Source organism: Carcharhinus amblyrhynchos, chromosome 19, assembly GCF_965287045.1.
Source record: "Carcharhinus amblyrhynchos chromosome 19, sCarAmb.v2.hapA, whole genome shotgun sequence".
Classification (NCBI taxonomy): Eukaryota; Metazoa; Chordata; class Chondrichthyes; order Carcharhiniformes; family Carcharhinidae; genus Carcharhinus; species Carcharhinus amblyrhynchos.
The window spans coordinates 12,929,873-13,170,450 of record NC_137342.1 but is presented as its reverse complement, the minus strand read 5'-3'; the positions used below and the strand labels follow the sequence as shown (position 1 = coordinate 13,170,450).

The window sequence follows — 240,578 nt, the reverse complement described above, 5'->3', positions numbered from 1 at the left end:
CTACCAGATAAACCTATTATTGGACTTTGACCTGGTGTTGTGAGACTTCTTATTGTGTTACCCCAATCCAACACCAGCATCTCCACCTCATTTCAACTGCCAGGATTGCCAAACCCCAATTTACCAGCATTAAAGCTGGAAATCAGATTAAAATACAAGGTATGCTGTCTCATTGTAATACTGAAATGAATAACATGTCTGCTGACTGCCCAGAATAACATCCCAGACTCTATTAAGTCAGAAGCAGGCAGAGCAGAGTGGTAAATAAAAGCAAAATACTGCGGATGCTGGAATCTGAAACAAAAACTAAAAATACTGGAAAATCTCAGCAGATCTGACAGCATCTACAGAGAGAGAACAGAGCCAAAGTTTTGATTCTGGATGATTAAAGAAAAGTAAAGTTTATTTATTAGTCACAAGTAAGGCTTATATTAACATTGCAATGAAGTTACTGTGAGATTCCCCTAGTCGCCACATTCAGGTGCCTGTTCAGGTCAATGCACCTAACCAGCACATCTTTCTGACTGTGGGAGGAAACCGGAGCACCTGGAGGAAACCCATGCAGATACGTGGAGAATATGTAAACTCCACTTGACCCAAACCGGGAACTGAACCCAGATTCTTGGCACTGTGTCACAGTGTTGCTGTGCGATGGTCGGACGTGGGTTGGGGTCAAGTTTGAGATCTTTGGAATGATCAAATCCCATCAAACCCTGCCTGTTTTTGGATGTTACAGCTCACCCAACACTCCGCCCCCCCCCCCACAACCCCCCTCCCCCTGCTCCACTCTCCCCCTCTGTTGAAAGCATGATGTTGAAATTATTTTATCCACGACAAATTCCTGCTACACAGACAGTCTGCAGGCAAGTCAGAATGCATCGGAGAGCCAGTCTATTGTTTGCTTATCCCTGGGAACAAAATCCAGGCCAACATTTACCCTCTTTAAGCGAACTAATGCAAAGTTGTAAATTGTGTTGAATGGTATTTTCCTCAGCTGTGTAAGAACTGCCTCCTGGTGGAGGTAAGAATAAACTGCAACTGCTGCAAATCTGTTGTTTGTATAGTTTCGCTCTCGAAAGCACATCTGAACCTGACCCAGCATGAATTCATCACAACAGATCGCCAAAAAGACGATTCGATTGCTAAACTGCATGAAGGTGAACAAACGCAGCAAACATCAATTTAAAACATTTCTATCGCAACTAGGTAAATATAATGATAGCAGTTATATTCCACAAGATATTATGGATTGCCACTGCTTGGTGCTAAGACTGCACTGCTACCAGCGTTAAAGCTGGTATCGTTCGGAGGAAGGTTTGTTTCGCGTTAACAACAATAACCTAATAGGCTTTACTGGCTAAAGATTTCCACCTGAGAACTGTCATTGCTGATTAACATAATCTTGACATGACAACCAATTGTATCACAGGCCTGGTGACCGTTGTAAGACCTTATCTGTGTAGAATGACATCCCGAGCAGCTGATATTTCAGAGCAGCTTTTAAGCTTGATATCATTCTGCAGTCTCCAAATGAAGCTGCCTTGTATTTGAACAATTTCAAAACAGTGCAAGTAGCTGGTCAAGGTGTAAGACCCTTCATGTTGTTGAAAATGCTAGCAGCAGAAGTTCACTGCATCTGAATACTAGCAGCAGAAGATGCATGTCACTGCATCTGAAGTGTATGAAGAGCAGCACTGATCATAGATAGAATCCCAACAGGACAGAAGGAGGCCATTTGGCCCATCGAGCCTGCACCAGCAACAATCCCACCTAGGCCCTATCTTCCCTAACCCCACATATTTACCCTGCTAATCCCTGACACTATGGCAATTTAGCATGGCCAATCAACCTAACCTGCACATCTTTAGACTGTAGGAAGAAACCGGAGCACCTGGAGGAAACCCACATAGACATGGGGAGAACATGCAAACCCCACATAGGCAGTGCCCCGAAGCTGGATTAAACCTGTGTTCTTGGAGCTATGAAGTAACAGTACTCCCAGTGGTTAGGTGCATTGACCTGAATAGGCGCTGGAGTATGGCGACGAGAGGAATTTCACAGTAACTTCATTGCAGTGTTAATGCAAGCCTACTTGTGACTAATAAATAAACTTTACTTTAACCTCTGTGTCACCTGATGTTACTACTGATTTTGCCACCCCCACAATCCCACTGTCCCTATCTGAACCACCAGGAATTGGGTAAATTCCACCCTATAAGTCAGTGGTCAGTACACGTAGATGTGTTTAATATACCATAAAATGGAACTGAACTTAAGTTGAAACTGGTAATGGCTTAGATCTTCCCTTTCTCGGGGCAAGCGCTAAGCAGAGACCCAGATTTGCCCCACAAGGCGCAGGAAAGGTCGGGTGGGTGTAGGGGGTGTGTGAGTTATCAGGGTTTGAGTCTTTCAGCGTTGAACAACCCCAAGCAATTGGCTGAAGAAGGAAAAGGAGGAACAGATGGCTCTCTTGTGGAGGGGAAGGGGAGGTCAGCTGCCACCCTGCATGTGATCGACAGGGGGACCGGGAGGATCTGCTGCCACTCTGCATGTGATCGACAGGGGGACCGGGGGGATCTGCTGCCACTCTGCATGTGATCGACAGGGGGACCGGGGGATCTGCTGCCACTCTGCATGTGATCGACAGGGGGACCGGGGGATCTGCTGCCACTCTGCACGTGACCGACAGGGGGACCGGGGGGATCTGCTGCCACCCTGCATGTGATCGACAGGGGGACCGGGGGATCTGCTGCCACTCTGCATGTGATCGACAGGGGGACCGGGGGGATCTGCTGCCACTCTGCATGTGATCGACAGGGGGACCGGGGGATCTGCTGCCACTCTGCATGTGATCGACAGGGGGACCGGGGGATCTGCTGCCACTCTGCATGTGATCGACAGGGGGACCGGGGGATCTGCTGCCACTCTGCACGTGATCGACAGGGGGACCGGGGGGATCTGCTGCCACTCTGCATGTGATCGACAGGGGGACCGGGGGATCTGCTGCCACTCTGCATGTGATCGACAGGGGGACCGGGGGATCTGCTGCCACTCTGCATGTGATCAGTGGGGGGGGGCACGGTCGGTCGGTCGGTCTGGGTAGTGGGAGGGTGGGGGGATAAGAGGGTTAGTTATGCTGTAAGGGTGAGACAATGTCTGTGGGAGCCAGTGGGGGTTTGGGGGTGGGGGAGACATTATTGGGCCCGGGTGCGATGTGGTAAGGGGGCATTCTTGTCTTTGTTTTTACTACACATGCGCAGTTGAAGGCTCTGATCAGAGCTGCAGTTTCGTGCACATAAGCCCCGCCCACAGGCTTCCATTGCGCAATGCAGAATCATTACCTTTTCTTCAGACAGAGTGCGTATGGGGGCGCTGGAGAACGGGTCTAAAAGTAGGGTCTGAAACACTCCCAGGTTCCGCACTTAGAATCAAAATGGTAAAATAGGGCCTATTGAATTTGCGGGAATTTCCTGGGAAGTATGAACTTCCAAAGGGCAATTCCCCAGAATACCCTCAAATAGAGTTGAAGACTTTGGACAGTTCCAGCTTCCCTGAACACTTACCCAAGAAATGTTTGACAGAAATAACCTAGGCTGACTGTACAACTGAACTTCCCTCAATTCCTGTCTGTTGACCCCAGACGGGAACTTCCGGTCTCACTCGAGCGAAGGGGTAAAATCCCACTCTTTGTGTCAGGAGTGTCTGGCAATATTAAACCTTTCACTAAGCTATAAATCTGTGGGCCATGGACTGGGAGCAGAATAATCTTTCGCTTTTCTTCAGCTTTATTTAGTGTGCTACAAAAAAGTACTGCAGCTGTTCAATATACTGCCTCAGAATTCCACTTCAGGGTCAAATCATTCGATTTTTCCAATCCAAGGTAAATTAATGTGCTTATGTCCCTTGTTTCTTTGTATTCTCAACGCTCACTTTTCCTCCCCCTCCATCTGCACACTGAACACCCTGGCAATTTCGAAAGATTTTTCTCTTTGCCCTTGTAGTTAATTGAGGGCAATTTGATTTCTCTCGAAGTCACCATTCATACATACACTCACTCACTAACACACTGTGAAGCCCAGGGACCTTTAAAGACCAGAGCATGACTGCTGGTGCTGTGAAAAGGGTCAAGACTTTGACACAGATCCTCTGCCGCTCTCTGCCTGGATTCCTGCCATCCTCACGTGCGTGGAACTTGGCTATCAACTGGGGTCTTGGGTTCATGTCACACTATCTGTAACCTCCATGACTTGCCTGGGCTTGTAAAATCTCACTAAACTGTCCTGGCTGGAGACAATACACATCTCTTTACCCTGTGCTTGACCCTCTCTCCACTCACATTTCCTTGCCTTTAAGACTTGATTACTTGTAAAGACTCGCATTCCAACCATTATCTTGTAAATTGAGTTTGTGTCTTTATATGCCCTGTTTGTGAACAGACATCCCACTTACCTGATGAAGGAGCAGCATTCCGAAAGCTGGTGGCTTGTGTACCAAATAAATCCATTTAACCTGGTGTTGTGAGACTTCTTACTGTCGATATATTCACCCAGAGGTTGCAAATTATAGGAAATTATTTTTACAATGTTACTCTGAGAATCTTCCTTCAACAAGAACCACCTCAAGGTTCAGCTATATTTTGGATGATGATATCTCTGCCACACGTAAAAGAGCTGTCCCAGCTTGCTCAAATTAAACTCACTAACCATAATCACTAAAGCATATAACTATGCTCATTGAAGCCACATCAGCAAATCAGTTTCCTCTCATTCTAACAACTATTGTTACTTGAAATAACTTGCTCTTTGTGGAGACACATTGGCACCTTCCTGCACCATGATTTCACTGCTAGTTTGTAAAGTAAGCCAGGCTGGCACAAGGACATTTCAGCCACTTCCAAAGAATATTTGTGGGCAAATTTATTTGTGGGTTAGCTTTAAGTACTTAGTACTTCCAACAACTTTCCAACCCATTAAACTCCAATTTCTGTTCCATTCAATTCAGATCTACTCAATTTCCAGTATCTTCACTAATCAAACGCCATAATTCAGTAATAGTCCACCACCTCTCTAACAATTACAGTTCAAGTTGCAACAGGGTAAGTTGTGCAGTGGGTTAGTGAATGATTCTTTCACCTCTTTGACCTGGTTTTGTGCCTAACCCTAACTGGTAGGATGAAGAACCCCTTGTTTGAATAACAGGAAGGCTCCGGTGTGAAATCAGTTTGGTTTGTTAGAAGACAAGGTAGAGTTACAGTAAAATCACACAAAAATGAATAGTTTCAACTGAAAAAATGTAGGGGGATGAGCTATAAGACAAGATGGTCTCCTTAGTGAATTGCTCAATGACCTTCCTCCTTTTGTGGGCATCTGGCATTCTCAAAATAATCTAGTATTTCCAGTATATGTGATTCATGTGAACTTTGAGTATTTCCAGCATTGTTCCCACTCACCCTGTCAACAGTATAATGGGAATCCTGACTCTAAAAGTCAGGATCCCTATTTGCATCAATTTAAATGTCATTATCAGGATTATACACTTGATAGGAACCGCCCCCCACCCACGTTAATTGTCCATTTATGGCAGGTCCGCCACTGGGTGCATCTGATGAGCAGAACCCATCAGAAACACACAGGTGTGTACAGCCCAATGGGGGTTGGGGGGGGGGGGGGGGCATGCCCATGCAGTACCTTGGCACTGTCCCATTGCAATGCTGGCCACTGCCCCCTGGCACTGCCCAATCAGTGGAGTGCATAGATGGGTGACAGATGGAGTTCAATATGGAAAAGTGTGAGGATATGCATTTTGGTAGGAAGAACATCGAGAGATAATATAAAATAAAAATAAGTGTGCTTCCTCCTTAATTGCACTGACTGTGTCTGATAGACGTACAAAAAAGTGATAAATTATTAAACCAATCAGTAATTTGTTTTGTTCCTGACAAGTGGGGTCTTTATGTTTCTCCTCTCTGTCTTTGTTCTTATCAACAGTACAAATATTTCCAAGCTAGTTCAACAACAAAAAGTACCTTATTATAGAAATGCTGAACATGTACTCAGCCTCATTGGTGACATCCCAAAAGATCTCAGAGTCTAATCTGTCCCACGCACTGGGCCAGCAAATAGCTCACTGTTGTGCATCACCTTTCCTATCGTCAGGAACAAGAAAATATTAATAAATTGAATTATTAATGGATCACTTTCTTGTATTTTGCCCATGTCTGCCTAGCACAACCAGTAAAAAGTCTGACAACACCAGGTTTTAGTCCAACCTATTTATTTGATAATATTCTCACAAGCTTTCGAGGGGTTACCCTCTTCGTCAGAATCACCTGACGAAGAGGGTAACCCCTTGAAAGCTTGTGAGAATATTATCAAATAAATAGGTTGGACTAAAACCTGGTGTTGTCAGACTTTTTACTGTGTTTACGCCAGTCCAACGCCGGCATACCCACATCATAGCACAACCAGTGCAATGAAGGAGGAAGTATATTTATTTTCCAATTAGATTGTGATCTATGGAATGAAAACCATAGCGAATGGAGTTCCAATACAATAAATTAACTTGTTAAAGACTTGCAAATATGACAAGCCCTATAAATAAAGGAGCTAACTTCTACCAGAACAACCTTGGCATGTTACAGCTTAATTTTTTTTTTGAAGTGTATTTCAACCATAAAGCCACGGGTTGGGAATAAACAAAAGCTAAAGGAAGTTTGGATTTAAAAACTGTTGCAAAAAACTCAGTCTGTTCACTATTATTCAGAATAGCTGATTTTGGCTAAACGTCAGGAATCTCATAGAAACTTATAAAATTCTAACAGGGTTAGTCAAGGTTGATTCAGTAAGAATGTTCCCGATGGCAGAGGAGTCCAGAACTAGGAGTCATAGTTTGAGGATAAGAGGTAAACTTTTTAGAACTGAGGTGAGGAGAAATTTATTCACCCAGAGAGTGGTGGACGCAGAATGAATTCTATGAATTCTAACGCAGCAACGTGCCTCAACTAGACCTCAACAATGACTTGTATAAATCTCAACCATGTGCTTAATCTAAATTTTAACAATATGCCTTCATTTGGATTTCAGTGACGTGCTTTAATCTTGACCTCAACAGAAAGCAGTGGAGGCCAAAATGTTGTCTCATTTCAAGAAGAAATTAGGTATGGTCCTGGGAGCTAACAGGATCAGGGGATATGGGAGGAAGAGGTGAATCAGGATATTGAATTTGATGATCAGCCATGATCATAATGAATGTCGGAGGAGGGTCAAAGAGCTGAGTGACCTAATCCTGCTTCTAGTTAATATTTATCATTCTCTCAATACAACCTAAGTATTGGTCTGGAGTAAACGACCTGAAAATGTGGGGGAAGCAGATTCAACAGTAACTTCCAAAAGAGAAATAGTGCGTGGTGGGGGGGGGGGGGTGGGCAGGGCAAGAGGGGCTATCGATTGGGGGTGTGGGTCCTACTGCCACTCTGCACAGTGATTGGTGGTAGAAAGGAGGATGATGGTGATCAGGGTTAGCCATCTGGGTTCGGGGGGTAGTGGTTGAAGCTGTCGGGGGAGGTTGGAAATCGGGAGAAGAGGGCTGGTCATGGGGTGGCTGCGGGCAAGAGACACATCAGGTTTTGTCCAGGGAGGTCCATGAGGCCTGTGATTGGGGTTGGGGGAGGGGGGGGGGGGGGTGGCAAGTTGGGGGTCTCTGTAAGGCCAGCGATGGAGGTTGCGGGGCTGGCCAGTGATTGGGAGGCTGGCAATGCAGGGCCACTGTGCATGCGCTGATCTCCGCTCTGACAGAGCGATGCATGCACAGCGTTCTACTCAGTGATATGCTGCTGGCCTCCTGGACTGGAATAGGTCCTGTCACTGGTTTTTAGAGGGAATCCCACTAGCGCGCTTTGTGACACACACAGTGTTGGACATTCACTCTGAACACCAGCAGGAATTACTCCCATTTTCCCGCAATTTGGCAACTTAGAATCTTTTGGGAAAATCCCAACCATTTAAAAAGGGAAAATAAAACAATTGCAGGGTGATGTGGAGAAGAACAGATTGGGAGGGACTAATTGATAGCTCTTTTACCAAGCCCATGCAAACATGATTTGTCAAATGGCCTCTTTCTCCATTGCATGATTGTGTGTGTGTGTGTGAGTACACTGCAAAACTGTCAGAAGCTTTCTTTTCACCTGAATAACATAAACGCAGACAAAGTGTTTGGTTCAGCACAACTGATAAAGATTGATTGTCTTCCTTTGAGTAAATTCAAAACCATTGCATCAGAGATTCAGAATTTTTAATACAGCAATAAATTGAGACATTACAATTAATCACATTTACTTGGAGCACTTCCATAGCAAGAAATAACATTGGGTGGAATATTGTTTGTGAAATGATAAAGCGCACTCATTTTAATATTGAATTTGAAATAAAGCCAGTTCTGGATTAAGTAGTCAGCCCAGTTACATGTTTTAACTTCATTCCTTCACACTTACAGCCCAGTCTCTGTCTTTTACATGTTTTACTTCATTCATTCACACTTCTGAGCAACACACGCACACTCCTGCATGTCGATGACTTTGTGTTGTAGCACAGTCCCATTCTGACATCTCAGTGGCACTAGCATGGGTGCTGATGCAGTTGCTGTACAGCAGGTGCATTCGTTCTGCAAGCCATCCTTCTCCATGGAGTAGGCAGTTTTACTTAGACAGTGCCCCTGTAAAAATACAATGAGCCAGCAATTGGATAGTGACACATTGTGAAAACGGCATCCAGTTTCAGAAATAGTACACTTTCACTCCTTCTTGAGACAAAATATTAATTTTGAGTGGTTATTTTATCAGCGGACTTTGGTATACAGGAATGGGCACGATGCCTGAGACATGGATAAATTCTTCAATGTTTGACACCCATACTCAATATGGAACATTAGCAGGTCAGAACCAGATGCAGAATGAATTCTATCAATTCTAACACAGCAACATGCCTTAGCTAGATCTCAACCATGCGCTTAATCTAGATTTTAACAATATGCCCTCATCTGGGTTTCAATAATGTATGTTGATCTTGACTTCAGAAGAGCAGCCATAATGCTAAAGTAATAATAATTCAGGGTGGAAATTCACTGCCTCTTCTGCCAATGGGATTTTATGGTCCCGTCAAGGTCAATGCTCTTTAGAAAGGCTTACTGCATTTTACCACTCCATTGAGATGGGACCATACAATTGGCCCTCAGTTTCCACAAATCAAACAACCTGGTGACCTTGTATCAAGAATTTATAGACAGCTCTGTGTGGCAAATCTGTCTCCTGGGAACGACAACAGTAACAACCCAAAACCAGGGTACTTAGAACCTTCTCAAGCAGCAATCCTCTGAGCTGCAATTGAAGCCAGCTCTCAGAAGTGAAAGGTTGCTTTTTTGCTATCTTAGCTACATTCTAGGCATAAAGCTTCACACAATAGGAGGAACAACATATGTCAATAACATGCCACTCTTCCACATTTCCATCCCTTGACAAATTCCATGCTCTAATTCCCCATATTCACCCTCATCACAGTTCATACTGGCAATGCTAAATTACTGATTCCTTGTTTCAATATATTGTTACAATTATGAGTTTAATCATAGTTTTATATCTGACATAGAAACTAGAAGCAGGTGTAGACCATTCAGCCTTTCAAGCCTGCTCCGCCATTCATTACAATCATGGCTGATCATCAAATTCATTATCCTGATTCCCCCCCACTTTCCCCATATCCCTTGATCACTTTAGCCCCAGTTTGCAACTGTATATTTAAATTTTGGGTAAACTAAAGAAGGCCATGCGATCTGTTCGACAGTCTAAGAGAAAGCTTGGGTGATTTGATAGAGATCAAAGGAAGGCTTAGGATGTTTTACTGAGAGGAAGGTGTAAGATGTTATGCTTGGAGACTATGGTACTAGTATCTAACTTCACAATGAGTAGAATCAAAGATCCTTGATTCTTACACCTGCCTCCCCCAAAATTAAAAGCCTGGTCAGGATACTGCCCACAAAAAAAGTCATTTTACGCTTGGCAAGGCATTTGGCTTAAGGTGCAATTTCCAATTTGATCTGGGAGAAATAGCCCCACCTTAGAGGACTGCCGGCCAATCTGATTGGTCAGCAGCTCTGTAATCCAAGCAGTGCCAGGTTGAAGCAATGGCCACTGTTGGGACTACAGCCAGAATCCGGACGAAGAAGATGAAGCTCTCGACACCAAACTGAAGGTAAGTCTGGGGTATCAGCAGGGCCCAGTGAGGGAGGATGAGGGGAACGTGAGTCCATGTTTGAGAGGCCAGCAGGAAAGGCCTCAAGGGGAAAGGGTGATCTTGGGAAGGGGTGCCTCCGATGGGCCAAGGGGACACCCAAAAGAGGTCCCCCGTTGTATCTGACTCCAGCTCACTCAGTAAAAACTGTTAGGTTACCCATTCAGCATGGGCCTCCTATGTCATGGATAAATGAGCAGCGGGGTAGGATGGGGTGAGGGACTTCAGGGGACTTTCATCTGACACCTCCACAACCTCCCCCACCATCCACCCGCCTTATAACGGAAGACAGGTTGAGAACAGGTGGGAATGCAGCAGGCATTGTATGTTACCAGCAACCTATCTTCAAAATTGCCAATAGGAAGCATAAAATCCAGGCCTAAGTCTCCCAAAGCTCCAGATAGGTGATGTAGGTATTTGATTGTAAACAGTTGTACTGTTAACTACCCACAAGTTGAAAGAAAAGTGGGGTTAAGGATAGATAATTCATATTTCTCCCTAGATCCAAGGCTAATGTTTTTCACATTGCTGTTGGGGAGAGGGTAGAGGACATCATTTTTGACTTCAGGTTATACCCTTCCCTTCAAATCGCGCACAGATAGGAAAGATTCTGTACAGTCAGCAGAGAGACAAGGATGCTCTATCTTGTGAGCTACCGCAGCCAGATGTCTGAGGTAGACAGTCTCTAGTTGAACAGACACATCCTGCAGCTTTCTGATGATTCTGGGAAATGTGTTCTCAACATGGCCAAGAGGAAGAAGATTCGTCAGAAGATGCTTTATTGCCGCCAATGTGTTTACAAAAAATTTCTGAAAACTGAGGAAAGTGCCTCAAGCCTCTCACTAGAAGTTACTACGTGGTAAAAACAAGGATAACAGAACCCACTGGAATCCTATAGCAAAGATGGCTGGTTTGTTTTAAGGACTGTAACTCTGTGGAGAGTGTGATATGTGGAGAGTGTGATATGTGGGGAGTATAAAAGCAGAACATTCCTTTCTGCAGTTTAAGTTATAAGTTGCCTGCAAAAAGAAAATAGTGTTTAGTCAATAGTGGTTTTTAGCCATCTCTTGCAGTAAAAGTTTTAAATAGTAAAATTTTGATGTGTCATTCTTTGGGCTATTAACTGCAAGTTTGTTTTTTTTAAAGCTTTCGCTACAGGCCTCACAATATACATGAGTATCATGTGTCTCCAAAACAGGACAATTCTAAGCAAACCTTTATGCTCCAGGTTGGCCTACCCCTTTATAATTTCACAGACAATTAAATATACACAAAATGTAATCTGTTGTGCTGTAGGGAACACAACAGCCTATTTGCACTCAGCAAGGTTCCATAATAGCTTTGAGGCAGATGACCAGATAATCTCTTTTAGTAAGGTTGGTTGTGGGATAAATATAGATCTGTACACTGGGGAGACAGTTCAGTCATACTGCGGGATCTTTAGTTGAGAGGTAACACTTGGGCTCACATCCCAACCAGCCTCCATCAATGCCAGTAAGGACCACGCCCTCTACTGTGCCGGGTTTGTGGCACGTGTTTATATCTGCAAAAACGAATGCAAACAGAAGATTTTTCGAGTGATTTGATCAGGCACTGAATCGATGCAATTTTCTCATCTCAGCGACCTTGTGCAGCACCCCTCTGTGGCAAGGTCTGGTAATGCTGCATACGCATACAGTCTGTAGGCTGTACCATGTCACCTTTAAGGCCTGAATAATCACCAAGTGAAATATGCCGCGCAGTCACAGTTCTGCTGAGAATAGCACACTTGAGACGTTTCATTAAAGGTAAAGTCACATCACAAGGTTAAGTGGTGCTTACGATGCGAATTTGTGGGACTTTTAAGAATCCAGACTTCGGTGCAATAAGTCTTTCTACTGCGACTTTCAGGTGCACGTGTTCTGAATTCTATTAATGAGGCTTAAATAATGGTAGCATCTTTTCCACCCAAGTTAATTTTTAAAAGTAGGAAGGTTGTTTGCTTGCAAGGTAACAAATACAATACACCCATTAAGTGCAAAGACAGCTATGTATATAAAATTACTGAAAATGTTGATATACAGGTGTAGGTTGATGTACTCAAGCCAAGCTCCCTTTGTAGGGATTTGTTTGAAGGGAGCCCTGGAGTTAAGGTAATCAAAACACTATCCAAGAATTAAAGAATGAATGCAAGAATGATGCTAAGTGCCCAGCCAGCATGAAAATGGGAGCGTTCCTGATCCATTTTTTGGGTGAGTTTTCATGCCCTTACATACTTAGACATTAAAAAAATGGTATAGGCTATTTCTAGTTGTTGCAAACAGTGAGCTGGGCTTAATTCCCCAGCCAGCCTATAGAGGGTGCTACTGCGCATGTGCAGACCTCAGATGCCACACATATGCAATTGTGACAGCAGGGGTCTAACAGACAGACAGAGAATTGTCAGGTAGCCTCGACAAACTCCAACATCACCCCCTCCCCCTGCAATCGCAGGTGGCCTGCAGCCGATTGCAAGCCCCACAATGCATGGACATCTAGCCCCTTCCGCCCCGACCAATAGCAAACACCCCTCCCCCCAAAGCGATCGCCTCTGCAGAGTGCGCAGCGGCTCCCCCTTCCCCCACGATCAGGCCATGACCTTCAGGCCCCGGTGGGCAGTGCGAAGGTGCCTGCTGGGCATTGCCTGGGTACCAAGGTATGAGGGTGGCACTGCCCGAGGGGCAACTCCCACAACCTCCCCAGGGAGACTCGATGGTCTTTGGTTCCACTGGTGAGGCCAACACAACTGTTGCCCGTTCATGGGGAGCAGGAGTTTTCCTCGCCAGAGAGAGCCTTTCCCGCCGAGACTAAACAGGGAAGTGAACCTGGATGATTGAGCGCTGGGCTCACTAAACAGATGCAAATCTTTATTTGAATAAATTTGAATAAATTATTCAGCCTCTCACCGGAAATCTAGCTCTCGTTAGATCGTGAGCACCGAGAAATTGGGCATGATCCTGTTTTCTCGGCTCTCGTGCAATTTTATAGGCAGTGCAAACCAGTACAATCCCAGCCATCATCTTTTCCTCTTCAGTTCCTTTGACTGCTTTTATTTATTTATTCTTAAAGGATTAGGGATAGGGTGGTGGGGGGGTAGAAATGATATTGGACTTGCTGGGGCATTTGGAGGTGAGTGATTGTGTAATGATTGCCTTCAGAGTGGCAAGAGGAAGGAAATGCCTGAGTGGTATTATCACTAGACTATTAATTCAGAAGCTCAGCTAATATTCTGGGGACCATGGGTTCGAATCCCGCCACGGCAGCCGGTGATATTTAAACTCAATAAAAAAAATGTGGAATTAAGAACCTATTGATGACCATGAATCCATTGTCAATTGTCAGAAAAATTCATCTGCTCACTAACATCCACTAAGAAAGGAAATCTGCCCTCTTTATCTGATCTGACCTACATGCGACTCCAGAGTCACAGCAATGTGGTCAACTCTTAACTGCCCTGTTAAATGGCCTAGCAAACCATTCAGTTCAATGGCAACTAGGCATAGGCAATAAATGCTGGCCAGTCAGAATGAATTTACTAATCCTACTTAAAATGGAATTACAATACTGACTGACAATTTTCTGAGATGGACTTCCTTCCAACATGGTCCTGGTTGTCCGGGATGGATAAGTGTGCCCTGTGAAGTTCTAACAAATATATTTCAATGGTATATTTGCTCTGTAAGATCCACTGTAAAGGCACTGACCTGCAGTAGTTAATTCAGTGCTCCACAGGCTGATTTTGCCCAGTCACCTGGATTAATGCTGTAGACAGGTTTTATTGCCTCGCTGACATTATTGATGCTGCAAGGATTCAAAAGATAGCCATAACAACAGATCACAACACCTACTTCTGGAGTGACATCCTGAGAGGCACCTAACATTGATGATGATTATGATGCTATAAATCCATTCCTATTATATAGGTCATCTCCACAGTCAGAACATTCACATTTGATAAATTCATCCTAAGGTGTCACAGCACACTGAAGCAATGCCTTGGTGCAATGGGATGCAGACTGTGACCCTGTCTCTAAGGAACAAATAACCTTAGCCGTGTTACTGTGAGGACAGTCCGAGGTATCCAACTGCAATCTCACAGAGGGTGGTGCAGTGATTAGCACTGCTGCCTCGCAGCACCAAGGACCTGCATTTGATTCCGGCCTTGGGTCACTGTCTGTGTGGAGCTTGCACGTTCTCCCTGTGTTTGCTTTGGTTTCCTCTGGGTGCTCCTGTTTCCCTTCTACACTCCAGAGATTGCTGATTAAATGGATTGGCCATTTTAAATTGCTCCTCAGTGTCCCAAGATATTCAGGTTAGGAGGATTGGCCATGCTATATTGCCCTTTAGAGTCCAAAGATATGCAGGTTAGGTGGATTGGTTATGCTAAATGTGCAGGATCATGGGGATGGGGTGGGCCTGGTAAGATGCTCTTTTCGAGAGTCAGTGAAGACTTGGAGGGCCAAAAGACATTCTATGGTTCTAAAGACAAGAATCAACGGCTGGTTTGTAATGGCATATGCAGGATGAAACAGTTCATCTAATTCTCCTGTTCCAACTGGCATGTGGCAATTAAAAACACAGGATGCTGACTAATAGTTTAGGAATATAGCACTAAAAAGAATGTGTACAAACAAATGGACTTAATAATGTTTCAGTTTCTTTTAATTAAGCCATCACTCGTGGAAAATGAACAGAATATTCTAACATTTGAAGTTAATTACTGAAGGAGGCGCCACCATTCAACTTATGGAAAAAGGAACATGTATTTATAATTAAAATGCTCATTAAAATATAATTAATGCTGAACAAATATCTGTTTTCAATGGTGTAATCTAATCCATGCATGCTAGCAAAACTATTGCAGGGGACAGAACAAAGACAGGGCCTGCAAAACCAAAAGCTATTAACAAGAATATTTAATTAAGCCATTTAACATTTTAAAGGATTTACACCCACACAGGGAATGGGACTTTGGGAGCGCAGCCGGGTCACTGATAATTCCTTCACTGTAATCTCTTAATGCTCAGTAGTCCCAGTGTGTGGGATTTCTACTGATGTCCACTTTGTTACTTGTGTCTGGGCAATTTAGCATGATTCCCTCCACCTTGTACCAGCTCTAACTTTCTGTGCAACATATCACTATTAAGCAGATGCACTTTGCCTTTACAAGCATTGCACTTGCTTTGTGATAGTATCCATTTAATACTGACTGCACAGCAACTATTTTCTCATTATACACATGGCGTACAGTTTACTGTCTCACGTACGCCACTAAACATATTGCATGCACTTTATCATTACAAGCACAATGCCTCATGCATTGTATGCACTTTACTTCCCTATGCACACAGTTTGCTACTATACTATATGCACTTACGCGCATGGCAGATAAAATTCAAAGTGGGAAAGTGTAAAGCAGTGCGCTTGGGGAGGGGTCGTATGGAAGGACATAAATGGCACAATTTTGAAAATTGTTCATGAGCAGGGAGAACATGATGTCCATCAACACAAATTCTTCAGGGTGGCAGCAAAAGTTGGTTTAAAAAGGAGTATATCAACAGAAGAATAGGAACATAAAAACAAAAGAGATCAGGCTAGAAGTTTATCATTCACTGGATGGAGTTTTGTGGGTATTTCTGGGCTTTAGGAATGATGGAAATGCATTGGAATGGGTGTGGAGGATTGCTGGATTGCGACCAGGAATGAGGGACTTCGGTTATCAGAAGTTTGAAAAGCTAGGACTGTTCGCCTTCAGATGTACTTATTAACCGTGAATTGGAATCCAAATATATAAGCTATTGCTTAATTTTGCATTCTGAGCTGAGTAGTAGCACACTTGCCTCTCAGCCAGATTGGCATTTGATTCTCATTACAGGACTTGCACACATGATCTGGGCTGACTTCTTAGTGCAGTAGGAAGAAATGTAGAAAATAGGACGAAGCATAGTCCATTCAGCCCTCAGGTCTGCACACCACTCAGCATGATCGTGACTGATCCACAATGCCATGTACCTGTACTCATTCCATACCCTGTGATGCCTTTCAAATCTAGAAATCTATCCATTTCTTTTTCAAACATATTCATGACTTGATCTCCGCAGCCTCTATGGTAGAGAATTCCACAGGCTCACCACCATCTGAGTGAAGAAATTACGCCTTATCTCGGTCCTAAATGGCTTGTCCGGTATCGTGAAACTGTGATCCCTTGTTCTAGACACCGTTGGTCACCATCCACCACTTTGAAAACGACCCACTTATTCCGACTCTCTGTTTTCTGCCTGTTAACTCTCAATCCATGCCAATATATTACCCCAAATCCCATGTGTTAATTTTGCACACTAACCTCTGATGTGGGACTTTATCACAAGCTTTCTGAAAATCTAAATATACCACATCCACTGATCCTCCTTCATCTGTTCTGCTAGTTACATCCTCAAAAAAACTCCAACAGGTTTGTCAAACATGACTTCCATTTCACAAATCCATGTTGACTTTGCTAATCCTGTTGATATTTTCTGAGTGTTCTGTTATCGTATCCTTTATGGACTCTAGCATTTCTTCTACTGCTGATGTTAGGCTAACGGTCTGTAATTCCCTGTTTTCTCCCTCCTTTGTTATAGATACTGGGGTTACATTTGTCACCCTCCAAACTGCCAGTCAGCCTGAGGTTCTGCACAGTTGAAGGTACCTTTTATCAAGTGATCTGTTAAACAAATGGCACAATGGTTAGCACTGCTGCCTCACAGTGCCAGGGACCCAGGTTCGATTCCCGGCTTGTGTTGCTGCCTGTGTGGAGTTTGCATGTTCTCCTCGTGTCTGTGTGGGTTTCCTCTGGGTGCTCCAGTTTCCTCCCACAGTCCAAAGATGTGTAATTAGATGGATTGGTCATGCTAAATTGTCTCTTAGTGTTAGAAGGGCTAGCTAGGGTAAATGCATGGGGTTATGGGGATAGGGTCTGTGTGGGATTGTGGTCACTGCAGACTCCATGGATCAAATGGTCTCCCTCTGCACTGTCGGATTCTATGAAATAAAATACCCACAACTCTTCTTCCATGAAGAGCACAGAATTCTCCTTGAATCTTGGCCAACATTCACCCTTCAGCTACCACAATGAAAAACGTATTAACTGACTGTTTATCTTATTGCTGCTTATGGGGTCTTGTGTTGCTGGGCTGTTTCATTTGTTTACAGAAATAGTGACTGATTGGCGATGAAATCCCTCATTCACCAAACAATTATTCACTTCATTTACAATTTGATATCATTGACCCTGGCTTTATCTCACTTGTCACCTTGGAAGCTGGCTTCATCTGAATATTTATCAAGAGAGGAAATTCAAAGAGAAATCACTTCCAATCTGCACATCGCATCGCATTCATCACATTACTCTTTCGCATGAAGGTCACATCACCATAATGGGAATAATATAACGTCTGTGCCCAAACTCCTCCACAGAACAGTATGACAAAGATATAGAAACTAGAAGCAGGAGTAGGCCATTTGGCCCTTTGTGCCTGCTCCACCATTCAATATGATCATTATTTATTTCAGTGCCATATTCGCACTTTATCCCCAAAACCCCTTGTGGGATCCTCTGTCTGGTCTGACCAGTTTAAAGACCTTCATTTTACTGTATTTCTCTCTAATGTAACTAATTGTGCTGTGCTTTAAGCTAATTTAAATTAATTTGACCACATTTTAAAACTCAGCTTGGAATTCTGGGTTCAGTTTAGGAAATTGGTTATATTTGAAGGTGGGATGTTAGGCAGAAATGACCCTTCGCATAAACAGGCTTTCTCACAAGGTTTCTTGGTCATGGATGCCAATTGTTTATGTAGCCACAGACTGCTTGTGCCCAGCTCTTTAAAAACACAAGATAACTGAAAAGCTATATTGTTAATAACAGCTATATATTCAGTTCAGTTGGTGTTTAAATGCTGTGCATCCTGTTGCTTCTCTCTCTCTCACCAGTAAAATTAATCTCTTTCGCTTTCTTTAAAATATTAATTCTAAAGAACACTTATTAAAGGACTTCCCGCTTTGAACCAGTCATGCTCAAGTTTATTCTGAAGGAGAAAATAGACTCTACATTTCTGATGCCATTAAAATAAAAATCCGTCTCTTTCTTGTATATATTCAATGCTTTTAGTGAAGATTGTGCTTTTAGAAGGGGAATTTTGTAAATTGTAAGATTCAATTCCATTGCACAGTGTTGGAACATCAAAGTGTTTTGTAACATTTTAACCTAAAGAATATTTTTTAAGATGATCAGTTGATAGCGCTACAGTTCCTACAATCAAACCACAGCCCCCATTTTCATTCATATCTCTCCCAGCCCCATTCTTTGTTTCTTTATTTGTCCCACTCTCTTCCATTTTTATCTTCTACCATCATTCCCTTTGTCATTCAATCTCTCTTGCTTTTCCCACCCAATCACCAAGATTCCCTTTCGTTCTTTCGTCTCCCCACCATCCTTTCTCCACCTCCGTACTGCTTAAAACCTATTACACCTCTAACTTTTCCGGTTATGATTAATAGCCATCTCTCTGAAACATTACTCAGTTTCTCTTTCCGTAGGTGCAGTCCAATCTGCTAAGTATTTCCAACATTTCCTCTTTTTAGTCTCTCCATGGTGTTGTGTTCTTATTTCCTTTCACTGTTGCAGGGTGCAGGGTTTTTTTATATCTCTTTCTCTTCTATTCTCTCCTTTTCAAAAACCTTCGTCCTCCTCATGAGGTCACTCCCTGAGTTAGAAACTGAGGGGTGGGGTAGAGGCAGGGAGTGAGATCATGAGGTGGACCTGCCATGGCAGAGAGAGCAGGAGGGGGGACCCTGGGTGGGACACTCTTTCGGACAGTCTGGGCAGACTTGATGGGCTGAATGGCCTCCTTCTACACTGTAGGAACTCTATAAATTCTATGAAACACAGTTAACTCGGACCAGCGCTCTGATTTCTCACCCAGATGATGTTCTGTTTTAAGTATACAAAACCAGTTTGATCTAATACTCTAACTTCCCCGATTTCACTGATTTTTCCTTCTCCTGAAACTATGACCTCTAAATCTGGACACCCCCACCATCAGGAACATTCTTTCTGAATCTACCCTGTCTACGTAGAATTTTTAAGTTTCGACGAGATTCTGTCTCACCCTTCTAAACTTCAGTGAATATAATTCTAACCAACTTAGTCTGTCCTCATATGGCAGACCTGCTATCCCAGAAATCAGCCTGGTAAACCTTCACTGCTCCCTCAAAAGCAAGGATATCCTTTCTCAGATAAGGACACCAAAACTGTGCACAATGCTCCAGGTGAGGCCTCACCAATGCCCGATACAGCTGCAGCAAAATATTCCTATCTCTGTACCCAAATCCTCTCACTTGTCTGATATTCCATTGGGAAGTGAAAAGATGGAGGATAACGATTAAGAAAGATACAAGTAAATAATTTTGAATCGTAAGTAGTACCTCGCAATAGTGCATGTTAACTTCTCTTTCAATCACACAGTCATCAATCCTCATGTGTTTGATCACTCCGGTTATCTTTTTGCACTGCTGTACGTTGTACTTGCCTGAAAGTAAAAACATCAAACGTTTTCGAAATGTTCATGTCAGTGTTGATGAGGTAAATAAAGTTATTTGTCAAGTCATGGGGTGAACATTTGAGGAATCCCACTGTGTCAGTAGAATCATGGCTTAATTTCAATCTGCCCCACTGAAAGTGAATGACTTTGACCCAAATATTTGGGGAAAGGTTATTATTCTGTCTGAGGTGGGCAAACCATGCCCATAAGAGCACATCATAAGTGTCTGTTGCACCCATGATCAGGCAGACTGGAATATTGTCATAATATGGTGAGCCACAGACCCAGGGAGAGTGAAAAAGAAAATATCTGCCAATTTTTTTTTAAAATGTGCCTAAGGGAGTATGTGGCCATCATGGAACGGTGAGCAGTTCCACCTGGGCTGGAGTCACCTTTCTGCAGTAGCAGCAAGACGCTTCAAGGCACTGAAATCAGCTCTGAGTTGACAAGACTTCGGAAACGACCTTATCAGAATTTTTTGTATGGAAAACATAAGATGACCCCAGAACTCCCTCCGATACTTCCACTTAATGTTGGAGTGGTGGATGACTTGCCAACTCCCCATGACTGGCTGTTGTGTGCCCCGGGCAATATCCCAGCAGAATCTATCAGCCCGTGACATTGACTTTCCCCACATGCACATCATGGTCATACCCGCTCTCTCATTTGTTGTTGCATTCCTTTTAATAATCCTCTTTTACAATTAAGTTCATGTTCAAACCATTCATTGATCCTGCATAAACAATTCTGAGGAAAAGAATGTTACACCTGCTACATAAATGAGAATCTTTCTAATTTTCTCTTTAACTCTTTTTTGACTTTGTGCCCGTTTGTTACTATCTTGCGTTGTAGCAAAAACAATCCAGCAACATTTTCCTTCATAAAACTTTTCATAATGCTGCCTCACAGTGCCAAGGTCCTGGGTTCAATTCCAGCCTTGGGTCACTGACCGTGTGGCGTTTGCACATTCTCTGCATGGGTATCCTCCAGGCACTCTGCTTTCCTCCCACAGTCCAAAGATATGCAGGTTAGGTGGATTGGCCATGCTAAATTGTCACTTAATGTCCCAAAACGTGCAGATTCAGGGATTTAGTGGGGTAGATATATGGGGTTATGTGGATAAGGATAAGGCCTGGGTAAGATGCTCTACCAGAGAGTCGATGCAGACTCGATGGGCCAAATGGCCTCCTTCTGCACTGTAGGGATTCTATGATTCTCTGAGTATTGAAGGCTACTTCTTTAACTATCTCCATTCCAGTATGTGAAGCTATAACATTTCATTTCTCTTTGTGGGAACAGTGACTATTCATTTATTAATCCACCCACAAATTGGATTGGATTTTTATTCCTGAATAGCACTGACTGCTCGATATCTTTCAATGTGCAGGTTAAATTAACATGGCATCATTCATTCAGATACAGTGCACGGTTACTCACAGGTGAAGCAGCAGGAATTATCCACACGTACAATCTCACCCTGCAGCACAAGAAAGGAAAAATGTGTGAGTTAATGTTCATTTTAATATTGTGAATAAGTTTTGCTCACTTACAAGTTGCAAAATAGAATCAATTAACTGTACTTGGAGGATATTCCCTCTGCTCTTTTAACAAGCATCTCTGCACACACTGGGATCATATCCTAGTGCAATCGCTTGATGTCTTTGTGCACAGTGTACAGCTTATGTTGGAAATCAGTGATGGCTAACCAACGAGATTAGATACAAAGAATCTAGCGTTAGATGCTTTCACTGCTGAAAGATAAAGAGTGAGCTAGGCCAGCCTTTATTGCCAAACACTAATTGCCCTTGAGAAGGTGGTACTGTGCTGCCTTCTTGAGCCGCTAAGTCTATGGGCCCTATTTTGCCATTTTGATTCTAAGTACTGGGTGGACTTGAAACTGGGAATAATTCAGATCCGACTTTTAGACCTGTTCTCAGGCGCCCCCATACGCACTCTGCCTACAAAAAATATCAGCGAGTCCAAATCTCACTGCAGAAAACTGTGGGTGGGGTTTAACGTGCCGATATCCTGCAGTTCCGACCGGCGCCTCCAACTGAAGGCAGACACTACAGAGCAGAGGCTACATTCAGATCGGCAAATAGCAGTTAAAACCCTTTTTAGGGTTTTATTACTTCCCCACTGTGCGTGGAGCCTTTTTTGATGCAACAATAACAACACAGCAACAAAGCAAAAATAATCTGAGCTAAGTCAAAAGGAAGAAAGGAAATAGAATGTTTTGCCAGAAAGGCAAATTAGTAAATGTTGAAGGATTAAAGCTGATGGCAGGAAGCTTTTATTCACTGTAAATGTTGACAACAGTAGAATCAACAGGATACTGGAGATTAAACCCTTAGAACTATGTAATAAACCACTGGAAGAGGCTGTGGCTTTGCTAAATGGTCAAAGTGACCTCCTTCAATTGTGCTTATTTAGTGATCCTGTGAGCTAGCAACAACATTACCATTAAAGACTGTTGCCTCACAGCGCCAGGAACCTGGGTTCAATTCTGACTTTGGGTGACTGTCTGTGTGGAGTTTGCACGTTCTCCCTGCATCTGCGTGGGTTTCCTCCGGATGCTTCAGCTTCCTCTCACAATCCAAAGATATGCAGGTTAGTTGGATTGGCCATGCTAAATTCCCCTCTAGTGTAAGGGGATTAGCAGGGCAGATGTGTGAGGTTATGGTGATAGTGACTGGATGGGATTATTGTCAGTCTCAATGGGCTGAATGGCCTCATTCTGCACTGTAGGGATTCTACGATTAAAGAATGCACAGCCTGAAAGATTCCATTTTAATTTAACAGAAGTCTATCATTAGAAAAAAGTCGAACACAGTGAGCTCTCACCCCTCCAGTTTTACATTCGTCCTTGTCAAACGGAGTGCAAAGCGTTGTCCGCTTTTCAGATGAAAACTCCCCTCTCTCATTCACTTTGCATCTGTAGGAGTCACAGTTATCGTGCAAAGTTTCATCTGCCTGTTAAAACAAAATGTTCCTTTTATATACATAATTATCCAAAACCTGCTAGCAAAGCTGCTCAGGCTTACTAATTATACAATGCAAGGAAGTATTTCTGAAACGAGGAATTTGTTTTTGAAGTAATTTTATTTAAACAGCAAACGTTAATAATATTTAAGGTACAGGAAACAATTAGGAAGGCAAATGGAATGTTGTTTCGTAAGAGGAAATGGAATATAAAAGAATTATAAGTGTTTTGCTACAATTGTACAGGACATTGGTGCATGTTCATAGGTTCATAAGATATAGGAGTAGGATCAGGCCATTCAGCCCATCGAGTCTGCTCTGCCTTTCAATCGTGGCTGACTACATCTAGACCATTGTGTGCAGTTTTGGTCTCCTTATTGAAGAAAAGATATAAATGCATTAGAAGTAGTTCAGAGAAGGGTCACTTCAGTAATACCTAGGAAGAGGGGGCCCTTATCTCATGAAGAAAAGATTGGACAGGTTGGTCCTGTGTCCATTGGGGTTTAGAAGAACGAGAAGTGATTTTACTGAGTCACCTAAGATCCTGGGAGGACTTGACAGGGTGGATGATGAAAGGATGTTTCCCTTTGTGGGAGAGACTAAAACTAGGGGATACAGTTTAAAAAAAAGGGTCCCCAAATGTCCTAATCCGTATGTTTGTGTGTTTGTAATCCTATCTTAGATGACTTACTACGGCATAAAGAAAGGAGAAGAAAGGGAAAGAAAGATCTTAGAATTTGATAGGGCCTTTCAAGATGTGTCAAAGAGTTATCATCCTTTACAAAATACATTTACAAAACTAATGATACGGGCACAGTGGTTATGCAGTTGCCTCACAGCGCCTGGGGCCCGGATTCAATTCCAGCTTCGGCCACTGTCTGTGTGGAGTTTGCACATTCTTTCCGTGTCTGCGTGAGTTTCTCCCACAGTCCAAAAGATGTGCTGGTTAAATGCACTGGCCACGCTAAATTCTCCCTCAGTGTATCCGAATGTGCGCCAGAGTGTGGCGATTCGGGGATTTTCACAGTGACTTCATTGCATTGTTAATGTGAGCCTACTTGTGACACCAATAAATAAACATAAACTCAACATTAAAATGTTTGTTTCTGATACTGTATGTTTAATTAAACATTAAATGTTGAAGCAATAAAAATGAAAGGTATATTAATTCCATCATTACATCACAACTCATAAGAAAGGTAGGAGGCAATTAATGCTCAACAGGTGGGCAGTGAGGTAAATAGCGAGCAAGTTTGTTTTTAGCGAAGTTGGTTGAGAAGTCAATATTGACTAGGATAACAAGAGCATTCCAGTCTTCTTCAAATTGTGTCATGGGATTATATTTTACAGCCTCAGGAAAGACTAGGCTGAGTTAACTCTTGGCCAAACACCTAATTTGAGAGACCAACATTGTCCAAGTTCTTAACTGAAGTACAGAAGCTCAGAGTGGGGCTTGAACACACAACCTTCCGGACTCACTGCTAGAGGTGTTAGCACTGAGCCAGAGAAGGTACCTTAGACTGACAGTGAGGAGCTTGCTGCACCGAGCATCTAAATCATATTTACCGATACTAACCTTCAACTTAATCACTGTCCCATTCGCCAGGCTGATGATGCACCTTGTGGCCAGGCACAACCCACAGCAAGAACCTTTCTCTTTCTTGGCCATATATCCCTGCAACAAAGAGCAAAATGCAGGATCTGAACACGGCAGAGAAATGTTGTTTCAAGCATCACTGCTGAAGCCCAAACCTATTCTGCTTTCCGTTAGTGATACTGGTAAACATTGTAAGCAGTGACCATTGCTCTCATTAATCACCACATATCATCGTATACCTTATATTTAATTGGAACGCCAGTAAGGGTAAAAGGAAAGAACAAGTCTTTGTGAATAATGTGTTGTTGTCGTAGAATTAAAAGAGCCCATTAGCCATTTTAATCTCTATATTCAATTCAAAATAACAGGTAAAAGGCTTGATTCACAGTACTCATTAGGACATCAAAAGGGAAAATGCTGGAAAATCTCAGCAGGTCTGGCAGCATCTGTAAGGAGAGAAAAGAGCTGAGGTTGAGTCCAGATGACCTTTGTCAAAGCTAAAAGGCATTGAGAGTGGGAGATATTTATATTGCATGGGGAGGGAATAAAAAATGAGTCATAGCTGCAAAAACCAGGGGAAAGGCTGCTAATTGCAGTCCAGAGGCTGAATAAACTAGGCTTGTACTCGTTAGAGTTTAGAAGAATGAGGGGAGATCTCATTGAGACGTATAAGATGATGAATGGGATGGATAGGATAGAGGTGGAAAGACTCTTCCCGCTCAAAAAAGACAGTAGGACTAGGGGGCACAGCCTCAAGATAAAGGGGGGGCGGTTCAGAACGGAGTTGAGGAGGAACTTCTTCACTCAAAGGGTGGTGAATCTCTGGAATTCTCTGCCCGTTGAAGTGGTGGAGGCTGCCTCGCTAAATATTTTTAAGAAGCGGGTTGATGGGTTTTTGATAAGAGAGGGGATTAAGGGTTATGGGGAGAGGGCGGGAAAGTGGAACTGAGCCACGACAGATCAGCCATGATCTTATTGAATGGCGGGGCAGGCTCGAAGGGCCAGATGGCCTACTCCTGCTCCTATTTCTTATGTTCTTATGTTCTTATGTTCATAGGGAGAATCCAAGGTGTGAATGGCCAAAGTGTCTGAAACGCCTGAGATGGGCCAGGTGAAGGCGATGGAGGGGTGGAAACTGGAAGTAAAGTTGATGAATGTTTCCAGGTCTGGATGAGAGAATGAAACAGCACCAAAATAGTCATCGATATATCGGTAAAGGAGTTGTGGAAGGGGACCTGTTAGGCCTGGAATAAGCCCATAAAAAGACAAGTGTAGCTAGTACCCACGCAGGTACCCATTGCTACACCTTGGATTTGGAGAAAGTGGAATGAGTTAAAGGAGAAGTGGTCGAGAGATGGAATGAGTTCAGCCAGCCGGAGGAGAGTGGTGGTGGATGGGAATTGTTTAGGCTTCTTTTCAAGAAAGAAGTGAAGAGTTCTCAAGCCGTTCTGGCATGGTATGGAGCTGTAAAGAGATTGCACATCCATGGTTATAGGAGGCAGTTAGGGCCTGTGAACTGGAAGCTGGAGGAATCCCGGATGTAGGTGGGGAGGGAATGGACCAGGGGAGTGAGGATGGAGTCAAGGTAAGAGGTAATAAGTTCGGTGGGCAAGAGCATGCTGACACCTACCAGACAGTCCTTTTTGTGGATTTTGGGAAGTTGGTAGAAGCAGGCTGTCCGGGGTTGGGAGACTATGAGATTTGAAGCTGTGGGCAGAAGGCATTGGAGGAAATGAGTTGGGTGACGGTGTTAGAGATAATGGCTTGATGTTCAAAGGTGTGGCCAAGGTCCAGGGAGAAGTAGGAGGAAGTATCTGAGAGTTGGCCCTCAGCCTCTGCGAGGTAGCGGTCAGTATGCCAGATGACAACAGCGCCCCCCTTTGTCGGCAGGTTTGATGACAATGTCAGGGTTGGACCTGAGGGAGCAAAGAGCAGAAAGTTCAGAGGGAGAGAGGTTGGAATGGCTGAGGGTGGAGAAAAATTAAGAAGGCCAATGTCTCGTCAACAGCTCCCAATGAAAAGATCGAGGTCAGGTAATTGTCCCGGCGGGGGTGTCCAGTTGGAGGCAGAATGTTGGAGGCACATGAATGGATCTGTGGAATGGGGGGGAAGACTTTTGCCCAAAGAAGTGGGCACGGAGATGAAAGAAGAGTTCAACATCATGTCAAGCCCAGAATTCACTGAGGTAGAACTCACGAAGACATGTTCCATCCTTTTCAGATCTATGCTAATTGTATTTGAGATTTTGTTGGTATGAATCAAACCAAAGCAGCTAATTATAAAACATCTGTAATGATAATCCTTTAACATTCCACTCTGTAAAGGGGGAAAAGCAATTATTTAGGTTCTGAATAGAGCACAATGGCCTGAGTTGGCAATTTGTACCCTTATTGCACTAAACACTGTGTACAGGGTATTAATTTCTCTTTATTCTTTCATGGGATATGGATGTCATTGGCAAGGCCAGCATCTGTCGTCCATCCCTGATTATTATCCTTTAAGCAAGCGCTGTTGAGACTCAGTCACATTGCCATGGGTCTGGAGTTACATGTAGGCCAGACCAGGTAAGGATGCCCTTCCCCTAAAGGACATCAGTGAACCAGACTGGCTTTGACAACAATTGATCATAGCTATTATGAATACCATTACTGAGACTAGCTTAATATTCAAGATTTATGAACTGAATTTAAATTCCACTCGCTGCCGTGGTTAGATTTGAACCCCAGTCCCTGGAGCATTAGGCCAGCCCTCTGGATTGTTAGTGGAGTGACATTAACACTGTACCGCCATCTCCTCCACAAAATCTACCCCTAAAATCCTTTAACTGTATCAATGTGTTCAGTTACTGATATACTAAGTCTTTGTATATGGATGTGTGTGTAGATTTGGTGCAGGACTGTCAGATAGATTTATCTGGACCGTTGCCATGTTACAACCATTGTTGTACCAAAGTGAGGCTTTGAAACATGTCTCTTCAGGTAATTTAAACCGTGTTTTATTGCGATGTCATTTCCTAAAATTTATTGAAACCAATTTCTCTTCACTTCTTCAATGTGTGTCCTATTTAAATAGTCTGTTGACATTTTGGTTTGTCTCCCGTTCCTCTCACTGTTGAGGGCATTATTTTAAAGGGCGTCTGTTTTTTAAAGGTGCCTTAGCATTTGTTCTGTATTAAAGTGAAATAGGTAGCTTTCATTGCAGTATAGAATTCCTACAGTGCAAAAGGTAGCCATTCGGCCCATCAAGCCTGCGCCAGCAACAGTCCCACCCAGGCCCTATCCCCGTACCCTTAGGTATTTATTCTGCTAATCCCCTGTCACGAAGGGGCAACTTAGAATGGCCGATTTACCTAACCCGCACATCTTTGGCATGTGGGAGGAAACTGGAGCACCTGGAGGAAACCCACACAGACACAGGGAGGACATGCAAACTCCACACGGACAGTGACCCGAGGCCGGAATTGAATCCAGGCCCCTGGCGCTGAGAGGCAGTAGTGCTAACCACTGTGCCACCGTGAATTTGCTTTTGGGAGATCATCTGGCTGCAAGAAACGTCTCGAAACAATATCAGAAATGGCAGTTATAAACTTTTCCCTCATTTGTTGATAATAAACTGGATGAGGATCAAAGTTAAAAGATCAATAAAACAGCCCAACAAGTGAGAATAATGCTTGAAGAACATTGGTCACTCTGCAGCACATTTCTCTCAGCAGCTAGTGTTTCATATATCAGGATTGATTCAGAAATATGTAGTCATCTCATTGACAGTTCCAATATGTTTTCCAATAATTCGATATTTTAATAATCAAGCATACTTTCCCAGAAGTGAGAACCTGAAGGGATCAGATGTGACTTATTCCTGGGCATAAGGGGTCAAGCAGGCAATAAAACTGAGCTGTGGAAGTGCGTGGGAATTTAAAATACTCCACACTCCTCGCATTGGAAGCAAATGACGTTTCAAAATGGCGACCACCCACACTCAGGCCGACACTTCACTTTTATATTTGGCGCAAACATTGACCCCTGTTCATGGGGGTGGGGGGGATTGTCCAAGGCTTTAGTTGGTGTCTACATCCCCATGACCAACCCCATCCCCCCCACCCCGCCCCAACCAAGTTACACAAAGGTGCTGCCAAAGTTGGGTGATCTCATGAGACGGTTCATGAAAATTAACGGCTGAAAAGATATCTTACATCAGGGCAACCTTTGCAGCGCATTGTTCTACACTGGAGTGAATGTGTGTTTCTTGATATGTCAGCTTCTTCAGAACAATGACACTGGGTGCAGTCATCTATTCTCAAAGACTCTCCTGCCTAGAAAAGAAGAGAGGTGAAATAACTTTCAATATTCAGCAAATATTTCACAAAGTATTGAGACATAGGTGCACATCACACTGATGGTTTAAGGTGCGTCACTGATTTTGCTTCCAAGCTGTAATAATTCCTCGGTGGCTAAATTCCCCTTCACCAAAATCCCTTTATTTTCCAGTCTGACAACAGCATACAGAGAGCGTTCAGTCAGCCGTCTGCACTAGGAGTCCCAGAGGAACTGACACCCCTGGCTAAGTACAAAATAAGAGGCTCCCTGGCAGGTCCATCAATTTGGCCCTTAATCAGGGAGTTGATATTCTAACAGGCCCACCTCAATTGCCTGATTAAAGTCAGTACACAAACTTAATGAGTATGGTTGTTTAATGTATGTTCATACCTTATTTAATCATGGCTTCCTAATTCAGCTTTTCATAACCTTTACAGCCAGTCTCATGTTGGTACCAGCTATTGCAGTCAATGTGACAGCTGAATAAGAAATAGAAGGCTACAATGAAAATACCCAAGGAGAGTGCAATGTGGCGGAGATTTACTGGGTGGAAAATTAACTGAACATTAATGTTACAGCGATAAAATCAGAATCATTAATTCTTCAATACAAATGTCTTCCTGCATTTCTAACCGCAATTAATGTGATGACTAAAAGTCTCTGTCAGCACAAGGTGAAGTATCAATGATCTGAATATAAAGTGAATCCTGCTGGTGATTCCAAGGACATTGTTTCCTATCAGATCGTACTTGCTTTCCTCCTGTGACCTTTTTCTAATCTGAATTTCTCCACTATATTTAATACTGGTGTGTTTTATAAGCACTCCAAAATATCCATGGATCTTAATGCAAGAAATGGAAAGCTAGAAATTACTAAGAATGATATTAGCAGATCTTTATTTTCACTGAGAATAGCACCTGCGTTAACCTAGTAGATAAAGTTTATTTCTTAGTGAAACAAGTCAGCTTACATTAACACTGCAATGAAGATACTGTGAAAATCCCCAAGTCGCCACACTCCTGCGCCTGTTCAGGTACACTAAGGGAGAATTTAGCATGGCCAATGCACCGAACCTGGCACTGTGAGGCAGCACTGCTAATCATTGTGCCACCCACGTAATGTCATTAGAGCTGGTTAAACATTTTTACTTTAATGTTTTAACCTAAAACAAAGAATAAAGAACAATACCACACAGGAATAGGCTCTCCAGCCTTCCAAGCCTGAACCAATCATGATTACCTATCTAAACTAACCACTTATATCCCTCTATTCCCTGTTTATTCATATGTCTATCAAGATAAATCCTAAATGTGGCTAACGTAACTGTCTCAACCACCTCACTTAGCAGTGCATTCCAGGCCGCCACTACCCTCTGTGTAACAAACTTCCCCCACACATTTCCACTGAACCTTTACACCCCTTATCTGGAACTTGTGCCCCCTTGTAATTACCATTTCTGCACTGGGTAAAAGCTTCCAACTGTTCATCCTATCTATGCCTCTCATAATTTTATGAACTTCTATCAGATCTCCCCTTTGTCTCTGTCTTACCAGGGAGAACAAGCCCAGTTTATTCAATCTCTCCTCATAATACCCTCCATGCCAGGCAACATACATGCTGGTAAACCTTTTCTGTTGTCTCCGAGGCCTCCATGCCCTTCTGGTAGTGTGGTGACCAGAATTGGACAGACTATTCCAAATGTGGCCTAAAAAAAAGGGTTATACAACTGCAACATTATTTGCCAACTTTTATATTCAGTGCCCTGGCCAATGAAGGCAAGCATGCCTAATGCTTTCTTCATCATCTTCTCCACCTGTGCTGCCACTTTTAAGGATCTGTGGACCTGTACCCCCAGATCACTCCGTGCGTCTATGCTCCTGATGGTTCTGCCATTTATTTTATAGCTCCCACCTGAATTGGATCTACCAAAATGCATCACCTCGCATTTGTCCAGATTAAATTCCATCTGCCATTTCTCTGCCCAATTTTCCAGTCCATCTATATCCTGCTGTATTCTCTGATAATCTTCCTCGCTATCCACAACTCCAACAATTTTAGTATCATTCACAAATTTGCTAATCAGATCAGCTACGTTTTCTTCCAAGTCATTACAAACAGCAGAGATCCCAGCACTTGCGGAACACTACTAGTCACAGACCTCCATTCAGAAAAACATCCTTCCACTGCTACCCTCTACCTTCCATGGCCAAGCCAGTTCTGAATACATCTAGCTAGCTCACCCCTGATCCTGTGAGATTTAACCTTTTCCACTAGTCTGCCATGAGAGACCTTGTCAAATACTTACTAAAGTCCACGTGGACAACACCCACAGCCCTTCTCTCATCAATAATTATTGTCACCTCCTCAAAAAATTCAAATTATTGAGAGATGACTTCCCACGCACAAAACCATGCTCTCTGTTGCTAACAAGACCATTCAGTTCCAAATATGTATAGATCCTATTCCTAAGAATCTTCTCCAACAGTTTCACCGTCACTGATATCAAGCTCATGGGCCTATAAATGATAAAAGTTGATGTAAGTGAAGTTGAGTAAATGAAGTAAGGTCCTAATATAAAGAGAGTCATAGAAAGAAACTAGTTCTCCCTATTTTGAAAGATGCTAGACTCTGTAGAGGGTGCTCGATCACTCTGAATGCCCCAACACATACAGGAGTGTCATGTAGATTCTAAACTATTGCATTATTAGTAGCTCCCACAAGGTGGAGCTAATAGTAGCCAAATAACTTAGAAGGATGAATAGGGCAAATTGGGCTCTTTAGTGCCCAGTTTGTTTTATCACTGGTCATGCATTTGCTGTGATGATTCTATTCTATTGATGTATGTTTTATATTTAAGGAGGACTGCTTTACGAGGCAGAGTCTTATTAAAAGTGGTTGCAGTCTGGGAGGAATACTGCGGATGTTGAAAAGCAAGTTAATTCCTCCTTTCAGCCATGTTTATTTAGCAGAAGGTTTAATGAGCTTTTGTTTACCAAAGAAAAGGAACTTTGGGGTGTTTCCTTGATCAAAATCATTGAGTTAGATACACAGTGTCATATAGTCATCTGACACCAGAAATGGGCTAAATAGGTCTGCGGCTGAGAAAAACAGTTTTCTGAGTTCAGTGGCTGGAGAAGGATATTTAAACATACAAGTCTACAAGCAGCACTCTGTCTATCTACCTCCCTCCCTCTCACCACAAAATCTCTCTAGGCATTCCAGAGATGTTAACCCAAATCAAAGCAAGTATGCCTGGATTTGTTGACTATTTTTTAGAGGGGTTTAAGCTGATAAAAGAAATATTGCTTAATTGGAACTGAACAGTACCAAGTTAGAACTCAAGAGCTTGTTTCTTTCCATGTTTAAAGATTACTCATTGATTAAGAGTTAAACTGTTTCATTTTGTTAGAGGTATATTTAAACTGTTAAGTTTTAGTTTAAACAAGTAGGCTTACATTAACACTTCAATGAAGTTACTGAAAATCCCCTCGTCACTACACTCCAGCATCTGTTCGGGTACAATGAGAGAGAATTGAACGTGGCCAATGCATCTAACCAGCACGTCTTTCAGACTGTGGAAGGAAAATGGAGCACCTGGAGGAAACCCATGCAGACATGGGGAGAATGTGCAGACTCTGCACATTCACCCAAGTTGGGAATTGGACGCAGATCCCTGGCACTAGGAGGGAGCAGTGTTAACCACTGCGCCATCCGTAAATGCATAAAGCTTGTTTTGATAAAAAAATCCCTAATTTGTCAGTGGGATCGCCCTGAAACGAAGCATCCTTTCCTCATATTAATGTCAAAATAGAGCAATTGTTGGGATCTAGCCTGGCTTCAGAATATACCATGGGGTTTCTGACCATGTATCCTAACAGTGCACACGTTTCTGGTGGAAGCCATGCTGGACATCATTTTTTGTAAGGGCATTAGTGCTGGAGGAGTAATATAGAGTGGACAGATTGTGTCACTAATCGGTCTGTAAAACTGATTTAATGCCAGCTTTATCTGTTTGGAGACCCACAGTGTACTCAATGCTGGTCTTTAAACACACTCAGCTGAACACATGTTAAAAACATCCTCAACTACTTTCAGATTAATTGCTAATAGATGTTTGTTTGTCACTGCAAATTGGCTGTTTGAGTTATTTGCAGTCACTAATGTCTAAGGGAGTGGAGTGACAGATGTGGAAGGACTTTAGACTGAGTACAAGAATTCTTCTTTGCTCCTAGACATGGGTGCTGTGGTCACAACTTGGGCCTTTGTTTTGTTTGGGGTTCGGGACTTAGTTGGGGATTCTCCGGGGTTTCCCAGTTACCCTAAGTGTAGGCTGTTTTCATAAAAAAGTATTCTTATTTATTTAAAGGTGGATATATACATTTCAATACTTTACATCTGCTTCCCACCAGATCTCAGTTACTTAATCGTGTGACATTGCATCAGTTATATCAGCAGTTACATCAGTACCAAGTGCTCCTGATGTTAACTCTTTATTCTATAGCTCCTGCCAGGTCTTTATCCCAGCTATATACATCTTTCTAACATCTCCCCTCCCCAGTCAAAGTTTCAGACTAATTGCAGTGAGCCTCCCTGGTGCCTTAACCAAGATCTCTAATCAGGTCTTGGTTTCAGTTTGAGGTTCTGGATGAATATTACACTCTCATTGTTCAATAGGAGTGTCTTCCACCTTGATGGTTGTAGAGTTTCTGCTTGTTCCTGGTTCCTTGTCTCCATCTGGATCTAAACAATATGTCCACAGTTCCATTGGTTTCCTTCCGACAATATCAAAGCTTTTCAGTTTCTTTTAATATTTTCCCAGTCTGTATCAATTCTATAAGGTCTCAGCTAAGGAGTTCTTTCTATCATGGATTCCTTTTTCTGTTTGGTCTCACATCCACACTCTCTCCACCTGGGCTGAGCCATTCTCAAGTCACTTGCCCTGTGCCTGAAGTTGAAATTATGTGTTTGACTGTCTCTTTTGTTGCTTCTAATGCTTCGAATTTTCTCATGATCATAAATATAAATTTTATGCAAATTCTTTGCACTCTTGGAGAGAGTACAAGCAGCTCCGGTGAAAGAGGAGGTTTTTTTTCTGCTTCGGCCCTCTAACTTCTCTCCTGCTGTTATGCTCTCTCTCTCCCTCCATTTTATATTTTCTACCACAGTCGGTCCTCCTTTACAGTTTCCTCTATTGTTCCTTCTGCAAGAAATTTGAGTAGCATCTTCTGTCAGAGACGAGGGAAATCCTGATAACCTTACAGTTTTGCTTCCTTTTTCACTGTTCAGGTCATTCTGTTCTGGATCCTTCCCTCTACCTGATCTGATCAATGACTTCCATCTGAATTTTCACTGCCTCTTTCCTCGTGAGAAGGTTCTTCTCCTCGCTACAGAATGTTCTTTTCCATGTCTTTGCTGCTTTGAAAACATTTATACAATTTCCCTTTCAAATCATTCTATCTCTAGCCCCTCAAAACTGTGCACCTATTCTCCTCCCTCAACCTTCCTTTCCTCCTGCGATCCTCAAGCTTCTAAAACTCTGACTTAACTTTGCCTAGCCAGTATTTCCAGATTAACCCCTTCTTCCCCCACACGTCTCCATCTAGATATTGCTGTGCACTTAGGTCTATGGATGAGCACCAAGGATTCTCAATTAAAAAAAACACAACTATTGTTATGTAACACATACAGTGCAATGTAATAAAGCATTAAAACCATCCAATGTCTTACCCCAATGCTGGTTCCATTCAGTATGCAAACATTTCCTGGAACTACAGAATAAATGTTGGTTAGTATTATTCATACTATTAAAGGGTACAATAAAATCTGAATTTTCCATGATGTTCACTGACATTTTCTGAGTTATAAAGCATGCCTTGTTGTTCTTAGTCCAATTCAAACATGGTTACAATATCAGGGGAGGTAGTGGCCTAGTAGTGCTAGGATCGCTGGACTAATAATCCAGAGAGCCAGGTAATGCTCTGGGGACCTGGGTTCGAATCCCATCACGGGAGATGGTGAAATTTGAGTTCAATAAAGAATCTGGAATTAAGAATCTACTGATGACCATGAAACCATTGTTGATTCTCGTAAAAACCCATCTGGTTCACTAATGTCCTTTAAAGAAGGAAATCTGCCGTTCTTATCTGGTCTGGCCTACATGTGACTCCAGAACCACAGCAACATGGTTGATTCTTAACCACCCTCAGGGATGGGCAACAAATGCTAGTCCAACCATAAAATCCCTATCAGTGCAGAAGGAGGCCATTGGGCCCATCACGTCTGCACCAACCACAATCCCACCCAGCCCCTATCCCTGTAACCTTAGATATTTACGCTGGTAATCCCTTGACACTAAGGGGCAATTTACCATAGGCAATCAGCCTAACCTGTTCATCTTTGGACTGTGGGAGGAATTCATAGCACCCGGAGGAAACCCATGCAGACACAGGGAGAACATGCAAACTCCAAAGAGACAATGACCCAAGCTGAGAATTGAGCCCGCGTCCCTGGCGCTGTGAGGCAGCAGCTTGTTACCATGCCGCCAGCGACACCCATATCCCATGAATGAACCTTAAAACAAATTAAACTCATAGAATTGGTTGTGATTCTATTTTCAGGCCTTTTATGATTTTTTTTCTATCTAGAATGCCAATATCATAAGCATAGGTTACATACCTAAGGGCAGATGGAATCCCTACAGTGCAGAAGGTGGCTATTTGGCCTATTGAATCTGCACCGACAACAATTCCACCTAAACCCATCCCCATACCCCACTGATTTACCTTGCTAATCCCCTGACACTAAGATTCAATTTACCATGACCAATCCATCCAATCTGGAAACCGGAGTACCGGAAGAAACCCACACAGACACAAGGATAACATGCAAACTCCACACAGAGACTGACCCGAGGCTGGAAATGAACCCGGGTCCCTGGCACTGTGAGGCAGCAGTGTTAACCACTGTTACCCTGCTGCCCCTATAGTGTGCAATGGCTGAGAGATTCATTAAAGACCAGATTATTGAATGGGTGTACTTGTTGACTGTCTTGCCAAGATACAATAGTCATTCAGCCCATTGGTATAAAATGGGCAATAATGAAAGTGCTCCCACTGACCTTCATAACAAGTAAGCACTTAGGGAGACATTATTGTCACATTGTAATTCACAACCCAGGCATTGGATGAGGATGAGCATGAAAGAAGACAAAACTATGGATGCAAGGTAGCTTTACTTGTACTGGGGTGGGCTATCATATTTACCTTTATCCATTCAAATCCAAGTACACCTATTGGAAATGCTATGAGAACAGCCTCCACTTCACCGTATTACTATCTGCTGGAGTCTGATCCGTAGATAGCATTGACAATTGGGAGACCCTTGTCTTTAACTGGTAATGTGATTACAAAACTCCAACTTATTTCATATTATATCAGAGAGCATCAGAAACACAGGTTAACCTGCAGTACGCAGGTGTGGCAAACCAGGTTTTAATGTGTACTTCACCCAAGCAATCGCTTCCCCTGTGGAAAAGCAGCAGCAAATGTTAGTGCATTCCCCAGACTCCAAAGCATTAATACTGATGGGGAAAAGGCTCTCAAGACACCCAAGCAGAATGACATGGTCTTTGTAAAGGTTAAAGATTTATATTCTCATGATCAGTAACCAGTAACCAAGCTGCTTCATTAGAATCCCTACAGTGCAGAAGGAGGCCATTTGGCCCATCGACCACCATCCCACCCAGCCTCTATTCCTGTAACCCTGCACTTTTACCCTGCTAATCCCCTGACACTAGGGTCAATTTATCATGGCCAATCAACCTACATCCCAAGTCTTTGGACTGTGGGAGGAAACCAGAGCATCTGGAAGAAACCCACGTAGACATGGGGAGAATGTGCTAACTCCACACAGACAGTCATCCTGGGCTAGAATTGAACCAGCAGCAGTGCTAACCACTGTGCCACCATGCCGCTTATTTTCAAGAACTCTCTTGCATGGGTTAATTGAAAAAGGAGGGTAAAAGGGAAGATAATCCCAAGGAGACAAAATTTGCCTTTTCGTATCACCTTATGGAATACTGGAAATAGAACTTCCAAACATTAACCTCAAACACCTCAGCTTCAACCATAAACATCACCTTCACCCCTCAGAGTATGACTCTCGGTAACTCAGTACAGTTAACTTGGTTAACCAATAAACATCATCAACCAATTATCCAAAAGACATCTAAAACTAAGGTGTTAGTGCAAGGACCAGTTCTTTGGAACAAGGTTGATTTTACAAAAAGAGGTACACATCGGGCAGGATTTTCCATACCTGCCAGCAATTGGTAGGGCGGCCAAACTCTCTCCTAATTCTGCCAGCCCACCCACGGTGATGCATAACCCTGACGGGGCTGGAAAATCCTGGTATGGTGGCACCCATTGTGTTAGATGACAGGGCCAGCTTTAAGCAGTCTGGAATCCCTGGCATGTAGTTGAGCATTCAGGAGGCGCAGCTTTTGAATTCCATACATTTATTCTTTTCCATTTATTAATTCAGGGGATGTGGATGTCGTTGGCTGCATCAGCATTGACTGCCCATCCCTAATTGCCCCTTTAATTGAGTGTCTTGCATTTCAGAAGGGCAGTTAAGAGGCAACCACATTGCTATGGGTCTGGAATCACATGTAGACCAGACAAGGTAAGGATGGCAGATTTCCTTCCCTAAAGGACATTAGTGAACCAGATGGGTTTTTTCAACAATGGTTTAATGGTTATCAATAATTCCAGATTTTTTCTTATTGAACTCAAATTTCCCCATCTGTTACACAGAAACAGAGAAGCAAGAGGAGGCCATTGAGCCCTTCGCGCCTCCTCCGCCATTCATCTTGATCATGGCTGATCATCAAATTCAGTATCTCCAATCCCTCCTTCCCTCCATATCCCTTGATCCCTTTAGCCCCAAGATCTATATCTAATTTCTTCTTGAAATCAGACAAGATTGTAGCCTCAACGACTTGCTATGGCAATGAATTCTACTCATTCACCTCTGGGTGATAAAATTTCTCCTCACCTCAGTTCTAAAAGGTTTACCCCTCTTCCTCAAACTATGACCCCTTGTTCTGGATTCCCCCACAACTGGAAACATTCTTTCTGAATCTACCCTGTCTAACCTGTTGTGGTGGGATTCAAACCCAGGTCTCCAGAGCTTTATCCTGGTTCTCTGGATTACTAATCCAGTGACAATAACACTATGCCATTACCCCCTCCATCCCACACCACCCTCCCCCCACCCCCCAACTCTCAGGTTGTGGGCCCATCGCAATGAGCTCCCAGGCATCTTTTACAATATTAAAAATGCTATATAAATGCAAATTGCTGTTGTTGTGGCTCCCAATGGAAATTGAGCAACAATCAATCATTCCTTTATCATGAAAGCTGAGAACAGTCAACATTTAGAGAGCAGATAATGGGAGCTGCGATTTGAAAAACTCACCACACTGACAAACTGGACAACAATTGACGACTCTGTCGCACCGCAGGTCATAACCGAGAGGACACTTGGGGACATCAATGTGGGTACAAGACTTATTCTTCTGATGCACAATCACTTCTCCATTGAGCTCCATGCATTCCAGTGTGATACACGGATCATCCTGGGATGGCCACTCCTCACCAGCCTACAGGATAACAGCAGGAGGTTACACTTCACAAAAACACATGAAGGAAGTTGCCAACACTGTTGCCCTGGTAGTTCAGTTTGGGGTTTTCATGCTGCTAGCACCTTCCTATTCAGTATCAATGATAAGTTTGATCATACCTCAGTATGAGGCTGATTTTTAAGTTTCTGTTCCAGCAACAATTACTTTCCTCATGATTTAATCATTCAAACATTGCATCTTAACATGTGAAGGTATTAGCTTGGTTCAGTTAGCGGCGTTAAGACCTCCTGAGTTGAAAGTAGAAACTGAAGTCTTGCATCCATGGCTTAAGTACATAATATAAGCTGACATTCTTCTAGAATAAATACTGCATGCTTTGTAAACTGTTCTTTAGGGTATAAATGCTAAGCCAGTTTATCATTAACTGAATTGAAAATTTATTGAAATGAACACTTAAAAATCCAGTCCTTACAATGACTTCAATGAGGTCCGTGAGGTTGGCCCCGATATATGAGCTCCTTGATTGAGGTAATGAGGGGTGGCATGGTGACACAGTGCTTATCGCTGCTGCCTCACAGTGCTAGGGACCCAAGTTTGATTCCCGGCTTGAGTCACTGTCTGCGTGGAGTCTGCACAATCTTCCCATGTCTGTGTGGGTTTCCTCCGAGTGCTCCGGTTTCCTACTACAATGCTGGTGAGGTGCATTAGCCATGCTAAATTCTCCCTCAGTGTACCCAAATAGGTGCCAGAGTGTGGTGACTCAGGGATTTTCACAGTAACTTCATTGCAGTGTTAATGTAAGCCTACTTGTGACACTAATAATTAAACTTAAAAAACTGATTGCCTACCTAATCAGGGAATCTCACCTGTGTCCATTGGCACTCAGGACTCTGGCTTTGTACTTGAAGCACTCTTAGGAGTGGAATAGAGTTTGTAAATAAAGGGGACTTGATGAAGGGACACCGGCCTCTGAGGAATTATTTCAATTCTCTTTATTGTTTTGAAGTAACTTGTCTGGCTTTGCTAGTTTCATCCTGTGCAACCACTGCTCCGATGTAATTAGCTCAGTTACATTTGACATTGTTTTCATCAGAATTACATAATGGCCCAAAATTTACAGCTCTGGTAACGGGGAAGCTGCCAGTTCTCACTATTGTTAGTATAAAATTGACAGAATCTTCTAGAATCTGTACACTTAAAGAGATGAATCTTGATGTTGACATTAGCCATAACCTGCTCCACCTCAGTCTTCCAAAACGAATCATTTAGCAATCAGTGTTTCATCCCAATAGGAAGTTTTGTGGCACGGTGGACAGTGTCTCTGCCTCTGAGCCAGAGGCTCCAGATTCAAGTCCCACCCCATGCCTTGATGGCCAAGAAAGGTGTGTTCATAATGCGGCCAAACAAGTTCAATGACAACCTTCCAAACACGTCAATGGCTGGCAATAAGAGTGGTCAGCCATACTTGATGTGGAATGGTGTCCTCAAGCTCTGCTAACAATCTAGCGATCTGCTCCAGGAATAACTAGCCATGCAAACAGATGAAAATCTGCCTTAGTGCACTGCTAGGTGCAGGAAGAAAATTGGAATGAAATTTGTCATGAGCTTCATTAAATTACCTATTAACCAGAAACTCATTCCCCATGTGTCAGAACTCTCAAAGTGTATTTTCTTTTCCCAATTTGGGATGATTTGCTTTGTATTTCCAACATTTCCTCCTGTTTTATTTTGATTTGACGTTTGAAGGATTTACCTCCTCCGAAATATAACTTAATAAAATTCTCAGACAAAACTTCAAGATGAACAGTACACAAATTGGGGTAACGGTGGCATAGTGGTTAGCACTGCTGCCTCACAGTGCCAGGAACCCAGGTTCGATTCCCAGCGTGGTTCACTGTCTGTGCGGAGTCTGCACGTTCTCCCCATGTCTCTGTGGGTTTCCTCCGGGTGGTCCGGTTTCCTCCCAGAGTCCAAAAGACATGCTGGTTACGGGGACTGACCATGCTAAATTCAGTGTGGCCTCACCAATGCCTTGTGTAATTACAACAATACTTCCTTTCCTTTATATTCTATTCCTTTAGCTATAAATGCCAACATTCCATTTGTTTTCTTTATTATCTGCTGTGTTAATGTAGGTTATTTGTGACATGAATAAATAAACATTAAAACTTTGTTATTTTCACTAATATGAAAGGATTGTATATACTCACTTGATGCACAATTTTTTGTAGATTTGCATCACCTCTGTTGAAGACATGTACTTCACAGACTGCACGCTTGCATTTTCCACAGCATGCACCTTCCACGTCTCTGTAGGTGTACCCCTTAGAAAGAATAGGTACTTTTAATGGTAAAAGTCCAAACTCTGGCTCATGTTTGTCACAAACACAGCAAAGATAATTGGTGTTAACTCAAATACAACATTTCCTTTGCAACAGCAACCTAGTGCTGATGGCTGAATGTCTTTGATTCATCTTCCAGATGAGTAGAAAGGGAGGAAGATTTGAAGCCATGTTTGGGGCTGGCTAATGAAAGCTGCAGGCTTAACTTTCCACTTGATGTTGGAATATTGTCCACTGTCAGGAGTCCCATGGTGTGTTATAACATGATCAACTCTGATACTGATGTTCCAGTAACCCCAGACTGATGGTATGGCCATCAGTCCTGCTGAATCTGCTGTCCTATATGTGGAATAATCTTGTTCAATCGAAACCATTTCCTGATGGTGACAGTATTAAATCACCCCAATGGATGAACAACTAAACTCAGGACTTTCTTGTTTTATTTGTTCATTATGTGTTGGCACTGTGGGCAAGGGCAGCATTTGTTGGCCATTACGCATTGCCTTTGAAAATGGTGGTGTGCCATCATCTTGAACCACTGCAGCCCATCTGGTTTAGATTCCGAAGGAGAACCAGGATTTTCCCAGTGATGGTGAAGAAACAACCCTATAGTTCCAAATTGGAATGGTGTGTGACATGGAACAGAACTTGCTGGTGATGATGTTCCCACGTGTCTATTGCCTTTGTTCCACTAGGTAGTCGAGTTTGGGGGTTTGGAAAGTGCTATGAATGGAGTCTTGGTGCGTTGCTGCAGCATGTCTTGTAGATGCTACATACTGCTGTCATTGTGTGTCAGTGATGGATGGAGCGAATGTTGAAAGTGGTGAATGGGGTGCCCATCAAATAGACTGCTTTGTCTGGAATGGTGTCAAGCTTCCCGGCTGTTGTTGGAACTGTGCTCACTCGAGGCAAATAGAGAGGCCTTCCAGGTGAGCATTGGAACAGCCAAGGCCAGAGGTAACAACGGAATGGATGAGGATTTCAGCAGCAGATGATCTTAGATGGGGATGTTACAGAGATGGAAGCAGATATGGAGTTGGAAGCTCATCTCAGAGTGAAAGAGGATGCTATACTTGTTCAGCCTGAGCCAGTGGCAAGGGAGAGAATTGGAACAAATGGCTGGGGAAGTAAACGTGTGGTGGAGATCAAAGATAATGGTTTTCCTAATATTTAATTAGTGGAATTTTCTACTCATCCAGTACTAGATATTAGACAAGTAAACTGACAAGTGAAAGGCAGTAGTGAGATAAAGCTGGCTGTTGTTGGCACATATGTAGAACCTGATGTTGTACTTTGGGAAAATGTAGATGCGAAATAAAAGGAGAAAAGGACAAATCTTGAGGGACCCACGAGATAACAATGAGGTGGCGAGAAGGGAAACCATTGCAGGTGATTCTCTATTACATGCTCCATGGGACTAACCTCACATGAAGAACGTAACACCTCATCACATCCTCAGGATGCCCCAGCATACTTCACAATCAATCAATGGATTACTTTCTAAGTCACAGTCACGGTTATTGAGATCAAATTAGGTAAATATAGTGGAGTGATGTCTCAACCTGTGCCCTACATACAGGTTGCAAATCTCAGTCCCAACACTTGCCCAATATTGCTGGCTCTGTATTTGGTTAAGTTAAGCAGTAAGCTGCGTCTTATCTATTACATTGCAAACCATAAATACCTTGCACATTCCATAAGACATTATGTAATTGTGAACACAGTTGAGATTTGAGTTTCCCTTATGCTTCTATGTAATAAAAAAACATCTAACATACTTCTACTTACAGACGGACAATCTTTGTTACAGGATTTAGTGACACACTCCACTGCAAAAAGTCCCGTGATGCTGTCCTTCCTGTCAGTGCAAGAACATTGCTGGCAAGATTCCTCCCAGGTTCTTCCAGTTAGATAAACAACACCATTGTGAATGCAAACCTGTGCATGGAAAGCATCAAATGTCATGTACACAAACATTGTAGAATGATAACATACCGCATATGTACATATATTGTTGATACAATAATATTCCACACAGTTACACAACCACAGTAACAAGCAACCTTGATTTAGATCAACATGGCATGTGTAACTGAAGTGTCAGCCTAGATTGCTGTGATCAGGTCTTGGAGCAGAGTGAACCCACAAACTCTGGATTCGGGAGCAAAGTGAGACTACTGTGCCAAGGATGATTCCCCCTTATAATGGCATAGGCTCAAGATAATGGGCATGATTTTCTGAGCCCATTGGGTAGGGGAAGGGCTGAAACGGGAAGCCGGTCGAGACTTCCCTGGGGCATTTTTATGGCATAATCAGCCCCGCACCAGAAAACAATTACCATATAGAAGCTGACATTTGAATCTCATTAGCGAACCCAATATGGTATCGTCTGGGATCGCTGTTTTCCACCCTGCCGAGGGGGGCTGCTATCGGTGGGGATTAAATCTGATCCCCAGCAATGGGGACCAGGCATGATGTCCTCACTGGTGTTGCAGAGGCCACTGAGGCTTCCCTGGAAGGTCAGGAGAGAGAGTTTCCCCTTGGCACTGCCCACCAGGCACCCTAGCCTTGGCCATCGGGCAGTGCCAAGGGGCCAGGGCCTTCTGGAGTGGACCAATCAGTCACGCTGGGGAGATGGGGTGCTCACCAGATCATTGGGGGAAGGAGAGGGAGCGATCGGGGCTGGCCTTGGGGGGGTGGGGCAATTGGGGCTGACCATTTGTGGATGGTGGGGGGAGGGTTGGGGAAGTTATTGGGAGGGCAGCGATCAGGAGGGTAGCCAGCGGTCTGCTCAGCACACTAATGCTGTAGTCTCGGATGGGATTACCAGTGTGAATCCCCTGGTGGACACTGCAGTGCACTGAGTGCCAGAAGTTCAACCAGCTAAGTGCCAAAAACAGGCAGCATGTCTCCCTGTTTTCCCACCCATTGGGCACTTAGTTTTTTTTTGGCAAAACTGCCCCCAATATATCACCACTGTTACAAACTGACACAGTGACATACGCTCAGTAATTTAACATCACAATAACTTGCAATCAGCAATCTTTCCCCACATTAATATCCCCTCACAGCACTATATCTTCAATGTGTCACATCGGTATCATTTCTTCACAGACCCATACACTTCAAGATACACACAAAATGAGGTTCAGGACAGTTACATACATCGGTTCAGTTACCTCATTAGGTTCACAATAGGATGTGGTGCAGTTGCAGTCATTTATTATCGACTTGATTGAATATCCAGTAGGGCAGTTTATTATTTCATTGCTACAGCTGCAAACACACTCATACTTGTCACAACACTGCGTCTTTATGACGGACAGTGATCGGTGAGGTGGGCATGTTACTTGCTGTGCTCCACACTCGTTCCTATTGCAGTCTGAAAGCAGCAGAACACTTGGATTAGTCTTTATAAGCAGCTATTTGCCTTTGACATGTATGTTTGTTGATTATAGCTTGGAGACATTCAAAAAGTATAGTTAGAACTTTGAGATGAGAGTTTTACCACAGCATTTTGATTTGATTTGATTTATTATTGTCACATATATTAGAATACAGTGAAAAGCAGTGTATAGACAAAGCTTACTGTTCATAGAGAAGGAAATGAGAGAGTACAGAATGTAGTGTTACAGTCACAACTAGGAGAGAAAGATCAACTTAATATAAGGTAGGTCCATTCAAAACTCTAATGGCAGCAGGGAAGAAGCTGTTCTTGAGTCGTTTGGTATGTGAACTCAGACTTCCGTATCTTTTTATCTTGGTACAGGACTAAATTTGGCAGATGGATTTTTTTTGTTATGGACCCACTGGCACAATAAACTTTTAATCATATGGTGGCAATATTGAATTAGTGATAATCAACATTTCTCCCAATTGTTCAATCTATCATCACAGAGGGTGGCTCACTCAAGTTTATCCAGAAAATGGCAGATCCCCAGTCTATGCTAATTTAACCTTATTCTAATGCCTTGGAAGGGGCACTATAGTTGTTTCAGTACCCCGTGCTAAACAGGTAAAAATTGGTCAGGGTATCTAATCTCCTTCCCATTCACCAGCTCACTGGAAATGTACGCATTTGATGATTTTGTGATGACAGAATTAGGAGTGTCTGTGATTGCCACTGAATAGAGAGGTCAGTCACTGTGTATTTGAGAATAATGGCCACTTGCTTAAAGGTACAGATTATTATTTCCATGGTACAGATTGCCCAGCACAAAGGGTTCAGGAAAAGCAGGATCTGAAGAGACAAGTGGGAAGGAAAATATTAACAGCAATTTGTATCATTACTATGGCATTTTCAAGGTTCTTTTTTAATAGCTAAAAACCCATTATCAAAAGGAAAGTCTGCAGAGGGATCTGGATTGGCTAAGCGAGTGGGTGAGGACCTGGCAGATGGAGTATAATGTTGGCAAGTGTGAGGTTATCCACTTTGGCAGAAATAATAGTAGGAGGGATTACTATTTAAAAGGCGAAAAGCTGCAGCATGCTGCAGTGCAGAGGGACCTGGGAGTCCTTGTGCATGAGTCGCAAAAACCCAGTCTGCAGGTAATCAAGAAGGTGAATGGAATGTTGGCCTTTATAGCGAGGGGGTCAGAATATAAAAGTAGCAAGTCTTGCTGCAACTGTACAGGGTACTGGTGAGGCTGCAGCTGGACTACTGTGTGCAGTTTTGGTCACTGCACTTGCGGAAGGATATATTGGCCTTGGAGGGAGTGCAGAGGAGGTTCACTAGGCTGATACCGGAGATGAGGGGGTTGGACTATGAAGAGAGACTAAATAGACTGGGTCTGCACTCGTTGGAGTTTAGAAGGATGAGGAAGGATCTTATAGAGACATATAAGATAATGAAGGGGATGGATAGGGTAGAGGTAGAGAGATTCTTCCCGCTTAAAAAAGATAGCAGGACTCGAGGGCACAGCCTCAAGGTAAGGGGGGGCACTGTTTAGACTGGAGTTGAGGAGGAACTTCTTCACTCAAAGGGTGGTGAATCTCTGGAATTCTCTGCCCGTTGAAGTGGTGGAGGCTACCTCGCTAAATATACTTAAGTCACGGGTAGATAGGTTTTTAATAGACAAGGGAATTAAGGGTTACGGGGAGAGAGCGGGAAAGTGGAACTGATCCACTTCAGATCAGCCATGATTTTATTGAATGGCGGGGCAGGCTCAAAGGGCTAGATGGCCTACTCCTGCTCCTATTTCTTATGTTCTTATGAAATTCACTTTGTTTTCACAATCAAGTTGATATTCTCTGAGGTTTATTGAGTTTTTTTTGGTAGCTTTTGAGAATTTGAATTGGCTTTTCTGATTAGAATTGAAGTAAGTCCAATCATGATCTCCACATGAGAGGCAAACCAAATCCAAGCTGACAAGGCAAGACTTTGCATCCCATCTTGGGCTTGATCCAACAAAATCCAAGCTGACAGAATGTGGCATTGCAATCCTCCCAGACTTGATCTAACATTCATCTGAGCCAAAATGCTAAAGTGGTTTTGAAAAATTGCATCAGGTAAAGCCTCAGTTTAACCTCATAGGCTGCACTATTCCTTTGCTCTACCTTAGCCTGGGCAAATCACCATCGCGGGTGTCAGCACACCCACATTTGGCGCTGTGTGCTAACATTGTATACTCCAGGGAACAGGTAAAGGTGCTTTAGAGAGAAAGGAAGGGATCGAGGGAAAGGGAGCTGAGGAGCATCAATGTCACATTCTCATCAGCATTCCTGGCTTGCTCTCCATGTTAGTAATGTTCCAGGAAGCAATCACATGCTGAATACTATTAACTTTCATCAATACACCTTAAAACTCACAAAGAAATTGAGTTGGATGGTTTTTAAGGTGTTTTTGAAGTTAGCCTTCATTTGCTGTTTTAGGATTTCAGGCTGTACGTTCTGGTACTGTGTGTTCTGATATGGACAAGATGGAATCCAGAGCTGAAACATTGGTTTCACCCACTGTTAGAGCAAAACTCTGCTTAGTAAAAGAGTTGGAACCCGTGCCAAGAAGGACTGGCCATCCACAAGCTTGCTGGTTGCCACTTAAAATGCCAGCTGGTGCTCAACTCAGGAAACCAGCCTCCCGTCCATTGACTTTGTCTACACTTCTTGCTGCCTCGGAAACGCAGCCAACATAATTGAGGACTCTACCCACCCCAGACATTCACCCTTCCACCTTCTTCCGTCAGGAAAAAGGTACAGAAGTCTGGGGTCACATACCAACTGACTCAAGAACAGTTTTTTCCTGCCATCCGATTTTTGAATGGACTTACCTTGCATTAAGTTGATCTTTCTCTACACCCTAGCCATGACTGTAACACTACATTCTATACTCTCTCCTTTCCTTCTCTATGAATGGTATACATTGTCTGTATAGTGCTCAGGAAATGATACTTTTCACTGTATACTAATATATGTAACAATAAATCAAATCAAATCAAAACTTCATAGAATTTTATTGGCTTAAGTTTTGAGTTAATATTGTTCTGAACAGCAATAATCTGACTGAGAGGAAACAAGGTGTTGATGTCCATTTCAGCAATACTAAATGGGATGTTTCCTATTTCATATTCATCACTGCTGGAGAACCCCTGAGAAACATCAGGCACTTTTCTGGGGCACTCTGTCAGGACTTCACCGACATTCCAATAATATTTATTCCACTAAGTCTCTGAAGGCTTCACCGGAAAAGAATTAAGTACTGGAAAGCTTACAGGAGTCACCAGGATAAAGGGAGAGATTGCATATGGGCATCTTGCTAGCAGCCCTCCCTTGATCTAGATGAGGAGTGGGAGGAGGGCGTGAGGCCAAGCAAAGGAGAGAGGGACAGAAGGGTGAGGTGGACTTCTTGCAAAACAAGGGACAGAACTGTTTTTCTTGAGCTTCTTGTCCAGTGTCATGTCTGAAAAATTGTGTGCCCTTTGCCTCTATCCCTGTGGAAGAGGGTACTTGGAGCCTTCATATGCAGCTCCACGAAGTGTATCAGATATGCTGTTTTGTGTTAAAGCTGCAGGTTTCTGGTCTAGCACCTCCAGGCAAGTTCAAATCAAGGCAATTGTCAGTCAGGACCAAAACTGTGTGCTGAATCCAGATATTGATATGTTGAGTTAGCACAGTAACCAATTAGTGGCTGTTTGCACCTTTTCAGCAAAGTACTGTTAACTACTCTTGGGGCTAAAGGGCTATTGGGGGGAGGGGGGGTGGGAAATGGGATCAGGATATTGAATTTGATGATCAGCCATGATCAAAATGAATGGTGGAGCAGGCTCGAAGGGCCGAATGGCCTACTCCTGCTTCTAGTTTCTATGTTTGTCCTCAAATATGAAGGAAAGGCAATTAAAGGGAGGGTTTAATCATGGGTATGCTACCCACAACAATCCCTCTGTTCTGCACTCCAGCTAGGTGAGGATCTGTCTGACAAGTGCACAGTCAAAAACATTTTATAGTCTTAATTCTGACCCTTATTTCCACATACAAAGGCAGCAAAGGTGTGAAACATACCCCTGAAATGTGAACTCATTAAAATCCATGCCATATATAGTGCCACTCTAAGGAAGCCAAAATTAGAGCAAGGGTTATATAACAAAAGAAAAACATTGCACTGCTTTATAAACTTATTACACCTCTGCTCTTTACAGAGTAACATCGAAAAGCATTTGTGAAGGTTTCCTCTGTTTAAAATTATTAGGAAACCCCAAAGCAAACTGAAGGAAACTTTGCAAAGCTGTCTACAATTTTCCTTCACTTGGTACCCAGCACAGCTGCAAACATGGCATGGAATGAACCTACCTTATATTAAGTAGGCCTTTCTCTACACCGTAGCAATGATTGTCATACTATATTCTGCACCCTCACCTTTCCTTCTCCATGAACAATATTCTTTGTCTGTATGGTGCGCAGGAAGCAATATTTTTCATTGCATTCCAATGCATGTGACAATAATAAATCAAAATAAACATAAAGAATGAAAATCATAGAATCCCTACAGTGCAGGAGACCATTCAGCCCATCAAGTCTGCACTGACCACAGTCCCACCCAGGCCCCAATCTCTTAACCCTGCATATTTACCCTGCCATTCTCCCCGACATTACGGTTGATTTTGCATGGCCAATCAACCTAACTCGCACATCTTTGGAGTGTGGAAGGCAACTGGAGCACCCAGGGGAACCCACACTGACACGGGGAGAATGTGCAAACTCCACACAGAAGGTGACCCGAGATCGGAATTGAAGCCGGGTCCCTGGGACTGTGAGGCAGCAGTGCTAATCACTGTGCCACCCAGCATAAAATAATTAAACTCGCCACAAACTCACCACATTCGTAAATCGGCTTGCATTCCCCTGGATTTTTCAGTTTTAGAGAACTTCCATCTTCACACCTTGGGATAGGTAGCTGATCACAGTCCCCTAAATCACAAACTACAGAAACAGGGAACATCCATCAGTATACAGCAGTAATTTATTCTACTGAACCTTAACTAAACCAAAGCTCTGTGAACTAATATTGAACAAATAACCCAACGGGTGGAATTTTCCAGCCATTCACATGGGTGGGATTTTCCAGTTCCGCTGCTGTGATCGGAGATTTGGCTGAGCGCCAAATTCTCCGTCCTCGCTTGTAGCAGCGGCGGGGTGTGAACTGCTGGAAAATTCCAGCCAAACAACTTTGGCAACAGAGGTTCTTCAAAAATATTTTGTCCTTAAAATCACAAGACACTAATGTGCCGTTGTCTAACTCACTCAGAGATTCCTGTCTCTGTGATACTTCGATGAAAACAAAATATTGTGGATGCTGGAATCTGAAATAAAAACAGAAAATGCTGGAATATCTCAGCAAGTCTGACAGCATCTGTGGAGAGAGAATAGAAGTGATGTTTTAATTCAGGATGACCCTCTATTCTCTCTCCACAGATGTTGTCAGACATGTTGAGATTTTCCAACATTTTCTGCTTGTGTTGCACAATACTTTGGTTAGAAGTGTACATCAAAGGTTCATGCATTAGTGTTCAGTTGTGTTATTGGAAATTGCCCTTTCCCCTGGTCATGTTTAAACCCTGTTAATCTCTGATTCTTCCAATCTGATGTAAAATCACTGACCCGAAACACTAAGTCTGTTTCTCTCTCCACAGATGTCGCCTGACCTGCTGAGTACTTTCTCGAATTTTCTATTTCCATTTCATGTTTACAGCATTCGTAGCATTTTGCTTTAGGTTTAGAAATGTTTAGCTTGTCCTTTTTTTCTGTCACAGGTTTGCAGGATGAATCATATGTTCTCACTGGAACAACAGAGTTTGAAGAGCGACCTGATAGAAGTCTACAAGATTATGAGAGGCATGGACAGAGTGGATAGTCAGAAGCTTTTTCCTGGGGTGGAAGACTCAATTACTAGGGGGCATAGGTTTAAAGGAGATGTACGAGGCAGATTTTTTACACAGAGAGTGGTGGGTACCTGGAACTCGTTGCCGAGGGAAGTAGTGGAAGTAGATGTGGTAGTGACTTTTAAGGGGAGTCTTGCCAAATACATGAATAGGATGGGAATAAAGGGATATGATCTGTGGAAGGGTAGGGGGTTTTAGTTAAGTCGGGCAGCATGGTCGGCGCAGGCTTGGAGGGCCGAAGGCCTTGTTCCTGTGCTGTAATATTTTGTGTTCTTTGATGTGTGCGTCCAAGTTCTTGGACATCTTGTTGCAGTGAGGACCACTTATTTTAAACTCAGAATGGACAGCTTGCAAATTGTGTTGGGATTCTAGGGACGTTTGCATACTCTCATAGTTTTTCTCCTTTCTCAGAATGAGTTGCTGCTGTTGGTTCATAACTTGCTCAGAAACCAGCAAGTTTGGTCAGAATACAGCCATCACACCAAAGATTTAACATCTGCTTTCCGATAGCTCAAGTATAGATCCTTTGTAACAACTACCTCCACTGATACAGCGCTTTTAGCATAGTAAATCATCCCTGAGTACTTCACAAGAGCATTACCAAACAAAAGTTCACATCAAGCCACATAAGATGTTATGACCTAAAGTTTGGTCAGAGGTAGGTGATCAGCACCATCTTAAAGAAAGAAGAGACAGAGAGGCAGAGCAGTTGAGTAGGGTAATTCCAGAGCTTTGGAAGAAGACAGCTGAAAGAACTAATACTAAAAGTACAAAGATATAAAAGGGCAACACACAAGAGACAGAATTGAAGGAGCAGAAATCTCAAAGGGCTGTAGGGTTGAAAAAGCTTGCCTTGGTGATTATTTTCCAAACCTCGCTGGATTCCGGGGAAGTGCTGGAAGATTGGAAAATGGCTAATGTTACGCCGTTGTTTAAGAAGGGTGGCAGGCAAAAGGCAGGGAATTATAGGCCAGTTAGTTTAACATCTGTTGTAGGTAAAATGTTAGAATCCGTGATCAAGGAGAAAATAGCGAGGCATCTTGAGGGGAATTGCTTGATAGAGCAGACGCAGCACGGTTTCGTTAAGGGGAAGTCATGTCTGACGAATTTATTGGAGTTCTATGAGGATTTGTCTAGGGCGGTGGATAGAGGAGAGCCGGTGGATGTGGTGTTTCTTGATTTTCAGAAGGCGTTTGACAAGGTACCTCACAAGAGGTTATTACAGAAGGTCAGGGGGCATGGAGTTGGGGGTAGGGTGTTAGCGTGGATAGAGGATTAGCTGTCAAATAGGAGGCAGAGAGTGGGGGTCAATGGGTGCTATTCGGATTGGCAGTTGGTGACTAGTGGAGTGCCCCAGGGGTCGGTGCTGGGGCCTCAGCTATTTACCATTTATATAGATGATCTGGAGGAGGGAACCGAGTGTATGGTGTCAAAATTTGCTGATGACACTAAGATTGGTGAAACAGCAAATTGTGCGGAGGGTGTGGAGAGTCTACAGAAGGATCTAGATAGGCTGGGCGAATGGGCCAGGAACTGGCAAATGGAATTTAATGTTGGCAAATGTGAGGTTGTCCACTTTGGTAGGAATAACAGTGGGAAGGACTATTACTTACGTGGCGAAAAACTGCAGCATGCAACGGTGCAGAGGGACCTCGGGGTCCTTGTGCATGAGTCGCAAAAACCCAGCCTGCAGGTGCAGCAGGTGGTCAGGAAGGCAAATGGGATGCTGGCCTTCATAGCAAGGGGGATTGAATATAAAAGTAGGGAGGTCTTGCTGCAGCTGTATAGGGCACTGGTGAGGCCGCAGCTGGAGTACTGTGTGCAGTTTTGGTTGCCGCACTTACGCAAGGATATTTTGGCCTTGGAGGGAGTGCAGAGGAGGTTTACTAGGCTGATACTGGAGTTGAGGGGGTTGAACTATGAGGAGAGGCTGAATAAACTAGGCTTGTACTTGTTAGAGTTTAGAAGAATGAGGGGAGATCTCATTGAGACATATAAGATGATGAATGGGATGGATAGGATAGAGGTGGAGAGGCTCTTCCCACTCAGAAAGGACAGTAGGACTAGAGGGCACAGCCTCAAGATAAAGGGGGGGCGGTTTAGAACGGAGTTGAGGAGGAACTTCTTCACTCAAAGGGTGGTGAATCTCTGGAATTCTCTGCCCGTTGAAGTGGTGGAGGCTGTCTCGCTAAATATTTTTAAGACGTGGGTTGATAGGTTTTTGATAGGCAAGGGGATTAAGGGTTACAGGGAGAGGGCAGGAATGTGGAACTGAGACACGACAGATCAGCCATGATCTTATTGAATGGCAGGGCAGGCTCAAGGGGCTAGATGGCCTACTCCTGCTCCTATTTCTTATGTTCTTATGTTCTTAGATAGGAACCAATAGAGTGAAAAAAAGACAAAGATTTGCATGTGCAATGAGGATTGACGTCAAAATAGCACAACTAAAGGATCTAAGCTTGCTAAGAAAATAGTATCAATAATGTACTTTTCATCATTCTATAAACTATCCTTGTTTGACTATATAATGAAGCTAAGAACGTGATGTGTACATACAAAATATCTTGCTAATGCACTTCAGTTCTTTAATCCGAAATGTAACTTCAAAAATAAGCACCTTTTCAAAACAGTGTTCTAAATTTACTTCAGTATTTGAGGAAGAAGAATAATCCATTCATCTTACAAGTATTGTCCAGCTTTTATTAGCTAATGTAATACTCAGACACGAGCTGCAGTGGTCTGTTACTGTTCAAGTATCACAAAGCATTAATGAGTGCTGGATGTGTCCATACATACCGCACGCATACTGTGGACAGCAATCATCAGTGTTCCGCTGTAATACTGCTTTTTCACATGGCTTACACACTGGGACTGAAAAAAAGGAAAAGAACAGGTCACATCAGTATTTCCAATCAACAGTTAAAACTAGCTTCTTTTCAGACCTTCGGTTTGGATTTTACGGACTTCAATATCAATAAGAAGTAGAAATATCTGTCAGTTTATTGAAGTGTGTGAGGTTAATGGTTGGATGAGGTTAATGAGGGAGTGAGGTTAACAAGTGTATGAGGTTAATAAGAGGATGAGGTTAATGAGTGTATAAGGCTAATTAGGGAGTGAGGTTAATGAGTATATGAAGTTAATAAGAGGGTGAGATTAATAAATGGACGAGGTTAACAAGAGGGTGAGTTTAATAAGTCTATGAGGTTAACCCCACACTCTCATTAACCCCACACTCTCATTAACCCCACACTCTCATTAACCCCACACTCTCATTAACCCCACACTCTCATTAATGAGTGTATGAGGTTAATAAGATGGTGAGGTTAATGAGTATATGAGGTTAACCTCACTCCCTGAATAATCTCGCACTCTCATTAACCTCATCCTTTTATTAACCACATACACCCATTAACCTCACTTTCTTATTAACCTCATCCAACTGTTAACCTCACTCCCTTATTAATGAGTGTATGAGATTAATCAGAGGGTGAGGTTAATGAGAGTGTGAGGTATTGACAGTGTGAAGTTGGATAGTTGACGTTAAATGGTGGTATGATTTCGCGTTTACTATATTTTTCAACTATTTTTATCAAAGCATTGTGGATAACAATTTTTTAAACATTTGGTGAGATAATTGGCTACCTCATCATCAAAGCTGAGTCTTCTTAAGAAACTGGAGTCCACAAAAATGTGCATGTTGTGAAAGATTAGTACCTCTAACAAAATAATGCTCAGGGAAATGCCACACAATTGAGTTAACCCAATTAAATGTCAAGAGATGTCAGTGGTGATGTGAATTGTATTTTACCTGCAATAGTGGGACACGGCCTATTTGTACAGTTGATCTGCCTGTTGTCTAAGCACATGCACAACTGGCACGGATTGTCATCGGGTATCCAAGTATCCAAATGCTGAAAAAAAAACAAGATACTAAAAACCCTGCCGTGGACAACATCATGAAGCTTTATGCTCAAGGCATTATTCATCCTGTTACCACAGTGTTAAAATAACCATTTCATCATTTTCCTTTTCATCACATGCTGTTGCTTTCTGTCTTTAAATTCATTTAAAAAAAAAGCTTGTAATAAAAGTCTTTCAGGCCAGTATGGTGCCACAGCCCTATAATCACTATATTCTCTTCCAGTCTCTGCAGCTTTGCTGTAAATTAGTGATCATTCTCCAGATAGTTTTGAACACAGTCGCGTTTTCTTTCTTGTTTGCATTCTTTAGTTTGTCTAGTGCAGCATATATTTGAGGCTCAATTAATCGTGTGACGTTTGTCTTTAATTTTCAAAGGATATTATGGTGCTGCAATATGCAACGTCACTCCCTCCACCCCCAGTCTCTTCAGAGGCACTACCAACAGAAGCGGTGGCGGAGATTCTTTCTATATCGGTGCAGGCACCATGAGCTAAATGACTTCCTTCTGCACTGTAGGGATTCAGTGATTCTACGTCTATTGCCAAGGGTCCAGTGTGAAATGTGATCAGTCTTCACATCATTCCAAATGCCAAGGTGGCCACAAGCTCAAGTAGTCTTTACATTTCAGGGACTTCCAGCTGGAAGTCCTAAGAACTCAGAACACCAGCAATGGAACTTGTACACTAAAATAATGTGATTACACAGGCGTGCTGATCTAATGAAATGTTACCTTTCACAATAGAGTTGACCTGGGAATGTTTGATTGAATGCGCACACAGTTGTCTCACAATCCTGCCTGAGCATACACGGAAACGTGCTATATTTATGGAGGTCCTGTGATATAGTAGGTAGCGTCCCTACCTCTGAGCTCTGGGTGATAGTCCCAGCACAAGGGTGATGGCCAAGGAGAATGGCCTAACAGGTTGGGCACAGTTTTACCTGCAGTTCATGCAATGCTCCGGTTGCAGGGAGGTTGGAGGATTTGGCAGCCAGCTAAATCTCCACTCACTGCAGCGGGATGGGGAAATCCCACCAACCTGAATGTTGATAAGATTCTGGCCATTGAGTGTCAACCAGCAAAATCCTTCCAACAAGACAATAGCAGGCGGTAAAAGTGGGAGAGACTCCTGCTTGGCCACACTTGATGCTATAAGCCCCTGGCTGGACTAGCGACTTGTTCCAAGAATACTGGCTATGGAAACAGACGACAGTCTGCCTTAGCAAACCACAAAGTGTGGAAAGAAAATTGGATGGAAACACTATATTTATAACAGAGACTAAAACTCATGATGCTTGAAGGCATTTTTATTACTAAAGGGCCATGTTCACACTGACCTCTTAACTGCGCCCGATAAAGGCACGTGATCATACAGGATATTTTACCAATGAACCTATTTCCTTACTTTTTCCCTGGTAGTAAATTGGTGCTAACAAATTTAATTGAATCAATGGAAAATTCATTGCCATGCGTATTGCGGCTTTATAAAACTTTGGTTCAGCCGCACTTAAGAGTATTGCATTCAATTCTGGTCATCACATTCCTTTGACGATGATTATCGGAACAACTTAAAATTCTGAGGCTAATTTTAATCTAACCCACTGAGTGGGATGTCCATAGAGTTCCCAACCTGCCCAATACCTGGAGGGGCAGCACAGTGGCACATTGGCTAGCACTGCTGCCGCTCAAATCCAGGAACCCAGGTTCAATTCCCAGCTTGGGTCACTATGCACATTCTCCCCATGTCTGTGTGGGTTTCCTCCCATAGTCCAAAGATGTGTGGGTTAGGCGGATTGGCTGTGCTAAATTGCCCCTTAGTGTGAGGGGGATTAGCTAGGGTAAACGCATGAAGTTATGGGGATAAGTCCTGGGTGGGATTGTGGCCAGTGCAGACTTGATGGGCCAAATGGCCTCCTTCTGCACTGTAGGGATTCAGGTTGAGCAGAAGGCCAGCTTGCACCCAGCCCTATCAGCTTCCTAATGATTGGATTTAGGTTAATATTTTCCCCAGTTCATTGCTCCTCTCATCACAGACACCATCTGACTGGCTCAGAATCCCCAGCACCTTTTGTTCCCACCTTCAGATTTTGCGGTATTTTGGTTTTGCCCAGTTAGAAATGGCCAGTTTTCAAATTTCCTGGCCTTACTTCTTGGACTGGTGTCTATACCTGATGAGAAACTTGCTGGTGATCAGTACACTGAGTGCAGACATCAACGGTGACGCACTTTCCTTCCAACAACACCTTCCCTTCTGGGCAGAAGCAGCCTTCAGTCGGAGAAACTAGACAATGCGTGGTGTTCTTATTCACGATGCTATCGCAATGGCGGATGCAATTTACCCCACAAGGTTCGTATACAAGCGAGTTAGGGCACTGGAGGGCTAAAGAGAAGGAATAACACTTTTAGGCAGGCAGCTATGGATAAACACAAAATGTAAGACTTTGCAGCTAAACTATACTTGCCCCTGACAGGCATGTTTCCCATGTGGAGGGGCATGGAAAATGTAGGGGGATGCTCATTCCACTACCTTCACACCTGCACCCGAGCTTAGCCCCCGTAATAGAGGGATAGAGGGTGCTGAGATAGGCAGCCCACCTCCCATATTTAAATGAATAATGATGGATCAATTCAATTGATCAAGCCTATTGATGTTGATAATACACTGTTTGCCTGTTTGGCATGGACACCAGAGCAGGAGCAGAAAGCCCAATGTTAAGTTGTTAAAGGGAGGGGGTTGGATTTTGCTTTGGGGAGCCTGTTCTTTGATGATCAAAGGATAACACTCATCTCCACCTTAGGCTAACGCACCCTTCCTTCCTATCCTCACCCTCCCTTAAACACAACACCCCACTCCAATCCCCATCTCCCTATCTTACCCAAAACCTCCTGGTCCAAGTCCTGGGCTTACCTTACAAAGAACAAAGAACAACCCAGCACGGGAAACAGGCCCTTTGGCCCAACGAGCCCGCGCCGCCGCATCATCCTACACCTATTCTACCCTGCATGTCTACGAATGGAACCCCTAACTTAGCCAGATTCAGGGGAGAATAGTGTCAATTTGGTAAAACCAATCAGCCTAAGAGCACATCTTTGGGGTGTGGGAGGAAACTGGAGCGCCCGGAGGAAACCCACGCAACCACAGGGAGAATGCGCAAACTCCCACAGACACAGGCCCAAATCCATGTATCTGCACAGCTAGCAGTGCTAGTCACCGAGCTGTTGCGGCGCCCGTCTACCGGTCCAGGATCAAGCACACACACCGACACGAAGTACTAGGCGACTCCCGGAACTTCCAAGAGCAGCCCACGCACGACCCACCGTGTACATGCCCTCGTTTGACACGAGGTGGACCCTCTCAGATATCCACAACCTGGAGGCCCTCTCTTCACCAGCAATGCCGACAGTGGCCACTGACACTTCCCTGGTGCTGCCGGGACTGTAGAAACTTGGCCAGAATTGGAGCTCCCGCCTCAATGAAGGGGTGGAATTCCCAAGGGGCCTTTGTTAATTAAGCCTCCAGTGCTTAAGGCTGCAGGGTGGGTCAGAGTGGAGCATGTTGATGCATGGTGACATGGATTATGTGGGAGAAGGGGGGGGGGGGTGAACAACATGACTCTCTGCAGCCCCCACCAATGTAATATTCAGCCCTTTCACAGGACCATGGGAAATGCTCTCTCCGTAGTAAAGGATCTTGTAAAATGTTCATCTGCATTCCATTCCACATACTCTGAGAGTGTTCAATATTTATGAAATAACTTCAGTGAGTCCAACATGCAAATCTACAACCAAAACTTGTTGTCGGTACATTCAAAAAGAACAGATACATTCACACACAGGAAATAGCCATGGGCACAAGCAGCAGTATCCTCCATGTTCATCTGCCCAAATCCTACAGTCACAGTGGTACAGGGATGTCATCTACACTCTTGGGAATTCTGGAATCTGGTATAAAGCTCTATTCCTCTTTCATCTTGATGTCTCCTGTCCACAGGCAAAGCGATGAATGCATTTTTCTTGTCAACAAGAATCAAGCACTTGCTTAGTGCTTATGTGGGCACCCAACTGGCTGATTTGGCATATCTTAATGTCAGTGGTTAGGAAGCATCAGACAGCATCAATGTTAAGAACATTAACAGCCTTCACATTCCCTTTAGGAGACATTCTTGGCTATCTGCAGCTCAGCTGCCAGGAGGCGTCAACTGAGTGGCAGCATGGCCTTCAAGGGTTTTATTTTGTCCTGAATTAAAGCGATGGACCTTCAGCCCAAATTCAGAACCGTGTTCAACACCAGCAAAACTCTGCATCAACAAGGCATCTCACATAGTCAGGGTGAATGTACAGTCAAAGGAACTGCAGATGTGCAATAGGCACACTGCACTCCATCTCAACAACACACAATTAAATGGTGTATGGTAAAGATTCAAGATAAAATGAGGAGTCAGCCATTCCTTCCTCCAAGTCAGCACCACAGGGCAATGAGATCATGGCTGATCTATCCCGCCTTTCTATATTCCTTGAAACCTTTACCCAATAAAAGTCCAGAAATCTCCAATTGTCTCAGCATCTACAGCTGGAGGAGAGGGTTCCAAATTATTATTAAAATTATTATTAAGTGTTATTATTCGCCTTTGGGTGGAGATGCGTTTTCTGAGTTTAATTCTGAATGGCTTGGCTTTAATCTTAACTGTTATGCCCCCCTTACCCTGGACTCAACCATCTGAGGAAAACATTCCCCTCTATGTACCCTATGGAATTTTAATCATACATCTCGTGGCAGGGATGGATCATTCTGTGAGAAGTAAGACCAAGCACCACGTGCACCTGAGATAACTTTCCTGTATCGCATCTGGTTGTTTGTCCGCTCAGGGCACTTGTAGGGTCAATAAAAAGAAGGATGAATTGAACTTACGGCAAAAGTCATCAGACCTCCAATTGACGCAGATGCCCAGAAGTTTGCACCTGAAGCTGTACGCTGAAATGGAGTCACAGACGTCACTGTGATTACAGGCCTTCTGCTCGCACGTTCTGAGATACGGTTGCGGGTCAACCACTTTGCGGCATTCGTCAAACACCACAGAGTGCAGAATGCCACACTCATCCCCCGTCAGTGCACACTGCGGCACCTTTGCTACTTGCTCCTGGCAACTCTGTGACGGCGATTCTTTCAGAGTCCAGTCATTTATAAACGTGAGGCTGTCATTAGTTATAGTGCCATCCCGGAGTTCAAAATCATTTAACTGTTCATTGTCACATGTCCCTGAATGAAAACAATTTAAAATAATAGAGTGACCAAGGGAAATGTTAGCTGACAACAATTTGCATTTATTTATCACATTTGGCAGAATAAAATGTTCCAAGACACTTCACAGGCAAGTTTTCAAACAAAATTTAACGTATCAGCAAATATTAATACAAACGACCAATGATTTAGTCAAAGGGGAAGCTTTAAAGATGGTTTTAAAGGAGGGTGATGGGGGTACAGAGGGTCACAGACAGAATTCCAGAGTTTAGACCTAGGCAGCTGAAGGCAATGCACTTCTCAGCTTTTTGGCTAAGCATCAGATCAAGCCCAAGGTAGGGTGCAATGCCTCATCTTGTCAGCTTTGATTTTGATTGTCTTTCTGGTGGGGCCCTTGAATTGGATTCAATGGATTTTGAATTTGATTTTTGGTGCAAGCAAGGAATGGATTCAGTCCACTCTGAGCACTGGCTCTGTAAGTTTAAGAACAAAGAAAATTGCAGCACAGGAACAGGCCCTTCAGCCCTCTAAGCCTGCACTGACCATGCTGCCCGACTTAACTAAAACCCTTACCCTTCTGGGGATCGCATCCCTCTATTCCCAACTCATTTATGAAATTGTCAAGACGCCCGTTAAAAGTCACTATCGTATCCGCTTCCACTGCCTCCCCAAGCACCGAGTTCCAGGCACCTACGACTCAGTAAAAAATCTGCCTCGTACATCTCTTTTAAACCTTGCCCCTCGCACCTTAAACCTAGGCACCCAGTAATTGACTCTTCCACCCTGGGAAAAAGCTTCTGACTATCCACTCTGTCCATACCTCATCATCTTGTAGACCTCTATCAGGTCTCCCCTCAACCTCCATCGCTCCAGTGGGAACAAACCAAGTTTCTCCAACCTCTCCTCATAGCTAATTGCCCTCCATACCAGGCAACATCCTGGTAAATCTTTTCTGCACCTTCTCCAAAGCCCCCACATTAAGGACAGAGTGAAAAAATGAAAAGAAAATCTAGTGGAACAATGAACATCGGGATGTGTCATTTTCCAACCTCTTTGCTTTCCCAATTACCAAAACAAAATAACAAATTCACTTAGTTCCAATACATTACTGAACACAGTTCAAAAACAGTTTTAGGCCTAAATTTCATGTCAGCGAGGAAAAATCTTGGCAGAATGTTGTACTGTGGAGTTCACGTTGAGATATCTGCATGTACTGGAGTTCTGATTTCAAGATTGGTAACTCAGTTTGTGGGAGAGTAAAGGTGAGCTAGTCTCACACATAACTCGTTTAAATGGGTAATAGAATGGCACTTGCAAAGATTTGGGAGACCAAAAACAAGTGGCCATAGCCAGAGCTAGCACTAATAAATTGAAAAAATACCTATCAAAATGGGAACGAGGATAGTAACTTCAGTTAACTTACTATTGTCAGTTGAAACAAAACCATAGAAAAATAATGAAGAGATGGTAAAGTTCATCAGACCCATGAAGCTCACCCCATCGAGTGGTGTAACCTTGTGAACAATACTGTTGCAACATAACATAGGAATTAGGAGTCAGAGTAGGCCATCTGGCTCCTCGAGCCTGCTCCACCATTGTTTAAGATCATGGCATACCTCTTAGTAATACTGCCTCCTGATATCAGTAAAAGCAACAAAGAAAAAGATCCATTCCTAGTACTTCTGACAGTCTGATGTGTTATCAGTCTGTCGCATACTTCTAAAAGTCTGTGTTCCAGACATGTCTGATATGTGCACATACAGGCTCCTACGTACCAGGAGCATGTCTTTAGGGAATTAATCTGGGGGAGGGTGATTTTTCTAGCCCTTCATGCCAACAGGTCTTCTGGTCCCACCAAAAGTGACCTCCCAGCCCCCCTTCCCAAAATGCCCACACCTCCATGGTGGATTCCCTGGCAGTGGGACGGGCGAGCCATGCAAAATGCCGTAGACATCGGCAGGACTGAAAGATCCCATTGGCAGCACCATCACTGCCAGAAAACACGCTGCTGGTGGGCTGCGTAAATCCCACCTTTTTTTTTCTTTTGAAAAGATATGCCCATTAATGGGCTAACAATATCTACAAATATCCAGGCAGAACAGTGTCCATCGCACAGCTTTTCACACTCACCACAGAGCCCAGATACTCTGGTCAAGAACAGTGTTGGAGAAACCCAAAGACCAAAAAGATGGTTCAATGGGCTGTTGACAAGAATTAACCCCAAATCTGGGATATTAGCCACAACATTGCTGGAGCCATGGTCAATGATCTCTATATTCCCAACAGTTATAGGTGGAAAGGCTAGTTGTCCATTGACTGAAATCTAATAAAAAGAATAGAGAACAGATTAAAATTCTCATTCATAAACAAAATGTATCTGATTCCACTCTCTCCTGATTTTGGTCATATCTAACTGAGCACAGTAATATTTGTTTACAACTGGTAAGTATAAACCACTTACGTAGCACCTTATCACATGGATAGCTTTGACCTGCTAGTTAACTGAAAATGAGCAGTATGTACTCACAGTCATGTCATCATGCAGCAGAATTTTGGTATGATGCTGATTGATTTCAATTGCTTTGATGCAGTCCTCATTGGGGTCCAAGTGACATGAACCCTTATGGAGGATTAATCTTGTATCTTGATTTTCAACTCGTAGCAACAAGTATGAGCACCTTCCAGTTAATGGGAATTCATGGCCATCAAAAGTAGAAATCTGTGTTTTTGCAGACACTGTACATACACCTGTTAATAAAAAAGGAATGTAATCTATACTGCATAACAGTTGCAGCTTGGAAACAGGTCTTTGGTCCAACTGGTCTATACCGATGTTATGCTTGACAGGAGACTTCCTCCCCTCCCCCATCTCATTTGGCTGCATGGTGGCACAGTGGTTAGCACTGCTGCCTCATAGCACCAGGGACCCAGGTTCAATTCTGACCTCAGGCCAATGTCTGTATGGAGTTTGCACCTTCTCCCAGTGTCTGTGTGGATTTCCTTCAGGTGTTTTAATTTCCTCCCACAATCCAAAGATGTTCAGGTTAGTTTGGTTGGCCATGCTAAATTGCCTTAGTGTCAGGGGATTAGCAAGATAAATACGTGGGGTTATGGGGATAGGGCCAGAGTTGGATTGTGGTCAGTGCAGACACAATAAGCCTAATGGCCTCCTTCTGCACTGTAGGGATTCTATAATTCTAATGGCATATCCTTCTATTCATTTCTACCACATGTATTTATCTAGATTCCCTTGACATTTGTCTGTGCCTTAACCATTCCTTGTGACAGTGAGTTCCGCGTTTTAACCACTCCCTGAATGGCCTACTTTCCTTGTTGGATTTATTAATGACTATCTTATGCTTACAGCTGCAAGTTTTGGATTCCTCCAAAAAGGGGAAATTTTTCTCTATGTCTACGTGATCAAATGACATCTTATTTTAAAAATCATGACATGAAAAAGAAACAACTCTCAGAGTTTTGGTGCTACAGTCTAATGTTATTTTGAAATCTCTCAGTATAAACTGCTTTAAAAAATTATTTTTTTCCCTTTTAAACAGCTCTGAATGACAGAATTGTGGGTTCAAGGCCTGCAACAGATAATGAGCACATAATGTAGGCTGATCACTCAATGCTGTATTTTCTATACTGCCCTTTTATGTCTTAAATGCACCCCAAAGTACACAGAGAGACTGCTTCCCAAATGGGTAGTGGGACCCAGAAATTCCGCTTTCATTTCCAGCGGATCACATTGATGCTGGTAAGGGAAAACCCAAGCTTGGCAGGGCCATCTGAATTCAGTGCTGAGTTCAGTGTGGGAACTACAAGTTTTTACAATAAATGTGAATGCTTTTGAATGGCAGAAAAACTGACTATACAACTGTCACGTTGTGAAGTTATCTAAATCCCACCCCTTTAACAATTAAAAAAGCTTGCCTCTATCAGTGTGAAGCAACAACGCCCTTCCTAGCAGTTACCATAGCTGTTTTTTTGGAATTTGAGTTAACATTATGTCATTATTAATGCTTGACTGCTTTCCACAACCTATAATTGTTTCAGCAGGAGGTCTTAATTTCAATTTAAGACCTCGTGCTGAAACAATTATAGGTTGTGGAACTCAAAAGGATTATTAAAGAATGAGCTATCTTTGACATGGGACTATGAACACATTAGTTTTAAGGGATTAAGTAGAAAGGGGATTTGATCCACTTAACATTTATCATTTATCCCCAAACACAGGCCCTTAGTGCAGTACTTCACCTGAAAGACAGCTCCTCAAATAATACAGCATAGTATTGTTAGCTAAAGTTATCTGCCCTTGGTGTCCGTTGCAGGCCATGAACCCACAATTTCCTGACTTGGAATTATCTTGTCATTTAAAAATATTTTTTTAAGGAAGGGCATCAAATTAATATTAAACTGCAGTACAAAAAAAGTTCCAACAATCTTTTCCTTATGATGTCAATATGTATCCTGCTTAACTATTAAGTTATGATATTACTTTATGTAATATTACTAAGTGACACAGTGTTACAACTCTCGCCAATTTAGCACATTTCTGCCCCCTGCCCCCAACACCACTTGCCCAATGAAATATGGACCTTATAAGGCCTGGCATTGCACAGGATAAGTTTTCACCTTTATCTCATAATGTTCATTCTACTAAAACCAATGGGATGAAAAACATTTAGTTCTAGTACAGACTGAATATTTAGTCCCCTGGGTGCCTTTGGCCTGCCAACACAGAAGTTATTTTTACATTGACCTTTTAACTAGTCACTCAGAATAGTGTGTTCAGAACGTACTCCAGGAATGTTGGCTGTTGCATCTGCTTTCTGTAGCCTGGGGGGCAGTTTTACCTAGGCCTATCAAACGACAAGAGCACAGATACTGGGGTGAGGGGGTGGGGGGGGACGGGACGCAGAATTTTACAGTCCCACCCTCCAGGGGAATCATAGCGGGCGGGACACGGATCCCATGCAAAGGTCCACTGACCTCGGATAGGATTTTCTGGTCTTGGGATGAGCATGGCCAGAAAATCCCACCCCTGGATGTCAGCACACAGCTCCCAAAATTCAAACCTGAAGGCTAACATACAAGTAACATGAATGAGAGGGAGTGAGCGATAAACAAAGAAAGTGGCTCCAACTAAAACAAAATCTAGCTGAGTGAAAAATATCAAAAGGGTCCTGGAACAAAAGACTGTTTAACTAGGGTCAAGTGAGACTCTGTTCTAACCTCCCAAAAAAACCCGTGATTAAAAATGACCATTTTTATCATGCTACTTACAGGGGCACGCATACCGACAGCCACATGTTTCTTCAATTTTGATGCTGGGAAGATTGTTGCTGCAAGTTGGTTTCTGTAGTTTCTCACAGTTCACTTTGTGGTTTGAGGAAAGGACCTCCCCATTTGGTTTACATGTGAAACTGTGACACTTATCAGGCAACACCCATTTCTCTCCAGCCTAGAACAAATGTAGTGAAGTCAGTGTTAGTATCAGTTCTCACAAGTAAATGGGGTTGAATTTCACCAGCCCTCTGGAGATGGGCTGGTCTGCAAAAGGCCACAACAAATGCAAGGTATCGGGAGGGAAGCTGAACACACTCCCGTAGCAGTGGGATATTGTTAATGGTGAGAACAGTAGCCATGATGCGGAGATGCCGGCATTGGACTGGGGTAAACACAGTAAGAAGTCTCACAACACCAGGTTAAAGACCAACAGGTTTATCTGGTAGCAAAAGCCACTAGGACGGCCTCAACCTGTCCTAGTGGTGTTTGCTATCAAATAAACCTGTTGGACTTTAACCTGGTGTTGTGAGACTTCTTACTGTGAGAACAGCAGCAACAGGCAACCAGAGGTTGGGCAGCCAATAATTACAATTGATTGGCTAATTACAGGCCACTTTCTGCACCAGGATGGGGGTGAGCTTTCTATTGTGTCTACTCAATGGCTGATGGAGTACCCAACCCCTGGCTCCAACACCATCACTTCCGGGGTCACCGCTCTGATCGCCAGCGTGCCTGACTCTTGCATGTATCAGAATGATCTTACCTGCCTTTTGAGGGCACCTTGACATGAAGGCACCACCTTCCTCTCCTTGTAGTCCCAGCAGCAGCCACTTCTAAAAGCTTTTTCATTTGACCAGTAGACTGAAAAATCAGGCTGACATTATGAAGATAGTCCTGCGGCAAACTCTTAATTGGTTGCCATGAATAACATCCCCCCCCCCCACCGGTTCGCGATGTCCAGCTCATGACCTGATTTCAGTCTTGGCACCGAGACTATCACCAAAACCTTTCTGCCGTTCTCCCTGGTGGGATCTTACAATGCTGTTGATGGCACACCCGGATTTCCCAGCAGCGAGGGGTACTTTCAATGGGAAACCCCATCGACAATGGCAGAACCATAAGATTCCGCCACCAGCGAGCGGCACGCCACCTCCCGTCACCATGAAACCCACCACAGAGAGGGAGAAAATTCCGCTCTTTAAGTGTTTAAAAAAATTCAAGCTATTATTCTTCTTAAAACCTCAAATTGTAACGTTATTCCAATTCATGCAGGCAGAATATATCATTTATAAAAATGGGAGTAATAATAATGATAGAGTATTATTTGTTGATTCTATGTGGACATTGGTTTGTAAATTAATGTTGTGTTAGCAGCTAATAGAAAAACACTATTCAGCACAACAGAACCAATCCATTTAACTCCAACTATAGTCATTGTGGCAACAATTTTAAAGGAGGATGAGAGGATACAGATTTAAGCTTAAAAGAGGGAATATGTGTAGATGCTGTAGATTTAATTGTCTTTGGAAAGGATATAAATCAAGGCAGTTGAGAGGGTTTTGAACTCTCTGCACAGGGTGCTGGCTGAGGCAAGAAAACCGGTGTGTGTCTCTTCAGTGGCCGAGTTGTCCCTTCAGAGAATCTAGGGCCCTGGTTTTCACCGTCACAATGCAGAGTGGGGCCGAAGAGAGCCACCTTGCATTGGAACAATCCTCCATCCACCTTCCCTCCCTCTCCACTGCACCCCGGGATACAGAGAACAACACCCACCTCCCTCACTCAACAGGAACCGAGGCAAGCTCCTCCCTCATGAACACAGGTAACCCACTAACCTCCCCATAACTCAGGAGCACTGGGACAAACCCCCCACACATACAGGGGACAACCCCCCCCCCGCCCCACACATACACACACATCAGGGGACACCCCCCGCACACACATAAGGGGGTCACCCCTCCACACACAGAAGGGGACACTGCCCCCCCTCACACAAAAGGTGGGGACACTGCCCCTCCCCCCACACATAAGGTGGGGACACTCCCCCACACAACAGAAGAGGACACCCCCCACCCCCCACCGGTAAGGGGACACCCCTCCCCACAAATGGAGCTCCCCAGAGGGCCCATTCCAGGCACTCCCAGGTTGGGGCTACACTGAGATTTGTGCCCCGAGCAGGTTCACCTCTGCTTACTTCACATTTTAAAATTCCTGTTATAAAATTCACTGGTGTGATGTCATGTCGCAAGGAAGGGAGGGGGCGTGGGTTCTTTACCTGGAAGGAACAAAGGGGAAGTCCTTTAAATTTATTTAAATGGTTTTGATTGGGTGGGAACCTCCCGGTGAGGGGCGAGGAAAGCCAGAAAATGGGATCTCGCCGCCAAGATTCCCATTCCTGCCGTCTCATGAGATTTTCCATTGGCATCGCCATGGGGCGAACGGCGACAGAAAATGTCTCCTGCAGTGTGTGGAAAATATTTACGTGGCACTTGGGTAGATATTAAAGGGAGTGGGCGCTCGAGTTGGTATTAATTTTTGATGACCAATCTGATAGCAAAGTACTGAACTCTTGAAACATTCTGCAGCCTCTGTTCCTTGTCTTAACCCACACGTCCTTCACAATTGGTCCCACTCCATGGTTATGGCTCCAATGGAAGCCCAGTGGAAAGACCATTTGTGAACAACTCCCACCGCACTCCTGGCCAAGTTATACGCAAGCAAGTCTGTGGAAAAGATTTGTGACCCTGTGTACGTTTAAAGAATACAACAGAGCAAATAGAACTTCATTCAGCGCAAGCGCAGACTGGTAGTGTGGGTCCATATTACTAGCATTAATGCATTCTCTTCTATGATGGAGTTTACCTGCCGTCGATTCCCTTCATCATCAATGCATTCCGGAAGGGAAGTCGCTGTGAAAGAGAAATGGAAACTGAAATTAATCCTGTTTGTGTTGGTGAAAATTGACTCTGTCTACAGTTTCCGCTGCCTTGGAAAAACAGTCAGTATAATTAGGGACCTCACCCATCTTGGATATTTTCTCTTCCACCTTCTTCCGTCGGGAAAAAGATACAAAAGTCTGAGATCACGTACCAACCGACTCAAGAACAGCTTCTTCCCTGCTGCTGTCAGACTTTTGAATGGACTTACCTCACATTAAGTTGATCTTTCCCTACACCCTAGCTATGACTGTAACACTATATTCTGCACCCTTTCTTTTCCTTCTCAATGAACATTGAGGCTTTTACCCAGGGCTGAAATGGTTGCCATAAGAGGACACAGGTTTAAGGTGCTGGGGAGTAGGTACAGAGGTGATGTCAGGGGTAAGTTTTTCACTCAGAGAGTGGTGGGTGCGTGGAGTGGGCTGCCAGCAACGGTGGTGGAGGCGGATTCGATAGGGTCTTTTAAGAGACTTTTAGGTAAGCACATGGAACTTAGTAAGATAGAGTGTAATAGGTAAGCCTAGTAATCTTTAAGGTAGGGACATATTCAGCACAATTTTGTGGGCCAAAGGGCCTGTATTGTGCTGTAGTTTTTCTATGTTTCTATGTTCTATTATGCTTTGCATAACACGCAAGAAGCAATACTTTTCACTGTATACTAATACATGTGACAATAATAAATCATATCATTTATAAAGACAATTCAGGGTCTTCTTCCAAAATATCTTCTTTTGCATCCCAACAATTACTTCACAATATTCATTTATCAGCCTCACCTGCACAGACCTTTTTGATCAACTCATCGCTAAGTGTCACCATTGTGGGAAGGTCTTCCATTTCACCCAGATGAATGATGTGATGTGACCTCTCCCCAGCTAAGGTTAGAAGTTGGTGCTCGTCATATTTTTGTCCTATTGCTATTGGGATCACTGTGACACCTAACAGAAAAGGGAAGAAGAAAAATAAGGTGACAATCAAGGAATTATCACAGAGTTCAGCTGGAGGTTGCTGAAACTCAGATTAACTGCATTCTCCAGGGTCCTGTTTACATAAAATCCATTCAGGGACTATACTGTGATTGTTAGAATTTCACTACTCTGAAAAGAAAAGTACTCATATCAATAATATGGTGCCAAAGTGTGACTGGGTGTTCTCCTACTGTTGCCTATTTTATCACATACTCAACAGAAGCAGGCTCTGACACCAAGGCTGCGATTTTCCGTTCCTGCTCGTGCTGGGTAAGTTCTGCGACGGGAATGGAAAATAGTGTGAGAACCGCAAAATTTTACATCAGCATAAATGCACGATTCAATCTCCTTCCCCCAGTGCCAGCAACATTTGAACATATTCCCAAATCATTATCAGGTCCTGCACCTGAATCATCTTCCTTCAAAAATCCATTCACGTCAGTGTGACAGCAGAATGACGTGAATCACAACTGGTCTCCCAAAGCGTGCGCTGGTGAGCGGATCTCACGGGGGGCTGAGGTGAGGGCTCAGGAAGAAGAGGGCCCTGCCACAGCTCTGCCTGGACACTGGTAGCGTCTGGGCAGTGCCCAGGGGTTAGTCAGGGGCAAGGCCCAGGTAGTGCCAGAAGAATGTTGGGGGTGGTTTCCAGGATGAAGTAGTTTGCTCTCTCTGTGCTGGGTGGCCTTTAAAAATGGTGCCCCAATCCTCAGCTGTTTAAGTCGCTGGCGGGGTGAATGCCATGATGTGGAGATACCCGCGTTGGACTGGGGTAAGCACAGTAAGAAGTCTGACAACACCAGATTTGAGTCCAACCAATTTATTTGATAGTAAACTCACAAGCTTTCGAGGTTTGCCCTTCGTCAGGTGAATGACGTCAGGTTCACCTGACAAAGGGCAAACCCTGAAAGCTTGTGGGATTACTATCAAATAAATTGGTTGGATTCAAACCTGGTGTTGTCAGACTTCTTACCGGGTGAATGCATCAGTGGCCGTCCTGCTGGTGATTCATCATAGATCCTTGACGTTTTTTTTTCCCCCAAATTGCTGCACTGTAAGAAGGAGAAAGCCAACATTGCTGTAGTCAGCTTCAATGTTGTTACCCCGCCCACTATTGGCCTTTGTTGGTTTCCAGAGAAATCCCACCCCTCCCCCACCGCCCCCGCAATCTCTCAAGTAAAATCAATCTTTCAAAGTGGGCCCGGACAACAATTCCGTTTGGAATTTTCCTTGTTCGGGTTGCGCTAAGATAAATTGAGCTGGGATCTTCCAGTGCCACCTCACAGGGGTGCGGGGGTCAGCTGAAAGTCCATTGGATGTTTGGCGGAACCAGAAGGTCCCGGCTGAGCCGGGAAATCCTGGTCCAAATAGTATCAGCGCCTGACAGCTGGAGATAAATAATGAACATTTCCTGTAGCTTAATTAATGATGAAAGAAGAATTTATACATCTCATTTCACAAGCCTAGAAAAGCCCCAAGCACTTTACAACCTATTAAGTATCTTATATGTATAGTCACTGGTGTAATGTAGAAAATAATAACAGTAAACTCACAAAAATAGCAGTGTGATTATGGTGCCTGGCCCTAGGGTCACATAACTAGACTGTTCAATTGGGAACTGAGTTGGGGCTTCACTTTAACTTGTCTGGGCTTGTCCCAGCAGTTAGATCTTGGAGACATGACTAAGCATTGAATCTGCATTGCTCTTGGGTATAGTTATTCCTGTTAATAAAGGTTCTATGTTCATTGATAACAGGTTGACCAAGTTACTACAGTGATTGTGTTTTGATGTTGTTGTTGAGGGGCAATTATTAGCCAGAACACACAAGGAATATTTCCTTGTTCTTCTTCTAAATAGCGCCATGTAATATTTTACATCTATTTAAGATGCAGCCACCTCAGTTAAGCCAAAAGATAGAACCAACCCCTCCCAAATGCAATCCTCCCCCATATGACACATTTTGGAAGAGTCATGGGGTGAGCGATCTTACCAGTTTGTCACACCGGTTGATCGACGTGGTGAGCCAGTAAGATCACAAGAGAGGCAAAAAACCAGGTTGGCACCCCGTTTCTCGCCTCTCGCAATCTTACTTGCAGCAATCTGCCGTAATAATCAACCTCACGTCCGGGAAGGGCATGAACAGTTTTTAGTATTAATAGTGAGCCCCAGGATGCAATCTTGGTGAACAGGGGCGTAGTCAATGGAGTTTGGGCCGTGATCAGTGCACTGGGAGATCGGTGCATGCACAATGGCATCCTCTAGCAGTCTGCAGCCAGCTTCCCGGCAAGAGTAGAACTCCTCCTACTGGCAGGAATTGCACTTTGCCTCATTTTTTTCTCTCAATGGCATAAGTTTTGAATTTTTCTCTTGCCAAAAAACAGGTCTGTTTTCACATTTGTTCAACAATTACTGCTCCCATAGACTTTTACAGAATAGAAAGAGGCCCTTCGACCCATCAGGCCTATGCCAGCCATCAGGCAACTTATCCTCGTCCCATTTTCCAGCACTTGCTCTGTAGCCTCGTATTCAATGGAAGTCCGGTTTCAGTGCAATTATTATTTGTTGCAGTGACATACCTGTTACCATTGCTTCTTCCGCTGCCCCATCAACACTATCCTTAGAGCTGTCAGTAACTATCACTACAGCAACCTTTGGGACACCCACTCGTGCTCCTATTGCCTCTGTTACTCCAGTCTGCATGGCGAAGGACAGTGCTTTCCCTGTGACAAATCGCAAAGACATTTTAGGAAGATATTGTCACATTTGCTTGCAGACATTCCAAGCCATTTAAAAAGGGCAAAATTCTTATCTCTGAAAAATTCAATAAGGAAACCATTTTAACATCATAGCCACTGCACCTAGTTGAGTTGGTCCTGGTATCCTTTGCTGAATATTATCAATCAGCTGTATAAGATTTTCCCTCTCCTGATTCTCATCGAAAGGAATTTCCAATGTGTTGGTCTTCCCGTATTGTATGATAGAGATATGAGTGGCATCGTCTCCTACAATAGGAAAAATGACTTAGTGAATAATAAAAATAATTCTTCATCTGATGGACATCAAACAAAACTCCTTCAGGATCTGCTGAATAGGGGGGTGGGGTTGAAGCAATGCAGCTGGAACTATAGAACCCTACAGTGCAGAAAGAGGCCCTTCGACCCATCGAATCTGCACTGACCACAAACCCACCCAGGTCCTATCCCCATATCCCTACATATTTTACCCACTAATCCCTCTAACTTATGCATCTTAGGACACTAAGGGGCAATTTTAGAATGGCCAAACAACATAACCTGCACATCTTTAGACTGTGGGAGGAAACCGGAGCACCCGGAGGAAACCCACACAGACACAAGGAGAATGTACAAACTCCACACAGACAGTGACCCGAGCCGGGATTCGAACCCGGGTCCCTGGAGCTGTGAAGCGGCAGTGCTAAACCACTGTGCTACCATGCCACTCGGTAGAATAAGAGCGACCCTTCAAAATTCCTGCTGAAATATTGGGGAAATCTGACATTCTGAAAGAAAAGAGAGGGTTTAAAGTTTATGGGCGAGATTCTCTGGCCTTCTAGCTGCCTGTTTCCCACTAGCAGGGGGTGGCGCGTTGTTTGCTAGTGGTGGGATTCTCTGGTCCTATCACTGTCAGTGGGAATTCCCTTTAACATTACCCCACGCCCACGGGAAACACAAGGATGGGGGTGCACTGCCAATCGGAGCAGAGAACCCCGCCGGCATGAAAGACTGGAGAATTCTGACCATTAGTGTCACAAGTAGGCTTACATTAACACTGCGATGAATTTACTGTGAAAATCCCCTAGTCGCCACACTCCGGCGCCTGTTCGAGTACTCTGAGAGGGAACTTATCATGGCCAACGCACCTAAACGGCATGTCTTTTGGACTGTGGGAGGGAACCGGAGCACCCAGAGGAAATCCACACAGACACGGGACAATGTGCAAAACCCCACACAGACAGCCGGGAATTGAGTCTGGGTCCCTGGTGCTGTGATTCAGCAGTGCTAACCACTGTGCCACCAGGCTGCCAGTTACGTAGGAACTCAAAATTTTTAAAAGTGTTTAAAAAGCTGAAACAGGAGCTGAAACCAAACTGAACATGCCCATTTTGTCTTTGACCAGAGATAGGATGAGAGCTGTGACACTACTCCACTTCCAGGAGGAAGGCTGGTCATTAAAATTGCTTCTGGGGGCTGTGTGCCTTCATTTAATTATAAATATAATGGTTAACCACCGTTAGCTGGACATCCTGATAAAACTGAGGCGACACAAAGGAACATACATTTTGTCATCTTCATAAACACTCCGACCATTAAGACTAAGTGAGACGGCTGCTGCTTTGTCCGCGTGTACTGGAGAACCACTGCCAGCTTTAGGTGCTGTAACAGTAACAGTGGCATGTCAGAATCAGATGGCAAAACTGCCAGTCTTTGGTTATCAAGGGTCACAGACCTTGTTTAACGAGACATAATTGGTTAAGGCAGATACGGCCATACTGGCTGGAAATTTCTGAGGGCTACACGATCAGCGAGGATCCTATGGATGTCCCCGGCAGGAAGCTGAGCCTACCTGCAGGAAGGTGTGGACCACGGATCGAGGAAGGTCTCGCAGCTGGAGCCCAGGAGTCAAGAAGAGCAGTCGCACTTGTAATCTAGTCTTAACTTGTACAGAGATATCTTTATTCTGTTAGCAATAAAGCCTTTATTATTAAAGCTGCATCAAGCCATTCTCGATCTGTCACACTCCCCGAATTTCTCCATCCTTGCAGTCACACTTACTACTTTTTGTTTCTATTATGGGCACTTATTTGAGCTGCGACTGGGCTTGCGTGGTGGCTTATTGCTTTCCATAAGGTTGATGTTCATCGCACTGACCTGTTTGGATTTTTCCAATAAAGGATTTCACAAATGTTTTCATTTCTTCAAATTCTGTCTCCCCAATACTGTCGCTGCCATCGAGGAGTAGAATAATGTCCATTGGCTCGGGGCACAGAGCTACGAGGAAGAGATAGAATTGGGTTAACATTCTCCAATCATCCACATACATTTTTCTTTAGCAGTCACATCATTTTGGAACACATTGCTCAGGGACAAAAGCTACTCTGCATAAAAAGCATGCACTCTAAAGTTTGTGCGTGAATTTTGATGAACTGACTGTATCTTACACCTTAATAAAACTGTCTCAGCAACGCAAAGTTCCTAAATGTAACAATGCAGATGGTATATTGAAATGAGATGGTGAGGGAACATGTCTTATGCTACTGAAGAAATATCAAGTTGCTTGAGTGCTGGAGGACACTGGCAAGAGTAAATAGTGACAGAAATGTGTGGGTTGGAAATTTTTCAGTAGGCTATTTTTAATAAAATGGTCAAAATGCTTAGGCAAAATGTCATTGTTTATAATTCTAATAAAATCATCAACCACCTAACATTGAAACATAGAAAATAGGAGCAAGAGTAGGCCATTCGGCCCTTAGAGTCTGTACCATCATTCAATATGATCATGGCTGATCATGCACCTTCAGTATCCCACTCCCACTTTCTCTCCATAACCCTTGATCCCTTTAGCCGCAAGGGCCAGGTCCAGCTCCCTCTTGAACATATCTAATAAACTGGCCCCAGCAGCTTTCTGTACTAGAGAATTCCACAGGTTCACAACTCATTGAGTGAAGGTATTCTTTCTCATCTCAGTCCTGAATGCCTTATCCCATATTCTTAGACTGTCATGTTGGTGTCAGTCCCTCTTTGCACATTGGGTTCTGCCAATCCATGGGCGCTCCCTAACACCCTGGTTTTTCCACCTAGAACGTAAGAGACAGAGCAGTCGACCATTCCGTCCTTCAAGCCTGCTCTGCAGTCTGATTTAGAGAATGGGAACTGCTTCGAGTCCCAAACCCAGGCACTGTTGCTACTGGGTACAGAGCCTCCAGCCAGTCAGACTATCCAGCAGCTCTGTAAGGTTGGAACCCCTCCTGAGTGTGTGGGGGGGCAGGGAAGTGCGTTCCCGACTGACATTTTGGAGAGAATGTTAGGAAATCATGCCAACTTAAAAATCCTGCCCACATCTTGCAACAGGTGCCTCATTTGTCACGGGAATAAGTCCTAATATTCAAGGCCAGTTTTACAATACAAGCTTTATGTAGAAATATTGTAACCAATTTTCATCTCAGTTGGACCCATCATTTCTACCTCAACATTTCTCATTATCATCTCCCCCTGCCTTAAATAATTACTACTTTGCTCATTTAAACTGCCTGCCCTCTACCTGGTTGGACTCTAACCTGGTGTTGTGAGACTTCTTACTGTGTTCGCCCTCTACCTTATCAGCCTTCTCCCGTCTCTACCTCTCCGGTCACCTTTTCCTTGGCTCTGCACTTGCTTAAATGTCTACTATCTTCCAGTTCTGATGACAGACCACCAATCTGAAATATTGGAGGAATTTTTCAGTCCGTCTGCTCCCACCCACAGCAGAAAATCCCAGCCCGCTGTGAGACATGTCACCGGCGAGGATGTAAAATTCGAGGAGCCAGCCAAAGTTTTTTTTATTAGTGACACAAGTAGGCTTACTTTAACACTGCAATGAAGTTACTGTGAGAATCCCCTAGCCACCACACTCTGCTGCCTGTTTGGCTACACTGAGGGAGAATTTAGCATGGCTAATGCACCTAAGCAAAACATCCTTCGGACTGTGGAAGGAAATCAGAGCACCCGGAGAAAATCCAAACCCACGTAGACATGGGGAGAATGTGCAAACTCGACACAGACAGTGACACAAGCTGGGAATTGAACCCAGGTCCCTGGCATAGTGAGGCAGCAATGCCAGCCTCTGAGCTACCTATTATGCTGATAGGATTAGGTGGCCGTGACGAGGCTCATGTGAAGTATGAAATCACCAGTATAGTTCAGCTGGACTGAATGGCCTATCCTTGTGCTAATTCAGCATCTTTCCATGTAGATTCTCAAGCTTATTCTCAATTCAAGCAACAAGACTGTAAGATGTAGGAGCAGAGGTAGGCCGTTCAACCCATCGAGTCTACTCTGCCATTCAATGAGATCATGACTGATCTGATGGGATAATCCTCAACTCCACTTTCCTGCCTTAGACCTTGATTCCCTTACTGATTAAAAATCTGTCTGTTTTCAACTAATAAAGGATTCTCACCTGATGACAGCAGGTCGAAACTGGGAGTAGTAGTGGCCATTGTGGTGGTAGCTATGGTTTCACTTGTGGTTGGTTGGCAGCAGGTATTGTAAACCTCGTCAACTATATCAATAATCTCGTCATAGTTCGTCGGCACAACTGGGAGAGGGAACTCAGCTATATCAATGTCAGGGTCAGCGACAATTGTTATCAATTCAACATCGTTTTCGGTGACCGCTTTTATTGGATTTGTGATATTATCTGAGGGGGGGTTGCTGGTTATCATGAACACGAGATCAGGCGCTTCTTCCCTTGCACCATTGTGCGTTGTTAACGTTGCTTCAATGATGTGCATTATAGCACTGCCTGTATTGGTGTTCTCCCCTCCTTTATACTTCATTTGTCTTATCCTTTCAATGACTTCCTGGTTTTTCTGAACGTTAATGAAACTGAATGCATCGTTCACAGTATCCGAGTACTGGACAACAGATACGTATGTGGCTTGCTCTGTTTCGTTGAACTTTTCAACAGTTTTAATCATGAATTCTTTGGTCTTGTTAAAGTTGCTTTCTCCCACCTTGTCTGATGTTTCCACAAGGAAGACAACATCATGCCTCTTTTCTCGACTAGGCGGTTGGGTGCTGATCATTAAATGGGAGTGCGATGGTGTGGTGGTTGTTGACGCTGTCGTTTCTGGAAATGGAATTCCGATGGTGGTAGGACTCGGGGGGCTAGCTCCACGACTACATACGTAATCTAAGATTGTCCTTTGGTATTCTGTCAATTCTCCCACATTTTTCAAAATAAATGACTTGCCTCCGGGGGATTTTCTTGTTATTGAGTCGATTTCATTTAGGTTGACACCTGACCCAATCCCCACCGTGATCACTGTGACTTTCCTCTGGATGACGTAACGTACGGCATTTTTAACAGGATTGGATGAGGTGCTTGCTGTCACAAGTATGGCTATTCTGGGAACCTTCTTCCTTGCATCCTTCCCAAAGACAAGAATCGATGTGTGTTTCAAAGCTTCAAACATGTTCGCTTTCGAACCGCCAATGTATTGCATTGTTTTCACTAACGCTTTAAGTTCTCTTACGGTCTTCTTCTCCCACAGGTCGAACTTCTTGCTGACAACGGAGTGAAACTGCAGGACCGAAACCCGAATGTTTGACTGGCCGATCTGCATCTGTTGCATCATCGCCAGTACAAATCTCTTCACACCTTCAAACTCTTTCCTTGAAAATGAGTTACTGCCATCAATCAAGAAAGCCAACTCCATCACCCTGTGGCAGCCGCCAGCTTCAGGAGTGACGTCTGTTGGCAAAGTTGATGTCGTCGTTGGTATCTGCAGAGGGCAAACCTCGCAGTGCAAGAAGGTTCCAGTACACTGGCTGAGGGAACATTGGCATGAAACAAAAAGGAATAAATAGTTAGTTCTGATCATCTTTAGTATGCATCACCACATAGACTTAAATGAAAATCATCACTATCCCATAAGCCTTGAATGAGCCACAGAGTTAACCGCACCACTGGACAGCACTAAATATGGGTCTGTGATGAGTACAGGTTGAGAATTATTCATCTGAATCACATGGTTTCTTTCCAGTGATCTTCCTTCACCTTGCCTAATGTTCCCACAAGGAACAGGACAAGCACCCCCGCTATGTGATAAACATGAGATAATGACTGGAAAACCATTTCTCAGTGCCTTCATTTTACTAGTATGAAATGAACCTTAAAGAAAGGTCACCTTTAAGAAAAAAAGGGGCCTATGAGCTGGGAGGAGTTTTGGGAGCGCGGGGGGGGAGTGGGGGTGAAATGGGTGGTGAGGAAGGGTATGAGACTCTGCAATCCCAGCACTGGACAACACTCCTCAGGGATACACATCAGGAATTTATTAGTGTGAACTTTCCACCCTCCACATACCTACACTCATATACACAAACAAAATAGGATGGATTACACAATGCAGATTATTCTTATTGCAGCTGCATCTTTTCTAAGAAACACATATTACAAAATTAGTATGTGATGCAAAGTGCATTTGAAAATGATTAAATTATTTTTAATCACCACAGAGCAAATATTTGCACAGCAGTAGCCACTAGATGTTTCTTTGGAAGGAACTCTTCAAATGCAGACAATGAAAATACAACAAAACTTTTACTCCAATTTATAAATCAAAGAAATTTCATTACTCCAAACTTGGGGCCACACCCAAGCTCCCCCACAATTCCCAACAGCTTCTTATTCACAGTGAGTCAGCTGACCATCACATCATTATTTAATTGGTTCAATGGTTTATTGGATCAGTTCACTCTTACAGCTTGTTACCATTGGTCACATTACATCCAGTACACAGTTGGCACCAGTTACATTCTGACACTTGCAAGAGCCAAAGACTGAAAGCAGTGGGTTTAATTACTCATTCTGTGACAGTCATCCTAACCCCTAACCCACATTTAAATGCGCATGGGAGTCTGAAATGTGTATTGCAACATAATGCGGTAATACAGAAGATAAAACATACCAGATCTGACATTCATCTGTCCCTTCATTGATAGTGATTGCCTGTCCATCTGGAATGCGTTGATTCTTATGGACACAGACCGGACACAATGCAGGGTCTATGCATTTCTGTGAACTCTCATCCAAAATGGTTCCTATATGTTGTTGCAGTAATAAAAAGGTGTTGAATAATGTTGCTGCAAATGCCGAGCGAAACCATTCCTTTTAAAGGCTTAAAGATGTATCCTCAAAACCAATACTGTTTGCCTAGTAGCTAAACGACAATAGTAGCTATTGCAGAGTTCAGATTATTTATTTCAAAACTTCAACAGACTTTTTAAAATTCCTTCATGGCATGTGTGCATTGCTGACAAAGCCAGCATTTGTTGTACATTCCACCTTGCACAGCAGGCTTGCTGGACTATTTTAGAGGGCATTTAAGAGTCAATGGCTGTTATTTCACCACCAATCACATTGGCAAGTTTTCCCATTCCGCGGAAATTTGGCTGGCTGTCAAGTTCTCCAACTTTGCTGCAGGGAGCATGGTGTGCACAGTGAGTAAGGGAGCACCCAACTTCATTGCTGTGGCTCTGGAGTTCCATTTTGGCCAGACTAAGTAAGGATAGCATATTGTAAAACGGTTTTTATGACACTTGACAACAGTTTCTTGTTCACCCTTATTGAGACAAGTTTTCAATTCCGGAATTATTAACTAATTATATTCTCTAAGACTTATGTTCTTGTGGAAGTTATCTTTTTGGCACTGCTCCACTAGTTATCTTCCAGCAAGAACTTTATGTCAATATGCTGATTAACTTGATTGTGTAAGAGATATTTGAAAGGAATGAAACAGCAATGAGCTGTCATATAGATAACCAATTCTTATCTAAGCTGTTCACTCCACAGAACGAAATGGACCACTCAAATTCCAGAATGCAGCTGCGACATGTACCAAAGCAGGGGATGCTCACATAAGAACATAAGAAATAGGAGCAGGAGTAGGCCATCTAGCCCTTCGAGCCTGCCCCGCCATTCAATAAGATCATGGCTGATCTGTCGTGGCTCAATTCCACTTTCCCACTTTCTCCCCATAACCCTTAATTCCCTTGCCTACCAAAAACCTATCTACCCGTGTCTTAAATATATTTAGCGAGGTAGCCTCCACCACTTCAATGGGCAGAGAATTCCAGAGATTCACCACCTTTTGAGTGAAGAAGTTCCTCCTCAACTCTGTTCTAAACTGCCCCCCCTTATCTTGAGGCTGTGCCCCCTAGTCCTGCTATCCTTTCTGAGAGGGAAGAATCTCTCTACCTCTACCCTATCCATCCCTTTCATTATCTTATACGTCTCTATAAGATCCCCCCTCATCTTTCTAAACTCCAACGAGTACAAACCCAGTCTATTTAGTCTCTCTTCATAGTTCAACGCCCTCATCTCCAGTATCAGCCTAGTAAACCTCCTCTGCACTCCCTCCAAGGCCAAAATATCCTTGTGCAAGTGCGGCAACCAAAACTGCACACAGTCCTCCAGCTGCGGCCTCACCAGTGCCCTGTACAGTTGCAGCAAGATCTCCCTGCTTTTATATTCTATCCCCTTCGCTATAAAGGCCAGCATCCCATTCACCTTCCTGATCACCTGCTGCACCTGCAGACTGGGTTTTTGCGACTCATGCACAAGGACCCCCAGGTCCCTTTGCACCGTAGCATGCTGCAGCTTTTCGCCCTTTAAATAGTAATCCCTCCTATTATTATTCCTGCCAAAGTGGATAACCTCACACTTGCTAACATTGTACTCCATCTGCCAGGTCCTCGCCCACTCGCTCAGCCTATCTAGATCCCTCTGTAGACCTTCCACACCCTCTGCACAATTTGCTTTTCCACTTATCTTTGAGTCATCAGCAAATTTCGACACCCTACACTCAGCCCCCTCCTCCAGATCATCTATATAAATGGTAAATAGTTGAGGCCCCAGCACCGATCCCTGCGGCACTCCACTAGTCACCAACCGCCAATCAGAATAGCACCCATTGATACCAACTCTCTGCCTCCTATTAGACAACCAATCCTCTATCCACGCTAACACCTTACCCCCAACTCCATGTCCCCTAACCTTCTGAAGCAACCTTTTGTGTGGCACTTTATCAATCACTTTCTGAAAAATTGAGAAACACCACATCCACCGGTTCCCCTCTGTCTATCGCACTAGTCGCATCCTCATAGAATTCCAATAAATTCGTCAGACACGACTTCCCCTTAACGAATCCATGCTGCGTCTGCTCTATCAAACAATTCTTCTCAAGGTGCCTCGCTATTTCTTCTTTGGTGACGGATTCAAGCATTTTTCCCACAACAGACGTTAAACTAACCGGCCTATAATTCCCTGCCTTTTGCCTGCTACCCTTTTTAAACAGCAGCGTAACATTAGCCGCTTTCCAATCTTCCGGTACTTCCCCGGAATCCAGCGAGGTTTGGAAAATAATCACTAAGGCATCTACTATCACCTCCGCTATTTCCTTCAGAACACTGGGATGCATTCCATCCGGTCCTGGGGACTTGTCCACCATCAGTCCCGCTAGTCGATCAAGCACTACCTCTTTAGTGACAGTAATCGCATTCAGACCCTCAACTCCTACCATCCTTCTATCTTTGATACCCGGCAAACTATTCGCGTCCTCCTCAGTGAAGACCGAGGCCAAAAAATCACACAATCATTCTTGTAGCAATAAGGGTAAAGACATATGCTAGAATTCTACTGCCTCACCCACCACTGAATCGGAGTGGATGAGGGGAAGACAATGGAAATATCCATTGACTTTGGGTGGGATTTTCCAATCTTGGGTCAAGCGAGGGCATAAAGTCCTGCCCTAGTCACTTGTACCTCAAGGATTTACTGACATGAAATAACTTGAAAAGCATAGAGGAGTTGGTCGTCTTCACCAGATGATGCCACTCAGGTCCAGGACGAACATTCCTGTCCCTTATACTGGTTTTACTTGTCTGGCATCCAGTCTTGGATGAATTGTACTCACCATCAAACATTCCCATACATGCTGTTACCTCATCGACAATCCCAACCCACTCCCAAATCAATGTATCCGACTGAACCAGAATATTTATAGCTTTGACACTTCATTTGAGCCCAAGATGAACTCCTGAGCACATATCCTGTCAACCATGAAGACTGACTATTTCCAACCTTGCAAAGAAAATCAAACATTTGTGCAGTTCTGTGTGCAGTTCTGGTCGCCTCACTATAGGAAAGACGTAGAAGCTATTGAAAGGGTACAGAGGAGACTTACAAGGATGTTGCCTGGACTGGGAGGCATGCCTTATGAAGTTAGGTTGAGGGAGCTGGGACTCTTTTCCCTGGAGAGACGAAGGTTGAGAGGCGACCTGATAGAAGTTTATAAAATGTTGAGAGGAATAGATAGGGTGGATTCTCAGAGGCTATTTCCCCAGGTTGAAATGGTCGCTACGAGAGGACACAGATTAAAGGTGCGGGGAGGAAAGTACAGAAGTGATGTTAGGGGTAAGTTTTTCACTCAGAGGGTGGTGAGTGAATGGAATCGGCTGCCGTCAGTGGTGGTGGAGGCGAACTCGCTGGGGTCTTTTAAAAGACTTCTGGATGAGTATATGGGGTTTAATGGGATTGGGGGTTATAGATAGGTCTATAGATTGGTAGGTGTTGATGTGATTGGCACAACTCGTGGGCCGAAGGGCCTGTTTGTGCTGTAGTGTTCTATGTTCTATGTTCTAAACACCCCTGCACGAACTCAACCTGTTCTGTTGCTGAAGCTCTTGGCTATTCCCTTGTTTCCTGCAACCTCGAATTCCAATGCTCTGCTTGCCTAAGGTGGAGTCGAATTGAGGTTGTGATGTGACTATCAAAATTATTCATCAAAATTGTTATCTTATTTTGGATTGAAGTGACATCACTCCACCAAGTAAATGCTTTCATTCAGGAGAGATTGTGTTCTAAATGAATGGGCTCTGGTCTGTGTTTGGCCACATGACCGGGATTTTACTGGCTCGCTCCGCCCAGCTGGTAAAATCGGGTGAGAACCAAGAAATCAGAATCATGCCTGATTTCTCAGCTCTTGTGGACTCACGAGAGCCAGATTTCTGGCGAAATCAGGCTCTCACCGAAAATGGACGAGAGGCTGAATAGATTATTTAAATTCATTATAATATTAATTTACATGATCTTAGAGAGCCTGGAGTTCAATCATCAAGGCTCACTTGCCTTTAGGATCTTGGCAGGGGAGATTCTCTCTGGTGAGGAAAACACCAGCACCCCATGAGTGGAGAACAGTTGTGTTGGCCTTGCCGGTAGAACCTGGAGGCCATTAGAGGTCCCCTGGGGAGGCCGAGGGAAAGGTGGGTGCAGTGCCAGACTGGAAAATACAATGAGCCATTCAAAAATCACTGACTTCGGCGGGAACGGAAAATCCCACTAGCGGAAAATTCCACCCACTCCATGGGGGCCCATAAAATTGAGCCCAGTATAATGAGGTTTGAAAAGTTTATTGAATTGCCTAAATAGCCAGCAAACTTAAAATATCCAGCAAGGTGGGTGCCATATGCCTGACCTGGGTGTTGACCCTAAAAAGGGTGAGAACAATATGGCATTACTTAAGACTGTTCTGCATTCAGTAACATTGTGAATTGCTAAGTCATAGTCTTTTCCCTGCGCCCCCCCCACCCGCCACACAAACTTACCTGCAGGGCAATGTGCATGACATCCCTCCACACACTTCACAGGGCAGTCTTCCTCGGCCAGGTGATGTTGGCAGGTCCTGGGGCAGGCGGGCGCACACACGTTGTATCTCCACTCGCACACATACTCTGCTTGCCCACCGTTCAGCTCCTCACAGCTCATTGCTTCCGTGCACAAAAGCAAAACACTTTAGTCAACAAGATTGTAGGGCAGCTGAAGAATACACCAATACTTTCACTCATTTACAATGAGTGTTGTCCATCATAAGTGTTCACGCATTTTGCAACTAAGGGTAAATTTGACAAATCTATTCCCGGAGCTTTGGAAAATCACAGTTGTATTCCTCGAGACTTTCTATTCATGGAAGTCCATGAATTCCTGGCCTCCACATCTCATGGAGGATCCAGGCTTATCTCCAGAATGCAGATCCATACATTAAATCTCATTTGTTTTAATTAAATTCTGCTTCTGAGATACCTAGAACCTATAATCCCCACACTGCAGAAGGAGGCCATTCGACCCACCGAGCCTGCAACGATCACAATCACACTAATTCCCATAAACTCATATATTTGCTAACACTAAGGGGCAATTTAGCATGGCCAATCAACCTAACGCACACATCTTTGAACTGAGGGAAGAAACCAGAGCACCTGGAGGAAACCCACACAGAGAATGTGCAAACTCCACACAGATAGTGACCTGAGGCCAGAATTGATGAGTGACTGTGTAATTGAGCAGTCCCAGATTGGGTGGGATAGCTTTGACTGTGGCAAAAATATTCTTATTTAAGGCCTTTGGAATAAACTGAGGTTAACAGCCTTTTAAGATATACCACAAAAACTTCCCAAAACATCTCCGGTTAATAACTCTTTGGACACTAATTTGAATGATTCACTAACTACCATTCATAGGTCATTGTTAGCCCTAAAAGCCACTATTTTTTAAAATCACTTTTAACAAGAATGTATTTTACAACTCATTTTACCAACAACTTCAATGGTGGAAATTATTCTTTGCCTACTGTAGTTGATCGCAGAATAACACAGAACATGCATTTGAACAACTTCGGAAATGATCTGAGCAAAAGACATCTAGTTTACTTACGGCATAGATTGGCTGCCCTCCACTGGACATGGATACCAAGTTGTGCACATTCGTGTGCATAGGCAGCAATAGCATTGCACAGACAAAGACACTCTCCAGTAGAGTCACAAGAACAAGTGTCATACACACAAATCTCCCAGAAAGGTTGAGGGTTGATCTTAAAAAAAGATGCAACAAGTATTTATCCTCACTTGACTTCCCTTTGTACTTTCTTTTGTGATTTATGGCTTCAAATATATGGAATGAATCTCACTAGAAAATAAACATTGGGTAATATACAACAAATCACACAATCTGTTTCTTATCTTTGGATGTATTGAGTTAGCCACTTCATTGTTTGTTCAAAGACTGTCATATTTAAGTTACAACATCTGCCAACCCATCTTTTATCTGTTTTATCTGTTCCTCCAGTAAACTAACTGACTTACTGTCAATATTGAATCAATTATGAATGTTGTGGTTTTTCTAATAGCATTTTATATGAGATCAGACACTCCCTATACTTTATGCTCTTCTTCCTCATTATTTCAATCTTCAGACTGTATAGACACATGCTTGTGATGAGTGATGTAAGTGATACACGAATATACTGAATTCTTTGAGGAGGTGACTGGGTGTGTAGTTTAGGGCAGTGCAGTTAATGTAATGTACATGGACTTCAGTAAAGCTTTTGACAACGCACCACGTGAGAGACTGATCAGGGAGATAAGAGCCCTTGGGATATAGGGCAATTTGACAAATTGGATCCAAAATTGGCTTAGTGACAGGAGGCTGAGGGTGATGGTTGAAGGTTGTTTTTGTGACTGGAAGCCATGTCCACAGGGTTCCTTGCTGTTTGTAGTGTCGGGGGTGGGTGGTGGTATGATCAATACATTTATGGATTACATGTAAATTGGTGCTGTGCGAAATAGCAAAGCATCATAGAATCCCGACAGTGCAGAACGAGGCCATTCAACCCATCGACCACAATCCCACCTGGCCCTATTCCCATAATCCAACGTATTTACCCCGCTAATCCCCTTGACACTAGGGGAAATTTAGCATGGCTAGTCAACCTAAGCTGCACATCTTTAGACGGTGGGAGGAAACCCATGCAGACACAGTTCTATGTGCAAAATCCACACAGACAGTGATCCAAATTGAACCCAGGTTCCTGGCACAGTGAAGCAGCAGTGCTAACCACTGTGCCACCGTGACGAGGAGAAAAATCTTTGGATGGCTACTCAGAGGGGCAGAACAGTAGCAACTGGAATTTAACCCTGAAATGTGTGAGGTGATGTATAATGAATGGTAGGGAATACATAATGAATGGTAGAATGCTAGGAAGTACGGAGGGCCAAAGTGCCTGGGAGTGCATGCTCAAAGATCCCAGAAGGCAGCAGGGCAGGTAGATAAGGAGATTAAAAAGGCACATGGGATATTTGCCTTTATTAGCCAAGGCACAGAATAAAAGAGTAGGAAGGTTATGAGAGAGATGTTAAAAAAAAACACTCGTTAGACCACAGCTAGAGCACTATGTGCAATACTTTAGCTTCACAGGTCAATAACGAGGGACATAGATTTAAGGGAAGGAACAGAAGATTTAGAGGGGATTTGAGGAAAAAACATTTTCACTCAGAGAGAATCTGAAACTTTGCCTGAAAGAGTGGTAGAGGCTGGAATCCTCCCAACATTTAAGAAGCATGTAGGTGAGCAATTGATTGCCATAGCATACAAGGCTGTGGACCAAGTGCTGGAAAATATATTAAGAATAATTAGTGCCTGATGGCAGGTGTAGACACGATGGGCCAAAGGGCCTCTTCCTGTGCAGTGAAACTCTAAGGCATGGTCTTATTGACCGTTCACATCACACTCTCGCTGCAGTGAGATCAGAAAGTTTAGTAGCCAGCCAAATCTCCGTCCACTGCAGTGGGATGGGACAATCCCACCGGCATGAATGGTGATAAGATTCCGGCCTTTGACTCTTATGATGACGCTTTGATATTGCAAGATGTTGCTGGATTCTGTGACTCTGGTACTGTTAGGCTACTCCTGGAACAAGTTTACACTGGCAGAAGGAACAATAGTCTTCAATGAAGGACATCCGTTTAAGCAGCACTGCCTGGCACTATACTGCATGTGATTGTATTATCCTTGTATTATACTGTATCAGGGGTTTTGCTGGCCACATGGGTGACATTAATGGCTCCTCAGACTTTGGGAAGTCCATTAGCACAATGAAATTGGTCTTTAGTGCAATTTTGCCATGGCAAAGAGCAGGAAGCATAAACATTGAGCGAGGAGTTGATAACAGCAATCCCCCTCTAGCTGATTTAGGTCCCTAATCGGCCTTACTCCTCCTTTTAACAGCTTTTTACTATGTATGTGCCTGTTAAAGACTTTGAAATTCCTTTTTAAGTTGGCTGCCAGTCTTTCTCATGATCCTTCTTCGCTCTCTGATATTCTCTTTCACCTCCCCTCTGAACCTTCTATATTCCTCCTGGTTCTCAAATGTATTTTCTACCTGACACCTGTCATAAACACACTTTTTCTTCTTTATCCTAATTTCTCTATCTCTCTTTTTATCCAGGAACTCCGGATTTATTTGCCCTACCTTTCCATTTTAAAGGATATACCTTGACTGCGCCTGGGCCGTTTCCTTTTTGAAATTAGCCCATTGTTCAGCTACAGATATTTTTAATCATCCTAAACCTTATGATACAATGATCACTGTTTCTTAAATGGTCCCCCACTGACACTTGATCTATTTGGCCCACCTCAATTCCAAGAACCAACAGCAACTGTACATACTTTGTTATTGGACTGATACATATTACTGTAGAAAGTTTTTTTTCTGAGAACAATCCAGGAACCTTTGTCCGTCTCTGCCCTTTGCACTATCAATATCCCAATCTACATTTGGACAATTATCACCGCCCCCCCACACCCCCTTATAACTATTGTATAACGTTTGTATCTTTCCATAATCTCCCTGCAAATTATCTACGTCCTTCTCAGTAATTGGCCATCTAGAGACTGCTATATATGTGAGTAAAATAATTCAGGCAGGGTCAGAGCGACTGACTGTGTATTTAATATGTAAATGAGTCTAGCAACACTGTAAATAGATGTTTACCTGAGGCAATTTAATAACAATGGGGACAGAACATGAATAAATTGGAATAGGTTGTCAAGGATTCAGAGTAAGAGATGGAAGGTGTACAGAAAATGTGTCACAGGGAAGGTGGATAAAATGAGTTTACTTTGCTTATAAATTCCAAGGGTTTAACTAAAGAGATGAAAATAATTAAGTCTGGGGGAGTGTGATTCTAAATAAATTAATTAAGACAAGGGAGAGATAAAAGGGGAAAAATGTATTTAAGGGGAACCTAAGTGGGAGGCTAAAAGAGAAAACGCTGGAAAATCTCAGCAGGTCTGGCAGCATCCGTAAGGAGAGTAAAAAGCTGATGTTTCAAGTCCAGCTGACCCTTTGTCAAAGCTAAAAGATATAGAAAGTGGGAGATATTTATACTGTAGGGTGAGGGAAAAGTATCTCCCACTTTCTATGTCATTTAGCTTTGACAAAGGATCATCTCGACTCAAAACATCAGCTCTTTTCTCTCCTTACTGATGCTGCCAGACTTGCCGAGATTTTCCAGCATTTTTTTCTTTTGATTTCAGACTCCAACATCCGCAGTAATTTGCTTTTATCCACTGTGGGAGGCTGTTTTTCTTTCGATCTTGGCCAACGGCAGGAATAACTGTTTATCTCCTAGCAAACAGTGAAAGGAGCCAGATTTGAAAAGAAAACTGCTGATTAATCTCAGAAGAAACCCCAACAGACATGAAGGTACTGAGTGGTTAAAAAGTACTGGGTGTTTACAGATCTTAAAATTGCTCTAATGTTGCGGGCCAGATCGGGGAGAGTTAGCTCTGAAGGTAGTTGAGGTGAGATTGTTTGGAATGGTTAAAAAGTAGTGATATGTGCAAATAAGCCATTGTCTTATCTAAATGTATCTCCTATTTTACTTTATTGCTGTTTTTCCTGTTTGGTAACGAATGTTTACTTTTTTAAATCATCACAAGTAATTGGAGTCACCATTTCGGAATTTCAAATCTCTCTTTATACTCTACAAATTGCAAACGTTATTGAGGGTAATTGTTTTAAGCTTCTCTTCTGGGATTTGAAGAACTTGGCATTTACCATCATTACCCTTAGCACTTTATTATAAATTTGTTACATCTGTAAAAGCTGTCAATTTCTTCACCCAATGAAAACATGGATTGACAAATAACGTGACACGTTCTCGGGGTAGGCAACCTCATGACGAAACAATTCTGGAGCCCCTGCTCGCAGGGTTGATAACGGCTAAGCAGACATTTGATTAAATGTCCATTAAATGTTTTGGAAAGGTTTCTTACCAGCTGTGCACATTCACTGAACAGGCCACTTTTTATGATGTCACACGAATTTTCGACTAACGCTTGCTTCAAGCTGTTTCCAGTACATGGAGAAGGTGTCTGGGGAATGGAATAAAATCACAACAACTGCTTAACTCTCTTAACTGATTAATTCTCCCAAAAAAAGTCTAAGTATGGAATTTGCTTAAAAACTGGAGTAACTCACACTGGTTTTCTTCAGCGGGAGTTTAAAAAAAAATTCTCGCACACTCTGTGCACTGCATAAATCACATTAAAATACTGGGGATGGGGCCTATTCTCCTTGGAGAGGCCGGCAGCATAGCACTGAGTGGGCCACTGCGCACGCGCTAATCTGTCTGCACCAAGATCAGCGTGTGCGCAAGTGGCCCCTGTCTGCTGGCCAGCGCCCTACAACCCCTGCATTGCTGGCCCTCTTATCTCACCGCGCCCCCCCTCCATGGCATGATCACTGACCTCCCCCAACCATGCCTAGGCCAGTCCTGGCCATATCCCTTCTCCCAGGCCTGCCTCGATCTCCTGCAACCCACCCCATCAGCAGTCCCAGCACCCCTGCAGTGCCAACCGACAACCACCCTCCTACTCCACGCAGTCCCAGGACCCTAGCAGGCTGCCACCCCATCCCTGCCCACCCGTATGGCCAGCCCCGATCACTGGCCTCCCACTCTCCCCCACCGACCCCAGCTGCAAAGTGGTGCGGGACCCCAACCACCCCCATCGATCGCCCCCCCCCCCCCCCACCCTCCCAGAGGCCTTTCCCCCCCAATTATACGTCGCCCCCATGGCACTGCTCCCTGGGCATTGGCATTTTGCCCCTTGGGCAGTTCCAGGGACTCAGTTTGACAATGCCAAAGTGCCAATGTCCAGGGGGGACCCCCCAGCACCCCACCTCCTGGAGGGTGCCAATTTTACCTCTGCATTGCAACAGGCTTGTACCACCAGCTCAGCACAAGTGAGGAGTTACTGTAAACCCCACTGAAGTGGAATACTGCTGGCTGGGGAATGGGGGGAGTGGTGGGGAGGCTAGCGGGCATGGCGATTTCAGTCTTGGATCTGCTAATTCTATTTAAATTAGATCAAAATACCCAGTAATATAAATTATTCAGCTCTGCACCGATTTCTGACACAGCACTAATAGCGCTGGAAGTCTGGTGCTGGCAAGTACATGGAGCCTGCAAAACAACCCCTGCTAGTCTCCCAGTCCGCTGCGCTAATAAAGCAGCATAGCGAGACGCAAGAATTGCCTCCACAGTCTTTGCAAGACAATGTTAACAAGACTAATACAACTCAAGAACTTACCTGATAGGCATCTGCACACAGAGATTTCACCATCCATGAATTTCCAAAGTCAACTGGTTCAATCTCAAGTTGATTGCCACTGCCCAGTAGGTCATTATTTCTATTGCCATCAAAATTGCCACACAATCCACAGACATTACCCTATAATCACACAGACATGGGGGGGGTGGGATGCAGGGGTGGAATTTGAAAAATGTTAATTGTAGGTTAAATTTACTTTAGTAAAACTTCCTTTAGCATAAATACTTCAGCTGAAACAGTGCATACATATTTCTCCTAACTCTTTCAAAGCTGTATTTCATAGTATTGTGATGACAATTCATTTTTAATTTCTAAATAGCGTTTGGTAAAGCTTCTTGTTTACAAGAAACATCAAAATGTAAAGACAATGCCAGCTCAAGGGCGATTTGAAAAGAGGATAAAATAGTATCAGTCAGATAGGAACAGGATTAAAATAATTTAGCATTTCATAGCTTTTGCAGGTAACTTCTTCAGAACCACCAGATTTAATGAGCTGAAGCTACAAAAGTTGCAAAATAATGAATAGCACTCATAGGATCTCTACTGTGCAGAAGAGACCATTCTGCCCATCAAGTCTGCACCATTTCTCTGAAACAGTATCTTAGGGCCTCTCCCCTACCCTATCCTTGTAATCCCATATATTTACCATAATACCATAAAATTCTGCTCATCGAATCTGCTTTGTCATTCAATCATGGCTGATATGATTCTCAGTCCTGTTCTCCTGCCTTCACTCACGGCTAATCCAAATAACCTATACAGTTTGGGAACTAAGGGGCAATTTAGCATGTCCAATCCATCGAACCTGCCCATCTTTGTGCTGTGGGAGGAAGTCGGAACACCCAGAGGAAACCCACGCAGACACAGGAAGAATCTACAAACTCAACACAGTTACCAAGGAATTGAACCTGAGTCCCTGAAGCTGTGAGGCAGCAGTGCTAACCACTGTGCCACCCCTAATTTATTCTTGTTTACATCATCTTACTTTTCACTCCATTACACAGAATTACAATTTTTAAAATTCATTTATAGGATGGGAGCATCACTGGCTGGGCTATCATTTGTTGCCCAACCCTAAGATGGGGGTGAGCCATCCTCTTGAACTGTTGCAGTCCCTGAGGTGTAGTTATAGTCACACCCACAGTGCTGTTAGGGAGCGTGTTCCAGGATTTTGACCTTATAAAAGTGAAGGAATAGTAATATTTTTCAAAGTTGGGATGGCAAGCGACTCGGAAGGGAATTTCCAAGTGGTGGTCCCGTTATCTGCCGCCCTTGTCCTTCTAGATGGGAGTGGTTGTGTCTGCCCTACCAAACAATTTCATAACCTATAAGACCTCAGTTGTTCACCTCTTGATCTTCTATTTTCTCCTGACAGGAATGGACCTTTGATGTGCCTATTTGGAATTTGGAAAAGAACGAAGGCAGAAAGGATTGGAGAAAGGAAAGAATCATAGAATCACACAATCCCTGCAGTGTAGGAGGAGGCCATTTGGTCCATCAAGCCTGCACCCACAACAATCCCATATATTTATTCTGCTGAACCGCTAACACTAAGGAGCAACCCAGAACGGCCAACCAACCTAACCCGCACATCTTTGGAGTGTCAGGGGAAACTAGTGCACTCGGACGAAACTCATGCAGACATGGAGAGAGAATGCAAATTTCACACAGTCACCCGAGGCCAGAATTGAACCCAGGTCCCTGACGCTGTGAGGCAGCAATGCTAACCACTGTGCCGCCATGCTACCCATAATAGGGATGGAGAACAAGGATGCGAACGAGGGAACGAGGAAGAAAGAAATGAAAGAAAATCAACTCACCCTGTACTGGCCTGCAAGTTGAACAGAAATCCGAGTGCCTTTGTCCCACAGTATAGAAATCTTTTTACCCAATACAATTATGTAGTAAAGACCAGATGTGAATATTTGAATATCTCCTTCATTCTTAACAGGCTTTTTGATGGTGACCTGACCAAAAAAGCACAAGTTAAAACCAAATGTGAAAAACTGACATTTTAAAATGTGTTAAAAAAAATCACTTTTTAACAAATGCACAAAATAATGATTTACTCCATGACTCCCGAGAGCTGGCATAGATCAAATCGATATGGACAAAGATTCCTAACTGGCATTCCCATTACATACCTCTTTTCCAAATAGTTCCAACTCTCCTCCATCATAGAGCACCGTGATGTCTTTAGAACATTCTTCTCCAGGCAAGCCACAGCCCATATGTTCCACTAATATGCGAAATGTTCCTTCAATTCCATTACAACTATCCTAAAAAAAATATTCAAAAGGTGATGAAGAAAGCAAGTAAGACAACAACATGTATATAAGCATGCTTCCATGGGCCTTCCATAAGTATGGAGTGTTGAGCTGATGGAGTCAGGAACAGGGTTCAAGGATTAGGTGGCACAGTTAAGGGGATTATAGGAAAACAGGAAATTTAGCTTTACGTAAGGGATTGATTTAAATAAGAGATTACCAGCAGGATTGTGGAATAATACCCATGGGAAGGTTAATACCTGTTGGGGAAGGTATACACAGGTATTCGCTTTGGAATCATATAAAGAATCTACTGTAATAACATAAAAGCAAAATACTGCAGACGCTGGAATCTAAGACACAAACAGAAAATGCTGGAAAATCTCAGCAGATTTGAAGAGAATACAGCCAACATTTAGAATCAGGACGATCCTTATTCAGAGCTCAAGACAGGGAGAAAAGGACAAGATTTATACTGTGAGGGTGGGGGCTAGGAGTTGGGGTGACTGTAACTGATAGGAATGACATAGACAATAAGCCAAAGAGAATGTAATTGATAATGATGAAGGTAAGAATGGTGCTACAAACATCCATTAAGAGATCTTAATGGGGATTGTAAAGAGTGTAAATGGCAGAACAAAGGCACAGAGTGTAGGAATGTGACAGATGGCCCTAGGGGGATGGGGTGGTGAAACAAGATGGAAAGCAAGATTTTAGAAGTGAAAAAATAAAAATAAGGCTATAAAGTAATAAAAATGGATGAATAAGATGAAAAGAAGAAATAAAATAAATTTAAATGGGTGAAAGTGGAGGAGAGAGTTCACCCTCTGCATTTATTGAACTCAATGTCTGGAAGGCTGTAAAGTGCCCAATTGGAAGATGAGGTGCTGTTCCTCCAGTTTATGTTGCATCTCACTGGAATATTGCAACAGGCCAAGGACGGACATGTGAACAGGAGAGCGGGATGGTGTGTTGAAATTGTGAGCAACAAGAAGATCTGGGTGTTGCTTGTGGATGGACCGAGAGTGATCTGTAGTGCGGTCACCCCGTCTGTGTTTGATCTCTCTGATGTAGAGTAGACCACATTGGGAGCAGATTAAAGGAGGTGCACATGAAGCAATGTTTCACCTGAAAGGAGTGTTTAGGCCCTGGGATGATGAGTAGGAAAGAGTGAAGAAACAAGTGCTGCAACTTCCACGACTACATAAGAAGGTGCCATTCCCAGTGAATGAAGTGTTAGTGGATGGAGGAGTGGATCAGGGGCAACAGCACCTGTGGAAAGCTGACAGAGGGAGAGAAGGGAAGATGTGTTGAGTAGTGGCATTATGCTGGAGTTGGTGGAAATGGTGGAGGCTGATCCTCTGAATGTGGGGGCTGATGAGGTGAAAAAAGAGGACGAGGGGGACCCTTTCCTGGTTCAGAGAAGGACAGGAGGGGGGAGAGAGCAGTGGCCTGGGAAATGAGTCAGACACGGTTGAGAGTCCTGCCAACCACAGTGGGTTGAAAATGTGATTAAGGAAGAAGAAAGACATATCGGCAGCACCATTTGGAAGGTGGCATCATCAGAACGGGTGAGGTGGAGTCGAAGGAACTGAGAGAATGGGATGGAATCCTTACAGATGTGGAGTGTGAAAAGCTGTAGTCAAGGTAGCCATGGGAGTCGGTGGTCTTGTAATGGATATTGGTGGGCAGTCGATCACTAGAAATAGAGACAAGAGTTGTCAAGGAAGGAAAGAGAACAAGAACCTACTGGGTAATTTGGGATAGGCTCAGTAAGAGATCACTTTAACTCAGTCATTCTCTCCACAGATGCTTACTGCCTGACCTGCTGAGTATTTCCAGCATTTTCTGCTCTTACTAATGATTAAACACACCAATGCTTTCTCCGGCCCAGAATATTACTGTGCCACTCTGTTATAAGCTTAGTTACTTACTTTACAATGGTAAGAATGTATGATAAACTGTACAAAGGTACACTGCCAATGCAGTCTCAACTGCCAGGTGCAAATGTTAGGAAATCCCCATAATTCACTCTCCTTTGTGAAATGATGCAAAAAAAACCCACAAAAAGGGAGGCAATTCTTACCTGAACCAGGACATACTGACATTTGCCTGGGAATGTATACTTCAAACCATCAAAAGTGATGTAGTGGGCCTCACCAATTCCAAGGCAGGTGCCATCACAGACCCTGTCAGTGCACTGCCACTTGCGATTGAGGCATTTACTGCAAGATAAAACAGCAACGAAATTAGCTGTTAACTTCACTGAGCAATGTCAGCCATTCAGTCCAGAACAAACGGTCTGCACTCAACTTAGAGGCTGGAACAAAAGGTCAGTCCTATCTCCCCAGTCAGAGATCACTGAAGTTAGCTGTTATGTCCCCCCACCACTCAAGTTATATCAAGTAATTCAACACTTGCCAAAGGCAAGTCATAAGAGTCGTACAGTGGAAAAGGGCCCTTCAGCCCATTGAGTCTGCATCAACCATAACTAAAGAACAAAGAACAACACGGCACGGGAAACAGGCCCTCCGGCCCAACAAGCCCGCGCCGCCATTTCAACATTGTGAATCCCTCTTCCACCCATGACCCTTGCCTACGCTAATGGCACTCCTCATTGGAAACCAGATTGAGGGGATATTAATTTAGGGACAAATTGTTACACCAATTAGCCTAGGAGCACATCTTTGGCGTGTGGGAGGAAACTGGAGCATTACTAACTACCATTAATACACGCTAATCCCACTTTCCTGCTCTTGTCCCATTATCCTTGAACGTTACAACATTTTGAGTGCTCATGTAAATACATTTTCCAGGTTGTAAGATTTCCAGCCTCCGTTATCTTCCTAGGCAGTGCATTCTAGATTCCCACCACTCTGAGTGGAAACCTTTTCTCAAAACTCTCCAGAATTGCTTGCTCCTTACCCTAAAACTATACCCCCTTGTGATTGACTCATCAACCAAGAAGAATAGCTGCTTTCTATTCAATTGATGTCATGATTGATAAAAGCAAGTGTCCCATATGCCTTAGCTATCCTATTCACCTGCTCTGCCACCTTCTGAGATTTTGTCACTAAAGATCCATCTGTGTCTCTGAGCTTCCTAGTATCCTGCCGTTCATTAAACACTCCCTTGTCTTGTTACTTCTTCCAAAGTGCATTCCTTAGCACAAGAAATTATGGGAAGAGCGTTTCCCAAGAGCGATTTGATAAAGTCTGCCAAGTAGGATTTTGTTTTCTTGGCAAAGAATACAAGACTTCCAATGAAGATTTTTCCAATGTCCTGTTTCTGTCTTGGGCCATATAGTTGAAATAATCAACGCCTCACATTCATTACTTTGGAGAAAATGTTTCTGAGCTCATTTTTATTTTATCGCTACTGGAAGAACAAACATGACATTGTGAGCAGGCCTCTAGATTTCACAAAGCCTCTCAATTTAAAACAATCTCTACTGGATTGATACCACACTCAGTGTGGATGTCTGGCATTATTGTATCATTACAGTATTAATTCATTTATGAAAATGTAGGTCAATGTCTCCACTGAAATGGCAGAGACATAGGCAGGATCCTCCCAAAAAAAAAAGCAGTGTGATAACAGGAATGTTCCATGCTGGTCTATTGGGTAAACCCTGCACTACAACCTTCCAACTTTCTTGTCAGTTTTGCTGACAGCTGGGAGCTCTGTGCCAGTGGGAGGCAGACAAGGAGCTTAAGTATGTCGGTGAAGCTGGCTTCAGGATGCTTGGGTGCTATTGCACAGGCCACTCTGATCGGCTGCTGAACCAGGAGACCTTCTCCCGACTCACCAACATCCCCCCGCTCCCTGCATCATTGGCGACGTTGCTACCCTTCCATACCAAAATGGGTCGCCAGCATGAATCCCTTGGTGGACCCCCCACATGCTCCCCCCACAACCCCTTCCATGGCCCACTCATGTACGTGTTGTAGAGCTCCCTCCCTCCCCTGTTGTGCATACACCCCCCAGTCATACTCAGGCCACACACCCACCTAGGCCCCACCCCCTTGGCATTGTCTCAGCACACTTATGGTGCCTCACTGGACACTGCCAATGTGCCAAGTGGGCTCTGCTGGGGTGTCAAGTGGGTTCTGCCAGATGGGCACTGCCTGGCCATGCCCCTGACCACCATGGATTTTCAACGGCCTCCAATCCCTCTGGCACAGCCATGGTGCCTAGTCTGTGCTATTGCAGAGCAGTGGTGATTTTCGCTGGTGTGATGTCTCACTGGTCAAGGGGTGAAGCATCTGGGACGATGGAAGCAGCCATAAACATAAGACAGAGGAGCAAAATGAGGCCACTTGGCCCATCAAGTCTGCTCCACTATTCAATCATAGCTGATATTTTTCTCATCCCCATTCTCCTGCCTTTTCCGCGTAACCCCTGATCCCCTCAAGAATATATCTATCTCTGTCTTAAAGACACTGAATGACGCCAATGCGGACTTATTGATGGTATGTAAATGGAGTCAATGCTATGCTAATAGAGTTTGTGCCCTTCCCGGGTGTGAAGCCATTCTGGATTTTTGGTCTCACACCTATCCTTCCGGCTCACCAGGCTCATCAGCCAGCGCAGCAGGCCAGTAAAATCACGCCCAAGATTTGAAAACAAGTTTATGAAATGTTTGTGTTCTGACAGACACCCAAAAGTGATTCCCAGGTTCATGTCCTGATAGGATATGAGACATTGCTATTTGACAACAAAAGTCTGGTCACAGACAAGTAAAAGCAGCCAGTGGCTTCTCAGGCAGTGAGAGGTAATACACATTGAAACATGTGCTTACAGCACAGATTAAATAACAGAAAGCAACTGGTGTCAGGGAAGTGAGTGGTGCTGTGAGCATGCTCTGTGGAGACAGGAATTAATCCAACCGATGACTCCTTTGATGGGGTTGACCTTTCAGTGAGGTTTGCTCAATAATTGCATGAACGTGACCAGTTCAGTCACGATGATGACGCAAAATATAGATGTGTCTATTTATTGTCATTTTGAGGTTGACTAAGTAGCTAACGAAACAACATGCTACTTTACTGCTGCCTCTTGTTTGTACGTTGCATTTGTGCCAACTTGCTCAATAAAGTTCAGTACCTGGTCTGAACACTTCGCCATTGTAATGCAATGGGGTGGAAATCTCAGAACAAACCCCTGAAATGTCACAAAGGGGCCTCATTGATTTACAAAACACGATGACAGCCGATGTGCATGAGATAGAGGCACGCCTTCTCCTTCACTACTGTTTACATTAGTTCTCTGTCATATTGTTTCTGTGTAGTAATGCTGCATATTTTCCTACAAAGAAATAGAACATTCTACATGTGTGCATTTGTGATTCCCCTCAATTCGAATATTGTCCAACTTAATAACCTTGCACTTCTGAATGCATGCTCTGGGTGTGGAGAGCTGTACACACCAGGAGGAGCACTGAAAGTAAGGCCTTAATTTTAACTCAGTTCTCAAGGGAGGAAGCAGGAACAAAAACAGTTAAAATGAAGGTAGTCATAGACCTTCACAGAACTTGAGGCGTCCAGCCGTGTCCCAATGTTAACCTGAAGCTTCCAGCTGTGTCCCAATGTTAACCTGCAGCTTCCAGCTGTGTCCCAATGTTAACCTGAAGCTTCCAGCTGTGTCCCAATGTTAACCTGAGTAGGTGAGTATGACACTAGCTGGGAAGCAGCATGGGCTTTCTTTAAATTAGAAAATTGGGTCCCAATGATGTAATTGGGACCCGACTATATTATTACTTGGAGATCTGAGTGGAGAAGCAATGATGGATCGCTCAACAGGTCAGGCCTGTTGGGAAATGGGTCGTTGGTAAGGAGAGGCCTATTAGGGTAAGCAATTACATTTAATTTTAGATTTCTCTGTGGGATATGAGAAGCTGCCAAACTTCCCTTACTTTCCTGGGAAATCTAATCTAAATCCTGAGTGCATTTAGATCCTCCATATATCTGGTTAAGAGACTAGACCAGGGGACATAGAGATACACCTGTTCCTAATGTGTGTGTCAATGTTCCTACTGGCCATCAAGGCTAAGATTTATCATCCAACATTAACCCAAGAATGCTTCCAATAGGATAATATAAGACCAAGACCCTTCTGAGGTGTTAGAATCCTAGAATCCCTTCATAGCAGAAAGAGGCCATTTGGCCCATTGAGTCTGCACCAACTCTCCAAATGAACATTCCACCCAGGCCCTCCCCTTTGCCCTATCCCCATAACCTTGTGTATTTACCGTGGCCAATCCACCTCAGCCACAAATCGTTTGGACATTAAGGGGCAATTGGGGCGGCATTGTGGCACAGTGATGAGCATTGCTGCCTCACAGAATCAGGGACCCAGGTTCGATTCCCAGCTGTGTGGAGTCTGCACTTGCTCTCTGTGTCCACATGGGTTTCCTCCGGCTGCTCCAGTTTCCTCCCACAGTCTGAAAGACTTGCTGATTAGGTGCATTGGCCATGCTAAATTCTCCCTCAATGTACCCGAACAGGTGCCGGAGTGTGGCAACCAGGGGATTTTCACAGTAATTTCATTACAGTCTGAATATAAACCTACTTGTGACATGAATAAATAAACATTAAACAGTAATATAAATATGCACAACAAAGTTTTGCATCCAACTTGTTTTCTGATACTAAATTTACTATGAATTTTGGCTAGTTCCAAATGATTTGTTTTAATGTTTAATTAGTGAAATGACATTACCAGATATTGCAGTCCAGCTTGATAGATTCTCCAGGGGCATATTCCTTGCCATTGTGTAGACATGGACACATTTCTGGAGAAATGCATGTGTTCGCTTGTTGTACCTAAAGCACAGACCACAAGTATATATTAAGAGGTCAACATGTTACAATGTAAGCAATGGCTACATGCTGTGGTAATCAGCTGACCCTGTAAAAATAGGAAGCAGATGGGGATTGGGAGAAGCACTTGAGACTCAGAGCCAAGCGGCTGTGTAACAAGGTTCCTTTATTAAACCAAACCTTTATTTTGGATTTACTTTGTGAAGTTGGTTTCTGTTTAATATTGCTTGCTTAACAGGAGACAGTGCCATATTTCATTATAAGTTCCGAGTTCTCACCTTCCCAGGAGGACACATACACCCTGATGTGCACTTTGAGCTCACGCAGTCCAAGTCATAATTCTGACACGTCTGCATGCATTCAATGCCTTGTGCTGCAGGAGCACCTTCTGGGCAAATAAATCTTCTCATTGGTGGGCTGCAACTTATCTCCCGTTTGGCTGAAAGAAAGGAGTTTGGCGTTCAGTATCAGTTGGGTGCATTTAGTAATGAACCTGGGATAATATCTGTCATTTCATTAAGACAAATTGGACAGAATTTCTGCTGTGTGGATTGTTATGGATGAAAAATCATGACGGGTTATTATTTAGGGTATGAAATTTATTTTTTGTAGGAGCGTTACTAGGGATTGAGGGCATGCGTGGTTAGGTAATACATTGCCAATTCATCTCAGAAACCTTGGTTTGAAAAGCCTCATGTGATTTACTGAAAATTGCAAAGAATTGACACTAAAATTTGTATTTGTTCATTGGACTTCTGGCAATGTTAGCACTGATTGCCCATTAGATTGCTCGGGATGTTCACTGGCTGGCGCCTTCATCCTAGGCCTCAATATATTTAAATAGAATCATAGAATCCCTACAGTACAGGAGGAGGCCATTTGGCCCATTGAATATATACTGACCACAGTCCCACCCAGGCCCTATTCCCATAACCCTCATTTATCCTGCTAATCTCCCTGACAATAGGGTCAATCAAGCTAACTGTGACTTTGGATATTTTTGCTATCTTTGGATAGCATTTTATAACATTTATTGTGTCTTTCATGACTTGAGAACATAAAAAAAACTTACAGAAAATCTATTACTTTTTGAAAGTAGGTATTTTTGTAATGTAAGGAACGAGTAGTCTCATAGAATGGGAGGAAATGTTTTCCTCTGACTGCAGCTAAAATGTATTATTGAAGCTTACTATGCATTGACTAGGAATGTTTGATATTGATACAAGTTGACAAAGGCATGAATGCATTCTATTCTCCACCACAGACACCCCGAGATCACAGAGTATATAATACAAAAACATATGGTATTGTTTGGAAAACTCTTATATAGACCTCATCGTTCTTTGTAGCGACTGCATATGATGAAGCACCTGCACAATTTGACTGAATAAAACATAGGGGCAGACAAAAATCAATCTAAATTCGCTGTCATCTCCGACACACCCGAGTTCTCAGTCTCCCCCACTTTATCATTCATCTGCTATCTCCTGACAAGGTTATCAGCGTCAGTTTCCCCATGCAGAACTCATGATTGTCTGCCTCTTGTCCTGCTCCAACAATACCAAGGCTGCCACCACACTTTTTGCTTCTCCAGCATTAAGACAAGGAAGGGGCAATACTCCCTCCAGCTAAACGTCAGCAAAATCTGAAGCTAACCTTTTAGACTTCTGCCACCTCCAAATAGCACTTGCTTTGATTTAGTCAATTTCCCCAGCTACCACATCTGGACTAATCCCAGAATTACTGGAATTGCGAATTGGTCATTACAGCCTTTGTTGAGTTCACCAGGACCACTTTGCTCACCTCCAAATAATATTTACCTCTGCCGCTATTGCCCCCTCTCTTCTGTAGAAGTCCAATCCACCTTTCCACCACTCCCAAATTGCCCTTGTTGGCTAAATCCACCACCTGTCTACAGCTTATCCAGAGTTCTGAATAGTATATAACCAAGGCCAGTGTGCTTTACTCCTATCTCCATCTCTCTGTGCTCAACAAATTGATTTTAGGGTTCTTGTAATGGTCCATGTGCCTTTGGAGAAAAAAAGCCAATATATTATGTTGGGGTGATTGTCCCATTAAGAACCACGTTTCTCTAGAATGTGGTCTTTGGTAATGCCCTTTACTTCCAGTAAATTATCATGTGACCAGGTTCCCTGTGAGACAAAAATAAAAATAAAACAAAGAGGGTCAAAGCAGGTTAATTATAGTGTGTGATCCTGTGGTCTTGCAGTTTAGGTTTAGATTTAGATTTGAGAACAAGCTGGCTACACACGAGAAAAAAAACATGTCTCAAACAGTTTATTTGAAATTTTGTGTGTTGGCTAAAAGACTTTAAACTCTTGCTAAGTGAGGGACTCCAACACTATGTTTACATATGAGTTAGCCAATATAGAAGAGAGAGAGAGTTCAGATGCTGAACTCTAGAGTTAGATAATATTAGGGACAAAAGAACTCTGACCAAAGATGTTTATGCTTAAGATGCTAGAGATTTTTTAAGATGCTAGAGAGGTTTTGAAAAGAGATTTTGCAAACGTTGGAGGGGATTTAAAGGGAAAACCTTGCCAGAAGTAAGCAGAAGACCAAAGAAATCTCAGCATTCATACACATCTTCAAAGTAATACTGAGACCAAGCAGTTACTTTTCCACTTTTGCTAAACATCTGAATGAGTTTATTATTTAAGTCTAATGCGTGAAGAGTTTGGTTTAATTTATAAGCAACTGTACTTTTATTATGTCTATTACATAATTAACTGATTATTTAAAATAGAATGTCTTCTTTTATTCTCTTCCTGCACCTAGTGGTGCAACTAAAATTTCGTCTATTTCCATAGCGAGTAATTCCCAGGAGTGGTCACAATTTTGCCAGAGACTTATAGCACGACAGGCTCCATTCCACATCAAGCATGGTTGACCAGTAGTCTCTCCCACTCTTCCCACCCACTAGCCATTGCAGTGTTTGGAAGGATTTATAGGCTGATATATTTTCAAAGGGTTTGATCACATTATGGATGCACAAGACAGAATGTAGTTATTAGTATTCCTGTTCTTTATTTTTGGATATTAAAATTATTTTGATTTAAACAATCAAACTCATTGTTTCATTCTCTTAGTAAATAACTGAGTTTCCAGATTTTAAAAATAAACATGTCATTGGTCTCTAGCAAGATCATAACATGCTCCATCTGAAACTGTCTTCACACTCCCACTAATGTTCTAATGCCAGTCTGGTTACAGCTCTCCACGTTCTTTCTCCACCACTGGGGCCTATTCCATCAGCCACTCAATCAAACTCTCTAACTCTCTCCCCCAGTGCCTCCTTCTGCTTCATCTGCCATCCAGATTCTCCTAATCCTTCTCTTTGCTTTTACTTTCCAAACACTTTTCTCTCCCTCTCCTGTTCAGTTTCCCGAATCCCTATGTTCTGCATTGTAAATTACTCGGTGTGCATCTGAGTGGCATCACAGGAGGCTAGGGGCCCAGTTAGCTCAGTGGGCAAAGTGGCTAATGTGTATTTCACAGGCTTAATTTCTGTTATGCTTGAGGCCTTGGTCCTGTCTCCTCATCCTGCTCTTGAAGATGGGCCGCACTGACAAACCACCAACCCGCCAAGGGTGGCTGTACAAGATTATGAGGGGCATGGATGGAGTGGATAGGGAACAACTGTTCCCCTTAGTCAAAGGGTCAGTCATGAGGGGACATAGGTTCAAAGTGAGATGCAGGAGGTTTAGGGGGCAACGTGAGGAAAAACCTTTTATTACCCAGAGGGTGGTGATGGCCTGGAATGTGTTGCCTGGGAGGGTGGTAGAGATGGGTTGCCTCACATCCTTTAAAAACTACCTGGATGAGCACTTGACATGGCATAACATTCATGGCCGTGGGCCAAAGCGCTGTTAAATGTTATTAGAGGGGAGGTCTTGAGTGTTGGTGCGACTCAATGGGTTGAAGGTCCTCTGTTGCACTGTATGAAACAACTCAGGATGAAATATCAATAGGGAATGAGGTAGGAACCTGCCTTCAGGCAGAACACACATTCATGACTTAATGAACAGGATGCTGCATTATCCACATTGTGTCAGCACGAGTATGATTGAAACACAGAGATTGGAAATTGACACTCTATTCTGTATTACTAACTTCTTGCCAGCTCAGTGCAATTTCCTGCTGATCTCTTATTTTCACAATACCTGCGGTCCCAAAATATCTACCAGTGTTTAACTAGCAGAATCAATTCCACATGAAAGCTATCAAATTTTCCAGGTCTCAAGCAAAACTTGCTTACGACTTTATGCCAAAGTGCCTGAGTTGGCCCTCCCATGAGGTCATTTTAAACTATCTCATAATTGATTGCTACAACTGAAATGATCTAAATAGCTGTTAAATTTTGTGTTCATTTATCTCTGAGATTTCAGGAGAAGTTACCAGTGGGGTGGGGTGGGGGATGGCGGGATGGTTTATCTAGTCAAAGGGTGTGGGGGTTGAGGGTTCTGCCACTGAGACATAGTTACAAAACCAGATGTAGCTCCCTGGGACAGTCAGAAGAAACATTACCTTAGGTTCAGAGAGTCATGGAATGGAATCGAATCGAATCCCTACAGTACAGAGAGAGGCCATTCAGCCCATTGAGTCTGCACCAACCACAATCCCACCCAGGAACTACCCTAATATCCCTACATATTTACTCACTAATCCCTCTAACCTACGCATCTCAGGACACAAAAGGCAATTTTAGCATGGCCAATCAACCTAACCTGCACATCTTTGGACTGTGGGAGGAAACCTGAGCACCCAGAGGAAACCCGAGCACCCAGAGGAAACCCATGCAGACACAAGGAGAATGTGCAAACACCACACAGACAGTGACCCGAGCTGGGAATCGAACCCAGGTCCCTGGAGCTGTGAAGCAGCAGTGCTAACGTGCTGCCCATGGTGGTGTAGCCCGTGGTGGTGTAGAGCAGGGTTCATTTTTTTAAATTCACTCATGGGACGTGGGCATCGCTGGTTGGCCAGTGTTTATTGTACACCCCTGGTTGCTTTTGCGATTCATGCATTAGGACACCCAGAGCGTCTCTCACCATTTACCTAATACTCTTCTTTATTCTTCCTGCCAAAATGGACACTTGCATATTTTCCCAGATTATACTGTATTTGCCAGACCTTTGCCCATTCACTTAGCCAATTACTTTCCTGCCTATCTTTGTATTATCAACAAATTTAGCAACAGTGCCTTTGGTCCTTTCATCCATCTTTGATAAGATTTGTTTGCAGTCGAGGTCCCAGCCTCCCTATGGTACACGACTTGTTATTGTGTGGCCAAAGCCATACATGAATGGATTTCTTAGTAATTTGGTTTGGGGATGATTAAACATGCTGATGGGTTGCCACGCATGCCAGGCAACCGACCAATCACAAAAACTAAAACTCTGTACCAATAAGGGAAACCAACTTTTTGGGTTCTGGACTGTAACTCCTTCCCACTCCCTCCCAACTACCCCTGTACTGCACCACCCCCACATGCCCTCATCCCCATTCCTTCCACCCAATGCATTCTCACCTCTGATATTCTCTTCTGTGTCCAAGAAAACACTCGGTGCATAACGATGGACTAATTCGCTTGCACTGCAATGCATCACACCGTTTTCACAGTAGCTATAAAAGAATACAGGTCATTTGAAATTTGGATAGGAGACAACATCCAGCACAGTTATCAGTATGGTTTGGCAGTGTATTCCCACAAAACTGTCAATGAAGGCCAAAGCTAAAGTCATTCAAGCCTTCCAAGTGTCATGTTGGATATCATTGCCTCTCCGTCCATCCCAATAGTCACTCTCATTATCACCATTAGGACCTTGTGCTGTGTCCATCCAGCTGTACACTTGAACTATCATAATATGCATATCAAGTACAATATGCAGTCTCACAACACCAGGTTAAAGTCCAACAGGTTTACTTGGAATCACAAGCTTTCGGAGCACTGCTCCTTCATCAGGCAAGTGGAGGTTAGTTCACAAACACAGCACATATGGGCAAAGACACAATTGCAAGATAACCACAGATTGGAATGCGAAGAATGGTTGGAATGCGAGTCTTTGCAGGTAATCAATGCTTTACAGGTACAGACAATGCGAGTGGAGAAAGCGGTATTCACAGGTTAAAGCTCTGCAAAAGCTCGTGCTACTAAATAAACCTGTTGGACTTTAATCTGGTGTTGTGAGACTTCCTTCTGTGCCTGCCCCAGTCCAATGCTGGCATCTCCTCCTTTTGCCAAATACAACTGCAATAGAATTATGTTTCAACTTGCAGTAAATATTGCTATCATTATGAATATTTTAAAATCGTTGGACAGCTAACTATTCCATTTAGCTTACCACATGGTGAAATCAAATGTTATGTCCTCATGTGGTTTGTAGATTTCATCATTAAAGTAGCAGGAGCATTCTGATCTGGGCACACATTGTCCATCTTCATTGGCATACTGATTGGGCGGGCAGTAGCATCCTTCGAGACAAAACTCAGTGCAATCTGTGTCTGGGTTAGAGAGTGATCTGCAGGTCTGGTTACAAGGAGTGCCACACTGTTTATAAATCTGACCTTCGGGACAAGTCATTTCTGTCAAAGTAAAGTTTTAATAAAGATGAAGACAGACGAATCTATTCACCTTGCCTACCACAAAATATTTCCCATCAATTATTGAATCACAGTCATTGTTGTTCATTAAGCAAATGCAGTATCCAAAATCACATTCAACATGAACCCACATATATCAATGATTTGAAAGGTCAGTTTGTTTGTTTCAGACGGCGAAATACTGCTGAAATAAAAACATAAGATCCTGGAAATACTCAGCAAGTCAGGAAGCATCTGGAGAAAGAGAAGTAGAATCATAGAATAGAATCCCTAGAGTATAGAAAGAGGCCATTTGGCCCATCAAGTCTGCACTGACCAAACCCCACCCACACCCTACTCCCATATCCCTATATATTTACCCACTAATCCCTCTAACCTACACATCTCAGGACACTAAGGGCAATTTTTGGCATGGCCAATCAACCTAACCCGCACATCTTTGGACTGTGAGGGGCAACCGGAGCACCCAGAGAAAACGCACGCAGACATGAGGAGAATGTGCAAACTCCACACAAGGAATCGAACCCAGGTCTCTGGAACTGTGAAGCAGCAGTGCTGACCACTGTGCTACCATTTCTCGCAGAGTTCATGGAGTTCATAGAGTTCATGGGCTGGATATCATGCCCCACGTCGGTGTGTGGAGAGGGCACATAAAATGTGGGGGCTGCCCAACCCACCACCTTCCCACTGACCCCTAAGCTGTGCCCCATAATACAGTTGGGGGGGAGGTGGATGCTAAAACTGGCAACCTGCCCACCATATTCAAATTCAAAAATTATAGCTCAATCAAGCTTGCTGCCAAGTCAGCCGATATGATGCTACTTATATCATAACATTTGGTGCGGGCAGGCCATTTTTTGAGGATAAATGGTGTTGAGTGGTGGGGGGGGGGGGATCACTTTGATCAGGACCCCTGCAAAATTCCCTCTTCTCCACAGGACATTTTAACCTCCATCTGACTAGGTGAAAAAGCAAAGACGCTCATGTGTGTGTGTGTGTGTGTGTGTGTGTGTGCAACATGCGCGTCAGGGGATACCCCCACTTCCCTCAAGCCCTGAACCCAGCCTCCAGACCCATCTCTAACTTCTCAGATCCCTCCCCATCTCAAAATTCCAAGACTTGCCTGTCTCCGGCAGCCATTACTGTTCTTCCTGCTCCTCCTTGCAGGCACGGTAGTGTCTTCCACTGAGCTCTGGCACTGCCAATCAATCTGACTGGCTGGAGCTCTTGAGCTTGGGACTTTCTCCCAGTCAGCGTTTGTCTAGAAGTGCATTATGGCCTCAGGGTGGGCTCCGTCTAGGTATATCAGCTGTCAGCTGACTTTCCTTCTAGGAACAATGGTCAAAAAAACCACCCCCCACCCTCATTCCTCTCATAAAATCCAGCCCCATATTCGCAATCACCGACATCGATGAACTGTCCTTGGCTGAAATGTTTCTCTCTCTCCACCACTGAGCATTTCAAACATTTACGTTTTGTTTTAATTTTGATTTTGTTGGTGTTGAGTAGGGGAGGAATTTTGACCAGGACAACTGCAAAATTCACTCTTATAGAATCCCTACAGTACAGACGGAGGACATTCGGCCCATTGGGTCTGTAGCGATTATCACATGTTAATTCACTATCCCACACAGGCCGTATTCCTGGAACTCCACACATTTACCCTACTGATCCCCCAATACCATTGTCAATTTAGCATGGCTAATCAATCTAACCCGCACATCTTTGGACTGTGGGAGGAAACCCAGTAAAAAGTCTCACAACACCAGGTTAAAGTCCAACCACTTTATTTGAAAGTAAACCCACAAGCTTTCAGGGTTTGCCCCTTCGTCAGCTGAGTGGAGAGTTCTTGTCTCAAGGGGCAAACCCCAATAGCTTGTGGGTTTACTATCAAATAAACTGGTTGGACTTTAAGCTGGTGTTGTGAGGCTTCTTACTGTGTTTACCCTAGTCCAATGTCGGCATCTCCACATCATGACTACCTACACAGACGTGGGGAGAATGTGCAGACTCCACACAGACAGTGACCCAAGGCGGGAATTGAACCTGGGTCCCTGGCGTTGTGAGGCAACAGTGCCAACCACTGTGCCATTCTTCTCCACAGGACTTTGTAATCTTCACCTGAATGGAAAGCGAACAGGGTTTGTGACAATGCAATGCTCATTCAATACTCCACTCAATAGTGAGTTAACATATGACAATCCTCAGGACTTGTATGGGGAATCACTGATTGACCTTCCTATAGGATTCATAGAATATGAGCTGCCTGGTGATCGGTAATTACCTTACCAAGTGGAGTTTGTGTACTGAGCCCTGTATAAAGCAGGCCCCTGAGTGGGTTCATTGTTGTATTGTCCCAGTTGGGACCTGTTTGTGTTCACACAGGCTGGTGGTTTTGCTTCACTTCAATTTGTGCAATAAAGCACCATTCCTTTACAGCCAACTCCTGGAGTTGTTACATTTTACCTTAAAAAATCAAGTAAAAGCAAGAACAAAAATCACTTACCACAGAAGTTTGGGGACCTCCAGTTAATAAGAACCCCTTTCTTGGCACACATTGCAGCATAACTGGCCACAGCAGAACACAGGCAATCATTGCCATTGGAGCAGGCGCACACATCATAACGACAGATCTTGAGAAATGGCGTAGGATTCACCTCATGGTGGCAAGGCTCAAACTCATTTAGCAGGAGTACAGAGCAAACCTCCTCAGCATACGTTGCTGAAACACAAATATCACACCTGTGGTGACGATTCTCCATAAAGCTCATCTCTAAAACAACAATTCAAAAATTGGGGCCAATTCTAACCTAACTCCAAATAGGAAACTGGCAGGATAAGGTTGGGTGCATCCTCCCCACTGTCACATTTCGCTCTATACATCGGACAATGCGTAAAGCCCATTGTGTACCTGATCTCATCAGTTTCCTATCTGTGGCGTTAGCTTAAAAATAGCCCCATCATAAATGGAGGAGAAAGTAGATGGTAGAGATGAGATGAGATACAAATATAAAAAAAGAGACAAAAGGAAAAAAAATTACTTCAACAATGAAATGAATGTTGTGCTCGGGACCTCGGGGTTTTCTCTGAAGACCATACATTCTTAGAGAAAACGTCACATATAGTTGCAATCTGGAAGCATTTCTGACTAATGCACACATATCAATCAAAGTGTTCAGTGTTTGAAATCTATCAAAGGATAGACTGGAATTTTTCAACTTTTATTTAATATTAGAATGTACACAACAATAAATCTGATGCCATCTTGGAACATCCTGGTTACCACTGCTTTCATAACACAAGAGATGACTGGATTCTTTACTTTATTTGGAGCAAGTTTAATCAGTGTCTAATGGGTGTTGCATAGCCCCAAAACAACATGTGTTTATATATCACCTTTAACAACATAGAAGGATCAAAGGCACAAGTGAGAATATTCCTTTCCTAATTTCAGCAAAGTGAGTATGAGACCTCAGGGAGCATTAATTAGCCAGAACTTTTTGCCTTCATTACACTAAAACACGTTCACGGCCTTGTTTTAAGATTGGGGACTTAGTGTATTAACTAATGTCACACATCGTGACATTACTCCACCACATATTTTCCTTCTCAATGTACCGAGGAAGAATTCAATGGCTAAAGGCCACAGATATTCTTCTTTCCCGGTCCTGCCTACCACGGGACTGGAAACTTCTGAGGGAAGTCAATGGACCTTTTCCTGGTCCGTCAAATTTCCGATCCCGCCTGTGATAATTCCCATGGCCTATGGAATGAGAAAGAATCCATGAAGCATGCAGGAAGCTAAAGTTTATGCAGTCATTGTAAGACTTACTAACAAGTTTTGTGTTGATTTATGAGTTGTTTGGTCAAAGCCTTCTTTGAATATCCGTAAGGACAAAATACAATTGGAGTTATTTATGACTCAATACTAAGAAAATACCTAAATCACAGGAAATATGAAGAGTAAAGAAACAATTGGTTTATTTATCCTTTCTAATGTTCATTCCCCATCAGTTGTGTGCTTAAAAATTTGAGGTGTAGGACTTGTACCCTTCAAAGACAAACATAAGAATGTAAGAACTCGGAACGGGAGTATCTATCTGGCCCTTCGAGCCTGCTGCACCACTCAGTAAATATGGCTGATCTTTTCATGGACTCAGCTCCACTTACCTGCCTGCTCACCATAACCCTTAATTCCTTTACTGTTCAAAAATTTATCAATCTTTGCCTTAAAAACATTCAATGAGGTGGCCTCAACTGCTTCACTGGGCAGGGAATTCCACAGATTCACAACCTTTTGCGTGAAGAAGTTTTTCCTCAACTCAGTCCTGAATCTGCTCCTCCTCATTTTGAGGCTATGTCCCCTAGTTCTAGTTTCACCTGCCAGTGTGGGAATTGGTCGAGCTTGTCACTCAGTGTCAGGCATGCTCAAGCCAGCTACAACAATGCCAACCACCCAGCAACAGTCCCTTCACTCAGCTCAAACTACACTCCAGTCTGAAATTTCCATCACCTTCACCAGAATCCCTGACAGTGCTGAACAATTGTAGTTCGCTTACTGTCAAGCTGTGCCCAATGAGAACAAACTCGGGACTGCACAAATTCATTTCATAAAGAGAATTTACATTGAAGGAAGAGTGTCTGGGTCAGATTTGAATCAAAATCCCAGAAATGAAAACACTCTGCCACCTACTCTCCCCTCCATTTTGGGTAATAAATAGCACAAATGTTTCGCCCAGCACGAAGTGGTTAAAAGACCGTGATCATGGCTAATGTAGACGCTGTAGGATAGCTTGAGTGGCTGAGGATGCAAAAAGGTTTTGCAGTTTAGCCATGCAGGTTATAGCTTGTGTTACTAACATCAACCATGCTTCTGTTTTGTAATCATTGCAGTTGTTGGGTTTTTTTGCCATTTAGTTCCATATCATTTGACAGACAAATAATAGATGCCGGCTCCCTATATGACAAAGTGAGCGTGTTACTGAGAAAATGACGGGGGGTAACCTTTTTGTCTTTGCCCCAACTTTCTTTTGGGTAAATGAACTGCACTAAAACAAACAAACTCAGGGGCAGAGCAAGAAGGTCAGCCCCCAAGATGGAGTGAACCACCCAAAACAAAAAACAAAGCGGAAAGGAAACTTGAAATATTAAATCAAAATGTGATTAAGGAGGTCAATAATACACCCCAGTCCCCGTGGCGCTCAATGAGCACAGGAGATCTCGATGATGCCGTGAGTATAGCTGCAGTAGAGGGGCAGACAGTCGGGTTAGATGACCCCCTCGGTTTCCTGCTGTCTGGACATGTTAATAGCATTTTTGGCTAGGCCCAGCAGCAAGTTCAGCCCAATGGACAGCAATCTGGCAGAGCAGATCATTGACTCATTACAGAACTGGTAGGATTATCATTCCATTGATTTCAGTTAGGTTCTATTATCACCCATGCAGACAAAGATTTACCCCAATATATCTGGGGCTACCTTCATGCAGCAGCCCTGAGAGACATGCATCACAGTGTTACATAGGAACATTGCAACAGGAGGAGGCCATTCAGTTGCTTGAGCTTGTTCTATCATCCAATTGGTCATGCTGCAACACATCACTTGGATCATAGATTTTGTGAATACTATTTAATATCAGGAAGTCGAACAGTAAAGTGATATCAATGCCTGAAATGACCGCTGTATCTGAATACTCATACCTACCCCACCGAAAGCAAATGCACAAAGACAGAGCTATAAGGCAGTATAACATTCCCCAACCTGTGCTCCAGTTATGTGTAGTTCCTTACTGATTCGGAATTCACTTGTATTTTTCATTAACCCTGACATCGGCAAGGTGACGTGACTGAGCAGCTTTAACAGATTTTCTCAAATATTAAACTCATTTTAGTGTTTTAATTTGCCTATATTATGGCCAATGAATTGTGAGATTTTCAGAATTGCCTTAATGGGCAGCACGGTGGCACAGTGGTTAGCACTGCTACCTCACAGTGCCGGGGGCCTGGGTTCGATTCCCAGCTCAGGTCACTGTCGGTGTGGAGTTCACACGTTCTCCCCGTGTCTGTGTGGGGTTCCTCGGGTTTCCTCCCACACTCTGAAAGACATGTTAGTTAGGGGCATTAACCTGAACAGGTGCCAGAGTGTGGCGACTCAGGGAATTTCACAATAACTTCATTGCTGTATTAATGTAAGCCTTAGTTGTGACTAATAAATAAATTTTAACCCTTCATCGTTTGTAATTCAATCAGTCTGCCCCACTTGCCAAAGTGTCATAGCCACTGCCCAGTCTCTGACAGCGTGATTAAGTTTGGAAATTTGAGTTGGACTAGGATTAAACTCGCACCCTCCACTGACACACCCCAATTCTTCTTGCCACCCACACAGTCTATGATACCTGCTTCCAGTCCCGATATTTGGTGTCAGCAACGTGTCCATATCAGACATATTTACGACTAGTGAAGACATCCTTAAAATACAGACACTCATAGTTAACAGTTAGATGAACAGTGCAGAGTGAAGGTAATTGTCAGTGATAACCCAGCGTTAATGCTCTAGAGATAGCAAGGCTGTGTAAGCACGGGAATGGAATCTGATGTGGGAGGGAAGGAAAGCTTCATTACAAAATGCACTACTAAAATCAGTAAGTTAAATCAAGTACTGGCTGCATCAGTTTGCTTCAGCACACTATTTAAAAGGCTGTTAGAGTACGAGGAAAAATACTTTTTTGGAAAATGCTTAGATCAGGGAGATCGGTAGAAAGAAATTTGATGTTTAAACTTTCTTTCATATCAGCTCCCCCGAGGCTAGAGTGCCATACCTTGCGCTTTCAAGTCCCTGTACCTCAGAAAAGGTGAAGATGCTAGTTTCCATTTCTCTGTAGAGAACAAAATGGTGACACTAATCTATTTGGTGAGGGAGAAAGAGCTTCATTTGAGAATTATCAGCTTGGGTCAGTTTAAGTTAAACAAAGTTGACCACTGGTTAATTCACTCAATATCATTAATAAGCACAAATCTTTTAATAAACTTATTTCAGCTATTTTTATAACTGTAAGAGCCAGGTAGAAAAGCCTGATAGTGAGTCCACAAAAAAATTGCGATATATTGATGATCCCTTGCAACATGGATAATGTTTGATTTAAATACCGGGTATCGCTTTGTATTTATTCCACTTTGTTTTTTTTGGAAAACTCTTCTCAACATAAAGGAGCCACTGACAATGCCAGCATTTATTGGTCATCCCTAATTTCCCTTGGGGAGGTAGTAGAACATAAGATATAGTAGCAGAATTAGACCATTCGGCCCATCGTATCTGCTCTGCCATTCAATCATGGCAGATGAATTTCTCAACCCCATTCTCCCACCTTTTCCCCATAATCTTTGATCTCCTTACCAATCAAGAACCTATCTATCTTTATCTTAAATACAATCAATGACTTGGCCTCCACAGCCTTCTGCGACAAAGAATCCCATTGATCCACCACCCTCTGGCTGAAGAAATTCCTCCTCATCTTGGTTTTAAAAAGTCAACCCTTTATTCTGAGGCTGTGACCTTAGATCATAGTCTCTTCTATAAATCTAAACATCTTTGCCAATGTCTATCCAGGCCTTTCAGTATTCTGTAAGTTTCAATGAGATTCCCCCTCATCCTTCTAAAATCTATCAAGTACCGACCCAAAGTTCTCAAACATAGTCAGTAGGCCTCTGCTTTAAACCTCGCGACCTCGGTTGATGAAAATACCCACAACGCTGCTCGTTAGATAGTTCCAGAACTTTAATCCAGCAACAACTGCGTAATGTTGAGTTGTGTCTATGTCATATTGGTGTTTCCAGCACAAATTTGCCTTGCTACCTTGATGGCAGAGGTTGCCAGTTTGGAGATTACTGCTGACAAAGTCATGATCAATTTCTGCAGTGCAGTGTAGATCATGCACACTGCAGCCCTGATACACCAACAGGAGGGCAAGGATATTTAAGCTCAGGGATGGGATGTTGGTCAGACAGATTTCTGGATAGTTTTGAACTTCTTGAATGTTATTGCAACTGCACTTATATAGGAAAGTGGAAAGTATTCCATCGCTGACTTGTGTCTTGTACCTTGTAGATGATGGAAAGGCTTTGGCGCGTATGGAAGTGAGTGACTCACCAGAGAATTCTGAGCCTCTGGCTGACTCTTATAGTATTGATGGGACTGTCCCAGCTAAGTTTCTGGTCAACGGTGACCCTAGGATGTTGATGTTGAGTGATTTGGCAATGCTAATACCATTAAAGGTTAAGGGCAAGTGATTTGATTCTTCCTTGTTGCAAGTGATCATTACTTGACATGAATATAAATTGCTGCTTATCAGCCTAAACCTGGATGTTGTCCAACTCTTGCTGAATGTGCAAACACTTCATTATCTGAACTGTCATCAGCGAACAGATTTTATGATTCCTGACTTTATGATCGAATTAAGGCCATTGATGAAACATGAAAACAATGTGGCCTCTCATATTTTCCCTGAGTAATGCCTGCAGTGATGCCCAGGAACTGAGATTATTGCACTCCAGTAACCACAACCATGCTCCACAAGGTGCAACTGATAATTCCAGCCAGTGGACAGTTTTCCTCAAATGGCACTGACTTTGGGTTTACTAGATCTCTTTGTTTTCACATTTGATCAAGAGCAGTTTAGGTAAAAGTTTATTTATTAGTGTCACAAGTAGGGCAGCCCAGTGGTTAGCACTGCTGCCTCGCAGCGCCAGGTACCCGGGTTCATTTGCTGTGTTGGGTCACTGTCTGTGCAGAGTCTGCACATTCTCCCTGCATCGGTGTGGGTTTCCTCCAGATGCTCCGGCTAACTCCCACCGTCCAAAAATTGTGCTGGTTAGGTGCATTGGCCATGCTAAATTCTCCCTCAGTGTACCTGAACAGGAGTCAGAGTGTGGTGACTAGGGGATTTTCACAGTAATTTCATTGCAGTGCAAATGTAAGCCTACTTGTGACTAATAAATAAACTTCTTTTCCGTTTACACTGCAATGAAATTACTGTGAAAATCCCCTAGTCACCACACTCTGGCACTTGTACAGGTACACTGAGGGAGAATTTAGTATGGCCAATACACCTAACTAGCATATCTTTTGGACTGTGGGAGGAAACCAGAGCACCCTGGAGGCAACCCATGCAGACAAAAGGAGAACGTGCAGATTCCACATAGACAGAGAGCCAAGCCGGGAATTCAACCCAGATCCCTGATGCTGTGATGCAGCAGTACTAACCACTGTGCCACCGTGCCGCTCCTAATTTCACCTCATCCAAGGAAATCATCTCTAGTGTCCATGTTTGGAGCAAAACATAAGAGTTTGGAGTGGTGGAACCCAAGCTGAGCATTGATGAGCAGGTTAGTGGGAATGTCACTGAGAAAATGTAGAATGATCCTGGGAGGTATTTTCATGGATCAGAAAGATTACAGGCTTTGAGAGTTGGGGTGTACTTTCAGAAGTGGAAGGAAGGCTGGAGGGTTGAGGCTGAAGGGGGATCAAATAGCCTGGGGGCCGGTGCCATGAGTGGAATCAAAATCTATGGACCTAGAGCTGCAGTGATATTGTAAGTACTTAGTATTTTCATATATATGTGTTTATCACCCCTGTCAGCACAAACCAATGTTGCAATGGGTACAAGAAAGAGGTGTTGGTCACTTATTTGGCTTGACAAATGGACTAATGCCTACTTCCCTCTTATTTATTCTTTAACAAGATGGTGTCTGGTGCAAAATGCAACAGAAGTGTATGCATGCACGTCTGATGCCATTTTGGTCCCTAATTGATGCCAGTACTGCCCAATTAACGGATGCCACTGTCCCCTGTTTCAAAGTGGCTTAGAATTGTCCGCGATTTTTGATTGCCAATCAAATAACATAATTACTACCTTACCATACATCTGATGTATCAATTTCTGCACATATAATTAGGAAATATAATTCCTAACTCCACCAGATACATGGCAATCTAACCTAATTAGCACAGTTTAACAAATAAAATATGCTGTCAATACTGGTATGGCCATAGGGCTGACTACAACAATGATTACAATAACAACAACAACAACAATGGCAATGTGAGCTGGAAGAGCATGCTGGGAACTTTGGTCAAGTTGTAATTAAACACAGATGCTGGTTAGGAGGCTACAGTGAGTCATCACATGGCCTGCGTCCTGAACTTCCCATGTTAACTAAATAAGGATAGTTGCTTGGATAACACTGGATGCTAGTCAGAGTGATTGATTCTATATATGGTGAAGCTACGTAATTTACATGCAGCTTGGTATAAACATTTGGGAGTTGGTTATGAGTATCTCCACTGGCAGTGATCAAACATTGTGATCAGTCATTGGCTGACTACCATTGAACTTTCTGGAAGATTGAGAAAGGTTGGGGATAAAGAAATGTGCTACAGCCTTTGTCTCCAGTGATGACTCAAGACCAACCATGGCCTGAAGGAATATCTTCAGAGGAGACAAAGGAGCCACGAGGAAGAACCTACATTGAGAATGGATCTGGCCAGTTTGCTCAAGAATTCATTTTCAGTCAGAGTTAAAGTTTCAGTTAAAGAGTTCATGTTAAGAGTTGAAGTGTAAGAGTTGAAGTGTTGCAACTTTGAGTTTTGGTACCTAAAGTGTTGAATAAACAAAGGTTCATTTAAGTGAATTTGAATTGACTCCGTCTTTTGGTTTGTTACACTAAATTGAGTACCTGAAAAGAGATTGAAGTTCAACGCCGGATAACAGTGGAAAGCTGAAAGGAAAACTGAAAACGCTGGAAGCACAAAGCAAATCAGTGAATATCTGTGGAATAAAGATTCATACTTCTGGGCTTTCCCTCCCTTGGAAGAACAAGTCTGAAACATCAGCTGACGGCTCTTTCCAGAGACGCTGACAGACTTGTGTGGCTCCAACTTTTTCTGTTTTATCTTAGATTGACAGTGTTGTTGACAAATCTGGAATGTGGAATTATAGAGAATAATTGGATTTAACTATTAGTAAGATTGTTGGTCAGGAGTGAATGGCAATACCTGTTTGATAACAGTGTTAGTGATCATTACAAATGTTAGGGTAGGAGAATTCTATTAGGATCTCAGGTGGAAGAAATATTATTTTGGATTTACATAAGAACATAAGAACATAAGAAATAGGAGCAGGAGTAGGCCATCTAGCCCTTCGAGCCTGCCCCGCCATTCAATAAGATCATGGCTGATCTGTTGTGGCTCAGTTCCACTTTCCCGCCCTCTCCCCATAACCCTTAATCCCCTCTCTTATCAAGAACCCATCAACCCGCTTCTTAAAAATATTTAGCGAGGCAGCCTCCACCACTTCAACGGGCAGAGAATTCCAGAGATTCACCACCCTTTGAGTGAAGAAGTTCCTCCTCAACTCCGTTCTAAACCGCCTCCCCTTTATCTTGAGGCTGTGCCCCCTAGTCCTACTGTCTTTTTTGAGCGGGAAGAGTCTCTCCACCTCTATCCTATCCATCCCATTCATCATCTTATACGTCTCAATGAGATCTCCCCTCATTCTTCTAAACTCTAACGAGTACAAGCCTAGTTTATTCAGCCTCTCCTCATAGCTCAATCCCCTCAACTCCGGTATCAGCCTAGTAAACCTCCTCTGCACTCCCTCCAGGGCCAAAATATCCTTGCGCAGGTGCGGCGCCCAAAACTGCACACAGTACTCCAGCTGCGGCCTCACCAATGCCCTATACAGCTGCAGCAAGACCTCCCTACTTTTATATTCAATCCCCCTCGCTATGAAGGCCAGCATCCCATTCGCCTTCCTGACCACCTGCTGCACCTGCAAGCTGGGTTTTTGCGACTCATGCACAAGGACCCCGAGGTCCCTCTGCACCGTCGCCTGCTGCAGTTTTTCGCCACGTAAGTAATAGTCCTTCCTACCATTCTTCCTACCAAATTGGACCACCTCACACTTGCCAACATTAAATTCCATTTGCCATTTCCTGGCCCATTCGCCCAGCCTATCTAGATCCTTCTGCAGACTCTCCACACCCTCCGCACAATTTGCCTTTCCCCCAATCTTGGTGTCATCAGCAAATTTCGACACCCTGCACTCGGTTCCCTCCTCCAGATCATCTATGTAAATGGTAAATAGCTGAGGCCCCAGCACCGACCCCTGGGGCACCCCACTAGTCACCAACCGCCAATCCGAATAGCACCCATTGACCCCCACTCTCTGCCTCCTATTTGACAACCAATCCTCTATCCACGCTAACACCCTACCCCCAACTCCATGTCCCCTGACCTTCTGCAATAACCTCTTGTGAGGTACCTTGTCAAACGCCTTCTGAAAATCCAGAAAGACCACATCCACCGGCTCTCCTCTATCCACTGCCCTAGACACATCCTCATAGAACTCCAGTAAATTTGTCAGACACGACTTCCCTTTAATGAAACCGTGTTGCGTCCGCCCTATCAAGCAATTCCCTTCAAGATGCCTCGCAATTTCCTGCTTAATGACGGATTCTAACATTTTACCTACCACAGACGTTAAACTAACCGGCCTATAATTCCCCGCCTTTTGCCTGGCACCCTTCTTAAACAACGGCGTAACATTAGCCGTTTTCCAATCTTCCGGCACTTCCCCGGAATCCAGCGACGTCTGGAAAATAACCATCAAGGCATCCACTATCACCTCCGCCATTTCTTTCAGAACCCTCGGATGCATTCCATCCGGTCCTGGGGACTTGTCCACAATCAGCCCCTCCAGTCTGTCGAGCACCACCTCTCTAGTAACAGTAATGTCATTAAGACCCTCCATTCCTACCACCTTTCCATCGCTAACACCCGGCAAATTATTCACGTCCTCCTCCGTGAAGACAGAAACAAAAAAGTTATTCAAGACCTTAGCCATATCCCCATCCCCTACCACTAGCTCCCCTTTCTCATCCTCTAAAGGACCAACGTTCACCCTAGCCAGCCTCTTCCTTTTTATATATTTATAAAAACTCTTGCTATCCTTTTTTATATTAAGTGCTAGCCCAGCCTCATAGCTTCTCCTACCCTCCTTTATCAACTTCTTTGTCAATCTTTGTTGACATTTAAACCTTTCCCAATCCTCTTCTCGCCCACTACTCTTAGCTACTCTAAATTCCTCCGCTTTTAATTTAACACTTTCCTTCACCTCCTTCGTTATCCACGGCTTATTACCTCTCTTCCTACTGTCCTTTTTAACCATCGGAATAAATTTCTGCTGAGCACCAAGAAAGATCTCCTTAAAGATCCTCCACTGCTCCTCAGCAGACCTACCTTCCAACGCACTCCCCCAGTCCACATTCGCCAATTCTTCTCTCATCCTACCATACTCCCCTCTATTCAAACAAAGGACGCGTGTCCGGGAACCCACTTTCTCCTCCTCCATCTGCACCAGAAACTCCACCATACAATGATCACTCTCTCCAAGAGGATCCTTCACCGCAAGGTCCCTAATTCTACCCGCCTCATTACATAGCACCAGATCCAAGATAGCTCGCTCCCTCGTCGGCTCCAACACACACTGTTCAAGGAAATTATCCCGGCAGCATTCCAGGAACTCCTCCTCGAGCCCACCTCGTCCAACATGGGTCGACCAATCAATATGCAGATTGAAATCTCCCATAACTACTGCCGTCCCATTCCTGCACGCCGCACTTATTTGCGTGTTAACAGCCCGCCCCACCTCCAGATCATTATTCGGGGGCCTATAGACGACACCCACCAGCGTCTTCCTCCCTTTGCTGTTCCTAATCTCCACCCACAACGATTCCACTTTCTGCTCTTTGGCTCCGATATCATCCCTTGCTACCACCTTGATACTATCCTTAATCAGCAGAGCTACGCCACCCCCTCTTTCCTCCTGCCTATCCTTCCTAAACACTTGATAGCCCTGTACATTCATCTCCCAGTCCCTGTCACCTTGCAGCCACGTCTCTGTAATGGCCACCAGATCGTATCCATTTGTGTCGATCTGCGCCACCAGCTCATCCACTTTATTCCGAATGCTTCGTGCATTCAGATAAAGTGCTTTCATCCCAGCCTTCACCTGGACCCTATTTGCCGTAACGCCACCAATTGGGACATCCTCGGCCTCTTCCCTTACCTGTACCCTATCCTTAACTTTAGACCTCGTAGCGTCACCTACCCTCGCACCCTCCCCCCCCCCTAATTAGTTTAAAGCCCTGTCTACAGTCCTCTTTACTCGATTCGCCAACACTCTGGTCCCAGCACGATTCAGACCAACCCCATCCCGCCCGAACAAGTCCCACCTACCCCAATACTGGTGCCAATGCCCCATAAATTCAAACCCATTCCTCCCACACCAATCCCTGAGCCACCCATTCACTTCCTTTATCCTGTCAATCCTACGCCCGTCTGCACTCAGTTCAGGCAGTAGCCCAGACCAGTTTTGACATTATTCTATTTAATTCAACTGTAGATTGAAAGAACAAGAATGGGAGAGGCCAATCCAACAATATCAATAGGGAGTTTGTTCAATAGGGGGCAGAACAAAGAACAAAGAAAATTACAGCATAGGAACAGGCCCTTCGGCCCTCCAAGCCTGCACCAACCCTGCTGCCCAATTAAAACCCTCTATCCTTCCAGGGACTGTATCCCTCCATTCCCACCCTATTCATATCTTTATCAAAACGTCCCTTAAAAGTCACTACTGTATCCGCTTCCGCTACCTCTCCCAGCAACGAGTTCCAGGCACCCACTACTCTCTGTGTAAAAAATCTGCCTTGTACATCTCCTTTAAACCTTGCCCCTCAGACCTTAAACCTATGCCCCCTAGTAATTGACTCTTCCACCCTGGGAAAAAGTTTCTGACTATCCACTCTGTCCATGCCTCTCATAATCTTGTAGACTTCTATCAGGTCGCCCCTCAACCTCCGTCGCTCCAGTGAGAACGAACCAAGTTTCTCCAACCTCTCCTCATAGATAATGCCCTCCATACTAGGTAACATCCTGGTAGATCTTTTCTGTACCCTGTCCAAAGCCTCTACATTCTTCTGGTACTGTGGCAACCAGAATTGAACACTATATTCCAAGTGCAGCCTAACTAAGATTTTATAAAGCTGCAACATGACTTGCCAATTTTTAAACTCATTGCCCCGGCCAACAAAGGCAAGCATGCTGTATGCCTTCTTGACTACCTTCTCCACCTGCATTACCACTTTCAGTGACCTATGTACCTGTACACCCAGACCCCTTTTCATATCAATATTCTTAAGAGAATATTGCCATTTACTGTACATTTCCTATTTGTATTAGACTTCCAAAATGCATTATAGGTCAGAGACTGGGCTGTTATAGCTCTTATTCTTTGACTTCTACCCAATTGAATAAGGCTTCCTTATTGGGAGTGCAGATTTACTGAATGTAGCCTCACACAGATAATATAAGAGGAGGTGATAGCCTTGGGTATTATCGCTAGACTATTAATCCAGAAACTCAGTTAATGTTCTGGGGTACCGGGTTCGAATCCCGTCATGGTCAATATAAAAAATCAGAAATTAAGAATCTACTGATGACTATGAAACCATTGTTGATTGTCAGAAAACCCCATCTGGTTCATTAATGTCCTTAAGGGAAGGAAATCTGCCAAACTAACCTGGTCTGACCTATATGTGACTCTAGAGCGACAGCGATGTGGTTGACTCTTAATTGCCCTCTGGAATGGCCTAGCAAACCATTCAGTCCAAGGGCAACTAGGGATAGGCAATAAATACTGGCCAGCCAGAGACACCCATGTCCCACAAATGAATTTAAAAAACTTCTTCCATCTGGATACCCAGAAGACTGTAGCTTGGGTTAAATAGATCAGTGTATATTGTAGGTGAATGATGCCTTGAATTACTTTCTATAAGGTATGATATTTATTTGGGTACAAGGTAACAGGCAAAACTTTCTGATCTGCATTCAGGTGATTGAACCATGATGACAGGAGTTGAACTGACCAACCTCTAGATACACACACAGTCTGTTTTGACTGGTCTTGTTAATTGTTTCCAGATGTCTTTTAAAAATGAAGAAAACACTTAACTTCCTTTTGACTTTGACACTGCTGCACTGAATGTGTTTAAGATATTCTAAACAGAGGCATCATTAGAAGTAGAGCCATGGGTCTCCTATAGACAAACGAATGTAGACAGTGTTCATTTGATGTCTTTAGTGAACAAAGATGGGAAGTGATTATAAATGGAGAATTCCTTCTTAGTATAACTTCAGAAGTAATAACTTCAAACTTGGATTTCTTAATTTATGCATGGCAGACTACTTGCAACCAGAAATCTGGTGCTTATTTAAAAAGAAAACTGCCTCAATTTACAGACTGATAGCATAGTGCTCCAGGATTGTAAGGTATATATATTCTAGGTAATATATGAGTATAATGTTGCACTGTCATAGGATGGTAAATGCATGGGACAGTGCAGCTTGGTGTATGTCTTGTGCATGATTATCTTAATCATGCTAAATTACCAAATTCAGCTACACTGCAGTGGTAAAGCACTCTGTGAAGATGTGATGGGATGTGTTTTATGGTGCTGAGGGAACGGGAGAGAGGGGGCAGGTATTGGGAGAGGAAATTGGAAGGAAAGTTACTTCAGGATGCCCTCGTGCACTTTGAGTGAAGTCTTAGAAGCAGGGGACCTATCTGTTCTTTACTACGCCCAGCAAGCTCAGAACTGACAGAGTAAATACTTAGCTTCACTACCTGTAAGTTTATATATTAGTGTCACATGTTAGGCTTACATTAACACTGCAATGAAGTTACTGTGAAAATCCCCTAGTCACCACACTCCAGTGCCTGTTTGGGTACACTGAGAGAGAATTTAGTATAGCCAAATGCATCTTACTAGCATGCCTTTCAGACTGTGGGAGGAAACCCACGCGGACACAGGGAGAATGTGCAGACTATGCACAGACAGTGACTCAAGCTGGGAACTGAACCCAGATCCCTGGTGCTGTGAGGAAGCAGTGCTGGCCACTGTACCACCATACTGTTCAGAGTTCATTTCTTGACTTTGCAAATAGAGCTCCTGTTCACTGATTCTATTGTGATTTCCCTTTAAGTTAAAATGTCCTTCTGGTAGAAGTTAAACCCACAATGGCATCGGATTCGATCAATTATATGCATTTATCTACAGTTAATAGATGGAAACTGTGCATAAAATTATAATGCAAGCCATTGAGCTGCACTGCAACAATACTTAACATAAAAGGTGCGGTGCAAGTTGATGCTTTGCTTACATGTCCAAGACACCGACAGTCCAGCTATAAGAACATAAGAAATAGGAGCAGGAGTAGGCCATCTAGCCCTCCGAGCCTGCCCCGCCATTCAATAAGATCATGGCTGATCTGAAGTGGCTCAGTTCCACTTTCCCGCTTTCTCCCCATAACCCTTAATCCCCTTGCCTACCAAAAACCTATCTACCCGTGTCTTAAATATATTTAGCGAGGTAGCCTCCACCACTTCAACGGGCAGAGAATTCCAGAGAAGTTCCTCCTCAACTCTGTTCTAAACTGCCCCCCCCTCCTTATCTTGAGGCTGTGCCCTCTAGTCCTGCTGTCCTTTCTGAGCAGGAAGAACCTCTCCACCTCTACCCTACCCATCCCCTTCATCATCTTATACGTTTCAATAAGATCCCCCCTCATCATTCTAAACTCCAACGAGTACAAGCCCAGTCTATTCAGCCTCTCTTCATAGCTCAACCCCCTCAACTCCAGCTATCTGTAGCACACAAGAATACAGCTTGATTTTTGCTGATATTCTAGCAGACTTCACATTCTAATGTAATTCTAACAAGTGCCTTGCTGCCATTTTACTATTTTTTTATTATGAACTGCACAACAATAAATTAACTAAATTATTTCCTTTATGGGAATAAAAAATGGATTAGCTACTTTATATCTGAATGATGAGGCACAGGAGGCATACAGTGTTGTGGCTAAAATCAGCAATTTCTAACTTCCTCTTCCTTCGTCATTGTGACACCTACAGTCATTGTTTCCACTTCTTTCTGTAAACCATGTGACCGTGTTTACGTATCTCCTCATAGATTGGCCAAGTTCTCTTCTGGCAGCAATCTAAAGGAGAGTGAAGCTTGACTGAACTCTTCCTTTAAAGTTTATTTTTCCCACAGATTTTCTTCTTAGGGAAGAGATAATCCACTGCAGTAACACCTTGGAATGCTTTGTTCCTAATCTTGGATATCTCAACGAAAGACAATTGAAGGAAAATCCCAATTTTAACAGCTCCGCCTTGCTGGAAAAATAAACCTCCATCAAAAATGAAGGAAGCTTAAGTACTCTCATAGATGTCAAGGGCTGACAGCAATAGGAATCCCACTAAATTTTGGACACCATTCCAGTGGGGCCATTACAGTGGTAACCAAAATGGAGGTTTGTAACTTTCTTTCTAGACTTTCCACACAATGAAGTGGGCTACTGATCGGAGAGTGTGATTTTCCATGCTAAATGCCTCATCTGAGGACAGAGCCAGTGCTCTGAACAAGAAGCCACATTTGAAGAGAATGAAGAACAAAGGTTAGGATTTGATACAGCAATTTTCCCTTCAGGTATGCAACCCCAGTGAAGGTACAGGACCTCTGAATTCATGCTTTAGATTGGTTTCATAGCGATAGTTTTCATTCTGCACTGAGCCTAAATAGCACAGAAAATATTTAAATAGCCATGTTTAGTACAACTTCCAAAATGTATTGAAACCCAGTTACCTCTCTTGGGATTCAAATTGCACGGGTCAGCATGTATCTGCTTCAGGTCAGCACAGCCTCCATTAACCTTCCAGGAGTTCCCAAAGTTGACCATCTCGGTTTCAACAAGCCCGGATGGCGTGAGGAAGTCGTCACCTTGGTTTCCATTGTAATTTCCACACAAGCCACAGGTCATACCTGTGTATATGACACCCAGCTAAAGAGAGAAGGAGAGAGTTAATTCGGTGTCGGGGCAATGCAGAATCTAAGACACATCTGCAGGCTTCAGGCCGTACCTTCAAGTAAACCTTGCCATATCCATCCCAGTCAAACTGAAAATCTTCGTCATAGGTCACCCTAATCGATGACAGGACAGTGTGCTGAATACGAAGGACACCTACAAGAAATATGTGGAAATCAGAATGAACATAATTAGATGAGCAACAACGTAATTCTAATTAAAATGGAAAAAAACAACCACCTTTCTTGTTCTTTTGCAGTCATTGAAATTTCACACAGACATTCAGCTCTTTGGCTGTTAGCTGTGTCAAGTGGAGTTAACTATCTTGTTTTCTTGTTGTGGTTCATATCTTTGTGCTCATCAAGTGGAGGGAAGTCATGGCAGGGAAATAGAAACTTTGGGAGTGATTTTAGGAGAAAAATTCTAAGTGTCCAGCTAGCATGAACACAGGAGAGCTTCATTTTTTGGGGCAAGTCTTTATTCCAAATCTTATGGACTTAGACAAGTAAAAAAATGGGCTAGACTGTTTCTGCCACAAGATGGAATGGGCAGGGTTTAAATCTTGAGCCAGCCTGCTGTAGCAGTACAGAGACCTATTGCATATGTACAGATGTCTATGGCTGTACATGTGCAATTGCAGCAGCAGATGCCTGACAGGTCCAAAAGGAAGACACTTGTCAGGCCTTTGATGTTGCAGCTGGCAAATCCCCAACCAGATCCCTCTCCCCCACCCCAGCAATCACAGGGGCCCATGGCCAGTAACAAGTCCCACACTCACCAACCCCCCCCCCCAACCCCCACTGCTATCCAGACTGATTGTGCCCCCTCCCATCCATGCAGTGTGAAAGAGGGCCCCCCTCTCTAACCAACCAGACCGCCAAGACCTGGTCCCGCCCGCTTCAGATACTACCCCTTCAGGTCCCATCCCCTGGCATTACCCACAGCCAATGCGACAGGCTGACACTGTCCAAGGGGCACCCTCACCCTTGCCCTCAAGCTTACTGAGGGTCTCAATGGCCTCCAGTCCTATTGGTGAGGCCAACATGTTCGTGGGGACCAGGTGTATTCCTCACTGATACACACCTTGCCCGATGAGGCCATAACGGCAAGTGAGCCAGAACAATTGCATCCCCGGCTTGCTAATCACGCGTCAACTCATTTCTAAATATATTTAAATAAATTATTCAGTCTCTTATTCAGGTCAGAAATGGACGGGACATTGATTGCACTGGATAGCTGGTGCTGGTAACATCACAAGAGGCGAAAAACCAGGCATGAACCGCAATTTTACTGGTAAAATCATAGTCATTAATCCTGTTTCTCTCACCATAGATGCTGCTAGATTTGCTTTTCCAGCATTTTCTGCCTTTATTTCAAGCCTGAATATTTTCCAGGTTGTGCTGCATGTAGACATGGACAACCTCAGTAGAATTTCATAGAATCCCTACAGTGCAGAAGAGGCCAGTTGGCCCATCGCAATCGGATTGACTTTCCGAAAGACCATCTTACTGATACCCTATCCCCATGACCTCATATATTTACACCACTAATACCCTATCCTACACAGCTTGGGACACTAAGGGGTGATTTAGTACAGCCAATACACCCAGCCTGCACACCTTTGGACTGTGGAGAAACCAGAGCACCCGGAGGAAACCCACGCAGACATGGGAAGAACATGCAAACTCCATGCAGAAAGTCATCCAAGGTCAGAATCAAACACACATGCCTGGCACTGTAGGGCAGCAGTGCTAATCACTGTGCCACCATGCTGCCCATATCTAGGCAGTTGTAAGTGGTGCTGAATGCTATACAATCATCCGCGTCTATCCCTACTTATGATGAAGGGAAGCTGATTGATGAAACAACTGAAGATGGTTTGACACAGGACACTGCCCTGAGGAACTCCCACAGCAACCTCTTGCGATTGAGATAATTGACTTCCAACAACCACAACAATTTTCCCTTGCGCTAGGTATGACTCCAACCAGTGGAGGGTTTTCCCCCAATTCCCATTTACTTCAGTCTTGCTCGGGCTCCTTGATGCCATATTTGATCAAAGACTGCCTTAATGTCACTCAGCACTCTCACCACATCTCTGGTATTCAGCTCTTTTATCCATTTTTGAATCATTGCTCTGGTAAGTTCAGGAGCCCAGTGACCCTGGAAAAACCCAAACTGAGTGCACTTATGCATCTGTATTATGCCAACCACTGCATAGAGAATTCAGTGGAAAACTAGATAAATTGAAAGAATCTGAGAATAATTATATTCTCCTGAAGCAGGCAATAGTGCATATACTCAGCAATTGTGAGTGGGGGAATAGGCAGCTGTGATAGGTTGAAGCAACTTCTGTTAGACAGATAACCAGGGTATAGATTAGAGTCCAATGTGTCTCCACTGAAATGGGGTGAACATCAAGGTACTGCATTTTGCACATTCTCCCTGTGTCTGCATGGGTTTTCTCTAGGTACTCCAGTTTTCTCCAAAGATGTGTTACATAGGTTGATTTGACCATGATATGTAGCCCTTTAGTGTCAGGGGATTAGGACTGTAAATATGTGGGGTTACGGGGATAGGACCCAGGTGGAATTGTTGTCGGTGCAGGTTTGATGGGCTGAATGGCCTTCTTTTGCACTGTAGATTCTATGATTTTATTAAGCATTAATTTGGCTCAGTACAGCCAGAACTGGAAGGTGATTTGGAAAATCGGCAAGAATTTGAAACCCCAGTTATGCACAAGTGAGACCGGGGGAAATATTACTTTACACTGCAGTTGGTCATGCAGCATGTGACAACTGCGAGGCATTCCATGTGCAGGCTTATCCGAGTTACAAACATAACAATGGGATATCTCTAGAATGATGCCACTGGGACTATGGGGGCTTTATCTCGTCTGGAGAACAATCACAGACAACGGAGACAAAAGCATTTCAAAATCTCACAGCCGCACATTGTTCTACCCTCACATCAATGGACAGGGTGGCACGCCTCAGGCACAATAGGAGCAGGAGGTTGGCACCCATATCGGTAACACTTCTGTGTAGGTGGTAATCATTGCCATCTCAGAAATCAGTGAAGCCACAGTGACTACAGTAAGAGCACTCCTGGGTGTGATACAGAACCCAGGGCTTTAGTCAAAGGTATAACACATCTTCTTTATAACTGCTACCAAACAGCAATTAATTATGGAACCAACATCAATGCAGTTAATTAACAAATATTGGTTCAGAATTGATTTGTTTGCCACTTATAATATCCACCGGCGTACGGTAGCACAGTGGTTAGCACTGCTGCTTCACAGCTCCAGCATCCTGGGTTTGATTCCCGGCTCGGGTCACTGTCTGTGTGGAGTTTGCACATTCTCCTCGTGTCTGTGTGGGTTTCCTCCGGGTACTCCGGTTTCCTCCCACAATCCAAAGATGTGTGAGTTAGGTTGATTGGCCATACTAAGAAATTGCCCCTTAGTGTCCAGAGATGTGTAGGTTAGAGGGATTAGTGGGTATGATATGGGGGTAGGGCCTGGGTGGGATTGTGTTCGGTGCAGACTCGATGGGCCAAAGGGCCTCTTTCTGCACTGTAGGATTCTATGAATCTCACATATATCAACTTCCATAGGAAATACATTAAAGGTATCTCTATTTTGCTGCAGCACTCATTCTTTCCAATGATAATCAGAAATGACATAATGGGGCTGATTTTACCTCTACCCATCCAACAGCAACTGCTGTGAATTTGGAAAAACCCATCCAATTTGCCAGCCCCGATCCCATTGCCTTTCTGCGAGTTGACGTCTCAGCAAGCTTTTCTGAGCAGATTCATGGGAAGCCAGCCAATATATAGCTTAGGCTTTGATGATATCAGTGAGACTGCAATTTTAACTCAAGGCCCAAGCAGAGTAACTGCTGTAGTTTTCTAGTGCAAGCAGTGATCAGTAAGTTAAGGTTTTTTTTAGTCTCATTGGCGTGTGAGGAGAAATATGAGCGCTCTTTTAAACCCCACAAGGAGGCCACGGACTTGCCCCTTCTCCAGGCTTTCCTCCTCAATCACAGGCTTTCCTGACAACCTCCTTCCAATCCAGCGCCAGGGGCTTTTCCTTTGATTCACTGGCGTTAACCACCTGAAATCCCCATGCCTACCTGGCAACGAACCATCACACTGCAACAGGTTTAGGCAAGTACTGACTGCAGCTGCTACAGATCAGACTGGGGGAGTAAAGGGTTCCTGGGCCTTACATTACACAGGTTGTGAGCTGGTTGTTGGCCTCAGTTCCTGTCCACAAAACCCCTTACAGTTTTAATTGGCCCTTAAATCTCCTGCCTCGAAGTGACAGCTGGTGTAGCAGTGGGGCATGAAGTGAGTAGGAAACACAGTGAGTGGCTATACAGGAGCAGGGTTTTTTCAATAGAAATCTATAATGCAGTAGGAGGCCATTTGGCCCATCAAGCCTGCACCAACAACAATCTCACCCAGGCCCTATTCCCATATCCCTACATCTTTACCCTGATGCTAAGGGGCAATTTAGCATGGCCAGTCAACCTAACCCACATATCTTTGGCGTGTGGGAAGAAACTAAAGAACCTGGTGGAAACCCACACAGACATAGGAGAATGTGCAAACTCCACACAGACAGTGACCCAAGCCAGGAATTGAACCCAGGTCCGTGGCGCTGTGAGGCAGCAGTGCTAACCACTGGGCCACCGTGTGAAGGGAATTTGAGAAGAAACATCTTGTCTAGGCATTGGGAACGCCTATTATTGGAAACGGGAAACTGAGCTTCCCAGAATTCAAACAATAAAGTAAAGCTAGGCAGCAGAAGGAAGGAAAGCAGGAGGAAAGCTTTTAACTACTTTGCTTTCAACCGGTTAACAAACCTTGAATAATAACACAATAGGTTCCTTCATTACACAGAAAAACTTCTTATAATGCATAGGTACTGCAGGTAATAATGAAGTGTAAACCTTGAATCAGCGGTGGTTGTACATCCATGCCGTTCACCGAAACTCTCCCGCCATGTTTAAGTTTGATTGTCATGTTTACCAGTTCTCGGAACTTCAGCGTTGCCGATCGTATACAAACTGCATCTGGGTCATCTGCACACTGGGGAAGAGAGTTGAGAGCACTGAGCATCGCTGCTAACCATGGGCATTGTTTAACATTCAGCTGAGTCAAATGTCCATCTTCTGTACCTGCACTTTCTCAATGAAGGCTGAAAACGTATTTTCTTCACAGTCCTTTGCCAGTAAGTACTGGCACATTCCACTGAAGGTGAAATACTTATCGTCAAAACTCTTAAAGTGTGATTGTCCAATGACGAAGCACTCCCCTAATGCAAAACAGTTAAGATGTTACACGTTGATTTGGCTTGTCAACACAATGCAAGGCTGGGTTTCACTTGTAATCAAGCATATTTTATTTAAATTATTTATCTCAGGTCCATTCTTACTCATGATTTGAAAGTGGTGGAGCTCTTGATTTACCAGGTCCCTATAATCCAAGCTTGGCATTACTTGATCACGACTTCTTGGTTTATCTCAAATACCCGCACAGATTTATCCATCTACCAGCTTGGCTCAGGTAGCATCACCCTTGGTTCTGAGTCAGCAGGTTGTAACTTCACTGTCAACTCCAACATTTAGGGGCTTCATTTACACAGGCATTGCACTGCAATGCTGCAGTGCCAGAGGTACCCTCCATTTGGGGGAGAGACTAAACCAATGTTCTATCTGTTTAATTGGGCCTAAAAAGCCCAACAATGCCATGTGAAGGTGAGTACGGGCTTCTTCCAGTGACCGACTCAACTTTGCTCCCTCAACCCACAGCAGTAAACAGTAATTCACTGTTCATTCATCAAATTTGCTGCATGTCGGTCCTTGTTGTAAAAACAACCTTTCCCGCCAGGTATCAGTGATTGTATTTATAAGTGAGTTGTTGTGTATTAGTCCAAGTGAGAGAAAAAGCCAAAGAGAGACAGAGGCAGAGAGAGAGAGAGAGAGAGCGCGCGAGAAAGAGTGAGACACAGGCAGAGAGAGCAAGACAGGCAGACAGAGCGAGAGAGAGACAGGCAGGGAGAGACAGGAAAAGAGAGAGACAAGAAAAGACAGGAGAGAAACAGATCAAGAGAGAATAAAGGTTTGCATTTATATAGCATCCTTCCCAACCCAAAAGATTGATGAAGTACTGTTGAAGTGAGGTCACTGTTATCATGCATGGAAATGTGGCTGCCATTTCCAAACAATCTGTTGTAGTGATGTGGACTGTGGTGTTCTTGGGTGTTAATGTCTTGGCAATACCTTGCATGAAGGCATTAGTTCTTCAGCTAGATTTCTCTGTTTATGACTGCATACATCCTTGTCACGACACAGATATCTATAGATTTATACAAGGCATGTAAGTTTGTGAAAAGCTATCTACCATGAGGAAGAATTCAGCTGAAGGGATTAAGAATTTGTCTAACCATTGATGTGCGTGTGTGTTTTTAATACTGATTCAGAGGACAGAATCCAGCCCATACGTTGGTGCCTACAATGAGGTACCTTGAACTAGAGATGTCAGTCTGCAGATGGAGTCCGGGGATGGGGAGGAGACAATGTGACTGAGCAGGTTAGTTGTGTGTTCAAATTGTTGCCCATAAACCTGATTACGTTGAGTTTAAGAAAATCTGACTCTTATAAACTGATCTGATTCTGAACGCTTACTGTTTTCATTGTATAATAAGGTACACACCTGGACAATCCTCGACAGTGCACTCCCATTTACCCTGGCTGCAAATGCTGTAAAATAAAAACATGAACATAGCAAAATACAGATTGGGATTAGGAGATGGAAGGAGATGATGACATCATTAAATCAGGATTTCTCTGCAAACTGTAAGGTTTACCTTTAAGTGTATTTATTAGTGTCACAACTAGGCTTATATTAACACTGCAATGAAAATCTCCTAGTCGCCACATTCTGGCACCTGTTTGGACACACTGAGGGAGAATTTAGCACAGCCAATGCACCCAATCAGCACATCTTTGGACTGCGGGAGGAAAGTGGAACACCCGGAGGAAACCTACTCAGAGACAGGAAGAAAGTGCACACTCCACGCAGACAGTGACCAAAACCGGGAATCAAACCCAGGTCCCTGGTGCTGTGAGGCAGCAGTGATAACCACTGTGCCACCATGCTGTCCCTAAATTGTATTGAAAGGTCTGGTTCAGGCACTGCTCAACTTGGAAATCGGAGCAAAATAATCTGTCAGTAATAATCAGCCTCAAGATGGCCCTTCTGTCTTTGCATCCATTCCCATCCAATTACATCCAAATAATGAACTTAAAATTGATGTATTTTGAGAGACATAACTTCATAAATCTCACAAAGAATTAAAGTACAGGAGACGTCCAATTGCAAAATACATCTGGCAGAAGTATTCATGCTACTCCACTGATGCAAACACTAAAATTCACTGTAAGTCAGTAGAATGCTACAATGAATGTGTATCTGTAATGTTTCTTTTAAATGACCCTTTGAGCAATTCGAGTAGCATGATCTTACAAAAAAAATTCCAAGTATCAAATGAGCGAGAAAAGGGAAGAGAGTCTTCTGGCACTTAGTCCAAATGATGAGATTCTCACCGGGGGGGGGGTAAGCTGTGGAATGCACTGCCCAGTCCTGCCCCCAGCCACCCGAGGGCTTCAATGGCCTCCAATTCCCCCAGCGAGGCCATCATGTCTGCTCTTCCACTGGTGGAGACCATCCTTGCTGGTGAGAATATCAGCAGGTGAACAGGTAGGTCAAATGAGCCCGGGACTCGCTAATGTCATTGATATTTAAATCAGCTCTCACCCGATCATACCATGCTGCCTTACTGAAAGTGGTAAGATCATGTCCTAATAACTTAAGTACAGATTTTTCCTTTACTTTGCCAAGTTTATGCCATCCTGCTTTCCTACCTGAGACATAGTTGCACAGGTCAAGAATTGGAAACCTGGCTGATCTTTCCTCTCCATAACCCTGAAGCACTAAGACCAATTAGACTTCTCTTATATCTGCTGTCCATCTCTGAGATAAGCTTTCTTTGCACAAGCTTGCATTACACCTGGCTTCTTCAGAATCTCTACTGTCCAGCTACAACTAACTGATTCCAAAATACGACATAGTTACCCAAAATAGAGACTGCATAGTATTTGGCGGCACAGTGGTTAGCACCACTGTCTCACAGCACCAGGGACCCAGGTTTGATTCCCAGGATCACTGTCTGTTTGCACATTCTCCCCGTGTCTATGGAGTTTCCTTTGGGAGCTCCAGTTTCTTCCCATATTCCAAAAATGTGCAGGTTAGTGGATTGGCCATGCTAAATTGTTCCTTAGTGTGCAAATATGTGCAGGTTGGGTGGATTAGTCATGATCAATGCATGGGGTTGGGGGTAGGAATGGGCCCTAGTAGGGTACTCCTTTGAATAGTCAATGCAGACATATTGGGCTGAAAGACCTCCTTCTGCACTGTTTGAATTCTATGATGTAGTCATTTTTGCAGGGAGGACAGGTAAGGAACAATATAACATGCATACATAACTAATGATACATTGCAATGGTCAAAGGCAGAGGCTGGGATAAGAGAAGGTAGGAGGAATGGGAAGGTACATCGAGTTGGACACTCACTTTATATATTGCATTTCTGTTTCTACATTGAGCTGAGATTGATAAGTGAAAAATCTATTTTCTTTCTTCTGTGAAGTCCTTTAAAAAATGGATTTGTCTCATCTCAATCCAGCCTTTAGTGAACAGGGGCCCACATTACAAAACCTCCTGTTCCAGATGCAAGCTTGCTGTAGTTATTTTCTCAAGTTCAGTGGTGGCAATCAGTCCCTGAAGCAGCTTCCACATTCCTTACAAACAGGAGCAGAGTTACACTGCCCAACATTTACTTATCCAACAGAGTAACTCAGCAGATTGAATGCATCTTGCTTGACATACAAACTGGGTTTTGGGGCTTTCACACATGCTGTTGTGTGCTTATCTAAAATTTCAGTGGATGACTGCTTGTGTTGGAAAGTCGAGACCAGACATTTTGCAAATGTACAATCGCTCCAGCTTGTATCATATATTAGCCCAAACTAATGAACAAGTTATGCTTCTCCACATATAGTGTATATATGTACTTGTTATATCATGCCTTACCCTGTCCTCCCTATAAAAATAACTATTTTATAGAATCATAGAATCTCTACAGTGCAGAATGAGGCCATTTGGCCCATTAAGTCTGCATCGACTCTCTGCAAGAGCACTCTACATAGGCACATTCCCCCCTCCTTTTACTCAGTGTATTGATCATGGCTAATCCACTTAAACTGCACATCTTTGGACACTTCAGCAGCACATTTTGCTTGATGAAACAAAACAACTTTTTCAAACCTTTCCTGCATCCTAATCTTCTGAAACTAGGTGAAATCTTGTCCTGGCAGCTTTCTGTTTATTTTTCTCTTACCTTTCCCCTTACCTTACTGATCTGTGCTCCCAACTAGACCTGCTGAATATCTGAGAGTGGGGGCTTTCCAATACAATGAGTGTGAGTTCTTTACTGACCAAGACAAACTACTTACTATATTGTCTACTCTCTCAATTTTGGCATTAGCAGTATAACCACTTTTCACCTCAGCATGTTTTTTTTAAAAAAACACTCATTTAAAAATGGATAATTCAAATATAATTCTCTTCCAAATTATCTGTATGGACAACACCCCTAATTCAGCATTAATCTGCAATCTGGCTTAGATAAAATTGTGCTGAACAAGAGCCATCAGGACTCTTACTCTCTCCAGAGAGAAAAATGTGCAATGGGCAGGGGGAGTTCTTTTCAAAGCTTGGCCTACTTTTCTAAGCTTCACCCAGTGAATGGTAACGCTCAATTAGCACGCCCAGCAGCTAGTCTGATGCATGCCACAGTTAACATTTCATTGAAGGTGATTACAGACTTTAGTTTCAATACTAACCATGCATGACAGTCCTGGGAGATACTTGAGCCTGGAGGATACTGTTTCCCCATGTGCATGCAGGAACATTCCGAAGAAGCTACACAAGTGTCCCCGTCCAGTATTTTCCCATCTGAAAGCCAAACATTGTATCATCATGCAAAGATTACTCAGGTAATACAGTGCTCCTGATAAAGGTGTGAAACGTATTAGGTAAAACAATCACCTTCACAAGTGCAGCCATCCATGCATTGTCTGGAACATAACTGATTGATGTTTAAACTTCTGCACGTTTCTTCACAGGCTGGCACGCATGCTTGGTATTCCATTCCAGTCGGACACTTCAGGACTTTTAGAACAGAAAGTGCATTTACATCAGACAAAGTGAGTTTAAAAATCTGGACAGGCACCACCACCACTCAATGTAGATGAGGTATGGTGTGTACCATATTTCACTAGGTTTCCAAAAGAGCTTTAGATACGTGATGTGGAGATGCCGGTGTTGGATTGGGGTGGGCACAGTAAGAAATCTCACAACACCAGGTTAAAGTCCAACAGGTTTATTTGGAATCACGAGCTTTGAAGGTCACTCACCTGATGAAGGAGCAGCACTCTGATTCCAAATAAACCTGTTGGACTTTAACCTGGTGCTGTGAGACTTCTTGATACATGGGACCATTAGAATTAAGGCTACAGGTCTCAGGCTGGATTCTCCGACCTCACTCCCACCCGGCATTCTCCCATCCCACTGCAGTGAAAGGAGGTTTGACTGAGTGCCAAATTCTCCATCCTCGCTGCCAGGAGCAACTGGAGTGGCTGGAGGATTCCAGCTCTTATTTTGATTTAGATAGGATATTTGCTTGTAAAATCTGGCATTCATGACTAAAGCTAAACTTTAGAAAACTGTTTTCTTTGGTGTGCTTATTTGCAGAAATGGGGACTCTAAACTAACAATCTAACCTGCAATTGATTTGAATGGCTGAGTCAGAATGACTTCAGTTTTTTTTAGATTGTATTAACTTGGAGGTGACACAATGGGCAAGTAACAAATTAAAGGATTTATTTATTGACAAGAATTACATACAAAACAAAAGGTTAACAGCACAACTACAAAGTTACTCCAAACAAGGCCCTGACTCTCACTGCAGCCTCCAGCCCCTGGGGTGTGTGTTCTTGCTCCTGATAGGCCCTGATTAGTGTACTCACACTCCATTGGTTGCAGCCTGGCCATGTGATCCATGAAGTATGGCCTACTAAAGGTTCCATTTCAGAACTGATTTAGTTTTCCAGTTTATTAGTGTCCATGCGTGTATATGTTGATCTCAATCGTATGGAATCAAGTAAAGCCAACTAGAAATAGCAATGTAAACTCTAAAGCAGATCAGGTCTCACGAGGAGACTATTAAATAATGGTATCACAACTATGTGATAAAATCATAAGACATTTACAAAAATAAATTAATTCTGTACTTACTACAATCACTAGCTGTAAACCAGTCATTGAGGATTAAACCTTTCTGAGCACAGGATCTTGCATATTCCAGAAATGCTTGGCAGTGGCAACTCCTTCCTGTACAGTGGCACGTATCATCCTCACAACTGGCAATGAACGGCTCTGGATCCACAAGGTCATTACATTTTCCAAATATCTGACTTGTTTTGAGCATTTGGCACCTTCCCATGATGTTCTATGTCCAAATAAAAGTTTACTTTATTAGGAAAGTACACTTTCTCATTCACACGCAGGCACATATTCCACCTCTGCCTTTTCCTCTCACATTTTTACAACAATTAACAATTAACCGTAGAAAAGTTTCAGCGCAGAAAAAGGCCACTCAGCCCATCTGATCAGTGCTAGTCCCAAAAGAGGAAATCATTTTAATCCCGCTTTCCAGAACCTAGTCCGTAGCCTTGCAGGTTATGGCATTACAGCTGGAAATCCAGGTACCTTTTGAATTATTGCAGCATTCTCACTTCAACCACCAACTTAGGCGGTCAATTCCAGATGCTCACCAACCCTCTGGATGGAAATGTTTTTCCTCTAATCCTCCTACCAGTCACCTTAAATCTACGCCCCTTGGCAATTGAACCCTCAGCAAGGGGAAACAAATGTTTCCTATTTACCCTGTCTAGGCCCCTCATCGTTTGGTATACCTCATCAGCTCATCCCTCAGCCCCCTCCGTTCCAAGGAAAACAACTCTAGCCCATCCAATCTTTCCTCATCACTGCCCATAACCTTGCAACAGAAACTGATTTACAAGTAACACTTTAGCACTGTCACTTTAACTGCATACTTCAAAAATAAGGTGAAAAATTGTAAATATTAGAAACCAATGTTTTGGAGCAAGAGGAACACGGCAATGAAAAGAGGAGCATTTAGTGTTTCTACATTCTGTACTTAGATGAGTATTTCTGACTATCAACATTTTCAGTGGTTATAATTTCATGGACCAAAAAAGTTAATCTAAGGCAAATTTGAACGAACTTCCATCGAATCGTGGATATATTAATGAGTCAAAGATAGTTCATTAAAATAAACTCTTCTTAACAGATAAAAAATCCAATCAATCTAAGTAGGTATCATCCTTGACTGACAATTAATCAAACCTGCCTCTTATGTTATTGGCACTGACACTTTCCAGTCTTGCTTGCCCAGAATAGATAAAGCACAGGAAAAAGCAGAGGAGTGGCTATCATTAGATAAGCCTTTCAAAGAACTGGGCACAATTGGAATGTTCGGTGCTCAAAAGGTTCGGATCCTACAGCTTTACTGAGATGACGAACTCACATTTTGTATTGCCTCAGAAGACATGTTGCAGGTTTTGCTCGGAGGAGACACTCTGTCGCATAGCTCCCCAGCATCATGCATTGCCCAGGAGTTGGCAAAATCGTAACCGTTCTCCACCTGAAAACCTGTGAGAAAATTCAGTGTTTTTAATCATCATGTGAACCTGAACTTTCCACGATTTATCACTTCAGTTCTGTTCCGACACAACAGGACAATGTAACCTTTCTGTTAAAGAGCCACATTTACGAATCTCATTACCATTTCATATATGCAATGCAGCAGGAGGCCATTTGGTCCATCGAGTCTGCACCGACCACAACCCCAATCAAGCTTCATTCCCATAACTCCACCTATTTACCCTGCTAGTCCCCCTGATAATAAGGGGCAATTTAGCATGGCCAATCAACCTAACCCAGGCATCCTAGTAAACAGGGAATGGCCTAGTGGTATTATCGCTCGAGTATTAATCCTGAAAGTCAGCTAATGTTTGGGACGGCATGGTAGCACAGCAGTCAGCACTGCTGCTTCACAGCTCCAGGGACCTGGGTTCAAATTCTGACTTGGGTCGCTGTCTGTGTGGAGTCTGTACATTCTCCCTGTGTCAGCGTGGGTTCCTTCCAGATGGTCCAGTTTCCTCCCACAGTCCAAAGATGTGCGGGTTAGGTTGATTGGCCATTCTAAATTGCCCCTTAGTGTCCCGGGATGCATAGTTAGTGGGTAAATATGTAGGGATATGTGGATAGGGCCTGGGTGGGATTGTGGTTGGTGTAGACTTGATGGGCCAAATGGCCTCTTTCTGCACTGTAGGATTCTATGATTCTAAGGAACCCGCACATCTTTCAGACTGTTGGAAGAAACCGGAGCACCTCGAGGAAACACACACAGACATGGGGAGAATGTGCAAACTCCACACAGTCATCCAAGGCCAGAACCCGGCTCCCTGGCACTGTGAGGTAGCAGACCACTGTGCCACCTTGCCTCTTCTGGTCAGACGCGTCAGAATTCAATATTTTACTATCCTAAAAATGTCACCTCATTTAAATTTCCTAAGCAGTGTCAATACAACATTTTTTCCTCAGCAATTCACACAAAAGCAATTAATTAGAAAGTGAATATGACCTTTATTAATCTCTAAGTGATTAATTTCCACCCCGTTTTAAGTTTTTCTATTGTCATTGTAAGTCCGAACTATGACTTTTATCTAAAACTGTCATTTAGTAACAAAATTTGATATGCCTTTTGTCGAACATTGTTTCAGCTTTACTGGTTTACAGCATGTTTGTCTGTTGGCAAGAAGACTATGGGTTTAAATTCCAACCAAAGACTTGGGCCGGAATTCTCTGACCTCAGCTGGGATTCTCTACTCTCACTGCAACGAATAGAGATTTGGCTGAGTGCCAAATTCTTCGTTCTCCCTGGCAGTGGTGGCGGGGTGTACGGCATCTGAGAATTCCAGCCAACAAAGTTATTTAGTTTATACGTCAGAGCAAGGACTCCTACCAATGTTTACAGATGCACCACAGAAAACCTTCTTTCTGGTTGTATCACAACGTAGTATGGCTCCTGCTCTGACCAAGACTGCAAGGAACTACAAAAGGTTGTGAATGTAGCCCAATCCATCACACAAACCAGCATCCCATTCATTGACTCTGTCTACACTTCCTGCTGCCTTGGCAAAGCAGCCAGCATAATCAAAGACCCTACGCACCCTGGACATATGTTCTTCCACTTCCTTTCGTTGGAAAAAAGATCCAAAAGTCTGAGGTCATGTACCAGCCAACTCAAAAATAGCTTCTTCCCTGCTGCCATCAAGCTTGTGAATGGACCTACCTCGCATTAAGTTGATCTTTCTCTACATCCTAGCTATGACTGTAACACTACAGTCTGCACTCTTTTGTTTCCTTCTCTATGAACAGTTTGCTTTGTCTATATAACATGCAAGAAACAGTACTTTTCGCTGTATACAAATACATGTGATAATAATAAATCAAATCAAAAAGTCGAAAGAAGGTACACTATTAGAGGTTTCATCACTGAGATAAGACGTTAAACAAAGACCCATCTGTCAGTTAATATTGGTGGAAGTGAGCCCGGGATACTATAGAAATGCAAGGAGATTCTTCATGTTTCGGCCAACATTTCTTACCACACTTGGAATACTTTATGCAGTTCTGGTCATCTTATTATAGAAAGAACATTATTAAACTAGAAAAAGTGCAGAAAAGATTTACCAGGATGCTACCGAGATTTGACGGCATGAGTTATAAGGGATTGGATAGACTGGGACTTTTTTCTCTGCAGCGTAGGAGGCCTAAGGATGATGTTATAGAGCTCTATAAAATAATGAAGGGCAAAGATCAGCCAGATAGTCAATACTTTTTCCGAAAGGTAGGGGAGTCTAAAACTAGAGGGCATAGGCTTAAGGTGAGAGGGGAGTTACAGAAGGGTCTAGGGGACAATTTATTCACACAGAGGGTGGTGAGTGTCTGGAACGAGCTGTCAGAGTTAGTAGTAGACGTGGGTACAATTTTATCTTTTAGAAAGTACAAACACAGTTTTGGGGTAAGATGGATATGGGCCAAACGCGGGCAATTGGGAGTAGCTTTATGGTTAAAAAACAGGGGTGGCATGGACAAGTTGGGCCAAAGGGCCTGTTTCCATGCTGTAAACTTTTATGATTCTACTCAATCAACAGATTAACTGATTTAACAGTCTTTTCTGTTTTTATTTCAGATGCACTAGTCATTGTTTCATTTACTATTCGATGATCAATGAATTCAAATTAGCTGCATAACAATTTCAAAGAAACTTATTAAACTAAGTGCTCTACAGTGTGATAAGGTGCTATATAAATGTTATTTCTTTCTTTTACAGTATCATTAATTTGCCTTCAACTGATACAGCAGCTGTAGCCTGCATCATTATAATTCACTGCCCACCCATTTCTGAAACCATCGTTGAAGAAGTGATTTCAGCTTCTGAGATGTTTTGAAAGTATTTTCCATTTAACTTTAATGCACCCAGCACCCAAAACTCGGTCTGATGTTTGACGACCTGCTTTATTGCAGGTCAAATTTACAACATTTACTTGAATTGAGCATTAAATAAAAAGCAATGTGGTGATCAACAATCACAGGACAGTCAAAGCAAAGCAAAGCTTGCAATTGTCACATTTTCATGTTGCTTAATTATACATCGACGAGCAAATTTAAAGGAAAAAAACACCTAAAACGTGTTGCTTTTTATTATAATACTACCTCCAAAAAATTCTGAATATGTGTAGGGACAAACGACAATCAGTACCAACGTTGCTGAAGACGCAGAAAGAAAGCTGAGAGCAGATGAATTTTGTTCATGCTTATTACCCCTCGGTTTCAAGTTGCTGATAACTGGTTCTCGAATTAGTGAGGACTTAGAACTGTGACATCCATTGAGTGGAGTTTAGTTTTATCCATATCACTTGCTTCAAATTAACCCTGCAGGGTGCATGTATTGCTACTCACAGCATTTCAGAATAGGAGCCAGTTTGAGGGGTCTTCCCCTTGCTCCCTAACGTCATCAGACTAGTTACCACGTTTTGATTTGATTTGACTTGATTTGATTTATTATAGTCACATGTATTAACATACAGTGAAAAGTATTCTTTCTTGCCCGCTTTACAGACAAAATATACCGTTCATAGAGGAGGAAACGAGAGAGTGCAGAATGTAGTGTTACAATCATAGCTAGGGTGTACTGTTTGTGTATTGGGTGATATACCACTATCACACGGCACGGTAGCACAGTGGTTAGCACTGCTGCTTCATAGCTTCAGGGACCTGGGTTCGATTCCTGACTCGGGTCACTGTGTGGAGTTTGTACATTCTCCTCATGTCTGCATGGGTTTCCTCCAGGTGCTCCAGTTTCCTTCCACAGTCCAAAGGTGTGTGGGTTAGGTTCATTGGCTGTGCTAAAATTGCCCCTGAGTGTACTGGGATGTGTAGGTTAGCGGGATTAGTGAGTAAATGTGTAGGTATATGGGGATAGGGCCTGGGTGGGATTGTGGTCGGTGCAGACTCTATGGGCCGAGGGGCCCGCTTCTGTCACTGTAGGGTTCTGTGTTTGTTCACATTACTTCTGTGGTTGCATATGTACCAGGTTCCCCCCGTCCCACTTAAAAATCAAATAAAAATGATTCAGTGCTTTACTTTGGGTAACTGACACTGGCCTCAATTCTCCAACCTCACCCGTGACTAGGATTATCCAGCCCCACTGCTATGAACAGAGTTTCGCCTGAGTGTCAATATCTCCATTCTCACTGACATTATTAGCAAGGTGTGCAAAACTGGAGATTTCCAGCCATTATCTTTTGGAAGTTAGAGCATGATGTACCCGATAAAATGCAGTGGATGAGGATCCTCAGTATGTGCCAAGAAACCCAGGACAGTGTCAATATTTTCCCGACAATTCTTAAGAATGCATCAGTTGTTGTGGAGCCGCCTGGAAGGATTATACCTTTATTTTCAGAGAATCCTCCAGGGAAAAACAGTTCACATTGGTGATTCCAGTGAGGAACAGATTCCTGAAAATGTCTGCAGGAGGATTGCAATAGATTGCCAGGAACCTCGTTTAGGAGGTTCCTGAGAGTCTGTCAGTATGCGCATCCCAACATTGAGCATTCCAATAATACGAGTGGCACAGTGGCACAGTGATTGGAAGGGAATGGGCACAGAGACAGAAAGGCCATCTTGAGGCTGTACTGACTGATTATTTTTCCTCTGATTTCCAAGTTGCACTGAGCCAGACATTTCAATGCAATTAGGGGTAGCAGGGTGGCACAGTGGTTATCACTGCTGCCTCACAGCACCAGGGACTCGGATTTGACTCTCAGCTTGGGTCACTGTCTGTGCAGAGTCTGCATATTCTCCCCATGTCTGCTCTGGTTTCCTCACATTCTCTGAAAGACATGCTGGTTAGGTGGCATCCCTCAGTGTACCCAAACAGGTGCTGGAGTGTGACGACCACGGGATTTTCACAATAACTTCATTGCAGCGTTAATGTAAGCCTACTTGTGACACCAATAGATAAACTTCAATGTTTACAAGGGATGGCAGAAAGCATGCTAATTAATGCACAAACATTTCCAAAGCGTAACAAGAATAATAAAATTTCCAGGAGGTCCCGAGGATCATGCTAATACTCGCAATGGTTTCCACTTATAAATGTCTGAAAATTCAAGACATTATTCATTAATATAATTACATTACCTTCTTGAGTTATAAAATCATCTTGAGGAAAGTTATTGTAATTGCCACAGAGTCCGCATGTCCGGCCAGAATGTTTTCTCGACAGCATGATGATGACATTTCCACTTGTGTCGATCCTGACTTTGAACCCATGTTCATCGCTGGATATGATATAGAAACCTGCTGCTGTCCCGATAAACACACCATGGGATGCAAACGGCAGCATGATCCTAACAAAACAATAACAACGGACTTAGGTTTATGCACCGGGGGGGGGAGGTATGAACTGCGTGAATTGTTTGCCATCAATACTTGGAATGGCCTCTGGAATATGTGACTCCTGTGGTGCCCTGCAGTCAGGAGATATCCAACAGAAGGAATTTTAACTTCACCTACCCACTGGGGAAGCTAATTAGAATGAGTGCCAAGCTGGGTTTACACCCAGCCCAGTGTTACCCTTGGTTGAAGTTAAAGAAATTTGCGTACTTATATAATGTCTTTTCTGACGAGCCAATGTCTCAAACTTGAGTACTTCAAGCCAATGAAGTACTTTTTGAAGCTTTGTCACTGTTGTGAAGTAGGGAATGTAGTAGACAATTTGCACATAGCCAACTCCTACCAGCAGTGAGCTGGTAATGGCCATATAATCTGTTTTTCTGAAGTTGATTGAGGGATAGGGACAACACTTCTGTCCTGGACATTGCATCCAGACCAAGAGCATTGTACCCAGACCAGGGGCACTAATCCCAGATGTGGAGATCCCGGCGTTGGACTGGGGTAAACACAGTAAGAAGTCTTACAACACCAAGTTAAAGTCCAACAGGTTTATTTGGTAGCTCTGCCCCTTCGTCAGGTGAGTGGGGAGTTCTGATCACAAACAGGGTATATAAACTCATACATTCGGTTTATAGAATACTGATTAGAGTGCAAGTCTTTGCAGCTAAGCAAGTCTCAAAGGTTCAGACAATGTGAGTGGGACAGAGCCAGGGCGCTGGACCCAGTACACACACTGCACTAGTTTTCAGTTATCAAGAGACACTACCTCTTTTTTCGCACTGACACTTCTCCTTTTAAAGTCATAGTTACTTCAAAGTATTCTCCCAGATACAAAGAAATGCTTTTCCGTTTTCCAGCCTGGTAGTTACCTGAAAAGAACAGGGGCAGTGTCACTTGTCAAACGTTAGCTCAGGAGCTGGCGGTTTGATTAAAAATTGTGCAATAAAGGTGTTTGCAAACAAACACTGGTGGAAATACCTAAAAGAGAGAAGGAGTTTTTGATGCAGTCGCCAGCTAGTTTGTAGCTGCAGTGTCCAGGGAACTCGTAAAAGTTCCCATCAAAAGTCTGGATGCGATAGTCACCAAAAAGGCTGCAGCGGGCATCATTATTCGATCGGTCCTTAACCTCGGTGTGTGATAATTTCCCCTGCCCTGTACAACAGACACAATAGACAACAAGTCATTGTTCAGTTTCACCTCCTCACAGTGGCGACCTACTAAATATTCAGGATTTTCAGTGTTAGACATATTTATTTTAAAAAAAACTTCAATACGCCAAGGAATTGAAAATGAAATGGAATCAGTTAACTCAGCATAGAGATAGTAGAGAGCTGACTTACAGGATTATGCAATTAATAACAACATAATGATTTACTTTTACTTAAGTCAATAATTTGCAGCGTTTGAAGTTGAACACTTCTCAGGGCAGCACGGTGGCACAGTGGTTAATACTGCTGCCTCACAGCGTCAGGGACCCGGGTTCGATTCCCGGCTTGGGTCACTGTCTGCGTGGAGTCTGCACATTCTCCCCGCGCCTGCATGGGTTTCCTCCGGGTGTTTCGGTTTCCTCCCGCACAGTCCAAAAGGTATACTGGTTAGGTGCATTGGGTCATGCTAAATTCTCCCTCAGTATACCCGAACAGACGCCGGAGTGCGGCGGCTAGGAAATTTTCACAATAACTTCACGGCAGTGTTAACGTAAGCCTTATTTGTGACACTAATAAATAAACTTAAAGTACCTTTAGAATGCGGCATGAAGGTGAAGATGAGAAGCAGAAACAGATAACCGCTCACCATCTATATGAACCAGAGAGAAAGACAATTAACACAGCACCATCCAACATCATTGTAACTTCTATTTCCCTCCCGCCCTTGCAAAAATAAATGATTGAAACAAGTCATCTCCTTCATTTCCCTTTTGACTTTCTCGTTGGTCTCCTTGCTTCACTGTTGCTGCCTTGAGTCAAGTTTAAATACCCCCTCATTGAACGGTTCAGGTTGCCCTGTAGAGGGCTGAAAGACGCAAAGCTGTTACCTCGGCTCCTGCTGAGCTCGATTCTGGGAGACAAACACAGTCTGCGGCAAAACTGACTTCAAAACAATGTTAAATCAACATGTTCCGAACTTCAGTAAAGTGAACCTCTTGGGAAAACAGTCCAATTTATACAGGACAGGAACTGCGGAATAATCAACACTGGGGAGAGAAAAAAAATCTTGGCACGTTATATCCGTTAGTAGAATTATCAGATTAAAGCAAAGCTGTCGTGTTAATTGTCCAAAAGGAAACAATGGGAGGAAACTAAATAAAATGCACTGACAGATTTACCAGAATTTAAAGGATCAGCGAGCTTCTTTCTCGTAATGTCTGCAATGAGATTATTTCATACGCTAACTGTGGCAAATACTTGAACTATCCATTAACTATCAGGAGAATTTCTTTTTGGTGTTACGTAGAGGATCTGACTTGTTATTGTTTGAAGCATAATAGTTGTAGAGCTCATTATTATGGGTGGCACAGTGATTAGCAGTGCTGCCTCACACTGCCTGCCAGGGACCCAGGTTCAATTCCAGCCTCGGATCAATGTCTGCATGGAATTTGTATGTTCGCCCTGTGTCTGCTTGGCTTTCCTCCGGATGCTCCGGTTTCCCTCCCACAATCCAAAGACATGCGGGCTAGGTGCCAAATTGACCCTAATGTCTGGGGATTAGCAGGGTGAATATGTGGAGTTATGGAATAGGGCTTGGGTGGGATTGTGGTGTGTGCAGACACGATAGGCCGAATGGCCTCCTTTGCAGAGTAGGGATTCTACGATAATGTGGACAAAAACACACGTGCAACAAATCATCTTCTGACTCCTTAACTGATCTACGCATATCACTGACAAGACAAGTCATTCTGTATAAATGTTAGCATATCTGCATGATTGGAACTAATCCCCAAAGAGCAGGGATTTTGGGCACTGGCTTTCTCAAAAAGATAGCCTTCACCGGAAAGAGAATGGTAAATTGGGCTGCATTTTATACTGCCTGCATTTACCACCCCTCCCCACAACTGAAAGGTGAGTCAGGAGACCATTCATCGAAACATTACATGTCCTGTAGACATTTAGTGCTTGACTGGGCATTAATTGCCTCAGGGTGAGACCAGTGCCACCATTGGGAGGGGGGGGATCCAGCTTGTGAGAGATGCCAGCCCATGCAATCCCAACAGGGCCAGGTTTGAGCAGTGGCCACTGCTGGTACCACACGCAGTCCCTGATGGCATTAATGGAGGTTGGATTTTAGTTAAGTTCAGGGTATTGATGGACCTGTGTGTCAAACTCCATCCAGCAAGGGGGATGAGAGAAGGGGGACTGTGTTTGGGACACCAAGGGAGAAGGGGTTTATGACCTTACTGGGGGAGTGGTCCTCTGTCTCTGATGGGTACAGGGACTTCCAAAAAAAGTTCTCCCCTTTGTCTAACACCTGGTCACCCAGTAAAAGCTGCCAGGTTACCCATCTGGTGTGGGCCTCCCTTTGCTACAGATAAAACGGCGGAAGAAATTGGGGTAGGATGAGGTCTTTAATCACAGAATCCCTACAGTACAGAAGGAAGCCATTTGACCCATCGAGTCTGTACCCACCACAATTTCACCCAGGCCCAATTCTTATAACTGCGTGCATTTACCCTGTTAGCCTCCCTGACACTAAGGGTCAATTTAGCATGGCCAATCAACCTAACCCGCACTTCTTTAGGTGACCATTAATTAGAGGCTTCAATAGGTCCAAGGATGGGATGGTCATCTGATGCCTCCACTATCTGTATAATTGGAAACAGGTTGGGGTGGGTGGAAGGGTGGTGAGCAGTTCATGCGTTGCCTTGGCGAGCCGCCATGCCTTACATGGTGAGAGGGCTGTAAAATCCAGTCCAAAACCCTGACAAGGAAAATAAATACACCAGTGGTGGATGAATTAAAGTAACATCAGAAGGAGTTGGAAAAGTCTCGATTTGAACCTGAAAAGATTGAGTGGATGATTTATACAATTGTTGGACTAGAAGCTGAAGACTTGGCTGAAAGAACTAGTGAGGAAATATTAGCAGACAAAGGAACCAAGAAACAACCTGTTACAAAAGGGACAAGGAATAAACACATGTTGAAACATAAGGGAGGAAAGCAGGGAAAAAAATAAAGGTCAAGCTTCAAAGATAAACAGATCCAAAACTGAACAGTATGTAGGTGAAAGCCCAAAACATTCAGAGCAACAACGGAGATGTTAATAACTATGGAGGGACATGGTTTGAAGTTAAAAACAGATTCATTATTTGATTGGGGTGGGTGAAGGTGGGGGAGATGTCACTGGCAGGGCAGCAATTGTTGCCCCTCCCTAATTGCCCTTAACTGGCCATTTCAGTGGATAGTTAAAGACCAATCACAATGCTATGGATCTGGAGTCACAGGCAGGTCAAACTCAGTAAGGACAGCAAATTTTCTTCCCTTAAGGACATTAGTGAACTGTCCCCATTGCCAAGATTAGTCTTATACCCCATACTTCTATTAACTGAATTTAAACTCTCCAAGCTTACCCTGCTGAGACTTGAACCAAGGTCCCTGGTCCTTTAGTTTTGGCCTCTGGATTATGAGTTCAGTGATGTTACCATTGCACCATCATCTCCCCATTTATAGGGCTTAAGTTAGGACTGTATTTAATCAATAATGGTTATAATATTTAGAAAAGAGATAAAGACCGGGAAAAGGACAAAATGACATTGCTAGTAAAAGATTCCATCATTGCACTAAAACTCTGTTGGGCTGAGAGACAGAGTTAAGATATGATTTTGATTTGGTTTGATTTATTATTGTCACATGTACTGGGATACAGTGAAAAGTATTGTTTCTTGCATGCTATACAGACAAAGCATATCATGCATAGAGAAGCAAAGGAAAGAGTGCAGAATGTAACGTTAAAGTGATAGCTAGGGTGTCGAGAAAGATTAACTTAATATGAGGTAGGTCCATTCAAAAGTCTGATGGCAGCAGGGAACAAGATTTTCTTGAGTCGCTTGGTACATGTCCTCAGACTTCTGATATATTTCATACAGATAGAGATATGAACTAAGGAAGGAAATGGCACAAGGATAACTGGGCCACAATTTGGAATGATTTAATCAAAAGATAGACAGGAACAATGATAAAGCATGAGGTCAGAGTGGGAATTTTTTTTAAAAATGTGTTTTGGACTGCTTTCTACAACATGGTGCTGTGGGAGGAGAAACTGACAGAAGAAAACAGTAAGGACAATGGGTGAGATTTTCCAATCCTTCCCGTCAGTGAGAGCTTCCAGTCCCGCTAATGACCGCCACCCCTACAAAGCATTCCCCAATGGCAGGCAGGCAAGCTACACAAAATGCTGTAAATTTTAGTGGAACTAGAAGATGCTGCAGGCGGCTGTGTGAAGATGGGGGAGAGGATTGAAAGGTGGAAAATCTCACCTAGTGTATAAACCAAAATGGAAGAATTGAGTTAGGTTCAATATAAGAATAGGAAAGCATAATGAAGAGTCAAACATCAGAGCACAGAGCTGGTTAAAAAGCCATGTTCTAACATTTGACAAGGGGTCTAACCCAAATTAACTGTTGACTATTCAAGGACGGCCAACATAGTTTGCTTAAGTAGAAGTTGTGTTTGCCAAACCCAATGGAGTTTTTTGAAGAATCCAGTGTGAATAGATAGAAAGTAAGTGGTCAATTAAATGCATATTGAATTTCAGAAGGTGTTTAATGGCTATCTTACAAGAGACTTGCTGGAAGATTCAGCTATCAATTCATAGAATCCCTATAGTATAGAAGGAGGCCGTTTGGCCCATCGAGTCTGTACCAACCACAATCCCATCCAGGCCGTATTTCCGTAACCCTCATTTACTCTGCTAATCCGTCTGACACTGCAGTCAATTTAGCATGGCCATCAACTTAACTCGCACGTCTTTGTCTGTTTGAGTTTCCTCCGGTTGCTCCAGTTTCCTCCCACAGTCCACAGAGAGAAAGTGTAAACTCCACACAGACAGCGGAGGCTGGAATCGAACCTGGGTCCCTGGCGCTGTGAGGCAGTACTGCTAACCACTGTGCCATCGTTCTTCAGAACTTCTTCCTCTTGCAGTGAACAACAACATTCCATTTGCCTTCCTAATCACTTGCTGGACCTACATTTCAAATTTTTGAGATTCATGTATAGGGACACCCAGATCCCTCTGTAGCTCAATAATTCAACAGCACTATTTAAATAAAATGTTGTTTTTTCTGTTCTTTCTGCTAAAGTGGACAAGTTCATGTTTTCCCACAGAATACTCCATCTGCCAATTTTTCCCCACTCACTTAACCTATCTGTATCTTTTTGCAGAATCCTTTTGTCCTCTTCACATCTTACTCATCCTTCTATCTTTCTGTCAGCTATATGGTACTAAAGGAAATGTAGCAGCAGGCGTAAAGGGCCTCATGATGGAGAGGAAATAAAATCATAGGATATATCGCTGTTACCTAGACTAGAGAAGTGGTGTACCTCGGGGACTTGCATACTGAGAGGTGATCTGATTTGGGCTATAAGGAAGTCTTGAAATCTGCTGATAACATTACAATAGAAAATTTGGCAAACACTGAAGAGGGCTGTAAAAAACTTCAGAAAGGTCTGGATTAGCAGATGGAAGAACATCAATGATGGATGAGTAAGATTGTGCATTTTAGTTGACAAAGTCTGAAACTATGCAATTAGTGGAAAGGCACAGAAGGATGTCAGAGGCAGGAAAAGAGCAGAGGTATCAAGGGTTCAAATGCATCATTTCTCAAAAGTGTGAGTGTAAAGCCAGCAGCATTTTCAGACTTAAATTTTCTGGGCAAGAACACTTATACATATATGAAAGAGGTGGGCAAATGAATGGCAGATGCAATATAATTTGATAAATGAGGTTATTCACTTTGGAAGCAAAAACAAGAAGGCAGATTACTACCTGAATTCCATTCCATGCCATCCATTTCTGCACTGTAGGGATTTTACTTCCCTCTCCTTCAACTGTCTATCCAATTTTCCCTGAAAGATGAAGTGGTCTCTAACTGAACAATTCACTGTGACAAAGCATTTCAATTTTTTCAATGTTTCTCCATGTGTGAAGTAAGTTCCCCTGTTTGTTATCCACATGCTTAAATTAACAATGTCTCAACTAAATTGGAAGAAATAGTCTTCCCATAGGGGCCCCATGGGTTGGCACAGTGAAACTCCCTGTAAATTGGGGGAGGGGAGTGTGTAGCGGGACCTGGGTGTCCTTGTGCACTAGTCAATGAAGGTAAGGATGCAGATGCAGCAGGCGGTAAAAAAAGCAAACGGTATGTTGGCCTTCATTGTGAGAGGTCTTGAGTACAGGAGCAGGGATGTGTAGTTGCAATTATACAGGGCCTTAGTGAGGCCACACCTTGAGTATTGTGCGCAATTTTGGTCTCCTTTTCTGAGAAAGGATGCTCTTGTTCTCGAGGGAGTGCAGCAAAGGTTTATTCCATTGGAGTCATAGTCATAGAGGTTTACAGCATGGAAGCAGGACCTTTGGCCCAACCAATCCATGCAGCCCTTTTTTTAAACCCCGAAGCTAGTCCCAATTGTCTGCATTTGGCCCATATCCCTCTATACCCATCTTACTCATGTAATTGTCTAAATGTTTTTTAAAAGACAGAATTGTCCCCACCTCTACTACTACATCTGGCAGCTTGTTCAGCCACTCACCACCCTTTGTGTGAAAAAATTGCCCCTCTGGACACTTTTGTATCTCTCCCCTCTCACCTTAAACCTATGCATCTGGTTTTAGACTCCCCTACTTTTGTGAAAAGGTATTGACCAACTAGCTGATATATGACCCCCATTATTTTATAGACCTTTAAAGATCACCCCTCAGCCTTCTATGCTCCAGACAAAAACGTCGCAGTCTATACAGCCTCTCCTTATGCCTCAAACCATCAAGTCCCGATAGCATCTTAGTAAATCTTTTCTGCACTCTTTCTACTTTAATGGCATCCTTTCTCTCATAGGGTGACCAGAACTGTACACGGTATTCCAAGTGTAGCCTTACCAATGTCTTGTACAACTTCAAAAAGACATCTCAACCCCTGTATTCAATGCTCTGAACAGTGAAACCAAGCGTGCTGAATGCCTTCTTCACCACTCTGTCCACCTGTGATTCCACTTTCAAGGAGCTATGAACATGTACCCCTAGATCTCTTGTTCTGTAACTCTCTCCAACGCCCTACCATTAACTAAGTAAGTCCTGCCCTGGTTCAATCTACCAAAATGCATCACCTCGCATTTATCTAAATTAAACTCCACCTGCCATTCATCTGCCCACTGGTCCAATTGATCAAGATCCCGTTGCAATCCTACATAATCTTCTTCACTGTCCACTATACCACTGATCTGGGTGTCATGTGCAAACTTACTGACCATGCCTCCTATATTCTCATCCAAATCATTAATATAAATGACAAATAACAGTGAGCCCAGCACTGATCCCTGAGGCATACCAACGGTCACAGACCTCCAGTTTGAAAAACAACCCTTTACAACCACCCTCTGGCTTCTGTCATCAAGCCAATTTTGTATCCATTTAGCTACCTCACATTGGATCCAGTGAGATATACTTTATGCAACAACTTACCGTGCAGTACCTTGTCACAGTCCTTGCTAAAGTCCATGTATATAACTTCACTTCCCTCATCTACCTTCTTGGTTACCTCTTCAAAAAACTCAATCAAATTTGTGAGACATGATTTTCCACTCACAAAACTATGCTGACTGTCCCTAATCAGTCCTTACATCTCTAAATGCCTGAACATCCCGTCTCTCAGAATACCTTCCAACAGCTTACCCACCACAGATGTGAGGCTCACTGGCCTGTAGTTTCCAGGTTTTTCCCTGCAGCCCTTGTTGTGCCTTTGTTTAAAAATTGCCACTCTCCAATCTTCAGGCACCTCACCTGTGACTATCGATGATTCAAATATCTCTGCTCGGGGACCCACAATTTCCACCCTAGACTCCCTACTTCCCACTACATCTGGATTTTTGGCAGGAAATTGAATATAAGGTTCTGATAAACTACCCAGTGCAGAATGTGCAACTCTCAACCCAACAGACTGGCAGTTCCCCTGGTAAACTGGAGTAAGAAATTCCTGCAGCAAATACCGGCATCATCCATTCAGTAATCCATCCATCCCAGTATCTTCTGTCTAAGCAAGCACATTATATGATACAGCAAGCTGAAGGGGCTGAATGGTCCGCTGCTGTATAACTTGATAAATTAGGTTATTCACTTTGGAAGCAAAAACAAGAAGGCAGATTATTACTTGAACGGCTGTAAATTGGGAGAGGCGAGTGAGCAGAGGGACCTGGGTGTCCTTGTGCACCAATCTCTGAAGATAAGCATGCAGGTACAGCAGGCGGTAAAGAAATCAAATGGTAAGTTGGCCTTCATTGTGAGAGGTCTTGAGTATAGGGGCAGGGATGTATTGTTGCAATTATACAGGGCCTTGGTGAGGCCACACCTTGAATGTTGTGTGCAATTTTGGTCTCTTTTTCTGAGAAGGAATATTCTTGCTCTCGAGGGAGTGCAGAGGAGGTTTATGCCAAGCTAATTCTGGGGATGGCGGGATTAATATATGAGGAGAGATTGACTAGGTTAGGATTGTTTTCACTGGAGTTCAGTGAGATGAGTGGAAATCTCATAGAGACTTATAAAATTCTAACAGGACTAGACACAGTAGATGCAAGGAGGATGTTCCTGTTGGTGGGGGAGTCCAGAACCAGGGTTCACAATCTGACAGTTCAGGGTAGACCATTTAGGATGGAGATGAGGAGTGGTCAGCCTGTGGAATTCATTGCCACAGGAAGTAGTCGATGCCAAAACATTGCCAGAGACGGCTGGATATAACAATTGGGGTGAATAGGATCAAGGGTTATGGGGAGAAAGCAAGATTAGGCTATCGAGTTGGATGATCAGCCATGATCTTGATGAATGGCAGGACAGAATCAAAGGGTGGAATGCCCTCCTCCTGCTCCTGTTTTCTATGTTTTTATGTAAAATCACCTATTTGACCTTTGATGTAATATGAAAGAGTAGAACAGCAGTAGACCATTCATCTCCTTCAGCTTGCTGTACCATATAGTGTGCTTGAATAGACAGAAGATACAGGGATGGATGAGTTACTGAATGGGTGATGCCTGTATTTGCTATAGGGATTTCTTATCAGACAGTTTACCAGGGAAATGGATGTCAGAGGTAGGTTCTTTACTCAGAGAGTAGTAAGGGTGTGGAATGCCCTGCCTGCAGCAGTTGTGGACTCGCCAACTTTAAAGGCATTCAAATGGTCATTGGATAGGCATATGGATAATATTGGAATGGCTTAGGTTAGAGGGTCAATAGATTGGTTCCACTGGTCGGCGCAACATCGAGGGCCAAAGGGCCTGTACTGCGCTGTAATGTTCTATGTTCTATGAAACTGTTAGTCTGTTGTGTTGAGAGTCTCACATTCTGCACTGGGTAGTTTATCAGAACCGTATATTCAATTTCCTGCCAAAAATCCAGATATAGTGGCACAAATATAAATGTCCCAAGTGATTGTTAACACACAATTCAAAGCCTACGAATAAAGCAAATCATGCAGCAACATCACAGATACCAACATGGCAAAGCTTTTGCTTCAATGGGCTACGCATAAACATCCTGAAGTTTTGAGTAGCACGTATAAAGTTCCTGAGTCTAACAGATGATGTCTTGATTCTGGCTTTGTCTGCCAATTAGGCTCGAGCCCAAAGACAGCCTTTTCCAAACCCATCGTGTTCACAGAGTCGAATTCTCCAAATTCAGCAAGCAAAATACCAGCAAAAATAGTGTTGAGGTTGCTGGGCTTGAAAGCTGAATTTCCAGGGCAAACTTGGGCATGCTGCCTTCTAATGTTTTAAAGTTTATTGACAACTAATGAAACTGGACATGTTCATTTATTTCTGTCACAATTAGGCTTACATTAACACTGCAATGAAGCTACTATGAAAATTCCCTAGCTGTAACACTCCAGCACCTGTTTGGGTACACTGAAGGAGAATATAGCATGGCCAATCTTGCACATCTTTCGGACTGTGGGAGGAAATCAGAGCACCCGGAGGAAACCCACATGGATGTGGGGGAACATGCAGACGCTGCACAGACAGTAACCAAGCCAGGAATCGAACCTGGGTCCTTGGCGCTGTGTTAACCACTGTGCCACCGTGATATGGGCCAAGTGCTGGAAAATAAAATTAGAATAGTTAGCAGATTTGTCTTTTACTGATGAATGAATAATGGGCCTTTCCTCTATGTGTCTATAACAACTAAGTACAGGAGATGGACAGGAGCGGGGAGGTCATCTAACTACAGGAGCCTGGAAGTCACCATGATGCCATTTACAACACACCTACATAAGCATAGACCTGGCACCTTGACCTCTGAAGGGGATTTCAGAGACCCAGGCAGGCAGCACCCTCCACAGTGTACAGGGGGCACTGGAGAGGACTTGAGGCCACAGATAGGTTTGACCTAGGGCCAGGAGTGGGGGGTCGCAGAATCATAATTGCAGGAAAAGGGATCAGGAGGAGTCAATTGCAGGCCTTACCTTCCCTTCGTTTTGAGTTGCCCCTTTGCTTCTCCTGGGTCTTCCTTCCTGGTTGCTGTCTATATCGCAGCTGAGGCAGTGCCCATTCTTAGTGGGGGGCTGGCAAGAGGGTACGAGGGACAGAGTATTGCCATTCTCACACTCCATAGAATGAGGCAGCCTGCTTGAACTGACAGGGTGGAGACCCTGTGAATGAACAAAGTGAAATTTATTGACAAACATTCAGCACAAAATGGTGATTTATCCGCACTAGTGACTATATTCACCCGTGCCCACTAAGTGTCTATGGTTTAATAGTCTTCCTCACCCTCCTAATACGTCTAGGCGTCCATAGCTGAGATTGAAGCAACCTGCTGACTGCCACATCTTTTTGCTTGAGATAACCCTGGTGGGTGCCCCCCCCCTCCCCACTGGGGGGCTGGGACCTTGTGGGTCCTGGCCTGCTTTCATGGACTACTTCTCTCCTCTACGTCAGGAGCTGCAGGTATGTCGCTCACAGGGAGGGGGGGATGGGGAGTGGTGTCAGATGGGCTCGAGAAGCCCAGGGTCCCCTAACTGGAGAGCCCCAGGCAGTACTTTTGCTGATCCTTTTCCCTTTGGGTACCCAGGGGCTCCTGTGTTCCTCCATGGGATGGAGGGGCAACTGCAATGAGATCCAGAAGCCAGTCTGGTACTGATATTCATGGATTCCCAGCTCATGCCTGCACCATGCAGTCAAAGCCCTACAACATGGTACGGACATCTTCCTGCACCAGGGTCTTCACTGTGGACACCACCCTCGCAGTGTTGACTTCAGTGCCCTGCAGTGATGGCACCATCTCCTCAGCTAGAAGGTGATGGGACTTCTCCAATCAGCCTTGCACTCCGAGGAGGGCTGCTGAGATCCTTTCCTGATACTTGTGGACATACCAATTATCACTAATGAGGCACAAGATTGGGGCTGAAAACAGGCCAGTGCCATTGGCGGGAATCACTGTTTTTGTGCCACTTTTGGTAAGATTTCACACTTCATATCCGTTAAAAATAGCCATTCACAGTGTTTCAATGAGGTTTCAATCTCCCACCAATGTGAAGGCAGGAGATCAGGGGAACACCATGGAAATTAAAGGTCTTAGTATTTATATAGCAGCTTATCAGGTCCCAAACACTTCAGATAAATGGATGGTTGTTTGAAGGACAGTCACTGTTACAAAGACAGACAATCTCTGCAAAGGTACAAGCCACAAAAAAGTGAATGATTGCTCAAGCTGAGTTTCAAAAACAAAAATCAGAAAATGCAAGCCAGGCAATACCCGTGGCGAGAAGATTTAAATGAACACTGCAGCTTGATGACGAAGAAGTTAGAGATTTAAAAGTTCAAAAGCAAATACAGAGCCAGAGTAAAAAAAAAGGAACCATAGCTGGCATTTTCTCAATTCTCATTCCGCTGCAATTATTTAACATCTCTGGACAAGTGATTAAGAAGGCGTACGGCATGCTTGTCATCAGCCAGGACATTGAGCACAGAAGTTGGGAAATCATGTTGCAGCTTATAAAACCTTGGTTAGGCCGCATTTGGAGTATTGCGAGCAGTTCTGGTCACCACACTACCAGAAGGACCTGGAAGCTTTGGAGAGACCGCAAAGAAGGTTCACCAGGATGTTACCTGGTCACGAGGGCGTTGGCTATGAGGAGAGGCTGATTAAACTAGGATTGTTTTCATTGGAAAGACGGAGGAGAGGCCTGATAGAGGTCTACCAAATTATGAGAGGCAGAGGCAAGGTGAATAGTCAAGAGGCTTTTTCCCAGAGTGGAAGTGTCAATTACGAGGGGGCACAGGTTCAAGGTGAGAGGGGGAAAGTTTAAGGGAGATGCAGGGAGGAAGTTTTTCACACAGAGAGTGGTGGGTGCCTGGAACGCGTTGCCAGAGGAGATGGTGGAAGCAGGCACATTAGCAACTTTTAAGAGGCATCTGGATGTGTACATGAATAGGGAGGAAATAGAGGGATACGGACCAAGTAAGGGTAGAAGGGTTTTTTTTAAGTTCAGTTCGGACATCATGATCGCCACAGGCTTGGAGGGCTGAAGGGCCTGTGCCTATGCTGTACTTTTCTTTGCTCTTTAGTTTCTGGTCACATTACTATCTCCTCTTCCTTTGTACGATCAACACTTGATCATTTCATCGCTGCCGCCACCCAACCTATCACAGACTCACTTTCCATTTGTTATTTCCCTCACCAAACCTTCTTTCCCCCTTTGCACTGAACTTGTTTATAAACTGTTACATTTCTCATTCCTTCCAGTTCTGATAAAAGGTTGCTGACCTGAAACCTTGGCCAGAATTCTCCAACCTCGTCTGCAGGTGGGATTCTCCGACCTCGCCCGGGGCTGGGATTCTCCGACCTCACCCGGGGCTGGGATTCTCCGACCTCACCCGGGGCTGGGATTCTCCGACCTCGCCCGGGGCTGGGATTCTCCGACCTCGCCCGGGGCTGGGATTCTCCGACCTCGCCCGGGGCTGGGATTCTCCGACCTCGCCCGGGGCTGGGATTCTCCGACCTCACCCGCGGCTGGGATTCTCCGACCTCGCCCGGGGCTGGGATTCTCCGACCTCGCCCGGGGCTGGGATTCTCCAACCTCGCCCGGGGCTGGGATTCTCCGACCTCGCCCGGGGCTGGGATTCTCCAACCTCGCCCGGGGCTGGGATTCTCCGACCTCGCCCGGGGTTGGGATTCTCCGACCTCGCCCGGGGCTGGGATTCTCCGACCTCACCGGCAGCTGGGATTCTCCGACCTCGCCCGGGGCTGGGATTCTCCGACCTCGCCCGGGGCTGGGATTCTCCGACCTCGCCCGGGGCTGGGATTCTCCGACCTCACCCGCAGCTGGGATTCTCCGACCTCACCCGCGGCTGGGATTCTCCGACCTCGCCCGCAGCTGGGATTCTCCGACCTCGCCCGGGGCTGGGATTCTCCGACCTCACCCGCAGCTGGGATTCTCCGACCTCACCCGCGGCTGGGATTCTCCGACCTCACCCGCGGCTGGGATTCTCCGACCTCACCCGCGGCTGGGATTCTCCGACCTCACCCGCGGCTGGGATTCTCCGACCTCACCCGCAGCTGGGATTCTCCGACCTCACCCGCAGCTGGGATTCTCCGACCTCACCCGCAGCTGGGATTCTCCGACCTCACCCGCGGCTGGGATTCTCCGACCTCACCCGGGGCTGGGATTCTCCGACCTCACCCGGGGCTGGGATTCTCCGACCTCGCCCGGGGCTGGGATTCTCCGACCTCGTCTGCAGGTGGGATTCTCCGACCTCACCCGCAGCTGGGATTCTCCGGCCTCACCCGCAGCTGGGATTCTCCGACCTCGCCCGCAGCTGGGATTCTCCGACCTCACCCGCGGCTGGGATTCTCCGACCTCACCCGCAGCTGGGATTCACCGACCTCGCCCGGGGCTGGGATTCTCCGACCTCGCCCGGGGCTGGGATTCTCCGACCTCACCCGGGGCTGGGATTCTCCGACCTCGCCCGCAGCTGGGATTCTCCGACCTCGCCCGTGGCTGGGATTCTCCGACCTCACCCGGGGCTGGGATTCACCGACCTCACCCGGGGCTGGGATTCACCGACCTCGCCCGTGGCTGGGATTCTCCGACCTCGCCCGTGGCTGGGATTCTCCGACCTCGCCCGTAGCTGGGATTCTCCGACCTCGCCCGGGGCTGGGATTCTCTGACCTCACCCGCGGCTGGGATTCTCCGACCTCGCCCGTGGCTGGGATTCTCTGACCTCACCCGTGGCTGGGATTCTCCGACCTCACCCGCAGCTGGGATTCTCTGGTCCCGCTGCAGTGAACGGAGATTTGGCTGAGCATAAAATTCTCCATTCTCGCTGGCAATGTCAGCGGGACGTGAATGGCTGGAGAACTGCGGCCTGTAACTCTCTTCCTATCTGCACAGATGATTTTCAGATTTGCAGCATCCACAGTATTTCGCTTTTGGTTCTGATTTTCCGTTTCTGCTCCAAACCCAACCCTTTCTCTTTTAGTGCCTCTTTGTTCATGTTGGCACCTACTTCTTCCTGAACCTGAAGCACTTTGACATTTCTTCCTGCGTGTGAGGAAGTCTGTAGAATGGAAAGTTCTTCATACTGCATTGTCAAAACAAGTGAAAGTATTTAACCGTTCCTAACCTGCAGCATAGCCTGGCATGGGCAGAGTGCGTGCTGTGTGCCAGCCAGAATATTATTGTGTTCCAATTACTCATCCGCTTCCTTGTGCCTGTTCTGGCTGCAGTGTCTGTTTACCATTGACGCTTTGACCTGTATCGAACTTGGTGTTGCTACTGGGAATTCCTTGTCATGTGACAAATCAGGAATTCCTACCTGCAACAGTGAGTTCCACACGAGACCTGAGCAAGAGGATTAGAGATGAGTACTATGAACAGCCTGGAGAAAGTCACACACTTCAAGGGGGTCAAGTGCCCTCTGTGAGCTGTGGGGAGGGTTTGAAGGGGCAAAGAGCAACTCTGAGACCTGGGAAGAGAAGTTGGAATCCAAGAACACCCCTATGAGGGACAAAAGCTTCTCGAAGATGGTCAGTAACCCGGCTAGGGTTCAAATCAGGCTCCTCACAAAACACGTGGGTGTTCTTTCATGATTTTTGTGAATGTTTCTTTTTAAAGTTCATTTATTAGTGTCGCAAGTAGGCATACATTAACACTGAAATGAAGTTACTGTGAAAATCCCCGAGTCGCCACACTCCGGCACCTGTTTGGGTACACTGAAGGAGAATTTAGCATGGCCAATACATCTAACCAGCATGTCTTTCGGACCATCAGAGGAAACTGCAGCACCCGGAGGAAGCCCACGCAGACGCAGGAGAACATGCAAACTCCATATAGACAGTGACCCAAGCAGGAAATGAGCCCGGGTCCCTGGTGATGTAAGGCAGGCAGTGCTAACCACTGTGCCACCATGCCGCCCCTTTGTTTCTTCTAGTCCCCCAAAGGAATCTTATCACCACTGTCTATTCCTCCATCTCTCAACTAACTTCCCACTACTTGAGCTCTTAACAGTCCATCCTGCCAACTGGCATGAGGTCTAATTATGGACTATAAAGTGACCAAGAGGTACGTAGGTGCACATTAATTGGACCATGAAACATCACGTTTATAGTGCAGTCAGTACAAAACTCTATTGTAGTTGACCCAATCTCTTAAAGGGGCATGAGCTCAATGCACATATCAACAAGTTGTCTGTAAGTGTTGGAACAGTACTTACAGCTCCTTTGGCTGTAAGCTAATGAGTTCCAGGCTCAGGCCTCCCACACAAGACCTCCTCGTGACAACTGTCCCACAGCCTCTGAAAGAAAGACAGCACAAACTAACACCCATTTTTAAATATATTTTCCATCCTCAGCAATCCTGAAATAAATAACTTTGGAAACGTGGTGACTGCTGCTGTGTCGGCAAACATAATGTTTGTTTTTATACGGCAAGATTCTACTAACGTCAATGACCTGCTTTTGGTGGTGGGAGTTTACTAAGAGCTACATAACCTCCTCAGTTACAACTGAAAGCAAATTACAGCCTGTTGGAAAGTACCCTGCTCACATCCGATCCTGCTGTTAAGATCCACACACATACTCAGTCCTCATTGAAATTCATTGACTTCCCGTCCTTTGTTTTCAAGATCATCATTCATGCTTCGAAATAGCCTCACTCTTACTTCTGCAACCTCCCTGCCTACATCCCACTACTTCCACCTTCCCCTCGTTTGACTCAGGATTATCTCCCTTCCCCCACTTGCAGCATCTCTGGAAAGCTCCTCACCAGAAGACTACATTCTGAAATTTCTTTCCTAAATCCAAATAAGATGTGCCTTGAATTTCCCAATCGAAACCTCCCAAGTTCTCTTTTTGGCTGTGGTACTAAATGGGGTGGGCGGGATGGTGATAACCCACCACCATCTGTCACTAGTTGGCCCATCAATCAAGATGGAGACTATTCAGAGAATCCTTACAGTGTAGAAAGAGGCCATTGGGCTTGCCCAACAACAATCCCATCCAGGCCCTATTGCCATTACTCCACACATTTACCCTACTAATCCCCCTGACACTCAGGCGCAATTTAGAATGACCAATCCACCTAACCAGCACATCACGGGACTGTGTGCAGAAACCAGAGCACCTGGAGGAAACCCACGCAGACACAGGGAGAATGTGCAAGCTCCACACAGGCAGTGACCTGAGGCTGGAATTGAACCCGGGTCCCTGGCGCTGTGAGACAGTAGTGCTAACCTGTTAACTGTGGAGTCAATCAGCAACACAATGGCCAGAATTCTCTAGTCTTGCACGCCCTACTACCACTGCCAGTGAGAACAGAGAATTTGTCACTCAGCCAAATCTCCATTCAATCCAGCAGAACCGTATGATCCCAGTAGTGGGCAAGGTCGGAGAATCCCAGCCAATGTCATCAATGACAAAGAAACAGTTCCGTAAAAGCCTGAAGAGGGCACTCAAATCCATCTCCCATTATGTTGTTCAACACATTGTTGACGAAGCCATTGAACAGGAATCATGACACTGGAACATCTTGCCTCAAATTCTTTTTCAACTGTGATAGATTAAGTTGGTCTCTCAGCTAGTTTTACACCGATCTTGGATTGGAGCACACATTTCAGGTAAAAGCCAAGATTTTGCCATGTACGCCCATCGCTTCCAGTTTCTCCATGAAGACTGCACACATACTAGGCCCAAAGCCTTGTAGAATCAGAAACCATGGACATAGGATTCCCAGAACCTTGCTGTGATTTGTATGAAAGGAAGAATTTGCTCTATATATTCCTCATAGTAGCAGCATCCAGCCTATCCATTTCAATCCCTGCCAAACTTATCTGAAAATAACCCAAAGAACCACTTTACAAACCATTGAAAAATCAGTGAGGTTCTGTGGCCCATTCTCATTCGTATCTACCTTCCTGTCAAAGAAAACGCAACCTGTGTTCCAGAATACTATGGCTCGTGCTCAAAAAAAACTTACTTAACAAACTCGTATTCAAGGTACGAGTTCCTTGTTTGTTCTACGAAACATCAACATTCCCCCTCTCCTCACCTACAAGAGCTTTTAGCAAAAAGTGGCCATGCTGCAAGTTTACCTTTGAAGTTTATTTATTTGTCATAAGCAAGGCTTACATTAACACCACAATGAAGTAACTGTGAAATTCTCGTAGTCACCACACCACGGCACTTGTTCAGATTAATACACCTAACCAGCACATCTTTCAGCGTGTGAGAGGAAACCCACACAGACATTGGGAAGAACGTGCAAACAGACAGGCAATGACCCACACAGACAGCGACCCAAACCAAGAATTGAACCCAGGTCACCCGCGCTGTGAGGCAGCAGTGCTAACCCTTGTGCCATCGCGCCACCCCTAAAACAGTAAACACTAATACACTAAAGTGTGGAACCGATTCCCATCACTAAACCAGCAATTTAATGCTTTTTTGTGCAGGACGCTGCAATCGTGTTTTCAATTTGTACAGCAAATGGCCTCTTTCTATCCTGCATCCTCACTGAAGGAAGGGCTGTTCACTTCAGTGAATGGTTATAGAACGCAGGTTTGTTTTATCTCACTGATCATGTTAATTCTCATTGCTTATGTTTCAGTCTGACGGAATCAAACATTTGAATGAGATTGGGGGAATAAAAAATTTGGAAATCAGATATTTGCCCTACCTTTTTTTTTTAAAATCCTAACTCCATTGAAATCTTTGCCTTCAGTTTTGATGAAATGTTACACCCTGAATGTTACTCCGACCCTTCACATAACTGGGTACTGACAAACCTGCTTTGGATTTCATCATATTGGCTGCTGCTGGTTAGGTACAGGCCAGAAGCCTTGTGGTACAGTGGCACCCCCCTACAGCTGGTCCAGAAGCTCCAGGTTCGAGTCCAACACCAAGACTTGTTGGCCATCAACATGGTTCCAAAGGATAACCAGCTCGGTAATCCTTCCCTCATTATTCTCCAAAGAGGAAAGAAATCAGTATGTGAGTATGAAGATGGAAAAACAATGGCCTGCAGAGAAAGGCTTTCCTATTGAAAGCTGGCAGCACGAAGGCCGACTACATCTGGATACTTTAGTGAATGGAAACACTTGAAGCTGAATATTTCTGTCAGTCACCGGATGAAGGAGCAGCAGAGTATAAATCAAAAGGAAGATTTGGATAGCACCTTTAATGACCCAGGAACACCCCAAAGTGCTTTACAACAAGGAAGTCTCATCTCCCTTGCAGGAAACTTGACTCCCATCTTGACACTTCCTTCTTCGTTGAGGGGGGAAACTCAGAGTCCTTACAGCATCCTTCCTCACATTGAAAGTGCCATGCCTTCATGTGACTGCGAGCTTTCCAGTGATCCATCCACACATGACAGCAAAACAGGAAGTGCCTAACTTTACTTAACAAGGGAAGCTAATAGATCAAACTGAGAGGGGAAGCCAATAGATCGACGAGATCAAGATGGATAAATAATTATTTGTAAAAGCAAGGCTTTATTGTGATGACTTCAGCCAGGCTAATGAGGTTGGCTTGCTAGAGTATGAATTACCTGGGGCGGTATGGTAGCACTATAGTTAGCACTGCTTTCTCACATCGCCAAGTACCAGGGTTCGATTCCAACCTCGAGTCACTATCTGTGTGAAGTTTGCACGTTCTCCCTGCGTCTGCGTGGGTTTCCATATCATGAACACGAGAAAACGTACCTGATGAATCTTAATTGATGGTCATATCAGGGAGCCTCATGCTCCCTGTTTAAAGCAGGTGTGTCAGACTCCCAGCCTGCATTCAGCAGGGAGCAATGGAGAACTGGCTACGTACAGATAGATGGTATAAATAAAGTAACTTGGTGATGGGACTTTTTATTACAGGGCCAATATTTTTAACCAACATAACATTAAAAAGCGACTTATTTGATCGCATGTGTTGCTCTCTGTGGGAGCTTGCTGTGTTCAAGCTGGCTGCTACATTTTCTGTATCATGACAGCAACTAGACTTCTTAATTGTCTATAACCTTCAGTTTGGGATTTTAGGAGCTTTTAACCTTACAATATTGAGCATGGGACTGATTCTGCAATCCGCTACTTCTAACGAGGAAGGGTAAATGCAGGAACTGCGGGTTTAAAAGCCCAAGCCTTGCCGCACACAGTTTTCTGCCGGCTTCCTGAGCTTCCTCGCGGTCTGTGCATCACCACTCAGTGAATTACAATCAGCTCTCACCTTGCAGCACAAAAAGAGGCCCTTCGGCCCATCATGTCTGGACTGGCCATCAAGCATCTATCTATTCTAATCCCATTTTCCAGCACTTGGTCCATAGTCTTGTATGCTATGCCATTTCAAGTGCTCATCTAAATGTTTCTTAAACTTTGTGAGGGTTCCTGCTTTTACCATCCTTTCAAGTACTGAGTTCCAGGTTCTCAACATCCTCTGGGTAAAAAAGCTTTTCCTCAAATCCCCTGGGTGAAAATCCTGGAACTCTCTCACTAACAGCACTGTGGGTGTTCCTACACGACAAAGACCTCAACCATTCAGGAAGGCGACACATCATCACCTTTGGGGAAAATTGCCATGAGATCTTTTATATTTACTTGTCTTTGTTTAAAATTTGATTGAAAGATGGGGGTAAATTTTCCAGTCCCGCTCGCTGCAGGAATCGTTGGAGGCGGGACAGAAAATTTTGACAAACCATTTGAAAGTGCGTTGACCTTGGGCAAGAATTTCCAGTCTTGGGGTGGGTGGAACTGGAAGATTCCATCCTTGGTAACTCTGACAGCCTAGTGTTCCCACAGATCACAGAATCGTAAAGCTGGATTTTACTAGATGTCAACAAGATGTCTATTGGGAGCCCAACCAGGAAACAGCCAGCTGCCTCACAGCCATTTTATGCTCGGTGGGGGTTAATTGGCTCTGGGTAAAACCTGTTGCCGTCTGGTAGCTCCAACAGTGCCAGGTTCGAGGAGTGGCCACCTCCGGGACTACAACCAGAGCTGGGAAAGAGGAGATTATGAAGTCTAGACCTCAGGTAAGTTGGGGGTATTGGTATGGGCTGGCTTGCTGGTTCTAGCAAGGATTGTGAGGGCGTTCAGGGACTGGGTTTAAAAGGCCAGAGGAATAAGTTTAAAAGGGACCTTGTCGAGGGTTGTCTCCTATAGGTGTAGGCCATTCCCCATTTGACCTGGGCCTCCTCCTGCTGTGAGTAGCTTCAGGGGCTGGATGAGCTACTTAAGCATCTCAATGGACTCAGGCGTGGGCAGTAAGCCTCTACTGGCCTGGTAAAGTGGAAGATAGGTCAGGGATGGACAGGAAGGCAGTGAGTAGACCACACTCTGCATTTTACGAGTATCCAGCTTCCAAATATATCAGTAGAGGACCATGAAAACTAGGCCACAGAATGGTTATGACAACACAGATGGGACTGGTTCCCAGAAAGAAGCCTGTCCTACTCCCAGATCCTTTACTATGGCCCATCACTTTATCTTCCCTTTAGAGGATTATTCAATTCCTTTTGAAAGCTATGATTGAATCTACCTTTGCCAAACTTATTGGCAGCGTATTCCAGATCCTAACCACTTAGGGACGCAAGGCTAACTTTGCCGGCAAAACTGGACCGGCAAGGTCATGAGAGGCGAGAAACCGAGCGCGAACCCAATTTTTCACTTCCCGCCCTATCTGACTGGCTCGCCATGTCAATAGTCTAAAAACTAGGACCAGATTGTTCAGGAGGGATGTTAGGAAGCATTTCTACACACAAAGCGTGGGAGAGGTTTGAAATGCTCTTTCTCAAACGGCAGTTGATGCTACATCACTTTCTACCTTTAAATCTGAGATAGATACGTTTTCGCTCAGCAAAAGGTCTTGAGGAACATGGGCCCAAGGCAGATGTATGGAGGTAGTTCACAGCTCAGCCATGATTTCATTAAATGGCAGAAGAGGCTCGATGGGCTGAATGGCCATTCCTATTCAATCCATCACGCAAACCAGCCTCCCATCCATTGACTCTGTCTACACTTCCCGCTGCCTCAGCAAAGCAGCCAGTGTAATCAAGAACCCCACGCACCCCGGACATTCTCTCTTCCACCTTCTTCCTTCAGGAAAAAGATACAAAAGTCTGACGTCACGTACCAGCCGACTCAAGAACAGCTTCTTCCCTGCTGCTGTCAGACTTTTGAATGGACTTAAGTTGCATTCAGATGATCTTTGTCTACACCCTAGCTATGACTGTAACACTACATTCTGCATTCTCTCATTTCCTTCTCTGTGAACAGTATGTCTTGTCTGAAAAGCACCCAGGAAACAATACTTTTCATTGTATGTTAATATATGTGACAAATAATAAATCAAATCAAATCAAACACTCAAAAAAGGAATTATTAATAAGAATTGTTCAGCAGCTGGTTCATAAAAGGTTAAGAGGAGATTGATGGAGGTGTTCAAAATTATGAATGGTTTTCACCAAGTAAAAAAGACTTTAGATAGGTAAACATGAGGCTTTGGCGCAGACTTGGAGGGCAGTAGGATCTGTTCCTGTGCTGCACTGTTCTTTGTAAAACAAACATATTGCAGAATGTCCAAAAGGATAATGATTTAAGGTGCTGGCAAAAGAACCAGAGGAAGCATCAGAACATTTTGTTTGTGCAAGTTGTCCCGATCTGGAATGCAACCCCCGAACAAGTGGTGGATTCAATCGTAAAGGAATTGAACAAATATTTGAATGTAATAATATTACAAGCCCAATGTTGAGGACTGGGATTATTTGAACATCTCATTCAAAGAGATAGCATGGTTATCATGGGCCAAAAGGCCTCCCTCTATGGTTTAATATTGCATGATGTTCCTTGAACTGTACTCTTTGAATATTAGTGCTTATCTAATTATATTGGTATACAGTTATTTTGTGCGCTAATTCACTTTTGTATATGAAATGGGCTAGTATCTGTCAACAACGAGGACAAAATAATTTCCAGCGCACTGCTGGTACAATTACCACAAGTCACCAGTAGGTGGTGATAAATGCAAATACTGCAAATGGGTTTGGGGAAAAAAAAACAGAAGGAAATGCCACAGGGTGGGAGCAATCCCACTCTGCTAATGCCCATTGTGCATTTTCAGTGTAATTGTCAGCTTGGCTCAGTGGTGGAGCTCTCGTCCCCGAGTTAGAAGCTTCTAGATTCATCGTCACTCAAGTACATGAGCGCATTTCGTTCACCCTCCCTTTGGACGTGGGCCAGCATTCTTGGTGCCCATCCCTAATCTACACTGACAGTACAACATAGTACTGAGGGGTGTGCTGCATTGTCAGCTCATTGCGCTGTGTGTCAGTGTGATGTATATTTCACTCACATATAAACTGTTTATTTAAGTAAATGGTGTATGTTCTTTGTCACTTTGTAATGTACCCATTTGCAATATGACATATAAATATAATTTTCTTATTTGACACACGCGTCTTATTATGTTAAGACCAGTAATTGGACGTCTTGCGAATATTTACTGCAAATCTGTGGTAATATAAAGAACTCTGATAGCGCAAGCTAATTAATCATTTTCTTCAGCTCATTGGCTCAGTCAGTGAATTCCCAGGGTGCTGACAGTCAGATAAATAGTTATTAACTTCCTACAAAATAACGTCTTTCAACATCTAATTGTTGAATAGATTATACACAGTCTGCTGAATTTCCCTGTAACTCAGAATGGGATAAAGGGTTTAGAATGTTATTTGCTTTGAAGCAACAACAGGAGCAGATGTTTTAGCTGATATTTTTTTAATAGGGCAGAAACCCACAGCGCAGCCAAGTTGGTAAGAGTAATTTGAGAGCATCAATCACTATCACAGCCCCTGACTAATCTTGTCTTTAAAATTTAGTTGTTGTGTACAGCCAGTATCTTTTGTGTGATTTTTCATAGAAATCAGAGAAACCCCACAGTGCAGAAAGAGGCCATTTGGCCCATCGAATCTGCACCAACCACAATCCCACCCAGGCCATATCCCCGTATCCCCACATATTTACCCGCTAATCTACGCATCCCGGGACACTAAGGGATAACTTAGCATGGCTAATTAACCTAACCCGCACATCACTGGACTGTGGGAGACACAGACACAGGAAGAATGTGTAAACTCCACATAATGTGGAGATGCCAGTGTTGGACTGGGGTAAACACATAAGAACATAAGAAATAGGAGCAGGAGTAGGCCATTTAGCCCCTCGAGCCTGCCCCGCCATTCAATAAGATCATGGCTGATCTGAAGTGACTCAGTTCCACTTTCCCGCTTTCTCCCCATAACCCTTAATCCCCTTGCCTACCAAAAACCTATCTACCCTTGTCTTAAATATATTTAGCGAGGTAGCCTCCACCACTTCAACGGGCAGAGAATTCCAGAGATTCACCACCCTTTGAGTGAAGAAGTTCCTCCTCAACTCTGTTCTAAACTGCCCCCCCCCCACCTTGTCTTGAGGCTGTGCCCTCTGGTCCTGCTGTCCTTTCTGAGCGGGAAGAATCTCTCTACCTCTACCCTATCCATCCCTTTCATTATCTTACACGTTGAGAGAACTCTCACAACACCAGATTAAAGTCCAACAGGTTTGCTTGTAGCAAACGCCACTAGTATTCGGGTACCCACCTGATGAAGGGACAGTCAGTTCCGAAAGCTAGTGGCATTTGCTACAAATAAATTTAACCTGGTGTTGTGAGGCTTCTTATTGTGCAAACTCCACATAAACAGTGATCCAAGCCAGGAATCAAACCCAGGTTCCTGGAGCTGTGAAGCAGCAGCGCTAACCACTGTGTTACCGTGCATTTACAATGGACTGTGGCTTGTGTGTTCCCACCCAGACTGCTGTGAGGACAGAGCCACACAGTTTAGCAGCAATGTTGGGTCTGAACTCTATCGGCTTGCACATTGCTATTGGCTTCATTATCCCTCTTCTTCCGCTTACCTTTTAAAACGGTGCTCCATCCAAGACTTGAATTCTGCTTCTATATTGAGGAGCGTCTTTCTCGCTCTCTGACAGGCTGGGTGGGATTTTCTGGCTGCACTCAACCCAAAACCGGAAAATCCTATCCAAGTCAACAGACCTTTCCATGGTCAGCCCCTCATATAATTCCCACAGTGGGTGGAATGGGAAAATTCATCCCCCGAGACTGGATAGGTGTAATAATGCCCAGGATTTACATGGGGAAATCCCTGCTTGACCTCCCAATAAGACTCGTAGAATCTGAGTTGGAAATGGAATGGAATCCCTACAGTGCAGAAGGAAGTCATTCAGCCCATCGAGCCTGCACCAACAACAATCCCATCCAGGCTCCATCCCCATAACCCACTCCTAATTCCCCTGACATTATGGGGCAATTTAGCATGGCTAATCAACCTAACCCGCACATCTTTGGACTGTGGGAGGAAACCGGAGCATCTGGAGGAAACCCACACAGACACAGGGAGAACATGCAAGCTCCACACAGACAGACACCCAAAGTCAGAATTGATCCTGGGTCCCTGGCACTGTGGGGCAGCAGTGCTAACCACTGTGCCACCTTGCCACCCTTCCTGGGTGATTGGCAATTACCTTACCAGGTGGAACTTATATACTGAGCCCGTCCTAAAGCAGGCCCACGAGTGGGTCCCTTATTGTAACCTCCCGGTTGGGACTTGTTTGTGTTTACCACAAGCTTATTGTTTTGCTTTAGATTTACTTTGTACACTGGTTCTTTACAGCTGATTCCTGAGTTGTTACAATAGGCTACAATGTTTATTGTCTGATGGGCACTCACGCTCACATCCTGGACCCACTGGAATATTGTCTGTCAGTTAGAATAAAGATTCTTCCTTTGATCTTGAGAGCTACATTGCTATTCACATGTCTACATTGTAATTTCAAGGTTAAATTGGTAGCACTCTCACCTTTCAGGATGCAATTCACATTCCAGAAATTTGAGCATCGAATCCAGGCTGGCACAGAACTGAGGGAAGGTCCATCCCCCGAGTCAGAAGGTTGCGAGTTACAGTTCCACTCCGAGGGTGGAACTTTCTGGCCCTTCCCGCTGTTGGGGTCATCTGGACCCCCCTGAAGGCACCACACCTTACCCACCCCACCCCCCCCCCCCCCCGCCCCCTCCCCCCACTCTCTCGCCCATGCGACACCTTCCCCGGCAACGCAGCAGCGAGCAAAGCAAGTGGCCACTGACTTCAGCAGTGATCTTACCAGTGACAAGCTGCCTCTGCCTTGGGAAAGCAGACCGTGGAGTGTTGGGGGGGGGGGGGGGGCGGGGTGCGGGGGCGGAGGGATAGAAAAACCTGGCCCAAGACTTAAGCATAAAAACCAAAGCTAACACTCCAAAGAACAAGTGATCTATTCGAGGTGCTATCATTCAGATGAGGTGCTAAACTGAAAGCCTGTAAACCGTCTTGAGTGGATGTAAGATATTCCTTGGGGCTATTTTGAAGAAGAGTGGAGAAGGTATCCCTGGTGCCAATACTTATGCCTCAATTATTATCTCAGGAACAGATTGTCTGGATCACTATCACGTTGATGTTTGTCAGAGCTTTCTCACTGCAAATTGGCTGCTGCGTTTTTACAACAGTGAGAGCACTTCAACAGTGCAGTACTTTCATTGGCTGTATAAATCTTTCAGGCGTCCGTTTTTTGTGAAAGGTGCTATATAAATGCAAATATTTCCTTTCTCTCAACAGTAGAAAAAAATTGCCATTTCAATGGAAGATGCTTTAATGGGTTTACCTCATAATTAAGTGCTGGAAAATCTAAAGCAGAATACACCAATCCTGGTAGATAAAAAGCTTAAAATCAGACTAGTTTATTTATTAGTATCACAGGTAGGCTTACATTAACACTGCAATGAAATTACCGTGAAAATCCCCTAGTCGCCACACTCTGGCACCTGTTCAGGTACACTGAGGGAGAATTTAGTATGGCCAATGTTCCTAACCAGTACAACTTGCAGACTGTGGGAGGAAATTGGAGCACCCGGAGGAAACCCAGGCAGAGAACGTGCAGACTCTAACACAGACAATGATCCAAGCCAGGAATTGAACCTGGGTCTCTGGTGCTATGAGGCAGCAGTGATAACTACCGGGCCACCACGCTGGGGAGATTGAGTTACTGGGTTGCCAGGAGGATGATATCATCAGGGGAGCCTGTTGTGTTGAGCACATCTTTGCCTGTGGCTTTTGGTGCAGTGAGTCGTGTCTCTGAGTCTGATGTTCCAGGTTTGGGTACCACCCCAGGACTGGAAAAGTGAGTTCATAACGTGACAAAACAAGTTGAGTATCAACTTGCAAAATCCTTCCAGCACATGGCAATGAGAGGCAGTTAGAACGGGAGAGATCCCTGGCCATCCATGTAATGGAAAGAAAGTCGGATCCTCCATCATCTCTATTCACTGCCACCACCTCCTCCTTTGTGTATCATTGGGTTCAAAACTGCAACATTATCTTATTGTGGGTGATGATTAATCTGAGTACCAATGCTGAATTTCATCCCTTACCTGACCACTTCTCTAGATGGAGTGTAGGTCAAAATCATTTGAATGAGGTTTGTGACGTGCCATCGAAAGACACATGAGGTCAGAAAAGAAACCAGCATTTTATTTAAATTAGTATACAGTCTATTTGAGGTCAGCGAGGCGACCACAATTCTTTCTGGTTACATACACCCCAATGACACATGAAAATGTCAACATACATTCATAGAACCCTATAATGTAGAAGGAGACCACTTGGCCCATCAAATCTGCACCGACCACAATTCCATCCAGGCCCTATCCACAGAATCTACCCTAGCCAGTCCACCTGACACTAAGGGGCAATTTAGCACAGCCAATCTACCTAACCCACACATCTTTGGACTGTGCGAAGTTACCGGAGAACCTGGAGGAAACCCATGCAGACACAGGGAGAACATACAGTCTCCACACAGACAGCGACCCAAGCCGAGAATTAGACCCAGTCCCTGGCAGTATGAGACAGCAGCACTAACCACTGTGCCACCATGCTGCCTGTTAATGCTTGCTGACAGAAATCAATATATACGTTAAATTTTGACTTTGAATGTCCCTTTTTGCTTTGATGATTCAGGGATTTTTTTTTCTGCAATTACGAGACCAGGGGAATTTCTTTCGGCCTCATTCTTTCATGGGAAGTGGTTCATGCAGTTTCCTGCCACACGGTTTCTTCATCAAGTGCCAGCAAGTGGTAAAAAAGGCAAATTGTGTCTGAACTGTGGGCAGTCACTCTGAACCACATGCTTTAGTTTGTGTTCTCAAAAACATCCTGAACATTTACAATTGTACAACACAAAAGGAGGCCCTTTCGCCAATCATGTCTGGACCAGCCAACAAGCATCCATCTATTCTAAAACCCATTTTTCAGCACTTGGTCCATCGCTTTGTAGGCTATGATGTTTCAAATGGTCATTTAAATGTTTGATGGGTGGTCCAGTGGTTAGAACTGCTGCCTTATAGTGCTGGGGACCTAGGTTCAAATCCGACCTCTGTTAGGTTCATTGACCCAAAGGAGCACCGGAGTACGGTGACTAGGGGATTTCCACAAATAACTTCATTGCACTGTTAATGTAAGCCTTACTTGTGACAATTAAATAAAGTTTTTTTTAGCTCTGTGTGAGCAATCACTCTAAACCACATGCACATTCTCTGTGTGTGTTTCCCCTGGGTGCACCAGTTTCCTCTCATAGTTCAAAGAGGTGCAGATTAGGTTGGTAGATAATGCCAAATTGCCCCTTCGTATCAGGAGGATTAGTAAGGTAAATAAGTGGGGTTATGGGGATAAGGCCTGGGTGGAATTGCTGTCGATGCAGACTCGATGGGCCAAATGGTCTCTTTCTGCACTGTAGGGATTTTATGGTTCTATTGTATGATTCAGATGAGGAAAACGTATATTCAACTGAATTATTTGAATGACTAATTTTTTAATTAAAGAGAGAAAGTAGAGTCTTGCAGATTTGTGTCTGGGCACATTTTTCGACTGTTCAATTTGGTTACTCTGCTTCCTTTGAAAAATCCCAAGGAAAATTTTGGATTTGCTATTTGCAAAATGCTGAAGAGAAAGTGCACCAATTTTGGTCACAACAAGGTTTATTTTCAGAACAGGAACGCAGTTCATGATCATAGCCAGATACAGGGACATTTTCTGGTTCAGAGGTCAAATAAATAAGAAACTGTCCAAGGCAGTATCTTAAATTCTTCCTCAATGTTTTTCTAAAGTTCACCACCTGTTCCTCATCTGGGTCTGTTTTCGAACAACAGGCTACAATAATCTGGAAGAATCTTTCTGATGACAACTCTTTTCTTCCCGCTGTATTACTGCGCACCATGTTTTCATTCCCTCGTGGTTTACAGTAAGTGATTTCATTAATGACATTGCTCAGAAGAAACAGACTTACATCGTTCACGTCCTTACAATGTCCCTATTGTTTTATGGTCAATTTGCTGTGCTTTGAGGCAAATTGATTACCACAGATAGATATTATTAACTCCTTAGTTGTCAGAAAGTCTGTGCTTGTTTGTTTAAAACGTACCAAAGCCTTATGATTCCACACAGCACAAAAAGATTGCGAAATTTGAGGGGCTCATTTCATCCAGCACAAATCGAGAGGTGGCATGGTGGTTAGCATTGCTGCCTCATAGCACCAGGGACCCCGGTTCGATTCCCCACCGTGACTGCGTGGGTTTCCTCTGGGTGCTCTCACAGTCTGAAAGACGTGCTGGTTGGGTGCATCGGCCGTGCCAAATTCTCCCTCAGTGTACCCCGACAGACCCAGGAGTGCGGTGAATCAGGGACTTTCACAGTAACTTCATTGCAGTGTTAATGTAAGCCTACACTAATACCTATAAAAAAACTTTACACCCAGTTGTGTTAGAAGCTAGGACCTGTGAACAAAACTAGCCATGTCTGCCGACTGAACTAATTATCATTTCAAGTTTCCTCTAATTGAGCCTGTTTGCTGCTCTTTGAAGGGAAGATAAAATGAAAGCAAAATCCTGCCCGGGTGACGGAATCTGAAACAAAAACAGAAAATGCTCGAAAATCTCAGCAGCTCTGACAGCATCTATGGGGAGAGAACAGAGGCAACGTTTTCACAAAAGGTCGTCCTGACTCGAACTATTGGCTCTGTTCATATAATCATAGAATCATGATGTGGCGATGCCGGTGTTGGACTGGGGTAAGCACAGTAAGAAGCCTCACAACACCAGGTTAAAGTCCAACAGGTTTATTTGGTAGCAAACACCACTAGCTTTCAGGGCTCTGCCCCTTCGTCAGGTGAGTGGGGAGTTCTGATCACAAACAGGGCATATAAAGACACACACTCAGTTTACAAAATACTGATTAGAATGTAAGTCTTTACACCTAATCAAGTCTTAAAGATGCAGACAATGTGAGTGGAGATAGCATTAAGCACAGGTTAAAGAGATGTGTACTGTCTCCAGACAGGACAGTTAGTGAGATTTTGCAAGCCCAGGCAAGTCATGGGGGTTACAGATAGTGTGTCATGAACCCAAGATCCTGGTTGAGACCGTCCTCATGTGTGCGGAACTTGGCTATCGGTTTCTGCTTAGCGACTCTGCGCTGTCACATGTCGTGAAGGCCACCTTGGAGAACGCTTACCCGAAGATCAGAGGCCAAAGTGTTCACCAACAGGGAGAGAACAGTCTTGCCTGGTGATTGTCGAGCAGTGTTCATTCATCCATTGTCGTAGCGTCTGCATGGTCTCCCCAATGTACCATGCCTCAGGACATCCTTTCCTGCAGCTTATCAGGTAGACAACATTGGCCGAGTTGCCAGACTATGTATCATGTGCCTGGCGGATAGTGTTCACACATGAGATGATGGCATCCATGTCAATGAGGTTGCACCGACACATTAGAAACACCTGAACTCCCACCTAATCCCATCTCCCACCGCATAGACATTGGGATAACCTTCCCACTGCATAGACATTGGGGCAATCCTCCCACCACATAAACATTGGGGCAATCCTCCCGCCACATAGACATTGGGGCAATCCTCCCACCACATAAACATTGGGGCAATCCTCCCGCCACATAGACATTGGGGCAATCCTCCCACCACATAGACATTGGGGCAATCCTCCCACCACATAGACATTGGGGCAATCCTCCCGCCACATAGACACTGGGGCAAGCATCCCACCACATAGACATTGGGGCAATCCTCCCACCACATAGACACTGGGGCAAGCATCCCACCACATAGACACTGGGGCAATCCTCCCACCACATAGACATTGGGGCAATCCTCCCACCACATGGACATTGGGGCAATCCTCCCACCACATAGACATTGGGGCAATCCTCCCACCACATAGACATTGGGGCAATCCTCCCACCACATAGACATTGGGGCAATCCTCCCACCACATAGACATTGGGGCAATCCTCCCGCCACATAGACATTGGGGCAATCCTCCCACCACATAGACATTGGGGCAATCCTCCCACCACATAGACATTGGGGCAATCCTCCCACCACATAGACATTGGGGCAATCCTCCCACCACATAGACATTGGGGCAAGCATCCCACCACATGGACATTGGGGCAATCCTCCCACCACATAGACATTGGGGCAATCCTCCCACCACATAGACACTGGGGCAAGCATCCCACCACATGGACATTGGGGCAAGCATCCCACCACATAGACATTGGGGCAAGCATCCCATGACATTGACATTGGGGCAACCCTCCCACCACATAGACATTGGGGCAAGCATCCCACCACATGGACATTGGGGCAAGCATCCCACCACATAGACATTGGGGCAATCCTCCCACCACATAGACATTGGGGCAAGCATCCCACCACATAGACATTGGGGCAAGCATCCCATGACATTGACATTGGGGCAACCCTCCCACCACATAGATATTGGGGCAATCCTCCCACCACATAGACACTGGGGCAAGCGTCCCACCACATAGACATTGGGGCAACCATCCCACCACATAGACATTGGGGCAAGCATCCCATGACATTGACATTGGGGCAATCCTCCCACCACATAGATATTGGGGCAATCCTCCCACCACATAGACATTGGGGCAAGCATCCCACCGCATAGACACTGGGGCAATCCTCCCACCACATGGACATTGGGGCAATCCTCCCACCACATGGACATTGGGGCAATCCTCCCACCGCATAGACATTGGGGCAATCCTCCCACCGCATAGACATTGGGGCAAGCATCCCACCGCATAGACACTGGGGCAATCCTCCCACCGCATAGACATTGGGGCAATCCTCCCACCGCATAGACATTGGGGCAAGCATCCCACCGCATAGACACTGGGGCAAGCATCCCACCACATGGAAACTGGGGCAATCCTCTCACTACATAGACATTGGGGTGTCCCAACACACTGGCATCAAGAAACAGGATTGGCACTGCCAGGGTGCCAAGGTAATGCCCGCTAAAATTGCTTTCTCCCTCCCACCCCCAGGGGCTATACCTACCTTTGTGCCTCCGGCGGATTCCCCTCAACAGGGGAATGTTTTGCATAAATCTCACCAATGTGATGTCACATTGACTAGGGGGGAATTCCCTACCTTGGGACAGCAAATGGCTGGGAAGCTCTTCAATGGGCAGGAGTCTTATGGTGTCATGGCACGGGGTTGTGAAAATCCAGGAACGCGATCTTGCCAGTGAGATTCTCATTCTCACATTCTGGTGGGAATTTCCACCAGTGCCACCATTTTCACCAATGGCTGAATATCCGCCCCTCAGGATTTTGCTCAAACTTCTTTTCATTTAACTAAACTTACAATCTGCTGTGGACCGGCACATGTCACACAGCATGTTTATTTCAACTTGCATTCAAAAATATTCCTTGACATATATTAAAACCTGAATTTCCAGGATAGTGGAGACTCAGCCCCCACCATTTGAAGAGTCGGGGGAAAGCACATCTTCACCTCCTTCAGCAGCTCTGATGCCATTTCACACCCCAATGGGCATCGATTGGCGGAAGGCGGAACTTCCCCATCACTGATTGACCAACAGTTGTCCAATCATCCCAGGAAATGGGCTGAAATGACCAGAGTGAGACATTGCAAGTAGCTTCCTGGAACTAAATACTGGGAACTGGAGTAAAGGTAAGCGTCAGAGATCAAGGTGCCGGTGGGGGTTAATGGGGGTAGGAAAGGCCTCGGGCAGGTCACGATCAGGGGAGAGATCAGTGAGGGCATGGAGGAGGGGGGTGGTCCTGCATCTCTAGACCCTAAGGAGAAGCACCTCCAATCAGAAGGGAGTTTCTTATAGAGGTGCCCCTCCTCCTTCCTGCTCAAGATCCCAGTTTGTTCGATTTCAGGTTTTGCCCATCTGAACCTATCATCCTCCCACCAGCCTAGAAAATAAGGATAGGCAGGCAAAGACCTTCAACTGACCACTTGGAATCATAGAATCTCCACAGTGCAGAAGAAGGAAATTCAGCCCATCGAGCCTGCACCAACAACAATCCCACCCAGGGCCTATCCACTTAACTCCACGTATTTATTCCATTAATTTCACTGACACTAAGGGGCAATTTAGCATGGCCAATCAACCTAACCCGCACATCTCTGGACTGTATACCCTAGCTACGACTGTAACACTATGTTCTGTACTGTCTTTTCTTCTCCCCACATATTCTATGAAAGTATGCTTTGTCTGTATCCCAACTGTACAACTGTATCCCAATAAAAGTGGCAATAATAAATCAAATCAGTTTTGTGAAAACAGCACAAAATAGCTTTATTCCAAAACTATTAGGATTTTTAATTGAAATGTCCAGATGGCCACCTGTGAATAATCCCACTTAAAATAACTAAAAATTAATTGAAAAGAAATACAGAACAATTTGCTAGCTATATTGGTGTATAGTGATCAATTTCTTTATAAATTAAAATAAATTAAAAGCTTCAAAATGTGTCATTTGGTCCCTTTGCATTTCAAATTTAAGCTTAGTTTGTAGAACATCCTCAAAGACAGGTGCTGTTCATGGAAACCCATCGTTGAGTAATATGATCTGGGACTTCTGTGATTACCAGGCTGAGGTAACTAAATTTGCACTGGACTAAATTAGAGTTAAAAACCTGTCATCTTTTGAACTAGTTTGACCAATTTTAGACAAATTATATTGAAACGAGGCAATGCAAATAACTTTTGTCTCTAGTTTTTGACCTCTATTATTCTATGCTGTTGACACATCCTCACTGGAAATTTGGGGTGGAATTGCCTGACATAAGGATATAGTAACCTACTGACTGTAATAACAAAAGTTTTAGCCCATCTGATCAGTTCCTCTGTCTAGCGTCTTAATGCTGAACATCAGAGGATATTTACATTTTAAAATTTGGCTTTGACACAAGATAAAACAGGAAATTCCAGAAAATACCTCAGCTTGGAGGCATCGCCATGTGATCTGATTGCCATGGGGACAGAAACAGAAATAAAAACCCATTGAGGTTAAGACTGACGGTCTTAGCTGTGTTTCAAATGCAAAAGGATTGCTGAGGTTTGAGATACAGATACAAAGGATCTATTGCTATCTTAGAGAGGGAGAACTGTTTTTGTGTTACTGACCAATCAGGATGTTGTTGAGAGGTCCCTTTTCGACCAAGATAATGGGGACGGGGACAGGCAGGACTCCTGGAGATTTGAGGGACAGGGAGTTGTGCCTTGTTGGTGACAATAGGATCTGGAAAACATGAGCAGAGGATGTAATAATTGTCAAAGGACAACCAAAGTTTCTCTCCACGTGGCAGGGAGAAGTGAACCACCAGTGGAGGCATAGAGGTGACTGGGGGACTGTTCTTACATAACTGCCAGCTGCTTGACATTGGGGAAAAGTGTTTCATAATTTTTCAATTGTTTCAATTTGTAGCTACATGAAGGCCCCACCTTCTTAACCTTGCCCAAGCCTGAGGTATGGTGATTCTCAGGTTAAATCACTACCAGTCATATCTCCCCCTCAAAGAAAAGAACGGCCTATTGTCATCCAGGATTATGGTGACTTTATCTTTACTTTACTAAACCTACACTTTCTTCAGTTTGCTATGTTCGTGGAGCTGTGTTTGTTTGCTATAGTAAAAGGAGGTAACTCACCTCCTGACTCCCCAAAGCCTGTCTATAATCTACAATGCACAGTTCAGGAGTGTGATGGAATACTCTCCACTTACCCAAATAAGTGAAGCTCTAACACTCAAGAATCTTGACCTGACCAGGAAAATTCGGCCCACCTGATTGGCACCCTATCGACAAACATTCATTCCCTCCACCACAGACGCACAGCAGTGCGGAGCATCTACAAGATACACTGCAGGAATTCAGCAATGCTCCTTAGGCAGCATCTTCCAAATCCACAACTGCCACCACCTAAAAGGAGAAGGGCATCAGACACATGGGAACACCACCAATTATAAGTTCCCCTCAAGTCTCTTACCATCCTGACTTGGAAATATATCACTGTTCCTTCATTGTTGCTGGGTCAAAATCATGGAGCTTCCTCCCTAACAGCACAGTGGGTGTATTTACAGCACAGGGACTGCAGCAGTTCAGGAAGGCAGTTCAGTGTCACCTTCGCAGGGGTAATTAGGGATGGGCAATAAATGCTGGCCTAGCTAGTGACACCCAAGTCCTGTAATTGAATTTTAAAAGTAGATTTTCCATGTTTATTACCCGTTGTGTAAAATAGTTAAATCAAAACCATTTTTTAAAACACTCACTTTTCGTAACATTTGATGAAACTCCCTTATAGAACGAAGACATACTCTTTACTGTAGTCGTGGACTCAATTAACAAAGTTATATGTGTTGTATTGCCCAATGGCCAACAGTTGCACAAAGCTAACTTGTCAGCAATGCTTCTCATTTGATCACTGTTAGTAAAGGGTGAAATTCCCTCGGAACATTATTTATGACCCTTTTTTGGAAAATCTCCTGTATAGCATTGATGCACAAAGCTGAACAAATCAAACCTTGCTCCAATCTGCAGTTTGTGGGGTTAACTTTCCAAGTTCACAGCGAGTTTAGCTGGTAGAAGCATGGAATGGAAACTCCCTCTTCATAAATTTTTGTTCAATAAAATTAATATGTGGCAAAATTGTGGATTTTGACTTTTCCAATATTTGCTCACAAGGAGCACAAACAAGAAAGAAGTCCTTGTTTTTGAAGTGCTCAGCAGAAATGGTATGGATTCAACTCAAAGCATCTTCTTGCCAATTTAGTTAAGGTTTTTTTATTAGTGACATAAGTAGGCTTACATTAACAATGCATTGAAATTATTATGAAAATCCCCTCATTGCCACCCTCCGGTGCCTGTTTGGGTACACTGAGGGAGAACTTAGCATGGTCAATGCACCTAACCAGCACGTCTTTCAGACTGTGGGAGGAAACCGGGGCACCCGGAGGAAACTCCTGCAGACACAGGGAGAATGTGCAAATTCCACACAGACAGTAACCCAAGCTGGGAATCGAGCCTGACTCCCTGGCGCTGCAAGGCAGCAGCGCGAACGACTGTGCCATCGTGCTGAGACAAACATTGCAAACAAGAGGCAGCACTGCGATTCAAAGAAGGATGAGGAGGTTTGGACTAACAGGTTACACATCTGAGGAGGTGAGGCCTTAACTCTACTGAATCAGGATTAATAGAAAATATTGGCCACAACTTTGCGAAATGTAAAGGGAGCTACAGTTAAATCATAGCAGACTCACAGAAGAGACACACTTGACAGGGAATCTGCAATTAACTTGAGTACACCAAGAAACAGTTAAATGAAAAGTCCATCAGATGTGAAAAAACTGCAGGAAGATGGTGCATTTATATTCAATGCAGACTACTCAAGATAATAACTGGTGGTAATGATTGCTGATACTGAGATTCCTTGATCTGAAGGCTTAAGAATGTTTGGAGGAAGGAGGGTCAAGCCTTGTTCAGGAACTCAATTCGTTAGAGCTTATTAGTATTTCAGAGTCTCAAGTCTAGCTGAGGAATAGTTGGGAAACAGGATTGAACCAAGGGAAAAGAACAATGAGAAATATTGCATGGAACAAACAGGCTTCACAGCAAATTTCAGTCCAATACTTACATGTGAACAGATTTTCAATACATTGGTGCATGGGAGGGAGAGTCAAAGGGCAAGAATGACTATTGGTTCTGGAGAAACAGCAGATTCTAGCTGTAGGAGGGAGAAGACATTTTTATAGTCGTAGGAATTACTTTACATTTTCCTTAGTATATGAATGTGGTGTTAATGTTTCCGTTTATCTAACAATCAGATCTATCAGAAATAGTGAGTTCTCATGTGTGACTCAGGACAGCAATGGTAATGACTAGTAATTGTGTTTAGACTTAGATAGTTGAAGATCTCAATTGAAAAAATGGAGGACATCAAAAAATAAACTAAGATCAACAGAATCGGAAGCAGAATCTTCAGCTTAAAGTGAACATTCACAGAATTGCAGTTGGACAGAGTAGATTCAGCAAGAATGTTCCCAATGGTGGGGGAGTTGAGAACTAGGGGTCGTAGTTTGAAGATAAGGGGTAAACCTTTTAGAACAGAGGTGAAGAGAAATTTCATCACCCAGAGGGTGGTAAATTCACTATCGCCAAATGTCGTTGAGGCTAAAACATTGTTTGATTTCAAGAAGAAATTAGATATAGCTCTTGGGGCTTAAGGGATCAAGGGATATGGGAAGAAGGGGGACCAGGATATTGAATTTGATGATCAGCCATGATCAAGATGAATGGTGGAGCAGACTGGAAGGGCCAAATGGCCTACTCCTGCTTCTCTTTTCTATGTTCTATGTTCACAACATCACCAATGTGGTCTAACGTAGTTTATTGAAGAAAAAGTGCCTTATAGTTCAGCATTGTAACAAATACAATATGTGGATCTGGACCTCTTTCCCCCATGAAGCTTTTGAGACCAAGTCAACTGAAACACTCAGAACTGAGCTTGTTAGTGTTTTACGAGGTAGTTGTGTAACGAGATAGGGAACCAAGCCAGGTAAACAGAGTGAAGATCAATATCAACCAATGATCCCATTGGATAGCCAAACAGGCTTGAGGGATTGAATGACCTACTTCTGTCCCTGAAAATTATCACACATTCTTATCATCAGTGGAATTTCTGCTTAACAACAAGATTTGAGATATAGGGATTGGATTTTTGAGAGGGTAGCAAGGACCAACAGGAAGACTGGGAGATATGAATTCACCATGGAATCATCAAGACTTCATTTCAGCTGGTGAAGCAACCAGGGATCAGGTGCTGCGAGGGGGTGGCGGTTTTTCCCATCCCGTCCACCATGGAAATCGTAACGGGTGGGAGTGGGAGTGGTGGGGAGGACTATGCAAAGGCCCATTAACCTTGGGCAGGATTTTCCGGTCTTGGGACTAGTGCAGTCGGAAAATCCCGCCTGGGCTTTGACGATGACACAGAATGTCAAGAGTCTATGACGTGAGTTTAAGAAGGGCTTTGGGAAGCCCTATACAAGCACAAAACATTTTCCCCTCTCTCACTTATTTTTACAAACACCATTATTAAAAACCTTGAGATATTTGAGATCTCATTTTTATTATGATAATTATAAGGTAGTTTCTGCTGTCTAGTTCAATTTGGAGAATATGCACCGATCCAAATCAGAGCAACGTTACTAATGTTGCAAGTGATACTGGTAAGTGAGAGAAACAGAGTTAATGTTTCAAATCTTTGAAGAAGCATCATACAGATTTAAAACATTAATCCTGTTTTCTCTCTCCACAGATGCTGCCAGACTTGCACAGGGGCACAGTGGTTCGCCCTGCTGCCTCACAGCACCAGGGACCCAGGTTCAATTCCGGACTCAGGTAACTGGGTGGAGTTTGCACATTATCCCCGTGTCGACATGGAATTCCTTCAGGTGCTCCAGTTTCCTCCCACAGTCCAAAGATGTGCAGTTTAGGTTGGTTGGCCATGCTAAATTGCCCCTTAATGTCAGGGGGAGTAGGAGGATAAATATGAGGTTCTGGATTAGGACAGGACCTGGGTGTGATTGTTGTAGGTACAACCTCCTTCTGCACTGTAGATTCTATGACCTGCAAAGATTTTTTTCCAACATCTTCTGTTTTTATTTCAGATTTCCAGCATCCACTGGTAAGTGACGTGTTTGCAAGGTTCAGACAGCGAAAGCAGCCATACAAAGAAAGAAGCTGGCCACACATGAGGCTGGATGGGATTGCTAATGTGCAGATGCTCATTTGCATTGTCCTCACAGCATAGAACATAGAACATTAGAACATAGAACATTACAGCGCAGAACAGGCCCTTCGGCCCACGATGTTGCGCCGACCAGCTTTTTAAAAAAAAAAACAACACTAACCCACTAATCTAAACCAATCCCATTTCGTCCATAAACCTATCCACAGATCTCTTAAACGCCCCCAAACTAGGCGCATTTACAACTGCAGCTGGCAGGGCATTCCAGTCCCTCACCACCCTCTGGGTAAAGAACCTACCCCTGACATCAGTCCTATAATTACCCCCCCTTAATTTAAAGCCGTGCCCCCTCGTGCTAGCTTTCTCCATCCTAGGAAAAAGGCTATCACTATCCACCCTGTCTAAACCTCTAATCATCTTATATGTTTCAATAAGGTCCCCTCTTAGCCGCCTTCTTTCCAGCGAAAACAACCCCAAATCTCTCAGTCTCTCCTCATAGGATCTCCCCTCCATACCAGGCAACATCCTGGTAAACCTCCTCTGCACCCTCTCCAAAGCCTCTACATCCTTCCTGTAATGTGGGGACCAGAACTGCACACAATACTCCAAGTGCGGCCGCACCAGAGTTGTGTACAGTTGCATCATGACGCTGCGACTCCTAAATTCAATCCCCCTACCAATAAACGCCAAGACACCGTATGCCTTCTTAACAACCTTATCTACTTGATTCCCAACTTTCAGGGATCTATGTACACATACACCTAGATCCCTCTGCTCCTCCACACTATTCAAAGTCCTCCCGTTAGCCCTATACTCAACACATCTGTTATTCCTACCGAAATGAATTACCTCACACTTCTCCACATTAAACTCCATCCGCCACCTCGCAGCCCAGCTCTGCAACCTTTCTAAGTCACCCTGCAAACTATGACACCCTTCCTCACAATCTACCACACCTCCGACTTTGGTGTCATCAGCAAACTTACTAATCCACCCAACTATACCCTCATCCAGATCATTAATAAAAATTACAAACAGCAGTGGCCCCAAAACAGATCCCTGAGGCACACCACTCGTAACCGAACTCCATGACGAATATTTACCATCAACCACCACCCTCTGTCTCCTATCTGCTAGCCAATTCCTGATCCAATTACCTAGATCACCCCCAATCCCATACATCTGCATTTTCTGCAGAAGCCTACCATGGTGAACCTTATCAAACGCCTTACTAAAATCCATATACACCACGTCAACTGCCTTACCCCTATCCACCTCTTTGGTCACTTTCTCAAAGAACTCGATAAGGTTAGTAAGGCACGACCTACCCGCTACAAAACCATGCTGACTGTCTCTAATCAATTCATTACTCTCCAAATAACTATAAATCCTGTCTCTAATAATCCTTTCCAAAACCTTACCCACCACAGAAGTAAGACTTACCGGTCTATAATTCCCAGGGAAGTCTCTGCTCCCCTTCTTAAACAATGGGACAACATTTGCTGTCCTCCAATCTTCCGGTACTATACCAGAGACCAACGACGACCTGAAGATCAGAGCCAGAGGCTCCGCAATCACCTCTCTTGCCTCCCAGAGAATCCTAGGGTAAATCCCATCCGGACCAGGGGACTTATCTATTTTCAAACCCTCTAGAATATCCAGCACATCCCCCGTATCAACTGCAATACTATCTATTTTACACCCCTGCACCCCAGTGTCCTCCTCAGCTACATTCATGTCCCCTTGCGTGAACACCGAAGAGAAATATTGGTTCAACGCCTCTCCAATCTCCTCCGGTTCCACACACAACTTCCCTCTACTGTCTGTAACTGGCCCTAATCTTGCCCTAACCAACCTTCTGTTCTTGACATACCTGTAAAACGCCTTAGGGTTCTCCTTAATCCTATCAGCCAAAGTCATCTCATGTCCTCTTTTAGCCCTTCTTAACTCCCTCTTCAACTCCCTCCTAGCCAATCTAAAACTTTCTAATGCACTACCTGAGCCCTCAAGCCTCATCCGAACATAAGCCTCCTTTTTCTTCCTAACCAACGAATCAACTTTTTTAGTGCACCACGGTTCCCTGGGCCTACCAAATCCCCCTTGCCTGACAGGGATATACCTATCACAGACCCGCAGTAGCTGCTCCTTGAAAAATCTCCACATCTCGGACGTTCCCAGTCCCTGTAGTCTCCTAGTCCAACCAATGCTTCCTAATTCTCTCCTAATAGCCTCATAATTACCCTTCCCCCAGCTGAAACTACTGACCCGAGGTTCATGCCTATCCCTTTCCATCACTAAGGTGAACGTAATCGAATTGTGGTCACTATCCCCAAAATGCACACCAACTTCCAAGTCTAGCACCTGGTCTGGCTCATTTCCCAGCACCAAATCCAATATAGCCTCACCTCTAGTCGGCCTATCTACATACTGAGTCAAAAAACCTTCCTGCACACTTTGAACAAAAACTGACCCCTCTAACGAGCTAGAGCTATAGCAATTCCAATCAACATGAGTAAAGTTAAAGTCCCCCATAACAATTACCCTATTACTTTCACTCCTAACAAGGATCGTCTCCGCAATCCTTTCCTCAACCTCTCTAGAACTTTTTGGAGGTCTATAAAAGACTCCCAACAGGGTGACCTCTTCTCTCCTATTTCTAATCTCCGCCCATACTACCTCAACAGACAAGTCCTCATCAAAGTTCCTCTCTGACACTGTGATACAATCCTTGACCAATAATGCTACCCCACCCCCCCTTCTACCTCCTTCTCTACTCCGACTAAAGCATTTGTACCCCGGGACCTGCAACATCCATTCCTGACCCTGCTCTATCCAAGTCTCTGAAATGGCCACAACATCAAAGTCCCAGGTACTGGTCCACGCTGCAAGTTCATCCACTTTATTGCGAATACTCCTCGCATTAAAGTATACGCATTTCAAACCCTGCTCCGCCCCACCCCCACAATGCCGTGCATTGCAGTCCCCATCTATGCCCCCCTCACTTTCACCCCCTCTACTCAGGATCCCACCCCCCCTCTGAATCAGTTTAAACCACTCCGCATAACCTTCACAAATTTACCCCCCAGGATATTTGTTCCCCTCTGGTTCAGGTGTAGCCCATCCCTCTTATAGAGGTCCCACCTTCCCCAGAACGAGCCCCAATTGCTCAAGTACTTGAACCCCTCCCTCCTGCACCATCCCCTCAACCACGAGTTCAAACTTTCCCTCTCTCTATTCCAAATGCACTGATACTGCATTTCTCAAAGCAGTTTAATGATTGGGCCAGTTTGACAGAAGTTCAGGATGCAAATCCAGTTTAAGTTTCTTTTTTATAAGGGGTTTGAAGGAATGTTCCATGTTCAATTTTTTTTTACATCTGTTTGTCCTCATAGGAATGTTGCCTGTGATTTTAAAAGATGATTTTAATAATACCCAGCCAACAGAGACCAGGACAAGGGGCAGTTTTAATGGGCAGTTTTAATTCCCTCTGCTACCAAAAGCAGAATGATCTGTTTCTTAACCTGTCCTTCTAAAGAGACTGCGAGGCCACATGTCCAAAGCCAGTGGCTTTATCTGATTTGTGCTAATTGATGATATAATTCTGATTTTTCTTTTTGAAACACTGTTCTAAACCATGATACATTCCTCCAGTCAGAGAATCATGGAATCCCTCCAGTGTAGAAGGAGGCCATTCTGCCCATTGAGACAGCACCAGCTTTCTGACAGAGTAAATTACCCAGGCCCACTCTCCTGCCCTACCCCACAACCCCACATTTGGCTAATCCATCTAGCCTACACATCTTGGAATACAAAGGGACAATTTAGAACAGCCAATTCACCCAACCTGCACATCTAAATGGAAGCAAAGGTGGTATTGCCACTAGACTATTAATCCAGAAACTCAGCTAATGTTTTGGGGACCTGAGTTCAAATCCCGCCACGGCAGGTGGTTGAATTTGAATTCAATAAAAACAAATCTGAAATTAAGAATCTACTGATAACCATGAAACCATTGTCAATTATAGAATCATAGAAACCCTACAGTGGCCATTCGGTCCATTTAGACTGCACTGACAACAATCCAAGCCCTTTCCCCATAACCCCACATATTTACCCTGCTAATCTCTCTAATCTATACATCCCGGGACAGTAAGGGGCAATTTAGCATGGCCAATCAACCTAACCTGCTCATCTTTGGGGAAACCGGAGCACCTGGAGGGAACCAATGCAGACAAGGGGAGAATGTGTAAGCTCCACGCAGACAGTGATCTAAGCCGGGAATCGAACCCGGGTCCCTGGAGCCGTGAGGCAGCAGTGCCAACCACCGTGTCGCTGTTGCTATTGGAACAAAAACCATCTGGTTCCCTAATGTCCTTTAGGGAAAGAAATCTGTCACTCTTAACCAGTCTGGTCTAATTGTGACTTAAGAACCACAGTAATGTGATTGAATCTCAACTGCCCTCGGACAATTAGGGATGGGGAATAAATGCTGACCAGCCAGCGACGGCCATGTCCCACCAATGAATAGAAAAAACTTTGGACTGTGGGAGGAAACTGGAGCACCGAGAGGAAACACAGACATGGGGAGAACATGCAAATTCCACATGGATAGTCATCCAAAATCAGAATCGAAACTGGGTCAAAGGTGCTGTGAGACAGCAGTGCTAACTACTTGGTCATTGCATCACCATTCTTAGGTCACCGTCAAAAAAAGAGGCTTGTTTTTGAACCTCCCATGCCGGCATACTCTAAACACTTTTAAATAGACAGCAGTGACAAGGACTAGCTCTAAGGGGAGGGGGCAGGCTCTGCTCAGTTTCATTGGCAAAGTTAATACGAAACATCCTGTCAGCAATATCAACCTGCAACAAAACTCACCCATACAGTTATCTCTCATCCCAAAAATACCGACAGTGGAATTCGTCTATGAAGGGAAGAGAGCCCATCATTTAGGCCTCTGAGTGGTTGCAATTTAAAGATGTTTTCTGATGATCAAACTTTCCATTCTTGATATGTCAACACTCAGATGTTTCTAGGAAAAAGGGGAAAGCTGCTTTAATAAAGGCATTAGCACAGCAGAAGTTGATGTGGCGGTGGAGGGTTTAAAAATAAAATGATTTCACGTATACCGATCTCAATAGCATCTCTGTGAGGATCCCACTCAGCCCTTGTTCGGGGACACAATTGCTTCCATCACATAACTGACTCCTACGCTTGACCAAGGATCCCACTCTGTTCACGATACCGAGAAAAAGCACTTCAAGACATCAGAAAAATGTACTTGATGGCAAAAATTCAAGAATTGTAATGCATCTCTGGATTTTTAAAATTCCTAACAAAGCTCATGATCTTTCCTGCAATTATTGCAGCTAGCTCGTAGAATTACAAAACTCCAATCGTGAGCTGCAGCTGCAGATAAACAAGTCTTCCCTGTCAATACCTTAGTGGTGAAATGGTTAATCCAATCCCATCTAAAATCAGTTAAATCCTGTAAGTGTTAATCCAAGGACCGATGTGTGAAATTCCAGTTGGTGTTATAATCTAGCAGCCTCAGCCTGCTCTGTCACAGTGGCGCAGCAGTTAATGAGGTTAAAGGAATGCAAGTCATGCTGCTATAACAGCAGGAGGGTCAGGCTAAAACAATATACTGCCCGAACCAGGCCACATTTGGAGCAGTCTGCGCAGTTCTCCAAGTTACAAGGATCATATTCAATCTATGAAGGTAGGGAACGCACAGTGGTTAGCACCACTCCCTCAGAGCACCAGGGACCTGGGTTCGATTCTGGCCTTGGGTGACCATCTGTATGGAGTTGGCACATTCCCCCAGTGTCTGCTTGGGTTTCTTCCAGGTGCTCTGGTTTCACCCCACACTCCAAAGATGTGTTGTTGAGGTGGATCGGCCATGCTAAATTTCTCCTTGACATCTAAAGATGTTAGGTGCATTAGCCACGGTAAATGCATGGGGTTATGGGGATAGGGTGGAAAAGGGGAGGTCTTTTCGGGAGTTGGTGCAGACTAGATGGGCCAAATGACCTCTTTCTGCTCTGTACTCTATGCCAGGCTTCATGTTGGAGAACAGAGTAATAAAGAAAGACTGGTGAAATTTGGACTCCATCACCTTAGAAAACAGATGACTGAAAGAATCTCGTAGAGATAATAGGAGACGGTTGTGTTGCATAGGAATAGGAAGGTCAGATTACGACATTGCTTCAAGTTAATAAACTGGAGTCAGGAAGTGCTCTGTGGTCAGAACAATGGTTACCCAGAATGAACTGCGAAGGCATTATGCAGACAACAAAAAAATTGGAGCCATTTAGGAGACAGCTGCATGTGGGTGATAGAGGGCAGCGAGCATTTCATAGGTGGATGCACTGACTGGCACCCCTTATTTATGATGTGGAGATGCCGGCGTCGGACTGGGGTAAACACAGTAAGAAGTCTCACAACACCAGGTTTAAGTCCAACCAGTTTATTAAAACTATTTACTATCAAATAAACTGGTTGGACTTAAACCTGGTATTCTGAGACTTCTTACTATGTTTACCCCTTATTTATACCAATGATGGCATTGATCTATGGTGAGGACACGTTAAACCAAAGGAAGAATTCTAGTGAGTTCAGGTGGAGTAGGATCAGCCAAAGCTGTCAGTTAACAGAAGTGGTTATTGGCTGCCTCACGTTGCAGTAATAATATGTGGACTTAAAGCCATTTTTGTTTAAAACCTATTGCTTCAGGACACATATCAGGGAACATAATTTACATGTAAAGTATTCGCTCTAGAAAAGTATGAATAATTCATTATCAGGTTCCAGGAGTGTGAGACTCCGTACATCAATTAAAACTTTAAGAGAAGGAAACAGTCATGTGTTTAATTCCTCATAGCTGAGTTTGTCATCAAATATTAGAAGGAAAGAGTTGGCACCCAATAATGGGAGGTTCTCCCAAACTGAAGTTCACACAAGTGCAGGACACTATCAACTGTACACGTGTGGCCTGGAAAGCTTCCTGGCAGCAGACTGAGAGATTCATTAATAGAAAAGGATTCAAACTCTGAAGATCCGGCTAACTTGATCAAAGAAAGCAGTGCGTGCATGTCCGTACTGGATAGCCAGGGACCTCACACAAATCTTTCATCCGAGGTGAAAGAGCTACTCGAGTGAAAGAGTTGGCTCCTTGGTGATATGACACAGCTGAAGGCCCCATTCGTTGCCCACAGTGCATCTGAGGAGAGATACAATGCTGCAAGTTCAACCACAAGATCCTTAACAGAGCAGACTATTGGTCACTAAAAGATGTATTTCAGATATCAGGACTGGTCAGACTCACCATAGAGAGCGTCACACATCACCTTTATTTGCTGTGCCCTACACAACCTTGCACTGTAAAGGTGGAGATATTATGCCAGAGGAGTCATGGAGGAGATAAATGTCTTCTCGGATGAAGAAGGTGTGTGAAGGGATATGAATCTAAAGAGGGTAAAGATTTAGGTGAGACATTTGAGGATGCTATAGACACACTGTGGAAGATTTGTCCGTGACAACATCATAGCTACAAGATTCCAAGAGGAATAAGGTGAACACAATTTTTAATGAGAGCAATTCTCTTCACATTTAACTGAAAGAGACACTATAACGCCTTTATTACCATCTTCAATATGCTCAACAATCCCGGAATGATTATTAAGTCTATGATTTGATTTGATTTGATTTATTATTGTCACATGTATTAACATACAGTGAAAAGTATTGTTTCTTGGATGCCTACTGACAAAACATACCATTCATAGAGAAGGAAATGAGAGAGTGCAGAATGTAGTGTTACAGTCATAGCTAGAGTGTAGAGAAAGATCAACTTAATGCAAGATAAGTCCATTCAAAAGTCTGACAGGGAAGAAGCTGTTCTTGAGTAAGTTGGTTTGTTACCTCAGACTTTTGTATCTTTTTCCTGAAGGAAGAACGTGGAAGAGACAATGTCTAGGGTGGGTGGGGTCCTTAATTATGCTGGCTGCTTTGCCAAGGCAGCAGAAAGTGTAGACAGAGTCAATGGACGGGAGGCTGGTTTGCGTGATGGATTGGGCTACATTTGCAACTTTTGTAGTTCCTTGCGGTCTTGGGCAGAACAGAAGCCATATCAAGCTGTGTTACAATCAGAAAGTATGGTGCATCTGTAAAAGTTGGTGAGAGTTGTAGCTGACATGCCAAATTTTATGAGAAAGTAGAGGTGTTGGTGGGCTTTCTTAACTACAGTGTCGACATGGGGGGAACATCTAAAAACTTGAAGCTCTTGGCCCCTAGTACTTTGTCCCCGTTAATGTAAACAGAGACATGTTCTCCTTTATGCTTCCTGAAGTTAATGACAATCTCCTTCATTTTGTTGACATTGAGGAAGGGATTATTGTTGCCGCTTTAGTTCACCAGATTTCTATCTCATTCCTGTACTCTGTCTCGTCATTGGTTGAGATCCAACCCATGATGGTGAAAATCGAATTGAAGGGTGAAGTCAGAGGTGTATAAGGAGTATAGTAGGGGGCTGATAACACAGTCTTGTGGGGCATTGATTTTGAGGATGATTGTGGCAGAGGTGTTGTTGTTTATCTTTACTGATTGTTATCTGTGAGTTAGAAAGTTCAGGATCCAGTCACAGTGGGAGGTGCCGAGGCCCAGGCCACAGAGTTTGGAGATAAGTTTTGTGGGAATAATAGCTTTGAAGGCTGAGCTATAGTCAATAAATAAGAGTCTGACATAGGTGTCCTTGTTATCTAGGTGTTCCAAGGTTGAGTGCAGGGCCAGGGAGATGGCGTCGGCTGTGGACCTGTTGTGGCAAAAGGCAAACTGAAGTGCATCCAGATAGTCCAGGAGGTTGGAATTGATTCATGCCATGATTAACCTTTCAAAGCATTTCATAATGATGGATGTCAGAGCCACCAGTCGATAGTCATTAAGATACGCTGCTTAACTTTTCTTAGGTACCGGGATTATGCAGATAGGGATATTGGATTGTTGTAAAGAGAGATTGAAGATGACTGCGAATACCCCCGCCAGCTGATCCATGCAGGATCTGAGTGCACGGCTGGGTACCCCATCCGGGCCAGTTACTTTCCATTGGTTGACCTTCAAGAAAGCTGCTCTGACATCTGCAATGGTGACCCCAGATACAGGGTCATTCAGGGCTTCCAGGGTGGAGGGCATGGTCTCACTGACCTTTTGCTCAAAATGGGCAAAGAATGCATTGAGCACAACGGGGAGGGGTGTGTTGGAGCTGGCAATTTTACATGCCCTCATCTTGTAGCCTGTTATGTCTTGAAGACCTTCCATAGTCAGCGGGGGTGCATGTGGCTAACATGGGACTCTAGCTTGGTCCAGTACTGTCTTTTGGCATCTTTAATGGATCTTCTTAGATTGTATCTGGCTTTCTTGTATAGGTCAGGGTTGCCTGATTTGAGTGCCTCAGACCTGGACTATTTGTAGTGGTGTATATTTTGTCCAGCGTGATCTTCACATCCGCATGGGGGGGACGTAAACTGCCATCAGGATAACAGAGGTGAACTCCCACGGAAAGTAGAATCAGGTAGCATCAGGTATTCTAGGTCTGGGGAGCAGAAAGGTGCCAATGTTGCTACATCTAGGCACCACAAGGTGCCTCCTCCCTAATGACAGGGTCATCTTGGAAGATGCAATAGCCAAGGGACCATGTAGCCACTGAAGAAAGTTCTTAGCACCACACAAATAGACATCCTCAAGCAACTGCACATGGTACCATTGCTTTCAACCATGTTGCCAATAAGTAAGTGGCCCTGACATCTTTCAAAATGCTGAAACGCTATTGCACATGTAGATGCGCTCATGCTTACATTCCAGCAGCACATCAAGGCAGCTCTAAGAGAAAAAGGATTTATCAGAGGTTAGCCCTGGACCATCTCAAGAGCTACATCTGGATAGCACCATTGCTGTAAATGTCAGATCTCACAAATGATTAATGTAGAGGCTGCATCTTGATACAAAGCCCCAAGATGCTATCAGATATCAGGATGCAGTGATCTGTTACCTGGCACTATGCACACAGAGTTGGGAATTAAGTTAGCATTGTATTCACAGTGAGTGATTCAGCAGGGCTATCATCCAAGCATTGACAAACACTAATAACCCTGCATTCGCCGGTAGCATATCAGCTTTACATCCTGCATTGCCCTGGTTTTTGGGAGAGGCAAACCCATCAGTTTTGACACAGCGGTCAATGATAACTTATTCCCTTCATCCATCCTACTGAACACTCATCAGAAGTGCCAGAGCATCGCTTTCATAGCCTAACAGTCCTCAATATTGTCTGTCTAGGAACCTTAAGTCAATGAAGATACAGTCATGCCATGGTTTGCATTTAATTTGCGTTCTGAGACCTCAGGGGGAAGACCATGAAGCACCGCGAGACAGTCTTTCAGCTATGATCCTCAGAGGTAAGTGGATGGGTTTTATCAGGATGAGCACACCCTCTGACAGTGCACATTCATTCAACTCCTGCAGGTATCCCAAATGTCAACAAATACAATCAATTTCCATCACTCAGTGTTGTGCATGGGGAGAGCGGGGAGAACTAAAGGAACAACATCTAGCCTTAAACACAGATAACAAATTGCACTGCACAGAGGCATAAAGGTTATGATACTCAACAATGAAGCTACTTTAACTAAAACTGCAAGGCAATAAAATAAGCACCATTGCAAAGCGCAATTTGTGAAAAGCCGGTACTGACAAATATTTATTACTTCCAGATACTGCAGACTTTGGTACTACAGCATCAGGCCAATCATTAAACTGGATGAACAATTTTCAGGAGCCATATAATGTCAGCCTAAGAGCCAAGGGTTACACATGTCTAGTTCACCTATCGTTTTCATAAAGAAAGTGGCTTTGTCCATGTCACTGGCGTGGAACTAAAGATGAATCTCTGTCAGGAGATAGTGAGATTGAATGAAACAAAGGAACAAGATGTGGTTTGGGGTGAGAGTTCACTTGAATAGACCCAGGACCTTGCGTTATATCAATTAGTCATTGAATACCTGAGATATGAAGAGGAATAAAAGGGAAATATATTTACATATGTGAAGATCATGTTCAGTGGGTGTTGCTTGTCTGCCAAGAGTCCCCTGCTCTGTGGCAGATGCATCCTTCTTGGCCTGACCTGCTGAAGACAACAAGGTCACAGGCAGAAGGGCTTTGGAGTGGCAGGACACATATGGAGTGTCCTGGGTGGATGCCTTGGGATGTCTGGCTGGTGCTCTTTCTCTCTTTGGGTGCCTGCTGCATCTCTTTGGCCCTTTGAGAAAAAGAGGCATAAGAGGGAAGTTAATGTGCCGCCTCGCTCTCCTGCCAAGAACCAATGGCTAGAGCGATGGTGTGCAGATCTGAGCACAAATCTGGCAGAAACTGCTGGGCCCTCTTAATAGTATCTCCAAGGCGGCTGCCACCCATCCCATGGAGACTTTGATGTGCTTATAGGCTGGAGCCACGATATCAGCCAGAACGTAGCCATAATCTTCCATCCTTTGTTCCTGTCTGGTGACAGGCCTCTGATAACTCTGCCTGATGTTCCCCTCCCTGTCACTGAATCGCCAACATTTCTCTCAGGGCCAATTCCAGAGGCTGTCACTGCCTCCACCAGCTGTTGTTATGTGATCATTGCAGAGTGACCCCAAGCCTACTCTAGAACAAAACCCAGCATGTATCTATGCTGATGGAGGACGCAATGATAAGTCCTCATCTGATGGTTCCTTGGGATCTTCAGCTGAGGTGATCTGCTTGTTGGGGGAGATCGATCTCGTTTCCCACATGGGAAGGATCTCTGTCCTTGCCAGCCAACTCTGCAGCCTGCCTCTCAGAGGAGAGAATCCACAGCTCTGGAATACACACCCACTCTCAGCTCTTTCCCACCAATACTGGGCGATTCTGTCTTGACATAACGACAGGTGAATTGAGTGAGAGCACAATGGATGAAAGAGCATTTCAGAAGCATGCTGAATGTTTATCCAGAAGGAACTCTTCAAATGCAGACAATAAAAATAGAACAAAACTTACTCCAACTTATAAATCAAAGAAAAGGCTTAATAAAGAAGCTTCATTACTCCAAACTTGAGGCTTCACCCTGGACCACTCCAAGCTAACTACAATACCCAACATGTTCTAATTGATACTGAGGCAGCTGGTCAGCTAATCGTCACATCCTTCTGTCATTGGTTACATGGTTTACTGAGTCAACTGACCTTTACAGCTTATTACTTTTGGTCACATTACAACAGATCCAATGTTATCACCAGTTACATTCTAACACTGAACCCTCCCCTGTAAGAGATGAGTCACTGACTATCCCACCATATGATTTGTTAAGTTCCTTGCTGATTTATAACTAATCAACTCAAAAGCAGGAAATTGGACCGGAACATCTCCCACCCAGCAGGAATCACTCTGACTTCCCCAGCACACTTGGGGGTGAGATTTTCCCAGAAATTGTCAAAGGTCAATGGCAGACTGGAAGAGTTGCATTGACGCTGCTGACAGCAATGGCAGCTATTTCCACTGTACACCCTGGAACTTTGAAAAAAATTCAAGGGGCAGGTTACATGGTGTGCCGCTGACCTCTGAATCTCCCACCCTGCCAACACTTCAGTCATCAAGGATCGGGGTGCCGAGTGCAGAAAGAGGAAAGCACTTCACCTTACAACACTCCCAGCACTGCTCAGGTACTGCACAGTCACTGCCCCTTAGCAGTGCATGGGCACTGGAGGCAGAAGTGCCTGGGCCGTACCAGGGGCAGTGGCAGGGCTGTGCCTGGGCAGTGCGAGGGGGCACCGTCCAGCCTTACTCAGGGAGGTGCTTGGGTACTGCAGAGGCATAGTGCTGGGTCAGTGTTCATGTGACTGTACAATGCCAGGGGGCAATGTCTGGGCAGTCCCAGGGGCACTGTGCCCAAGTAGTGTTGCAGACAGTGTCAGGGGGCAGTACATGAGCAACAGTGGGCATGCTGAACAGGTTCCCTGAGCACTGTATTCACCTGAACTTCCCTGGGACGTCCAATCGCCAGGTTCACACCAGCCTTAATTCATGATTTTCTGATGTGGGGGTTATGGATCAGGCATAGGGGCCTGATAATGATATGCCAATATATTCAAATAATGCTGCCAATCTTGACCCTGTGACTGAGGAGGGGTGGTGGTGGTGGTAACAATGGCATCACGCATTTACAGCAATGTAAACATGAAGGAGATGATGTGGAGATGCCGGCGTTGGACTGGGGTAAACACAGTAAGAAGTCTCATAACACCAGGTTAAAGTCCAACAGGTTTATTCGGTAGCAAACACCACTAGCTTTCGGGGCTCTGCCCCTTCATCAGGTGAGCGGGAAGTTCTGATCACAAACAGGGCGTATAAAGACACGCAGTGACAACATGAAGGGGAGCAGAAAGTCCTGGCCTTAATCAGCAGGATGGAAAATTCCAAGCAACATGAAAATAAAAATTCCAATAACTCACCCTCCTCCCAAGTGCAGTTAGGTCACCACCTCCTCAACCCACCTCTGTTCAAACTGAAGGTAGAAGGGTTGGGCTGAGAGTTTAAAATTTCACACTTTTTAATTTCCCTCCCCACCCCAAGCCACCCATCCCTGCTTTAAAATCAAAAGTTAATGAAAAATCCATTAAGTAACAACGAACGCTGTCATCAAGTAAGGTAATTACTGAATAGACAAACTATAATGAATGGACTTGATTATTGCATAAGCCGCTGTGAAAATGATTAATTTTACAATCTTATTTATTCAACCTAAGTGGACCTATCTTTATCACACGGTGACGTTGAAAAGTGAAAGAGTTGAATTTCAATGAGTGTTCTCAACGATTAAGTGATATTTCGGCGAAAGAGTTGGAGAGGAAACCTGGAAGAGTTTCATAAGTACAGAAAAATGCCTGTGGAAATCCACTCCTAATGTAAATTCCACAGAAACATCACTCACACATTTCCCAGAATTTGCTTAGAAAATAACAGGGAGTGTAATGCGCATACTGCTTTTAGTGAATAAATAGCACTGTAATTTGTGGTGAAGAAGAAGAAATATACCACGAGTTGAGAGGCCACAAATTGCTGGATTTATGCTACTCCACCTTGTGCCTCAAGAAAGCATTGGCTCACTGGTCATAAATCCCTACAGTGCAGAAAGAGGACATTCGGCCCATTGAGTCTGCACTGACTACAATCCCACCGAGGCCCTACCCCCATATCCCTACACATTTACCCGCTAATCCCTCTAACCTACGCATCTCGGAACACTAAGGAGCAATTTTAGCATGGCCAATCAACCTAACCCACACATCTTTGGACTGTGGGAGGAAACCAGAGCACCCGGAGGAAATCCATGCAGACACGAGGAGAATGTGCAAACTCCACACAGACAGTGACCCAAGCTGGGAATCGATCCCAGGTCCCTGGAGCTGTGAAGCAGAAGTGCTAACACTGTGCTACCATGCCACCCCCAAATGAACAATGTACTCAGCAGGATCTGTTAGCCTCCACATAAATTTCAAGCAATTGCTGCATTTGAGCTGTTAAAATAGATTAAACTCTGCACAGAAAGTTAGGGTTGGCATTAAATGATGCAAGGACTAGCAGGGGCAGCATTGTAGCACAGTGGTTAGCACTGATGCTTCACAGCTCCAGGGACTTGGGTTCGATTCCCGGCTTGGGTCACTGTCTGTGTGGCGTTTGCACATTCTCCTCGTGTCTGCGTGGGTTTCCTCCCACAGTCCAAAGATGTGTGGGTTAGGTTGGTTGGTCATGCTTACACTGTCTCTTAGTGTCCTGAGTTGTGTAGGTTAGAGGGATTAGTGGGTGAAATATGTAGGGATATGGGGGTAGGGTCTGGGTGGGAATGTGGTCGGTGCAGACCCAATGGGCCAAATGGCCTCTTTCTGTACTGTAGGGTTTCTATGATTCTATGAAACTTTCTAAAGTTTATTTATTAGTGTCACAAATAGGCTTACATTAAAGTTACTGCATTGAAGTTACTGTGAAAATCCCCTAGTCGCCACACTCTGGCGCCTGTTTGGATACACTGAGGGAGAATTTAGCATGGCCAATTCCCCTAACCAGCACGCCTTTTGGGCTGTAGGAGGAAACCGGAGAACCCAGAGGAAACCCACGAAACACAGGGGGAGCATGCAGACTCCGCACGGACAGTGACCCAAGCCGGGAATCTAACCCGGGTCCGCTGGCCGGGAATCGAACCCAGGTCCCCTGGCGCTGTGAGGCAGCTATGCTAACCATTGTGCCACTTCTGTCATGATTGATCTTCCTACAATGTCACAGTTCCCAGCCCAGAGAGGAAACAATTTGAATGGTGAGTGTAATTCCTGCAGGTAGTAAATGGTACTAAAAGTTTTTAAGATTTTAAATTTCCTTTTTTTAATTTTTAATCTTCTTTTTTCCTTTATCATTTTTCTTTCTCTCTTAATCTAACCTTTCCTTCCCTCTTTTTTATTTCTCTTTCAGTGAGCGGAATTTCCACGCCATCCACCGTCTGTTTCGCAGCGGCAGAGGTGATGCACAATTGGCCAGCGGCAGGATCTTCTGGTCCCGCCATTGTCAACGGGTTTTCCAGCTGAATACGCTCCTGCCGCTGGAAAATCCACAGCGGGGGGGTGCGCTGTCAAGTTCCGCCAATGTGAATGGTTGGAAAATTCCAGCCTGTATCTAGTTTTTCCTTCCCCATCGTTCTTTTGTTTTGGTTCTTTATTCTTAAATTGAATTGGTAAAGGAGATAGGCCAGGATTTTCCAGCCCTTCCCTTCGGTGGGACCTTCCATTGCCGCTAGGTTCCCCAGGGGCACAGTTGGCGAGAAATGCGAATGGCCATTAACCTTGGTGGGACACCAACAGCAAATGGCTAGCCACCTCTTCCACTGGAAAACCCACCACGTGGCCCTGATTTTACTGGCATGCCCGTCCCAAAATCTTTACAGGTAATCAAGTCTTAAAGGTACAATGTGAGTGGAGAGAGGGTTAAGCACAGGTTAGAGAGATGTGTATTGTCTCCAGCCAGGACAGTTAGTGAGATTTTGCAAAACCAGTAAAGTCATGGGGGTTACAGATAGTGTGACACTATTGTTGGGACCTGTGTCTTTATATGCCCTGTTTGTGAACAGAACTCCCACTCACCTGACGAAGGGGCAGCGCTCCAAAAGCTTGTGGCTTGTGCTGCCAAATAAACCTGTTGAACTTAAATTTGGTGTTGTGAGACTTCTTACTGTGCTTACCCCAGTCCAATGCCAGCATCTCTTCTCTTTTACCATGCTTGCTATCCATCCTACCCATTTCTTCTCTTTGTGGTAAATCATTTGGAAACACCCTCCCAGTGTGAGAAGCTGAATAAAGCTGCAAACTGTTTCTGTTAAACATCCAGTTTTGACCTGATGTGCACCCAAACCTAAACTGCATCAACAGAGACCACAATGCCACAGTTCAACTGAAGCTAGAGTTATTTCAGAGTAACAAATGTTCCCTTGAGACTGGAAGACAAAAGTTAGCCAACCACAAGGAGAAAAGTTCAAAGAACTCTTTCAAAGCTGAAAGACAGATTTTTTTCAACAATTTTTTTTGTGTAACCTAGGGATGGTTTTACTTTAAGACAATGAAACAGGGAGTCTGGAAAAGTGACACAACAGTAAGGGGGCCATAGTACAGTGTGGAGTTGGATCATTTTGGGATGTCGAGAGTCAGAGAGATAGTGGGATTCACAGTGAAACAGCACATTGGAATCCGTGAAGGAAGGGTCAGAACAGTTGGGAAACATTGCACGGGGACAAGGTGGGGAGAAGGGATCCTGAGGTAAATGAAACAGATTGTGTGGAGTTCAGAGTTCAGCAAAGTTGAGAAAGTGGCATTGGGTAATATTAGGGGAAGAGGCAGGGAGCTATGTCTGGAATTTTCAAATGAAACTGAATCAGAGACATGCAGTGTTTCATTAGTTTCATCATACCAGCTATGCAGCATATCTCACAAGGCGTACTGCAGTAACTTGTCAACACTCCTTTGACAGCACCTCTGCCTCCTAGAGATAAAAGGGCAGCAGGTACGCAGGAATTGGCACGGTTTCACGGTGATTAGCACTGATGCCTCACAGTGCCGGGGACCCAGGTTTGATCCCCAGCTTAGATTCCTGTCGGTGCAGAGTTTGTGCATTCTCCCCGTGTCTGTGTGGCTTTTCTCCACATGATTCAGTTTCCTCGCACAGTCGAAAGATGTGCAGGTTAGGCTGATTGGCCGTGCTAAATTGACCCTTAGTGTTAGAAGGACTAGCAGGGTAAGTAGATGGGGTTAAGGAGATGGGGCCTGGGTAAAAATGACCTCAGCTGTCCCATTGCTACCCATGATTCATCTATTCTAATTTTCAGGTGGGCCCGAAAATTTCTAAGCAACACATCTGTCTTGTTTTAACTTGGAGGCTGGTTAAATACACAAATCGGGATTCTGAATGGCTGTAGGACACTGACTGCAAGCATCACGTTCAAATACATGGAGCAGCCAATGACCTTTGAAATCCATTGAAGCATGACAGGGGTGGCGTTAACATTGTAAGTGGTGGCACAGTGGCAGTGTTAGCACTGCTGCCTCACAGTACCAAAGATCTGGGTTCAGTTCCTGGCTTGAGTCACTGCCTGCATGGAGTTTGCATGTTCTCCCCGTGCCAGAGTGGATTTCCTCTGGGTGCTCTGGTTTCCTCCCACAGTCCATTCTCAATGATTATGTGATAATCCGGCTAAAGAGCCGCAGAGGAAGCCTGGAATCATGGTGGCACAGTGGTTAGCACTGCTGCCTCACAGTACCAGGGACCTGGGCGCAATTCCCAGCTTGGGTCACTGTCTGTGCGGAGTCTGCATGTTTTACAACCCCCCACCTCCCCATGTCTGTGCGGGTTCCTCTGAGTGCTCTGGTTTCCTCCCACAGTCCGAAAGACGTGCTGGTTAGATGTATTGGCCATACTAAACTCTCCCTCAGTATCTCCGAACAGATGTCAGAGTGTGGCAACTAGAGGACTTTCACAGTAACTTCATGGCAGTGTTAATGTAAGCCTTAGTTGTGATACTAATAAATAAATTTAAAGTATCTTTAGAATGTGGCATGAAGGAGAAGAAGAAAAGCAGAAATAGATAACCTCTCACTATCTCTATGAACCAGAGAGAAAGACAATTACCATAGCACCGTCCAAAATCATTGTAAGTTCTATTTCCTTCCTGCTCTTGTAAAAATAAACGATTAAAACAAGTCATCTCCTTCATTTCCCTTTTGACTTCCCCATCTGTCTCATTTCTTCACCGTTTGCTGCCCTGAGTCGAGTTCATATAAACTTTATAAAACCTAGGTCAAAGCAGGGCAGAGTGCTCTTCCTGGGCCCACAGAAAATCTCCTGCCAATGGGAACTCTCACCTCTGCCACCTCCGCCACCCCCCCACCTCTTGTACAATCATAGGTCTATAATCGTTTCACCCATCACCTGACTTCCCTTCTCCAATCTGCTTCCTGGCAATTGACCATTTGCTCACATTCATGTCAATGGTGGGCAGTGGCGAGGCATCCATTTTGTACCCACAGCCCAGTGGTGATATGTAAATGACCATTGTGGTTGAGGGGGTGAAGCCATTATATCAATTTCATATCCCTTTCAGAGGGAGCTGATTGATCAGCCTATTATTCCCAAATCTTGCTACCGATATAATTTACACATTTTCATGAGCGATTCAATTGGTTCAGGTTTTACTATTTATAATTGGTAGATGTTTGACACGGATCAGATTGCAGCAATCTGACATGTTAATCTTTTCAAAGTATAACAACCTACTCAGTGTTGATGTGTGAAAGGCAGGAGAAGTGGTGTTGGGCTATTTCTAATATATAGTTCGTCAGCTGCCAATGGAACCAAACACCATTTTATGGAGAAGTTTAATTATTGTGACTGTGGAATGTATTTTGAAAGTTTTTAGTAAGTTGGAAAGCCTCTTTTGAATTGGCATTGGGGGTCAAGGCATCGTGGGTCAACCCACAGCATGTGGTTGCAGTATTTTGAGAAGACAGATCACCACCACCTTCCCAAGAGCAACTTAGGACGGGCAACAAGTGTTGGCCTAGCCAGCAATGTTCATGTCCCACGACTGAATAAAAATAACTCTGGAAGTTGAGATAGTGAGAAAGAAAGATGTTATTTCAGCAGATTGTAAAATAAAGACATTGTGGCACAGTGGTTAACACGGTTGCCTCTCAGCGCCAGGGACCTGGGTTCAATTCCCGCTTGGGTCACTGTCTGTGTGGAGTTTGTACGTTTTCCCTTTGTCTGCGTAAGTTTTCTCCAGGTGGTCCAGTTTCCTCCCATTGCCTGAAAAACGTGCTGATTAGGTTGATGGGCCATGCTAAGTTCTTCCTCAGTGTACCCAAATAGGCGCCAAAGTGTGGCGACTAGGTGAAACACAAAGGGACTTGGGAGTCCTTGTTCAAGATTCTCTTAAGTTTAACATGCACATTCAGTCGGCAGTTAGGAAGGCAATGGTAGCATTCATATCGAGAGGGCTAGAATACAAGAGCAGGAATGTACTTCTGAGGCTGTATAAGGCTCTGGTCAGATCCCATTTGGAGTATTGTGGGCAGTTTTAGGCCCCGTATCTAAGGAAGGGTGTACTGGCCTTGGAAAGGGTCCAGTGGAGGTTCACAAGAATGATCCCTGGAATGAAGAGCTTGTCGTATGAGGATCAGTTGAGGACTTTGGGTCTGTACTCATTGGAGTTTATAAGGATAAGGGGGAATCTTATTTAAAATTACAAGATACTGCAAGGCCTGAATAAAATGGACATGGAGAGGATGTTTCCACTAGAAGGAAAAACTAGAACCAGAGGACACAGCCTCAGACTAAAGGGACAATCTTTTAAAAAAGAGATGAGGAGGAATTTCTTCAGCAAGAGAGTGGTGAATCTGTGGAACTCTTTGCCGCCGAAGGCTGTGGAGGCCAGGTCATTGAGTGTCTTTAAGACAGAGATAGATAGGTTCTTGATTAATAAGTGGATCAGGGATTATGGGGAAAAGGCAGAAGAATGGCGATGAGAAAAATATCACCATGATTGAATGGTGGAGCAGACTTAATGGGCCGAGTGGCCTAATTCTGTTCCTATGTCTTACGGTCTTATTTTCACAGTAACTTCATTGCAGTGTTAATGTAAGCCTACTTGTGACTAATAAACTTTAAACTTTGATTTTTGATCAATTTGATTGGCTGAGCTTTTTGCTTTTTTTTGAAAGTTATGTTTTGTAATTTCTCAAAACCCTGATGTGTACACTCTAGTTTTTCTTGATCCTATAAATATTTTTAATTATTTAAGTCTACCCAAAATCTTTCAACTTGGGAGGTCTTGTGGTGGAGTGAGTAACATTCCTGCCTCTAAGCCAGACCCTCTGGATTTGAATCCCACCCTCGGACTTGATGGTCAAAGAAGGTGCATTCATCATGTGGCCAAACAGGCTGGGTTTCAATCTACAAAATCCTTCCAACACATGTCAATGACTGGTAGTAAGAACAGAGAGACTCCTGACCAGCCATGCTTGATGTGGTGTGGTACCCTATAAGCTATAGGTGTCAGGCTTGTTTCAGGAAAAACCATTATTTTTATTCTTGGGACTTGGGCATCACTGGTTAGCCAGCATTTATTGATCATTGCTAATTGCCCAAGGGCACATTGCTGTGGCTCTGAAGTCCAGGGCCACAATTTTACCACCTTGCCTACCCCTGAATCAGGGCAGGCAAGGCTCGCAGAACAGAATTCTCCATTGGCTTCGGGTGGGATTTTATGAGCCTCGTCCAAGCGAGGTTGTAAAATCCCACCCCACATGTAGGCCAGACCAGATAAGGATGGCAGATTTCCTTCCCTAAGGACATTAGTGAACCAGATGGGTTTTCCCAACAATCAATAATGATTTCATAGAACATAGAACATAGAACATAGAACATTACAGCGCGGAACAGGCCCTTCGGCCCACAATGTTGCGCCGACCAGTCCTATTTTTAAAAAAAAACATTGACCCACTAATCTAAACCACTCCTTTTTCGTCCATAAACCTATCCACCAATCTCTTAAACGCCCCCAAACTAGGCGCATTTACAACTGCAGCAGGCAGGGCATTCCAGTCCCTCACCACCCTCTGGGTAAAGAACCTGCCCCTGACATCTGTCCTATAACTACCCCCCCTTAATTTAAAGCCATGCCCCCTCGTGCTAGATTTCTCCATCCGAGGAAACAGGCTATCACCATCCACCCTATCTAAACCTCTAATCATCTTATATGTTTCTATAAGATCCCCTCTTAGCCGCCTCCTTTCCAGTGAAAACAACCCCAAATCCCTCAGTCTCTCCTCATAGGACCTCCCCTGCATACCAGGCAACATCCTGGTAAACCTCCTCTGCACCCTCTCCAAAGTGGTCATGGTCATGGTCATCAATAGATTCTTAATTCCTGATATTTTTTATTTATTGAATTCAAATTGCCCTATCTGCCATGGCAGGATGTCTCCAGAACATTTGCTGCTTATCTGGATTAATGATCTGCTGATAATACCATAAGCCATTTCTTCCCTTGGGGGGAAACATATGAGAGTGTGATCAGTAAGTTTGCGGATGACACAAAGATAGCTGGTCTTGCTGATAGTGATGAACATTGTCGGACAATACAGCAGGATATAGATAGGCTGCAAAAGTGGGCGGAGAAATGGCAGATGGAATTTAATCCAGATAAATGTGAAGTGATGCATTTTGGTAGAACTAATGTAGGGGGGAGTTATACAATAAACGGCAGAACCATCAAGAGTATAGAAACACAGAGGGACCTAGGTGTGCAAGTCCACAGATCCTTGAAGGTGGCAGCACAGGTGGAGAAGGTGGTGAAGAAGGCATATGGCATGCTTGCCTTTATAGGACGGGGTATAGAGTATATTAAACTGGAGTCTGATGTTGCAGCTATATAAAACATTGGTTAGGCCACATTGGGAGTACTGCGTCCAGTTCTGGTCACCACACTACCAGAAGGATGTGGAGGCTTTGGAGAGAGTGCAGAGGAGGTTTACCAGGATGTTGCCTGGTATGGAGGGTCGTAGCTATGAAGAGCAATTGGGTAAACTGGGGTTGTTTCTCCCTGGAAAGATGGAGAATGAGGGGAGACCTAATAGAGGTGTACAAAATTATGAAGGGTATAGATAGGGTGAACAGTGGGAAGCTTTTTCCCAGGTCGGAGGTGACGATCACGAGGGGTCACGGGCTCAAAGTGAGAGGGCCGAGGTTTAACTCCGAAAGCAGAGAGACGTTTTTTACATAGAGGGTGATGGAGGCCTGGAGTGCGCTGCCAAGTAGGGCAGAGGCAGACACGCCGGGATCGTTTAAGACTTACTTGGATAGTGACATGAGCAGACTGGGAATGGAGGGATACAAACGAATAGTTTAGTTGGACCAATGAGCGGCTCAGGCTTGGAGGGCCGAAGGGCCTGTTTCCTTTGCTGTACTGTTTTTTGTTCTTTGTTCTTTGAGAGAGTATCAAGAGAGACTAAATAGTCTGGGTCTCTATTCCTTGGAGTTTAGAAGAGTGAGGGGTGACCTTATTTAAACATATATGACCTTGAGGGGCCTTGAGAGGGCAGATGGTGAGATGTTTTCACTAGTGGGAGAGTTTCAAACAAAAGGACAGAGCTACAGGATAAAGGCCAATCATTTAAAACTGAGGTGCGTAGGAATTTCTTCTCGCAGTGAGCAGTGTATCTCTGGAATTCTCTGTCCCAAGTCTGGATCATTAGAAGGATTTAAAGTAGAAGTGGAATAAGTATTTGATAGATCGAGGAATTGAGTTCTGTGGAAATTACACAGAAAAGGAGTTGAGGCCAGCAGAGATCAACCAGGATTGTATTAAATGGGCAGGGCAGCCTTGAAGGGCCTGGTGGCCGTCTCCTGCTTCTATTTCTCATGTTCTGGTGAAAGTCAGTCTTGTGCACCACCAGATGCAGGGAGAGAAACAGCAACAAAATCTGCCAAAGGCCACTGTGCAAAATGACAGACAAGAAATGCATATTATTATGTATTTACACCATTGATAGATTGTAACCACATAAATGTACATAATTAGCTGCTGTATGTATATTGAAACATCAGCTTAATTATCGTCTTTCAAATTCATCTGCTAATCCTTTACTTCGTGCTGACTTTGTTGTCAAAATATTGTTTTCTTCTGAATGCATTTCCAACAAATAATTGCTCTGTCTGTGACTCACTGGTAAGCTGACTGGTGGCTTGACCCAGTTGAAATAAACTAAACGCAAGATAAATCATTGCCTACATTTACATCCAACAAGTTACTTTCCACTGCATGTTGTACGTGTTGTGAAGCCTTCTCCATGCTCTGTGACCTTCGATGTGCATCAAATATTCAATGTCGCTTTAAAAAATGCTTCGGATGGCACCAACAAAGAAATGCCCTTCTCAATATATTTATTGTGAATTCAATTCCTGTAATATTTACTGATGGTTTTATTCCTTGGAACTGCTACCACAAGTTAATTGAGAAATTGAGGAGAGATTGAGTCAGGTTTATATTCACAAGAATATAAGAAGAATGAGGGAGGATTTTATAGAAACCCATAAAACACTAACAAGATGAGGCTGGGTAGCTGCAAGGAGGAAGTTTCCAATGGTGGTGGTATCAAGAGAGACTGAGTAGTCTGGGGTTATATTCTGGGTCAAAGCCAAGAATGCCGGGTATAAATTTTCAGATAGAGATGAGGAAAAATTTCTTCACCCAGAGTGTGGTAAGCCCATGGAATTTGCTATCATAGAAAACAGATGAGGCCAAAATATTGTGAACAGAATCTTCCTGTCCCGCCCTCTGCAGGAATCGCAGTGAGTGGGACACAGATTATGCAAAGATCCATTGATTTTCCAAACTTGCAGAAAGCGCGGCTGGAAAATCTCATTCTGTATGTTTTCAAAAAGCAATTAGATATAGACCTTGAGGTGCAGTGGATCAAAGGATATGGTGTGCTCTTGGTTCTGCGGTGTAATGGTGAGCGCTCTGGACTTGGAATCCAGCGATCTGAGTTCAATTCTCCACCAAATCTTGTTTTGGGTGGCACAGTGGCGCAGTGGTTAGCACTGTAGCCTTACAGTACCAGGGACCCAGGTTCAATTTCAGCCTCAGCTCACTGCCTGTGCGGAGTTTGCATGTTCTCCCTGCGTCTGCATGGGTTTCTTTCGAGTGCTCTGGTTTCTTCCCACACTCCAAAAATGTGCAGGTTATGTTGATTGGCCAAGTTAGATTGCCCCTTAGTGTACGGTGATTAGCAAGGTAAATAGATGGGGTTACGGAGATACGGGTTGGGTAGGATTGTGGTCGGTGCAGATTTGATGGGCTGAATGGCCTCCTTCTGCACTGTTGGGATTCTATGATTGTATGACATGGGGGGAAGGTGGGATCAAACTATTGAGTTGGACTATCAGCCATGATCATAACAAATGGTGGAGCAGGCTTGAAGGGCTGAATGGCCTCTTCCTGCTCCTATTTTCTCGAAGTAAAATCTTGCCAACAAATGGCAGAGTGTTGATTCCAATGAGAAAAATAGTGTGTTTCTCTGTCTAGAGAAATACACTGGTCTTCTCTCCAAATCTGACCACAAAAAGAAGTTGGCAACTTTATGGGGCCTTAACATAGGCAAAGCCTGGCTTGCACTGAGTTCAGGGCACCATGTTTAAAGGAAACCCTGATCAAACCAAACAATGACCTTCCCCCAAGGGCCACCAAGGAGGTCTCAGAGCCTCTCACACATCCCCAATTGGAATCGAACCCCTCGCCCCACACCTCAGTTAGAGCTGGCATTTCTCCCTCCAAACTTCCAATTGCCCCAACCCCTTCCTTCCACCACCCGCCACTCGGTGCCACCCTTATCCCTTCCCCTCAACCCCCATTCACAGTCAGTGCCGGCAAGTCCCACCCTCCCCCCACTTACCCCGCCTGAAATATTGGGACCCTTTCCCCAACTCCCCCACCCACCCAGACAATTCGGGAACCTACACCCCCCCCCCCCCAAACAACCCTCGCCGGCTTCGCCAGCTCCCGCACCTGCTCTCTCTCCGCCACTCCCCCACCAACCACCACAAATAAATGAATCCCTCCCCTCCCCCATGAGACTCCTTCTGGCATCCTTCCCCCATATTTTGTAATGGAACTGGATGCTCCTTGTAGCTAACATCACTAAAGGCATATAGATGGGACAAAGATGCTGAGAGAGGGGGACCTCCACAGTGGTGCTAAAAATTGAAGGAATGTCCATAAAGAAGATTGTTTTCCTACAATAATATAAAGAGTTAGTCATTGTCTCATACACATAACCATTCATATAATCATTCTGTGTTACAGATAACTCCCTAATCGAGTTAATATCTAAAAGAGCTTTTTCCAGCTGGCAAGTTTTCTTGTTACAGTACTCCCAAGACTCAGACTGAAAATAATACCATGCAATAAAACATTAAAAAAGGAAAGAAACAAGTAGTAAATTTATATCAAATGTTTCACCCCTCAGGATGTTCAAAAGCATTGAACGGTCAATGAAATATTTTTGCAGTGTAGTCAGTATTTTAACGTAGGGGAGCACAGAAACTAAGGGGTCGGATTTTCCCACTAATGAGATCTTCCAGTCTCACTGAAGGCAATCCCCCACCACCTCCCCCCCGCCCCACCCCCCAACCCCACCCTCCTCCCCGCTACCACAGCACCAAGACGGCGAGCCACGCAAAATGCCATAGATATCGACAGGACTGGAAAATCTGCAGGCTTCCAATGGTAAACCACCTCCACCACTTGAAAACATGCTGCAGGAGGGGGGCTGGAAAATTCTGTCCCACATTGCACAAAGCATGGTCCCACAAACAACAATGAAGTGAACGATCAAATTCAGTGCGCTTGGCTGTGGGATTAATATTGGCCCAAATACTTGCAGAACTCTACTGTGCGCAATAATGCCATGGGATCTTCCATGATAAACTGAGATGGTATATTGCCTATTGCTTAATGTTCCATCCAAAAGCTGGTACATCCAACAATGCAGCACTCTCTCAATACTGCACCAGAGAATGAAGGGAAATGGAGCACAAGCAGGAAAGTGGAGTTGAAGCCCAATATCAGCCATGATTGTATTGAGTGGCTAAGCAAGCTTAATGGGGTGTGTAGTCTAATCCTGCTCCTATTCTTTATCTTTCTTGAAGTATTCAGCCTAGATGATAACCTTAAATATCTGAAGATGGACTTAAAATCATAACCATTTGACTAAGCAGTGAGAGTTTAATCGTTGAGCAAATGTTGACAAAACAGGGAACATTATTAGGACAGCACAGTGGCAAAATGGTTAGCACTGTTACCTCATAGAACCAGGGACCCGGGTTCGGTTCTGGCTTGGTTCACTGTCTGTGTGGAGTTTGCACATTCTCCTCGTGTCTGTGTGGGTTTCCTCCGGGTGCTCTAATTTCCTCCTGCAGTCCAAAGACGTGCGGATTAGGCAGATTGGCCATTCTAAATTGCCCATTAGTGTCGGGGAGCTGGCTAGGGTAAATGGGGATAGGGCCTGGGTGATACCATGGTCAGTGGAAACTCAATGGCCGAATGGCCTCCTTCTGCACTGTATGATTCTATTTTTATTCCAAAACCCTGATTAATTTATCTTATAACTCAATGAAATGACATTTCATTTGTAGTGATATTTCTGTCTTGGAATCGCAGAGTTCTGAACACTAGCACCAGAACTTTACCGTCCCTCCGCCACGGGGATCATAGTGGGCTGGGGGCGGACTATGAAAAGGTCTGGTGATCTCGGGCAGGATCTTCTGGTTTTGTGGCGAGCGCAGCAGGAAAACATTACCCTAGTTTGCTATTCTTTAACCCAGATCGAACAGTGAAATACACCTGGCATACAAGCGATGCTGGTGTTTTCAGTTGCAAAGTATCGAATCTTGTACAGTTTACAAGCGATTTTATTAAGGTATATTTTCAAGTTCAATTAGTGAAACAGCCCCAGGATCGCACTGTGTTTGTGCAGAGTGTCAAGTTATTAAGGCACGTTCAGAGAGCCACAGAATGTGTCATCCTCTTTCGCTTACATTATCTTTTAATCTCTCAAGTCTGGTAAGCATCAGTTGTGCAACAAATTCCATCTGAGCTGACAGCAAACTGCAGTTTCAAGTTGGCTGCTTTCCCTGACGTCAAACAAACTTAGTCACCCTTAGTCAGCCTGCTCCCAAAACATTAATATTTGGTCATATCAAGTTAGATTTTGTGATATGGAGTTCCATGAACTCAGCACGATAAACTAGTGCACCTGTAAACATAGGAATAAAAGAAGGGGAGGAGGCCATTCATTTCCTTGGGCTTGTTCTACCATTCAGCTAGACCATGGCTGAGCTGACCTCATCTGTTTGATGTGGAAATGCCAGCGCTGGACTGGGGTAAAGACAGTAAAAAGTCTGATAACAACAGGTTTTAGTCTATCAAATAAATCGGTTGGACTAAAGCCTCATCCGTTTGCACAGAGGGGATAGGAGACAGGCTTGGCTGCCAGATTTCTGCAATACAGGACCTCAAGGTCACAGTGTCATCTACCATGACTTCATCATCGGAGCTAACCCACATGGATAGATGAGTGCTAGTGTTTATTTTCAATCAGGCTAACAAGGTAAGGATTTTGAAGTTCTAAAGTTTATTTATTAGTGTCACAAGTATGCTTACATTAACACTATAATGAAGTTACTGTGAAAATCCCCTTGGCACCACATTCCAGCGCCCGTTCAGGTACACTGAGAGAGAATTTAGTATGGTCAATGCACCCAATCAGCATGTCTTTCAGACTGTAGGAGAAAACCAGAGCACCCGGAGGAAACTCATGCAGACACAGAGAGAAGGTGCAGACTCTGCACAGGCAGTGACCCAAGTCAAGAATCAAACCTGGGTTCCTGGCACGGGTGAGGCAGCAATGCTAATGACTGTGCCAAGAGCTAAGATGTATTTACAATATATAATGGTGTTGCTCTCCTTTACATCAGTACTTTAACATAAAAGGGAGGCAGCCACAGCTGGTGTGATGATAAGGAGCATCATAGTGAGGGGCAATTTCAGTACCTCTCTTGGCTATCAGGCTACCGGTGTTATGTTTACACTGCTGGCTGATACTGGCCTGTTCCTTAGACTGGAGATGGTTGAGTTCACAGCCAGGAAATTAAAATTACATCCATCCTTTCTCAATAACTATGCGTGCATAGCTTTGCATGACTGTTTATTTTTTAAATGTTGCCATCTGATGCTGGCATCATCCTGCAATATGAACAAGGCATGCAAGTATTGGAGAAACACTTCAAAAGAAGCAGTCCTGGAACTCATATCAACACCTTCTCGGGGTCGAAAATTACTGTAACAGCTTTCCAGACCTAGAATGCCTGATGTTAAAATGCTGCCCTGGCTACCTTCCAAGGGAGTTCACCTCTGTTATCCTGACAGCAGTTTACATCCCACCCCACGTGGATGTGAAGACAGCACTGGATGGAATATATACCAATACAAATAGCCTTGAGACAAAATATCCCGAGGCCTTGTTCGTCGTGGCCAGGGACTTCAGTCAGGCCAAGCTCAAGAGTGTCCTACCAAGATAGCAGCAACAAGTCTCCTGTTCCACCACAGGCCCAAACATCCTGGCCCACTGCTACACAAACATCAAACGTGTCTACTGCCCTTTCGCCCACCTATACTTTGGCAAATCAGACCACAAGGCTGTGCCTCTGTTTCTGGTTTACGAGCAAAAACTGAAATGGGAGAATCTGTCAAAGAAAGTCATGTAAAGCTGGGTTTAGGAAATCAGATGATCTCCTACAGCACTGCTTAGAGTCAGTAGAACTGGTCAGTCCTTAAAAACTCTGCGACCAGTCTGAATGAATACACAACTACAGTAACTGACTTCATTATTGTGTGGAAGTCTGTCTGCCAAAGAAGCAAACTTGTGTGTTCCCCAACCAGAAACCATGGTTGAACAGGGATAGTCACTGCTTGCTGAAGTCCAGGTCGGAGACGTTCAAGTCAGGTGACTATCACTTGTATAAAGAAAGCCGAATTTGCAAGGTCTGCAAGACATAAGCCAGATATGGCAAGGTCTGCAAGATGTAACAGGCTACAAGATGAAGGCATGAAAAATTGTCAACACCACCAATGCATCCCTCCCTGATGAGCACAATACATTCTATACCTGTTTTGAGCAAGAAGTCAACGAGAACATGCCCTCCACCCCAGAGCCCTGGATGAACCTGTATCGAAGGTCACTGTTGCAGACGTCTTCTCAAAGGTCAACCCATGGAAAGCAATGAGCTCGGATGGGGTACCCAGATGAGCACTCAGCTCCTGTGCAGACCAGCTGGCAGGGGGGAGGGTTCACAGACATTTTCAACCTCTCTTTACCACAATCTGAGGTCCATATCTGCTTTAAGAAGATGATCATCATCCCTGTACCAAAGAAAAGCTAAGCAGCATGACTTAATGACTTTCGTCTGGTGGCTCTGACATCCATCTTTATGAAGTGCTTCGAAAGGCTGGTCATGGCACGAATCAATTCCAGCCTCCCAGATTGCCTTAAGCCACCACATTTCACCTATCGTCGCAACAGATCCACAACAGACGCCATCTCCCTGGCCCTACACTCAATCCTGGAACACCTGGGTAACAAAGTCAGACTCCTATTTATTGACTACAGCTCAGCCTTCAACACCATTATTCCCACAGAACTCATTTCCAAACTCTGTGACCTATGTCTCGGCTCCTCCTTCTGCAACTGGATCCTGAACTTCCTAATTCACAGACCACAATCAGTAAGGAGAGGCAACAACACCTCCTCCACAATCATCCTCAACACCAGCGCCCCACAAGGCTGCGTCCTCAACCTCCTACTCTGCTCCTTGCACATTTACGACTGTGTGGCCAAATTCCCCTCCAATTCAATTTTCAAGTTTGCTAATGAAACCACCGTAGTGGGTCAGATCTCAAACAATGATGAAACAGAGTACAGGAAAGAGATAGAGAATTTAGTGAACTGGTGCAATGACAATAATCTCTCCCTCAATGTCAACAAAATGAAGGAGATTGTCATTGACTTCAGAAGGCATAAAGGAGAACATGCCCTTGTCTACATAAATGAGGATGACATAGAAATAGTCACGAGCTTCAGGTTTTTCTCCAGATTACAAAGAAACTATCCTGGTCCCTCCACGCCGACACTATAGTTAGGAAAGCCCACCAATGTCTCTACTTTCTCAGAAGAGCTATCCACTACAACTCTCACCAACTTTTACAGATGCACCACTGAAAGCATTCTTTCTGGTCGTACCATAGCTTGGTATGGCTCCTGCTCTGCCCAAGACCTCAAGAAACTACAAAGGATTTACAAAGCCCAGTCCATCACTCAAACCAGCCTCCAACCCATTGACACTCTCTACGCTTTCCACTGCCTCGGAAAAGCAGCTAGCATAAAGACCCTGGACATTCTCTCTTCTATTTTCTTCCACCAGGAAAAAGATACAAGAGTCTAAAGAAACGTATCAAGAACAACTTCTTCCCTGCTGCCATCAGACTTTTAAATAGACCTAACTTGTATTAAGTTAATCTTTTCCTACAGTGTATGACTGTAACACGACATTCTGCATTCTCTCCTTCCCTTCTCTATGGACAGTATGCTTTGTCTGTATAGCGTACAAGAAACAATACTTTTCACTGTATACCAATACATGTGAGAATAATAAATCAAATCAAAATCAGAGAAACTCGCTGTTAGAAAAACCTAGCTTGCAACTCTGCATAAAGTATTACCAAATTTTGGGAACAGTAAAGAGTTTTCTAGTGTAAATTAGAAGCTCAGCTATCGCTTACTTGCGTTTAACCACAGCAGGTCACAGCAGTCTGCAAAATATCATTCCCTTTATTTTCAAACTTGCACCCTAGATTTTATATATTCAAGGCAGAACTGGACAATGTTTTCACCCCAGTGGAGTCAGGGGTTAAAGGGAACAAGCAGAAAATTGGGGAAAGGACGCAATCACATCAGCCATCAACTTATTGAATGGTGGAGCAGACTCAGAGGCTGACTGACCTGAAATCATAGAATACCTACAGTGCAGAAGAGGCCACTTGGCCCATCGAGGCTATACTGATTTGGTATCCCACCCAGGCACTCTCCCATACCCTATCCTCTTTACCCCACACATTTCCCCTGGCTAATCCAATCAACCTGCACATCTTCAAGTTTATTTATTGGTATTAGTCACTAGTGGGATTACATTAACACTGCAATGAAGTTATTATGAAAATCTCCTAGCCACCACACTCTGGCACCTGTTCAGGTACACTGAGGGAGAATTTAGCAAGGCCAATGTACCTAATCAGCATGCCTTTTGGACTGTAGGAGGAAACCGGAGCACCCAGAGGAAACCCACATAGACACAGGGAGAACATACAAACTTCACACAGACTGTGATCCAAAGCCCAAATTGAACCCATGTCCCTGGAGCTGTGAGGCAGCAATGCCAACCACTGTGCCACTGTACATTTATCCAGTGATCTCATGGTCTCCCCATTATATTTGCACAAGACTACTTTTAAAGGAACAATCTATTCTGATCGTGCTTAGTTGCATTTTTAAATCAATACTGTCTAAACTATGGCTTTTATTTATATTGGACTCAGAGTTCCTATTGCAATAATGTTGAAATGAGTAAGAAAGAAGACCAGATAAATGAACAATGTGCCAATTAGAAGATACAAATCCTGAGCATTAAAAATATCTTAAGTAAATTTGAAGGAAGGGGTTTAAGAGTTTCCCAGCTTTGAAGCAATTAAAGTAAGACATGGTGCCAGGAAGGTGGATTTCAACACATTGCAGATAATAGGGACAAGAACAATTGAGTGGGACAGTATTTTTATACATACGGAGGAAGAAGTGAGGAAAGTTAGAGGAATCAATAAATAAGGTGGGCAGTGGTATAGGTGAGAAAGACTGTGACGGTTGGAAATAGGATCATTATTTAGGCTGAAGCTTTTAGGCTGAAGGCAGAGAAGCCTCTCCAGCTAAGGGAGCACTTTTCAAGTCTTAAATGGACTTTGAAATATTAAAATCTGGGATCTAATGCACATCTTGATGCCATAAACTTAGAAATCAGATCTTTCATTTATTCACAGCTTTAACAGTTTTGCAACTTAATAAACAGAAGCACTATGTACATAACAAACAAGTTTGTTTGAGTACAGTGCACCATGACAAGGTCATGATAACTATTTGACTCTCAACAGTGCTTGCATAAAGAGCAGATTCCATGAATACCTAGAAGCAAAGGCCCGTCTATACACAATTAAATCTGTGCCTGACATGGTGAACATGTAGCTGACTCAGAAGCTTGTTTCAATATTGAATAAAATTTAAAAAGTCGGGTAAGAGTAACACCATAGATAAACATTCAGAAATCTCAACTGCTGTCCATCCAACGAAATGTAAACTGAGCCAGCTGAGTGGAAAAGATTTAAATTAGTTATCAGACAGAAATACATTTGATAAAATCAGGAGATTCCCAGCATATGTTAGACTTTATACCCCTTGGATTAAGAAAGTGATTGGTATGCAGAAAGCTAGAGAGGATACGCTTCCCGGGGTTAGTTTGTACAGCTTTCCGATGTGATGTTAAAGATCGTCATGGTAAGTAAAAAGACTCCCAGTGATTGCACTTTTCAATCCTACCTCCACTCACCTGATGAAGGAGCAGTGCTCCGAAAGCTCATATTCCAAATAAACCTGTTGGACTTTAATTTGGTGCTGTGAGACATCTTACTTTTTAATGTCAACAATGAGAAATCGTACTTAAGCAGTTTCATCTTGGATTTTGGTTCATATCAGTCATTACAGAGCAATTCCTGACATCAAAAATAGATTACAATATCCAGACCAAACATCTAGGCAAATGATACCATTTGGCACTGGAGGCACAAATGCCTTGGAAGTGTACATGGAGAAGCTATCTTGAATTTCCCAAAAGATCCTAGCTCTGTGATCATTTCTTAGATCTTCAGGAACATCCTCCAGACTCCATTGGGATATGCTATCCGGGGCTTCACAGTGGCACAGTGGTTGGCACTGCGGCCTCACAGTGCAAGGGTTCCAGGTTCAGTTCTGACCTCGTGTTGCTGTCCGTATGGAGTTGCACTTTCTCCCTGTATCTACATGTGTTTCTTCCGGGTGCTTTGGTTTCCTCCCACAGTCCGAAAGATATTCAGGTTAGGTTGATTGGACATGCTAAATTGACCCTTAGTGTCATGGGGTTAGTAAATACGTGGGGTTGTGGGGATAGAGCCTGGGTGGGATTGTGGTTGGTACAGACTCGATGAGCCGAATGGCCTCCTCCTTACTGTAGAGTTTCTATAGATTCCATGATGCTATGTGGATATCCATGTCTGTGCTGAAAGATAAACAATGAGTAATTTTCAGGCCTGCTAAAGGATGAAATGGTCACTAGTGGTTGAAACAGTGACGAATACGACTTGAATATGTCAAGATGCTGGGATAAAATTAAGATGAAAGAATTGGATAAAAGGAAATTGATTGGAATTCAAGCTGTGAGGGCTTAGATATGCAGATTAGCCTAGTAACAGGGTAAACAGATATTTACCTAAGTGAAGTGGAGAACAATGGGGCACAGAATTGTAAGAGTTTGAGATATAGCCGGTAGGAGAAATAAGAATGAATGTTGCACTTACAAGCTAAAAGAAGGGAAGAACATGCAAGAAAGGCAAGCAAGAGGGGCGGCTAAGGCGGGTTGTTCAGATAAGACAAGATCAAGTGAGAAAATAGTTTATTAGTGTCAGGCTGGTCCTGTAGGAGGAGAGCTGACGGAGCAAAAGATCGTAGCTGTACCCTGCTGAAAGCTGAGGTCTCTCTCAAACAAATTGTTGCCTGGAGATTGCCAAGCACTGTGATTCTAAGCTCCCGTTCGCCATGAGCACAAAAAGGGCATTGTGGGCACAAATATTGCAAAACCCAGAAAATGAGAATCTTGTTGGTGAGATCTCATTTTCTGATTCTCACCCCTCTCGGCCGGTATAATGAGGTTCCCACCCCTGAGGAATTCCGGGAACCAGAAAGTGCCACCATATGTTTTCTCCGTAGTGTTTTATTTGCTCAACCCATACGTTAACAAATAAGTGTTACTTTGCAAATGTAATTTTTAATCTAGCATTGATACTTGGATGACATATTGTGTTGATCCAATTTCTCCATGTCCTGAGACCGGATGAGCTGAAATGTATGATCGAGTCTTTCCGTTGATAGTTGTGCTATGTTAAGTTCTTTAATAAAAATCGGCACAAATACAGGAGGTAATGTTACCGTGTGACTTGCCTTATAAAGGAGTTACTGAGCATGAAGAAGGAGGCTTTGAAATAGAAAGCAACGATCTTTTAAAACGGAGATGAGGAGGAATTTCTTCAGCCAGAGAGTGGTGAATCCGTGGAACTCTTCACCACAGAAGACTGTAAAGGCCAGGTCATTGAGTATCTTTAAGACAGAGATAGATAGCTTCTTGATTAATAAGGGGATCAGGGGTTATCGAGAAAAGGCAGGAGAATGAGAAAAACATCAGCCATGATTGAATGGCGGAGCAGATTCGATGGACCGAGTGGCCTAATTCTGCTCCTATGTCTTACGGTCTTACAGAAAGCTGGCAACTTCTTCTTAATACATTTACATTAATTAGCATGCTTCCTTTTCAGACTTTTCCCCTGCCGGCGAAATTTACTTCTGCTTTTTTCATAATGGAAGTTGGGAAAAGGGAACTTGCAGGGGTGCACAGCTAAGTATAGCCCTCAGTGGGAAAAATGTTCCTGTTGTTCTTCCCATTCCATTGAAGGTGACTCCCTGCAGCAGAGGATGCAAACAATAGGAATACCGTTGACAGCAGTGGGACTGGAAGATCCTGTTGCTGGCCAATGGCGGGTTATTGCAAAACACACTGGGGTAGAAAATCCAGTCCTTCGTGTTAACATCAGTCTTCACTTTAGTTACCACCTGTTGATGTTAACACTATTGAGCAATAGGTTTGTATAAAGACAGTAGGTGGTGTCTGTCATTCTACGTATGTAATATGGGATCTTTCTGTTTCAGTGGTGGTGGCTCATTGGTGAGATCTTGAGATTTGTGTGCTGAAATATGAACATTTTATGGGTAGGCTTTATCTATTTATGGTTTCAAAGTATGGTCATGCGCAGTGGTGCTCCACCATGCAGGCTAGCTGCTTACTTACAGAGTGTTGCTTCTTGACTGTTCGCTGAGAGTCTCTTGTCATGTGAATGCATACGTCACACCATGGGTTCCTATGTTAATCTTTGTTCTGCCAAAGTCCTTTATGTTACAATGCATGCAGGCATGTATCATTACAGTAAGCCCAGCATTTCATCATTTCAGCTTTCCATAGAATCTGCAGTGCAGAAGGAGGCCATCAAGCCTGCACCGACAACAATCCCACCCAGGCCCTATACCCATAACCCCAAGTTTTTAGCCTAATAATCTCCATGACACTAAGGGCAGCTTAGCATGGCCAATCAACCTGACCTGCATATCATTGAACAGTAGGCACTGGCAGCAAACACAGTCTCCTGGTCAAGGTTTGCCCCCCCCAATTTATATTACTAAAAGCAGATAACCTAGTCATTATCACATTGTTTTCTTTGGTCTTTTGCTGAATGCAGACTGATTGCATTATAGTGACTACTCCTCAAAAAAAAAACTGAAAATAAAGTTTATTTATTAGTCACAAGTAAGTTTACATTAACTCTGCAATGAAGTGACTGTGAAAATCCTCCAGCAGTCACACTCCGATGCCTGTTCAGGTACACTAAAGGAGAATTTAACATGATCAATGCACCTAACTAGCATGTCTTTAAGACTGTGGGAGGAAACTGGAGCACCGGGGGAAATCCATGCAGGCACAGGAAGAATGTGCACACTCCGCATGGACAATGATGCAAACCAGGAATTGAACCCGAGTTCCCTGGCGCTATGAGGCAGCACTGTGCCACTTAATTGGATATAAAATCCTTTGCGATAACCAGTGCAACATAAATCCAAATCTTTTGTTTTAATCAAGAACAGACATTTTCTCCCAAAACAACGACACAAGGGGGTAAGTTTTCCCATTCCGTCTGCCATGGGAATCGCAGCGGGCAAGGGGGAGGCCATGGATAGATCCATTGACCTCGGGCGGGGTTTTCCGGTTTCAGGGCAAGCTCAGCTGGAAAATCCCACCCAAGGTTTTCAGTCAGACAAAACTTGCAGAGTTTGACCAAGTGGGCGGGTATGGAACTCTGCCTGACTCTATCAAGGAGCAAAGAAGCTGGGAAAATCTTTTGAAATGGGTTGGCAGTTGTATAGCTGGAACCCCGGTGACATGGAAATATCCACTATTAATGGTTAATATTAAAAAGGTAATTGTCCTACTGCCTTTCTCGGTGGCCCAGGAGTTTATTCAGTGAGTAGTTGAATTGCATTAACCTTCCCAATCCAAGATTCAATTCCTGACCTTTGTTGAATTAGCTGAGCTTAGCTGGGTTGATGGAAACAGTGCCACAATTAGTCTCAGCATCCCACCTTTTGGCCATGATTCTCATGTTGTGAAGTTATTGAATGCAAACAGATTAAATTGGAGTGTAATGATCCCACACCGAAAAGGACCTGTGGGCACTTAACGATAATTCTAAGGGTCAAAACATTTCTTTTTTCAGGGCTCCTTTTGAGATTTCTCTCTTTGCTTTCCGGGGGTTAGTTTCTGGTTTTCAAGGCCCCCTTCTTCATGCTCATTAACTCCATTATTAGGCAATGCAGTCACACAGTAACAGTACCTCCTCCATCTGTGCTGATCTTTGTTAAAGAGTTTAACGTAGCACAAATATCAAACAGAAAGACTCGATCATATACAGCAGGCCATCCAATCTCAAGACACGGAGAAATCATATCAACACGGTATGTCAGCCACGTATCAATGCTAGATTAAAAATTACATTTGCAAAGTGACACTTATTTGTTAACACGTTGGTTGCACAAACAGAACACAATGGAGGAAACATATGGGCAGGACTTTCTAGTCTGACCAACCCTGGGAGCAGAAACTCCTACCCGGGATCAATGGACTTTTCAATGGTCCGTCAAAATATCTGTCCCAACTGCAACAACTCCCACAGTGCATGGGAACATGCAAAGTGTGTGAGTGCAGTTTTGGTTGGAATGAAAGTTTCCATTACAGACAGAAGTAGCAAGCACATGCATTACTCTTCCCTTTGGTTGCCTTGTATTAAGACCAACAAAACTATTGAGGAATGTGTTTGTGTGAAATCACCTGGACATTACATCAGCATTCCACATTTCAGCTTATTTTGCGGCTGGCACATGTGGCACAGGACGAAGTCCAGATTAACAACAAAAGATGACCTTACTTGATTACATACAGCGCGGCCAAAATTTTCCAGCCATTCACGCCCAACCCCTGCTACCAGCAAGGACTGAGAAGTTGGTGCTCAGCCAAATCTCTGTTCACTGCAGCGGTACAGGAGAATCCCAGTTGCAAGTGAGGTCAGAGAATTTGACTCATGAATGAGACAAGATTCACTTATTTATTAGTGTCACAAGTAGGCTTACGTTATCACTACTGTGAAGTTACTGCGAAAACTCTGCGTGGCCAATGCACGTAACCGCACGTCTTTCACATTGCGGGAGAAACTGAAAGTTAACCCACGCACAGGAAGAACATGCAGACTCCGCACAGGCAGTGATCCAAGCCAGGAATCAAACCCAGGTCCCCTGTGCTGTGTCACCCGTGTCGGCCATATTTCACCATGCCTGGGCTAAGGTTATTTGTCCTGCCGTCTAAAAGGTCTTTGTTCATCACCCAAGTACAATTCCCAATCTACAATAATAAAAACAATCAGATTCATCTAAAATTCTAACTAGTTGATGCACTGGAACAGAAACAGAAATCTGGCAGGCAAAAGATAGTGAGAATCACATGAGCCTGTGAGGTTTACTTCTCGCTTCTGTATCTAATTGCATGTCTTTCAGATTGTGGGAGGAAACTGGGGCACTGAGAGGAAACCCTGAATCATAAATAACCGACTTCACCCAATGCCAAGACCACACAAAATTGAAATGTAATGGGCTTTCTCTCCATAGGCTGCTGCGCCTTCCATCTGGGCCTGTCCCTGGCCTTCTTTCTGATCTTCTCCAGCCTTTCACTTTTTAGGGATCCTTTTCCCTGGATCCAGTCACGGTCCCAGAGAATGCCAAACATTTGACTTAAACTGGTTTGTGCAATTCTAAAGAATGGGGAACCTTCGCAGTTTCCCTATATCCCACCCCCTTGCTGCTCCTCCAATCATTGCCTCTGTCCCTGGAGGTGCAGCAAGAGAGAGAGGGAGGGGGGTGTATTAACAGGAGGAGTTGGTGGGGCTGCAGGGGAGAGGCAGGATGTGTGAATGAAGGAGTAGCTCCTCATAGGTACCGACTCCCACGCTCACTTGCTGCTCCGCCATTTAAACTCCACATTGTTTTCCCGCTCTCTGGGCTTTTAATCCTTCATGCCTGGAGTGGAAATGCCATGGTGTAAGGAACAAGGGCCACTTTTCCTGAAATTGTCAACCCCATCTTTACTTTTTCATGGGCTACTAGTGACATTGTGAGGGCAACTTTCCTTCCGCTCCCATTTATAATGAGCTCCAGGTAAGTCTCATGCAGGAATACCTGGTGAATGAGGCACAGCAAATGTATTGATCCAACCCTTTAACCTGGATGCTATTAAGGCCTTCAGAAGACCATTTTTAATAGAAAAGAATGACGTGGTCTTGTAGCCAACATAGGCTAATTTTACTGGTCTGTGAGGAATATTTCCACATAATTGTTTCATGGGTAGGAGGCCATTTGGCCCATCGATTCTGCACTGCCTCTCTGGCTGAGTATCTTACCCAGGCCTTATCCCCTGTCCTATCCCCATTACCCCATACTCATACCATGGCTAATCAATCTAACCAACACACCTTGGGACGCCATTGGGCAATTTAGCATGCCAATCCACTGAACCCACACATCTTTGGATTGTGGGAGGAAACTGGAGTATCTGGAGGAAAATCCACACAGACATGGGGAAAATGTGCAAAGTCTACTCAGGCTTTCACCCGAGGCCAGAATTGAACCCGGATCCCTGGCAACTGTGAGGGAACACAGCTAACCACTGCGCTACCGCACTAAAAATGATAATAATTTGGCCATTGTAAGTTGCCACAAGTAATAAATAAAAACACGGTAAGTATGTCAGAATCAATGTAATGTAGCATTGTATCATGATATATCCAATCTTCACTTTTCATGTCCACAAACTGGCCACTTTAAGCATCATCTCCCACAGCAATAAATAATGAAGAATAGGACACGTTATGTTACTATCATAATTATTAGCTTCATGAATACAAGGTGGCATTTGATTTCTGTCAATAGCATTGAGTATCGGCGGCAGCAGCTGTTCCTCGATTTGAGGATCATGTCCACCCCGGGTCACAAGTTTCTGGCAAATTCTTTATGATCATGTACATCTGTGATGGCCAGTATAGGTTTGGCACAGAGACAACTGAGGTTAATGAGTTTTCCATCTCGGTGGTATTTAATATTGAAACCAGAAATCAGTCGACCTTTGATGAGATGAACAGCCAAAGTCGGGTAGATTGTATGGGGGCCTTCACAGAGCCTTGTTTGACACCAATCCAGGTTCTGAAGGCATCTGTCTGAGATCTCCCACTCAAGATAATTGCAATCATACGGGCATGATGCAATTGCAGGATTGCAATGAAGTTTCTAGGGTGTCCAAGTTTCTGGAACACAATCCACAAAGCCTCACAATTCTCAGAGTCCAATATTTCGATCAGGCTGATGAAGACAATGAAGAATTCTTGGTAAGAAAACAAAATACAGTAGATGCTGGAAATCTGGAATAAAAATGGAAAATGTTGGGTGAGCTCTGGAGGTCTGGCAATATCTGTGGAAAGAGAAACAGAGTTAATGTTTCGAGTCTATGCTCCTCTCCTTCAGACCTGAAGATGGGTGGAAATGTGATGAATGATATAGATGGAGAGGGGGGTAGAGAAGGTGTGGCAGAATAGAAGGTCATAGATAGATGGGAGCAAAGGATAGACTGACATGGATACAAGGCAAAGGGAGTGTTAACGGTAGCATTAAAAACTAAAGAAGGTGCTGATAGTGGCATGAAGATAAGATAGCAGAATATGTTCACAGGAGAACAAAGATCAGCTCACAGCAAATGCAACACTGAAGAACATGTGACAGAGAAGCCAATGAGCCCATACACCAACTCAGCATGGATACGGTGGCAGTGCTGGCAAGTGTAGGCATCCTATGCAAGAAGGGGATGAATGATCTTTATTCTGCAAGAGTCAGTCATTCTTCTCATCACTCTCAACTTACACAATTACACATACATTACACAGTCAAAGGAAACTCAATCATCACCAGCTCGAGAGATAACACCACTCGCTCTCCCACACACATCTTCATCTCCCCTGCAGCTCATGTTCTCATCATCTCGCTGCTTCCACTCAGCATCCACACATCCTTAATATTTGTTCTGGCAAGCGTCTGCTTACGCTCTCTGCATCTGTTTTCATGCAGGACAGGCTGGCACATAATAAAAGGGAGAGATCCCAGACAGGCAGAGGGATGCCAGAGATGAAATCCTCACCAGCTTTCAGGAGAGAGCCCTCCAGCTGGTCAGGGAGGAAACCGACTGCCCCTATGCCCACAGTGAGGATCCAGCACTGCATCATCCACCACACAACACTGATGTCGGTCTTGCCTCCTGAATCTAAAGGCTCTGCCATGCACTTATGAAATCTCGCCTTGCAGGCACATTAGAGGAGCAGCCCAGGAAGTCTGCCAGCCAGGTCCAAAGCAGCTCTGAGACCAGTGCAGATGATTTCTCTGATGTAGAGATTGAAGAACAATCACAGTTCTTCCACCAGCAGAGGCGTACACCTCAGTGGGATCTAGTTGCAGAGCAGCCTGGGGCTTACAAACTGATGAGTACCTCACTCTTTCTGATCCAAGCAGGGGGCGAGGCAGTGAGGTCCCAGCATTTGGAGAATTGCTGGAGGCCAGGAATCTGCTGAGGCCCAGTCAGGCGATGAGCCTCTGGACTTGGTCATGCCTCAATTACTCCAAAGACAAAATTGATAACATAAGAGGGGATGTCAGCTACATTCCTCGGATTGAGAAACAGAATGGAGGAGACCTATTGCCTTCTGTCTGAGGAGATACTGCCAACACTCCAACACAATGAGGTCAAAACAGCAAAGATGGCAGCTTCAGTGAAGACTGCTGCGGGATGTGCACTCCGTGCTACGGGACACGCACTCCGTGCTGCTGGACACGCACTCCGTGATGCAGTCACTTGCAGCCATCTATGAGTGCCAATGCCAGAGGACGACAGAGATTCTCAAGCTCTCTCCAGCTACCCCTTATCTCAAGGAGGACTCTCAGGCACCCTTAAGGAGGAGGCGCAGGTGATTCTGGGAGTGTGCTGCCCATTTGAGGCCTCTCTTCCTTTGATCGCACCAGCTCCAGCTGCATCAGCCAAGGAGTGTGGCACTTCCACACAGCACAATCCCAAAAGCAGGCCAGGGTCCCCTGCGTCTTCCCTTCCAAAGAAGGTCCGCCAAGGTCATCACTGTGGATGCTGGGGATACGCTCGGACATAATGACAGGATTAGAAAGATTAAGAATAAATTGCACAGCGTGGGCACAGGTGTTAAACACTTGTGGACAACATTCACCTCTGTAAATAAACTTACTTATTGTAGCATTTCTATGGCTCCTTGTTCTGTTGAGTGTCTTCCTGTCATGCCAATCAGAAAATATGTACCAGAGAAAGGCTGGATGCTCATTCCAGAGGGTCCTCCAAGCTTTTTCTGCAAAGTTCCCATCACAAAGGTGGTGTCCGTCCCCTCACACTGACTGAACACATCGGGCGTGCCTGTTTCTCAGTGAGAATGAGGATGTCTCCCAACGGATCACTCCCCCCCAGTCACTGTCAATGTGTGCCCTCTGTACATGTTGCCCTGCCACTTGCTCCCATATTCCATTATTCTCAGCCTCTGGTGACGCTAAACCTCAAGGATACAGACTGCTACGGATGGCCTTGGATCAGGAGAGGTGAAACTTTCCGTATAACATTACCAAGATGCTAGTCATCGAGAGCAAGCGAACTGCCATCAGCCAGACAGGACTCAAAACACTCACAGAATCTCTGTGAGGATCGATGCACTGTTCCCAGTGCGAGTCATCATCATCCTCCTGCAATGAAAGGACTATTACCATCTGATGTATCTCCATAATATGCTGTCAGATGAGACAGCAATGCTCAGAGAAGGGATGTGTGGATGATCTGATGTTCTCAGTGGTTGGCCTCATCACCATCCATCAATCAGGTGGCAATGGGCATGTCCCAAGCTTGTCTGCCCCATGTGGCCATGGCTGCTGCCTCTTGGCCGACATCCTCTCCCTCCAGCATCTCTTGTTACCAAGGGAACTGATACTCAACAAGCCCCACAGGGAGATCAGTCAATGATTCCCCATGGATCTTATGGGGGTTATCACAGTCCCATTGGCAAAACACCCAATTTTTTGCCCCACAGCCACCTATCGACCTGCCACTGCGGGAGAATAAAATTCTGCCCATTACAATAGATTGGAGGATGTATGCATAAGTTATTATCTCATATGGCAGAGGCGTTTGGAACTCCGAATAGTGATGAGTAGTTATAATAGATAGCTGCTGCATCTCTGACAAGGCTCCAAAGGAGAGCTAGATGGATGTTGGGGTTGTGGAAGGGTGAACATGGAGATACCGAGGTAACAGTCTCAGTACCAAATGAAGAGGGAAGTGGAGGAGGAGGGTTGCTTGTTGGTGGTGGATATGACAAAATGCTCCAGCAAACCAGGGAGCAGACATAAAGTACTGGGTGAGGATTGAAGTCAGAACTGAGCTCTCTCAAGAGCAGGCGCCGAACTCCATAGGATTATCACCAACCAGATGAATTGAAAATACACCAAATGCCATGACATTTCTCACTGTTTAGCTGGGAGCACTGATGTAGGAGAAGTGGCAACATGGGGGATATAATGAATCCTTTAAACACAGATTCTTGCAGACCAATTGTGATACTGCAATGTTGTTTCTGGAAACAAAGGATTGTTTCTGTGGCTATAAATTATAAGTAAATTATAAATTTAAGTGGATTGATGGGTTTAATGGCACAGATGGAAGGACACAATTTCCTTTCACGGGGTAAACCCAGAACAAGAAGCCTAATATTATTACAAAAACTAGATCAATCAGGGGCTGTTCAGAAACTTAAAGGGTCATGGAAATCTCAAAATCTTCTTCAGGAAGGCCTTAGGGCTATATTTAATCAAATATTTCAGAACTGAGATTGACAAATTAGTATTGGATGCAGAACCAAGCCAGGTAACAAAACATAGAAAATATAACAGGAATAGGCCATGTAGCCCTTCGAGCATGCTCTGCCTTCCCTTACTATCCCTTTAGCCCCACTAACGATGCAGGAGAGAGACAGATCAGCCATATTTAATCTAATGGGAAAGGTTCGAGAGGCTGAGTGGCATAGTCCTACATTCCTATATATACTTTTACATCAATTCACACTTATAAGTCAAAGTTTGAAATGTGTTCCCCAAGGGCTGCTATATTTAGCTTCAATTTGTGCTTAAACATTCAAAGAGCCTATTTCTGGCCAAATAAGATCAAACAGCAGCTGCACCTCAATCAACACAAATCGACGCCTATGTCATTTGGCAAAGTTTATTAGCCTGGGATTCTGTTGTCTGTGTGATACACAACATTTGATCATTACACTTTTATTATTTTTTTTTAAATCCTTCCTGCTGAGAATACAAACATCTGTTGTTTCATTGACTGGGTCAAATTAAGATTGATGAGAGTTATGGAGATAGTTCCTGCCCAGGTGCTGCCTGCAGAGCCATCAAAGTAAAATAAGTTTGCAAAATAAAAATGATTCGAGATGGCGCCAGAGCACGACAACTTCCTGTGTGCTGTCCCCAGCATACTCTATAATTCTACCTTTACTTCTTGTTCTATGCTTTTAAAATGATACTCTAACCCTTATAAACTCTAACAACACTACATCCTAGCTCTAACTGTAACATTACATTCTGCACCCTCTCCTTTCCTTCTCCCCTATGTCCTCTATGAACGATATGCTTTGTATAGCATGCAATAAATAATATTTTTCACTGTATACCAATACATGTGACAATAACAAATCAATTGATTAAGTCTTACATATAAAGTTTTCATTCCAAGATCCAAGAACCTATTTTCCCATCCCATTTTAGCAAATATAAAGCATCAAATGGTTAACAAGGTTAAAGTATCTACGTGTGTTTAATTTTAACTACTGAGCAAATTTTCAAGCATTCCACATTTGCCTTCGTGTAGATAAAAGGCTTTATAAGGGTTGTTGCACTGTAGATCATAACATGTCCTAACACGACAGAATCCCATCTCAGAGGATCGCAATGAGGATATCCATATTGACTTCTTTGTTCACCTTTCACTCCTACTGTTACTTTGACTTGGAAAGCAGAAAGAGTTGATGTTCAATCATTGCTCCATGCCATCTCATCACAAAAATATCCTCTGATACTAGTATGTCAATGGCCATTTACCAGAATGCAGCCATGTAATGCGTTTATTGTGCATCAGTCCACGGTTTGATAGGGCAATACAAAGAGGCATAATGGCTGTTTCTTTCATCTGGCAATCCTCTACATGTTTTTCAATCACCAGGACCACAAGATAAATCCTTCTCTCACTAATGTGATTAGCCTAGATCCATCAATATCTGTTTGTTGTATCTCAACTGCAGATACTATGGACCAGGTTTTCCACTGCCACCCAACCTAGGGTGGCACGGTGGCACAGTGGTTAGCACTGCTGCCTCAAAGCGTCAGTGACCTGGATTCAATTCCTGGCTTGAGTAACTGTCTGTGTGGAGTTTGCACATTCTCCCCATGTCTGCGTGCGTTTCCTCCGGGTGATCCGGTTTCCTCCCACAGTCTGAAAGACATGCTGGTTTGGTGCATTGACCCACACAGGCGTTGGAATATAACGATTAGGGGAATTTCAGAGTAACTTCATTGCAATGTCAATGTAAGCCTTACTTGTGATTAATAAATAAACTTTAACATCATGAAATTTCTGTTCAAGGTACTGACCTTTTGCTTGTCTGTTAAATTTTCCGTCCAGCCGGCGATGATTCCTGTGGTAGACAGGACCAGAAGATTCTTTTACTGGGTAGAAGGTGGAAAATATTTCTAGTTGGAGACAATGGCAGAAGCCTGTGTACTAACACTGGACAGATTGTGAGTCTCCAAGGTCCTAAAGTTAAGAATGTCATGTTGTAAACAAATGTGCTTTAAACTGTCCATTTATATCCAAGATTAGAGTTGAGACCTCAAGAAAAACTAATCAGGATCCCTACATGGATACAAGGCCAATGTGATTCATGTTCCCAAGGGGATAGACTTTAAGATGAGAAGGATTTTGAGAAAGCCATTGTGATATTGGGTCCCAGGTTTTCCTTAAATATCACGTCATATCACAGATAGGTTAGTCTACTGAGAGAGAGCAGTTAGATGCTGCAAGTCTCTATGGTTTGCCATACTAGAATACAGGTGGAAGCTCATACCTATATCGAAAAGATCAAATTTGTGAGAATGTAAAATGAGACTGGAAGATTTGGTATGGTTGCGCTAGAGGGAGGTTCTCTTACCCTGAAGGACAGTTCCGATTTTAGAAGTTACCGGGTGGAAAATAACAGAAATAAATCTTGGGAGCCAAGAATCATTTTGGACTGATTCTGGGTGAAATGATTATCCACTCAGATGACAGACAGCTGTGCAGCATGTTTTCTCAGTTGTGCTAAAAATAAGGAGGGGTACTTTGGTCTGTGGTTTTAAAGCATAACTTGCCTACAAAGTAAATGCTTAACAAACAATGTTTTCATATTTTGTTGCAGTGAATGTTTTAAAACATGAAATCTTGTTGTGTCGTCTTTTCAGCTAAAAAACTGGAAGCTGAAAGTTCTTTTTAAATGCTCTCAGTCTCAGTGGAGATTGTAACTGGGCATGAGGAAAAAGTGCAGGCGAAAGGCACATAGCTCGCCAATCTCAGTCACAGAGTCCTTTAAAATTCTGTTTTCTTCATAAAGAATTTGCTTACATTCCAGGATGTAGCCTGATCCCCGTCGACTGCAGCAGGCTCTCACTAACTTTTACAGAAGCACCACAGAAAGCATTCTTCCTGGTTGTATCACAGCTTGGAAGCAGACATGATAGTGATTTTTAAGGGGAATCTTGACAAATAAATGAATAGAATGGGAATACAGAGATATGGTGCCCAGAAGGATAGGGGGTTTTAGTTCAGTCAGGTGATCAGGAAGGCAAATGGGATGCTGGCCTTTATAGCGAGGGGGATTGAATATAAAAGCAGGGAGGTTTGCTGCAACTGTACAGGGCATTGGTGAGGCCGCAGCTGGAGTACTGTGTGCAGTTTTGGTCGCCGCACTTGCGCAAGGATATTTTGGCCTTGGAGGGAGTGCAGAGGAGGTTTACTAGGCTGATGCCGGAGTTGAGGGGGTTGAGCTATGAAGAGAGGCTGAATAGACTGGGTTTGTACTCATTGGAGTTTAGAAGGATGAGGGGGGATCTTATAGAGACGTATAAGATAATGAAAGGGATGGATAGGGTGGAGGTAGAGAGATTCTTCCCGCTCAGAAAGGACAGCAGGACTAGAGGGCACAGCCTCAAGATAAAGGGGGGGGCAGTTTAGAACGGAGTTGAGGAGGAACTTCTTCACTCAAAGGGTGGTGAATCTCTGGAATTCTCTGCCCGTTGATGTGGTGGAGGCTACCTCGCTAAATATATTCAAGACACGGGTAGATAGGTTTTTGGTAGGCAAGGGAATTAAGGGTTATGGGGAGAAAGCGGGAAAGTGGAACTGAGCCACTTCAGATCAGCCATGATCTTATTGAATGGCGGGGCAGGCTCGAAGGGCTAGATGGCCTACTCCTGCTCCTATTTCTTATGTTCTTATAGGCAGCATGGTCAGTGCAAGCTTGGAAGACCAAAGAGCCTGTTCCTGTGCTGTAATTTTCTTTGTTCTTAGCATGGTTCCTGCTCTGCCCAGGACCGCAAGAAATTGCAAAGGGTCGTGAATGGAGCCTAGTCTATCACGCAAATCAGCCTCCCAATCATTGACTCTGTCTACACTGGTTAGCACTGCTGCTTCACAACGCCAGGGGCCTGGGTTCAATTTCCAGCTTGGATCACTGCCTGTGTGGAGTTTGCACATTCTTCTCATGTCTGTGTGGGTTTCCTCCCACAGTCCAAAGATGTGCGAGTTAGGTTGATTAGCCATGCTAAGAAATTGCCCTTCAGTGTCCAGGGATGCATAGGTTAGAGGGATTAGCAGGTAAATATGTAGGGATATGAGGATAGGACCTGGGTGGGATTGTGGTCAGTGCAGACTCGATGGGCCAAATGGCCTCTTTCTATCCTGTCGGGTTTCTATGATCTATGACTTCCCACTGCCTAGGAAAAGCAGCCAGCAGAATTAAAGACCCCAAGTGCCCCAGGCATACTCTCTTCCACTTTCTTCCATCGGAAAACAATTACAAAAGTCTGACATCATGTACCAACCGACCAAGAACAGCTTCTTTCCTATTGCCAGCGGACTTTTGAATGGACCTACCTTGCACTAAGTTGATCTTTCTCTGCACCTTAGCTATGACAGTAACACTACATTCTGCACTCTCTCCTTTCCTTCTCTATGAACAGTATGCTTTGTCTGTATAGCATGCAAGAAACAATACTTTTCACTGTACACTAAAACATGTGACAATAATTAATTAAATCAAATCAAATTGAGCTACACAGGTACAGTCTTCGAAAATGGCACACGTCAGCAGAACCTCGTCAACACGGTCTGGACGGTATAGATCCACCAATGACATCTTCAAGTAACAGAAACAGCTGCAGCAACCTCACCATTGCTTATTCTCAGCTTCTGGATCTAGCCTCAGTCTTCAGCAGCCTGATTGCACTGCACCTTTGGACTCATCATGGGGCTGAGCTCTGATGGCGCTGTCTCCTTTTTATATCATTTCAGCCACAATGTTTTGATTTCAATCACAGTTTCCTTAGCAACCGGAGGCTCAGTTTCCCTTTTCAATTCGGGACTGTAACAAAGACAAATACATGCTTGGCCCAGAGAATCAGTCACAGTTTATACTGCGTCCTTCAGAATCTCAGGAAGTCCCAAAAGCAATTTACATCCAATCTACTTAACCATCCGCTGGGAGCGCAGCTTCGATCAATTTGCCATCAACTACATTTCTTATGTAAGAAATTCGAGATTGGGTTTTTAAATTATTTGATTCAAATTAATAATTGCCTTGTTCAATAATGGGTTATTCAACATCATGCCTTCCAACTTTGCATTCAAATGTCTGCACTACACCCAGCGCTTAGAGCAGGAGTGGCACTTCTCTGTCTTCAGGGAGTTTGTTTGTTAAGTAGTAATTTCTCTTTTGCTACCTTTTAAGAATTGTTTTCTAATTTCCTACTTGGGGGGGGGAGGGGATGTTCATGCTGGGAAGCCAGCTACTTAAATTTAAATGTATTATGATGAAGTTCCTGTCATTGTACAGCGGGTACCCCATTATGTCACTGGTAGGGGATGAGGAAATCCCGCTGGTGTAAAAGCTGTTTTGGAACTGCTCTTTAATTCTCCACCCCTGTCCATCATTCCCAGCTGCTGAAAACTGGAGCAAAGATACCCCCCTCCCACCAATATCTCAAAGGAAGATCTATTTAAAATATAAGACTTGTAAACAACTTTACAGGATATCTAACCTCAAAGGTAGAATAATTTGTCAACTGAACCTTTTGATAATGGGTATTTATCATATTCCCAAGCAATATTGCAGCTGACAGAAATTGGCTATTACTGCCCATTCCTCTCTCTTGGACCCATTGCAGCCTGGAAGCAAAAGGAGAATTGAGGGTATGCTACTTTAATTATCTTACGTGTATAATTTTTATTTGAACTTCAACCTGGATAAGGCAGTGCGAGTATAATTGGAACAAGATTTGAGAACACATCACTGGTGGCCACTAACAAGCATTAACCTGCCTTTTGTCATTTAATCACCCCGGCCTTCCAACAGAACAGACACCTCCCTTTTTCTTATTTCCTCCCTCCCCTCACCACTTTCCCTTGTTTAATTACACTTAAAGCTTGGACACGTTCCATTTCTCATCAAAGTACCCGAAACATTCACTCGATTTCTCTCCCACAGCTGTACTTGCCTGTGGAGTATTTCCAATATTCTCGAGTTTTATCTCAGATTCACAGCAGCCACAGTATTTTGCCGTGGAATTAACCTGTTTTTCCTCTCTCAAGGTGTCAATCAAGGTGTTTTACACTCCAAACATTTTCTATTTTTGAATTTTAAAATATGAGCTTTGGGAATTTCGAACAACCTCAAATCCAATGAATGAGGTTGAGTTTTCTTTTGAGTCATATATCAAATTGAGGCAAAGTACTGGTTGCCAGTCACCAAGGAGGGGGCAATCTTACCAGAATTTGGCAAGGTGCTGTTTTCAGTGGGGAAAACGGAGTGAATGGAGTCAGTGCCTCCAGCGTAATTTCTGACCGAATGTGAAGTCCCAGTGACAAGTTTGCATGGCCACGAGAATCACACGGCTCCCCTGGCAACCTCCCTCTGATTCATCCTCCACGACTCCACTTAATCACATCAATCACTGGGAAGCCGCATATAAACGGCCCCTCGGCTCCTGTTTGACAGATACTGCAGGGGATGGCAGCCAGGAAGGACGCATTGCGATTCTCAGAGGGAACCCTCACCAGGACCCCCTTGCACACCTCCACCTTCATCTCTCACCCAGCCGCTTCGGCCTTTGCCAACACCGGTAAGGGGACCCTCCTCCTCCCCCTTCCCCAATCACCATATTCACGCCCCCCACCCCCACACCCCCGCCCCCCCACTCACTGCCATGCTCATCACACTCCTACTCAAGGTCCATGCCTGCCACGCTTCATCACCATCTTCTTTCTTGTGACTCCTACACTCTTCCTATCTGTGTCATTGCAGGACAATATATACTAAGTGTGATCAAGCTTGTCCAGCCAGAGTACTGCCAGAGTTCAGAACTTTCACATTATTTGAGCACAAAGCCTTAGAGGTGACCAGGAAGAAGAAGCTGATGGTGAAGTGGGGGCAGCAGACAAACATGAGAATCTTCAAGACATGCTGTCATTCTTCATGTGAGCAATCAATGTTCGCTCCCTTATCCACTGGAATGCAACAATGCCATCTCCCTTCTCTTGCAGACAAAGCAATTGAGCTTTGTCTGCAAGCACCATTCTCATACTCCCTGGACCCACCGAACACAAGGTGTCTGAGGGTGTCTTCTCACTGCTGAAGAGGTGTCACAGCTGTCACCCAAACCCAACACCAGCGCAGATACTCTCACCGCGGTGGGATCACTAAGTGGATAGGCTTCTGGGTCACTTGCTGTTGATGACCACAGCGCTGAAGGTCCAGGGCCAGGTGGAGGCAGGGTTGCCCCAGGAAACCGGCACTCAAAAGGATGCTGGAGCCCAAGACTCTGCTGGGCCCCTTGACAATGATGTGCCCCCGGGTCCAGTTGTTCCAGAGATGACTGAACTGCAAAGATGGAGACATGAGCATCAGGCCAGGATGACAGGATCCCTCCTCAGAGTGCAAGGCCAACTGGAGGAGTTACATCACCTTCTGTTCAAGGAGATGGTGCCATCACTCTAGTGTATTGAGTTCAACACAGCGAGCATGGCAACTGCAGTGTAGAGCTTGGTGCAGGACATGCGTGGCAGGAGATGTCCACATCAGAGTTCACCTCATGTCTGAGGGCATGAACTCCATGATAGACGGTTTCAACTGCATGGTTCAGGAATTGGTGGGAAGCCACGTGTCAGTGCTGAGAACAGTGGGGCATCTGGACCTCACTCTAGCTGCCCCTCCATGCTGGAGAGGACCACCAGGCCCATCTGGCACCTGAAAAGATGAGGATCATCTGGTGCAAAGCCTGAGCCTTATACCCAGGAGACCTTGTGTGTGATCCGCCAATCTGAATCCCCCCTTCCTATGAGCAACACACCTCCAGCTCCATACACCGATGAGGGCAGCACTGCAATACCCGGGTTGCCTGAAAGCAGGCCAGGGCCTTCAAGATCCAGGCCGCCCAGAGGACCGCCCACCAAGATCATCACAGGCAACAGGGCGCGGAAATCAGCAAGTCACCTAAACCTTAGCTGTGAATCCTGGGGAAGATGTAGTGGGAGGGTGATGAAATTTAAGAAGTGATAGGCACCTAGCTAGCACGGGTGTTAGTAGACACTAGTGTAGAGAGGTCACCACTGTGTATAGCTACAAATAATAAATCACTCAGTTCAGTCAGAGAGATTCCAACCTATCATTTCTTTCCACCAAGCTTAGCGGACCCACGCGCACACCCAACCCTTCATTCTTGTGGAGTGTGAGAATGACCGTGCCATGTCTCTCCCACACTGAGGACAGGGTAAAGAAACTCTGCTGCAGGCAACTCCCACATCTCCCTCCAACCCTTTCTGAAACCTCACTTATGGAAGGAGCAAACCCTCACCAATCCATCAGGACCAGAGGATTTCATTTTGCATCTCTTCACCTGAGTGGGGGAGGCCAAGGGGGCTACCTTGGGTTAGGTGGATTGGCCATGCTAAATTGACCTTAGTGTCAGGGACTTAACAGGGTAAATATGTGGGGGTTATGGGAATAGGGCCTGGGTTTCCATGCTGCAAAACCTCTATGACTCTCTGACTCTAACCGGTTAGATAATGCTGGCGCAACATCATTGGTTTGACCTTACACCCATTGTCAGGGAGGATCTCACTGCCCTCATAAACATTTCTGGCCAATAATTTGCCACAAATTTATTGCACATAATAAAGTAAAACATGCAGCAGCAAAGAAGCTTCTTTAATCTTGCAATTAACTTTCACTTCTGCGAATGAGGGAAGAAGAAATGAGGCAGTGGAGGAAGATCATTGGGCCTGTGATAGTTAACATTTATTGTACTTTTTATGACTGTGAAGCAAATAGAGTTCTAACTCCAAAATCAAATCATTGCCCCCAGTAAATATATACAGAAGAGATTTCAAAGGCGCGACTGCCTTCTGTGAAGTACATTCTTCTAAACTGTAAACAGCAGCTGAATTTTGAACTTTGGACCACACAACATGAATTATTTAGACTTCCAAATTTGCTCCCTTATCATTAATTTCACTATTCCTCTTTATGTAACAGACTAAGGTCAACTTTCAACATGGGTGAACATCAGGCAGGCGTTGAGTGGAGTTATTGATATGCTCTGTCACATGTCACTCACTGTATGATGATACAGTGCTATTTTGCTATGTTTTATGTTTTAGGTAAGATTGTTTTAAGAGGCTGTGTTTTGTTAACATAAAATCCTACAGCGCAGCAGGAGGTCATGTGGCCCAGCGAGTCTGCACCGATCACAATCCCACCCAGCCCCTATCCCCATAACCCTATGCATTTACCCTAATTAGTCTCCCTGATACTAAGGGACAATTTGGCATGGCCTAACCCACACATCTTTGGACTGTGGGAGGAAACTGGAGTACCCGTAGATAACCCAAGCAGACACAGGGAGAATGTGCAAACTCCGCACAGAAAGTGACCCAAGCAGGGAATCGAACCCGTGTCCCTGGTGCTGTGAGGCAGTAGTGCTAACCACTGTGCCACCATGCTGCTCAAGAGTTAATTTGTCTGGGAAACATGCAGATCAACTGCCGAGAGCAGGATAATAACAGATTTCAGCTCGGAATGTATTATTTTGTGGAGTTAATGAACACTTGGTTATTTAAGTTCTTTGGGGATTTTAGACTAGGTATGCAGTGTCCTATGAGGTCTGATTAGGTTGATTGACAGAGGCAGAGTCATGTGGTTGATGAGAGCATCTAAGGTCGCAGAAAAGACCAGTTTCATTTTCATTTTAAAATACAAGCAGTTGCTGCTGGAAGAAGCAAGTCTCTCTTTCTTTCTCTCTCTTTCTCTCTTTCTCTCTCTCTCTCCCCAGAGGATTTCTGAAAGCTCCAGGACTGTTCACCTAAGTCAAGCAAGTATATCTGTGTTTTGCTAAATAATTATAAAGAGGAATCTATGTGTGTAAAGGAAAGTTTGCTTGATTAGAACTCTTAGTGATAGGGTAGCATTTAAATATTATAGTTATAGTTAAACTGTGTTGTTAAATAAATGAGTCTGTCAGTAGAATGACACCTAGAATGAAACATTTTATCCTCACATTCATACCAGAATTGAGAATTTGTCAGGGTTTAGTCTGGCTTCATAATATACTTTGGGGTTTCTGATTGGTACCCTAACAACTGGCAAAAAGCCCAAGCCACTTCCACGGTCAGGCCTCTTTGTAACTTGATGGGTGAGCTGTCTGTGGTTCTCCATGATGCCCAGGTCTGGAGGCAGCATGAGAAATCCATCACTTCTGTGTGGAGAGCCAAGCTTGCACAGGCACATCAGCAGGTAATGATGATGGGAGAGAGTGAGGATGCGGGGAGACTGCAATGAATGATGCGACGGCCAAGAAGATTTAGTGGAGGAACATTCATGCTCTTCCTGCCCCACAAAACTTGCTGCAGTGCCTTTATTGCAGTGCTTTCACAGCAGCCTCGGTGTACAATTTCTCTGTGCAGGATTCTCGTTGTGCACCCACAATAAGCCCAAATTTATGTATTTTACTTATTTATTAGTGTCCCAAGTAGGCTTACATTAACACCGCAATGAAGTTACTGTGAAAATCCCCTATCAACTTTGTATCATATGTATGTCATATAACCCCAATTTGTACATATTAAGTATGTTCTTGGCTCCCTTGGGAAGGGGGGGTGCTGCTTGACAATGTTAGAAATGCAGGGCCCTTTAAGAGTAAACCAGCACAAGCTTCAGACTGCAGATGTTGCTCAATGAAGCCTGTACTTAAGAGCTGTGATTTTCCCCAGTAGGGTGTTGCTTCTGAATAAGTAGAGGATCCAGAAGGAAAGAGTACACACTGGCATTTTCACTGAACAATAGTATCACAGTAAAACAACCTTGAATCACAAAATGTCTTCCGGTGTCTGATTCAAGAAATGGATAGCTACCTATTTAGCAGCAGAGATTTGACCTTGATCTCTTCAAGTGGGAAGATAAAGAAAACAGAAAGCAATCCCCGTTTCTGACAAAAAATAAATAACCTGGCGGCTTTTGAGGTGAAATGACTGAGTCTCACCACAGAATCACAAATTATGATTACTTGCCAGCTTCTTAGAATTGGCACCATATGGACAATGGAAGAAAGAGGTGGAGATGAGGACTGAGGTCATTTCTCTGGTCATGAGGAAGTAAGGCTTTGGCCTTGTCTTTACCAAGAAGAAGTAAGCTTATAAATAAATCATTTTCAGAACTGAATGTAATTGATTTTATTACAAATTACAGACTAAATTTACAAAAAAGATGACTTGTTGGAAGCTTATGAGATGTGATCAATATTTGATTAATGTAAGAACTTAGACAATCAGTCCATGCAAGAATATGTTATGAATTTTGACAGGCTATAAAAAAAGTAAATTTGATTCCAAAATCTGTCATTGTATTTGAATAATTAAATTTTATTCGTGTAAATTTCATGCACAGACAGACTTGGTTTTGTTTAATTTGACAGCAGGGTCTCTTTGAACAAATGGCTGCTGCGCTTGAAAAACAAATTTCAGGGAAACAATCATTTCCAGCTACCTTTGTGACAGATGCATTTATAAATCAAAGAAGGGGCCTCGCCCTGGACCACTCCAAGCTCCCCACAATTCTCAACAGGTTCTTATTTATAATGAGTCAGCTGACCATCACATCACTCTGTAATTCTGTGGTTTACTGGGTCAGCTGATGCTTAGTTTGTTACTTTTGGTCACATTACATCAAGTACAAAATTGTCACTGGTTACATTCTAATATTAGGGACCTCAAGAGAAACACATAATACACAGACTGACATGAAGAACACGAAAATGTAATCTTATGCAGGGTCAACCTGCCTAAAGGAGGTTCCTGGGTAATGTACCAGCTCGAAGGATCAGACGACAGTTGGAAGGCTGTGATAAGAAGGGAAAATCTACAGGAAAATATAACAATTGTCCAAGATGAGTGACAAGAGGTGAGAATCATGGATAGGCAGCAGGAACACATGCGCAGAACTTGCTGAAGGTTCCAGAAACATAATAGGCAACCTAGGCTAGTGAGTGGGCTGCCTGAGTGGCCCTCCTTCACCTCAGTCACAAGATTGAAATCAGGCTTATTCACCAACCACAACCCCATGAATAAGATCAAATACATTTAATACTCAAGTAACATTCACACAACACAAATGCCAGGCAATGACCATCACCAATAAGAGACACTCTAACCACCACTCCTTGACATTCATTGGGTTACCGTCACTGATTCCCCCACTGTCAACATTGTTGGGGGAGTGTGTTGGAATACTCCCCAGTTGCCTGGATGGGTGCAGTTCCAACAACACTCAAGAAGCTTGACACCATCCTGGACTAAGCAGCTCGCTTGATTGGCACCACATCTACAAAGATCTACTCCTTTCACCACCAACACCCAATAGCGACAGTGTGTACTATTTACATGATGCAATACAGCAATTCACCAAAGGTCCTTAGACAGTACCTTCCGAACCCATGACCGCTTCCAACTAGAAGGATAAAGGCAGCAGATACATGGGAAGGTCCTGCAAGGTCCCCTCCAAGCCACTCACCATCCTGATTTGGAAATGTATCGCTGTACCTTCACTGTCACTGGGTCAAAATACTGGAATTCCTTTTCAAACGGCATTGTGGGTCAACCCATAGCACATGGACTTCAGCAATTCAAGAAGGAAGTTTACTAGCACCTTGTCAAAGGCAACTAACGATGGGCAATAAATGCTGGCCAGCCAGAGACGCCCATGTCCCAAGAATGAATAAAAGGACAGAGTAGACAAATTGATCTTGATAAGGTGAACATGGAAAGGATGTTTCCTCATGTGGAAGAGTTCAGAACGAGGGAGGTGGAAGGTGCTATTTTAAAATTAGGCATTATCTATTTGGGACAGAGATGAATAGAATTGTTTTTCTCTCAGAGGGTTATGCAACTTTGAAACTCTCTATTTCACAAGGCGGTGGAGATGACAGTGGAGAGGAGGAGGTGAGTATATTCTTGTTAGTGTGATGATACTGTGCCTTTAAGAAATGTATTTTAATTATGTTCCTTTACAGGATGTTTCTAGGAGGCCTTGAAAGTTTTTGGCACCATGTTGTCTATGATCAGTGCCCTTTATTGCTGCTGAGGCAGTATAATCGATATCATGTTTATTTTTAATCTGCACTAATGCAGTGACCTGTGATTTTATGATCCTTCGGGAATTGCTGAGTGAAGCTTGATTTGGGGATGATTGACAAGTCAGGTGATATGCTTGGGTACAGTTTTTTTCTACAGAAAAGTCCAAGTTTTAGTTTCATTTTCTCAGTTGCTGTTAGAAGCTGTTGGAAGAAGGTGGTGTCTCTGTTTCTCTCCAGAGACTGGCTGAAAATTCCAGGACTGGGAAGCCTCAAAGAATTGATCCAACATTCAAAGGACCACTTCATAGCAGGTAGAAAAAAAGCTGAAGATCCAGCACCATTTCAGCATACTTACTTTTTGTGCCAAGTCTAGAAAAGGGTATGTGTCGGTGGGAAGATTTTTGACTTGAAACAGCAGAGATAGCAAACTGTTAAGATTTGTATTGTGTCATGTTTAATTCTTGTAATTTGTAAAAGTTATGCTAATTTGTTTTACTATATTTTAACTGTGTTCTTTAATAAACTTTGTTTGATAAAAGCTTCCTAGTGGGTCATTTGAATTATACCTGGAGTGAAACACCTAGAGGGTTTTCAGTATAACTTCATTACAATGTGAATGTAAGCCTACTTGTGACTAATAAATAAATTTTAACTTTACCTTGGGCGGGATTTTCCAGCCGCACTCGTCTCAAAATGGGAAAATCCCGCTGAAAGTCAATAGACCTTTCCATGGTCCACCTCACAACATTCAATTCCCATAGCGAATGAGATAATAAAATTCTTCTCTTATGTTCACCAAATCAAATGTAAAGCTTGGGATCTAGGCTAACTTCACAAAGTACCCTGGAGTTTCTGGCCTGGGTCATAACATTAGACTAGGGAATCAAATGTTATCTCATGTAGCTGGAAATGCAGGTCCTGCAACACAAACAGGTCAGCAGAACAGCCTTGAGGGGCTGAATGGCCTACCTCGCCTATTTTGTTTATTCATATGTCTGCTGAGAGACGGGAAATGTGAGCCAAAATTCTCTGGCCATTCATGTGGGCAGGATACTCTTGTCCCTACGGTGGCGCACCCCTTGCCATGGATGGCTTGGGATGGCTTCAATAGGAATTCCCATTAACAGTGGCAGGACCGGAGGATCCCACCACCAGCCAACAGCACTCTCCTCCCACCGCTGATGGACACATTGAGGGGAAGCCAGAGAATCGGGCCTGTAACCTCAAGCAAGTTACTGACGTTTTCAGAAGCTCTAAAATGGTTAA

At 44.0% G+C, this 240,578-nt stretch overlaps 1 protein-coding gene across 1 annotated transcript; it reads right to left on the bottom strand.

Moving 5' to 3' along the window:
- Positions 1–8,272: 8,272 nt before the first annotated feature.
- vwf (von Willebrand factor) lies at positions 8,273–144,769 on the bottom strand. The gene is made up of 52 exons (XM_080207269.1): positions 144,680–144,769; positions 144,384–144,441; positions 143,623–143,796; positions 143,411–143,513; positions 142,390–142,598; positions 137,144–137,268; positions 135,829–136,042; positions 134,581–134,703; positions 134,376–134,487; positions 131,126–131,172; positions 129,589–129,725; positions 129,361–129,499; positions 124,455–124,555; positions 124,180–124,375; positions 107,929–108,144; positions 105,164–105,404; positions 104,350–104,444; positions 99,077–99,237; positions 98,698–98,801; positions 94,064–94,202; positions 91,855–91,989; positions 91,531–91,677; positions 89,690–89,830; positions 88,373–88,471; positions 83,972–84,128; positions 82,867–83,028; positions 78,171–78,303; positions 75,659–77,031; positions 73,372–73,491; positions 71,341–71,484; positions 71,059–71,202; positions 68,293–68,454; positions 67,440–67,486; positions 64,578–64,755; positions 61,819–62,039; positions 61,422–61,614; positions 58,962–59,309; positions 56,221–56,432; positions 53,942–54,044; positions 52,930–53,004; positions 49,067–49,171; positions 43,939–44,141; positions 42,548–42,697; positions 40,628–40,741; positions 38,252–38,435; positions 34,502–34,542; positions 28,651–28,770; positions 24,438–24,536; positions 22,724–22,852; positions 21,317–21,356; positions 19,764–19,867; positions 8,273–8,709 (listed from the first exon to the last, which is right to left on the bottom strand). Exons 2-52 carry the CDS (start codon positions 144,439–144,441, stop codon positions 8,524–8,526), a joined length of 8,463 nt encoding a protein of 2,820 aa, XP_080063395.1. The 5' UTR covers positions 144,680–144,769; the 3' UTR covers positions 8,273–8,523.
- Positions 144,770–240,578: the final 95,809 nt, after the last annotated feature.

Bases quoted from the DNA above. Each gene is read 5' to 3' on its own strand.
- vwf (XM_080207269.1), bottom strand. From the start codon at position 144,441: ATGGTGAGCGGTTATCTGTTTCTGCTTCTCATCTTCACCTTCATGCCG. The intron at 129,726-131,125 runs GTGTGTACCTTA...GTTTTGCATTAG, and splicing joins CACTGTCGAGGATTGTCCAG to GGGAGTGCTTCGTCATTGGA. The intron at 62,040-64,577 runs GTAAGTAGCATG...TTTTATTAACAG, and splicing joins CTGTCGGTATGCGTGCCCCT to GTGTATGTACAGTGTCTGCA.